The sequence below is a fragment of the Poecilia reticulata genome, chromosome 3, assembly GCF_904066995.2.
Source record: "Poecilia reticulata chromosome 3, P_reticulata-male-v2, whole genome shotgun sequence".
NCBI lineage: Eukaryota > Metazoa > Chordata > Actinopteri > Cyprinodontiformes > Poeciliidae > Poecilia > Poecilia reticulata.
This window is the reverse complement of record NC_088832.1, coordinates 14,629,342-14,917,699: the sequence shown is the minus strand read 5'-3', so window position 1 is coordinate 14,917,699 and position 288,358 is coordinate 14,629,342. Positions and strand designations below refer to the sequence as shown.

Here is a 288,358-nt window from a genome sequence, read left to right as displayed (position 1 = left end):
AGCAACTGCAATCATTTAGGGAAGATGCGCATCATCAAAGATTTTTTTCTAGTATCTCTTGGTACTTGATTAAATTAATCTTTTGCTTCACACACTGCAGGGGTCCAGAACCACAAAGAGCAAACTATGCCCAGCATTATTGAGTCATTACCATACTTTATCGTAGGCATTCTGTTCTTTTAGTGTATGTCTTATTCTTCCTCCTCCAAACATAATGCTGAACTACTGGCCATACAAGTTCCCGTTTTGATTCATTAGTCCACAGAATAGCATACCAAAATTACCTGGACTTATTTATATAGTTTTTATTTATATAGTGCTTTTGGTTTGTGGTGGTGTTCAACTTTGGGATACGGTATGTAGCCTATAAGTGTTTAGCATGTGACTTACTGTGGGACCTGACTTTTCAGTTGAAAGTCTTGCTGCAGGTCTTTTTCATTTAGTTGAGAGCTCTTTGCTGCCTTTTCTGGACTCTGACAGCAGGTTTTGATAGCTTACTTTTTTCTGTCACTTTCAGGCAACATACCCTTAACATTCCCTTAAAATGTCTACTAGACAGACAAGATATTTATGTACTCCACTCCTAAGCTGGACCACACTGATATTAAGCAGAGTAACTTTTACTTTTTCCATCTACCTATTGCATTTTTGCTATATCCATTTATAAGGTTTTGCATCCCAAATAAGAGATTCTGAGCATCATCAACCAAGGGCTGAGGAACTCCCCTTATTAATATTAAACATCGATCTTAAATTTCTCCTAGCATCATGTTTCTGCCCCTCAGCATTTATTTCAAAACCTAAATATGCACACTGTGTCTCATTAAACTTGAAGTACGACCTTGTGCTACAAAACATCATCCATTTTAAGCAGCAAAACCCATGTGTGAAAGAGTACTCTGACTTTTTTTTTTTTAATCCTGAAACTCTTCAAGCCTCATTAACTATGAAAACAAGCCAACTAGCTGCTGGGAATGTTTTGTAGCATTTGCTTAAGCCTAGTTAAAGCTCTGTAACATGTTGAAGGGATACAAAGTCACTGCTGGAGCGAACAGACAATCACAGAGGCAGAGAATAAAATAAAAGTTTCATATTTTATTTGCTGCCTCAAAATAGTAACAGCTCATGACTGTTTAGCCATTCATGTTTATTCTGTTTGGTTGAAGCCTAGTAGTATTTTCCAAATGACTTTATAGATCAATAAATCATGTTTTAAGAACACTCTACTCTTAATTTTATAATATTCTCTTGAACTTCAAAGGCACATTTCAAACGTGAGATTGTTACCAATAATTAAATGATATAACCTCTTTACGCAGCTTGTATCATATATGTTAATGTCACAAACTAGTATTTTAACTAATCTAGATGAGTTAATCTAACCATAGGTAGACTGTTGTTTTGATGCGTGTAGTTAGTTGGAAAAACAAAAAAAGAAAACAAAAAGAACAAAAATTAAGACTAATTCAAAAGTAGTTTGGAATTTAATTGAATTTGAGTTTTTTTTTTTTTTTTACTATTTCTCAACCCACGACACACGTCACAACAACAATCTATTGTATACGTGTGATAGTTTTGATTGTAATTGCTAGACAGAGAAAATTGTTTCATTGTTTCCTTTGTTAAATATTTTATTTTTTATTTTATTTTATTTTTTTCATCCATTCTGTCACACCTGACTAAACAAAAATGAGGTGGTTTTCAAAACATTCAGTTTTATGTTTTTGGAGTGGTAGTATTTCTGCTATGTCACATAGCCAATTTTGATAATGTTTTGCTGAAATTCTTTTGAAATTCTCTGCATTATTATATCGATGTAAAAGATGAAGATGCACCAGAGCTTTTTTCGAGTATTGAGGATTACTCTGAACTTACACAAGTTGTCACAGAACTAATTACAACGTACCAAGGGACTTATACTGGCTCTGTTTACTTTTTGGGCTCTAAGAGTTACTGATGTGGTTGTACCTGATGTTGCTATTTTTTGACCATTCCTGCGTGTTATTTAAAACAAACATCACAGTTATCACAATAAAAAAGGAGAGTGCAGGTGATCACAAAACAACACATTGTTGATAACACCTTTTCAAGATGAAATGATCATCGCAATTGTACGCTACAAGTTTTTTACACATTGCATCCAGCGTGCAGATAATAGCTGAAGTTGGTGTATTTCTTACAAATTATCTCAGATAAATGATTTGCTCATATTTGTGACTGATGTAAAAAGAAAGACAATGCAATGCTAGTTTATATAGAAGTCTATGTATTTCTTAACAAAAACAAGCATTGTGGTGCTCCAAATGTTCATCCCTAAACTTCTTAGATCAAAAATTACAAACCCAAAGTCCACTTTTTTCTTCTTCTCAGTTGTTGTATTGATGCTTTTTTGATTCCTTCTCCTTTATTTACCTCAGAGGCCCTGTGCAGAGATTGTTTAGGAGATATAAAAAATGTGTTCTACGGTGAAGGGAATGAGAAATGCGTCTGCATGGATGAGATGTAATGCACAAGAAAAATGAAACTCACCAAAGGTTAAACAGGCCAAAGAAATGTCATCAAAATGCCACTTAAACATGATTTGGCCTTTTGGAGTCTTTCATCACATCAAACTTTGTGCCAACGGTCTGCTTTGAATATGACTCAAAATTCAGCTTGGTTCTCTGAAAAGGTCGATCAAGATCTCCTTTTTAAAACAGACCTGAACTTAAATATATATCTGAAGAAAGTTCAAGTATAAAAACAAAATAATAATTTGAAAGGAAACATGCATGTTACAATGAAACCTTTAAACATTAAGTCATTTTTGTGTAATGTGAATAAAATTGTGCTAATTACAGAATTAATTATTTCAGATTTATAAATTTCTGTGTTTGATGTAATTATTCAGTTTTTATTAACATGCAAAATTGTATGGATCATTGAAGTGTCTTGAGGAAGCTGGGATGTTGCAGCTAGGCAACTGACTGAGAACATCTCATATGACTGCTTAATTAAATGTTCATGGTTAAGATTATGCTGCCCACTCTTAGTCACCAACTGGGTTCCTTCGTTTCTGCATTTAATTTCTCAATCTGCTCCGTGCTGCATTTGAAACACGTGGAATCTGGTGTTTGATTCGTGGAAAGGTACATAAATTATACTCTGACTTCGCTGTGTAACAGTATGCTTCTCGTCACCCTCAAATATTGATATTGTCAGGGCAAGTTAGACAAGAATATTGTAAAGCCTAGCAATTTATTTTTAATCCATAAAATTTATGAATTTATACAAACTGCAGTCTATCCCTTCACCAGTTTTTGTGGGTGCTAAAAACATTAAAGATTAAAAATTGAAAGCTGAAACTGTCCAAAAGTGGGGATAAAAGCAATATAATAATGTGTATAATGCATATAATGCATAATATTTAAAGTAACAGAAGTTCACATAAACCTTGTATTAGTACAATACAGTTTTCACATTATAGTATCTTATCTCTATTTTTCTTTTGTCAAGGTGCAAGCTCTACTCTTTCTGAAAACCCCATAGTGTTTCTATTAATGTAAAAAAAATCACAGACAGCCTAGTAGAAATATAAATCTCTTAGCATGGTTTGAGATGTAAAAAAAAGGATGTAAAACTACAAAAGTGTCTCATATTTCTTCATTTTTCTTCGCAGAATTCCAATAAGTTTGATTCTGTAACCTTAAAAGGCGCTGCTCCGCGGACTGTTGCCACAAGGCACTGTGGGATGCCATGCTCCTCTTTCCTTTCATAAAGGATAGCCCAATGGATTCTGTGGTTGAGGAGATAAGAATGAAAGCACTGAAGTGCTTTTCTTTAATATGCAGAAAATTCAACCAGCTCTTATCGTGGCTGCAACTCAAGCCGAATTCATGGTGACCCCATTTCTTAATATGAGAGGCCTGTGAGATGCAAATTTTCCAATCTTTCTCTTTCCACCAGGGTCAGTCAGGTCTGCCAGCAGCTGGCCATGTGATACTCCACATGGCCAGCAACACTGTGTATGTTTTTGGATCAATCCCCTAATCAAACCCACAAAGACTGGAAGTAGCAAGCAGGAAGGAGGGTAGCAAACTATTGGTTTGATGGAGAATTAATGTGCAGAACTCTTGCTGTGCACAGCTGCATATTGCCATATTAAATGAATGTAAACTTACAACATGTGCATGAAGAAATTAGTTTGGTGCTGTGGACTTACATTATAGTACGAGTTTGGCAGTGTGTGCATCTGTCGAGTCTTGTTAATATTCTTTTGCTTTTATAATCATTTACTAAGCTTTAATCTGAATAAGAATAATAACATTAATATGTCTTTAAACTTATTTCAAAAGTACTGGCAGTGGTATATGAGGGGAATTTTTATTATACAATTAACTAAACAATTTCTACAAAAAGTCAAGATCAGAAAGAGCAATTACTATCTTGTACATTATGTAATTGTTTGAAGATTCTTTGCAGAAAAAATGTCTTATAAAACAGGATGTGGACTATTTTGGAAACATAAGTCAACCTCAGAAGCAACAGATCAGCCCCCTGGTCATATATCCCATTTTAGCCGCTAAAAGGAAGTGTGAACATATAAGTTGGCGTTTTGATGGACATATTAATAAACGGTTATAATGTTGATGGTGTGTCCCTACCTTAACCTAAGTCAGAGACCTATTTTCTGCCAGCAGAATAAGTCATGCTGAATGAGCCATATACTTGCTGCTATACTGTGCTATTACTAACTTCAGCTCCTCTAATGTTCTCCATTTCAGCAGCTCCTGCTAATTAGTTTATGCCTGGCAGTTGCCCCTAGCCTGTAGGCACCTTGGCTATATCTCACCTTTTATTTCCCCCTTGATTCTAGACACAATAGTCACTGAAAGTGAGGGATTTCACCCCTCCACTCTTAAGCCTGAGGCTGATGGACTTTGTTCACAACACATAATAGGATCAATCTTCAGTGCCTTCACCGGCTGCGACTCGGTTCATTTAGGAGGCAAACAGGTCTTTTGTTTAAAGAAAAATGAAATCTGACAAAAATGTATTAAAGCCTCGATTTGGTGCTTTTATATATTTTGGAATTGCATGTGCTTGGGTTTTCTAGTGACAAAGTTCAGAATTAGAGTCATGCAATGAACTGGTATTAAATGAGTGCATGTTTGTTGTTGTTAGTTGTTAGCTACAGCTGCATTTGTTTTCAGGTAAACTCTTCTCCTGGCGCCTGCTTCTTGCAAGCAGTACTCTTACATAGCTTGTACACAGCCACATCTTAAGCAGTTTTGAGTGACTGATGTTAACAATCAGTCTTTCCAAATGGTTCTACGTTTCGTTCCGGTGCCTGGCTTCTTTCTGCTATTTATTTTACCAGTTTATTTTTTTTATTTTAAGAACGCCCCGATTGGCAGAGATTATGGAGAGTCAGTGATTCACAGAGATTATAGAAATGTAACTGTGCTTTCCCTGTGCTGCAAGTACTCAATTGGGTCAGATCCTCTTATGAGGAGTTTGCTGTTGTGCAGTATCTACTGCTCAAACTGAATGAGGCCATGATGCTGGAAGCTCATATTCAACAAAACCAGCTTTTAGAGGTGTGGTGTTGGTTCAGTACCATCGCCATCATATGCAAAACCTTTTTTTTTCAGTTTTTATTATTATTAAAAAAAACAAAAAAACAAAAAATTAAAGAACAGTTTTAGTATCTTTTATCTTAGAAATACATGTTTCACAAAATATCCTAAATCAAGTGCAGCTGATAGAATTTCTAGACATAACATTGTATAGTTTGCTCCAAGGTTTTTATTTTTATTTTTATTTTAAATAAATATTGCTCAACAACTCCAATGTGCATACTTCTAATTTAGAGCAACTTAAATGTGGAGCAATTTAAAGTAGCCACAGCTTATAAGTAAACACGCTATTATTTGTTGGGATTGGTCTTAACTTTTCTCATGATCTTTAAATGCTTATTAACATTCAGTCCTGGGATTCAACTTAAGCTTTCGAGATAAAGAAAAGTGCTATCTAAACTGCTTTGGCAGCTGCTCGTGATGATGTGATTTGTCTCAGGCTTCGTAATCTTATCTAATTCTTTGCCTTGTGAAACAATTAGCTGTCACTGGAAGTTCTTGTAATATTATTAATTTTTCCTGTGACATTTTCCACATTTACCCCAAAGCATGTGCAGTACTGGCATTATTATATAATTCAGTTACATAGTACTTCTTAAGCAGGGATAACTGCAGGGGTATTTGCCTTTTTTTTCTTTTTTTCCACATGGTCCATTTTCATCCCAACAAACCTTCTGCTCGTTTCTGTGCTCAATCAAGGTGTGTGCTCTGAGCAGTTGATGTTACTCATAAATTTTTCTGACTTTATTAGACTGGAAAATGATGAACGATGGAAGACGATGGCACTTGAGCTTTCATTAACTAAATCACTTTCCATACAGAGTGCAACAGTGCACAAAGGTAATTAATTTCCTCAAGAGCAATTATTTTACTGCCTTCAGATAATGACGAGAACTCCTCAAAGTTCTCACAGTTACTTTATGTGATTTTGAGGCCGATTTAGTCCTGAAGTTTCCCTGTGAACATTATTTTTTTTATTCTCCTGTAACCATACTTGCAACCTGCTGTGACTCCATATAAATAAGACATAATTGTTAATGTTTTTTCTCCCCCACAGAATTTTTTTTTTAAATGATGTCTATCACGCTAATTACATTTAGCTCAATTGTCATTTGCAGTTAAGATTTTTGTCTACAAAATAAATAGTTTTATTTTTTAAATTTCCACTTTATTAAAACCTGCTTTTATACTACATGCTCAGTGATCCACTTAAACTCATTAGTCTTGCATCACAAAATGTATATATCATAATAGTTGAAAAAAAAAAAACTACTGCTTGCTCAAAATATTATGTGTTTAGCTGTAAAATCATGAATAAGTAATGAATAATAGTCATAATGTGTTTGTGTTAATTCAGTTGACTGTGAGTCATAGCTAACTTTGAGATTGAGGAGGAAAGTATAATCCAAACAGGTCTATTGGTCCTATATTAGAAATCTTTGCTGGCTAACTTGGTTGTGGATTTGAGTTGGAAAACGACCTGTTTCTTTCTAATAAATGCAGCATTAATATGATTAATAGTTGGAGTATATTTAGATTATATTGCCAGTCCTTCAAATTGCCAACAGAACGACACAATCATAAGTGTTTAGAGTCTCTTTCTTATCCTTGAATCATGAGCACTGATCTTAATTGGCAAGTGAAGTATCCAGGGCTTCAGATTATGTTCTGCTTTCTTTTGACCTCCACTTTCTTGGAATAATTCCTGTTCCTGGGAAGGTTTTCCGCTGTTGCATGCTTATGAGCAAATGATCTCACTGAGGTTCCTTAGAAATGGGTTTTTGAAACTCTTCCCAAACAATGATATATTTTTCATCTGTTCCTAGATGGCTTTTGATGAGGACATTGTGTTATTTTTGAGATTGCTTTGCCTGTTTCAAGTTGTCAGACAGGTTCTGTGTTAGTGGTTTGTTAATTATGTAGTTCTGGCAGTAATCAGAACTGAACAAAACAATCTGATTAATCCTGCATGATTTAAGATCAAGTTAAATCAAGATTTAACACTGAAGGCAGTTTTAACATAGGGTCAGGTTGGTTTGGTTTTTTTTGTTGTTTTTTTCCCCCTCAAATGATAATAAAATTTTTAAAAAGCCTGTCTTGTATTATCTTGGGTTTTTTGCAATATAACCTTTTCACTGATTTCAAAAGCTACACACCATGAACAGCCATCATTAAGGTGTACAATTCTGTCTTTTGATTTGAAATGATGTCACCTCCAGCAAAAAGGGCAAAAAGTCCCAATATTGCAAATATACATCAGCAGTGATTTCTGCCTCAATCATTGCATATTTGATCAGCTCCTTTTTTTCTTGCATAATAAAAACTAAATAAAAACAGATAAATTAAACAGAGCTCCCATTCATTCAATGCTTCTTCCCAGGAGAAAGCAAATGTCCTTGTCTGAGTTACAGTGTCTAAAGTATTTGGCGACCTGAATTTACTGCCAATGGTGAAAGAAATTTAACAAGATTTTTATTTTGTGTAGAATAATATAATAAAAAAACAGTAATATTTGTTAATCTTCTGAATCCTAGTCTATATAGAAGCCCATTTTAGCTGGCCTTCCCATCCATCGATCTGCATTTTTGTACTTCACTATGAAAAGTCCAAGTAGCATCCTCTGCTTTTGTTCACGTTGGTCACAGATTTGTGGCAGGAGTAATGTTTGCAGGAGAAGATTGCCTTGCTCTTTAAAAGAGCTGTCCACATAGGCACAGACAAAGGGTCTATTCAGACAAACAGTCCACAGGCGAGCCTTCAGTGCTTTTCTTTTTTAACATCCTGTTTTGGATTTCCTGGGCATCCTGGTTAACCATTCTTGCTGGGTCTTAGTGATTCTGTTTTCGACTGACTGTGTCAGAGAGAGACTGTGCTGGAACTTGAGCTAGGATTTAACAGTTCATTAGCACAATGCCAGAAAAAGCACATTTTCAGGTTGGAGTGTAAACGGTGGTTTTACAAATGTGTGCTGGGTGAAATAATTCAGTAGTTTTGTGTTGATGTAGAGTTTTTCCTCGTTTTAATGTAAAAAAAAAGGTCATAGGAATATCAGTCTGAAAGACTCAATCCTTTTTTCTACCTTCCGTTGTCTTTTATTCTAACGCCGAAGCCATGCCTTTTGGCATTGGTTCTCTCTTATAATTTATTCTCATTATTTATTTAAAGCGCAACTACATTCTTGTCACACCAGCATTCCACAAATTTCCACCTGTCATTTCCCTGTTTTATCTCAACTGGAGGCGATCCCACACATCTCATACGTTTAAATGATTCAGTTGTTCCTTTTGTGGCTTCTTCCTCACCTTCGTTCCATTTCAGGGCTAGGAGTACGATCAGTGCAATTTTTTATTTTTTATTTTTTTTTGCCTGTTCTTTAAAAATTTAAAATACATACCTGGCTGATTTTTTAAAATTTTTTATATAAAACATGGAGAGGACATAGGGTCTTGAAAACAAAAGTGTTTTTCCAACATTATTTCCTCTATCTGTTTTTCTGTGTGCCTGTCAGTTACTGTAGTCAGGTTAAGGTTAAGTATTATGTCAATCTTAGTCTGTAAAATGAAACGATTCACTCATTTAATTTCCATACACACTTCATCCTGGTCGGGTGTGATGGCACTGGGAACCTGTCCAGGTTGTCCTATGGTGGAGCCAGGGTAAACCTTGGACATGTTCCCAGTCTATCACCAGGACAACAAAGACCTAACAGAGACAAATAACCGCGCACATCCACTGCTAAGGTCAGAATAACTTCCCTAATTAACCCAGAACACATGTTGTTGAGCTCTGGAAGAAAGCCAAACTGTCCACAGTAAAAGTCATAAATGCTGTAGAAAATATTTAATCTCCAAAGCCTGTCAAGCAGCGTGGAGAGGTAAACCCTTTTGCTTCAGGTTAAGATTGCTAACTGCCACACTTTTTCTAAACTGCAGTAAAAGGAAAGGGCATAATAACCTTAAACAGAAAATCACTGAGCTGCAGTTACAGCTAATGAACTTTTCTTTAGAATCAGAATTGAAACATTTGGTCAATTGTTGCGTTTTTTAGTTTGATAAATATGTTGACGCTTATAATTACAAAATTATTAAAATTAAGCACACGAGGTTGAGTTTAACTACACTACCTAATACAAAATAGGGCTGCACATGATCAGAAAAACGCATGCTGTGTATTTGTGTCGTGATTATGATAAAATTTGCTTTAAAAAAAAATCTTATGCATACAGTGTTATTTTCTATCGGTTTAAAATGTCTAATAAATTAACTTAGCTTTAAAAGCCAAATGAAAAACACCACTGTATCACTGTATCACTGTATCACGTTTGTTTACCGCACCGAGATATCAGTGACTGACAAGAGTCGACTCTTGTGCAACATTTCATTGGGATACAACAAAATAATAATTTTGCTATAGGAATAGGTTTTCTGCTCAACATTTTGCTGTGCAAATAATTTGTTACAGTGTCCAGGTAGAAACAGAACTGCATGAATGCAACTCACAGCACCAGACTTCGTCAAATTGTTGAAATTGGCAATCATTACCTGCCTTCAGGGAGCCTCTTTAGCATTCAGTGGCTGTTATTTTGTCCACGTGGCTCCTCTGCATCTATCAAAAAGGGACATAACAAAGCAAAGCCAAACAGGTCCCTACTGGTATATTCCAAAGATTTTTCATCTGCAGTAGGTAAATGTATTTTTCTAACGTATATAGTTTTTACATTCAGAGGAAATACACGTTCAGATTTTAATGAGGACAGTTACGTAGAAATTAGTGCATCCATGTGGCTTCACTATGATGGCACCTCAGTAAATTGAAATGCTGTTTCTTAAATTTAAGGTTAATTGTGTGTAAAAACTTTCTCGTATCCTTATCTGCTGCAGACTTCAAATCAGCATGCAAATATGTATAAAAGCAACTGGCTTAAATATATTTTCTTACAAGTACAGAACCTGATTGTGAATTAGGATTTTAATCTGGTCTTTTGAACGTTGAAAATGCTGAACAGAGAACATGTTTTGCTTTGACAAGCTGGTTGTGCTTCTTTTTGTCTAAAAGTCTTTTATCCTAAGCAAATATGCGACCCGTGTTCTCGGCTGCTATCAGAGATTGCCGTGTACAGCTACAGTAGAGTCATTTCTTTGAGGCAGGAGAACACCCTGCCTCTCTTTTTTTTTTTTGTCTGTCAGCTCTCAGCTTAAAAGAAATCCTACTCTCAACCTTTTGCGCATAGATTTCAGGGTAGATTCACTTAGCTGTCACAAAACAATAGTTTTTCTTTTAGTTTTCTTTTTTTTTTTAGAGGCAGGGGCTGCTGCAACTTTAATTTTAAAGATGTTTTAAAGGAGCTGTCACAGTGTGATTGATGTTCTTCGAGAGGCTGGCCTCCTGCTCCTCTATACTCAACAACAGCGGGCTTTAATTATGAGCCCCGTTTATTGATGCTGTCAGCTTTAGTGTGATATGCATCATGCATGTGGTAGGAAGGGAGTTTGCCACCTGGTCGCTGGCTCTGTGCTCCGTCTCCCAGCACACAATGTCTGCAAAGATGCATTGTCATCAATGTGGAGCAATATTACTCTGGGATCAAGGCTTTCGGTGCTTCCATTTATGGAATAAAGTGAATTTCATTATGAGAAATGAAAAATAATACAAAACCTGCCATTCAGTTTAATCAATATCTATCCCTTTTCCTTTCTTTTCTGGTGCAAAACAAAAAAAAAATCTACAGAAGGTGCAGATTTGAACACATTTAATACCACATCCACACTAATTCTAAAGCATTTTTTGCAAAAGGACTAGAGAAAAAGATTCACTGCAGGACATGTGCAGGCTCTGCTGTAATGTTCGGGTAGGTGGTACATGTCAAAGTTACACGCCACTAAGATGCTTTTCAGCACTTTCAGCAACAGCAAAAGTGAAAACATGGTCAGAAGATGAAGGGATCACAAACTCACAAAGTTACACACTGTTTACTGTGAAACAGAACTTCACTATCAACACAAAATAGTCAGTATAAACAACTCAAGGCTCCTGTCAGTACAAGTGTTTTAAAAAGAAAACTGTCTGGTTCAGGGAATGAGCGGGAGCCTGTGCTGCCCTACGTTGTGATAAAAACCTAAGTGTCTGCATAGGTCAGTGAAAAGGTGAACGATACCACAGTGAACGCAGAACTGGCTGTGTCAGGGTGTGTTTTTCTCTGTTTCAACAAATCTAGTACTCCATGTTCCATCAGTCTAAACTCCCAACAGATATTTTCATGAACTTGCTTCTTTGTCCTTTTTGGATCTTTGTGGGGATTGAGTGATACTGAAAGATAAAACAAATGCTAAGGTTTTCAGAATACTGTCTGAATGCCAAGGAAGAGCTATGGCAGATAAGGTGACTGTCCTTCACAGTCATCTGAGAGAGCAATAATATTGAAATTAAATAGTTGTATCACATTCAAAGTGATTTTTTTTTTCATATTTTATAATCATCCTCTATTACCAACATTATTTAAACCCTGTACTTCACCTTTGCTTTGCTGCTTTTATTGAAAACCTTTTGCTTATGTCCTTGACTATTTTAATAGTTATTTGCCACTTTTGTGATCTCTTGTAAGATAATTTTCCCAGACTGTTTGAATTCTGGCACCTGCTTTTACTTTTTTTTTGTTTGTTTCTTTCATCACTACCGGGTGGTCCTTTTAATTATAGATACGGGTGGGCTCCACTGACTAATACCATCTTCCGCATCCTGCCTCATTAGGATATGTTAATTCATGTCATAATTAGGTCCCTGCTGTCACGTCTTTCCTTAATTGATGATTGTGAATCATCAACACCAACAGGGATACAAATGAAAACAGATGTTTCTGAATTTTAAACAAATCAGGCAAGTAAACTGCGCAGAATGTTCAAATAACAAGCATAACACAAATTACTCTTGTTATTTAGCTACATGTTAACGTTTTGGAGGAGTTCAAATAGCACATTGAACCTATTATGGCCAAGGCTTTTCTTATGCTACTGATGCTGACGTTGCTTAATGCAGAAAAACAAAAAAATATATAAAAACTACTTGTTTTAATTCTTCTGTTTGCATCAAAATCCTGGAGACAAGAAGATTGCATCGCATAGCAAACTGTTATGCAATACAGAACCATTGGTCTACTGAAGAAAGTGAGAAAAGAAAATCTTAATGTTTGTTCGTATTGGTTTTTGGTGAATTTAGTGGTTTGCCCAAAGCAGAAGGACATTTTGAAACTGGGTGTGGACACTGTCAAGACTCTCACAACTTGGAGAAAGCATACCTCCCTTTAAATGTATTCAGGCAACAATTAAAGTAAAGTGTATAATAAGATTGAATAGCTTTTATTTAAAACGTAAAAGCAACAATTCATACTACTGCTGTGTATTATACTGAAAGTATAATATGTGAGCTATGACATTTATTTATTTTGATCTAAACACAGAAGAAAGCAAAAATGTTCAATCATAAAATGACAGTTTTCAAGTTAAGATTTTCTACAGAACATAAACTGAATTTAAAGATCTCGGTCAAATAGAGCATTAGCAGTACATATTAGCCCAAATTATTTCTTTCAACCACATGGCTGCCGATGCACAGCAACAAGTGGGGGAGAGACCAATTTCATTACTCTTAACCATCCAGTCAGTGAAAGTACCAGTCACTCCGACACTTTTCCTGCATCTTATGAAAAGGATCTTTCATACACACCATGGTTTTTAAAGACCACAGTGTGTTTTGAACTGTCTGATGCCTAATTATAACCATTACATCTATACAAATTATTTGTTGCTGCTTTATCTTGAAACAAAATAAATATTGAAAGGGACATTTCCTAAAAAAATTGAAGAAAGCAGAGGAGCAGCATTGAGACCAACGGTACTGAGGTGGAGTAGATCCAGACAAATTCAAAGATAATATTTCATCCTGACCACAGGAGAACTGAAACTGACATATGTGATTTCACACATATTACTCATGTTGTTGAATGTTTATATTTGATTTGAAAGGAAGGTGACAGTGCCAGATATTAAAAAATGAAAAAGAAAAGCACATGCCCAAATATTTTTACAGATAACCCAAGACCTGGGTTGAAAAGCATTCTGTCTCCATGTGAAATGTAAACAACAGTCTGAAAGCACTGCTGTGATTTGATATTAATACATCACAATATATTTTATTCAACTTTTAAAGTCAAAGTGTGTTTTGTGGTATCAGTGTGATTCCAAAATCAATGCACAGTTTTCATAAAACTGGTGTCTGTGACAATAGTTACTGAAGCGTTATACTTTAAGTAGTTAAATAATAATCTTTTATCAATTTTGCAAATAATTGATCTAAATTGAACTGATCAGTAAAATTTTGGTTTGTTTGTTGGGAAAGAATTTATGAACCAAATAAATCTAACAACAATATGATTTATCTGCTTATTGTTTGGTTGTGTTTGCAATGTATTCACCAGTGCTGAAGTGAAAATGGCTTACCAGCTGGTGGGTTTGGCAAAGAATCACTTTGTAGTTTTTAAATGGCATAAGTTTGACTTACTATGTCATTTGTTGTTGGTTCATTGCTCTTGGTTTGTACAGGTCTTTTGCAGTCTATGCAAAGTATTGTGTGTTTGGTGAGACATGCGGCATGATGAACAGAGCGAGGAGCGAGCATGCAGAGGCTGTTGGTTTGTGGTAGGGCAGCAAGTAGTTCAAAGAAAACATGAGACAGTTTTACTGTTGCTAGCTAGTCTGCACAAAATTTAAGCTAGGCGAACATTTTCACTAACACCAATACAAACTTCATATTTTGATTGTGAAAATCCCCATTAGAAAAAGACATGAGTTTGAAATCCTATTTGCCCACCCCCCTTTCTTGTTCAACTCTGTAAAATTTCTCATGAAAATATTTCAGCTGAATACTACGGAGCCCTCCAGGGGACATGGGGATTTTTTTTTCTTTTGCGTTCCCTCGCAAAACTTGCATTCCCTCGCAATAATCTACTGATCAGTTCATGCGGCATAATTGATACTGCCGTACTTTCTGCTTTAATACAAGGTTATATAAGGTTTTTTCCATGAATGTTAATATCTCGTTGTGAAATATCTGACGTTTTATATCATTTTCTTTAGTATAGAAAGGCACCACAAACCTATGGTATGAACAGAAACTTTCCGTAAGTATGAAAGAAATAAAAATACATCTAAACTATTTGGACACTATTTGGTTCATCTGAAACCATTCAGATGAACACAACAGAGACACAATCAGATGACTTATTACCTCGCGATAATAACTCAGAAATAGTCATGGAAAAACCTTACATAAGCTTGTATTAAAGCACAACATACGGCGGCCACCGTAAGAAAGGCTCACAGTATTCAATTATGCCGCTAGAACTGATCTGTAGATTATTGCGAGGGAATGCAAAAGAAAAAAAATTCCCCATGTCCCCTGGAGGGCTCCGTAAGAATACAAAACTAAACACTTATTTAAAAAAAAAAATGATTACATGAGCCATTTTCCAATTTATTATAAACTATTTCTTTATTTCAGAGAAGCAATGTCTTTTAGTTTTTGTACTGACAGCTAAAATTCTATTTTACTTTTAGAAAGAGATAAAATTACCAGTGCACAACTTACACAATTTTATAATATTTGCTTTGTACAATAACTACCCGCTAGCCATTCGAGCCTCTTGGACCATTAATTGAAAATTGCTCTTAATTACCCATACTTGCAATGAGAGTTTCTATTGCTTTAGGCCAGAAGAAATGAGTGACTGCCTTTTTAAAGAGGGCGAAGTAAAATTAATGGGTGAGGGCGTGCTTTCTTTTGTGGATAAAGTGTTATTATCAGTGCAACAAAAAGGTCACCTTTATTAATCATAATAATTATTTACAGTAATTAGGACAGATATCACTGTGCACTGTGCACGGTTCCCAGAGAAAATGGATTCTTCACGCTCAGAATTACTTCAAGGGTATGAATACACTGCGTATATTTTACATGCAACAGGAAAATTATGAGGTGCAGTCTCAATTATGATTGCCACTTACACAAAGACTCATTTTACCACACCTTTTATAGATTCTTTTATTAGAAAAGTAAGGAGCTGAAGTATCAGAATGATTCAAGCTGATGAGAAGAATACTAACAGCGACATTGATGTGGCAACTAAAAAGAAAAAACTTTCTATGAAGAACATATCAAGCATCCATGGATAGCATTAATGTGGAAATAAAATTATATTATTATTTTCACAATTACTGACCTTCAACTTTATTTAGAAATTCACTTTTTCTTCTTTCTGCCCTTGTCAGATCCTTGTCGTCGTCTTCGGTCGTCGTATGTCAGTAGATCTCAGTTGAACTAGATAGTCCTGAGGCTACCTTGCTCCATGTTCAGTCTTTTGTCAGTTGCTACCTGTATTTAGCTGTGTGCTATTGTCTCTGCTGTGCTGCCTGATCTGGTCTGTTTTGAGCCACATTCATAATTAAATTAATCATCATCTTCAACACAACCTGGGTCTCTGCGTTTGTTCTCACCACCACAAACCACAGTTCATGACAAGCTCAAAGTCTGCACTCAATAAAATATTCTGGATTTTGTTATTGAAATATTTTCATAACATATTGATACTAATATTGCAAATTTCATTGCAATATTAGTAATATTTTATTGAACAACATCCTGAAATATATGGGGATATATAAGCAGTGACCAAGCAAAGGTTGCCTTGATGTAGAGATCCCACATATGAAAAATGGTTCCTCTTTTCCCACTCTCCCCTATATTTGTTTTATAGAACCAAAGTTTCAAAAAGAAAAGCCTCTTATCTGAATACCCTCAGTTATTTGATATATTGTTAAACCACCATACGTTTCAGCCTTTGATTTATACAACCTTCTTTACTCAGGAGATTTAGGGGGGAATTATTTTCTAATGTATTGTCAGTGAGAATAAAGCCCTCTATTGACATGTTTCCAATTATTAACACCCAGAAGGGTGAGCAGCTGAATGTTATCCAAGGTCAATACTTCTGAATGATAATTCCCTCGCAAAATATGTACTTTGGCCTGTGGAAAGCAAATCACTCTGCATGAGTTGGAAAGCTTTTGCCGCCATGTGAAACGATCAGCATTGTGTGTTTTCCAGGTAACAAGCCTTGACGGCAAACATGACCAGAAATAATAATAATTTAAAAAATGAACAAAAAAATCAGCAAACATTTATGCGGTTGAGGGTGCCATTTTAGTGCAGTGTCTATAATAATTTAAAATGTAGTTTGACAATTGCTGGTTCTGATTTATAATTTTAGAAGACACATTTTTAACACTTGATTGTCTTTGCAGATTTTGCATTAAAATCTTGGGAGTGAGCTGTTAAAGCAGTCAATAAACTAAAAAAGACTTGGCAGAAGTACTATATGCATACAAATTGAATAACCAAAGGGCAACTTTTATTGCTTTCTACAATGCTGCATTGTCTGTAAAGTGACAACTAACTCTATTACACTTTACAGTGTGACACATTACACATGCAGCCTACAGAGCCAATGAGCTTTTGCAATGCCATGTTCCCTTCCTATCTTTAGAGCCGTTTAAATGGTAACAAGGATAGAATTTTACGTTCCCAATACACGAGGGGTTACATGTCCTTGATTCGGATCTAATTGAAAAAATGGAATGAAAAAAGGCCCTGCGGGCTGTTAATATTTAAACTAATGTTGGTGTAATGGCAGGTCATTGAGCTGCAAAGAAAGTAGAATGAATAACTGGGGAATAGTCACTTTGCTGTTGTAGGTGTGGGACATGGTGTGCCAATTCAGCCCAAAGAAAAGGGAAAAGGTGACAAAAATGTTATCAAAGGAATGTTCAAATGATCAATGTAGTGCAATCTTCTTAACAGTGTTGTGAGTGTAATCCTTTGGTCGAATTAGCTTACAACTTTTTTTTTTCCCTCAACATTCACACTTGAGGTTTAGGACTTTGTAAAACATGACAAGAGCAGTTAAATATCTAAAACATTTCAAGTATTTCAAGTGAACACAGCTTTCATGAAGTGTTTGGATTAGCCTTCTTGGTGTGGCCGGTGGGTCATTTAAACATGCTGCTCCTCAGACACTCTCACTTGTGCTTCAACATTTAGTTCACTTTCACAGAGACACAGTTAGATCCACAGCAATTTAAATGCATGAAATAATTATATGAAGATTTTATTCTTATTTTTTTGTTCTGTGTTATAAAGCTTTTATAAGGAATTAGATTTTGTTTTTCAAGATATGCTAGTGCCATTTGTTGTTATTAAAACTGAAAATAACTAAAGAAATTGTTGTTTACCTGTTAATTTAATTGATTTTACCTTAATTTAAAGTGCATTGTAAGTGTCCTAATTAAAAATAGCAGTTAATGACATTCAACATTATTTCACAAAAAAAAAACAAAAAAAAACAAGTTATACTTGGAAGATTTTTTTTTTTACAATTTAATCATGCTGGGAGACATGTTTACTCAATCAGACATGACCAACATTTCAGGTCAGGACTGCTATTATTTACAGAGCGCAGAAATGTCAGCCAGGCAGCCAGGAGAAGAGCTCCTCTGATGGTTTATTAGCAAGCCTGACACGTGAAACATTTGCAGCGTGTTTGTTTACAAGGATGGGTGGGGGAATGTTTGACATTTGTGCTTGGAGAAATGTGTTATGATCTTCCCAACATTTACGCCTTTTTGCTTAGGAACATGGGATCCTATTAGCCAGGCTTCAGTGAGACTCCCCTGTTAATTCTCTTTTTTTCCTTTCTTCTTTTCTTTGTTGGCTGATTTAATGCTCAGGAGAGCAAGAGCTCGCATGGAAGAAAGCAACGTAAGCAGATGTGACAAAGAAAATTTTATTTTTTTAAAAAAAAGTGTTTACATAGTATCATCACTCTTGAGCATTTTAGCACGTATGCCTGAAGTCGTTGAAGATAAATGTTTCCAGTTTGCTTTTTAAAAACCGAGTTCATAGTTTGAACAGGGAAATGCTTAATTTTTTAGGATGCAGGTAGTGATGCCAGGTTGTGCAGTTCAACAGAAGAGATAATGCAGGTCTCTGGTGATACTGATTGTGGTAGAAAGCTTTTAAAACACATTGTGCTGAGATGGTGTAACATTAGGCCACGCAAGATGCCCACACTGATCTATTTATTTATTTTTGTTCCTTTGTAGCACCCACAACTAGATTAGTATTAGATATAAACAGGAAAAACAGCAAGGTGATATGGCCTGATGAATCACATTTTCTGTAGCAGCATGGTGATGGTCAGGTTTACATATAAAAAAAATATGGCTGAGATGTAATATGGAGAGAAGTCACGTTGCCAGGGCAAATGTGATGCTTTCCATTATGTACTGCAGGAAAAACTTAGGTCTTGATTTCTTTATGCACATGTCACATTTACAAGAACTCCCTCCACACAATAAACAGCTGAGGCACATTGACTGAACAAATAGAAGTGTCCGGGCATAAATTTACTTGAAGTTTGTTAAAAAATGTCTTGTTGATTGTATGTTGAAACAACTACTAAAACTACTGAATGTGCATGTTAAATGATATAATCATAATCAAAATGTACAATATATTGTCTCAAGTCTTGGTTCTCAGTTCATCTTTGTTGGTTATGCTGAATTATTGTCATTTCATGAGAGAGCTAATTTATCTCTTGCCAGATTTGATTATCAGTCTCATAGTTGAGGTTAAATATATTTCCAGTATTTTAGCAAGAGTAACACAAATGACAAAAGACAGAGGACATTCTCATACAAGATTTATTTGAAACAAATTGAAGTGAATTTCAGCCAGTTTAAAATGCCAGTCAAAGAAAGACAATTAGTTTGACAAAAGAGCTTAAAATTTATCTGACCAACCTCCAGTAAAACAACTAAAAAAAAACAAAATGAGTCAGTCCTAAAAGACTTTCTTGACCCTTATTGCTTCACCAACAAATAGAAACAGTGCTGCATTTACTTGCTTGATCCTCTCGTCAGAATAGTTGTCCATGATTGCAGTGGCCTCTTCTAGGAGCAAAAATGTGCCCTGCCACACTGCAAAAATAATTAATGGATGGTTTTAGCAACACTTGCAGTGAGTTCAAGATGATAGCCGGGCCTCCAAATTTCAAACACTGAACCAACTCAATATTTACTCTTTTATTATTATATATTGAAAAATCAAGTTTATGCGTGTTTTCAAAAAGCTCAAATCTCTGGCAAACATAATGATTAAAAGAAACTGATGGACTTCTTTCTTTAAAAAAATTCATACTGGAGTCATCAAGTGATTCAAAGACAATAAATCCCCAATTCAGCATCATTCAGTTCTAAATTCTTGCCTAAAAGTCTCTGTTTTAAAGCAAAATTATTGCATCTGGGAACAATGGTGGGCACTTGGGATGATAATGTATACTGGTGTCCGCATCCAAAACTTATGAATATTTTGTTTCAGTGTGCAATCAGAACCTTTACATTAATCATTCATGGTTCTTGTGGCCCATTATTTCTGCTATTAAATTATTAATGCTCTGCACTGACTTTCACATAATCAAGTACCTATATTTGGCTGCTTTATATTGCTACTGTAGATGCAGGCAGGATCATAAAAGGTGCCATTAAGTGAAATAATAGGCCAGGAAAGTAGCTTTAGTGGATTCTATTCATGCACCTATTTTTAAGTTAACAGGTGATGTAAATATCTGATTAATGAGCTCTAAATGCCTTTTTCGTCTCTACCCCCTCTTCCCAAACCCTTTATCCATCTAGAGTTTTTCTTGGAGCTGTTGGACAACTCTGAAAAATCTCTCAACAGTATGTTTACAAAGACATACGGGAAGCTGTATATGCAGAACTCTGAGGTGTTCCAGGACCTATTCACTGAACTAAAGCGCTATTACACGGGGGGCAACGTCAACTTGGAGGAGATGTTGAATGACTTCTGGTCCAGGCTGCTGGAACGCATGTTCCAGTTGCTTAACTCCCAGTATCACTTCACAGACGACTACCTGGAGTGTGTCACCAAATACACAGATCAGCTAAAGCCCTTTGGAGATGTGCCCAGGAAGCTGAAGGCTCAGGTCACCAGAGCATTCATTGCTGCACGGACATTTGTCCAAGGGCTAACGGTGGGTCGTGAGGTTGCCAACAGGGTCGCCAAGGTGAGAAAAAAATTTACATCTCCTAGCTACTGTAAATGTTTTGTGAGTTTTTTTTTCTGCTTAAGGGTTTCTTTATTTATTGTGACTTTAGCTTTTAGCATTCAGTAAAGTCTCAGTGAAGACTGTTGTGCGACACATAACAATTAAGTGCAGAAGAGTGATGCTTACTGTCTTAGAGAAGGCCTGTGTTGCCAACACAAACACTTTCTTTTTTTTCTTTGAGTAGAATAAATACCAGCTAAGAAAATAGATCATGTTTAAAGAAACCATAAACTGAGGCACAGGTTGATCTATGCTTTGAGCTAAAGTGCATATAGTTAAAATATGATCCCAATAATTGGCAGGAAGATGTTTTCAGCTGCTGTAGGTTTTGTTAAGACTAAATACAATGGACACTTGCAAATAAATGAGGGAGGTATTCAAAATCTCTTTTCCCAAGTATCATACATTGAACCATCTTCTCTCTCTGACGCTCTCTACAACACTCTTGTCTTCCTCTTCTTTGCTCTTTATGTTGCACTCCTTTAAAATCAGCTTTTATCTTATTAAGAGGTAAAAATGAAATGTTTTTGAGCGCTTCAGATCTTCAGATGTGGGTGGCCTATTTTCTATATGTAGAATTATTTCCACATAATTTGCTGTACAAAACCTCAGAATCACCCACAGAGAGCAAAGCTTTGTAAAAAAGAGATTAAAGTGCATATCCAATGAGATTTCTTTCCTCCAAAACACTCATTGTTTTAAAATAAGCACAGAATTCCTGACGTTATATTAGGTATGCCTACAGCTGCTCATACTACATACACCAATCAGGCAAAACATAACGACCACTGATAGATAAAATGAATAACACTGAAAATCTCTTAATCATGGTAGCTGTTAATCGGTGTAATATATTAGAAAGCAAGGGGGTATTTTGTCTTCATTATATGTAGTTTTGTATTCTTAGCAAAACTACATATTGGACATGCTTAAATTGTAGGACATTTAAATATGTAAAACTTTAAATTGAGAGGTTTTGGATTTAAAGTCAGTTTTCTTTTCCCAAATATATTCATTCTAGTCTTTTGATGTCTGAATCATTGCAAGTTAAACCTGGTCGCCATGCCTGTAATTTTGTATGAACATGCTTAGCACTGTCCATCGATTGAAAAGTAGAAACTACAATTACAAACCTTTGTTACGTCATAATACTTTCTTTCAACTGCTGATTAAAAAGGTTTTTAACATTTTTAAATAAGCTCTCTTTTCTTATTGTATACTCAAATCTCATAAAACTCTAAAAAACTTCCACAAGATCAAATATTAGGTTTTAAAGCTGTCTCCAATCAGCAGAAGAGATACAATAATTTTTGACTGCCTCTTGGCTCCAAGCCCACTCTTTATTTCAATGCAAAAGGGGGAATAAAATAAAGAGAATAACAGACAAAACTAAAACCAGAGTAAAAGTGCAAAAGGGTAAATTAGATGTAAAATTTGATAAAGAAATTTGTTTAAATTTGGTGGAAAAACCTTTGAGCTGAAGATAGACAGATGTTTAATAAGCATGACAACATTTCTAAAGTTGAGACTTGGTTCTTTGTGGTAGAATTGAATACACAGGTTTCCATAGATATATAATAAAGGCCAGAGTGAGAAAAACTCTTCGGTTAAATTCCTAATATTACAATCAGCATAATAAAAAGTAAAAAGCCTCACAGGCCTTACAGAGAATTCATGCATTACACTGCATATCTTATACCAAGAAATCTGTGATTTAAGCAACTTTAAACACATAGGAACCTTAACTTTCATTGCTACATTTTAATGCTGTGTTGTGTTTTGCCTGCCCATCCCTATTTATAGTTGTGTTAGTTGCTTGTTATTGTAACTAATTAAAAAGCCATTTGATTTTTTCTAAACCTCTGCCATAAATCTCTCATTTTTGATAATCTTCGATTCTCTTTTGTCCTATTACTGAGCTTCTATTAACTTCACTGACAGTGAAAAGTTGAGAAAAATGAATTTAAACTGGATACCTCCACACTAACCACCTGCTACAACTAAGACCCACTGCAATTCTGATTCAGGTGTATTCTCATCAATTATTAGGTGCTTCCAGGAAGCAGTGTGGTACTGTAGAAAATTGTCAGACAGATGGACCTCCAGCAAACTCAGCATGAGAAGTTGACTGACACGAAAGAGTCTTCTTTCCCACATAGCCATTCTTTGTCCTGTCATTAAAAATACATTTCATATCTCCTGGAGCACATGCAATTTAGTTCGTGGTTGAAATACCACCAAAGTACTTGAAATCTTCCTTGAAAGGCAATGAGATTTTTTTTGTATGTCCTTCACAGACATATGTGACGTGTCATGAAAAAAAGTAGGAACCTATCACCACAGCAGAAATTGAGTATATGGATACAATTTTAAAAAATAAATAAAAAAAAACTATTTTTGAAAAAATAGTGATTTATTTTTTATTTTTTGCAAAACATGTTAGTTGAATTCACGAAAAAAACCACTCTGTACTTTAAGATTATATTTTGGATGTTTTTAAAAAAAATTTAACTTTGTGTTAGAATTCAGCTTTTTTATGGAGTAAATCTGAGCTATTTTGGGAGTGGAGGAAACATCTTCATTTTATTATTGATTTCTATGTGTTTGACATCATTAAAAAGCTTAAAATCCACACTTTCAGAATATGTGAGTAACTCAAAACACTCGTGAGTTTGTTTTTTTTTTCTTCTGGTTTTGTCATGGCCAATTGCTAATTTGCTGTAATTTCATAATGCAGTGCTTGACATATGACCTCATGTTGGATCTTAGTGAGTAAATTAAATAATTTTTGTCATAATTTTTGTGAAAAAGTACATATTGCAATTAGACAGTGGTGGAATCAACTAAATGCCAATTTAGAGCTTGATCATTTATTCATTAGGTAAGGCAGAAATAAGTATTTTTGTAAACATGTAGAGTCTAATTATCTCTGGGGTTACAGCTGAAACTGGTTAGACGAGACTAAAACTGATATTTCTGACAACAAACATTCCTGGCTGGGAAACAAAGGATGAATAAGCTTACAAGTACCTAATACCCATTAAATGGGTTGTGGGCCAATTTTATTGTCATGCTTTGGAAACCTATTTAGTGTGATTATTGTGCTCCTTATGAAAACATTATTTTTAAAAAGTAAACCAGGTGGACTTAGCCATGAATACATTCAAATTAAAGGCTGATCTTTATGTTAATATATATCTTTTTTTAATCAGTCTTGGAATACACTAAAATGAATTCATTTTAAGCTTTTACAGGTCTTCATTACAAGTGTTAATAAGCTTTTAGCTTTATTTTATCTTATATTTGAGCTTTATTTTATTTTATAAAGCTAAAGTTTTTTTTAGCTTTATTTTATCAGTTTTGGGTATATACTGTTTATGGGGGGAAAAAGATGGAATAGGCAGCTCAATGTTATTGTAAAAATAAAACAATAAACATTACAAAACGAAGTGGAGGTAAATCTTAAGCTTTATTTTTTTTTTACTGAATATATCATTGTTTTCATTACTACCATGGGAAAAGACTAATTGTGCAGCTTATCAAGGCTAGTGGAGAGATGCAGTGCAACATGCGGTTTGCCTTATCGCCTTTATGTGTAGTCATTTGCCTTTACTTAAATTACTTTTTTTAGTGCATGAATCATAATGGATACAGAGTGCTTTTCACATTAAAGATTGTCAGAGTATATACATTTAGGTAATTTCTTTCCCGGAAATTGGGTTATACTAAAGGTGACATCAAAAGACAAGGCTATGGTATGCTGAGTGAATGTGAAGAATTTCAATTTCCTTTTGATTTTATCCAAAAGGTAAAAGAGAACAATATCCTTGACTAAGAGACCGCAAAATGAAGAACACTCTAAGAAAAGATATTTTCATCTTTCTGCCATATGTAGAGATGTGTTGTATCGAATACCATGCACTACCCGGTTTGTATGACCCTAACAAGTCATCATTAAGGTTTAATCCCAACAGTCTGAGTTATTTACTATCTTACAACTCAAACTGAACAAGTTAAAATGACAAAATGTTTATTTCTCCCTCCCCCTTGAAATGGCTGCTTTTAACCATCTGTCATTTCAGTTCTTCACATTACTTTGGAACAGAAGGACAATGATGAGCCATACGTAATTACTGCTAGTAGACAGCTCTCTGTATACTAGAGCCAAAATAGGAGAGATATCCTTCCATAAAATGGGATTTCACTCATCTTGCACTGAACAGTTTCCTGAACCTTGATCCTGGATTAAGAGGAGGATCTCTCTGGCTTACAGTTTATGATGACCATTAAGAGTTTTATCCTGGATGTACTTAAAACACAGTCCAGCCACATTAGGACCTGCTCTGAGTAGATTGCAGGGATTTGGACCTTTTGAACGATTTAAAGTTCAGGCATTTAGAGCACTTATCGTTCACTCTCCATGCACATGGGAAGTTGGTCTAGTCTTTTGTGCATGTTTAGTCATGATGATATAGGCGAGAGGGATATTTTGCACAGAGGGATTTGTTTTCCCTGACGGCTTATGGTGCACGTTGATCTCATTATACACTCATTTTCAGACGATTTCAAATTAAGCTTCAAGGCAATTTCTAATCTTTACACATTTACCTATGAATATTGTGCTTACAGATCTGTTTGTTGGCATGTGAGAAACATCATCATCGGGTTAGTGCGCTTTCCACAATTTTCCTTGATGTTTCATTTAGCTTTTTCTGAAACTACTTCTAGGCTAGAATAGCAACGTGCACTTAGCACTCAGCTGTGGTGTTGGTTTCACAGATGCATGATAGACTGCCAATATGTTTGCGCTTCAATTTAAACTAAGGGAATCCACTTAATGAAATCCACTTAAACTAAACTTTAAAATTAAATATGTTAATTTGTTTTAGTTTGATTTGTTTAAGGAAAAAGCTCAAGCAGGTGATAAATCACTGCTGCCTATAGATTATACTTATACGATATTTCCAAAGGTATTGGCTCTACCCTGAAAATTTCTTCAGTTGTTTCATGATTTCTGTGCCCACAGGTGTTTACACTTCTGCACCTAGACATGCAGACGATTTCTACAAACTCTGGTGAAAGAATGGGTTCCTCTCAGCAGCTCAGTGCATTACAGTGTGGCACCATGATAAGATGCCATCTGTGCAATAAGTCCAGTCATGAAATTACCTATGTGACAGTAAGTCTCTGGTGTTGTATAACCATCCATGTGCCAGTTCAGCCGTGAACATTTTTTTTCTTTAATTCAGCCAGATAGAAAGGATTTGATTCATTTTCATCGTTCACCACACAAATATTTTGGACTAGGTTCACAGTTCCAGCTTGAACTTCTTCTTGTTTTTATCATATTTTGTCTGAAATAAATTTGCTGCAACTTAAACATTAACATATACAGGTTATGCTATTGTCCGGCATGCATTTTATTCTCTCCTGTTTTCTTTGCTTACATTATCGGCATTTTGCATGACTGATTTCCCAAAGCAGGTCCCTTTACTTAATATCACTTTAGGTATTTAACCACAGAGGTCCTCACGAAGCTGAACTGCATTTTTGCTGCCTGTACACAACACTCAGGAAACAATTAACATTTTCTCTGCCTCGAGGGAAGTCGCTGTTTCTCTTTCTCCATGAAATATCCAAAGTTTGGACTAACAATCCAGTGTAAATCTTTCATTAACTCCAAACAGAGCATTGCTAAATGACACTGCTTAAAAACATCATTGTTCTGTTCACAGTTTTCAAAGATTTGTGCTCAACCCATGAAGAAGTTTATTGGAACGTCACTGACTTTGCAGGCACTTGACTTGTTTTCCTTTTCTGTAGACATCTGCCCACCCACTGAAGTTCATGGTAATTTCGCAGGAGCTGTGAGAATCCCCACAGTTTAGGTTTGGATGGCCTTTTTACCCAAGCTCTTTTCTAAATATTTCATTTTTTTTGTTTGTTTGTTTGAAAGCTGCAACAGGTATCTCTTTGAGCAGCACACTGTGCTTGAATCAAAGAAAATAGCTGGGATGCTTTCATACACCCCCAGAACGACTGCAAACCAGAATTGGCCTCCTCAACACCTGCTTCACAGCAGCAGTGAAAACATCATTGTGTTCTGTTCACTGACTGCAGAGGCACACAGAGCAGGATCCTCACAGATATCTTCTTCAGCTCTTCCTCAGTGACCAGTACAAGAAGTGAGTCCTTCACTTCAACACCTTGAAGTGAAGGACTAGTGAACAAACCTTCACTAACAATAGGATTTACAAAAGCCTCTTTGACAACTTACTGATATTTTATCGTGATTCCTTGGAGTCAACAGTCAGAGCACCAGGAACACACACTGCAAGTAGCATGACTTACAGAAAGACAGGCAGACAGACAACTGATCATAATAAATTAAAATAAAATTTGTATTAATCCCAAAGGAAAATTAGGTAGTTTTAAGAATACCAATTATACTCTTCAGTTGGACTATTTTTAAGAAGAATTTTAAACTCATTTATGGGAATGTGATGTTGGAGTTATGACTTTTTTGAAATTATTCCAAGTCAGGTTCAGGTTACATGCAGCCTAAGAAAAAAACAACAACAACAACAACAAACGGTTCTACCAATTTTTGACCACATTTTGAAAACACTGAATAGGAGCTGATCATTAGCAGGGAAAAACAAGCAGTCATTGTCTCTAAATGGGAATTTTAGACTGAAAACAATTCAATCTAATTGTTTTAAGTCTGTTTGTTTTCTTTATCAAAATGTCTTCCGTTTGGAAAACATCACAGCTGGTTGTTAAACCATTTAACGTTGTTAAATGGTTTAACAAGCTTTAAACCATTTAAAGCTTGTTACGGCTTTAAATGGTTAAAGCTACATAAAAAGATGCCCACAGGAATTTGATAAATTTGAGCTTTAGTTATTAAATTGACAACTTAAACTCATTCTTACATAGTTTGGTACTTGCAGTTGAATTTTTTTTGGTTGTTTTTTGCCAGATTTTTCAGGGCAGATTAAATGACCTCTTGCACAGTTCATGTTTGTCACCTAGGGCCCACTGATACAGATGCACCAGACGAACTCCCCCCTTCTTTCCATGTCTCTCTTTTTGACTGCCTACTTCCCTCTTGATGGCTCACAGCTCACACAGCTTGCAGGGGATAAGGCCTCAGCCACGTTGCTGTGATGGCAGATGGCAACTGGCTCAAAAAGGTTGGCACGTCATCGGGAAATGTGCTGCGCCAAAGATGTCCTTTTTAATTAAAAGATTTTGATCTGTGGTGAACTGCAGGATGTTCGGGAAAAATGAAAGACAGCATGTGGTCTGGAATTGAAGAAAATTATATGAAATGATAATGAAATGAAAAAATGTGCTCTATGTGCCTCTATACAGTGCATGGTAGATTCTGTTTCAAAACTGAAAATTCAGAAAGTTACAGATCCAGTCAGCTTGATGCTGAGTGGGAGGACATTTTGAACCAAAGATAAAGATGAGAAATTGTCAGAAATTGAGGAAAATATAACATGAAAGGACTTTTTTTTCCCCCCCATGTGACTTATCCACTTGTGAAAATATGTCAGTTCATCTGACTGAAACTGCCTACTGCACTCTCATGAATTCATTTTTTTGCACCTTGATTTAAAGTGTATGGCACCACATCTTTATTTAACAACCACTTAGAGGAAGCTGTCAGTGCTGGTGTTGTGACATTTGTCCAGAGCTTTCTTGGCAGCCACGAGAGACGTGTTTGCCACTGACATTCAGGCTGGGCTGCAGACCTTTAGAGTCAGATGGACATAGGGTGAGTGCTACGCTTTAATCCAGGAGACACCACAGCAGATGGATAACAATGCAGTGTATGACGGCGCTGTGACCCACCAGAGAAGACGGGGGGATTGTGGCTCACAGTGTCTAGTCATAGTACAGCACGTGTTTGGCTTTTAACGTGTTTGCACTTGTCTTGGTGAATTAAAGAAACAGTCCCAAGCCATGCCCCAGACCCGCTACGTAACAAGGTGCATGTCAGGGTACATCAGCGGGGCAGTCCCTGGACCGGTGCAGATAGAGACACTTGAGCTGACTGGTGTGGGTCACAGTGGCCTACCAAGTACCACTGTGTTGTTTTATTGAGGAACAGCTGCTCACATGTGGATTAATCTGTCAGTCTCAGGGATTCATTGATTTGACAGGAACTGATTTTAGTGGGGCCCCTCTGGAATCGTCTTGGCTGCATTTTACTTTTAAGATGCTGAGCTGAGGCACAGCAAAGTTTGCAGAGAAGCACAGAAAGGGGCATGCCTCATCAAAACATACAGAGTGTGTTACTTCAGTTGACACATTGCATTGAATCCTTTGCCCTGTCTGTGACCCATGCTGAGTTTGCTCCCTGCAAACCTCCTCTATGCATTATTCCATGAGATCAGTGATATATTTTTTTATATTAATGAAATTGATCTACTGCAAGTATATTATTAACTAATTTAATACAACATGAATTGGGAGTTCATGTGTAACAAATGGAAAACTCTCATTCAGTTCTTAAATAAAAAAAAAAATACAATGATGCAATCTACGTTCATTTGTAAATGTGTCTGTGTTCACAAAAATACTCATGTATTAAAAACTGGTGTAGATCTGGGAGTAAAAAATAAAATAAAATACTACTTCCACATCTGATTTATGAATACCATGGGTCATCTGACTTGTCCCAGCATATGAACAAACAGATGTTGATAAAGGTGACATCTATTTTCAGTCACTAAAACCTAACAGTTTCAGTGGCCTACACAACACAGTTTGTGACAGGATCACAATCACAGATTGTGGCAAAGACACTTGAAGAACAGTTTTTCACACAAATAGTCTCTGCAAATCTTATGTAATATTTTGCTATTTCAATAGCATTTAACACTCATTTTTGTAATGTGCTGCATTAGGTCTCTGCATGAGAGCCTTCTGACCCATATTAGTTTATTAATCACAGAGCATCAAACTAAACCCAAATTTACAGAAGTAAGCCCATTTTAGGAACTCAATGCAGCTCTGTAGAGTGGTCAGTCTTTATCTTTCCTTCTGTAAGGTCTAGCTATCCAAATGTTCCCACCTTGGAGAACAAATTGGAGTGCCAGGATTCCCTGCTTTAAATGTGGTTTTAGCATTTGGTATAACTCCATTAAGACGAGCCTTAGGTGATAAAATCAACTTACTAGCCCCTGATCAATCTGTCTGAACCAAATGACATCGGCTCATATGCACATTTACACACAAGAGGGCCCGCAGTGCAGATGGTTTAAGTCTCTTTACATGCTGGTCATGATCTTCAGCAGGGTTATTAAGTGTTCTGTGAAATGGTCAGCAATTAATCACACACACTGTTCAAAAGTACAACAGCTTTTCTCTTGCGAAATCAGTAACAAAATTCTCAAAATGTCCTACTTTAAAAACTGAACATTATTTTTTTTTATCAGTATATAATCTAGTAAGCTTGCAGACTTGACCACTCTGCCAAACTGAAAGTCTATAATGATTGAAATGTGCGTACAGTCATGCACAATTTAAGAGCTGGTGTTAGATTTTAACCATGCTCCCATACACTGCTGCATGCTCACAGATGAAGTTGATTTTAACTGATTTTGACCAAAGTAATCAGCTGTTGTCCAAATATCTAAAACATTGAGAATTTTTCATTTCAAAACACAGTTTGAACAGCTAGTATGATGCCAGCAGAATACATGTTACATTTTTTTTTTTTTTTTTTTATTTTTTTAGGAAAGGGATTTAAATCCTCACCAGACTCCAGTATATTTCTTTGCTTATTCCCCAGCACTTCACCAGGTCTTATTAAATTCACACTTGCCAACAGATAAACAAAGTGATAGCACCCATCACACATTGGCTTTCATTTCAGCAGAGTAAACAATGCCGGGCATCTGTTAGCACCTTCCACAGAAACCCACAGGAGTATTTTCTGCTCTGGCACCCTTCTGATAAAGTCATGGCTATGTTTAGACACCTACAATTACTCAGTTAGGGTCAGGTCGCCTTTGTGATCACAGAAAGCAGTACATTTTCAGAGTTCTCAATTTGGTAAAACAACATTTCTCTGTTTCTTCCCAAATTATTGTCTTCCTAACCATGCTTTCCTTTATAAATGAGCGTGGAATTCAAGTTCAGATTGAATGCTACGTTTAATGTCCTCTAATTATCTATTGTAAAAAGAGGCAAGTGAAAACACTGTTGCTGAATAACCACTGTTTCCTATTTGCTGTTATATATTTATGCATATATATCACACAGCATACCTGTCTTAACCATATTTGCTTCTTTTTTTACTTGTACCAGCAATAATAATATGTCAACCATTGCAAGAACTTATTGAAGTTTTATTCAGTAGTTTGTAAACCAGACATGTTTCTTTTGGAGGCAGATGGTAGTCTTATTTGCACTGTGACAGATTTCTCATATTCCCATTGACACTAATGGCTGTGGAATGGTGTGCAGACGTTGGGGTAGCAATAGAGTCTTACACACTTGTCCAATCAGTGCCATGCAACGCAACCTGTCACAATAATTATGACAGAACTATTGAGACGATTCTTTAACAACAGACTCTCTGTCCCACCACTGTCCCCCCTGATTGGCCTTGGTAGCTTACAAAGTCATTGTCATTTCTCACAACTTCATTACTTGGTGGCACAAAAGCAATTTCCAATCTCTGCGCTCTTCCCACTCTGTTGCTCCTAAAGGGAGTTTGCACCATATGTGCATGACAACACCTTGTCAGAGACAAGATGAGACCATCCAACAGTGTCTTGGCTTTTATCAAAACACAGAGCATTTTCTTTTTGCAAATTATTTGGTTGTCTTTGATGTGATCTGAGGTGCAATTCTGAGTAAAATGGCTGCTTACTGCAGCCGAATGTGATCTGAACTGCTTGATGACTCATCTGACTCACTGACTAACTGACTTTCTTTAAATGTACAGAAAGTAACTTTTTATAAAAAATATGTATTTTTTACATATTTGTTAAAAATGTCACTGATGTGATAGTATGGTGTGAGATTAGATAATAAGTGCACCGCCACCTCCTTCCACGCTACTTTACTATCTTCAGAAATGTATCACTCCTGGTCAGAAACAACCAATCAGAGCCAGGAGGATTGTTTTAGTGCTGTCAATTATTCTCATGTAGGTGCTGCTTGATGTTCTAATGGTGGAGAAGCAACCTACTGTTATAGGAAAACTGTTCATCTGTCATCATCAGTGACCACACTAACTAGCCTGAGCATCAATGGCAGACTCTGCTGTCGGGAAGAACCTGTAGGGTAGTAGAGAGGGGCGGGTGTGAGCAGCGTGTACACAAGAATCGCACAACTGCAACTCTATCTTTTAAATTAAACAAATTTGTCATAATTTTTTTGCTTTCAAAGAAAGTGCACAGTGCCCCCAGCTGATCTGTAGTTATTTTAAATAAAAATATGTTTCTCTGACTCATTAATTTTGCTTCAAAAATACTTAAGCTCTCCACAAAAGTGACGGTGAAAGATTTTGTTGATTGGAGCAAACTTTACAAAACAAACTGCACAGTTATCACGTCACTTGAGCATTAGATGAGTAAATTTCAGTCTAAATCTTTGGCATCTCGCTTGTAAGGCCGTCTATCGGCCTGCTGGGCAATATTCTCTCTGCTCAACTGTAAATAAATGGTAACACGATTATCAGATTACCCTTCATTCATAGCAGCCAGTGTCTGCTGGGCACAGTAAGTGAAATGATGAGAAAAATAACTTGAAGATAAACGTGTTAGAAAGCTCCACCTTAATGTTTTAACTGACGAAGCCCAGGGGTAATTAGTCCTTGTTTCATCTTCAGCACGAAATACACTTTTTATCCCATATTTCTGAAGATTACCTCAAAAGAAAGACTAAACATAAGTGGATGATCTCTCACTGGAAAACGTCTGTGAGTAAATCGGCATTCTTTACCTTAACAATCTCTTAAAACCCTTATCAAAATAATACAAAAACATTTCTTGTGCGTATTTGAAAGTTTAAACTCTTTTCGAAAGAAGCGCTTGCTTTTTTTCAAAGCAAACATGGTGATTGGCAAGCATTTGCTTCTGTTGGTCTCTCCAAATGTGGCGACAGCACCTGCGTGTTCCTTCTGCTTGTCTGTGAGTGTCTTGTCCATTTTTTTTTCTCTCCGTCTGTTTAATCTGAGTCTGTCGCTCTGTTTTCTTGGTGTTTGTTTTTTTCTGCATTGTTGGCATTGTTTTTGGCTTTCTCTACAGCCTGTCTTCCTTCTATTTGCTCTGTTCATTTTCTTTTTCAGCATACTTGCTGCAAATAGGAAAATCTTCTCAGTTAAAACCTAAAGTTGTGTTTGAATTGTTTGCTTATGTGCTCAACACCCATTTTTTTATGAATGTCTAAAACTTCACCTCCAATTTTTTTTTTTCTGCTAAACTGTGTGGTTGATGTTTGGCACATTGTTTACTGAAAGTCAATCTCACAGATTAAATATGTTTACATATTCTAGCTGTACTTTTGCCCCATGAATGTTAATTTTAAAACAAAATTTTTAATATGTAAAGCAATAGCAATAATAATTTTTATCTCAACTTAATGGTCTGAAGCCCTAAACGAACTGCAATTAATAGTATTGGTTTTGATCATTATATCAATTCTGCTTAAAAAGTAATTAATTAACACAGTCTTTTAAAAGTTAATCAACTTTAGTTGTCACCACAGTAATTATGGCATATTGATGCTGATTTTTCATTAAACATTTATTTTTCTTCATTTTCAAATGGCTCTGAGTTTTGTTCATTCATCAAACTGACAATGGCACAGGTTTGATTTTTAGCTCTTATTTACTGCAAGTTCCCTCTCTCAGGGCAAATCCAGCTCGCACATCAAATAAAATTGTTACCTTCCTATTACTGGAGCAACGCTTAAGCCTTAAATATCGCTGTCTGTACCCCTCATTTTCAACCCAGTGCAGAATTTAATGACGTTTTGCTGTTTATTGGTGCTGCTTCACAAGCGCGTATAGGAAATATACCTTGAAAAGCTTCTGTTGCACCCAAAACAAGATTTCTTTTGCTCAGTATTATGTGTTTTCTAGGCACACAGTGCCATTTTATAATATAATAGGCGCTTTTCCAGTAGAACGACTCTTACCGGGATTGGTCCACCTGGCCAAGGTGGACCGATACCGGTCCACCTCGGCCAGATTCATTTTTCATTAGCAGATCCCACTCCTACTTTAGGGATAGCACTGGCCGCACCAAGTCGAATAGTGTGTGGAAGCAATTTGATTGACAGCTGACCGCACTCATTGATTGGCTTATGATTATTTCACAGAAAACTCCACACAACATTCTTGTTTAACTGTAGATTGCAGACATGCTGTCTGCTTTCAGGGAGCTGCTCAGTACCGAGGAATATAATTATGATCAGTGGAAGGAACAGATGCGTTACGTTTTGGACTGTGATGCAGCAGACTTGTAAACAGGTCGTCTCTGAGAAACAGGCAGCAGTAAAGAAGAGAGAAACGATGCCGCTGTGCTCAGCATTCTGTCAGAGCTGCAGTTTTGCACCGACCAGCAGTGTGATACACCAAACTACATAATATTAGCTTGGTGTGATGTGAATTTAATTTTTCATTTGGATTTTTATTTTTGAATAAAGTTCAGGTGTGGCTATTGAATTATATATTTTGACTACATTACATAAATCCATAACAGTTGCACATCATAACAACAGTGACAAAATGTAATTATATTTACATGTGTAGCAAAATAATCAGCTGGTCTGAGTTTTTATAATTCTGTTTGGGCCAGCAATGAATTAATATAAGACAAAATTAAATATCTGGGTTTATGTGAGTCCATTAGAACCACAACCTTGAGGTTCTCCATTGCGGAAGCTGCTGCAAACATCAGCAGAGTTGACCACAGTCCTGCATGCTCAACCACAATAGTTAGGAACAGATCCATAATGAACACGCTCACCGCTGGGGTAGAACTAAACCGCACATTATCCGCTTAGAGTACGACTTTCCAGTGTAAAAGCGTCTAAAGTTACCATCAGTTGTTATAAAAAATGCTGTCAAATATGACTTAAAAGAAATTTTACTTCCGGATGTAACGCCTTGAAATTGGCCCTCTGTAACTTTAAGAACTCCTTGCAATGCACTGAGAAGTAGGTCAGATGAGCTCAGCAGATGCCAGTTCCACCAGGTGTTTGCTAATTGCTGCTGGCGGGTCTGAGAGCTGAGAAAGGGAGCTGTGAGGGAGGCCTGTTCTGTGAGGCAAAAGCCTAAAATCTGCTGCTCTGAGGAGGAGCTGTGCCTGGAAGGCGGTGCTTCGTCCACCCCGGCTTTTTGCACAGCTTAATATTTGCCACTGGACATGAAAGATTTCTAAAACACTCAAAAAGAATCAAGGCAAAGCTCCTTGCTTGTATATTTTTGATGAGACAACAACATCATAACATGATGTAAAGCTCCAAAAAGTCAATTTTACATAATACTTCAATATCTGGAACCTGTTTCATGAATACATTGGCTTTGTCAGTTCAATCCAAGAAAACCTGTTTGTGAAAATAACCCATATGTTAACTGCGCTCCCAGAGATATTAACAATTTAGAAACACTCGAAACAGTAGATGACATGCAGCGATGGAATTGACAACCAACAGCTGAGTTTAATGGCCTTCACACAAGACACTGCGTGATGTCGGTGACAGATTGCAAATGCTAAAGATGCTTCATTTGATCCCTGTTCCTTAGCAATGAAAGTCAATACATTAACAGCGCGCTTCTGACTTTCCTCTATTGTTCTCTCTGCATTGGCCTTATCTTGTCTCACTCCACACTTTTTTCCTCCTATCAGGCAAACATATGTGCACACAGGCGGTCTGGTCACTGCATCAATAAAATCAAAGACAAAATGAAATGTTAAAAACTGAGAGAACGGAAGAGTGAGGTTGGATGTAGTGTCACCGCAGAACCTCAGATGTTGCCATGGAGCTACAGAAGAGCACTAATGTGGGTTTCGTTATTCAGTTCACTTTTAGCTTTCTGATTTTCGTATTTTATTTGTGGTGTATTTTTATCACTAAGGCTTCGTGTTGTTTGTGTTTTTGTCTGTTATGTTTTATTCTTTTCCCACAAACTAACAAAAACCCAAGCAGTCTTAGAACATCAACAAAACAAACCTCATGTTTACATGATGTGTGTACAGTTTGCATAATTTGAAATCAACATAATTTGAAATTGCTTCTCTTGGATGTACACAGCCATATGTAAATATTAATTGCCTGCCTTCATTGGGTTCCTTTTTTTCTTTCTTGTCATATTTTAATGACAATAAAGAACAAAGGAGGTAATTAAGTAGTGTATACAAAAGGCAGTTTTTATATTATTTTTTTTTATTTAGGAAAGGGATAAGAGCTTTTTATTGAAATATATGCCCAATGTGAAACATTAATTGCTTCTGTTGTTAAATCATGAATTAACTGTGATTAACCAAATATTCAGAGGTTAACATCATTAGGCACCAATGGGCCATATTAGATCCAAACTTAAGCTCACTTAAATCAAATCTGTTTGGCAGATCTAAAAAGAAATACATTATACCTAGTTTAAAATACATTTCATAAAAGTACCAAAATTACAACAGTTTTTCCCATGAGGTTACAACAAACCCCACAGCTTTAAAAGCACTGCTGGCCTGAGCAAAGTTCAATGTTCAGCTTCAACAAAAGGAAAGAGCTGAGCTGGTTTCTTCTGGTTTCTTCAGCTTTCTCACACAGTCCAAAATCTTAACTAATAAGTTGATTTGTTGCCATAAGTGCTGCATGTGGGTGTGTGTGTGTGCGCATGGCTGTCTTTCCAGTCTGTCTGTATGTTGTCCTGTGATGAACTGGCAACCTGTCCAGAGTGTAAACCGTCAATGACCGTTAAAGATGGACACCATCCCCCTACAGCCCTGCAAATCTAAGCTGGCATAGACAATACGTGAACACATCTTTATCCAATGCAAAGACCTTTTTGATCTGAAACATTTAAATTAGACAAAAATATGTAAGGAGGAAAATACTTTTCAACAGCACCGCACATATAGAGGATAGCTGGGTGGTTCCTGTTTGACCGAGCCCATTTCAGCCTGCACACAAATACGAACCCAAGCAGTCTCTAGAGTGCGCTGGACAAAATCTAAAGTCAAGCATGAATACAGAGGATGACAGGCCAATTATCAGATGCACTCTCTGTTGTGCATCTTCTCCTCTAACAGGAAGCAGATGTGAGAATCCTGTCACTTTCACTAAAGTTGCTGCAGTGACAGGGACCGACAACAAAAGGCGCAGCTTTCTCTAGGAATTGAGACGGACAGAGTCATAAACCTAGTATTGTCACACAGTTTTATCTTGTAAGGTGTCACTTTTCAAGCTTTGGAGGATCCAAAAGTGTCAAAGTGTGAGAATATTTGTCAGGAACTTTGACTTTTCAATGTTGGGGTTTAAATGTCTGCCATTAATTTCACAACTTCTCCATTTTAACAGGAAAGGTCCTAAAATGACTGAATGAGTCCTAACAAAGAGCTTGTGTTTGGTTTGCAGGTGAACGTAGTGCCAGCTTGCGTCAGAGCCTTGACCCAGATGCTCTACTGTCCGTACTGCCGCGGCATGCCTGGGCTGAAGCCCTGTCGCAATTACTGTTACAACATTATGAGGGGCTGTCTCGCAAACCAGGCGGATCTGGACGCTGAATGGAACCTGTTCATCGGTAAGATTCAAATTAATTGCACTTCTGCCCGTTTCTTCTTTTTCCAGTTGTCTGTTTCTTTGTTAATTTAAGCTTTTATTTCAACATGTGCATATTTATGCCCGCGTACTGTAGTCAAGGAGGGAATCGGGAGGATGTGCTCTGTTCAATTTAGCTTTAGAGGATTTGCAGAGACAAAACTGAAATCTTATTTGTGCAAACATTTCCTTTTTCTTTTTTTCTGTCTGAAATGTTGTTTGCTATTGCTGGAACCCTGGCATGGTGTTTAAAGCTTTGGTCCCTGCTGCTTGGGATTGATAAAGGAGAGCAGATCCTAGGCAAACACATTTTCTATAGCATTTCCAGCTGAGCTTGGTGAGTAATATAGCACTTCACTTTAGCTGTAAGTAGCTGGCTGCTGTAAGCTCTCCCGTTAAATGGATACCAGGGATGCACATAGAGTGCTCCCTCTGGATCCTTTGTAGACCAGTGCTTTATTTGTTATGTACCCCAATCTCATCCTCCCACCCACACTGACGCTTTTTTTTTTTTTTTAAATGGGACGACGTTTTTTAAGACACATCCCCGAAGACTGTCAAGTGAAGTGCACTTCTAAGCTGTTGGCTGTTTTGTGACAGGGCCTGTCATTTGAAAAGTCGTCAGATGACTTACCGTTTGTTCTCCTCGATGGCAAATCTGAAGTCTCAGATCAACACGGGTCCTTGTGCACTGAATGAGATGTCTCACAGCTTTATGACATGTGTTAAAAAGTTTGTGTCTTGTTTGGTGTTGAAGAAGCAAATCAACTGCAGCAAAGGGAGAATGTGCCTGACAGTAATGGAAAAGCTGTTGTTGCAATTGACTGAAAAAAAAAAAAACTGGTGTTGCCATTATACAGAATTAGAATTAGTTTTATTCACCAAATTTGTTCTCCCAAACAATGAATTTGACTTGAATTCTGCTCTCACTAAAGACATTTGAAATATAAATTAGAGAAAAATAAGTTATTTTGAATATTTTTATAGCATGCTTTTACCATTTAAGCTGTCAAGAGGATCACTTTAAAAAATACTTACTTTTACCAATAAAAACTAGAATTTGGTGTCAGTTGACATTTTTTATTCATTATCAGTTGCTGGAGAAATTTGATTTGCTTACAGCTTGGCTCAAAAGGATTATTGATTTCCCTTTTTACCAACAACCTCCAAACGCATCATAGGTCAGTTCTCCTCACTGAACCACGTCTTTGCATTATAGAAATCTATGGATTGAGCTTGTACACTGTCTGTCATTGTCATCTCATAAATCATCAAATATTGGAAAAGATTTCTTAGGGTACTAAGCTTTTAATTGTCTTATGAGCCCCTATTATTGTTTACCAAAGGACTTTGCTTGTGGTTAAATGTCAATATTAATAACTGCAAACCGGAGAATGATTTTTTTTTTCATTTGACTGAAAGTCAACACGAGAAATGCAATGTATATTAATCTCTTTTAATCCAACTAAAGTAATGGTGACACCTGCATCTATAACTTTAAAAGTTTAAACTTACACAACATAAAAGATACATGTTAATATGATGTCAAAATTGTATTTATCAATCTAGTGAATAAATTCCTTTTATTGTTAATTATATTTAAGAAATTCCACTTTATCACTGCTATTGTATGTTTGTGTTTTAGTGTAGGTTTTGACCTTTAAGCATAGGGGACATTAGTTTTGTCAGGATATGTAATTTCAACAAATCGAAGGTATTTATTTGCACCTAATTCTGAACAATAACTATATAAACTGAACTTGAAGTGCAGCTAGACACTGTCACATCAAAATGACTGACACAAATCTTCCAGGTGCCCAGAGACACCTGAAAGACTTACAACAGACATACAATTTAGAGTAAAAATGTCATTGTCTGCCTTGTACGTTTGCCTAAACTGTGAGCTCTATGATTTTTTTTTTTTTTTTGTTGATTTTTTTTAACCAATTCAATTACTTTTTTTCGTACTCAGATGTTTCTATTCTTTTTATTGAGAACTCCATGTTTTGCACTTTAGGCACATTTTAAGCCTGAAAATATCTGCCCGTTGTTTAGTGTAATATATAAAATTTTGACAGTTCAATGGAAAAAAAAAAACACATTTATGAGATTATGTTTTGTAAAGTTCTGCATATTATCTGATGGGTATTTAAGAGTTTTTATAATAAAAAAGAAAAACGGGTCAATATTTTGCTCCTTCAGAGTTTCTCGACAGCCTTCTCTACATGGGCTAAATAGACTTTAGAAAGCAGTAATGCTTCAATGTTCTAACAACACTTTATAAAACACAGATCTGTCTGACTTGTCTAAAAAAAAAAGTAAGCACCACTCTTAACATGTTTTCTCTGTAGTTCAAATTAATTAGACATGAGCAAAGTTTGCAAAACTTATTTGAAGAGCTGCTCTACTCTATAAACTAAACTATTTGCTTTGAACATTGTAATAATTGGTGATATAGCAATATGCTGTGTTTTACTCACATATGCCTCACTGAAACGAGCAAACACTAAGAAAAGTTTGGACTGGGGCCAGACTGCCTTTCAGTCTGTGCACTATCCAAATCTGAACACTGAAAATTGCTGCTCTAGACACAACCATCTAAAAAGTGAATAATAAATGTAGAGAGGAACCTAATGTTGAAAGAAACATGCATTAAGTACGCTGGCATGTGATAGAGCCAAAATCCTTTTGTTGACCAATGCCATCAGTTCTACTGCCACTGAAATCTTAAAACATAAATCCAGTGGAAGGGACAAAAGTGAGCTGTGCACAAAACTGACAGAGAACAGGCTGCTATAACGGGATATCAGCTGAATCTGACAGAGAATGAAGAAAACAGTGAAGTCAATTTATACCGAGAGGTGATTTGGCAGACGGATGCAGGTGAGAGCAGAAGGTGATGTGACAATCTAGAGTCGAGATGTGGATAACTAAAGATTTTCACACTTTTTTTAAGGTTTCTGGATGTGGGGATAGATTCTGCTATTGTTGTTCTTGGTTAACATTATCTTGTTGGAAATATACTTAAATGTCAGAGTTGCAACTTTGCTGATAAAAACTAGGTAAATAACGTATGCTGCTGGCTGTTATACACATTTATTTATGTTTTGTTTTTTGTTACTCAGAATGAAGAACACAATGATTAGGAAGACTAACTTGTCCACCTTATATCAATGTTATACTTAACAATGTAGCTAATATATATCGAACTATATAGAAATTAAGATTTCTTCTCTTGAGTTTAATTGGCTATTTATAGCCATGGTTATCAAGAGAGACCAACATCATAATTAGTTGTTTAGCTTAGAAAACCAAAAGGTTGAAGGGATAAATATTACATCGTCCCTGTTTCTTTTTTTCTTCAGTATTACTGTATTCAGTTGCTTATGTTTAAAGCTTGAAAATAATTTTGTGTATGTAATTCAACAGTATTTGTTGGTATTTGTTTGCACTGGGATAAATCCAGAATTAGGAGACACAGCAGTGGCATTGCTGCTGCAACTACTACGTCTGCTGTTTGTCTACAGCTATTTACATTTACATCCACCGAAAGAGAAAGACATCATATAATAAAATATAGTGTAGAACATACAGCAGCTAAAGAGACTCAGCTGTGTGAAACACATTTTATTTCTTGCTATAAACAATGACAAACATGCATACTGGAATGTTGGAAATTTGTCTAAATCAGTGCAGGGGTTGGAGTAGGACAATGCTAGTTGACCCAGCTTCTGTTTGCTGCTTTTCATATAGTTATATAGCATATTTTCATGTTTGTTGCCAATGAGTGCCCTACTCAGTTTAACTCTGTCAATGTAATTAATCCTAATCAAATCAAACTCCCATATAGTTAGTGCTACATTATACTGATTTGCCACAGTAAAACACTCCCTTGATTGTGTTACAAATCTACAAGCGTAGATCTCCATAGCTGCATAATTTAATTATATTCTTCTATACTATTTTAAAAATAATCATACAAAATACAGTTCCTTTGGCAGAATCAACACTGATTACATTAAGCTTGAGGGCTGCAATTTAATGCTTATTTATTTGCCCACACATAATAATGTTTGGTCTAAAAACAAAGAACTAATTACGTTTGTGCAACAGTAGTATTTTGAACTCTTGGCAAGAGGGGAATAAATAATGCACTATAGATACTAATGTATCAATCGCATGCATAACATTGTATATCTAGTTTTATTTGTGAATGTCTTTGCTGAACAGTGCACCATCAGTGTTCAATAACAAAAAGAAGAGTTGAACCAAACCCCTATTTTTATACCTCTTGGCTTTGTAAAATAACTGAAACTGTAGTCGTTAATGCTATTAACCTTTTATGTCTGCTCTCTATTAACTTGAAATGCAGGCTGTAAGTACTGTAAAGAGGACAGGAAAAAAAAAACTAATTCTTCTTTGAAACTAACAAAATGTAACAAGCTGACTTACTAATGCCTTACTTTGAATTAAATTGCTGCATAATGATTGGCAGTGGCACTCTGAGTAACACAAGGTAAGCCTTTTTCAGAGGAATTAGGAAGACGCTTGTCTGGGCTAATGCCGCCTGCCTCAGTTAAAAGTCATTTATATGGGCTGACACAAACAGCCAATCCGGGTACGCAAAACATACCTATTGAAAGTAAAAGTGATGTTCATGTCTTACTTTTTACATTATGAAAATAATCCATTAATATATTTTCAAGCCTGCATCGATAGAAACATTTACAATATGATTTGTTTTTACATTTGCACAGGTGAAATGATTCATATGCATGAAAATCCTTCAAGATTTTTTTTTTTGCCATGTGAGACATTATTTTTTAGGATTTCTTCATTTTTATTTTCTCAAAATTACAACTGTTCTCTCCCAGTGTTCTGTGTGTGGAGTTCTTCCTCTGTTGTGCATTATGTCTGTGTCTCTACCTTCAGTTTAGTCAGCCTCCTGTCACTGACTGGCTTTGTTGGCGTCACTACATCAAAACATCTATGGCAGATGGATTGTCTGGTTGCCACCCAAGAAGCTGGGGGATGAATGTTTTTTTTATGTTTTAGGCCAAAGTGGTCTAAGTATGTAAGTACTTAAAATTGAAAAATGATAAGCTGGTGATTGCTTAAGTTTCATTATGAACCTTAGCAGAAGAACGCAGGAGACCTGCAGGGATCAGTGTTGTTTTATTTACAGACTTTACATACAGGGCCAGAATTAATCTTATTATGTCATCGTTTAATCATATTTAATTGTGCAGACAATTTAATGTTGCAGTCTGTTATACTTCACGTTATCTACAGTTGATAAACTGACAGAAAAAAAGAAAAACATTATTATTGGCATACTGCAGTCCTATTTATTTGTCAGAGGTGTTGAATTTACATTGTGCATTATATAGCTCCTTTCAGTTTGAATCGGAGGAAGAAATTGTTTTATACAGACTCCAAACAAGGATAAAAATGAATGAAAAGAGTTGGTTAGATTAGCCAGCTTCTGGCTCGGTGAAAAATTGAAGTATTTAGAGATAGTGGTTTCTGACACAAAACTCAAATTTATCACCGATTTTGAGCTTTGAGATAATGGAAATAAATTCTGCTTGTACTGCTGAGATCACAGCCATTTTCTCCTCTAAGCTTAGACCTACAAGGTCAACCATAAGATTCAGTTGGTCGATGTCACTTTGACACACTGCTTGTTTTTTTTTCAAGGATTTACAATGCATCAAATACTCTCTATCATTACTAGAGCGAAGCCTAATGTTGCTCTAACACAAGATGTAGTCTGTGCTGTGCTGGGGTGAAGCGCAGAGTGAACTCTCACAAATAACATCCAAGTTTGTTACTGGTTGCAGGGAGACTGAAAAGATACAGAGGAAGTAGCTTGAGTTCCCCAGCTGCAGAGCTGAATGCAGAATGTCTCTGTCAAGCAATTCCTTAAAAGCTCAGGCAGCCGGTTTGCTGATAAGGATGGGAAATGGGAGCTGCTAAAAGTCGTTGGTTCTTTAATGTCCTGGGTTTGGAGAATTCAGGTTTGTTTTGGTCTAGTTCAGGTCCTGAAACTGTACTCTATACTTTAAGCTGAGAAGGCATCGAGTTGGCAGTCTGTTAGTATTTTGGTGGGAATTGCATGACAATTCCTAAAAAATACAACTTCCCTAGGCTCGGAGGATTTTGGATTGTTTGTTCAAAGACAGTGGGAGCCATTCTCCTGAACTTTATCTCTTGTTAATAAAAGAAAAAAGAACCTGGTGATCTATCTATTCTGGAGTATCTGTTCAATCTACAGCTGTAAATCTACCTGGTTTGTTTTATAAAAAGTTAGACTGAACACATCTAAAATCCAAAAACTAATGAGTGGCTACTTTAAGTTGATTTGAGGATTGAGCATGCCTCTTTGGATGGATTAAGACATTTAGTGTTGGTAGTGTTGAACGTTACGGCTGTGTGTGCAAGCACAGGAATTCAATAAAACAGGCTGATGCAAAGCTAAAAAATAGCCTAAGGGAAAAAAAAAACAACAAACAAACAAAAAACTACTGACAGAAAATGTGAATATTGCTAATTACAGCTACAAAAACCATGACTGCTCATAGTGACAGCAGTCCTAAGAGTTAACTTGGTCTTGAATCAAATAGTGGCCTTGTTGTCCATTGAAATCATCTCCCCCACATCTCATCACCATGGTCTGAAGGCCAAAGCAAAAAAGATTAAGCCTATTTTAGAAACCAACATAGTTGTTAAAATCATAATGTGCAATGGACATGAGGAGAACGGTGGATAGAAAGGTTCAGAGAAAAGGAAAATCAAGTTAAATGGAATAATCCATCCATCCATCCATCCATTTTCTTGCACCCTTTTTCCCTCAGTGGGGTCGGGAGGGGTGCTGGTGCCCATCTCCAGCCAACGTTTCGGGCGAGAGGCGGGGTACACCCTGGACAGGTTGCCAGTCTGTCGCAGGGAAACACAGAGACACAACCATGCACACACACACTCACACCTAGGGGCAATTTGGAGAGGCCAATTAACCTGACATGTTTTTGGACTGTGGGAGGAAACCGGAGTACCCGGAGAAAACCCACACATGCACTGGGAGAACATGCAAACTCCATGCAGAAAGACCCCAGGCTGGGAATCGAACCCAGAACCTTCTTGCTGCAAGGCAACAGCTCTACCAACTGCGCCGCTGTGCAGCCACTAAATGGAATAATATCATTGTTATTCTGAAACCGTCAGCAGCAGCAAGACATACCGTACCTAATGTTCATGGGGACATCAAATAGATGTCACAGAACTTTTATTTTGTAAAGTTATCATATATATTTCCTGAACTTTTCTTTTCTAACTTTTTATTTCAGGCTCCTTCTATTTCATGTTGTTATATTTTTAAAGGAGGGGTGGGGTTTTCTCTGTGGATCGGGTCTAGCTCGAATGAAGCACTTGGCAGAGTGACTTCACATCTGTTCCACACAAATTAGTTCTCCAACCTTAATGACAACAAAAAACAAACAATATTTTGGCAACAATTTGCAAGAGTTATATGTGTTTAGAATAATCTGTATACAGCAAATTGTTTACCTTTGTGTTAATCTTGTTAACTATATAATTACTTAATAATTAACTATATAACATCAGCTTTTTAGCAGAACAAGAAGGAGAAGCCAGAAAGAAGGAGAAGCCAGAAAAAGTCATAATATTCTGAGCAATAAAGCATGAATAATTTAGGTGGTGTTTATTTTGTTCTTCCAATACCCTGAATATCTGTTTGAATAAAAACTCCAATATACTTTAAAATTTCAGGTTAAAAAAGGATTTCAAACTTGATCCTCAAATTATCCATAGTGGAAAGGGAGATGAAATATGTGACTGATTTTAGGCAAATTTACTTTTCTCATGCACTGCTCTCTTTCTGAGGACATGGGTCAAAATCAAAATTATATTCATGTCAGCATGCAATATAATTGTAGGAGCAGAATCATTGTTGGTATTTTTCTTTTTTTTTTTTAAATTGAAGCAATTATATGCTATATATTTCAAAATCTTTGTTTTATAGTTTTATTTTAATGCCACAATTCTTGGAAACTTTTTTTATGCTGTCATACAAGAATCGTATAGCACACCATACCTACTGCACACAAACACACAAACTCCAAAAAGTTTGTGTGCGATTCCCTCTGATTAGATGTGTCGAGGTGTTGTCACAGAGTGCTGCGCCGAGTTAAAATTATTCAAAGTTCAGCGCAGTGTGCGCACTCCTTATGTTCACCCTTGTGCTGTGTGCAACTCAGTGCAGCACAAACCCAATCTGCCATTGCACAACTCATACAAGAGAATAGATTTGGAAGCAGAGCACAGTATTCACCATATGCAGTGTTATAGCAGATTAAGAATAGATGAGGCTTTCCAACCAATTGACAAAGATAAGATGACATTCCATCCCAATTACACACCAGCCCGTGACTGCTTACAAAATAACACAAAAACAAATGGACACATGCACAGCAACAATATATAAATCGTAATATTAATATTTCAAGCTGTGGCCTTTATAAGCATTGACAAAGCAGAAGTTAGGACTGTGCCAGAGTTGTCCTTATGCATGACATCTCTGCATCACTGAAGCAGTAAAAAACCTTTGGTGTACCTTATATGTAGAGCTATTCTTGAAAAGAAGAGTGATTATAGCATCTGTGCCATATATTTAAAGGAACAGTCACTGTGGGGTATTTTACGTTATGTAAAGGTTACTGTAATGACTTCATGCCTTCCAGGCTGAATAAAAGACAATGCCATTGAACGGTGAAGGAAAACCTGAGAAAGGGTGTGAGCTACCTACTTGAAGTAGCGTTGAGTGATTTTCGCCACCCCAACTTTGAGTGTGTGTGTGTGTGTGTGTGTGGGTGTTAAAATATTCAGGAGGGGGATTCATGCTTTGGCCACAGGATGATACTAGGCAATCATTCATCTGCCATCATGACAAATTTACCTAGTACTGCTTCATGACAGACACATCATTATCATTTTTCTTGTCAGCACCTTGTTAAAATGCCCTCAGAGAGACGCAGAGAGAGGACTCGTGCTGTTAGTCAAACGGTGCTCCAGTTTTTCAGGCTTACATCATGATCAACACTACGTTTGACAGGTAAATGGCATCAGAGTAACATTGTAATCTCAACCATTACTGGGTAGACGTAATGGGAGATATTAACTAAATCCATCACTAACTCTTCACTCAAACTACAACCTTTAAGCATGTCTAAAGTGATTTACACATGCTTAGAAGCCATACAACAAATATTTTTCCTGCAACAATATTACCCCCAAAAACCTAGTTATGGATCTTAACACTTAAGGTTTGTACTAAAACATTTTTGCAGTTAGGGTAAGGGTTAGGGTTAGTTACAGGTTTTTAAAAAAACAGCTTGCGATCTTTCATTGCACCCTGTAGCAATGTTTGCCCCCAAAAATGAGTTGAAATGTTTCCATTGTTTAGAATTTCCCTGCCCTAATGGGAATATGCAGAATGTGGACAAACTTTGCCTTTGACATATTATGAGGAGTTCAGCCATGAAGTGGAGGTTCAGAGTAGAACCACTGCTTTTCAACTTTAAAATAATGACTTTGAGGCGGTGCAGGCCCTTTGGAAATCTTTTCAGCAAGTCTCACTTGGACGGACGGAAGGATGGACGGACAGACGGACAGACGGACAGATCCTCTAGAAATATTTTTGATCTGGGTGTTTTTGAAATAATGAGAAAAATATTTAATACTTTTTACATCATAGACATCTGTGAAACTGAAAAAGGCACACCCCCACATCTAAGTAATTTTATTTTCTTATCAAAAAATAATATTTGTTATGCTGTGAGAAAGAGAAAACCACATAAATATTAACAGCAGACAACAGTTGTTTTGCATTCATAAAGTTTTCTTAATTTCATTTCTGTCTTCCTTTATTTTATTTACATTCTATTTATACTGCACAGCGCATCCAATATTCTACCCATTAAAGTCTTTTTAGCAAGCATGTCAACACTTCTACAACATCTTCTCTGTCACCTAGTAGCTTTTTTTGGAGTGCTAAGACCTTGGTGTCCAGAATTAAAAAGTCTTCCTTTTCTTCTGCCTATTTGGGTTTAAAACAAACAGATGCAATGTGCATAATGCCAGAAAATAAAACACAGGTGAAATATGTCATCCAAGGTTTTTGTTTAAGTGAGGCATGTCTACCTTGGTGTAAAAATGTAGAATTCAGGTGTTAGCTATTACTCCTCAGCAGAACAAAAATGTGACATCTGAGAGTGTGAGCATGTTGGAGTTTGTTAGTTGCACTGTTAATATGTAAAAAAACAGCCTTTAGTGAAAGGCTGGTGTCATAAAACCAGCTTTTATGATTTCTTCCCCCATGTATAAACTCCGGTCCCCGTCTTTGCCAAATCAATAAATAAATAAAAAATAGTTCAATTTATCCATCTAAAGATAAAATCACAGATAGTTTTTTTAATCAACAAGAATCACGTGTCAACTTATCACATTAATTCATCCTGTAAGTTGATAAAATGTAAGATTTTGTCATTTTAAAACCCAATTCACTGATGTTACACGGTTTTCAGGGCTTGTGCGTATTCTCGCCAAAGGCTTCATGTTGCCCTCTGTGAACAAATTATTTCAGCTAATTAAGATTTAGGCTTGTGGTGACCTCTGTTGAGTCTTTTGACACCACAGTGTAAATGATCCTCATTGATTTTATTTACTCATTTCTTTTTAATTGGGCGGATTGAGTTCTCGTGTAACCGAAGCTCACCACAATTCCCCAGCCCATGAGTATTTTCACCCTCGCAGAACTGATACCACTGAGATTAAATGGATCAACACCTTGTCAGTTGTTTTGTTAAATGACAGACAAATCTCGTCAGAAACTTCGTTCACATTCAACTTTGCGTAGCCCTTGAGATGCCCAGTGTCCTTGCCTTCTCTCCGGCATACAAAGCACTTTAATTATTTAATGTCTCTTAACATTCACCTGCTTTAACTTAACTGAGATCTTTAGTGGTTTATGATTTGTTGCAATATTAAGTACTGCGTCTCATTGATGGACCCCGGCATTCAAATTGACTAAACACTATATATGATGGTCTCTGTGTCAGACATGTCAGGAACAAACGGCCTTGTAAGTAGGTTTTTGACTGTCAGTGATATAAATACTGGATGAGTCAGTCAAGTGGAAGTGATCTCCATTTCTTAGGCATCATCAAGAATGAATATCAATTTCTTCTTAATCATCCTGGCTGTGCAAAATCTGAAATAAATAAATTAATCAAAAATGTTGCTAATCCAAATATCAAGTAGAAATTTTCTCAGTGGTCTTCATGATTTCTCTGATGATTATTTGTATTTTTTTTTTCTTTATTTGAGTCATACTCAAATCTATCTTTATAGATTTTTGGTTAGATTTTTTTTTATGTAACAAGGACCTTCTCACTAATGTATATTTCACCAATGTGTTATGTCACAAATAATAAAATACTGTATTTTCCGGACTATAGAGCACACCTCACTATAAGACACACCCACAATTTATTTATTTATTTTTTAAATCTTGGAAATGTACATATATAAGCCGCACCGGGCTGTTCTAAATGAAAATTATCGCTCTCTTCTTTGATGTCCTATTTTGGCTTCCAATGATTCACTTTCTGCTAAAGAACCCCATGGATGGTTCAAAATGTGGGAAAAAAGTAGCGGCTTATAGTCCGAAAAATACGGTATATGTTTTCTTTTTTGGCGTATGAAATAAAACATTTCAAGCTCCTATGTGATAAGATCAACAATATGCCTCCATCTTTCAAAGTTTAAATTTTAAAGGGAAGTGATGTTTGTTTCTCAGCAACCAAAAAATATCCAATCTGGCCACTTTGTGTTTAGAATATTTAAAATGACTACTGCTGTATTATCGCCTAAGTAAACCCACCTAGTCCGAGTTACCGCTTATAAGTGTGTTGCTTACATTTTGTCATCGGTCCTGGCCCACTAAAAGTCTGTTTGGGATGACTGCAGACTTCCAAGGGCAGCCTAAGTGCATTATTCAAGAGCATGTGCAACACCTGCACATGCTGAGAGGGACGATAATAGCCTCAGTCAGAAGATAGTGTAGATAAAGTAAACAATTGGTAAAATCATTAGCAGATGAAGAAAAAGAACCACAAAGCTTGCTTTAAGAAAATATAGTTTGTTTTTATTGGGTTTTTTTATCTGGTGTGTGTAATTTATCATTCAGATAAAAAACAACCGAGAAGTACACTGATGTCCTGGTGACTAATCACGTTATTTTCTTCTTTTATAGTGTCTTTTCTTGTTCTTCTCTTTACAGTAAACTGTGCATAAGTCAGTGCATTTTGCCACTTAATGGGCTGGAATTGAAATAGTACATCATTAAGAGCCGCACAGTTGTTCAGCTGAGCTAAAAGTGCTATGTGTAAAAAGTGCATGTGTGTTTTTAAGCATCATCCAGCTTGTGTACATGGCGAGACATGTCAAGATTTTTACAGTTGTTTTTCCCTCTCCTGACGGTTTGTACATCATAAAATCTTTCACACACTTATGACAAACTTTTGAATATCACAAACTTCTTTTTGAAGACTTGTTCTCTTAATACGTGGGTACATACTCTTCAGAAAAAATACAATTAGCTTGCATTGCTTTGACTAATATATCCAGGTCATTGAAAACAGCAACAGACAATTTCTATCAGGTGTCCAACGTGCAACTAGAACATTGCCAAGTTGTTGATGTTAGTCTTGGATTCAGCTTCTGACTTTAGAGATGAATACAATTCTGATTTTTCCTCTGTTCAGTGCCATTTAGTTAAATGAGGTTTCTCAAACTATTTTCCACAGCACTTCCCTTTGAGTTTTATCTGTTGAAGCAGAGATCAATGTTCTTGACCTGCTCTTCAGTGTTTCACATCATTGGTTTTACGTAAACTCTAATTTGATTCTGATTTATTTTGTAAATATTTTACTATAAATAAAAGGAACTACAAGCACCACCAGTAATTGTGAACCACATCTCAACCACCTTGAGACTAGAAAATTGACAAGCATAGGAAAAAGATAGTCAAGCAGAGAAGACTTCATGTGCACCGACACACCCAGTTCTTCATATGCATTAAAGTAATTTTGACATATACATCTAAAATTCAGCAGAAGTGTAAAGAAAAATCCAATAGAGAAGTCTTCATTACTGCTGCAGCTATACTTGAGCGTGTGAGAAAGACTCCCCAAAGACGGATATGTTGGCAGGATAAGGAGTCTTGGGCTATTGATTCACCTCTTGCAGCTGCACACTACAAAAGGTATTAATATATTACTGGAAACTTGATGTCTCTTAGCATAATAGCTTTGGCAGTTCAAGAGAGAATTGTTTAAGTGGTAGTGAAATATTCAGGTTAGTGAAATATCAGCATGTACTTGGTTTTCATGAATCTCTTGAGAAATGATTGAAGAATGCTGAGGGAAGGAGATATTAATCTTGTAAAAATGGCAACTTTTTATAGGTACTGTATCTAAATAAAAAATTCACTTTTAGTCATCCTGGCTGTGCAAAATCTGAATTAAATAAATCAATCAAAAATGTTGCTAATCCAAATATCAAGTAGAAATTTTCTCAGTGGTCTTCATGATTTCTCTGATGATTATTTGTATTTCTTTTTTCTTTATTTGAGTCATACTCAAATCTATCTTTATAGATTTGTGGTTAATCTATAGTGCTGTAATTTACACTGAATGATTTTTGCTATTTTGATTTATCTGTAACAGCTGCATGGAACTAATAAAATCATACTTTCTTCTCTGTTTCCAAAGGATTTTGAACAATTTGGCGTTTGATTGCTTCTATTTTGATGTGATCATCTCACTCATTTCTGCTAATGGCACCCAAGTGCAAAATTTGGGCCACCAACTGTTTATCTCGAGGCAATCTTTTTGTAATTTCTTGTAAAGCCAGACTCCACAGTAGCAATGTGGGTACATTTTGGCTTTCACCCAACTGCAGAAGTAGAGCCCAACAACTTGGAGGAGGCAGAATTGGCTCCAGCATCCCGTCCAATTCTGCAAACTTGGAACGACTCCTCTAACCAAAGCTGCAAGAGGTTATTCATGCCATATCTACTCAGCAAAATTTGGCAACTAAGCTCTAAAAATTGTGCAGAGAATTTTATTTCTCACAAAAAAAATGTCATTGTGAGTTTTAGACTATTATTCTGGAGAGTTATTCATTTCTAACATTTGTGACAGTCAGACTAACCCCCAACTTAGACTAATTTGGAGATTTCTCATAATGTTGTGTTGCAACCGTGCAATGCATCATCTTTTATCTATGCGTTTATTTCTGCCTGTTTTTCCATGTTTTGAGTCCTTGAAAGAAGGTCAGCAGGCTTTGTGGTCTGTGGAGACAAAAATTAATCCATGGCTTTATCCCTGTTAGTCTCTCAGGAACATTCATGCAGCATAGCATGCTTTAAAATCAACAGCTGGTTTCTCTGTTCTTTGTTGTTTGTTTAGTGGTATATATCTCTCTTTTACCGCTAGACTTGAAAAAAAATATATGTATATGTAAAACAGTTTTTATTTCAAACATATGGGAATTCTAAGTTGCTGCTCAAAGTGTTTATTTCCTAGGAGTATGATAGACAGAAGAGAAGAACTAAAAAGTGGCAGCATGGCAGAATACATATCAAAGAGCCTTAGTGTACATCAGATGATATAATCACTGAGCAGGGAGTTTTCTGTGTTTTTTCCTCTGTGCTTGTCAAAATAGCAAACAAACAAACATGGTACATACATCCCAGCAGGTACAGTGGCTCAGTGTCTTTATGCTTTTACACTTAAACAAAAGTATAAAAGTTTATTTTGCTGTTTCTAACAGTGGCCGCATTTTATAATTTCATCGTGGAAAGGTACATTTAATTTTAGTAATTCAATTTAAATTGTGATGTTCTTCATACATACAGTATATGGCAGTAACTAACCTATAGCTCTGCTGTGGTGTTGATGGAGCCCTGTTTGTTTCAGCATCAGTATTTAACTTGACTGGATCTGTATTTGGAGATTAGGACAGGCCACTTTAGAGAGAAGTGTCTTGATCATTATAACAGATACTGGTACAAATAGCAACGTGGGCAGGTGCCAACTACTTCTAGAAAATTACATGTATCTCTCCATAAAACCTTCTAGCAGAGGGAAGTGCTGTTTTTTTTTAAATATTTTATTTTATTTATTTATTTTTCCTATAGAGGGCTGCTCTGATTTTGAACTTGATAAAACAGTGAATCAACATAAGCTGAAGACATTGCTCCCTAAAATCACCATTCCAGACTCCAGTCCAGTCCACACATGTGAATCCCCACAAACTCTTCTATGGTTATCTGTGATATATATATATATATATTCCTTTTTAAAGCCATTTTTACTTCCACTCAACCTTTGGATACACATTACATTTTGAAATGTTACTGTCTGAACTTTTGCCAACAAACGTATCCTTGAATATTATTTTGCACATAGGCAGTTTGCATCTCACATGATTTATTTACTTTTTGAATAATTTTGTGAATATAATTCAGCTCTAGCGTCTTTTGTTGCTATTGCCAGAGTTACTCTGAATATTTGGCCAGAGATTAGATTGAGACAACATTCAGTTTCACTTTTATTAGTGATCGACAGGTCAAAACTTAAACATCTGACTGTTTTTTTCTCTTTATTCATCATAATTAAGAACTCCCAACAGTTTTGGTCTATAAATGCATCAAACAAAAGCATGTATACACTTTTTGGAGTTGTATCAAAAGCAGATGATGTCAAGAAATGTACTATTTCTATCATGGAACTCACAGCACAATATTTCTGTTTTATGTTTCATAGTTTTTGGAAAAACAAAACATTCAGTTGGTGGGATTCAGCAGGTTAGTGATAAAATAATCTCTTAAGTCAATTTTAGCCATAAACATCTAGTGATTTGTTACTTGTCTGGATTAACTCTTATTTTTTGTTGATGTGGTGTTTAAGTTCTTTCTTTTTTTCCCTAAGGTGTTTTTAAAGTACAGCTTTACTCTGTGAAACTTTTATCTGAGCTGAACTGTATATCGACAAAGTGTTTTAAACTGTATTAGGCTGTATTAGTATTGTATGAACTCACTGATCTATGTGAATCCGACAAGATTTTTTTTTTTTTTTTTCTGGAGTTGCTGTTACATACAGCCTGAAGCACTTTATAATACATTAAGTATCTGATTGTGTTATTTAGTTTAAGCATTGCAAATAATTTAAGTAAGTTAGTAAATGCAACTCATTTCTCAATTTCAAGAAATTAAAACTGCTGATTTATGATTGTTTTTATCTTAAGAGAAAAACAATCTAATTCTCCCACTTTTTTATAGCACTTAACATTTGTCATGATGAATTTGTGCCTTTTTGAAACACAGCACAACTGACTGTGAGGTACAGATTTATGCCTGGCAATTTGTGAAAAGCAGCATTAACTTCTCTTATTGAACAAAGTGTTTTTATGGAGACTTTTTCCCCTTTTGCTCTGACAGATGGTGAAAGTTATTCTTTCCATTTTCATCAACTCTACATTATTGTCCAGACTTATATTTATGGGTGCTGGGCAGCAATTTTTCTGCACTGTCGTCATCATTTAAAGCACAGATGAATTATCCCTCAGCTGCTGCAGATCAGCACCATAAGGCTAACTGCCACAGTGCCCATCTGATAAATGATCACCGAAAAAACATACCAGAAGACAAATTCTCAACTGCTTCATTTAAACTTAACTATTACATGTGAAAATGACCTTCGCGTTCTGCCTTACCTTGAAAAAAAAGCCAACTTGTGACACATGCTAGGGGTGTGGATTTGTCTATAAATCTTACAACCCGGTCCCACATGATGGATGTGATCACCCTTTAATACTGATTGGACCATTTCTAAATTAAATTAACATCTTTTAGCTCAACACTTCTGTTTTCCCTTCGACTCCAGAACAGTCATGAACAACCCAGTGCAATGGAGAGTAGGTACATGTGTGTTTGACTTGTTTTCTTTTCCCTTAGACCAGTGAGGTTTACTTGGATAACTTACATTACTGAAGCTGAAGGTGATGTCAGTGACAATCTGCAAACCTGCAAAAAGATCATTGTTAACACGGTCGTCTCAGTAAATGGATTATTTTAGTCGGGAGATGTTACTAGATGACCTAAAGTAAGTCCAATTAGAGCTCTAATCTTCACTATCCGTCAAAACCTAATTTTATCCTTGTCATAGATCTTTAAAAAAAAAAAGCTTTATATGCTTCACTGAGTATATGTCAGTGAAATATGAACTGAAGTTAAGCGGGGTCAAAACAAATTTTGTCCACAGACATTGTTGTCAGCATTTTAAAGTGCTATGTTGTTTTGCTCCAGTAAAGAGCTAGACAGCTCATTTGTTACAGGTGATTTTATGTACCTGCTCAGGATTAATATACTTCTATTTGGCAGAAAAATATTTAGTGATCTCTACTGTACTGCACATCACATCCAAAACACTGTGGTGTTTGTGCAATGAATACAATAAAAGGAGCTGAATCCTTTTAGCATAACAAAATACAGAGTTTATGAAAGAACTGGTCGATTTAAAAAATTGGTATATAATTGGGATTGACCTTTGTAGTAGGTGTGCAGGAAAGTTGACATTTAATAAAATGAATAACTGTTCCTTGTCAGAACAGTTATTCTCACAAGGAATAGAATAACTGTTGTCTATAGCTGTTGTACAACGAGATGAGATCTAAGTATGATGGTAGAGAGTTTGGTGTGCTCAGTTACACAGAGATCTGATAGGTAACACTTTTGCTTCATAACAAATTGTCCTCTGGTTTGAATTGTGACAGTAAGAGAGCTCCTATGTGGAGCTGACAAGTTCTCTTTTGTTCAGACTGAATGCATGGGGGTACTTCTTTCATGACAGAGATTTAAAGAATGACAAGGACCCTGAGTCAGATGAGATCCTAAAGGTAAGAAGAGCAGAGTGCTTGGGTTCAAGATCCACGCCGTACTCTTCAAATTCTGAGAAACAAAAACAGAATGGTTTCTCGAGCAATGAGATGCCCTGTTAGAGACATTATTTACTAAGGTAACTAAATCAGAAGGTGAAAATTGCTGTGGCAACTGGTGCCATCAAAGTCTTTATAAACCAGCTGTACCAATGTCTGCGAAAACACTTTCTGGATCCCAGTGTGGCTTCTGTCCATCTACGAGTTCAAACGATATGATTTTTACAGCGTATCGACACCAGGAAAAATGCCAAACACCAAGACATTATGCCACCATTATAAATCTATCAAAAACCGACCTTTTTTTTTCTTCTTACATTCATCAGTGTGTGAGAAATAGTCCTCAGATTTTGGTCCACATTGACATGATGGGATCACTCAGTTGATGGATCCTTCTCTCATTACCCACTTTTCTGTCAATTAATTATCAAATGAAGGCCACTAAAGCCAAAAATAAAAATAAAGGGACCAGTGTTGTAGTACTCAAGATTGGTCTTGGTCTCGAGACCATTTTTTAATGGTCTCGTCTCGGACTCGACCGCATTTGGTCTCGGTCTTGTCTCGGTCTCGTGCGCTAAGGACTCAGCATTTTAGTTCAAGACCAGTCAAGTCCGCAACTGTGAAAATATCACGAAACGTACAGCATACAGTTTATTTGTTAACATCATTGTTTTCAGTGGATGCAAAATGCACCGATTAAAATCCAAGCAATAACGTGTTTCTGTTACTCTCCCTCCCGCTCCCCACATTTCACTTGCACGCGGCTCTGAGACATGCGCAGTGGTTTTCTCTCAGCGGCAGAAGATCTGTCTAATCGTTACCGCTGCATAAATCATAAGAAATCCGATGGCGACAGCTAACTCAGCAGCACTTCGCTTTCACAGACGGTGGGGACTAACTTTTTTCGTCACTTAGAAAAGAAGCTCAAAGAAAGGTAAGCTCCATTGACGTGATGTAAGCAAAGCTAGCTGAACAGAGACGCATAAGCATTTGTGATGGAAAAAAAGTTGTCACTCACTCACTGCACTTAATTATTGTGCGGAGGTGTTGACTGACTTGTTTCATATATGGGACAACGCTGTGTCCAAAAGTCTGCATTATAGTGACGTGACATTCAGGAATAGTCCGATTCTTCTGAACGGCTCTTTACTTAGAAAATAGGACTGGGGTGTTGCTGAGAGCCGTTCTTTGTTCTTGTAAATCTTTGTGTACACTGTAGTAGCTATCATTATTAAATCATGTACATTGATATTTTTTTAATTAAATAAATAAAGCACAAGAACGAAAGAGCACGCAGAGCATGCACATTGCTCTATGATTGTTTTTGTTCAAAGTGGCAGCTGTAATGTCTGCCATGGTGTCAGACTGCCTAGCTTCATGTAGCGGGAGAGAGGGTGAAAACAGTCACGGTGAGCGCCTTGTGCTTGGTTACTTCTTTGTTGCTCCTTGGTCAGTGTTCATAGTTGAGCATTAATTACCATCCGGGCATTGCCTCAATTGCTATGTTTAATGGTGCAGACAGTGATGGTTTCTGACATGAGCAATATGGGCAAATGCCCAGGGTGTTATCGTTTTAGGGATGGCACGAGACCACCACGGATTGTAGCACAAAGATGGAAGCACTTCATTTTAATATTGGTAAAATTTATTAAGTATTTAATATCTAGGTGTTTTTATGGGAATATGAATCTTTCAGATCAATTTGAGAAGCAATTTTGATCATATTTCACATTTTATCGTGTCATTTAGCACAGGCCGCTGATCTTGGTCTTGACTCGGTCTCGGACCCTAAAAGTCTTGGTCTTGTCTCGGTCTCGACTGAGACCAGACAAGACTGGTCTCAGTCTTGTCTTGGTCTCGGGTCAGGTGGTCTTGACCACAACACTGGAAGGGGCACAACCAATTCAGACGGAGCAGCGCGCTGCCTAATAACCTGGCATTAATGGTCAGTTGACCAGTCACAAAAATAGATTACACCAACAACAATCTAATGGTGCTTACATTTTTGTGCTTCATGCCATTGTAAGTTAAACAAACCATTCCTTATGTTTGTAACACTTACTTGGTCAGTTTGACATAACATAATCTGTTTGAATCTGTACATGTAATTTTTGCTATTTCCTTCAAATTTATAAATTGAGAAGAAACACTCTTTACCTGACAAACTGTGTAGTGTGGAAAGCTGAAAGGGTGCAAATTTTACAGAATGTATTAATTTCTGTGATAATTATAAGAATTATTTGTCACCGAAATACATTTTACTCCTAGTCTATGGTGTGATGTATGCTTTTCTATGTTCATGTATGCAAAATTATATAAGGAACTATAAATCCTCCCTCATAGCCCTTCAAACGGCTGACTCATACTACACTGATGCAATCCATCAAATATTCATCAAGATATATGAAAAATTGGTTGTCAGAACTCCACTGAGAATATCATTTAGGTCTCTGAGTTCTTAATGGACAGAGGACTAGATTACTGCAATGTTTCCTTGACTCTCTGAATGTCATGACAGCTTTTGTACCAAAAGCATCAGGGGCGTACCCTGCTAAACATGGGCAGCTAAATACTTTGCAGGACTTGGGCTGGCCCCCTGTAGTGACCCTCTGTGAGCATCTAATAAAAATCTAACCAAGTGTCTAAGTGCATTTGAGACCCAAAAGTAAACAAACATCACTTTTCAAAAGCACAGTCTGACCAAGTGAGTGGGTCCAGATTAGCCTTTATCCATCAGTACTCTTTTAAAAATCAAGCCTGACTCAGAGAAACAAACACACAGAGAAGCATGTGGCAGGTGTGATTGGAAAACTACGTAGAACCTTTATTGATATTGCATTTGAAATTACAACTTCACCGAGTGTTACTAAAAATATGACATGCTTGCTGTTTCTCAATGATAGTTTTCTTTTTGGCCATGAAGTTTTGGCTACTGCTGCCTTAACAAGTACTATGTTAGTATTTTGTATAATTTACTTGTAATTCACATACACAATCCTATATTATTATATCCTAAATCACTGCTTACCAGTTTACTATTAACCTTTTGTTAAAATTAAATAAAATAGTTTTCTCTGAAGCAATAAAACTATGACACAGCTTAGCATGTTTCCACTTTGAAATGTCTACAGATCTACTTCATTATGAAACTGCATTTGGGGTGTAGCTGTGAAATACCTCAGAAGAAACCTTTACATTTTAAACATTTTTAAAATGTTTACAGATTTTATTCTTCATTCTTTTTTCTCTTAAAATCTCTTTGAAACATTTTGCTCTAGTGGTCTTTTGTCTGAATTGACCTTTGCTCTCAATCACACATCCGTACTCCAGCTTCTGAGTTTAATATCCTTGCCTGTCAATTGCAACTGAGAAGAGAGCGGCTTTGTTTCCTTGCTTTCATGACAGCTACTCTGAAAAGCTGGCCTAAGGGCAGGACCTCAACAAATTTTCTAAAGGCTGGCCAAGGCAGTCTTTGAGCTATTTTTACCACTCAATCCTTTATTTATTTAGTTAGTTAGTTCTACCTAACACATCCTTGTGATTCCATTTGTCAAATTTATACAATGGATCAAACTTCTCTTGCTCGACTTAAAGTCAAGCCAGGAAAAGCCAAGCAGGACTCTACAACAAACAATGAAGCAGGAAACTGCAGCAATGACTCATCTAGACAAATAAGAAAACTTGAGAATAAAGAAGATGATTTTCATAAAAACCATAAAACCATACTTACAGATGGTTAAATGAGGACAGAGCCACCCAGAACTTAAACTAAGCAATAATTGAAAGGCGTGAAGGAAAAGGTGTGCGATGTCAGGCCACATACAGTAAGATCTACAACTAACCACTTCGTCAAATTAATTTTATTGTCATTCACGATATATTGTTTCTATCCACTCCTTTTTCTGAAAACAGCCAGAGATTTAAAAAAAATCAGAACAAACAAAAGTGACAAACAGGTAGCAATACATGCTTAACATAGCCAAAGATGATCTGTTGTGATGTATCACCATGGAGATCTGTTGAGCGAAATTGCATTGCACTGCTCCAATAATAATAAAATAAATGGATAAATAATAATGAAAAGTATCAATATAAATATATACAATAAAAATATTAATGGGAGTTTAGTAGTCTTATGCTATAAGGAATGAAGCTGTTGTGGAATCTGGTTGTTAATTGTTGGTTGGGTTTATATGTCTCCAGTGTCTGGTATGGAAATATTTAAAGAGTGAATTTTCCAAATGTTTGTCTGTCGAGACTATGATATTGATTTGTTAAAAATTAATTACAATTTAAAAATCCAAAACCCACCAGACCCAGTCAAATAATTTCATATTATATTACATTAATACATAACATATTGACAAATAATATGAAAAACGCATCAAGTGAGCTTTTATTGACATTTGCCCATTTTTGATCAGGTAAAGAAGCAGACGAATATAAATAACAAATATAGTTAATAGAAAACATTATACTATTTAAAATTTAACAAAGTGAGAACAGAGGAAAATATAAATGCCTATAAAAATAACTTACTAAAACAGAAGTGGGATGTGGTTTGTGAAGAGGACGCCCATAAATCATATGAAAAAATTTCTAAGGATATTTGTAAGATTATGAAGTAAAGATTGTTCTGCTAAATAATACAATATTTGTCAAAACACAAGCAAAAACAGAGATAATGGATTATTACAAGAACAGACAATGCCTGAAAGAAGAAAAATTCTCTTGACAATGAATTTATAATAGCGAGAACAGCATCCATCCTTTTTCTTTACATCCTTGTCCCTCAGTGGGGTTGGGATGGGTGCTGGTGCCCATCTCCAGCTAACGTTTCGGGCGAGAGGTGGGGTCACCCTGGACAGGTCGCCAGTCTGTTGCAGGGCAACACAGACAGACAGGACACACAACCATGCATACACACATTCACACCTAGGGACAATTTGGAGAGGCCAATTAACCTGACAGGCATGTTTTTGGATTGTGGGAGGAAACTGGAGTACCCGGAGAAAACCCATGCATGCACAGGGAGAACATGCAGACTCCATGCAGAAAGACCGGGGCCAGGAATCGAACCCAGAACCTTCTTGCTGCAAAGCAAAAGCTCTACCAACTGTGCCAATGTGCAGCCCAGTAAGAACAGCATAAAAAGAAATTACAAAATATATAAAAGTAAAAAGAAAATGTCTTTGAAATCAGTTCCTTTCCAAATAATATAGAAATAGTTAAAGTAACAACTCTTTAAAAAGCAGATGACAGACATCATTTTATAAACTATTGTCCTGTTTCTTTGTTACCTCAGTTCTCCAATATTCAGGAAGGGAAATCTCTGAGAAAAGAAAGAACTGCTTTTCTATCATTATTGAAAATATTTGTTTTGAACATTTTTGAAAAGATTAAAGATTTATATTATCCATATTAAGTTAGTTTATTTTCCCATCACTACTTACAGTGTTTGTATGGAGTTCACACATATGAGCATTACTCTGTCCAAATTCTGTTTTATTTTCTTTCAATGCGCCTGTAAGAAAGAAGCAGTGTCCATCGTGGACCAATCTTTGGCTCTAAGCCAAAGATTGAACCTCTACAGATAGTACAGAACCAGCTTTAAACCAATGAAAGTCGTGGCTTTTAGATGAAAAAGAAAATAATGATTTTTTTCGATTATCATAGCTGATTTTTTATGTACCCAAGTACTTCCTGAAGCCTAGATACTACCACACTGTAACCACAGGGATGTTTGATTAAACATGATTAGAAGACACTCAAAAATCATGCTGATACAGAAGACACTGGTAGATGACCTGTTTTTGTGATTCACGGGTGAAGACGTCATGTCGCTCTGGGAAAATACTTCTTTTTTTTTTTTTAGATTAAAAGGGGAGTATTTTTCTTTCTCTACATGTTGTGCATTCTGGAAAACTCTACATAGAAATTTTTATCTTATTTAAATTGTAATAGAGTACAATGGCATGCTGCTGTACATACAAATAAATGTCATCAGCAAAAAAAAAATCCATGATCTAAAATGTGGATTGGGGAAATGTATAGGTTATTTTTATTCTGCATCATTCTCTGACCACTTATTAAGACTGCAAACTGAACCTAAAGAAAGGCGGTGTTTAGAGGTGCAGCAGCACTTTCTTGTTTAATGAGATGGGTGTCTGTGGATTCTGTCAAAGACTGGCGCTGCTGGTTACAGTTTCAAGAGATTCATTTGAGGGCTGTAAAGCTTTAACAAGACGTGAAAGGTGTGTACAAGTGTACGATCTGATAGCGAGTGTTTGTCAGACACAAATCTAACGGATGATGAGATACAATGAACGTTTTCACTTCTTTATTTTTCTACATCTTCTACATTGTCTTTTTTTCTTGTCATAGCAACTCAGTGTCTGGGGTTTCACCAGCTTCTTAAGTATCTTCTGTGATTTTCAAATACTTCCAGGTCCTTTTTCCTTCACTGGATAAAAGGCATGTGTTTTTGGTGCCCATTTGGGCTAAATGTGCTTCTACTGATTGCCCTATATTTCTGTAAATGTCACTGCACTGTGATACATCGATGTTTTAACCCTCCCACTTAACCAGCTCAAACAAAGTAGAGTTTGGTGGAGGTTTAATTTTGTAGATAAGCTGGATAGCACTCAAAATATGTAAGAATCCCACTTTTTAGTTGATATATTAACAATTATATGCGTTACATTGTAAAAATAGATTTATTTTTTTGTTTTTATTTTTAAGCAGTATTTACTACACAGATATACTGAGCATCTTAGTTGTTTTTTATTCTCGTAAATTTATTATTCTTGTAAATTCATAGATTTAAGCAGAATTTGAGCTCATGGTTGCATGTCTTGTTTTAAACCTGCTCTATCTCAATTCCTCGTTATTGCATTGTAATCATTGTTGTGGAAATATGAAGGTACTGGCAGGTTCCTACTCATCTTTATAATTGTTGGCTGTCAAGACACATGGAGAAGGTGGGATTATTGTGCTCTTCAGAACAATAGACAAATAATAAAGCCGACACCTGGCAGTATTGTTGAATGATCCGACTTGTGTGAAAAGGACGCTGTAAGTTTTCTTGGAGTATTTTAATATCTCGTACTCGACATGTTTTCTGTGTTCTTTGACAGATGCCATGTTGCTGGTCGCAGACAGACTGGTGGGACCTTTCAACATCGAAGCAGTTATAGAGCCAATTGATATAAAAATTTCGGAGGCTATTATGACGATGCAGGACAACAGCATGCAAGTGTCAGCCAAGGTACTGTATCTTGAGAAGCCTTGATCTTGTGTTATTTATGCCTATTTTTATTTAATTATTTATGTTTAATTATGGCAAATGCTTTCCTTGGCAGTAAAATACTGTGTAATTTACTGTGTCCAATGCCAAATCCTAACAGCAGCTGCATAAATTTTATATAAATTGGATTTTATGATCTTATTTAAATTTCTCAATGACAGCAGTATATACAGCAGCCACTTTATTAGGTACACTTGTTTAATTGCTTGTTGTAAATCTGCCAATTACTTCTCTACAACTCAGTAGATTTAGGTATCTGGTTGTTGTGAAAACAACTTGCTGGAGCGCTAACTGAGCATCACCATCAAAAGAAAAAAATATATATATTAACACAACAAAATACAGATTTAGGTAATTTCAAATGTGGCATTAACGTTGGTCCTAGAGGAACTGCTCATCTACTAAGGAAATAATGTGTAACCAACTCTTGGTTAAACAGAAAATGGTTCAGAAAAGATAAATATAGCCAGAAGTTATGTGGCAGAAAGCGCCTTGTTGATGTTGAAGGTCAGAGTGGAACAAGGAGTCTGTAGTGATGGAAAGGCAACAGTCGCTCAAATAACCAGTTGTTACAATCACAGAGTACAATCACTGAACAACCGCTGAAGAACTCAGCAGGCACCACTTCTTTTAGCTAAGAACGGGAGACTGAAGCTGCAATTTTCACCAACTCTTCAAAATTGGAAAATAATGGATTGGAAAAAAACATTGCCTGGTCATTTGAGTCTCGATTTATACAAAATTCTGAATTTCAGAATTTTGTATAAACACCATGGAAGAATGTTCAGCTTGTCAACGTTTCAGAATAGCTGTGATCTCATGAAGTGGAGGATATTTCCTTACCACATTCAGGGCCTTTTAGTACGAACTGACATGATTTAAATGTCACAAATCACCAGTACACTATCGTCGCTGACCATGTCCATTCCTTAATAAATTCATCATATTCACATCCATTAAATACATCAGCGATATTAATTAAAACAATGTTTTGGCTTTTTTAATTACCATCCTTTAGTAATGATCATTATTGTTTAGGAACTTATAACAAGTAGCAGCTAAAACATGACTGTAGATGCCACACTTGACTTCCACTTCAAATTATTTTGTGAATTCTGGTCAGTCCTCATAAGTTGTGACAAGGTCCATGTGAATTTGATGGGCTGTCTTTTCCTGTATCAAGAGGGCTTGAAATGTGCAATTTTACCTATTGTCCGTGCTCCTTAAGGTTTTGTTTGGTGAACAAATTGCTCTACAATTACAGCTTTCTCCAATATTTAATCTTGTTCTGAGGTTTTCTATACATACCAGACTAAATTGCGTTGTAATTGTGTCACTGTGCGGGACCACAACACACTGGAAAATTTAAAAAAATCTGAGGACTCAAAAAGCATTAGACAAAGGCATTCTTTTGGCATGATTATCACATCATACCATGACAAATAATTAACCAACAGAGAGCTACGGACCAGTAATATTGAGCAAAGCATCTGAATAGCAATAGACCTCACTGGAGTTACAAACTGGTTCAGGTGTTCCCCGGTTAGTATTTTAGACAAATTTTAAAATGTTCCTTAAATTCAGCATTCATTTGTGTATTTTGGGTTCTCTTACAAAGAAAACTGGTTTTCTTCTATTCCACAGTAGCATTTTTTATAAACATCGATCCACTATTTCTTGGGAGGGTTTTCAGAAAGTGCATCCTTTTGTGTGTTTTATACTCAGAGAAAAAGTCTCATTTGCCAGAATTAATGGGGTTTCAATGGAAAAATCCAAATGAATCCTGAATGGTCATTTTCTTTATTTGTGTGCATCTTTTTCCATTTTGTTTTGTGGTGGTACAGTTTTTCCCTTGAAGGTGAATAATAAAATGGCAAGATTGATTTTTTGCCTCCCCACCCACATGAGACTTGCCACTTTGAACATTAACCTTGGTCACTGATAAACACCAGTGCTTGATTTGTTTTGTCTCGCAGCCACAAATTGAGCTGGAAAAGTATTAGACCTTGGATTTTTCTTGGAAAAAAAATATATTTGAGAGACACACAAATTCTTGTTCATTTTGCAAAGGTTGTTGCATTCTGCTCCGAAACATGTCTGGCTTTGTGACATACAGATGTTGTGTTGTTTGGCAATGTGGGAAAAAATAAACTATTTTATTTGATAATTATGTTGAGAGATGCTGTTAACTGAGCAGCTTTCCGTTTTCAGATGCAAACAGAGCTTTTTGTTTTTCACATTTCCAGTCCTTTCTGTATGGTAACTGTGTTTGTCCTTGCTCTATTTTAGGTTTTTCAAGAGTGTGGTCAACCAAAGCCTTCAGCAATAGGCAGGTCTGCACGGGGCATCTCAGATGTATTTAGTAGTCGCTTTAGACCCTTTACCCCCGAACAGAGACCGACCACGGCAGCTGGAACAAGCCTGGATAGACTGGTATGTAGAATGATAAGACAGAGTAAAGAGCGTTTGTACATGTTAAAATCCACCTTAATGACATAATGACACTAAAATGTGTGATATAAAACATTAAAAATATATGTATATATTGATATGATATGCAAAAACTAAATCTGTTACTACTTGTTTAAAAGCCAGAGTATTTAAAATATAAATGTATTTTTAAAGAAATTTGACGTAATTTGTCAAGAACTTCTGGATATTCAGTCGTTCTTACATATTTTGACAGCTAAGCTGATTTCCAGAGCTCTTCAGAGGAGATGTTTCCTTTTTTTGGAAATATCATTGGCAGAGGCAAACTTGGTGAAGGCATGCTGAGCTTAAGATCGACTAACAGGGATGTAAGTCCAAAGGCCAGACAAAAAATAGAGGAATGTTCATGTAGTTCATGGAGCTCCCAGGTGCAGTGTGACTTCTACCACTGCTGCACTCCGAGTAATGTAAAATATTTATATATATACTCCCTTCCAGTAGTTGTGGTAAACTCACAATGGTGCATGAATATAAAGCAAAAATACATCTACACATGTGGTTTAAAATGTATTTTTTATTGTACATGAAACCATTGAGGCCACACTTGCTGTTTAATAATTTAATATGTGTATCCAATTCCAAACGCAGGGTATGCCATCACCCAGAAATGTTGTTGTTTTGCTTTTTGTAGAAGATATTCATAAAAAATTTGATTTAAAATCTGGATGACTGAGTTGCAAAAGTTGCAGCTCAGTCACTTGCACTGTGTAACGTTGTAGTTGTTAAATACTTTTATAGGTTTAATTTTGTAAGGAAACCAAGTAACCTAAATAAAGGCAGTGGTATTGGTATACTGTATTCAAGCATTGTGTCCCAACATATTTTTAATATATAAAAGTTAGCAACTTGTAAATGTGTTGAAAGGATTTTAGTCAGACATGCGTCTCATTTTATTACATTTGTCCTTTGGATCATCCATGCCTCAAATACTTCTTTACATAATCTTCTAACTGGGAAATCCATCTGTTAAAAACATAATCACCCCTTTGACTAAAAGGTACAGACATTAAAATTGTGCTGCACAATCAATTGAAAATGATTAAAATAGAAAAATATGCAGCATCACAAAAGCTACTAAATGCTGCAGAGTTTAGTCTTAGTTTTTATCAGCACTTGTTGATATAAAATTCTAAGGAATTAATATAAAGATATATGTGTATAACAGGGCAGATCCCTTATAATATTATTCTTGAATTACATGTATCTTTTCAAACAGCCCCAGCTTAAGTAATATAACTAAATCATCTTACTTGCTTCAAGACATACAGATCAAAAAGAAGGTGAAAGGTAATTGTGCTTTTAGAGAAATTATTTGAGTTACTCTAGTTTTAATAATGCATTACTACATGCATTTATACTCCTGCTTGTCAAAGATTTGAGTTTTCTGTAAATCAGTGATTTGCTTAGAGTAAGACTAGTTTTCTATAAATCTTTACCTTGTGTAAATGTAAGAAATATATATTCATTTGACAAGTAAAGTAGAACACTAACACATTATCAGTCATGTGAACCTACATGTACAGATCCATTCAATAAATTAAAACGGTATTGTAAACTCTATGACAGGAATGTTATCACTAAGTGAAAAATCATGTAAATTCATTATACACAGGTAGATGTTCGAAAGCATTTCTGATATGAAGATTTTCTGATTACAGTTAATGCAAAACCTGACATTTAAAATTAGATTATTACATCAGATCAATTTTAGAACAAAGTTTATTAAATGTAGCATTAATGAAAAGTAGGTTTAAAACCTGTTTAAAAGTTGTCATAAGGTGCTTTTTGAAATGATGCATTTAAATATGCATTTCATCAAAATGCATATTTTAATTTATTGAATATAACAATATTATAATTTGTCAATTTTGAAAAGCTCTTCTAATTAAGAAAAAAAACATGAAAACTTCTGCTTTCAAACAACTTCAGACACATTTTTCCACTTCAGATGTAGATTTTTATGCAGGTCTTGATTTATGCATTGATCTGAAAGTAAAAGATTTTTAAAAGATTTCACACTGCCTCACTGGAAGTCATTTCGAATCAAATGGTTCGAGGTGCTAAATCTCATAGGCTGGTGAATAGAATATTTCAGCAGCTCCATTTATCATTTAACTTTTTGCTTCACTAACTAATAGACATTCTTTTGCTCCGATTCTCGCTCTCAGTCTCTCAGTTTCTCCAATGTCCAATTAAATCTCTTTCTTCTTCATTTCTCTGCTGCTCCCAGAGGGCTGTCTGGAAGACAATGCAACACAGTGTAAGCTTTCCATTCCTCTTCTTGATTTCACAAAGTCATCACTCTTGTGTTTTAATCAACCTGCCCAATGCACTTCACTTCTTTATGTTTAGCATTGGTCCTGGTAACTTCTTTGACTCATGACTGTTTAATCATTTCGCTCACGGCATATTTATATTTTTTGATCCTGTGCCTGATATCTCAAATTCAGTGATTTACAGGTTCAGGGGTTAGGATTGCTTGTTGCTGCAATGTAAATTTTGATCTGTGAGATCAAAATTTACCTTGAACATTTCAGCAGAACATCCTGCTTAAATGTTCGGCTGAAGCTTTTTTACCTACATTATTAGAAAAGCAGACCAATTGCACATATTTTGCTTGTACTTCAAGTATGAACAAAGTAATATACACTATCAGCCATTTAATAAACAGTGCTACTATTTTGATGCATTTATTTGTGAACCATTTGTTATGATCAGAGACAACATTCAGTGCTGTTTTTCCAAGAAGTTGTGTTACTGCTTTAAATGTAAAAACACACTAAACATTTTTTCTTGGCTTTTCAAATCGTTATTGATCAAAAGAAACAAAAGAGAGTTCTGATTATCTTTGATGAAAAAATGTGGAAGCTTTAACAATGTTTATATTTCTCTGTTAATCTATTTGATATGTTGGCTCAGTATAACTGTCTTTTAATTACTTATCAGCAATTGCTTTGTTTTGATTTTCTCTTATTTGCTGACTTTTTTCAGCTCTTGTTAAATTGATATAGCTATGCAGTTACGACAAGTGCGGTTACAAAATAGCTGTTTCTCTATTTTTGACGAAAATTATTTTATTAAATGTGCAAATGAAAGAGCAAAATATTTTTTCTATGAAAACTCTACTAATTATGATCTACTACAAAATCACAGTTTTTATTAATCCTGATTTACAGAGAAAAGTAAAACTTAAAAGAAATAATAGTCTTCCTGCCACTGTCTATTAAATCATCATCTCCAATAATAATCCCTCATAATTTAATAAGGCAACTTAATGAGGGAACTGGTTCAATGGCTACTATATAAAACTGATACTTGAAAATTAGAAGTCTTTGGCACAAAGACTAGACACATGTGTTTCAAAGGAACACATTTAATTATCTTAGCACTCAGTTACAAGTTTGACTAAAACAAAAGAAGATGAAAAAGGATCCTTATTATGTCATGAAATAATAGTAATCATAATATAAAAAGTTCAAACTGAGAAACTCATTAAGACTGGACACTTAAATACTGTGTATCAAGCACCATGTGGCTTTTTGCCACTTAGGCAGATACTGAAAGAAACTACTGAAAGGACAAAGTAAGACACAATCATGTTAACAGCAGGATGAACAGTGTAACAAGCAATTGCCAGCATGACATTAGCATTTTGCTCAAAGTATCGTGATGCCTTATTAAATCCTCAGAAGGTGACAAACTAAACACTATAACGACTTTTTCAGAAAGCGCTACTACTTAAAAATGCTGATTAGTTGGTCTGGAAACTGAAGTAAAATAGATTATTTGACAAATATTTATGTAAGTAGCACTTAGTATGATATAGATCTTGTAAAGGTTTTAGAATGAAAAAACATAAAGTAAAGGGTAAACTCGTAACTGAGGGGATTTTTCTACAACAAGCAAGAGTTCAAAACAAGTAAGTTTCCATAAACCAGAAATCTGCAACATACACTTCTGAAATAATAATAAAAAAACGATTTTTTTAATACATTTAATATTATAACAAATGCAGGTTCTAGCAGCTTTTTGTATAATAATTGCATTGAATTTCCACAAAACTAAAAGTAACAGTAATAGTTTTTTACATATATTTTTCTTCTCATTCGGTTGGAAACTTTATCCTTTTTGTGCATCATTTTCCACAAATAACATCTCAGAAAATGTTGTCATTTCTCATCGAGGGTCTGGGCTTCGTATAGAGCCTAGACAAGGGGCTGGATTTTACGAGCCTATATCTGTGTGTCACTGATGTGTCCAGATTTACCATGTTTCAGAGTGATGGCCGGATCAGGGGTAAAAAATAATGCGCTCATCATGTTTAGTGCACAAGCCGGTAGACAATAATATTATCTGTAGTCACTGCAGTTGATTAGATCTATGGTCAGAAACATTATGTGCCCAAAGAATAAAGTCAGCTGCAAACCAGCTGTTTTGATAAGTCACAAGAACGCATCAAAACAATACTGCAGTGAATTTATGTTGTATTAAAAGCAAAAGACAATCCAAGGAATTGTTAGAGTGCTATTTTTTTTTTGGAACAACAGTAAATTAATATTTATTTGGTGAGTCTGGGATAGTAGTACTAATGCTAATCATCAGACAGTAATGGATTATTTATTAAAGACAAGCTTTAGTCTTGTGGCATCATTATTGTGGATATACAACTAGTTATATTTGGTTAAAACAACATGCCAAACATGTGGCTGTGCATAGTTGTATGTTTAATTAAAACATGTTTATTTTGTTTTCCCTTTGTGTGTCTACAACTGCATATTTTCATGTAGGACATGCCAGGCTTTTACTTTCATCAACATTCTGCTTAGTTGTCTAACAATATGAATTGTAGTTTATATTTGTTTATTTTGCTAAGCTGTTATGCCTCCAAGAGTTGATACTGTAAGTAACATTATTTAGTAATACAGGAATGTATGCACAAAAGTGCATAAATTAGCAATGTGTAGTACAGGAATTAGACAAGAAATCATTTAAAATATGAAGTGGGAATGGTGTAATCGAACCACCTACCTGCTAATTGGTAGATGACAGCTCATACTCCCAGTATGCAGTTTTAAATATTTTAATTTCTTTATCACATACATAATGCATTTTGTGTTCAGAGATCAAATGATTTCCAGTGCAGGAGAACTTTACTGGAGTTACACTTTATATTGGCTTAATTTATTCAACCAGTAATGAACAGGTGTGTGATGGAACGATTCTGACTGACATTTATTTCTCTGTGACTAAGTCATGTTGTTGACAGAACATTATCGTTAGTTTCTCCATTACTGCCTGAAAAGAATTTTAATGGATGGCCTAAACAGATTCAATCATTGATTTGTTTGACCATTTTCTAAATATTTTAGACCTTCTTAATGGATTGTTTGTAGTTAAGTACGTTGAAATGGGGGATGCAGTTGGAAAGAAAGCAAATTAGTCATTAGCAGCGCCGGGCCTTTTTCCACACTCCATTTAACTTTGCTTTTGCAGAGGGCCAGGACCGGGAAATGATCTAGCAAAAAAAAAAAAAAAAAACAGGAGACATTTTTCTTAGAGTGGGAAAAAAACGGTTAAATAAATGATCAGTGACTCTAATTGCATAAAATAATTTAATGTTGCTACACACCATTTAGATATAGTTCAGTGTCCTGGGGATTTGTTTTGTAAAAACACTATAGTGTAAGTGCTAAGGAAATATGAGAATAATACATTTGAAAGAATGAGAAGTGGCCCAGAGCTGATCATCATACTGAGCCTCTGAAATGGTATTGGCACTGGTCCCATATGTAATTCTTTTTTATGCCTGGGTCACTAGTTAAAGAAAAATCATTTTCTTTTTATAATATCTGACACAAGTATCAAATAAGATCTGTGGTAACACAGCCAAAATTGTAGAATCTATGAGTCATGCTCCAAAATGGATTCAGCTATAATTTTAATGGAATTGTGGGATAAAATGCAAATCTTTTTAGTGTACACTGTCTTTTTAATGGTTTGAGCAGATGAGCGGGGGAAAAGAACAAATGTTGAAAACATTGACATGCTAATTTGCTATACTTGGCATGCTGGGCTGATGTTTTAACAGCAGTAACAACCGTGGGGCATACATGCTGTTGAGATTTCCTTAACTGTTTTTCTAATTGTGTGAACAAAGATTTTGCAAAAGATTTTTTTTTTTTGTAGCTTGGCTTCTTTAATCAAACTCACAGCAATGGCAGGTAGAAAGGAAATAAACAGTTTTGCATTCTAGGGTGTTAATGTGTAAATGAGCAGACATTTAGCAGTTTGTTAAATTATCCAAAACCTTACCACAAATAAAGAAAAACATGCGATGCGAATGCCACCTTGTTGTTTGTTAAGTACAGACAAAGCCAGCATGAAGCAGGTAGTTTTCAGTCTTTGGCAGTTATAGTTATGTTTAGTGGAAATAAAAAACACAATCTACTTTTTGAATTGTGTTCATGAAGTGTGCCAAGATAAATATTTATTGTAAAATCATAAGAAAGGTGGATAATAATGTTCAGGTCATCATCATTTCAATAGATTATTTAAACACCTTATTATATGCCTTTAGAAGTGGGTTTATTGTAATGTAATGGTGAGAGCTGGTTTGTCTAGTACCTTTTACGGCTAAATAGAGGGTAATGAAGTGATCCATTGAGGGATAATTTGGTGTGTCAAAAGAGATACATTTGTGACAGTGATTAATGTGCAATCAGCCATCCTTACTTGTCATAAAAATTTTATTTGAATGACCATCGATTAAAGTATTGAATCTGAAACTGTGGAGGAAAGGGCAATGTTCTCAACCCATTACATTCTATGCCAGTTTTTATCTTTTATTCATCATTATGCCACATTTTTTTCATACTTTGATCTCATAAGATTTATGCTTCGTGGTTTGAGAGTTCCTATTCTGAGCACTGAACAATTTTCTGCCTGTATTCTTCTTTTAAAGCCCTCTTTAGAGCTCAGATACTTTTAGGTTTGTTCAGTTATCAATGCACAAAATAAATATTGCATCACAGAGAACGCATGAAGTAGTAATAAACATGGTGTGTGTGGGTGCTACAGAATCTAAGGTTCCAGCTCCTCTCAAAAACAAAACTGAGAAAAAAGGGGACTTGGAAGGAAGAACAACTTGCTTGTAATCTGTCAGTAAGCCACTAAAGAGGAAAAAAAATGGAGCTATCGACACCTGTTGTGGTGGACAGCTGCTTGGGGAAATATGCACAGTATGATGCATGCTGCGGGAGATATGCTGCTAAAATACAAAATCGTGGTAATGCCTTGTTGTTAGTAATTTCCGGCTTCTCTCTGCTTGGTTTATGTGTGAGCTCTTCCAGGCCTTTGCTGCTCCGCGTTGTGGGACCTCTTCCATGAGACAATAGTGCTGCATGATTATATCTAACAAATCAATGTTTTTATTTTTTTATTCTTTCTCAGTTTTGACAACATACACTGCACTTGAGACAAAACAAAATCTTCATGTCAGATTTGAAGTCTTATCCACAGAACATTAGTTGCAGCTGTTCATGTAAATTTTTTGACGTGAACATGATGGGATTTGTTTTTAGCTCCTTCCTGGTTGGGATAAGTTAACTGTGCAATGGGCATCGCTTATATTTCTTACATTTGATGCCATCTACAATTAAACGTGCCTTAAAATCAATACATTTATAATTGCAGTGCTATAATCTTACTTCAAAAAGTATGTATTCAGTGAGGGGTGTGGAAGCTCCATCAAAACACCATTATATTATAATATTTAGTAATGATACCATCAGGAAAGAGAGAGATTTCTGAGAAAATATGTTCTCAGAAAGAAACATATTTTTTGTGCAAGATGTGTGTATTAGCTCCAGAATAAAAGGAAACCTTGTGAAGATGCTGACTTGAGACTAGTCACATTTACAAAACAGCACCACCCTTCACATTAGGAGGGACAAAGAAAATGAGTTAAGAGACTAACATTTTCATTTCAGGTTGTAAGATATTGTGTTATTGCAGGAGCAATTTTTAGTTAGGTGGTTTGTGAGTGTTTATTAATTTGGGGTAAGTAGTTCTCAACCTGAAAAAGTTTGCTATCTGGAAAAATGGGCCAAAATTCCAGCAAACTATTGTGAGAAAGTCTGCGTGTAAAATTCAGACATTAACCCTTATCTCCTTTGCCATTTAGCAAATCAAAATAATTTTGGTCATCCTAACTGACTTCAAAAAGCAAAAGTTTGGTCTGATTTAATATAAAAATTAGGGAAAATATTATTTTGTTTTTGTACAGGGTGTGTAAACAGTTGATTTCAAAATATATACAACCAGAATAATACTTAGAAAGCTTTAAACAACTGAAACTGACAAATTATCCTGAAAAAGGTCCCATGTTTATCAGGTCATGGTGTGGAAAAGTTCACCTTATCTTTAACCCTCCTGTTGTCGTCATTTTCTGAGTATATGGAAAACACATACAAATCGTGGTCATTTTGACCCGAGGACAACACAAAATACCAGATGATTGTAGATTTCAAAAGAAACAGCAAGGTCAAACATAATTTCTATCATAGGAGAAGAAATGAAGAGTGTTCACGTGAACAACAGATTGAAATGGAGAAGCAAAAAATGAAACCATCTACTAGAAGGGAAAGATCAGGCTTTTATTCTATAAGAGGAAGCTTAGGTCTTTTAGTGTTTGCAGTAAGATGCTGCATATCTTCTATAAGTCTGTTGTGGAAAGTGTCATTTCTACTCCCATCATCTGTCGGGGAAACAGCAAGAGAGCCAGTGACTAAAAAGAAGGCTAAACAACCTGATGAAGAAAGCTGCTTCTGTTCTGAGGAATACAGTGGAAACATGGGAAATGATGCTGCACAGAAGGATTCTTTATAAAATCAAGAAAACGGTAGATAATGACATGACAATCAGGAACATGACACACAACTCTGTCATATAACAACAAAGTGTCTTTGGTAAGAGGCTCCTTCATACTCTCTGTAATGCAAGCTGCTGCAGGACATTGTTTCTGCCCACAGCCATCAGTATCTACAGTGGTGTGAAAAAGTGTTTGTCCTTTTCCTGATTTCCTATTTTTGGCCATGTTTAAAAAGATGACTGGGCCAAAATTGCTCCTCAGCAGGACTAAGTCCAAGTTACCACAAACACTTGATTGCAGTTGTTGGTTTTAAGGGTTGTCCAAACAGTTATTAGGTTTAGGAGGCAATCACCTCTTGATTTTTTCCCCCCTTAATAATAAACACCTTAGTTTAGAAACTGTTCTTTATGTCTGTGTTGTCTTTGCCCGATATTTAAATTTGTTTTGATGTTTTGAAATGATTGTGACAAACATGCAAAGAAGTAGGTAATCAGGAAGGGAGCAAACTGTTTTTCTCATCACTGTACAACCACTCTTTGAAGAATCCAGAATAATATTAATTACAACAACATTTAATTTTCCTTTGGGATCAACAAAGTGTTGAATTTGAATTTTGCCACCACATGAGGACGATAAGGAGGAGCAAGAAAAATCTCCAGAGCTCACTAAGAGAGACATGAGAATGATTATTGGTCTTAAAAAGAGTATGCATTTAGGCATTTGTCTAGACCTTTGGAACATTAATCTTTATTCCACTTTAAGTTAAAAAATATATATTTTTACTCTTTTAATGTAAACTAAGCTAACTTCCCATCTCAAGCTAAATTTAGATCTGACCAGTACTCAAAACCAGGTTACTTTATCCTCTAAACAGCTTGACTTTAGAAGCTGCCAAAAAACCCAGCATGGACTGGAATCTGCCTCAGCTTCAGCCTCTCTGCTCATTATCAGGCTGTTTAGCACTCTGCTGTTTTCCATGACATGGTGTCGTTATCACATTGCTCAAGGTAGAAGGTGTTTACCCTAATTTAACTCTTTAGAACATTGTTTGTTAAGCTCCCTGGTTAGGTAAGGCAAGCTGAAATAGACTAAAAGGTATTTAAGAAAATCCTATTTAGCACATTATTCAAAGCAGTAAATCTCAAAATGCAGTCACATTGTGCTTATAGTAAGCTAACCCAACTGCTTTGAGCATAGTAGTAAAGTGACCATTCATGTCTCTCCCCTTTGGAGATTTTGCCACTTTTTAAATCCAGCCTTAGCTGTGCTTATGCAATTCAAATCCCCCATTTCAGACACTGGTTCAATCCGCAGTTCTGTTTGCTGGCACGCTGCTGATGTCAACGTGACCTAGAAACTGTGGGACTTCCCATTTTATATTCCATTGAAATTTAAACAATGCCAGAATCTATACTAGAGTAATTTCACAAGGTTGCATGTTTTGAGGAGATTGTTAGCTACTGAGCTCTGAACAAGTATTTCTTCCCTACATATTTGTCTTTGCTTTTGCTTTTGCTTGTCACACCTAATTTTTTTTAATCATAAAAAAATATGTCAGACAAAGAATTACTTATGAAATAAATTATTGTTTTATTCATTGGGATAAAACATCTATCGAGAACAACCTGGTCCTATATAAAAAGCAAACGCCCCTTAAATCAAACAATTGACTGTGCCAGCCTTAGCCAGAATAGCTGACATCAAGCTTTTGGGATTTTTCGTTGTCCTTTAAATCCCCGTAAATGAATCCTGGTCCATCATCCCCAGACACCACGCTTCCCATCAGGGACTTTTGGAAGATCACAACGTATTTCAAGGTCAGATGGGATACTTTGTCTCTCCAGCAAGTTCTGGATCCTCCCGAGAGTCTCCTGCCAGTGGTCTGTGCCTCCCAGTGGAAAACCTCCAATGGGAGGTGGCTATAGGCATCTTTTTCAGATGCCCTACCTACTTAAACTTACTCCTTTTGATGGAGGGAAGCAGCAGCTGTAGCAGCTTTTCTTTGATGATGGAGCTCCTCACCCTGTCTCTAAGGCCAAGTCAAGCCACCCTCTGGAGGAAGCTCATCTCTAGTCCAGGATCTAATTCTTTCATGAAACATATCTCATGGTTATATGGGTGTAGAAGAACTGGTAACATGAGTACTGTACTGCCAGTCAGCACTGTGGTTGTTGTGGTTTGGACAGCTTATACAGTTTTCTGCTGCTCCTTGCTGGTGAGGGCAGGTTTGGGACTGCGTCCCTAGGTGGCTTGTGGCCAGCTCCTAGTGGAGTGGCTGTCTGTGTGTTATGTAGGGTGTGCTTCCCTAGTGTCTCTAGCCTGTTGGCTGGGGTTTGATGGACTGAATGGGTGTGGCAATATAAGGTATAAGGTTTGAAGGGTTGATTAAGGGATTTAAGTTATGCCCTGGTGGACAGGCTGGGTGCACCTGCTAGGCCTGGGTTCCTGGTGAGTCTCTGGGTCCTGGGCTCCTGGCACAGGGCTTATTGGGAAGCTGGTCACATGAGAATGCATGTTAGGACCTGTGTGCCTATCCCATCCTCCCTAACATGCACCACACATCAACGGGATCTTGAAGTGTGGGATGATGGACCTTGCAGGTATACCAAGTAACTGCCCTTGGGTGATGTCTTGTATCTGTCTGACTAGGACTGCTGGGGCATTTCTTAGCCGAGTTTACGTGTCCTTTGGTTCTTTTGGGTGCTGTGTGTTGCATGACTTTCTACATTTCTGTCTCTAACAACTATGTACTTCCAAGTTACAAACTCGCGTACACCCACTCAACACAAACACATTTATTTCTACACTTACTCTCACCCACCTACCTACACATGCCCGAGTACTGGCACACAAATAATCAAAATGGTTGAAGGTCATACAAACACAAGATACTGTTACAGCAATGTGGGCATCCTACTTTGATGCTAGATGCAGTCTTGAGTTAATAAAGTCAATCACAAATTAGGATTTCACCTTCAGATAATCGTTTTGCAGAGCAAAACTTCCCAGGCACATGTAAGAAACCAGCTTCTCTGTGTGGTATGGCTAACATAGTGCTACAGGCAGCTGCTCATGTTGCCAGACAATTAAAGGGATTTATTTATACGACAAGTCTTGCACTAATCGGAGCCAGGTGAGGCTTGTGAAATTAACTTTCCAGGAAATTTGGTCATTCGATGATTTCATGATTTCATAAAGGGTGCAGTCATATTTTACCTCAGTTTGTGTTGTTTTGATTAGCCTTTTCCCCCCTTTATCAATTAAATTCTAATTTGAAAACTCAGTTTTGTAGATCTCTTTCTACGTTATTTATTCAGGTTTTCTTTGATGATACAACGTGCTAAAATATAGAAATCATCTACAGGCCAATTCAGTCTCTGTTCCACATGCTGCGTCACTCATTGAGAGTGGTTTAGACATGAAGGTAACAAAGTCTTCTAGTGAATGAAATTGCTTTTCATTCTCTTCTTTTGATACCAATGTCCTTGCTAAGGTCAGTCAATACTTGTCCCCTTGAAATTATGTGCTTCTCAGTTCGGCATTCATGAAGTAAATGAATGCTGTGCAGCTTTTCACCTGTCAGATGAATCCCTGACACATCATTGTGGTCAGTGGCGCAACTACACATTATTCAGGTGGATGCGAAAACATAAATCGGCGCCCCCACCCCCCCCCCCCCCCCCCCCCCCCAGGGAAGGTACGTCAGGGTGAAGGAACGTAGAAAACAAAAGCTCTCTCTAACACCCCCCCCCCCCCGAGACGAGGATACAGTGAAGGGTAAAGCTGCTAAAATCGCCTCGTTATGTGCGTAATGTGAAGGAGCGTAAGGCGCGCTGAAGTGTATGGGAAAACATCATCGGCGCGCCGCCCCCTCCAGACGGGGTTTTGGCGCCCCCTCTGGTGCTGCGCCCCTATGCGTTGCATACCCTGCATACCCACTTTTTGTGCCACTGATTGTGGTACATTTTAATCATGTTAGAAGTTGCGCTTTAAGAGGTCAAAACAAAACCCATTAGCACCATTAAGTTACTTTATTAATTAAAGTTGGTTTAGTAACTTTACCTCTAGAGGAGCATCTGTTTGTGAAGTTTTTTTCTACCCCTCCAAATGCTATGTTTACCCTTGGGACGGGACACAGAACCAGCTATGTATGAAACATCCATCTGTGCTTACATTAGCCAGGACACGGTTTGTTTAGCATGGATGTGCAGTTCTGAAACTGCTCAGTGTCTGTCTCCTTTGAGGGTTTCTTCTCACTCTATAACAACAGAAATCAAGTTTTCTTCAGTTTCTATCATGTATTTTTTAACCGAAAGATTTTCAGACAATGCAGTGTGACAAACTCATCTGGATGTTTTACCCATTTTATAGGATTTTGTCAGAAATGGTTGTTTTATAATATGCACAAAATTTGACGTGTTTTTAAAATTAGATATAGAATTGTGCCTATTATCATTAAATTACTACAAAGAGAAGAACTAGAAAATGTTCATATTATTTGACATATCTTACTGTGTTAGTTGTTCATTAAAAAAAAAAACACAATCTTTCTTATTTTAAGTCTAAAGAAATGCTGCAAATAAGTTAACCCCAGACCAGGAAGTGGTGTCATATTTTTCTTTAGCACTTGTACACTTCTTTATTGTAGGAACCCTGTTGTGTTAGGCTTGAACATCTTCAGGCAGGTGGAAATTCTGTTGCAGACCAGCGTTGAAATAATGTTCTTCTTTAATTTTCTCTCAATGATATGTTGCACAAATATGGGTTTTTCACTCAATGTGTTGTCCCCAGTTAATGCTTAAAGTGTTCAATTTAATATTTGCAGTTCTGTTTGTGACTCCAAAGCAAAAATAATTAGTGACAGTGACAACATGTACACACAAAAACACAATATTGCAGAAATCTTGAAGGTTATTTGGAGAGCTGTTAAGAAGACACATTGTGAACTGCATGCTAAGTATACCTGCCCCCTGTTGCTAGAAGTAACAGATGTGTGGAGCATATAATTATGGGTACAGAGCTCGTGCTAATTGTGTAATTAAGTGACGATGTGATCAGGAAAAAAAAACATTGAATATTTTTTTATTACATACAGGGAAATCCTTTGTGTCTTTCTACTTAGTTCTGTGTTATTACACATGTTTTAGGTAGCACTTATAACAAGAAAATGTAACTCAAATGAGCTAAAGCAAAGCATTATGCCTAGCTACTTAAATTACAATACTGACCTTGTTTTCTTCTCAATGTATTTTATGCAGGCCTAATACCCTTTTATAACAGCTAATCACCTGACAAAATATTCTTATTTCATTCACCTAAATGTCTAGAGTAGGGAATTGTTTAAGTCTGACAATAACTTCTTGTTTTTGACACAGTTTTTAGTAGTCTGTGAATAAACATATTTAAAAAATAATAATAATTGTAATGGGCCACAAAATATACTAAGAATCACACATTTCCAGTCAATTGCACATAAGTATTTCTGTTAATCTGTTTAATCTGCAGAATGACCTGAGATAATATGGATGCAGCTAAAAGTGCACAAAGGCCATTTTTCCTTTTGCAAATTCATTTTCTTCTATATCTGTTTAAAATTAACCAAAACTGTTTCTATTAAAAAATACAAATATATTCATATCTTTTGAACTTTTTTTACCTTTAGCCAAAGAACATTTTCTTTTAAATTTAGCATAATTTCATGTTTTTCCCTGCCTAAACACATTTAAAATGAAAAAAAAAATGTGATGAGTTCTCTGATATATTTACTAATAGTTAAAATATGTCAATCTGGTTTATGGGAAAGTGAATGCTCTTTTACCCCCCTGAGGCTATACTAGCTTGTTGATGCCTTGGACCTCATTTGCGTAAACATCAAGAGACTCAAGAAAAAAAAAATCAATTAGAATCCATCAATGTGGAGAACTTAACTTTGCAAATATTTCATTTTGCATCCTACCATGACTGAACCTTGTTTCCAGGAAGCAGTTTATACTAACCAGAGATTTTTTTTTTCCACCTCCACACAACACAACCACAGCTTTGTGATAAGTGCCCTTTCTGCAGGAATAAAAATGGCCAGTAATGAGGCAGCTGGCTTTTCCTTCTACTGTAGCAGAACAGCAGCAGGGCTGGCCTCTCTATTCCATCCTCTTCACTTCTGCAAATCCGTCCACAAAACATTTTAATATTCTTAAAGTCATGGCCAGAGAGAGCCAGGCTTCTCAGCTATTAGAGCTCTCTCTGTAGTTATTACCTTCACCCTTTGTGTGTTTGTCATAGCTAATTAAATAGAAATACTGCCTTCAACTGCTATGATTAGCAGCAGCAGGCCTTTTTTTTTTTCTTTGCAGCACGTCACATGTGTTTACCGTTAATCCTTAAAACGAAACATTACATCCAGTAAGATAAAAACTAATTAATTCTTACAAACATCAACCACTCTGATGTCACAATATAAAGTGAAAGGGTGTACTTGTTAAGAAAAATGTAATTCTATTCACATCAATATTTATAAAGTTAAAACTGAACCTACACATTCAGTTTATTTTTATGTGAACTCATTAATACCCTTGGATATGTTTTCATGGTTTACTTATAACTTTTGATTTTTGTCATTTATAAGCAGCCTTTGAGTATAGCTTTGTACTCTTTATGAGCTACGAAGAAACTATAAACAAAAATTGTGCCCGTCCAATTTCAGTTGTGTTAAGTGTTTATTGGCCCTTCGATCCCTTGAGCTCCACCACTAATTGTCAGTATTTTCTAAGAAAAGGCAGCAGAAATAAATAGGCATGTTCTAATGTAATAGCCTTTCCCTTTTAGTCACTAAATTACCTAACACCTCACTCTTATTGCTATTTTCTAGTTGGCATCCCTTATGTTCTTACTTAAATGCATTATTAATTAGGCTGAATGTGGGGGTGTCTGCAAAGGTTTCAAGCTGCCTACAACCCAAGCTAAGCTCATAACCTTAAAGACACTTGTAAATTGCTTTTTGTAACTGTGTGGATCTATTTATTTGAAAATATTTAATTATAGTTATTACAAAAATACGTATTATAGAGAGTTACAGCCTAGCAAAATGTGCCAGCAGCACACAGACTGCAAAAACTTCCACTTATGTACAGATTCCAACAAATGTGGAACATTTCTTAAATAGGTCTGGCCCGCCTTGTCATTGAGCTTCTACACAATGTCTTTATCAATAAAAATAAAAGGAAATTGTAGTTACATATTTTTCTATTGAAGTATGTTCCTACAATTACTTTATAGGCTAGAATGTGGAAAATAAATGATTCCATCCTAACAGTAAAGACCAACATTTGAGTAGGATGGATTCTACTGACAGAGGAGAAAAAAAATGGATTGATTTTGCAATTGAAGTATTTAATAGCATCCTCAATGCATGATTTTGTGCAGCACTAGTCATGAGCTTCTAGCACAGTTCTTGTTTTTTATGTCTTCATATCCTGGCTGATCGACGCTCTGCTTTGCATTGTTTGTTTTAATATAAAGGTTGCTTTCGTTTCATAGTTGTGACTGGTGTTTGCGTTTGTGTGTTTTACCTAACTTTACAGTTCTTTATGAATTAATTACAGAAGCGATAACATATTAATTAGTTATTTTTGTGCTTTATCTCAATCATTGTGAATGGCATTGCTTTTTAAATGAATTAAAAGGACGATATTTTGAAAAATTTACTGTTTTGAGCTTTACGTACTATTATAATGTTATTCACGCATCAAAAATCTACCTGGAGTGTTGCTTTGATTCTTTGATGCATGTTGAAGGAATCCTTAAATCTCCCTTGTCAGCAATTCGGCGTGCCAAAACACTTGACATATAAAACCTATTTACCCAAAGTTTCACCCTGGAGCTACAACTGAGCTTTCGCTTCAAAATTAGCAGTACCATCAATTAGCAAACACCTGGTGGCACTGGGAGTCTGCTGAGCTTATCATACAAACTACTTCTCAGTCCAACGATCCTAACAATGCTCCTCCATTATGCAAACAGCGTAATGGAGGAGCATTGTTGTGATAAAGGCGGAATGTTGGATAGAATAGGAGTTTCTTGATGAGACAGAGGCCAATTCCAAGGTATCAAGTTACAAAGTCCAATTTCTTTAAATTTATGTCTGATATATATAGCTTTTTAACAACTATAGGCAACAGTTTCTCGACTGTGGTGTAAAATGGCACTATGTGCCTGGAAAACACGCCATACTGCCCATTTCAGGTAGGCATTTCTAATGGCCCATGTGTGTTCTTAGACAGATAATTATTCTTGTTACCCCAGAAATGAGTTAAGACCAATAACGCTTTGCTTTAGTGGGTTTAGGTTCTGCTCTGACTCTGGCTGAAGCACAGCACATTGACAACTGTGCCCTTATTTGTAGAAACAGCATTACTTACACATAGTCCTGATCATCATTCAGTGGTAAAACACTTGATATGCTGAGTGAGATGTTCAACACACAGATGTCTGCATTTAATATGGTTAGATCATGACTATCAAGTGTTTAGCTGTGGCTGGTGGGTCTGAACTTTGAAAGTCCTAATTAAGATTACTGGACCCAATTAATATGCATTGCTGGAGATTGCCGTACTTGCTGTGTGCTACAAACGCTCAACAACTACTTATCTCTTCTAAGAAAGAGCTAATTCAGGATGAGCGAGATTAGAATAATTTACAATGTAAATGCAAACTTTTATTTCGGCCACACAACCAAGGGAAATAAGTGTTTATAGAAACAATAAAATTAATGACACTGCCTGAGCTGTCTTATCTTTAGTTTCTTTTACTAATTTCTTTTATTATTTTGGTGTTTTCCTCCAGGTTTCTTCTAGGTTTTATTTGATGTAAATCACTGCAATTGCGGAGGCACATTATTAGTTTTACTTGGAAGAATATTTTTATTCTAAATGTTTCTGAAAATATTGGTACATTTATACTTCAGATGCCACTAAGGGATTTACCTTAATCTTTCAATATAAAATGACTCGGTTAACCAATATGACTGATTTAAAAAATATATTTTTCTTTTCTTTATTTCAGTAAGATTGAGTTTGTTTGGCTTATGAAAATCAACTTATTTTGAATTAAATGACTATATTGAGTTATGAGATTTTGATTAAGTCCAGGGTAGCCTAATCTTGCAAGACTGTAAAAAAAGAGATGTTATATCATCAAATTATTTTTAAAGATTTAAAGTGGGAGTATTATGTATTTTCTAGACATTTAGTTCCATTTTGTAGGACAATCAAGTAACTACAATACCTTCTGTTGTTATGAAAATGCCTTAAAATCGCCCTCTGTGTCTATAAGAAGCTGACAAGCTTTCCAACCTTCCCCATTCAGCACGTAATCTCAACAATGTTTCTCTATGATACTATTTATAACAATTCTTGGGAGCATTGGACTGAGAAGTAGTTTACTAATTGCTGCTGCTGCTAGTCTGATGGGGAAGGTGTGTTTGTGCATTGTTCTGTGGGGCAGGAACACAGCTGGGAATTGAAGCTACAAGGTGGGGCTTTGGGTGTGAATATGTAGATACCCCTAATCGGCGGCCACACAATATTCAAGAACTTCTCTAACATGCATGAAAGAAGCAAAGCAAAGCTCCAGGTATGATTTTGATGAGGGAACAAAATTATAACATGATATAAACCTCTAAAAAAACGATTTTGCATAATGTCCTCTCACCCCCGTTTAAAGAGCGGGACTTCACACCAGCAGACGGCACAGTCTTAAGATGCAAATGTGACTGACGGTTCAGACAGCTTTCCTGTAAATTAGACATTACCCCCATTTGTCTCTTTCAAAAGGCAATAACATATGGAAACTTTAACATTTGGAACAGTCTGCTGCCAACTGACTCCACTTAAGTAGGAATAATGTGTTGGCCATCTGGCTTATTTAGAGCAGATTGGAATCAGCTGTTAGTCTAAATGTACTATAAATATAAATAATATACCTCATTTTCATTACACTGAATAATGCACACACTTTAGTGATGATGATGCTCTAATAGTTTGTATGTTGTGGAGAATTCCCAACATAAATCCAAACATAAAAACCAGTTAACTGCACAGATCATTCTTGGGTGCTTAACAATAGAGAGATACTAAAGATTTATCTTTGATGTAGTCACTAAAAGTGATACATTTGTTGCTTTTTGTGGGATGTTTATTGCCACTTGACATTCAGCAAGTCGTACAGCAATCTAACCAACTGCTGTTATTTTTAAATGTGCTTTATAAATGAAATTAGCTCGGCCTCTAACAAATAAAGAGTTGGATAATAAACCTGAAAAGTGTAAAATGACTCACTGGGAATTTGATCAGACTCATCCTCCAGCAGACCTGTTGATGATGATACAAGTTGCTTTTGAGATTTCAGTACTGACCATTCAGAGAGCAAGTTCAGGACCATCATGTCGCAGAGCTTCTGCTGCAGTGCAGATACGGTGAAAGCAGTAAAATGTTTAGCTAGAAACTTTCTGATCTGGACACTCATCATTTTGCACCTGGTGTGGTGTGTGTCTCTGTGGAATGCATGTCCATTGCATTTTATAGATGGTGCACGGTGCCTGGCAATATCTATATACACACTTCAGGCTATGTTGTTTATACAAATAATGTCCAAAATAAATAAATAATTATACTGTATATGTATGTATGTTTGGTTTCGCCACTGCATGGATGTCAGATTCAGCTGTGTCAGTTTCACATTAAAAGCCTGAGCAAAATCTCCTGTTACATCTTGACCCGATCCATATGTTGTTGTCACTGCCAGGTTGCTTTGGGCCATGATGAGTCAGAGCCACACCACTGTGTTAAAACTAACCAGCTTTGGTTCCTGTGTAATAGGATTACCACATCAAATGTGAGGGCAGCCTCCTGCAGCGGCATCCTATTATTACAGGCCCTTTCATGTCCTGTTAAGACCTGAGGCTTCACTGTATATGAGGCTCTTTTAAAAACCTCAAACGTAACTAGGACATCATGATGTTTCTCCGTGCATGTTGCTCTGCATGTTCACTTGAACCAGGTATTTACAGGTTTGTATGTGTAATCAGGATTGTTTAGACTATTGACAGTGCCCTTATGTAAAAATCAGGCAATTTTTTTATAAAAATTTTTTTATTAAATTACTCTTTCTTGGCCATTAGGATCGATTTAGAGGTTGTGCCGTTGCACTTTGCAAATGGAGATACAATAAACTGCTACAGAGTCCAGATATATGAAATTCTTATTCACAATATGAAACTCAGGCTATTCTGTATAAAAAGCTCTGGATCACCTTTTCTGTATCCATGATGACTTTGTATGTAAAGATTTCTTTCATGTAAACAAAATATATTTTGTTAAAAAAACTCATATTTTTTGACAGTTTTTTTTGTTTGTTTTGTTGTGGTAAGAAGTAATTTTAAGAAATTAGGAATACAAATGGTCATAAAAAAATTAAATTTCACATCTAATGACTGAAAACATATTTTTCTATTCACTTACCATTCCCGCTGTCTTAAGAGATCTGGTAATTTAGACCCGACGAGTTTTTTATTCCGGCAGGGTCGCACTGACCCCAGGTGCGTTTTTACAAGCATTTTTTGTGTGTAGTTTTGGGAATTGACAGTCTGACTGGACAACCCATCTCCCGCTTCCCCGCTCTCTGGCTGTGACATTTGCTGCGCTGCTGCTGACTGTCACGCTAAGACTGTGGAAGGGTTAAATCTCCTACACTTCTAACAATAAAGGCGTTTTATTCTGTTTTTGAAATCAAATAAAATGTCCACGTGTGGGATTAGGCTGTCTCACATACTCTGACTTTGTAAGTGCAGATATGTCTGACTATAACGTTGCAGTTCCTGATGAACTTCACAGGTCCTGGTTTGGTTTCCACAGGAGAGTGTGTTTCTGAGGATAGTGATTGGATATTTCATACTGAGAGACTTATGGTTTCATGCTGTACCACAAATAAATCACTTGCAACTTATTTGTTAAGCAAATAAAAAGGCATTTTATTTGCAAGCACAAGGTAGAAGATTACAATAAAACTACTTTTTAAAGCGCTATAGATTTACCTTAAGGTACAGTGCAAAATATCCTTGCATCTTATCTTGACAAAAATATCCTTATTAAAGAAGGGATAAAAAAAATCCCTTGAGATTCTGTAAAATAGAAAAACCTCTGAGAGAAAAATTGTGTTTACTAAAAGCTGTGAATGAAAAAATGGGAATTAGGTGAATAAAAACTTGCAATGGCATAATTGGACAAATTAATTAGTGAAGCAATGGGATTATTACTGTGCAACAACACTCTGGAAAGAAATAGAAGAATAAAAAATATGAGGCAAAATGAGAAAAAAACAAACAGACATTGCCTTTAAGCCTTTGTAAGTATTTAAGGAGAAATATGACTTAATATACTGAAACCTTAATGAAATGCTGGAGGCATATTTGGTCACAATATCTGCTAATTCATCAACAGCAGCTTGCTTTTCACCCTATTGTAAAGCTTTCTGTTGAGCAGACTGTGTTGGTGGGTGGAGTTGTTACTCACCCTTACTCTGACCTCTCTTCCTGGGGACCATGCCAGCAATCCTTTGAATCTCTCTGCCATGGCAACTGTCGAGTGTAATCTAATGACTCTGAAAAACAGAACCGAACCATTTTTTACATCACATTGCATCCATATTCTGTCAATCCTTAGTGAGACCAATAATTAGAAGATTATTTCAAATACATTTGAGCGTTAGGACTATTTTAATAAATTCCCATTCCGTGTTTTTCTTTAATTGTGTCGAATTCAATGTCAGTAAAGTTTATTTATGTAGCACAAATTCACAATAAATATAATCTAACAGCACAACAGAAATGTATTCCAATCACACAGACAAATTCAAAGACCATTACATGGATTCTTGTTTGACTTTAGTTATCTTATAAACAGTTTAATTTTGAAATTGCTTTAAAAGCTTTTCTATAAAAAGGAAATCCAACCAATTAAATCAAGTCACTGACCTACAGCAATCCCTCCTCCTGAGCAAGTGTGCATAGTACACCACATAAGATGCTGAGCTAAATCCAAATTCCATCAGTAATTAGTTCCTGTTCTTTCCTCTTGTTTATATTATAGTTGATAAACATTATAAGTTATTTTTATCATTAGGGTGCTTTTATGTTGATCTCATACTTATTTGTTTTTCTCATATTTTGTGTTTACTTTTATGAAAAGATCCAGATCTTATTGCATGCATTGCTGCACAATGCATGAGGTATTTTGGGCCATTGAAAGTAATTCTAACACTTCCTAAGAAATTAGTCCTGTGGTTTGATTAAAATAAGAAAATTATACAAATGATATGGAGATTGTGTGATAGATCCACAATCTCTTGTCATCAGCTCTTGGCTGATGACAAGGAGGGTTATGGCCATAAAATGTACAGCTTCTGCTATCAAGTCACTTTGGACACGAAGTGTGACTTCGTGTGACTTTGGTCACACAAAGTGACCAAAGTGACCAGAAAAGAGTAAAAACAAATTTGTATTTGCTATTGAAGGTAACAATAGTATTTGCAAATAGTAATTTGGATTCTCATTCTGCCTTTGGAGTAATGACTTCTTCCTTTCAGCTCATGTCTGTACACGACCATCTTTACTGTGAATAAAGATACTTTATTATCATGAGCCAGCATGTCACAAAGTATTTAGATTTTTACTGGGGTTGATTTACCCACAAGATTTAATTGAATTAAATTTTATATAGTGGTAATTCTCAACAGATATTGTTTAAGGCAGTTAACCAAAAACAAGTTAACTTAATGTGATCGTACGGACAAATTGAAAGCCATACATTCATTCCAATTAGATTGGAATGAATGTAGGTACTCAATGCAATCGACCTAGTCGATTGCATTGAGTTCTTAGATTTGCAGCAATCCCTCATGTTGAACATGCCTGTACAAATGAAACTCCTCTTTAACAGGAAGAATCCCCCTGTAAAACCTGGCTGAGCGGTCATCTGCTGTCACCATCTGGGGGTTTGAGAAAACAGAGTACATGCACAAATAATAAAAGCGCATAATCCAAGAATACTTTCTATGTTAAAGAAAAAGGGCACTGTTATTGACAGACATAAAAAACCATAAAAAATTGCTTTGTCTAGAAGAGAAATAAGATTAAACACTGAAAAACGCTGTCTGGACTGCTATGTCAGAACTTTATCGAGTTGTTAGTTTCTTCAAACAACTAACTACATGAGCAAAACAGCACAAGAAAGCAAATGTCTTAAAATAGACTGAGTCAGTATTCACTCATTTATTTCTCAAAATGTTATGAAATGCTAATCCAAAATATCAGTCCAGGAATATTTTCACAACAGCCAAATCTTGTAGATGTTTTGATATACAAAATATATTTAATTTTAAAAAAAAGTAGTTATATAAGCTATCATATATGCTTCTAAAAACAAAATCAGAGTAGGCATTTAGTCTCCTCGTAAATGGCTTTACTGAATCAACTGCAGGCTACTGCATGCAGCTGTATCCAAGAGGAAACAATGTTGCTGCTGAGTGGGTTATTACCTCCGGCTTCACAGAGATAAACCGATAGCTGCTGTTTTCTCTCATTGCCAACAAATCGGTCAGTCTACCATCCTGAACTAAATGTTACACTCATGGAGTCCATTTGGAATTGATGACTTTTATTACTAATGCTTTTTTTTTTAGATTGCTTAGATACATATCAACTGAAAATGCAATGTATTCACTATTTGTAGTAACTCTCTTTTTAAATAAGCAAACATACAGTATGGGTATGGGCATAAAATTGTGGATTTACAAAAATTAAGTGTCAACACTAACCTCTATTATTAATGTAGCACCCTTTAAAATACGGATTCAATGTGCATGCTACATAAAAATACTAAAACATTTTGTGAAAATGTTTTACCTTGTTACATGAGGTTGACTAAAGATAGGATATCCATTATCCAACAATAACAATAATATTGGCAGAAGAGCTTAAAAATTGCTATTTTTCAATAGTTCTGAAAGAAACCATCAACATGCAGCTGATAAAAATGTAAAAGTAGGAGAAACCTCACGACTGTTTATAATTATGGCTTCCTAAAACACTTGAAGATAATTCATCTGATTATAATCTATTTAAGCCTTTTTGGCATTATTCCTTATCTGCAACAGCAGATGGCCTGGCTAACATCCCAAGTCCTGTGTGTTTGTTTTGTTTTGTTTAAATGTACCTTTGTTGATGGTCACGGAAATTTAAAGATGTGTCTAATTTGACAAAAATAATGAAAATGACTGTTGCTGTATTATGCCTATACACCATTCAAACTCAGTGAAAACTCAGAAGAAAGCGTTCCATCCTCTGTATATGGCAGCGTAAAGTGGATAACATGAATAATTTATTCAGAAATTCAGCATTAACAAGTGTTAATCTCTTCATTATATTTCATTGAGCATAAATAAAATAGTGCAGGTTTTAAATCCAATTTATAGCAGTAATATGTTGTTGGAAGACTATATGGCAAGAAGAGAAACTATTTCAGTGAGAAAATTTTTTTACTTGACTTGGACTTGAAGTGAAAAGCCAGAGATTTGAATTGGATTTGGGAAAATAACTCGATAGCGTGTCTGTTTTTACATCAGATAACGGTGTGGTGACCCAAACTGAATAACTCTCTGCAAGACATAGTGTGACAAGGCAATATTGTGAGATCTGTTGCCGTGTGATCTTGGAACAGTCATCCGGAGTCTAGGAAATTAGCTTGTTCATCAGCATTTGATAAATAGTTATGATCATTGTTTGCCATCTTCTGGCATTAAAGGTTAATCTTACCAAGTATTTGTTGTTCTTTAACCTTAAGGTTCATATTCGATTATTACTGAGCTTGTGTGTCAGCAGATTCATCTTCCTGTCACATAAGCAAGCTCCATCACTTTATGTAGTCTTTGAACCAACTTAAAGAGAAATGAGAGCTTAAAATCTTTAGCTTGTGTCACTCACTTGCCAGTATTCAATCAATGAGGCTGTAATAAACAAGAAGGAAAAACTAAAAATGTTAGTTTATCATCTCTATTACAGTGTTTTATTAAGACTTGTTAAAAAAAGAAAAAAATGATGCTTTAATCAAAACCATATGCATCAAAAATTTGAAACAAAACAGTATTTATGCTAAAAACTCTGCTGAACTGAACTTTATAATAAACGATGCAGATTTTTTGAATTTTCATTATTCTGGTATTATTTTTTCCCATACACACACAAACTCGGCAACACATTTCTCATGACACAGTGTATATATATATATATATATATATATATATATATATATATATATATATATATATATATATATATATATATATATATATATATATATATATATATATATATATATATATATGTGGTTGTGTGTGTGTGTGTGGCAGCAAATTCTGTAGGCTTGATACTTTTCGGTCAGTGCTTTACCCAAGCTTTGAACAATTCAGTACCTGAAATTGGTCTGAGTCCAAAACAATTTACTGGGAGAATTGCAGCACAGCCACAGGCAATAGAATTTGACGTAGAAGGTTGAGGCCCTCCTACAAAGGTTTTTCTCTTCAAAATATACATTGGGACAGTCAGAGAAACACTGGATGAATTTGCCACCTGTCTAAATTATCAAGCTCAGTTTGTGACTGTTTTTATGCAGAACTCACAAACAGCAATACTGTGTCACTTTATATGGTTTATATGGCTCCATCAGATTAGGGGTGTTTCTTTTAATAACTGTTATTATGTAAAGCTTGACTCAAGTATGAATAAATAAAATTATTAATGTTGTATTCTATTAAAAATATATGCAATTCTGTGAACTTATACAAAACATTCTCAGCAGATTTCTTGGAAAAGAAATTTGACCCATTAGCTTCTTTTAAAAAGTCCTCTTAGTCATATTCCACAACTTCTGTCAACGGCTTACTTAAGGTCATTCCGCATCTTCTTTTTAGGCTGAGATCTGGTTTTCAGAAGATGAATGTTCTTTAAAGCCATTCTTACACCAATTCAGTCTCAAAGAAATTAGCCTCAAACATTTTTAAGCTTCTTTTCTTGCTAGCATTAACCAAATATAATGACACCAAAATTAATATTGTAATACTTACTTTTATTTGGTCTATCTTTATTATCTTTACCCCCTCCTTTCCTATACGTCTTAAATGTATGAGTATGAAAATGTGAGTTTTCTATTTGTACCCCTAACTATTTCTCAGATTGAAAACAAAGAACACAGAAGAAACCAAACATGTTTCAGTGGATGACTATTGTGCTGTCTGTCTTTCCGTCCTGTTTGCTGCTCACCCGCTCAAGCGTCTTGTTGAGCCCAGATGGAATCAGTTGGGGGTGACCACTTATTCCAAATATCAGATTTGAAACCTCAGATCTGTCTTGTATGAATCAGAGATTAACCGAATGTGGAAGGAAGTGGACAAAATGAAAAAAAAAAACAAACTCTGCTGTCCATCAGAATTTCTCTGATGATGGAATAAATGAACAGAAGGGCTTGAGCATGGTCACAAACTGGGTGCATGACTGCAAAATAAAGATATTTTGTCTCTAGTCGTACTAATTTATTTGCATTTACTCTTGTTCTTACTATAGTCAAATCTGTAATTTTATTTAACAGAAGTAAATGATGTACAGGCTCTTGATTTCTCATCCTTTAATTGAAATAGAAGATCAATATATTTTCTTTCCACTGTTTCGGCCAATGGCAGGTGATTGACATCAAAGAGAAGTTAAAGGAGTCCAAGAAGTTCTGGTCCAAATTACCAGATGACATCTGTGCCGAAGGCAAACTGACAGAGTCTGACGAGGAACAGTGCTGGAACAGCCACACGAAGGGCAGGTGAGGACTCGACAGCTCAGACTAAAGTCACCCCACTCTCCTGTTATCACATTTTGCCTGCCAGGGATTAAAATAACCACATTCTGTTCAAAGATTATAAGTTTCTCTGAAACTACAATGGTTAGCGGTGATATGGAGAACTTGTGCTGTGCATAATCTCCGAGGCTCTAATACTCGAAGGACTGTGGAGCTTCAAAAACCTCTTGTCGCCAGAGCAGCTTGTAAAGTAACCCTGAGACTGACAGTTGATTGGTCAGAAAGTAGCTCTTTCTGACAGTGAACTGGAGATGCTGGCAGGGAACACGAATCACTCCATCGTTTCCGTCCTTTCCAAGCAGCAAAATCACCAGATGGCGCGATAAAAGATATATGCTGGTGCCAGTGCCATTTTAAGCACTGCTCTAAATCTGGTTGTTAAATTGATAATAAAGTACCAGTCTGGCTATCAAGGATTCTTTATTAAATAGCTACCATGTTCTCTAAATGCAGATCAATGATTACATACAAGTAATAAATTGATCAACTTAATAGGAAATTATGGGGGAGAGTTACCACATACTGCATGAATAGCAAGTGCAGAAGCATTATTAGTTAGGGTGATGGTGTTGGTCAAAAACAAACTGTAGGTATTGAAGTGGCCTAATCAAAGTCGGGACATGACTCCAGTGAAGATGTTGGGGTATGACAACAAACAGGCTTTTTAGCCTTCAACCCTCATGCAGCATGAGTAGCTATTGAAATATTAACTGTAGTGCATCACTTTTTGAAAGAACAATCGCATCATATTGTGGCCTTCCAACATGTTAAAGGTTCCCTTTTGTAAACAGCGTTCAAAATAAACAAATGAAGGCTAGTTATACACACAAGCTTTTTCTGATTTACTCCTCTGTAAATAAATATAACGGGTCTAATGCTGTTGGATTTTAGTCAGTCGTTTTTGAGACTCACCAACCAGTTGGCCATGAACACATTTCTCACTGTTTAGGTACTTCTTTTGGTGATGAAGCCATTTTAGATTCTAACACAAACAATTGGGAGAATGTTGAGAGATCCATTTTAATTGCGACTAATAATGCGACTTGTCTTATAATTAGGTTCTGGCCTGCTGCCATGCTCTTTTTACGCTGCCGATTTTGCATCTCAAGACAGGACAGAAAGAATATTAACCTCTTAATACCTTTCCTCTGGCTGTGGAAAGCTGAAAAGAAATAAGGAGCTTATTTGACAACACACAATGAATGTGAGATGTGATTCAATTCAAGTTGTTTGCGAGCAGACAGGCAGGTAGACACACAAAGAATTTGTTTCAGAGTATCTAGGGCACAGACAGAGCAGCAAGGTAAGTAAAAAAGCTTCACAGAAAACAAAAGAAATAAAAACCTTTTTCACAAGATCTAGACACAAGTAGGATTTTCACTGGTGTGTCATGACTGCCAGGGAATAACATTGTGGCAAAGATTGGAGAGGAGATGGGGAATAAAATAAAAAAACGTTTCAGCTCAAGCAAACAGCTGCACCAAAGGGATCCGAGAATCCAGGACTGTTTCTATATGGGAATTCTTTTCAATAAAAAGGCATAAGTTGGGAATCGTGGATGGAAGGACAACTTTCGCTGCATATGTTGCAGTGAAAGTCTGTGTATCAGAAGTCATTAAAGCTATCTGTAGGGAAGAAAGCTGAATTCTCTTGCTTATTTGATAAACAGGAGCATCCTTTTTCCGTTTCTCCACTACAACATGGTTATGTCTAGGGGTTCAAAGTAAAGTCAATGTAGATTGTCCACAGAATCCCTGGGAGTGATGAAGACCATTTTAAACAGAGGAGTAATGGCCTTGTTTATTCTGCGCAGGGAGCTATTTGGGTTTATAAAGAGGCCTGAAAAGATTTCTACAGCAGGAATATTTTTCTAGGAAGCAGAGCAGTTATATTCTACATAATATACACATTATTTATATATATATATATATATATATATATATATATATATATATATATATATATATATATATATATATATATATGTTAGGAATTAGATCACACAAAGTAATAGAAATATGTGCCACAAATTGCACTCAATGACTTAAATGACTTTAAGATTTAGACTAAGAAATGTAGTACTCTCCATGGCATTTTTGTTCCAAGGCGGAACTTAAACACAACCCCCAAGGATTGTGTATCATTAACCAATTTTAGGTTTTAAAATAGCAACAGCTGAGTAAGAGTGCAGATACAGCTGGTGTGTCTCTGCTCTCCTCAAAAGGCAAGTAAATATGGAAGTATGTGTTGGCGATATTTATTTAAAGTTTACAGTTATACCTTACTGTGAGGTTTGAGTGAGTCTATATAAGTTATAATGTGATGTTGCAGTGACAGAATTCCTAGCTGTGACTTTAGTGCTTAAAACCATGGCTTTTGCAGGAACCCAACCACTCTAAACACCCCACCTGAATGCAGTGGTGGAGAAAGTACTCAAAAAATGTACTTAAGTAAAAGTACAAATACACAGACAAAAATGTACTCAAGTAAAAGTCAAAGTACCACATTAACATTTTACTTAAGTAAAAGTAAAAAAGTACTGGTTTTTGAAAATACTTAAGTATTAAAAGTAAAAGTACTTGCTGAATGCATTGCCTAATCACTAATATCATTAAGTGTACCGATCATATGATCATATGCCACAGATAAAACTTGTTTTTATTGCGTTTATTCTGTAACATAGATTAGACTTAGATATATGATTCTATGCATCACAATTTCAGGGATGGAAACATCTCGTCTCCTGTCCTAACATAGCATGAACTTCTCTTTTTTTCCCACACATTTATTTTGAAAGAAATCCAACTGGCAGAGGAGGACATGGAACCAAGGAGCCACGTAGCAGAGTTGTAGTCTGGACCACTGAACCCAAGACCAAATCAAAACCAGCACCCCATGCTACATGACAATAAAATTTAGTGCACCTATCAAAACTGCTTCTCAAATTGATCTGAAAGATTCACTTTCCCACCTAGATATTAAATACTTAGAGCTGAAATAAATTTAACCAGTATCAATTCAAACTCTTCTTCATTCTGTTTTTCTTTCATCTCTGTGCCACAATCCACAGAGGTCTCCTGCCATCCCTAAAGAAATAACGCCCTGTGCGGTTGCCCATATTGCCAATGTCAGAAATAATAATTGTCTGCACCATTAAACAGCAATTAACAACGCTCAACTATGAACACTGTCCAAGGCCCAATAAGCAACAAGTAACCAAGCAGGAGGAGCACCGTGACTGTTCTCATCCTCCCTCCTGCTGCAACGTCTGCCACCATGACAGGTGACAAAAACAAAGAGCAATGAGCATGTTCTGTGTTACGTTCTTGTTTTATTTATTCACCAATTAAATATAAAGATATTTTAATGAAATAAAATAGCTACTGCAGTGTATGCAGAGCATTACAAGAACAAAGAACGGCTCTCAGTGAGGCTTCAGTACTATATGACTTAGTCAAGATCCGTCCATAAGAATCGGATCATCCATGAATGTCATATTACAATATTGCACTTTGGTCACAGCATTGTCCCATATCTGCGACATGTCAGTCATCGCAGATGCAACATGTGTCTCAGTCAATACAGCTAACTTTGCTAGCATCACGTCCACGGAGCTTACCTTTCTTTAAGCTTTCCTTCCAAGTGACGTTAAAAATTGGACAAAGTCCCACCGTCTGCGAAAGCGAAGCGCTGCTGATTTTACATTTCGCCATATCTTATGATTTATGGAGCGCTTCAGTACTATTATATTACTGACGCTCAGAGGAAACCACTGCGCATGTCTTGGAGCTCCGCGTGCGAGTAAAGGTGGAGCCGATGGGTGACAACAGGCACGTAAGTCACGTTATTGCTCGGATTTTACGGCGCCACCTTAAGACCCTGAACTTCACATTTTAACGGAAAAAAAAACACAATGCGACTTGGATGTAACGAGTAACGCGACAGTTTTGTAGAAATGTAGTGAAGTAGAAAGTACAGATACTTACTGTAAAATGTAGTGGAGTAAAAGTAGAAAGTATCCTTTATTAAATCTACTTAAGTAAAGTACAGATACACAAAAATTGTACTTAAGTACAGTAACGACGTACTTGTACTTCGTTACTTCCCACCACTGCCTGAATGCACCTTGAGTTGCAATCAGTTCACTTTACTTCTATGAGACAATGTGGTTGTGTGCTGATTGTTTAATTTCACTCCAATTAACTGCAGTCTGGACTCCTCTGTTGCAGTGGGTCCATCAATTGTACGAACACTCCAGCAGAGGAGGATCCATTTAATGTTAGGGGGCATAATCTATAAAAATTTCTTGATTTTGGAACTCACTATGGAAGTGCACACAAGTACATACAAAAGTTTCCATGAACTTAAGTTCTAGGCTTAAAGCATTTCAGAATATATACAGGTCCTTCTCAAAAAATTTGCACATTGTGCTAAAGTTCATTATTTTCCATAATGTAATGATAAAAATTAAACTGTCACATATTTTAGATTGAACTGAAACAACTGAAATATTTCAGGTCTTTTATTGTTTTAATACTGATGATTTTGGCATACAGCTCATGAAAACCCAAAATCCCTGTCTCAAAAAATTAGCATATCATAAAAAGGTTCTCTGAACGAGCAATAAATCTAATCATCTGAATCAACAAAGTAACTCTAAACACCTGCAAAAGATTCCTGAGGCTTTTAAAAACTCCCAGCCTGGTTCATTACTCAAAACATGAGTAAGACTGCCGACCTGACTGCTGTCCAGAAGGCCATCATTGACACCCTCAAGCAAGAGGGTAAGACACAGAAAGAAATTTACGAATAGGCTGTTCCCAGAGTGTTGTATCAAGGCACCTCTGTGGGAAGGAAAAAGTGTGGCAGAAAACGCTGTACAACGAGAAGAGGTGACCGAACCCTGAGGAAGATTGTGGAGAAGGGCCGATTCCTGACCTTGGGGGAAGCAGTGGACTGAGTCTGGAGTAGAAACATCCAGAGCCACCGTGCAGGAAATGGGCTACAGGTGCCGCATTCTCCAGGTCAAGCGACTGTTGAACCAGAAACCTCGGTAGAAGCGTCTGACCTGGGCTACAGAGAAGCAGCACTGGACTGTTGCTCAGTGGTCCAAAGTACTTTTTTCGGATGAAAGCAAATTTTGCATGTCATTTGGAAATCAAGGTGCCAGAGTCTGGAGGAAGACTGGGGAGAAGGAAATGCCACAATGCCAGAAGTCCAGTGTCAAGTACCCACAGTCAGTGATGGTCTGGGGAGCCATGTCAGCTGCTGGTGTTGGTCCACTGTGTTTTATCAAGGGGATGGTCAATTCAGCAGCTATCAGGAGATTTTGGAGCACCTCATGCTTCTTCCATCTGCTGAAAAACTTTATGGAGATGAAGATTTAATTTTTCAGCACAACCTGGCACCTGCTCACAGAGCCAAAACCACTGGTATTACTGACCATGGTATTATTGTTGGCCTGCCAACTCTCCTGACCTAAACCCCATAGAGAATCTGTGGGATATTGTGAAGAGAAAGTTGAGAGACCAAGATCCAACACTCTGGATGAGCTTAAGGCTATCGAAGCATCCTGGGCGTCCATAACACCTCAGCAGAGCCACAGGCTGATTGCCTCCTTGCCTCATTGAAGGCTGCAAAAGGATTCCTGACCAAGTATTGAGTGCATAACTGAACATAATTATTTGAAGGTTGACTTTTTTGGTATTAAAACACATTTCTATTATTGGTTGGATAAAATATGCTAATTTATTGAGACAGAGATTTTTGGGTTTTCATGAGCTGTATGCCAAAATCATCAGTATTAAAACAATAAAAGGCCTGAAATATTTCAGTTGGTATGCAATGAATCTAAAATATATGACAGTTTAATTTTTATCATTACATTATGGAAAATAATGAACTTTATCACAGTATGCTATTTTTTTGAGAAGGACCTGTAAATAAAGCACACCTAAAAACTGAGAAACTGATGTTGGAGTTTGTTGAAGAATAAACAAAAAAAACTAAATATACCAGGGGCTCAGATCACCCAAAAGCAGCTACTACATAATGGAAATACAAACTTTGTGAATATCCTCGAGACCAGAGATAATTAGAGGCAGCTGTGCTTTCTTAGGGCCAAAAAATCTAAATTGTATTTTTCTCCAAATTGTTTATAGATACACGTCTAATGACTGTGGATAGTCTGGGGTCACCAGTTCATAGTAGTTTATTTTTTTTTATCCTCAATCCACTCCTAAAGTCCTGAACTCATTGGAGTTCTCCACCTCACTGCTTTAGCCCCTGGTGGAGAAGTATTAAAAACCTGATTACATCCCAGCCCCTAATAGGAAGATTAAAGACTCCCTTTGACTCATTAGCAAAACCAACAGAAGACCTCTGTTTGATGCCCTGATGGGCAAATAAGCCTCAGCGCATGCCCTCCTACTTGATAAACCAACAATGTATCCAAAGTAAAGGTGGTTTCGTTCTGAATCAACAACAAGGACGTTTGAGACAGAAAGCCCTGATTTACCGTGGTCCCCAAAAGAGGAGTGAGGATCAGGACAGTAAGCTTTTCCTACACCAGACTTAAAAGCACCTATATACTGTGAACAAACTTTTGAGTGGACTGTGTGCTGAATGTTATTAGTTATTATACATTTTTCTGCTTATTGAGATAACTGGGCTTGTGTTGTGACAGTGCTTTGATGTCGTGATTGGAGCTCTTGGTCATGCTATCTTAACTGAATATTTGGCTTTATGTGTACAGACTGAATCAATCCAGAAGCCATTTCCATCTACAAGTCCACTGAGTCTGTCATTATTGCTGGGACGTTCTGTCACAAGGGTACCCTCTTTTGAGCCGAAAATAAGTCTGTGAACGACTAAAGACACTTAAGGTGTTTGTTTAGCTAAAGCAGAGAGTAAAGGCTGAAAGATGAGTCGAGTGATTTGAACAGCGTGTGTGGGGAAATGGAAACAACATCCAGTCAGACAACCCCTCCAGGCATTCGGGTTGATTAATAACTGGAGCAGCTGTGAAGGATCAAGAGTACAGAGGGAGCAGTTGTGTTAGTAAAACTCCGAACTAAAACTCATCAAATACACACAAACACACACACACCTTTACTGCTTTTCTCACACATTTTCAAATGGACAGAGATCCAGCCTTTGTGATGGCCATTCCAAGACATCGACTTTATTGTCCTTAAGCCACTTTCTAACAAATTCTTCCAGTATGATTAATTTCATTGTCCGTGTGGAAGACCCATTTGTGCAGAAGTTTGATCTACCTTGCTGATGTGGACAGATCTGGTTTCAATATTTCACCATAGTGTTATTTTCATGTGACGTCATCTATTTTGTAATACCCACCAGCCTTTGCTGCAGCAAAACACCCACACAGCGTGATGGCATTACAATGCTGTTTGTTTCTGTGTGTAATTATGTGGCCAGGGCAACAGCTCACCTTCAGGTATCTATAAATTTTACCCCAGGATTTGGATTTGATCAGGTCCATAATCCTCTTCTTTACAGCTTGACTTTCTTTTAATATTTCTCTGATGTCACACAATGAAGCAGTGTATAAAGTCTACTTTAAAACACAAAGAGATGCTTTTAAAATTTTACACAATTAAATAATAGTAAAATTATCTCAAAGTTCTCTTGCTCATTATTTTGCCGTTAAACAAAAAGAAACAATTATGACGATGACCTGAAACAGGAATTTCACTCACATTAGTTAATAAATTGTCTTTTTACAGCCTGCATGTTCAGTCATTTACAATACATGAGTCTTGTTAATAACAACCTTTGGGCAGGTATTGAACATACTTGTTTCCCTTTGGTTCAAGATATTTCCCCGAGGTGGTAAAGGAGGGCCTCACCAACCAGGTGAACAATCCAGAAGTGATTTTGGACATCACCCGACCGGACACACTGATTCGGCAGCAGATCATGGCTCTACGAGTCATGACCAACAAGCTAAAGAATGCCTACAATGGAAATGACATCTCCTTCCAGGACTCCAGTAAGTCCTCAGATATCTCCATAATGTTTTGTATATGCAGCTGGGGAACAAAATCGAAAAGCCCTGTTCCATTTCTTTCTCTCCCTGCATGTTAGTTTTGATTTGGACACACACCACAAACACTCTCAGAGATACACAAACTACAGAAACAAGATCTCATTTGTCATTCATGTTGGAACTTGTCACCGACGGCAGAGGATGTTCAGAGCATCTCTGAGGCAAGACAGACATTATTAGGAGAATAAATAGCTCTAGGTGTGGAGGAACAACATACGATAGACAGATAGGCCCATGTTTAGGAAGATGTACATCTCAAATGCTGTCGTGACAGAAACAATCATGTTTGAATCTGTGGATCTGGTAGAGCTGACAAGATGGGAACAATGCTCTGAGCGCCGTCCAAAATGTGTCTGTACTAAAACTGACACTGCATTTTCTTATTTTCTTATCTTTTGCAGTATTCAAATTAAATAGATTGTGAAATGAACTAATGTGTTGTAGAAAAATCATGAAAGATTATTCCTTGGTTTCTGAAACCGAGTTCAGTCTTAATAGCATCACTTATATTAATTGAGTACCTATACTGCCAGACCTTGTCACACAGGCTGCATGCAACACCATTTGTGATGTTTACATTTAAATGAGTGTGATTTTCTTGCTGCAGGTGACGAGGGCAGTAGCTCGGGAAGCGGCAGCGGCTGCTCTGACGGCTGCACGACAGAGTTCGTTTTTGTGGGGACAGAAGCTCCCGTGATTAGAGCCGACAGAAGTGACGAACGGGCTGCAGCTGCTGCTGCGGGCCAATCGCTCTCCTGTGGACCCTCCACCGTCCTGGTGATGGCTGCCCTCACTCTCCCACTCTGGGCAGTACAGACTCAATGGAGATAATACAGTGTGGCCTGATCATTGACTATTATACTGTTAAGTAACAGTATGTCTTACAGCAAGTTATACTGCTGTTCCCTCACTGGACATGTAGAACCTCCCGGAAACATGTCTAGAATGACTGACTGTGTGGTGTGGTAGGGCTGGAAGTGAGTGCAGCGCTGAATCCTGCTTGTCCCCCAAAGAATGCTCGGTGCCATCAGTGAACCAGCTTTTACCATCTCTGAAATAAAAACGAAAATGTGGTGTTTTCTCATCATTCTAAAGTGAGCTTCGAAAAACATGCTTCTCATTTAGGAAACAAAACTATCTTAAGGCGGTTCTATCAGTGATTTTCCAGATTAAGGGAAGCCCTTTATTTCTTTTCCTTTGTGTGATGAAGTGAAAAGAAGACAACACTGTTTTTATCTTATTAGTTCTCTTTCCCTCAGACAAAAATCAGAAAAAATTTCTGTGTGCATGCATGGGTGTGATGTAAACAGACAAAACATTGTTTCGTTCTGCTTTTTTTTATTTATTCTGATTTTATTTTGTGTTTCCAGGCTCCATAGTTTTAGGTTTGTTTGCACAGGACCATGCAGCCCAAACAGTTCACTCGGTTTCCTCCTTGGTCACATCATTGTGGCTTGAGGGAACGGTGGGTCTTACAGCCACTTTGTTGTTGCACATGTGATTATCTTTACGAAAGTGCTCAAGTGCTGCACTAAGGGCACTACTTTGCACAGATGATTTTATCGGCTTGTTTATTAAGCTGCAAGAGGCACCCATCATATAGAGAAAAAAAGATTTATATTTTCAGATCATTTAAGCTGATTGTATTGTTCTTTAAGTGGGTACAGTATGTAGTTAACAGGATTGTACTTTAATGTAATCTTACAGGTTAAAGCTACATCTTTATAAATATATGTGTTTTATTTCATTTTATGTTACAACAATGTTTTAGCAACAATATCAAGCCATTACACTGCAAATGCCTGCTAAGATTGTTAAACTACCTAATTTATTTTCTTTTTCCAGAGCCATTAACATGCTCTAACACATTTATTTTTACCTTCAGAAGACTGAAAAGAGGCGTAAAGATGGGTATATGGCAACAAAACCTAAATTTCATTTATTTCCCTGGATTCCACTTATATGATTATGCACAACGCAGAAATTTGCATGTTTTTTGTTTGACCGGCAACAGCAAACCCTGGAACCTTGCAGCTTTTTGTGCCACGTACTTTAACATGGCATGTACAATGTCACCTCCAAAGGTGACATTGTACATGTCACCTTTGGAGGTGCCCTCTAACTGCCAAGGTTAGAGGGCTCTGAGAAGTCAAAGAACTGGGGTTACTATACATACCCTTCAGTATGTCTCCTACAGGCTTTGACCTTTAACAGGCTGTAGAGGCTTAGTGTGCAAAGCAAATAACCTGCGCTCCAGAAACACAGCGCCTGAGACCCCCGGTCATACAGAAAAGGTTAGCCTTAGAAAGTTTTTGCAGGCCTGCTGCTAAAATTAACAATGGAAGAACTGTTCGAAAATGTCGCACAAAAGATGAAAAATGTCACGCTCGCGTGTGTTTCTGCAGGATCCAAAACCAGTCAGGTCACGAACACTTAAACTGTTTTCACATTACAAATGTCCCTTATCACAGCAGGGACCTCTCCAAATGCATCACTGTAACAAATTAACAGCTCCTCTGAGTGTCTCGCAGAGGCCATGATTGTCCCGTAGCATAGGAAGACGTACATGGGGCAAACAAGCTTTCCCCTCACACAAAGGCAGTGCAGGATCAGAATGAAAAAAAATGTCATCGAGCACAAAGTTTACGCCAGCATCACAGCTGATTGCACTCAGAGCACCAGAAGGGAAATCTGTCCTCAGTGTGCGCCAGTGACTCACAACCGAGGCCCCAAGCGCCGCAGGACGCTCCTGCTACACAACAGTTGACCTCTATGACCTCACTCCTTGCAAAAACCTATTTAGAAGAAGGTGACTGAATAGCACCCTCCCACCAAAACCAGCATGGCATGATTAAAGCACCGATGCGTAAACCTTAATTGTAGAATGCAACAGGCCAAGGCCTGAGGAAAGACATCGCAGTGATTAACATAAGGCCCTCCTCAATGTCAAACTGTCCAGAAGTAAATCGGTGCTAGGAGAGATGGAAATCCTATTCCTACTGAACTGCTACTGTAGCATTTTTTTTTGGGGGGGGGGGCAAATAAATAGATTAGCCAAATTAAATTGGTAAAATACCAAGAAATCTAAATGGTTCAGTACATGGTTAAATAAAAAAACTGGTCAATTAATAAAGATTCAAATTCTCTGAAAGATAAAAAACAAAAAAAGGGGACAGGGTATTTACACATGTACTCAACAGTTTGCTTTTCACCTCAGTTTTTGTTTTGGATCATCATATCTATTTTATTTTGTTCCTATAAATACACCTTCCTGCGTTTCAAGCATGCAACTCAAAAAGTTGGGATAATTTAGGTTTGTTGATGGACCAGTTCTTTGTTTCGAGGACCAACCTGCTTTGGTGCTAAAATGGCAAAAGAAAATCATTCTAAGAACATTTATAGAAGTGAAAATAAAGTTACAAATAGTAATGGAAGCAATCGTAATGCCATTACGAAAAGATGGGCAGCTGGATTTAGAGGTCTAAGGCCTGTGTACGTGGGTCACATGCTTTGTCACTGGCAGGTTTGATAAACGTCACCAGTCCCCTTTTGTAAACCTGAAGGACACATCGCTGTTTTTCTGATACATATTATGTTTCCGTCTAAAAGTTATGTGTAGTTTCCTATTGAAGAGTGTTGTGGTGCTGGAGTTTTAGGCTATTTCTGTTTGCAAGCTCAAATATTGACACATGGCAGTATTTCTTAAATGTCCTTTGAATTTTCTTAAAACTTCCATGCTTTTGTTTAGCCAGTGAATGAGTATAAAATGGATTGTGAATCACACACACTTTTTAGTACTTAATGGCTTCCAGAGATGGAGAGAAGTGGTAGTCTTAAGCACTTTCTAACCAATAGATCTCTAGATCTAGGAATCTAATGGGACTAAAAAGACGTGATGCATGAGGGACAAAATGTGCCCACATCTGCTCCACCAATGTTATTGGAGCATGAGGAAGAGGAGGAGGCCACCTTCAGCTCTTTGGTCTTGTTATTCCTGTACAGTTTCCACTGGGTCAGTGAATCCCAGTTTGATTGACTGAACATTTCATAGAAATTTCAGTGAACAGTACAAGGGTGACTTGGCAAGGGCCTTCCAATGCCAGAGCCTGAAAACCTTACACATAAATACATCTGACCCACCTCTCAAACTCTAAAATAGTTTCTATGCAGAAGTTGGTGCTGGAAATTGCACTACACTTTGATGAGGGAAGAGGTCCCTCCTCTGTGTTAGGCGTTGGTAACAACAACCAATCTGAAATTCTTTATTAAAAAAATACTGGCGGATGTTTTTTTATTTGGTCAGAGTGATGAGAAACATCCATCGGAAAGTCTTCTAAGTATGTTGAGTCCGCTGTGATGTTCAAAACCTGACTATAACAGGAACATTTTTTTTTTTTTTTTTGATGAACGATCTAATGAAAAGGCCTGAATTGTTTTGTTTAATCTGTTTTGCTGGTAATGCGCAAACTTTTTGTTATTTTATTATCACTTTTTTAAAGTTTCGCAGTGTTCACTAAGGCAGGGAGAGCAGGAAGAAACACCAGTAGGTTTACAGGAATCCATTACATTGATGACTTTATGCTTGGCAAATCAAAGTATCTGTGCTGTTCACATGGTGATATCATTTAGTCAGTAACAAATTTTGTTTTAAATTATAAACAAAAGAGATAGCTGAGGCAGATATCGTTGATTGGGACCCTGAAGCGACACAGCACAAACTAAAGAGCGTTGTGATGCTGAAGATTTAGATTATTTCAAATAGCAAAGATTTTCACAAGACAGTATTGCAAAAAAAAAAATGTTTCCTTAAATTTCCTGTACATTTTCTTAAAACGTCCCTTCTTGATAAAAAAGGCAGAAAGTCAGCAGATTGACATCAGATACTTGTTTTGTTTGAGCCTCAGCAGGTATGTTTTTTAACAGCCAGAAACAGTAAACATCTGCAGCCACACAAAGGTTGAAGGCACATATTAGAGCCTCTGCTAGAGCTGGGATTGCATCAGAGCTGTGGATGAGTGAGGATAATGCAGGGCTTTGCTGGTGTTGCTGAAAACACAGCAGAAAAAGTGAATTGAGAAAAGAATTTCTTAGAGCCCTGTCATGTTTTTCCAAAGTGCTTGTATCTAGGGAAACTGGTCCTCTCTGATAATGATAAAATAAAGTGTTGCTATTCTCCGCTGCCACATTTATTCCTATCACTCCTGACAAGCTGCAAGACTATTCTAGTCAGAAATGATGCAGTGATGGTCTTCATTTACACACGAGCCATAAAGAAATCAATTAGCTTCTTGAATTAATTTAGCGATTTGAAAAAAAGGAAAAAATTAAATTCAGAATTTCTCATTTATTTTTTACTAAATGTTTAGAACGCGATTTGTTATGCAAGGTCTTTTCATTTTGTCGTGAATCATTTGCTGCACTTTTGCTAAACATAATGCTCTGAGTGTGGTACTGTTGTGACTTGCGAAAATTAATGACTAAGGAGCACATTACGATTTTTTGAAGCTGTTCAGTGCACGTTGTTTAAAGTGTTTTGGGGGAACTGAAGTTGATGGTTATACAAGCAGACATGCCTTACCATTTTTTAAAAGACTAAAATGGATTGCTTATTCGGCTTTTGTTACACATTCTTGTATACAGAAAATATTACAATGGTAATAATAAACATTTTATTAAAAAAAACACATGTTCCCTGCCTTTTTACTGTTTTGTGCATCAGATTTTAAAATTTCTTGTAGAAATCTTGTATTTTAATTGTTCAAGTTCTTAGCTTAACATACATTTATGCATTTGGTCTTTAAATGTACAAAACACTTTCCATCAAATGTTATCATTAAAGACTTTACCTGATTTGTCAGTAATGTAAAAAAAAGTGGGTAACACTTTATTTGACGGTGGGTGAATAAGACTGACATGACACTGTCATAAACATGACATAACACCTGTCATGAACATGAATAAGCCTTCATGAATATTTATTCAAAATGTCTTTGTTATGACAAGTTGACATTAACCAAGAAATCACTACTGATTAAACTTTAGCTTTAATAACATAAAGTTACCTATTTTTTAAAGTGTAATCAGTAATACTTTTAGAACAAATTTATATCAGTAATGATTTCTTGGTTAAGACATTTTCAATAATGTCAACTTTGTATTAAAAGTGTCATAATTTACCGAATGATGCTTTATGACAACAGTCATAAATATTCATGAAGGCTTATTCATGTTCATGACAGGTGTTTATGACAGTGTCATATCAGTCTTATTCACCCCCTTCAAATGAAGTGTTACCAAAAAGTCATTTGTTTCCTAGAAATATTCCACACTTCTATAGTAGGAATCTTCTCTAAATGCTTTTCTCCATGTCCTTATGGAACCTTAGTTTTAAACACAACACTTCTCCAAAACATGAGAAGCAAACAGCCTTGGTGAGTTGTGATGGTCAAGTTATGTAGATGACAGATTGTATCTGTAAAAGTTCCCCAAATTTTGGCCTTAATAAAGATTTTGTTAAAATTCTCGACTTTACTTTGTCTCAATAAAAAAACTGGAAAGCTTGTGGGGGTAGGAGGAATCACAATTAGCTGCAATTTTAGATACAAATTAAGTGTGAACCTATTTTTTCTTTGGTGTAGTTACATTAGTTTCTTGTTTGAAAGGTGATTATGTAAAGAGTCTCAGGTATTGTGGCCAACATGATATGTTGTTGACATTTTTTTAATCAGGGAAGCGATGTCTAAAGAAGTTGTCTTGGGAAACAAATATATTTGGCAAAGATGACACAGTTTTCACATAAGCCAAAATCTGCTTCTGAGCAGTCGATCAGTGCCAAGTGACGTCTCCTGTTCTGGAAGTGCATTCTGTCAAGGAGCTGAGCTGAGCTGGGAGACACAAACTGAACTGTAAAATCCATTAAGAAAGAGATTGAATTATTTCAGACAGGACTGATCAACCTTAAGATCTGTTCACATTAGATACATTTTATTATCCACGAGTTGTGCAAGATTCTAGTTTTTCTTGTGCTTACACTTGGAGGGGTGCCTGAAAGCTCTTCACTTTGGATCAGTTATGCAAACATACAGACGGTTTTGCTTTAAGCAACCAATACACCTTACCAATTTAAGATTAACCTTTAGTAGACACAACTGCTGATTGTGCACAACCCAGCTATCACTAAATTTGAGAAAGACATAGGGGGGAGAACTATTTCTGCGATTTAGTTTGGGCTCTAAAAGTTGACAGACCAAACCTGGTTTGCAGCCTTCCTTTCATCTCTCTTTTTACTTACTTTTTAAAGTAGGTATTAGAACTCAGAATTGGGCTGCAAATCCCCTGTAGGCATTATCTTGTCACTGCATACTGCTAAAAAAAGAGAAAAAAAAACATGCATGCATACATTTAGGACTGAGAAGCAGGATTTTCTCCTGTCACTCTAGACTATCTTGAATGACAATAAAATGCCAAGAAAAGGATTTGGCTTTCTAACATGTGCCATGACTTTCCCTGTCATAACTACACTTGTTTCAAGATACAAGACTGCAAAACGTCAGCCTTCCACAATGGCAGGAAGTGACACTTGAAAAATGCACAATGTGCTGCTATGACAAGTGATATGAGTTGGCATGCTCTTCATATGTGCTATATGAGAGCGAACTGACCTGCCTGACATGGTTCCTGGCACTGACAAATCTATCTGAGACTGATTTATTATACATTCGCCTGCACAGATGGATGGGGCAACTTCACTTGTTTAGCCAAGCTTAAACATGATTTTTTTATTATTATTGGAAAATGAAATGAAAACTACACATTAGGAAATTATTCTAATTTAATGCTCACACAAAACTGTGTACTTCTGCATGTAGTGTCTCTTGCAGAAAGAGAAAGAAGGTCTTCTCTTGCAGCTCTGATTTCATCTGAAACTCCAGAGATCAGTTCTTGACCCTACATTCAGCAAAGCAGTTCTTTGAATTGATCACAATTCAGTTGTGAACTCCAGTTTCTAGTCAATAATATGAAGTACTTACTATTGACTATGTTACTCTTCCGACTGACATTAAATTATTGTATTATGTTGTGATTAGAAGTGAGTCAGATTATATATAGCTTGATCTGAATTCAACTACATAATAAGAATGCTCTAGAACAATCAAATTTATATGAATGGTCTTTAGATCTAATTAGAGTTTACGTAGTTGTAAATTAAATTTGTCTGTTTTGCTAACTGTTTCCAGGTTTAATTTAATTTCAATTAGTGTTTTATAAAATAACTTAACTATAAACAGAAATTACAATGCCTTTTAGTTGTCCTTCGTAACTTGCAAAACTCACTGATACCACAGAAAGTAGGGTGGTGCCTGTAAATATTGAGGTCTGAGGACATTGTTAATGGATTCTCTGATGACACATTTCATCTTGGCAAGGATTGTAATTGCTTTTTATATGACAAGTAATAGTGCAAGGGCTTTAGAGACGGTGAAACAAAATCCCTTGAAAATAGAGACCTATGAAATTAAACCTTGGATTTCAATTTTCTTTCCCACAAGGCTTGAGCAATTAAATGGGTTTAACCCAGTGCTGTATAATAAGACATAAATAAAGTGTGTCTGTTGCTGTGTGCGTGTGTGTGTGTGTGTCCATAACTTTCATTCATTGCAGATCTAATAAAGATATACTAATCCAGAGTGACATGAATAACTGCACTTCATCTTCAGTAAGATATAAAAATAATATGTAGCATAATTATCTCTGAAATATTTTTCTGTCAGTCTGTATACACTCACCTGAAAAACATTCGGGTTTAAGTCAAAAGCCGTGCTATTTCCCAACCATGTACAAACACACTTCTGTTTCTTTTTTTCCACCTTCACACATTACAGATCGTTTTTCCGTCTCTCTTGCTCTCTTTGGATTTAGGATAAAGAGTGAATTTACACAGCAGAGCAGTCCTGGATAGCAGAGTCGGAGATTACCCTCCCTGATCTTTTCACAGACAAGAAATAGTTCAGTGCAAACCCTCCCTTAGGGCTTTGCCACCTCTGTACTGACAGTCTGTGCATTAGCATCCATCAGAGAAGAGGAAGAAAACGGTTTTATCCTCTCCGACCTATTGCTTACTCAAAAAAGAGGAATGAAGAAAGCCAAAGTAGTGGATGATATGCTTGTCACTATGGTGGATAATCTGTAAACACACTGCCAGGTCAGAGCCACATTGATGCAAAGCCAAAAGCTTTGTCTCATTCTTCAAATGACAATAGAAACCGCAGCTTAACTCTGAAACCACCAACGATTTGTCATCCTTAAAATATATTTAAGGGGCCAGTGTGTATCTGGTTCTGCTAGGTATCTCATGCACAAAAACACAGTAGAATCAACGGGTTAACATGATAACAGACACAATGCAGTGAATGAGTGTTTATAAAATGTACATTCTGCTTCGTAGCTATATCTTACCATCTGCAATTTTTCTGAAGTTTAAAAGTTTTAGAAGAAATATTTCATTCAAGGCCTCAGGCGCCCTCAAAATATCACACGTTGCATGAAATTCTGCCTCAGGGCTCAGTGGGGCAACTGATCAGCAACTAGTATTTAGTAAGTATCAGCATTCAAGTCATTCATTAAGCACTAAACAATGTCGTCTGGTCACTGAGAAATATATTATTACCTGAAATCACTATGTGGTCACAAATTAAACTAATAATTTCAAAGTAATTTCCATTCGATGAGAATGAAAATGCTATGATCCCTTTAAAAGCTTAAGAACACCAAAACCCGTTGGAATCCATTTTATATGTGCATTCCTATGGTGGATCCAACATTTTGTAGGACCGGTCCAAGCATATTGGTTAAGTTGGAAATTCTTACTGCAAATGTCATTAAGCCATTATTTAGAAGCAGATTTAGCACCTAAATCAATGGGACAATGTCAAAGTTTGTTTTGTTAATTCCCATACTTTGCACACATCTGTATGTTTTTGTTTCTTTACATAATCATGATTCTCAGTTTTTACATGTTTATTCTAAAATTTCTCTCAAAACGGCTTATCAGACAACAGGTAATCATTTGTCATTGTTCCTTTCTTAGCTCTGAATAGAGTTTATGTTATTAAATATCTGTGAGGAATAGTGTGCTGTTCTATTCTCAAAGTAGTGTCTATATCTATATATATACAGTATATAGATACTATAAACAGTTAGGAATATAAAATATGATGTGTACAAGCTATACCACTGTGCACTGTTCCAGACTGATTGCTCCCAAGCTAGAGTGAGGTCATCTATGCACATTTCACAGCTGGTGACAAAAATGGGATGATCTGACACGAGAAAGCCAAATGGCATTTATACTGGACAGCTTGATTATTGGAAAACCAGACAGGAAAGTCAGCGAGGAAATGGGAGACAACTTGAGTGTGTAGGCAACTGAGACACTGAGGGAAGCTACTGGTACAGAAGAAAACAATTTCAGATGTACAAACCTACTCTGAAGCACAAATACTGCAGAATGTGAACCAAGAGCTAAAAAAAATCAAGGAGTAAGAAACCAGTAACTATAAAATGTAACTATTGATTACTAGATGGAGCATATTAAAAAAACATATAAAAAGCACTCAAGCGCTTTTTATATGTTTTTATATGTTATACACTAAATTTCTTAGTTTAAAATGTTATTGTAATTTAGTTCTGTACTCAAGTACAGAACTAAATTACAATAATTTAGTTAAATTACAATAACATTTAAAACTAAGAAATTTAGTGTGCAGCTGCTAAGTTGAGATAAAAGTTTAAGCCAAAACCTTGATCTGCAAGATGTCATCTTATCTGGGTAAAATGCTCTTTTGCTGTCTAATTAAGAGGCATAAATTAAAGATTGACTTGTACCAGAAATTGAGCTGGCAGTACAGCTGCCCTGGATCCACCATGCACAGGAGAACTATGATGAAAAAAAAAGAAGCTTTGATCAGAAAGACAGAACCATCGGTGGTGGAATATGGGTGAGTACCATGACTTATGTGATCTGAAAATGTGAAATTTTGAAGGTTGACTTCCTTAGCAAATGGGTCACTGCACATGTGGAGAGCTGGGGAGGTTCTTTGTAGTCAAAGTCATGTTTTTAGGGAGCAGTTTTAAATAGGTCAAGATATAAAATGGAAATCTTCTCCTGAAAAAAATAATAGCAAACTATTGAATCAAATCCATGCTAAATTATCAATCTATTGTGTGCATCACCCCACAGCAATGCTTTAATGTTTAGTGGTGAACCCTTCCAGACAACACACAAGGTAACACCTGCTATACCGAGTGAGGTACCCAGCACCACAAAATCATTCATTTTCTAAACTCACCTCTAACCTACTATGTGCAGCTACTGATGAATTTCCAATCTGGTCACTATTTAAAAAATCTGTTGCTAAGCAAGCCTTTAACTTCTCTGACTCTTTTTTTTTTTTTTTATCAAACAGCAGGATCACTTGACACCTCAGCAGTACATCAAATATCATCTGCAAAACTCAGGCAAGCACATGCATATTTCAGTCCTATTTGTTGTCACTTGTTCTCACACCCGAAGCTAGATCTTTAGTTTTCAGAGAGAAAATCCACCATGCAGCTGAAAAATTAATTATGGTTTCAGGTCAATGTGGTAGACACAAACAGTATGGCTGGTAATGTGACAGGTGAGGTAGATTTCACTGCTACATAATTTAGATTATGGCTTTTTATCTGGTTATTTGCATATTGAAGCATCTATATTTTCTACGTTTCCTGAAACGACTAAGATAGCAAAATACAGAAGAGATCATTTTAACATACTTTTCCAGGAGAATAGGATTTTAAACAGTAAATCTAAGAACATAGAAACAATGAAGAGTGAAGGAGGGATGCAGGGGATGAGGTGATTTATTGTAAAACCTGTGCTCTAGTCCTGTCTGATAATCTGGAAGCAGTAGGTGGCAAGACAGCAGAAAACACTATATTGATGAGACTGTTTACTCCCTGGCCAGAAAGAAAAATAACATGATTCCAGCAAAATAGAGCTTGGGTAAAACTGGGATTCTTTCTCCATGAGGGGAGGATTGTGGGTAATGAGTTGCGTTAAGTTTTCATTTACTATTATTATTTGTGAAATAAAATAGTAAAGAAGCACGGAAACAGAGCAGTGGGGTGGATCAGTTTCAAGCTGAACGATGTCAGCTGCCCTCTTTATGTCTGTGAACTAAAATCAATTATGAAAAAAATGAAGCACATGCATAAATAAAGGTAAGGCTTTAACCTTGGTATTGGATTTGAGCTGTAGTGTTCAGTAACATGAACCTCTGGTCAGAAATAATGCGCTTGAATGTTTCTAACCTTGGCAGGTCGACAGCAGCACTTGACATGAACTCCACTTGTTTGCACTGGATCTACAGGAACACGCTTTGCTTTGTAACAGTGGTAATTTTTATGCTCTCATTTGTCGTCGGTAGGTGGATGAGTGTGGGAGGGATTTACGTTAGAGTTCACAGAGCACTGCAAACTGCACATCGACAAACCCTGGAAGTGATGAAACAGATCAAAGCTTCGAACTAAAGCCTGTAATTTTATGAGTCGTGTCTTCCTCACGCAAGCATAAATAAACACACCGTCTAGAACTTGTACCAGTATTTATCCACACTAAAGTGACTGGGATGTGGAAATAAAGCAAATTGTCATTACAGTTCAAATAAGAGCAGTTAGGATTCAGTCTGATTTCAATTTCACTTTATAGCAGCTTTACATGATGACAATCTCCCACATATTAGTATAATTTATTAATTAATGCAGAGAAGTTGCTTAGCACCAGCAGAGTAGTGTGAAAAAAGTGAGCACAGTCCCTTAGAAAAGCCTAACACCTAATGTGAAAGCCTTTGTTCCAAATGAATATCTGATGAGTGTAATATGTAGTTTTTACATACATATAATGTCTGTCTTTGTGTTTTCACAGTTTGCTTTCATACAAATAACTTAAATACCTAATATGATGTTATGTTAGAGCAATATTTTCAATATTTCCTATTTTAAAGTTGCTTTGCCATTTTGAGTACTGTCATACCCCGGTCTCAGTGTTTTGTTTTGTTTTTTTGTTCCATACATCTTCTCATCAACTCTGACCATCTTTCGTTCTTCTGCAGGAGACAGTCATTGCTGTGATGCTGCCACCGCCGCAGGTCTCTGCGGTGGTGCTTTGCTCAGTAATGTGTTTTAATCATCTCCCACACAAAGCGTTTTGCACGTTTGATTGTGGTATCATCTGACCAGAGCACCTTTTATCATTTTTTTCTTTCATGGCTTGTGGCAGCCTGCAAATGGTACTTCCTGTATTTTTCAAACTTCCATCAAACCAAAGTGTGCAGATTACTCAACTAACAGCTGCCATGTCAATAAATTTTCCCACCTCAGCTGCGCATCTTTACCGCTCTTCTAGAGTTACGTAGGATCTGTTGGCTTGTTGACAGTTTGACAGCTTACAGATGAACAGTCATGTGTTGGTAGGTAGTATACTCTTTCCATCCAGGTGATGGACTGAACAATGTGCTGTCAAATGCCTAAAGCATGGGATTTTGTTTTGTAGCCAACCCTGTCTATCTGGTGGGTTCCTTAGTCTCCGTGGTGCTGTAACATTTCCACCAGTGCTCTGATGCTTTCACAGATGAATTTTGAAGTCCCATGACTGCACATGGAACTTTAATAATTATTTGAAATAATTATTTCAAAAAATATTTCTTTCAGATTTGCATGTATGTGCTGCTTTATGGTGATTTATAACATAAAATTCATAAGAATGCTGAGACATTTGTGGTTGGAACATGATAAAGTGAGAAAATCTTCAGTGGGTTTGAAATGGTATTGAGTGGTAAAGTACATTGAGAAGATGTTGTCCATTTTCTGCTACAAGTTTGTGATGCTATCATGTTAATATAGCATAAAAACATCTGGGGATTGATTCCTGATCCCCTCTGAAAAAGTGCTATAATTAAGCATTTAGGGTTAGAAAATGGACTCAACCCAAAGGGTATAATGTTTAAGTACTAAAGTGATCGCTGGGTGAAAATGTGAACCTCCTGTTGGCTTCAAATTAAAAATCCATGTGGATACCGTTCTAGGGGTTTATACTACAAAGGCCCAGAGTTAACAACTTGAACAAAAGTGGACAAATAAATGATTATTGATGTTTTATTTTAAACTTAGCATTTGAATAATTCAAAAAGGCATTCAGAAAGGCTTATTTAAAATGTATTGTACAACATTGATTCCTCTGATGCGAGTGGGATTTTTGTTTTGTGCAACAAATTTCTTTGACAAACTCTATGTTCAGATTTTTTTTTATTAAACTAAGGTCTTTGCCAGAAACAGAATTAAAAACAAAACTGTGTGTTGTCTGTGCCTGCACTGCGATGATTAAAGGTCCTATATGAATTGAGGCTAAACGTTAGCTATTGTCAAGGTCACATTAATCGTCTTTAGTGACACAGAAACCTTAGTGGGAAAATAAAATGAATCTTTGTATACATTTAAGCTGTGCTCAGCGCAATTCTTCTTTGAAGGTCTCAAGAGTCTTTTCTCAGCACGCAGAGATAAAAGACTCAAAGCTCATAGCAATCTGAGCACAAAAATTATAACATTTACTGTAATAAGATTCAAAGATGTAAATATATATTTAAATCACTCCATAAACAGTTGAACTAATGTCACTGCTTAACTGCTTTTCACATGTTCTTGACAACGTTACCCCGAAAACAGATATTTTCCAAAGGAAAAACAAATCTGTTGCTTGTCACATAACCAATACTTAACTGTGATTTTACTTATATGAAGAGAAATAAAAATGTGCCAATGTTCACTTTAATATTTAAAAATGCTTAAGTCACCCAAACCAATTATTTGTATCAAATAATTCTCCTTCCACATTGACACAACTGAGATAGGATTTAGGTCTATAGGCTTCTTGGTTGGTAATCCATCTGTGAAAATATTCCTACCCTCACTACCTGAACAACTCAACGACTGCTGGCATTGCCTCCTACTGTGAGACGGGTTCCATGTTAAATGATGTAGAATGTAAAAGCACACACCTCATCGATCATGTTAAATAACCCGAAACCTGATTTTACTTCTTTGCTTTTTATCAAGTGGATTTTATCAAATGTTTTATTTGTAAGTTACCACGAAAGTTGGTCAAATTCAATATGTAGACATTGGCTATCAGTAGACTGCTCAGTCAGTTGAGCTGTTTAATCACAGATCTCTTTTTTTTCCCACCCTGTCTTTCATTCAGCTCTTCCCTCTGGTCATGACTGCTCACTAAAGCGTGTGATCACAGATTTAAGTGTCGGCATGAGGGCACAGTATGGTTCAAATCACTCAAACAATAGACAGCTATCTTTACAAAGAGGATAAAAACAGATTTTTTTTCTTTACATCACCTTTGCTACTCATAAGTAGAACTTTTGGAGTCATATATGTAATCATATACAATTATACATAATAAATAATAAGATCTGTTATTAAATCAGTTGAACCTGTTTATGAAGAAAAAAAAACACTGGCTAAAAAAACAGTCTCGGTCACATATGTTCATTGTAGTAGATTTAAATAAAGGAAACCTTAAGTTACCTTGCACTTTAACTCTAAGTATAAAAAATTATTTTTTTGTTCCAAAAATAATGTTAAATCCTATAGGAACTAGCAGGATTTTGAGAAATGTTCTCTATTTTCTGGCTAAATAACTAAAATTAGAAGTCAATGCTTATCTAACTCACAACAAAGCAAGTATTGTTTCTTTAAAGTTTGTAACAATCAGACCAATTAGGCAGGCGGATAATTGGTCTTATTGATAGCACTCAATGGTTCTAATTAATGCAAATAAAGACAATTCTTGATTTAGTACATGCTAGATTGAGTTCTACAAGTGCAGCTTAAGTTGTGACAAAAGCCTTTTTATACAGAACATCTTTGTAATTCTTTATAGTATTTTTTGACAAAGTAAATATCTGCTCATGGATAATTTGACATGTTTGGGTGGAGGGCAACTCTTTCTGGGTGCAGTATAATTAATGTGACAAAAATTTTTTTATCCTTCTTAGCTCCTCTTACAATGCAGCGATAAAAATCAAAAAATAAATCAAACTGTAATAATCTTCTTTACTTTAGGTACAAAAGAAACACTACAACCTCAGATCTATATTTAGCCTCTGAAAACCTTTGTCTCTGAGTCTACAGGGTGTCAGCGGAGACTTGACACTGTTCTTTAGAGGTGTCATTACCATGGTTGTTCAAAGTATAATGCTGCCGACTGTGAGGGTGGAAACTTGTGATATAATTGGTTTTGGGGAGAAGCTGTGACTTTTCCACAAGTAACACTCTTAATTTAAGATTCTTAACAAGTGAATATCACCATTTGGGAATTTCATTTGATGAGAAAAGAAGCAGATAAAAAGAGAAAAGGCAAAGCAAGTCATACGAATGAGCACTGACATGGTAATTGGCACAACAGGTAGCACAACAACTTTTGACTGCTTTGCTTCTCCCTGAACTCCTCAATAGGTAAAAAAGGGTTTGAAAATAATTATTACGTACAGATGCATAGAAGTTTTTGCTTTAAAAATGCAATCAAGCAAAACATGTAGTTGAAAAAAGATTAATGTTAAAGTGACAATTATTCATTAATCTGTGGATCAGCTGTAGAATGTAACTTCTACAAAAAAAATTTGTTTTTTTATTATTATTTTTTTTTAAACTGTCATGACAATATATTATGAGTGGGACAATCTGTGAAAAAAATGAGCTCCTCTGTCTTCTCCCAGTGCTAAACACAGAAATACAATCAGAGCAAGGAGGAAAGTCTTAGCGCTGTCAGTCATGCTGGTGTTTAAGCTGCTCTTACCTTGCCCTATGCTATGCTTCAGCTTCTTCCCAATAGCACAGCCTGCTTTAAATGTTTAGGCTAGTTAGCATGGCCCCTGATGACAGCAGATAAACAGTTTTCCTGTAAAGGTCAGTTGTTTCTCTGCTATCAGCTCATTGAGCAGCATGTACATGAAGTCGATTGACAGCATTAATACTGTCCTCCAGAATGACTGGTTGTTTCTGATGAGGAGCACTGGATTTCTGCAGATGGCAGGAGGAACTTGATCTCTTCACAGACTATCACATTCTGTACTTCTACATCATAGTGACAGTTTAAACAAATATGTAAAAACATATTTTTATCATAGTTACATATTGCAGCTTCACTTTATCCTTCAGATTTGTTTATTTGCTGTTATTTATCTACACTTTACTTTTTTTAGTACATGACTGTCAGGAAATAATTTTTCATCAAAAGCAGTTTTATTGGACCTTGGCACTTGTATGACTTACAAATATTTTCTCAATTATTTTCTTAATGTCAGATATGATACAGTTATAGCAGAAGAAAAACACATCATCTGTAGAGTTTTCATGTATAATTTATGCTTAGATTGTTTTAAAATATTTAAATCCTACATGATGTTTAATGAAAACAACATGACAGATGTTTCCCTGTCAATATTTACTGAACAAAGATTAAGAAAATTGAAATTATTTCCAACTTATTAAGTGGCTCCTAAAACCCAAGATTAGGGGTTTAATGCTTCAACTCCATTAAAAGTCTGAATCACCTCATCAGCTTATGTCAATTTGAGCAGAGGCCTGGTATCAAGCTTTTTATCTGATTCAGGTGGAAGAAGGTTGCGCCCTTCAACAGGACTTCAGGTCCAAACCTTAGTTTTATACCAAAGCACTAGAGGTTTAAGTTTTTTTTTTTCTTTTTCTGCACCATTACTGTATTGATGAAGTTTATAAGAATACCTTAACAAATGCAATTGAAAGATGAAAACAATCATGTTAAAGTTGGTCTCCAAGGACTGAAACAACAACCTTTAAACACCTGGAAAATCATTGTGGGTTTTAAATGAAGATTTTCTTTGACTGTCTCAGGGCTTTGGGGATCATCAGGGGACACAAGCCTAAATTCAAAAGACAGATCTTAGACCTAATTTGGCATAAGCTCAGCTCTTATTCTTCAAAAACAAGAGTTTCAATTTTTAAATTGAAACCATAAGAAGAAATTGTTCTTAAATCCATTTGTTGTCATCCTGACGGCCAAAAAGAAAGATGCTGGAGACGGAAGTGCAATCCTTTACTCATGTCCTGTTGAGACAAACATCATTTCACTAACACTTGTTGCTATTTGTTTTGGTCCTGTTCTACATGGCAGACTTCTCATCTTTAACTCATCTGGAATCTTTGTCTTCTTTACGCTTTTAAAAATATCCATTATGTGTTTCTGTCCCATTGAAACGATGATACACGGATTTTAGCTGAGATATCTGTAGCAGTCCAACAGCGAAGCAAATTCTGACAACAGATTCAAACAGTGTTCAATAGAAAATACACAGAAAGAAACATTTGACTGAAGCCACATCTCAATCCAACCAAAAGAGAATCATTGGAGAGAGGATGATTAACATATCATCTGTATTTTGTACATTATCTTAAAATGTCATGAAAAAACAATAGATATATAAACAAAATTTAAAGAACAAAAAGGCCTTAAATGTGTGACATGCTTCTTCAAATATATTTTTTGTATATAAGTAAAAATAAAGCTTCTAATTTCGTTTGAACGTTGCTCACTTCTGAACCATTAAAAATACACTTTTTTTACTACCATCAAGTGCTTTTCTCTCCCAGTCATTGACCAGACATGCATGGAAAACATGAAACAAGTTTTCTTTTACATTTATCGGCACAGAAATCTGTTAGCAACACGCCAGCATTATGCAGTCAGGAAGCAAGTTGAAGCAATCAAATTTTTCCTCACTCCTGGCTCCTGCAGCTATCAGCCCCCATCCAGGCCCATGAAGACACCGTTGGATTGAGTTTGAAAGATGATAATAGACTCCTGAGGAAACTAATCTATTTCTAAAGAAGAAAGGGGTATGAATTCTCCCACATGCACCCTGTCTCCACCTGTCCACTCTTCAGCAGTTTTCACCCTTGCAGTTGTATTACTGCACAGTTGCTTGACTAAGTCATAAAGCATAACTTAATTTTGATTTTCAGCAGTATAAAAGGGAAAAAAAGGCATTTCATACATACCTCATAGTTTAGCGTGTTTTTATGCATTTGCATAAAAAAGTGCCAGTTTTAATACAGAGTAATTGTTTTAACAGCCTTTTTATAAAAACTCAATTTCACCATATACAAATATTGCAACTGCAGGTTTAACAGATTTTTAAAAAAACAATCTGTACTGTACTGAGAAGTACTGCACTTTGCAGTAGTACAATGATGCATAGATATTTACAGAGTATTTACTAAATGTACAGTAATACAGTTCATTTCAGACCAAACATTTACAGCATTGCTATTGTCTTATCTTTCTCATTATAAATAAGTCATTATTTGACTATTACCTTATCAAAAATAACTGGTATTTTCAAGCCACAATGTGCAGTTTCACACTTTGCCCAGGAAAAGTTCTGTCCAAGTCATTATTATATTGTCATAATGACGTCCACTGGCTTCCTCATCTTGGGGTAAATAAGCTTAACATCTAAATTTAATGTTTAATGGAGCAAAAACGCAGCTGTTACAAGTCCGAGATCATATGTAAGCAAGGCAATACTAGGACCCAGATGGCTCCAGTCAGTCTGAGGCTGTGAGATTTGCCATCTATTTCTGAGTCCTTGGCAGGTGGATGATGATAATGATGATGTTTGTAATCACTGGTCACATCTGGACTCACTGCAGAGAGAGAAGAGATGGAAATTACAGTTTGAAGGATGCTCATTAACAGCATGACATTTGGATGCATTGCAATTTTACATGTTAGAAGGACAAGGACGGTTTATTTTACATTTTGTACATGCCAACAGACATCATAAAGAAATAGAGTCTATCTTTGAGTCCATCTTTGAAAGTCTTTCTTTTCTTCTCTGTGAGATTTTGTTCAGATGTATAAAAATTGGGTTTCCTCCTAAAACACGAAAATACAAAAATAATCAAGAAAAAATAGAACATAAGAACTTTTTAGGGTTACCACTGCACCAGCTGGAGAAGTAGCTCCTTTTTAAAACTATTGCTAACTACTACTATGTTCATGCTCTGGAAGCATATTTTAATTAAGTCATGTCAAATACTGTTTGTTTTTTCAATTAACCTTTATGTAAGCAGGAAAAAATTGCATTGAAAGAAAATAACGTTATTTAAGAAAAAATAGGCACATGTTATTAAATCAGGCTGGAGAACGTTTAGTTTGGAGGTAAAAAGAAGTCGGTGAGATTTATACAGTTAATTTCAACATTTTCTGTAGCGAGTTCCAGGATAAGGAAGCAGAGTGAACAACAGCCTTCTTACCCAACTCAGTCAGAGCAAATGGGACAGAAAGCAGCAGCAAGTTTTGTGAGCAAAAAATATAGGAGTCAATATTTCTCAGTGCAATTCCAGTACAGACAAAGGCCAGCAGAAGTCTGAGTAATGCTTTGTAAATAAAAGTTAACCAATGGGAATTGTGTCGGGCAGCCAGACCACACCGCTCCACCCATAATAACAACAGTTTGTTGATATTGTGCAGTTTGTAATGAACCTCAGAGAAGAGGAGTAGACATGGCCAAGCATCCTAAAATGATTGTCTGGGTAAAAAAAATGATTTTGCTACTTAACTACATCCATTTGTTTCAGTTTAGGCTGGATAGTGGCACAGTTGTTAAGTTTTTCTTTATATGCTCTCCCCATGCATATGCGGCTTTCTCAAACTGTCCACAAATATGAATATTAGGTTAATAGGCTACTCTACATTTCTCTCAGGAGTGTGAGTGAATGCGTGTGTGTTGTTGTTTATCCTGTGTGTCTCTGTGTTTCCTTGTGATGTACTGTCACTCGATTTTCTTTTTCCTTCTTTCGATTTTCTGTCTCCAGTCCAATTTCCTAAAACTAAGTTATATATAAAAAAAACAAAATTTACCTAACCATGTTGCAATATACTGCAGACCAAGACCATCTCTTCTTTTTTAAAACAAAATTTAATTCATTTCCTGGCAAAATGGATGTTTCACCCTTGCAACTTTACTTCACCCCAACAAAATTGTCAGAAAATTGAGACAACCCTAAGTGACTTGTGAAAGCATTCAAGGTCAAGGTTAAAATTTGAGTGAAGACGGCATTATATGTTCTATCAAATCCCACACAAGGAATTTATGTAGCGTTTGATGGAGCAACTTATGCTGGATATGTTATGTTTTTCATTTCCCTCTTAATTACAACTGCAGCAATAATGCCTCATACATCTTTTGCAGCTGCAATACATTAGCGCCCCTGTTAAACCATTAGGGGAGTCTGTTAATTTTCCACTACCCTATAAATAGCGAGCTGATGCAACCACAGGGCACCTTCATCCTCCATCTCGTCCCCCGGAGATGCAGCAGAGAGCATCCTGGGAGCATCTTTGTGTCAACAGACACAGAGTGTTTATGGCAAGGTGTTAAAAGTGTTAAAGCCCATTCAATAGCCTCACAAACTAGAGTCATGAAAGTAGTTCATGAGATGGAGCATTTGTTGTCTTTTTTTTTCTGTGTGTAGAATCCACCTGCTTGTTTTTCTTAAGCTAACGGAGTAAAAGTCAGCGTCAAGCCATCATGACTGGTTTCCATATAAACATTTAAAAGTAATGCATCAATATCGCCTCCGGTTCTAATGTTAGAGAACTGCAATCAATAAAACAATTCAATACACAGATTTATTGTGACATAGGAAAATGGATCAGGAAGCCTTAAACATAAACAGTAACCAATTTACTCTTTTTTTTCCCTTTTACTTTTGAAATGTATTCCCCGGATTACCTGGCCATGAATTCAAACACCTCCCCATCTTTATGTCTTTAAAATTAAACCTAAGCAGACATCAAGTTAGACAGCTGCACCACACCAGCAGTCAACATCCATCTTGTTGTTTACATGTCTTTGGAGGCCTTTAGGGCTGGAGGGGAGAAATTCTGTGTATCCTGCTGTGTGAAATAGAGCATCCTCTTTAACCCTGCTGATGAAGCCTCAGTCTTCATTGTGAATTTCTTCCCCTGGGGGAAGGAGTGAGGTTGAACCCAAATAGATGACCAGCTGCTCAAGGATTCTGGAGTTTCTCGCTTAGGCCCAAGGGTCATAAGTCTGTCATGGGCTGAATTAGTCTCACCCACGCCCTTCCAGCTCTCCTATCAAAGTTTATCTCAGTGGCAGAAAAATAAGACCAGCTGTAGATGCCATTTGTACTCTATGGATTCAATTCCACTTTTTATGGTGTGGCACAAATGGAGCGTAATTCTTTTTACCCAGAGTGGGATCCAAAGCAGTTACATGATTTTGAAAAGACAAACAACAAACCTAAATATATGCTGTAATCTAATCCAGTGATTATGTAATTTACATGATGTCAAACAAATATTTGTAAAGTGCCAAGTCCAGCAAAAACACACACAATGACACATTTCTCACCAGATCCAATGTGTCATTTCTGCATGTATTACTTATTTAGAAAGATTGGTACCTGTTGTGAAAGCAGATGATCATGTTGTCTAGTCAACTGCCTATTGATTGCATACCACAGAGCTCCAATGATAGCATACAGCTCACTGACAGGTTTTACACAAAAGCACTGAACTGTAGCCTTCACTAGGCTCCTCTTACTGAAGATACAATGTTTATAATGCAGCAACGAGCTCTAGACAGAATGGCTGAGTATCTGTTATGATGAATAAACTATGCAACTCACAGAGAATACTCTTATTTTAACTGCTTGGCAGTTTGTGTGAACCTCAACCAAACCCATGAGCATGACCTCTTAATTTAGAATAGAATAGAATAGAATAGAATAGAATAGAATAGAATAGAATAGAATAGAATAGAATAGAATAGGTGTAACAGCAGCAAAGTGACAGGCAAATGGAAACATGCAAATCCACACAAGGTTAATTTTTCCTTGTATGTTGGGAGTTTAAAAAAAATGTATAGCCTGCATATTTTGCCCCCAGTTATTAGCTGGGGTCAGGTCACTCTGCTGCTAGTCAGGGCTTAATGTTCTTATGTGTAGGTCATTAATTCTTAGTCAGACATTTCCACTTGCACCAGCTGCACATATGTGGCATCTCAGAGTAGAAAGGCTCATGCAACACATCCAATATAATGTGTGACAGGCTGGTTCAGTGGGAGATGAAACTGTGCATGCTGCAGACATAGGAAGATGATGCTGAAGCTAGCCGCATATCTTCCAACATCACTGTAACCCAAGGTAGAGGAAAAACGGTATGACAGGTGTGAGGTATTAGAATCATTCATTTTAGATTAGAAAGTGCTGTGTTGAAAGCGAAGGCAGATACAGATCTCAGAATTATTCACAGCTGAGACTTATTTATCAATTCATCAACAGTCCATGTTTAGCATTTGTGGTTTCTCTTTTAATCTGTCTTATTGTGACCACATTCAGATAGTTGCAACCATGATGACACCAAAACCCTTACGATTATGTGTTTGGACACCATTTCTGAACTGAGTGGGCTCAGATCAGAAATGGTTTTATCTGAACGTCTCTATGTATTTTCATAGAAATTGCTGTGACATAATCCATAGTGAAACAATGCAACCACCACAGTAGGGATTAGGTAATATAGGGTAAACAAAAAGTAGGCAATTTTAAATCATGTTACATTATATATTAGCATACAGTAGCTATAATAACAAAGGGTACAACCTACAAAGGTACAGTTGTTAGAAATAAAAACTGAAGATGTTCAAAAAAATAAGTAATATTTCTGCAATGTAACACCCAGTTGTGTGAAAAATAATCTTTAAACTCATGAACTAATTTCTCAAAATAACATGTAACAAATGCAGCCATTCTCATTTGGCAGGCACATACTTGATTACAAACAAATACATGTTACTTAATAGCTCTCTGACACACACGCACACGCACACACACACACACACACACACACTGTATTGACTTTGCACTGCAGCTATTATTATACACAGCCATCAATGCAGACTGTTCTGGCTCTAAGTGGGTTGACTTTATAGATCATAATGAAGGTCCAGACGAAGGAATATATTACCTCTCTAAAAGAACAACTACATCCTCAATATAATAACCCAGCAGAGGTAGCACATTTCTTGATATGACTCATTAAATGGTGAATTTGGTCTCCAATCACTAAAAGCTGAAATGACCTTGCCTTTTTTGGGGGGGGACCCAAGAATGAAAGATTTGAGAAATTGGTCTGTAATTACATGTTTTGGTAAATTGGCTCCAGAGAGGGTAGGCTGTTTGAAAAGGTCCACAGGCTGAGGAGAGACATGTGTCAGGAAGCGAATCCCTACAACGGAAAAAAAAAAATCAATATAAGCTGGATCTTGATGGCTTGGACAAACAATGATCAATAGCATGCTAACTGCTTCGTGAAAAATATCTAACAGCAGTGGCACAAAAAGTTGTTGTAGATTTACACTATTATATATATAGTGTAAATATATACACTATATATTTTCACTATTTTTCAGTGTTTCTGTATGAGTTTTAGAAATTGCTTGCCAAACACACCCTCCTTTCCAATACACTACTGAGTTTTATTATTGAGAAGAGTTATCCAACATGGAAACAGTCAGCTCATTACCCATCTCTTTCAAAAGCTGCTGCTTGTTGTTGATCCAGTTGAATAAATTAAATGGTAGACTAATCAAGCTGCACAATAAATGACATGATAAAGCAAGTCTCACATTCGGAGCATGAAAAACCATAGTTTTCTGTTGTAAATTCAACATAAAATATCTTATTTAGTGGCACATTTAGAGCGTAATATTGCCACAACCCCAGTCTGAATTCCCTGTCTGAATATAATTACAGAAGCACCCAAAATGTTGATTTTACTGCAGATGCAGATGTTTTATGAGTAGTGATTAATGTGGCTGTGACAGCAGCTACAAGCAGCAGACACTGTACAACGGGGATTTTTTTTTTGATTCATTATTAGAGCGTTCCGATTACCACCTCCATTTAGTGAAGAAAAACCCAAAGACAAATGGAAAGCTTACTTGACCAAAACTACACAGTTCTTATTTCGTAGCTTTTTTTTTTTTCTAGCTTACCATTGCTGTATTGGGATATAATTATTAACACTTTCACCCTTATTCTGTAGAAATGCAAGGCAAAAAACACAGCCGAATGACTGTAAGGCTGACACACTGGTAGGTCCACAAAAAGCTTTGATTTTCTGAAATACAGGTGTCTTTGCACTGTGTTTCAGAAAGTAGACAATCTACCTGCTGTCTATTGGAAAACAGTAGGTAGACTTATTCTACAATACATACATAGCGCTTCTACAGTTCAAATATGGATCTAAGAAAAACATTACAAACAAATGAAAAATGCAGTGAATTTGAAAAGTAATGGCTGTAAAAAAATAATCATAAAAGTAAACTTAATAAACTATTCTTTTTGATATGAGTCCCAGTTTTAGTCTTAGTAAAAAAAACTGTTGTTACTTTTGGAGTAATAAATATAATTGACAGGTCTTGTTGCAACTCTAACTTTTGCCAGTTTTCTCCCTCGTGTTAACTGTACTCTTTGTAAACACCTCTGGTCATTGCTGAAAAAGGATGACTGCAGAGCTTTTTCAAGACAACACATTTTCTTAGTTGCAAGTCTGAACAGTAAAATCTTTAAAATGTAAAGGTAATAAAAAATGCTTTCATCACAAGTACAATATCCTCAATAGTTATGTTTATTGAGCACAAGACTAACAATCTTTTCCCAACAAAACCAAAACCAAGTCTTTGTTTCAGAGTATTCCCACCCTTGACCTTTTTTTAAATATTATTCATTTAACAAAATAATACATTTTAGTTAATTAAGGAATAGACCAATATAAATCACAAAATTCACATACATAGTTTTCAGCATTTTTACAAATAAAGATATGAAATGTGTGCTGAGTGCTTGTATTCAGATCAAACAAGACTTTGATCTAAAGCTTCACATGGTATCAATGGCTGAACATTGTTCTTCAGGAGAGTGAAGATTTGCTCTCTAGTGTCAACTCTCTTAAAGCCTTCAAGAGGTTTTCTCGCAGGATTGTCGTGTATTGAGCTTTCAAATAAACGTTGATATGATTTCTGCTGTTCCTGATATATAAAGAAATCCTCAAAGCATGATGCCGCCATCAGTATGTTTTACTCCAGAGGTGGTGCGTGCTTAGGGTGAAGTATGATGTTAGCTTTAGAGTTGTACATATGAAACAAAAAGTTAAATTTTCTCATTTGACATTTTTTGACATGTTGCCGTGTCCATGTGGTTTTTCCATATTGGCCAGATTTGTGCGTGTAGTGCTACTACTGATGTTTGGACATCTGCAACTTCTCCAGATTTACTGGAGGGACCTTGGTCATTTTTCTCTTTGCCCCACCTGTCAGCTTAGGTGGAAGGCCTTAACTTGGTAGGTTTGTAGTTGTAATATTCTGATGATGGACTGATTAGTGATCTCTGAGTTTCTCAAAGTCTCACATATCTGTCAGCTCCCTGGTCTTTTTGATGCTGTTGTCTAATGTTCTTCCACAAACCTCTGAGGCCTTCACAAAGCAGCTGCCTTTATACTGGGAGTAAATCACACACTAATGAACTTTATTTTTAGGTCACTTCTGAAAGCAATTGGTAACACTGGGATGTATTTGGAGCTACCAGAGTAAAGGGGGGCTGCAATCAAATGCATTTGTTTTGTAATAGTCTTGTAAACCACTTAAGCTTTTCCTTCTTTTTCACAGCTATGCTTTGATTTAGAACACAAAATTCCACTGAAACACTTTAAAGCCTGTGACAGCAATGTGACAAAACATAAAACGTGTTATGAATACTTACAATATTACTCATCAGCTTAAAGCTTGGCCCCATAGTATTGTTGGACCTCTGTACATGTTTCCTTGGACTCTAAAAGGCCATCCAAAAAATGTTACTCATGAGAAACTACATGCAGTTTGAGTGTGCACAATATCACTGGGGTTCCCGCTTGTTCTTGGATGAGGAAATCTCCTTCATTAAAATGATTTCAATTATAACTTGGAGACAGGTTTTGGAGAAAACAAGCATTTATATTTGATCTAATGTTTTCCCTAATAAATAAACCAGACAACTGAATCCTTTTAATATGATGTGAACAAGTAAAGTTGAAAGGATTAGGCCACAGTATTACAGAAAAGCGCAATCAAAAAGCAGCGATTCAATTTTCTAATCCTTTTCTTCCAAAATGTTACCATGTACTTTGATGCTAAGCGGATGAGTAAACAATGGCTCAAACCACTGGCTCAAAGGCGATTTCTGAGTAAATATTAATCCAGAAAATGAATCCAAAATAAATTCTAACAGATGACAGCTTTTGTTTTGAATAGAAGTTTTGTTAGCAATATCTTGAAAGAAGATATTTCGCTCTGTGACTTCAGAGTGTGAAAATACGCATGTGGCAAAGTTCATTAGAGCTTGTCAAACCTAAACTTGTTTCCGTAGGAATGCAATACCTTCATCTAAAGACTTAAAGAAAAATCCACAATAGAAATCATATGTATCCACTGGCTTCAGCTTAACATTTCACCACAAAATATTAGAAAAATAGATGTTTTTAAAGCACTTCATTGAAACTCTTGTTTAGATGAGCAGATCTAGACAATGACAGAATATATTCATGTCATAAATAAAACAAAAATGTCATATTTATATGCTTAGTATATAAGCATGCAATTTGAGTTGTTCTGTATGCTCTGGAAAAAAATGTTTTTAACTAGGAAAAATGATAAGGCTTTCAAAACTCATCAAAGTACCACAACTATAAACACGGAGGATGCAAATGAAACGCTACATCCAGATCTTTGATACAGATTGATCTTCTGTTGGAAACACCAGTTAGGTAAGTCTTTTTTTGTGTGTTTTTATAATGGTCTTTAATGGCGGATATGTTCAAAGGGTGATGTGCACCGGGTGTCCACTGGACATGTCTGGAGTGCAGAGTGTCTGATCAGAAGGAGCCACATTTCTCCTAGTTCAAAGTATTTCTCTCTGGCATCTGCTCATGTTAAAACTCTCACGTTTGACATGAATCATGTAGTTGCTCTAAGTTTATGAGATACAGATTTCTGTTAAGTGTTCTGTTGAGATTGCCTGTTTTTTTCACTTCTTTGTATAAAAATTGGGTGAATTATCCTCTAAAAACACTTTTTAATATAAAGAATCAATCCTTTCTTTACTTAAGAACTGACTGTTATCATAAGTAGTCAGAAAATGAGCAGATGCCTCTTAAAGCTCTGAAATGTTCACAGACATTCTAAAGTATTGTGTGTCTTTCTTGAATTTGATACCATTTCTTCTGATTTGTTCATTAAATAATAAAATGTTTCTATTCATTATATCTTTGTACAATGTTCTTTATGTCTGTCATGTCAGTATTCTACCTGAATTTATACATTTCATTTTGCATAGTTTTTATTATTATTATTATTATTATTATTATTATTATTATTATTATTATTATTATTATTATTATTATTATTATTATTATATATTTATTTATTGCATTATCCTACTTTTTTTTTTAACCCTCTGTGATCATGTGTTTCCATTAGCTTGTCAGTAAAGGCTGGTAAAGACAAAGGATAAATTTCAGAAATAAGTTTGAGGGAAATAAATACACAAAACAATGCCTCTATTCCTTGTATTTCATGTATATTATATTCAACAGTTGTATATGAATATATGTCAACATCACATCTCCAAAAAAGATATTCACATCTTGCTTCACTACTAGATGGTGTCAGATTTTTTTTTCTTCCAACAATACACACTATGTATTGTAGGGTTGCCACAATGTCAACCAGACAGGCAGTCATGTTCCTACATACATAATAAAGACACCCCCTTTGCCCCCAATCCTCCACACACACAAACACACACCCCGACAGGCTTTTAATGTGTAGTGTTAAGCTACTTCAGGGATCAGGGATAAGCTGAATCTATAGAGCCATATAGAGCATGACAGCCAGGATACATACATACAGACATACATATTTCCCAGTTGTTTCTGCTTCAGTGGTTTTGTTTACAAAAGGAAAATAAATGAGCAGAGGAGAAAAGCAAGGCAAAGAGAAACCACCTGAGACCTTTAGAAGAGAAAGCTCAGTGGTCCCATTCTCACACATTAATTCTATTCAGCTCTGAGCCGGGTGCCCTCTCAATTATACTCAGACACCCACACACAACAGAATAAATTAAATCTTTATCAGCAAAAACTGCATCATTTTGTAACTCATTGTGAATTCATTCATCTACATTGTCTGTACAATTTCAGTGTTTAATAAATTACCAGTTCCTAATGATTGATCCACTGCAGTCGCTATTTTCCTCGATTCCCTTCTTCATTCTTTTTCTGAATGATGACACAATCAGGCTGTGTCACTTTTGCATTTCTGGCACCTCAATCAGAGCCAAAGGATTCTTTAAGCTGAATTAAACCAAAACATGAGTATGCGCACGCATGCACGCACATGCGCACGCATACACACACAGTAAATCTATGTACTGTAAGCACACAAACACACACACTTTAGAAGACAGTAAATTTCTTTAAATTATTTAAAGATTATTTGGATTTATTAGACCTTTTTTTTATGTTATCATGTGAATTCTCCAATGGTCAGTCTCCTACAACAACAACAAAATCATTTTGAAGCTTGAACAAGGAGCTAACAAGATAAATAAGAGACAAGAAACGTATAAAACTGTCTTTTTAGTAAATTATTCTCTTATCTATGACTTGATTGTTTATTTGGTTGTTCAGTGATTGTGAATTTACCATCTCACAAGGCTTCTTACCTGATTGGATCATTGTTTGTGTTACAAAGGTGTAATTTGTTAATAATAATCTATACTAGGTTTAACAGTCAAAAGCTGCACTGATCATTATGTTTATGACAGCTTATAAAAGGAGAGCAGATTTTTACATTTTTTCTCTTCAATCAATATACATTTGTGTAATTAATTCAAACTGCTTTCACTTAATGTCCAATCTGCTTTGAGTGTTATGACCAAATTGAATAATGTGAATGCAGTTTTTAGTGTAAAACTATGATATGGCATTACGTTGTTTGCCAATATTCATTTATTATTATAATCAGCTTTTTCCTCACTACACCTGAGATATTTCCTCAACATAATTGTTTTTACTTTAACAGTGGCACTATCTTTGCATCTTGTTATTGTCACCAAGCTAAAGGTTAACATATTTCCTATTGTTCATAAATTACGCTGCAAGATTTATAGTGAAATATTTTCAGAAGTTCACTAATTCAGTCATAAAGCATCAAACATTGTATCATAAATAAAGTGTATCAATACTTTATTAACATAATTTACAATCCTAATTTATCATAGGATGAACCCAAACATTAAATAGGACTGAATTTAGTAACAACAGATGTCAAAACGACAACTTTTCTATTTTAAAGTGATTTGAGATGTTATTCCTTGTTGAGTGTACATAAAAAACAATCAACGTATTACAGAACTTAAAATGTAAATGCAAAAGAAAGTATAGTAATACCACTAATTAGGACAACACAATGCAAAAAAAAAAAATTTTGAAGGTTGGAACCTGAGCTGATGCTTTTGTCTTGTCTTGGTTTGATTTATTGGTAACGCTATATTTGACGGGGTGTGAATAAGACTGACATGACACCGTCATAAACATGACATAACACCTGTCATGAACATGAACGAGTCCTTATGAATGTCTATGACTGTTGTCATGAAGTGTCATTCAGTAAATAATGACACTTTTAATGCAAAGTTGCTCTAAATGTTGCATTGAAAGTCCATTAAAAATTTCAACTTTGCATTAAATTATTATTTACAAAATCATGCAAAGTTGGCACTTTTAATGGACTTTTAATGCAACTTTGAATTAAAAGTGTCATTATTTACCGAATGACACTTCATGACAACAGTCATAAACATTCATAAGGACTCGTTCATGTTCATGACAGATGTTATATCATGTTTATGACAGTGTTATGTCAATCTTATGCACACCCCTTCAAATAAAGTGTTACCGATTTATTTATTTCAAACAGGTATTTCAAGTAGCAATCAGTAAGACAGAGAAAACATGTGCATGCATAATCAAGAACAAAATAATTTGTTTACCACTACTTTTCTGTTTGAAAAGGAGTAGGAAGATAAGATGAGCTATGAAGCAACACCAGTCCTAGACCCAATGTCTAGATGAAAATCTATGCATTTTTTTAGGTTTATAGAAAAATGGTAAGAAATTGAGCAGATTTTTCAACAGACACGTATGTTTTTACCAACCAAGCTACATGTGAATGGATACTATTTGATATTGTAGCAGGAGAGTTTTTTGTGGTAGTTATTTTACCAGATGGGCAAAGTAAAACAAGTAAATGTGTCTGCATCTTTGCCTTGGCATTAAGTTCAATAAAGACACATTTGTTCCCTCTTTAGAGAGACTGCCTATAAACTCTTAAAAGCCAAATCACCTTAAAGCAGCTCTATCTCTGTTTCACCTTACTTCCTCTACCTCTTATACTTAAAGCTAAAGTATTTCTAAATCTCTGTTTTGACCTCCATTAAAACCGGCATCCATCCTGCTTGTGCTCGTATAAAGAAAAGCAGGATCAATGAGATCTAATTTAAGGCAGGAGCATTATTCTGAAAAAGAAGGCCTAGTGCCTCTCTGCATGGAGCCAGAGAAATGATTAAGTGCCCTGGTTTTATCCCATATGGCTCTGATCCACCCGTCACAGAAGAGGGTGTGCATGTCCAGGATCCCATCACCCCCAGCCTCTATTACATCCTCAGAGCAGTCAATACAGGGGCTCTGACCACCAGTCACTCACTCTCATGTTGCACACACAGGCAGAATACAAATCAGCTTGGAAAAGCCAAAGCTCAGCATCCTCTCTGTGTCCACACCTTTACTTCACCTCTTGTGTTTCAGATAGCAAAGGTTTGTGCAAACAAGAGGGATGAGACTTACAATCACAATACAAGTGCAAAAAGAATCTTAGGTTAAACAAATTATTTCATATAAAAAATGAAAATAAAGTAAACTTTTTTAAAACTGCTACTAAACTCAAAGCTACGTCACAAAGAATCAATGGTGAAAATACACTTGTGCAGCGATTTTTTATGTTGTCAGTCAGTTGTTATATAGAAAAAGAAAAACTATTTGGACAATGGATTGATTGCAAAGGGCAGAAGTAAGTTGCTGCATTGGTCTGTGCCTCTGGGAAATTATAAACAAATGTACTAGTTTTGTTCATTTTTATTACTGAAGATACACTAAACAAAACACAAATAAAAAAAGAATACTGCTGGCCAAACATAATGTTTTATCGTTCTCCAAGTCCACTGAGAAAAGCCAAACCTCCAAAAAGCAAAAAACAACAACATCCTTCGAGAATAATAAGCAATACTCAACCCACTTAATATTGTATCAGATAAAGTCAGACAGTGTTAACAAAAAGCGGGGGTGTACTAAATTTTTCATACACAGTTCCGTTTTTCCACAAAGGAAAAGAAATCGTACGGAGCTGATCAAACTGACATGCTGGTAAAGGTCTTTGCAAACTTCCTCCTCTCGGTCTTACCCTTCTTTTCTGTAGCAAACATCAGCTCACATCCTCAGAATTAATCCTCATGGAAGTCAGCCTCCTGCAACCACAAACTAACCTCGGCTGCTTTTAAACAGCACAGGGTCATCCAGCTGTTTCATCTCTTGCTTCACAAAGAACTCCAACTATAAATGAGGGCATTAAAGGCTTCGCAAACTTTTTCCTCAGTCACCCTCCTCACAACAAGACAGTTCTGTGAGAGCACAAAGAAAATCTTACTTCACAACAACTTTGGAAAACTACTTGGTTGTGGAAACTGTGTAATTGACTATTTTTTTTTTCAGTCAGTTCTAAGAAATTCTTGGGAATTAAAACCAGCAGCTGTGCCAAACAAATCAGTCATAACAGCTGAGATGAAGGTAAAAATAGGTGCAATTTTGTTGTGTTTGTGTTGCACACGTTTAATCGTACATCTGGTTGCTTTATTTGTATTTAAGCTCTTGCAGCATCCACATTGATTTAGAGTCACTTTCTAGGGTGGATTTATCCAGAAACATTGCAAAAACAATGTTTTCCACTCTGCTCAAAATTGATCACAATATTCCCCTGTTAGCTGATCGTGACATCCTATGGCTCACACCTAAACGCAGTGTAAAACTATTGCTTTCCCTTATTTTTGTTGTCTGCAGTATTTCTGGTAAATTTATGCTGCAGTGGCCAAGAGTGACCATTTCACTTCTAAGTCAAAATGTGTAGCTGAACACCTAGAGGTCAAGTTTGCAGTTTAGTAGAAAACTACTCATGTATAACATCTCCTACATCTGGTGTTGGATTATTTTTGTTGAAATTCTAACTTTAGTTTTCTACTAAATATGGCCAATGTGATTTATAACTCTGTGTTTCCTTTTGATACAATCCTTCCATGTTGAGTCATTATAACTCAGTTCACAATGTTTCTCACTGCTCCCGTCACTCATACTTTATATTTTTAATGATCTCAGATGAATTTGATTTACCTTTTGGTTAATCAAAAAACAAACACATGGATTTCTCCCCAACTGATTATTATAACATGAAGTTTGATTGTAAAATTATAAATAGCATCAACATACAGTGTAGGATGCATCATTCACATTTCTTGATCGACTAAAACTAATATGCAGTATCAAAATGTAGAAATCTGAAGAAAACTGCAAGGATGTTATATGAGACCAAACTAGCCCAGAACAGCATGAAAACTTTAAAACTGGACATATTTGTTATGCTTTTGTGGGCACCATGATAGGCACTTTCACAAGCACATAAAACTGTTTCTCCTACTATGCTATTTCTTCTTAATGGTGCATGATTGTATTTCTGATCTAAAAATTATCTGGTCATGCATGTGATTATATATGTAAGCAGTGAAATTTTGTAAAATGCTTTGAATGTTGGGTCACTGGGTAAAAGAACACAAAACATAAGAAAGATATTTTCAACTTTCAAGTATTTTGAAAATTAACTCCCATTTAGCAACAGTATTATGTACATTTTATCTTCTATTTTCATATGTATCACAATTTCAAGGGATTGTTGATCCATTTGAAAATCACAGTGACTGCAGCCTGTTTGCGGCAGCATTATATTCAGGCTAGATGCTGAGCTCAGCATGGCGTTAAACGCATCACCAGCCAATTGGAACACATTGCCCTCAGTTTAGATCGTCTACATAATAAGATCTGCACAGACAGAGAGAAGAGATTAAAAAGGGAAGATGTTGCAAAGCCAGGCGTCTCTCTGTCAGTTCAACAAGTATTAATGAGACACCTTAATCAAGCCCTATTTTCCTGTCAGCGATCAGCTAATGTAAGCTTCAAAATAATATTATTATTTCCTTACAAATTATACCTCAGAGGTGGTTCTGTTTAAACCAACGTGGAGACAATCTGCTAATTAGCGCAGCCAAATCACAAACCCATATTACTCTTTTTAGAAAACATCATTTGCATAATACGGTTTTGAATTTTCACTGCTCCCTGTCTTATTAACCTTCCATTAACCTTTAGATAAACATAGACAGCTCTGAGCATTAGTCGCAAGGATCAAACACCAAATGCCTTGGCTGAAATTCATCGGACCAGCTGTAGAATCGCTTCAGGGTGATTAGGACACTGATAGATGCTCGGCTCACTGAAGATGAAGATCACTTCCAAACTGCTCAAGAGCAAAGAACATCTGGAGCTCAGGGTCGTCTACTTTCTTTCTGAACAAAAAGTAATGAGATGCTTTCATCTGGGAATTTCACATCAATGAAGAGTTCACACTGGTGGCAAAAACCCAAAACAGGGTGGTTAAATGATCAAAGTGTCTTCAAACGTTTATGCGGGGAACGCTGCCATAGTTTTTAACGGTGCAACTTTTTACAACAAGTACCAGCAGCTTTTACAGCAGTTTTATGTGACTGTCCTGACAGAGGCTTCTTGCACAAACTTGGTGGTTTCTTTCAAATGCCTGAGCGCAGCAATGTATCTCAATAACAAAACTCTTGCTAGGTTCAGGTCAAATGATGGGACATTTTGAATGCATAGAGAACCATCCTTCATCTTAAATTGCAACAACAAATCAAATGAGCAAATTAGCTTATTTAATTGCTCGTTGGATTTTGGATTTGTTGTTTCTTGGAGCAACCAATTGCAGCTGAATAAGGTCTCCACAGCTTGATTTAATCCACCACCAACCGCATGCACTTCTTTCAATTAAACTGATGGAAACTAAACATGATGGCTTCATGTCTGAATGAACATTCTCATTACTTTTTAATAGAATCCGCACCAGAATTTTTACTGGGTCAGACCTAGTGGCATCTAGTTATCACCTTTCCCACTGCTCGAGTCGGAGCTACTTGAAGTCACATTAACCAAATAATACACGCAGTAGGGGTGGGTGAATTTTACGTATAATACAATTTTTTTTAAGAGAAATGTGACAGATAATGCCAAACCGAAAAATTATAGCAGTGTAGACGTGGAGCTGCTGTAATGAGAACTTTTTGAAGCATATCATCAAATGGAAATAAAGAAAAAAAGAAATTTGCAGGAGTTTTCTTATTCTTTTATTCACTTTTTTAAAGACGCAATGACACTGAAGAGGTAGCAGGTAAAAAAAATAATTGATGTAAGCATGAACATTTTTGTAAGAACAGAAAAAGTCCTTCAGTAGCCCAACATGTTCTATATGCTGAGATGTTCCAGTTTAAGGAAATAATACTGTGGGTATGTAAGAGTACGCGTTATCTACTGTGTGGCTGCTTGTAGTGCACGACAAGTCAAAATTAGGCTGGATATATTACAAAATGAAATCATGAAATTAATTTTCCTTTCAGTTATGAGAGTTGTGAATTGATAAATTTGAACTTTGCTGTCCTGTATAAACTGTGAAAATGAGGAAAGCTTATGTAGTCAAACTGTTAATGGAGGTATGCAAAGATTAACACAATTTCTAATTGCAAAAATAAAACAAAAGTTCTATAAGATAAATAAATAAATAAATAAATATATGTTTTTGCATCCCAGATCTAAAGAACATTCATGATGTGTGTGTTTACATTTGACTATGTCCCAGAGGAGGCCAGTCAAATGCTTCATGTTCAGCACAGCTCTTCCTTTGGTTGATTAGTTTTGTGATCCATTAAGTGGCTCCGTTCCCTCAGCAGGGAGCATGTGCCCTCCACCCTACCCTCAGAGGATTAGGGGAATCCCTCCGAGATCATCAAAGGACCCCCAAGGTTAAAAGTGCAGACAGCTTTCTATGAAATGTCAGCAAAGAGTGCAGCACTTCTGCTGAACACCTGATTTCAAAAGCAGAAACTATATTAGGTCTGCAACAATATACCACTCTGACATTATATATAAAATCACAATATGTGCATAGGGGAAAAATAACTTATTTTATATGGTTGATTTATTGTTTTGTTCAATCTGAAATTTTAAAAGCACTGTATTTTTCCAGACTGTAAATCAATTTTGAGCATAAGGTGCATCAGTTAAAAAATGCATGATGAAGAAGGAAAAATATATTTAATTCACACCTGAGTATAAGTTGCATTCATGTAGAAATTGTCAAACGTGACATGATTTTGTCCATGTTATCTAAGTTTATACTTTTGTTTGGTTACTCTATAACTAATAAAGTTACAAATAAATATAATTCCAGTAATTCGTCTTTGTTTTTCTTTTCTCAAAACACAATAAGTTAAATCTATATAAGGTTTTATTTTTATTTTTTTTCCTTATATGTTCAAGTTTGTAGAGCCACGTAGTTTGAATCAAGAAAAAAACGTGTGAAGCTGCGGGACCACAAGTTTCATTTCAACACTCCCTCAGCAAGCACAGACAAGGTGTGAATGTGGCATGAAATGAGGTACAGAAGCAGGGCCAATTGATATTTAATTAATGTTAGGCCTGACTGGAAGGACTGGGCTCATCTGCTGCATGTCTTATCCAATATTCATCATTTACAAACAGGCTCCTGACCATGGCAAACTTCTCCTACAGTAAAAGACATCTGTGTGAGGCACATGCTTGGGGTCCAGAAGTATAAACTTTTAAGTCAAAGCAAAGAAGAAATGAAATATTGGCAAAACAAAATTATATCGGGATAAAGATTTCCATAAAAAAAGCCTTTGTAATTTAATTTAAAATATTTATAAGTAAAGCACAGCATGCACACCTTTGCTGTTTTGAAAGCAAAAAAAAAAATCTGAGTACACCTTTTTCCTTTTATTAAACTTATGTTTTATTAATGAACATACGCTACAGAGATGAATCTGTGTGAACTAAAATGAGAAGATACATGTTTGGAGGACTGACATAAGAGGATAAGATTCATGTTAACCCTTTTATTATTGCTACACTGAGAACAAGGCATTAGAAAAAGAACAAAGTGTATTTTCAAAACATTATTTGAACACAAGTATTAAATATAAAACATCAACTGATATAGATGTGCCATTCGTCAAAAGTCTTAGGTTTGATAAATTAGACATGGTGGATAGTAACTAGTTATATTTACTCAGTTACATGAGTAACGTTTCGAGAAAAAAGTACTTCTAAGAGTTTTACTGCAACCTACTTTTTACCTTAAGTTAAATCATATCATCCTGGAGAAATACAGTTTAAATTGCTTATATTCTTGTCCCTAAAATTAAATTTTAGTTATCTTTATATTAAGGTTCAAATAAAACAACTATTAGAATAACGAGTTAAATATATATATATATATTTTTTTAATTTAGCTCATTAAGTTAAATGAGCTAAATTAAAAGTAGATGAATAAAATCCTGAATCTCCTTGCTCCTCGGTAATATATTTTACTTACTTGGTCAAATAGTCCAAATTCATATCAATTTACAGCAGATTGGGTAAAAGAACAAAGTAAAGATTTTTCCTCTTTAACCAAAAGAGTTGTCTTTTTCTGAGAACATATTTGCTTTTCTGTTACCTTTATTTAAACAGGTGAATCTCATTTCAACAGAAGCTTTGTGAGGAAAGCTGCATCTCTCCAATTATGAAACTGACTAAAATGGTTAAGTATAAATCTAATCTTGCTCATTTTGGATCTTCTTGAAAAATCTTGCCAATGAAGGGTTATGAACAAATTCAGGAGGAGACAAGATATAAAAGATCAACGAAGGTTCCAGCACACAGTCGATATAATGAAACTATAAATTTAAGCTTCATTATTCTAAAGGTGCTATAGGCAGTTTGATTGAGACCGTTTCAATCTCTAGCTTCTTTCATGTCCCTAAGAATTCAAACACAGAAAAAAAAGCCTTCATTTACAATTACATTTTAATTCCAACTGTAAGTTAAAGGCAGTAAACACCTTCCCAGGCTGCTGTCCAATGAATTATCATTTTTCCACCCTGGGCCATCTGTCAGGCCCCTACCTTTGCCCACGTTACATTAAATAAATGCCTGGCTTCTCTCGGGGGTCCAGAGCAGCGTTATTAAACTGCCTACCTGTGTTACAATGATAGATCTCTCCGAAAGTTTGGGCCCAAACAAGCCCTGGTTACCCATAAATGCATAACATAAAAAGATTGCTGTTTGTGACAACCAGTAAAAGCAATGAAATAAGGCAGCACACAGCTGACTGGATTTTGAATTCTGAAAGAGGACAGCGAGAGCAGACAGAACAGCAAGCAGACAGTAGTTCAAGGACACGCAGGTTAACATAACCTAGCAGAGTACAGCTTAATATTAATACAAGATTCAGCATGTGATGCCTGTGGTTTTACAGGAGTAAAAAAATAGAATGTTAAATTTGAGCCAATAAAAAAGACTGCTGACATGATGGGGAAAAAACAATGTAATTTTCAGTTTGAGCAAAGATCCTTTTCTAAGGTTGTTTAAAACTGACATAATTTAAAAATAAAATCAAAAGTCGGGAAGAATACGCCACTAAGGCTAAAACTTTTATCCATGATTTAAGCTGGACGTTGTGCGGCCGATGCCAGGCAAATTCACAGGCATGAAGCAGTGCTCACAGATATGCTCAGTGGCAACGGTTCTATACAGTCGAGGCCACAGCCAATTAATTATGCAGTAGCTTGCTGACAGAAACTAGAGAGCCTAATTCTGCTTCTACCTCGTAGTCACAATCATGTCTGCTTGCCAATTTCCCCCACCAGGCGTAAGTGACAAGCCAGTGGATGTTGGGCGTGATAATGGATGGTTCTAATGGTCAAGCCTGGACCGCACATTAGAATTCAGGTCGATTCTTAGTAATGCACACAAGAAGTGCTGCCAGCAATCAATGCCAGGCTAATATGTGAAAAGGGGGTATGTTGAATGTCAGTGTTGCTGATCAATAACTATTCATTTTCAGCAACCGCATTTACACAAATGGGACACTTAATATTGTGCGATTGGATAATTACCACGCCCAATTAAGGGTGTGCGACACTAAGCAATAAATGGTTGACGGAAGACAACTGCCAAAAGGTGCTAATGGAGATGCACCCAGACTCTGATCGACACTTGGGAGATGGATCTTGATGTCTGCAAACTGTGGGACGCCAGCTAAACCCGGCAGGAGTCAGATAATCCTCTCTCTCTACCTCCATGGCATCGGGGATAATAGATGTCCACTCTCAGATTCAGCTTCAAAAGGAATAAGTTGCTCCAGAGGGGAACCGGGTACAAATACTGTTGCAAAAAACATCTTAAATGGATTTCCCCATTTTCTTCAAAACTCGAGTTTTCTTCTTCTAAATAAAAATCATTAAATGCAAAGGATGCATAAATAGCTGGCTATATACTTACAGAGACAGATCCCTGGTTGCCTCTTTTTCTAACTGCCTATGCAGCTGAGCAAAACACATTTTACTCAGCTGCAATAAAGATTATCTTGTTCAGGGGCAGACTGACATCTGTATCTCCCTCGTTCCAAACCACGTGAATCCTGAAAACATATTCAAAAGTCCACAAAAATGCTGCATGCCAGCGTGGCAGTCCTGCAGGAACACTCAAGCCACGAAGAAGAGTGTTCACAGCAAGTAGTAAAGCCCATGCACATCATGTTTTGCCAATAATCCTCATTAAAAGTAGGGTTATACTTGGAAAAACTCATTACTTTATGTTATCTTCAAAGCTTCTTTTGAAATCCGAAAAAAAAACTATCTTGATCAGCAGATCAGTGCAGCCACATTCATGTGGTGTTAAAATTGTTTTTAAAAGCATAATTTACTTTTGATGTAGCCCCACATTTTTCAAAGGATCTCCATCTTTTATTTCACCAATTCATCTTGATTTTTAATTTACATCATTTGAACCGTGCATTAAAGACCAAACTCCCTGTACAAAAAAATAAAAAATAAGGACAACTGTCCACAAGATGTATCTCAAACATTTGTGATAAGAATGTCTGGGGTTTTCCTTCCTTTCAGTAACTTTACTCCCCACTGTTTACTCTTCACGAATGTTATAATTGGCTTAGATGCAGGAGATGACTATTACTGAGACTGTGAGAGAAGAAGTATTCTGATTTATCAGCACTGCCTCATTCCTTTATAAAGTTTGAATGCCCCTGTAGCATGGCTTAGATTTCCCTGTAAACAATTTGAACTTTACGGTGAAGAAAACACATATATCTTTACTGTGCATATTGCATCAATAAATATGCTTCGCTGACATGAAAAAGTGCATGCTTTTATAAACTAACTTTCTTTGTACTCATGTCTACCTCTCAGTAAATAGTGAATATATACTAGAACTTCTAAAAACTGAGGATATTATTGGATTTGCCTAAATATCCAACTACTGGTTTAATTAATGTCCTTTTGGCCTTATCTGGCTTTAAAGGTTTACACATAAATCACCAAAGACACATTCAATTCTAAATGTGCTTCCTATTTCTGGAGTATTGAAAATTCATTCACCTTCAAACATACATAAAAACTCTAGCCCCAAAAGTTATTTTGGGGGATATTTAACTTAATTTAGAAATATATCCATTGAAAAAGCTGAGTGGTCATGAAAGTCAATTAACTTAAAACTTAATATCTAAAATACTTTATTTATGTCCCAGCAAAATATCAACATGTTACAAATGATGAATAATAATTTATTGGCTATAAATGATTTTTTAAACAAGAATGCATTTTTTCAAATACAGGTATAACGACATATTCGCTTATTAAAAGTCTCCAGGCCAAAGTCATCATGTCTCAAATAGGTATCTGTCCATCCATGTGCCCTGACTGCAGCTGGGCAGACAACGTGGCAATTACAGAGAAAAAAAACAAAATACACAGAGAAAGAAAAAAATTGCACTTTACATATTCAGAATTAATAAGGACAATATATCAGGTATGTTGTTCATACAGAAAGCAGAGTCCTGAATCTGAGCTAATCATCTCTACTTATTTATTTTGTGCGAAGGTTACGTTTTCCAGGGGGGAAAAAAATCTGAGCAAATTAGATCACCAGATTACAAAAGCACCAATGAATGTTTCTATCATTTAGTCAGTGAAATCTGAAGAGTAAATTCTAAGCGTTTGTGAAATTAATGGCCATCATCCTAAGTTTGTTCAAGCGGACAAACATGAGCACATCTACGTTGAAAAGTATAGAAACCTGCCCTGTAGTGTCTATGTGCAGGACGTCTTCTGTACATGTCATCAATTAAGTGACTGTGGTTAGAAAGAAGTGAGACTGTTGAGGCTCCGTGCGCCACACGCAGTGTTGTGACATTCAATCACTTGGACGTGGAAAATGAGTAATTGCGGGTTTTGAGTAGGCAAAACCGGGGAAAGAAAACGTGACTCCCAGAGGGGGATCACAGATCACTGACACATATCTGCTCTCTGATATCTGACTGATAGGATCAGGCGGTTGCGATTCTGTTGACACTGTTACACTTTCCGCAGACGGTTTTTCCAGTCAAATGTTCAGGCCTGACCGTAGTCGTCTGTCCAAAGTCTTTTATTATTTTTTGGTTAAGGCAATAAATAGCTATTTAAAAGTTAGAATCAGTGGCAATCTGCCGGCTGAAAACATCTCGGCAGAAAGCGAGGTCAAAGGAAATTGGCGAGACCTGTTCGAAGTAGCAGGAATGTTGGAAGTTAATGAATAAAAGTGCTGTACAACAGCAAGGTATCCTGCAGGGAGCGTTCAGTGACGCATTTTATTGAACCTTGAAATGTCTGGGTCGCAGCACCAAAGAGCCTGCAAGCTTTCTTTACTGTCTGGCATCACGAGAGAAATAAGGCCATGGACAGAAAATGTTCAGATGATAGACTAGAGGAAAGTGTTTTGATGTGTGTCGCATTATGTCAATGTGTGGCAATAATTAGCTGTCAATAGCATCTATTTAGTTTGTATCAAAGCCATGAGAGAGGGTGATCTCATTCTGTTAGTGGTGTTTCTTGGCACACCTAAGGGCACTTAATGCCAACAGAGCATCATTAAAATGCTGCACCGTTCTCTCCACATCACTAGCAGCATCTAGCAGCATCCCTTCATTACTCCAGTCAACAATCTCTCTGAGAGGAATGTCCAGCTGCAACATAAACAAGGCAGCCTCAGCAGCAGCCCTAAATACCTGAGCAAAAAGCCTTTCAGACTGTCTTAATTTAATATAAGTGTCTGTAATGTTTGAACCATAAAAGATAAGTCATATTCATCTGGCTCATTTGTTCCAGTTTAATAGCAAAGCAACTTCTAAATGTTTAGCTTAAAGCAGGAAACATATCTGTAAAAAGGCAATTAAATGTATTTTCAATTTAATATTTGTTGTATAATATATTACTATTTAGTATAGTGTAGTTGTGGTTTATTCACAGGAAAAAAAAAACAGAATAAAGCATGTGGAAAAGAAGCCTCTTTAATGTTTTACAGTTAAACATCAATAGCTGATCTTCAAGAAAATTGGACGCATTCCCTACACAGTGTCTGAGTCAAATTATGCATCATTCACAATGAAATTACCACGTTTTTCTGCTTTTACCTGAATGTACTTAATGGAGCTGAGATTAAAATGAAACATCAAAGCTAAGAACATTAGAATATCACACAAAAGAACCACAAAATGTGTTTACTTTTGTTTGAAATAGTAGCTCATTCTATAGTTTACCATAATGTACATGCTCTTCAAATTAAAGATAAAAACAACATTTTAACTTTACCATGATTTTTTTTCACATCTTATATGAAATGTTTCTAAAAAAATATGCATTTGAAACCTCATATTTACTTACATTTCAAAAGGTATAAAAAAATCTTAGTGTCCAAGATTAAATCAAACTAAACCTTTCCTGTTTTAGGTCAGATAGGTCAGATAGGATATATATATATATATATATATATATATATATATATATATATATATATATATATATATATATATATATATATATATATATATATATATATCAAACAGATAATGTTAATCTACAGAAACATATATTTGTATTAATTTCTTCAAATTCAAAATGATTTGGAAACCTGCAGATGATGACCTTCTGATGAAAGGTAAGTGAAATCACAACAGTAAATGTACTTTAAGGCAGAAACTCAAACACACTGCTCTCTTGTCATTATAAAATCAAATGAAATCACCCAATATGGACCTCTGTAAGTCAAGTTCATCCTTGGGTACAATTGCCAGATGCCTCACGATGCCAAAATAATTTGCTCAAAAATGATATGGAACTATTAGCAGTGCTGAATTTTCAGTCCTCTTGCTATTGAGAGAGATTCTGTGACCAAGAGATTACATTTCTTTGTGTGTGAAATGTGGGTATCCACCCCAGAACAAAATCAACAGACCATGTGATTTTGTTTTCTTGTGGCACTCATCCACAATAAAACTAGTCCTGTACCAAGACGGGTTGAAAGGCTACTCAGAAAGAAAAAGACATTATTATAAGACATCATAAAAAGCCAGATTATAGTTTGCTACGGTACTCAGGGACAAGAATCTGCATTTTTGGAGATGTAGTTTCTGGTCAGATGAAAATTAGGTTGCAGTGTTTGGCCATGATAACCACCTTGAAGGAAAAAGCGGGAAAGGTTCATCTCCACAAACAACATGCTAAGTACTTGACTGTTCACATCATGTTGTGCAGGTTATTTGCTGCAGAGGAACTGGTGCACTTCTCAAAATAGGAAACCTTGAAGAAACAATGTTATGTGGAAATATTGAAGCAACATCTCAAAACATCAGCCGGAAAAGTCAACGGAAAATGTGTGCGGACAAGGCAGTCTAAACTTGGTCAAACTATTTTTATCAGGAGAAATGGGCCTAGACTTAAGTAAAACATTGTGAGAAGTCCATGGAAAAAAGTCACATTGCAGATTCTTGGCTAATTGTCTGGATCATCAAAATTACTATGGATTCAAATCCGTGAAATTAGTCTGAAAGTAAAACTAACAAAAATTTTACACTTCACTTTGCTAGAGAAACAGAGTGTGATTCTTAACTATTGTGACATTCAAGAAAGATTTGGACATTATTCTGTCTTCCAGTGAACTACTGGACACCAACAACAAAGCAACAAAAAGAAACATTTCAATGTTTAAATCTATGTGACGCAAGAAAATAAGTCATGAAAGTGTAAAAAGTAAAACATGCAAAACAATAAATGACAACAATGAAAGTCTGGTGTAATCTCATGCCTGTTCTCTTTATTTGCTACTGCTTCTAACATGAACCTTTCAGCAGGCCCTCTTATCTTGACATCGGCCTTTTCTCTATCATTCCTCATCCATTATCACTAAAGGTCAACAAAGAACATCAGCATGAGAAGATTCAAACACTTTGTTCATCTTGGACGACTAAGATTTTCACTAGTTCACCTGACATGTTTCTGTGCACCGTGTGTGTGTGCGTGTGTGTGCGTGTGTGTGGGTGTGTGCGTGTACGGAGGGGGTTGTGGGTGTGCACACTATTGAAAGCGAAGGTGAGCTGAGGGCTTTTGCTGCAGACAGAGTTGTTTTTTGTTCTGCCTGGCAGGGCAGTCAAACGGAGAGTGAGGATGATGGGAGAGTAGTGCGTGGGTCTGCCAGGGCCGCTGATGCACATCTGAGGATGACCTTGGAGGTCCGGAGATGAAGGCTGAGTGAAATTTTAAGAGGACATGAAAAGGAAGGAAACAAAACCTTTCTATCATGTCGCTATGCTGACAAGTGGTGTGAGTCATGAAAGCCTACTTTCATGTTGGCATAAGATGCAATACACAATTCTGTGTGGAATTGAAAGCATTACATTGTTTCTCAGATGAAACCTGAATAACATATTACATATAAGAATTTGTTATAACAGGAATTATTCATATTATCATAGTTGAACTGGAGGAGGAAAGAGATAAACACCACTTGGTAACCACTTAAAAACATGAACCGGTGCTGCAGATCTGAAATTTTGTGACCATCAGGGCAATAGTGACACAGCAGTCTGAATACAGCTGATGGCTCCAGACTTTGTAGTAACAAAAATCATGTGCTTTGATTGTGTAGTGGACTGTGTCAATCACAAAGTAGTTGAGTTATGATGTGAAACCAATTTATAATCAAGTTATCTCTAAAGAGGGTCAGATTTCACAAAATGGGAATTAGAATAACAAAACCGAACGACACAACAGAGGCTGAAACTCTGACTTAAGGCTGAAAATCCATTTGTTTTGTCTTCAATTAATAATAACTGGAACATCATTCATTTTAGTCTGTATTCTAACTTTTCAATCATTTATTATGCAATGTTATATTTGTCAGTGCTTTCATCTTGTGAAACACTTTGAATTGTCTTTTTGTTGAAATGAAAAATACAAATAAACTCGACTTGCCTATGCCATAAATTTTAAATGTGCAAAAAGCAAAACAAAGTCATAAATTGTTTGTAGGCTTATTATGGAAATTTGAAAAAACTTTTCACTTGGAAGAATTAATTGGAAGTCCCTTGAGACTGGAATTTCAACTTGCAAGGTTAAATGTTTTGCACTAAAAATTTAATATGGCAGCTCCACTTAAAAAATACAGTTAGCAGCAGAATTAAATATTGAATATGCACTTCTGATGTCATATTTCATTTTATAAGCCATTCTCACCACTGTGCCACATGCAATTGTGTTCCTTTACTGTTTTCCATGCACAAAAGACAAACAAAACAATCAGATTGGCAGGAAGCAGTTTGCCTGGTGGCTGAGCTCAACAACATTTTCTGACATTAAAGGATTATTCCAGCTCCACCAGTAAACCATTCAGAAAATAGCCAGGCTACGATCGTTGGTATCAGTTTCCTGAGCATCAGAAGTAATATATTAAATAATTTATACGGTCGATAACGGTAACAGGAAAACTAATTATTGGGATACAGTTACTGAATATTGCAATGACAAAGTCAATTACAATCAACCCATATTTTCCTGACATCTTTCTTTTCCGTCATCTCTACCTCTGTGAGCTTCAGCATCTCCATCATTGACATTATTAAAAGTGGAGGCATCTATGGCAGTGAAGGTCTATGCAACAGAATGGATGTCATTTTGAATTTGCAAACATGGTAATTGAAATATCCTACAGAATAATGTCTTCATGCAGTCCTTTGCAATTGCAATATTACACATGTTGACATTAAGATGGCAAATGCCATCTGATACAATGTGCAGTTCTAATTATTTATTTAACTTCTGTTGACTAATTACAAGTTTTGAGACAGCATAAAGAAAACACATCTGCAATAGAAGCATTGCCACTTCAGCTCAGCTCCTCTTCCAACTGAGTAAGTCTTAGACAAGACTGTTCACTGGATTCACAAAGCCAAGCTGAGATCCACCCTTCAATGAAAAGGGCTGGGGGAGGAGTGGTGAGGGGTGTCGAGAGAAACAACAGCAATGCTGGAGAAGATTGCTGAGCTATTGCAGAGTAAGTTGTTTAAATGAAACATTCAGCATCTTTGCTCATAGATGAAGCAGGCTTTTGGAAGATGGGTTGTGTGTCTGACAGCGAGCTGATTATTAAAACAATTCACACAATAATGTGCGCTTGGCCTTTTCATGGTTCATTAACACAATGAGATGTCCTTCCACATTCAAGCCGCAGCTCATTAAGCCAGCCATTAACTCATGCAAAGTCTGAGAAAATGTTTGAAATACGGGAATGCGCCATTGTAGATAATGACATCTTACGGTGGTTAAAACGCCATGCTTCAAAACCCACAAACACCTGGAAGGGAAATGATAAGGAAAATGCAAGGTTTTTATTATCTTATAATAAAATTGTCATCATGTTTACCGTGGCAAATCAAAAAGCAATTGCATTTCATTTTTATCCAGCCATGTTTGAGTTACAGCAGGCAGAGATGTTGAAAGACCACATGCAAGGTATGTATTTCATCAGAAAAAAAATCCAATCTGAGCTTTGAGCATATGTTAATAACAGATATTAATCTGAATGCTTTTTATCTGCCTGGTTTGTAACCCACTCATATTTCTATTTTTTTTTTTAAAAGCAATCCTTTAGCCTGTTTACTTCAAATTGAACATAAAGAAGAAAATGTTCTTGAATAATTGGAAGGTTGAGAGTTGTCTGGTCTCAGTTTAAGTGTGATCTACAATGTGAAGTTGGGTTTTATATATATATATATATATATATATATATATATATATATATATATATATATATATATATATATATATGTACAAGACACATATAAAAAGTGTGTAAAAGTTACATCTAATGTAACCTACATATTAACTTGCCGATCACATCCTTTACTTTTTCTTGTTTAACACGACTTCTTTGATTTGTACATTGAATCATTTTAGGCAGCCGGAACCAGATGGAGAAATACAAAACTACACAATTATCTAATTGAGTTAGATCAGCCAGCATAGACTGGGGGAGGTATTCATCATGAGTCACATGAGACTTATTATATAAACAGATTTCATCTAAAACACAGAAGAGTCTGTGGATGAAGAGATGGAAAGGGGGTTAATATGTTGTTAGAGATAAGTAAGTTCTCTAGGACATTTGAAGTCTACGTTTACTGACGAAGCAACATCAACATTAAAACGTGAGAACACAAAACTAGACTTAACATTTGTGAAGGAAAAAACCCCAACAAAAACTAAGTCACAGGTTTATGTTTAGGGAGCAACTCAAGCCTGATGTGAATGGAACATGACTTCATAAGTTTTGATAGAGTATATATATATATATATATATATATATATATATATATATATATATATATATATATATATATATATATATATATATATATATATATATAAGTTGACATTTTTATTATTTTTTTCACTGTTATTTAATTGCTATTTGGCATTGAGGTTTGAGTGTGCAGAGATATTTGACCTAGCAGCAGAAAGAGCAATGGCTTGAGTCAGTGTCAGACTGACAGTTTTCAGTCTACTTAAAAAGCAAAGCTACACATTATAGCCACAGTAGTATGTCAGCCAACAACTGGGACATAAAAGAATATTTCATAAGAAAGCAATTTCCTCTATTGTGCAGCAAGTCTATAGGCCAACAAGATCAGGTCCTCAAATTGTCATTATTTATTTTTATTTTTTTTTACAAAAACATTATCTATTTTCCTTTCAGCCTGTTTCCAACTATCTAAATTCTAGGAAGTAGTCTTTTCAGAAAAATATTTTAGTCATTCGTAATGAACGAGGAAAAAGAAATCATTCCCTTTCCAAGGTAGACAAGGATGAATTCAATTGTCAGTAACTAAATCATTTATCTTGTAATGAGGTCAAATATATTATTCTTAAAATTACACTTGAATTCCAAATGAATCTAAAAACACCTCCAAACCACCACCATTTTCAACTTTATAAATTAAAGGTTTAGTACTGAACAGTAACATGAAGGAATGCATAAACCTTCCACAATAATAATAGTCCCTTCAGTCATGTTCCTTTTACTTCTCTAATACTTTCCTTGCACTAGTATAAATGAGTAAAAAGCTACTACAGACATGCACTCTTTTGGTAAATTGTTTATGTTTGTAGGAAATCCTGCTTTGACAACCCATGTATGTTTTGAACAGAATCCTGGAGGATCTGTCAAACTTGGATCTTAGATCATTTATATGCACACATTTATTTTTTGAGCTCTTAGTTTAGACTGTGGTGTATGTGTGATTAAGATATGTGCTTAATTTTGCAGTTGCCAATTATAGTATATATAACATATATTAACTGCTGCTGTTTGTTGACTTATGAGACAGCAGTGGATGCTTTCAATCTTCCCATAGGAACGATGAGCTTGTCTTGGTATCCTTCCATTCTGGATAAAAATTTCTTCCGTTCTCCTTTAACAGGCAGTGCAATTTAATTCAATCCCTAATAATATTGCTTTCTCAGGCTTACAGTACACATTTCTAACCCTCCGCCCACTTCTCTCTGTGTCCAGAGACAAACAGCCTGCAGAATCCAGCATAATCACTGTACTGAGACTTTGTGAAGAATGAAGGGGCTGCAATATCTATAATGAATCAGAATTATATATTTGGTATATTTCTACCGACAGACAATAGTCTGTAGAATAACATATATATATATATATTATATATACACACATACATGATCTGCATGGCTTTAAAAGCTTCCAAGTTACACAAGAACATGCAACTCAGAGCTGGTCCTGGCTCACAGTAATATTCTAGAGTTATTCTCCAAAGTGGTAGCACGGCCCACCACCGCACTATTTAATGACCAACATGATAAATCGTGGGTCTCTAAATGGAAAAATGTCATTCACCCTTTTACCTATACTTGCAAATTAAAATACTGTGCATGAACGATACCAACTCTTCAAAAGTGCTGAATTAAGAATACACACCTCTGATCACATCATTTGCTGAATAAGCCTCCCTAATGGCAGATGGTGTCTTTCTCTAGTGATCTCCGGCAGCCACCTCATCTGTCAGACGATGACAGGAGCCATTTCACTAATGCGCTCATGAATGCATTGTGTGTCATACAGTGTCCTTGACGTTCACCTTAATTGTCATCAGTTTCAGTGAAGTGTGATGAACATGAACATAGAACTGTCAGTAAAATGTAAAGATTTGTCTTTAAAATGATCATATTTATTTTAAATACTTATAAATTGCTCATATAATAGTGGCTGAAAATAAAAATTGCACAATGTTCCATTTATTTTTCTTGTTTGGAACTTTATGGTTTCTACAGCAATTTCATCTTCCAGTCAGGTATCCACCACATTCCTACTACGAGTTGTTCTCCACTGGCATTTCAGTTCTCCAGTCAACCAGGTCAATCGTCCCCAAATAGAGGGTATGGTTTCAGGTAATCTTATCTTAATGGTGAAATGGAAAAGAACATTTGTTTTTGACATAGAGCAACAATTTGCTTTCTTAAGGTTCTGGTTAAACTACATTGTGCACGGATGCAAAAGTCACCATCAAGACAATTCAAACAATAGTGTGTCACTGTCATAAGTTTTATAGTGCAGCTGAGTACTATGGCTAAATAACATAATGACAACATGATTTATCTTTCCGGATGTGTGTAATATTGGTTACTAAAGAATGTGTAAGCATGGTATTACTGAAAATTATGAATAGCATTAACTACCATCAGATTAATGTCACGACTGCTAACCTCTCTATATCGTTTTCTTTAGTAAAAATAGTGATACTTCCAACATTTTCCTGTTTAGTATTTTAAAATATTTTCCAGAAAGTGCACACCATTCTTAAAAAAAAGCTAACTTAACATTAGCATATTATTATTTATCCAGGTGCATGAAAAGTTGGTATGTGTCCAGGCAGTTACATAATGACGACCAGTATTTCCTGACACATGCTCAATAATCCTGGTAAACCTAACAAAGGTGAATGAGATTCTCTGAACTGTTTTTCCTCTACAGAAATATTTTTGTCTTTTACCTAAAAGACTTATTCAATCTGAGGTGCTGCAATATAAACTCAACTAGTTTACCAATATTAATTAAGATGCACAAGGAGGGGTGTGCATGCACATTTTATATTTGCATTCGGAACAAGTTTGAAGTTTGTTTTTTTTTTACTGTTTTTATGTGTAGTGACAGTTGTTATTCATTTACTTCCAGCAAAGTTGTAAATTATAACTTTGCTGGAGAGTTTTTGCTTGTTATTAAGTATTTCCACACTGCAGTGCTGTATTATCCGATTGCTTCTTCCAAGTCAATCTAATCCAGTCGGTGTTCAGGTTCATCTGTTCCAATGACAGCTCTGTCTTCAGCAGCTGGTGCTTTGGGCCTCTGGTGTTGTTTTCAATCCCCTGCTGCATTTTACTCGTATATTGACACACATGTCTCTTCAGCTTCAAGACTGTGATGTCTGACAGGAATTTCTGTGTTGCGCAGTAGTAGGATGGAGCTGTTCCCTTGTCAAGATCAGTCACGATCACTTGTGGCGTCCCTTGTGTTTGACAGTCTTGGAGTCTGCCGTTACTCAACAGTTAATTTGTGCTGTTCAGCTTTAATGCTGCAGAGCTTAGATTCCTAAACCAGTACGTGTGGATGATTTCAAACTCCATTTGCTGTTATAATGGAGACTGGTTCCCACTGTTCCTGACCATGATTGTCTGGCGATGAACTTCCAGATGGTCACTCTCCACCCTTTGCAGCTTTATTATACTTTTGTCAGAGTTTATTAATGCAGGTCTGAGTCTCAAAAGTCATAGCCACTCAATAAACCAAGTTGCCCATTTATGACACAGACATTTCAGAGTATGCCTCAATTATCTCCAAGCAAAGAACAAAATCTGTGTGAAAATTACTGTGTGAACTTCAACTGTAAACACCCAACAGAATATAATTTTAAAATAAATAATTCACTACAGTCTATATGACATGATATCCTCCAATATTAAATGGTCCAGCAGGTTAACGTATTTAGTAATAACATCACTGAGGACTTCACACAGTAAAACTCATTGACCAAAAGCTTACGAGACACTGCAGTACAGTAAATGACTTTGATCCTATTATTTCTGGTGCAGAGGAGGGCAAGAGTCACAGCAGGTAAGCTAATTTGATCTCACACAGTAATGAAGATAAAGATCTGTCTAATGGGCACAGCAGAGTGCTGTAGGGCCTGGTAGGAAAACTCTTAACAGCTTTCAATGATAGCCCTATTACTGTATATTCCCAACAAAGCGGCCATGATGTCATCGCCCATGTCTTAGATGTCTTATTTAGAGGTGGATCAAACACAGCATAAAATTGTAAAAAAAAAAAAAACTGGATTTGGTTATTTAGTCTGGCTATGGTAATTATAATTTAAAATTAGAGCCAGAGTCTCCTAAGGAATAGTTGCATTCATCTCTCATTTTCTATAGTAATAGATTAGAGAGCATTTCAACAAAATAGCTTTAGTTAATAAGAGTTGTGATAAAGGAGCCTATCCTCTCGCTCTCATTGTGCTTACCTGCAAGAAATCGATTTCTGTCTCTCCTGCTGCCACTATGTCTGTCAGACGTCTTTTGGTCATGCGGTACTCATGGTGCGAGCAGTCACAGTGTCTGCAGCTAAATGATGCCTGGCCTGATAAAAGTCATCAGGCTGCTGGCCAGGCAGGGTTGGAGCATGAAAAACCTCTTAGATGTTTACCACTATGGGCACTGCTGACAAGTAAAAGAAATCTAAGAATCCACTTGGATAAGAGGAAATTGAGAAAGATCTTGATTTTTTTGTGTTTTCTAGAACATGTTGAATCAACAAGTAATTGGAAACTGTGTTGCAAAGACCTTTTGTTATCCCCTTTTTATCTGCAAAGTGGCTAAAAAGAATGGGAGAGTGAGTGCTTGCTTCACCATACACTTTTCATCAACAACCTTTTGTACAAAAAGGATTAGACCAAAGTGTTGAAACAGGTTTGCAAATTATATTGACTTGATTTAAGGAAAGTTTCTCAAATGTATTGTTACAAGAAAGGTCTCTCTATGCACTTTTAGGCAGAATTTTAAATGTGTTTTTTTTTTTTTGGGGGGGGGGGAGGGGGGCATGGACCTGGTACTTGATTTGATTTGATTTTTTCATTTATTTCAAACAGGTTTTCAAAAGCAAGATATGCTTAAGCATATTCTTGACATCTTTTAACAGTATTGTAGTTAGGACTTTGGGAAGATTATTCTTAAAGCTCAATGTTCCCTAATTTTTTCATTAAAAATCAGCCTGTTTGCTGAGATCATTTTTAAAATATATTTTCAACACCCAATTGTGTCTACCTTTCAAACATCTGAATTAAATTGTCCACCTTAAATGAAAGAAAATGTATTAGGATGTTCAAGAGCAACGCAGTGAAGTGAGCTTAGATTCAACATGGAGTGAGAAAGAGGAGAACACTGCAAAATTTGTGCCTTGAAGATCAAGAACAATTTGCACTTAACCACAAACAACAAAAAAACCCTTCCTGGAAAAGGTTTTCAATCAAACAAGACAAAGGCTAAGCTGACCAGTAACCATAACAAGGAGCATTGGGTACGTTCAGAGAAGTCAAGTAAAGCGTTTCAACCCTGAGCTGTAAGAATAATGATTGGAACATGTTTCATTGCCTGCAGTACTGTTATGTTGCAAAAAGTCAGACAAATATTGTAGACAAAGAAGTAATTCCTAACCTTTCTACTTCCAGCTGGAAGTGGTTTGACCCACGCTAATATTAAACTTTCGTATGCCCGTACCGCAACCCTATTAGCATTTCTCTTACTCCAAAGTTATGTAGAGTAATTTTGGGTTAACTGTGCACCTTCAGTTCAGCAGTGAAGGTGCACATGTTATGGACAGGTGTGCCATTTATAATAATCCACATAACGTCATTAAAAGTCCTGGCTTTTAAAATGTGCACTGGCAACAAGCCAACTTATCCATTTATTCATTAGCACAAATGGTTTTGGAAAGAAATTAAACAATTTGATTCATTAAGTGATATAACAGTTTTACACTTTTGTTTTAACCCATTTTATAAGGCCACTTTTCAACTCCTCCATAGCATTGCATAAGTTTTCCCTCAGGGTAGGACGATGTGAAAGAGAAACGTAAATAAGACCAAAAGCAGCAGCCTTAGCAGCAGGGTATACAGTGCCACTCAACCTCATTACGCATGACAACAAACCCTTCCTGTAGCTATCGAACAGCAGACAATGGGTGAAACAACAGAAATTTTGTGGCAAGTGGTAAATGTCACAGACGGATATCATCAATTCAGAAGAAAAAAAAACACGATTCTGAGCATTCTTGATTATCTAAATCTACAAAAGGCTTTGTTTGTATGTACCACACAATATATTACCTATTACTAATAGTTTGATTTTAATGGTTTTGCTTTTCAATTCCTGCAAGAATAATTAGATTTTGTTCTGAGGCTCAGATATCTTTAAGTCATTGAACATTTAAATAAATGAACACATGTATCATTTACAAATTAAAGTCAAATGAGCTGACAGTATTTTTGTTGAGAAGAGATAATAGCTAGCTGTATTTACACAAGCAGCAACTTAACTGGACTGCTTTAGTTTCAAGCAAGTTTGAGTTTGGGGCAAAATGCAATTAGAGTCATAAAGCAAGTGTGGTCAACCATTTATTCGCTGTCACATTATTTCAGAGGAAAATAAGTTTGGATGTCCCAACTCTTTTAATTACATTCATTAGTTTTACATTTGCACTTCTGGCTTAATTGTCTCAAAAGCTTTTTGTGGAATTACCACAAATGAGACTTCAAAATTTAGAGTGAAGACATAAATTTGCCTCACCTAACCAAAATGTCATTCAATGTTAATAAAGGTACAGCTACTTTGAGCCATAAGTGACACTGTGTTCTTATGTAGCAATTAAGAACTAAAACTGGACATCTATATATTAACATATGATTGTGGTATTTTGTTTTACTAATTTACCAAGTTGTTTAACTGTTTAATTAGCATTAAATATAATGTAAAATAGCTATTAATTGTCTCATCATTTGTACTTAGAACCCTTTTTCCAGAGTTCACTGATGCATAAGAACAAGCCTTCTTTTGCGGTGAACCTTAATTCATGCTGAATTGATTTTCCCTTTGGATTTGGTGTTTTCCGTGTCAATGTGTCCCACTGAGCTGTGAGGAGTTTGTGCACCACCGTAATGAGCCTGATGATGTGAATCAATCTTCTGGTTTCTCTCTGTGCTTTCAAGTGTTTCTCTGAATTTCTTGAAAAATAATTAATTGTTTCAGTTACCATTTACTGAAGAAAAAAGAAAAAAACACCCCAATTTGGACTGAAATGCTGAGAATGAAAAACAATACTATAGAAGCTGTATTGCTTCAATAAGTAAATATTTAATATCCAAGGAAAATCTCAGAAGCGCACACAGCTCATTTTGTTGCATCGATCACATGCATATGTAACGATTCTGTGCAACAATAACTCTGCTTAATAAGGATAATCCTTTAAATCAGGCTCACATTGTCAGTATTGAGCTCATGTCATTTAAATTCTTTATCACACTGATCTATCATCTGCATGTTCTGCAGATAAATATCAAAGACACAAATGAGAGAGAGATTATGAATTATAGCAGACAAAGAAATTCAATTAAATTATACATGGTCTTTAGGCTTTGAATCTGATCATGAAATAGCAAAATAGCACTATCACTGCAGGTAATCTGCTTTGACTGACTTTTAAGCTTGTGATGCATTTTATATGTCCTGCATAAAACATATCCTTCACTTTATAAAAGTTGTTCAAACCTGTTTGGAAACCACCACAGAATATTTCTTTTACACGTCTCATCTCTCAGACTGTCATTGTTATTTAATTAATCATAGTTAACTGTTTGATCATCTATTTTCACAGGACTATTTTCAGTTAATTTTTTTTCTCTTTTTTTTGGCTAAAATGTTATTAATACAGTGGCTTTGATGCAAAATGCATAGTTTTTCTTGTGTCTGCCTCTTATTCTGGATTCTGGGTTTTTGTCTCTGAGGTGTTCTGTTTTGAAGTTACTGCACGTTCACTGAAAAATACTAACAGCAGTCATTAAAGCTGTATTTTCACCACAGTGTTTTAACCTCAAGGTAGCCAATTAAGCAACTGTGTTTCCAAAGGAAGCTTTGGTAACTTTATAAAAATCCAAAGTGGTGTCACTGACAGCAAGCAAAATTAAATATTTCAATGCATGAAATAATGTGCAAAAACAGGCAACACAGTTGACTCCTAGTATTTGAAACTTAATTAAGTTTTGCTGGTTCATAGAGTCATATTTTGTAAATTAGGCTGATTTATAAGATTAAAAGTACATTTTGAATATCACAACATTTTAGGCTGTATAAAACATTGATCAGATTAACCAGCATAATTTTTTAAGCTACGCACAGCTGCAATGAACAAGAAGCACATCTCAGAAAAATAGAGAGAGTCCTCCCCTCCATTCTGAAGGTTTGGACTTGGAAATGTGTGCCTCTAGAAATGTACAGACCCACCAGTGGATGGAAAAGTTTGCTATGTCAGAACTCATTTGGCAAATGTGTGTCCATGTGCCTTTTCGCACATTAACTCTTTCTCGGAAGGCTCTTCTGCAGACTTGAAAAAGTTATTTTGCATTTTGCCGTTTCCATCAACTATTTCTGATGTGACACAATTTTTAAATGAGCATAAAAAACCCAGATGGAAACATGGCTTTAAAAATGCATACGACGTCGCATAAAAGACGCTGTAAAAAAGAAGATGAAAACTATTCAAATCATGAACAATAAAACTGACTTTGTCCAACAGCTAAATACTGATAATAAAACAAAAAATAAATAAATAAATGTCTGTTTCGGTACAGTAGCTGCCACTAAACCCTGCAGGGACTGAGAAGAAGTCCCTCCCTGTTGTTTTGAGGGTCAGGCACCAGGGGACCGATGTTCAACAGAGGTCACAGCAGACAGCGGGTTATAAATATAGGAGGCAGCCTGATCTGGCCTGTGACAAGGAAAGGGCGGCTCAGCTGTAATGGGTGATAAATGTCAGAGCCTCCCGACAGCTTCAGATGAGTGATCGTTAAGCAGCTTTCCTGAACTTAAGCGGCTGAAGCCTAGAGTGAGGCCGACAAGCAGCAGAGGAAACATTTTCATGGGTAGAATGGTGAGTTTGGATGACCCCGGCTTCCTTTGAGTCGCCATAGGCAAAGTGAGAAAGGTAATTAATCAGGTTGTTAGCATGTCTGATGGAGAGCAGAGGAGCGAGAAGAGGGAAAATCTATAAGTGCTAAAAGAAAAGTGCAAAAGGTAACAAAATGGAGAGGAGAGCTCTGCTGCTGTGATTCATTGAAGGTTGCTGAACCGCTGAGGAGCAATAATTTTTCGAGTTACAGGCCTTGATTGCAATAATGTCCCCATAGCAACTATTATCTTTAATGACTATTATTACAGCTGTCATAAAACGAGACTGGAGCCAGTCTTATTTAAAAAAATATGTAACTGCATCTTTAGCTTTCTTCACTGATAAAGAGAAAAACTTTGTAAAATCTTGCCAATTGAAATGAAGGTAACATTTAATAACCAGCAATAATAATTATATATATATATATATATATATATATATATATATATATATATATATATATATATATATATATATATATATATATTGATACGTTGTGCTTTGTAAGCTCATTGATATTACTAATATAAGTTTGAGATGTGTCTGCTAATTTGTTCAGACTACATGTATTTGCCTTGAGACAAACACATCAACTAGAGATTTATTACCAATATCACATAATAGTTACTTACTTTTGGAGACTTCTCTGTTAACCTCGCCGCCCCCCGACCCGGCACATCCATCCTCATCATCACAGTCACCGCTGTAATGTCCTTCTGAATCTCCACTTCCTGTTTCAATCTGGTCCAGTGATCCCAGTTTAGGGATGGACTTTCCTTGCAACAACTGACAGTGAAAAGGAAAGACAGCATAAGAAAAATGGTTAAGAATAAACAACTATTAAGATGAAGTGAACATTTTTCACTCTGTCTTCATGATCTCATGTTGCAGGCAGGGGGATGTGTATGCAAATTCAGATCATAGCACTTTTTAAAGGCAATGATAAAATAAAATACTCAACTTTTTATTTGTAAAAGACCAAAAAAAGAAGAAAAAACCAAAGACAGAAACTCACTCTTACTCATAAGACAGAAAAGTAAGTCATTAATTTACCTCAAAGTGTTTGGGCTTTTAAGCAACTGGCAGATTTTTGGTATACACTAGAATAAATGCTTTTTATTTGTAACAAACAAAACAAAACAAAAACTACAAGAGCAATACATTTGTGAAGAACCAACAATGTGTTACAATAAATACCCTGAACAACACAACTATAAATGAATTCACAGCGTGATGCACATCGTTATTGGTCCCGGTGGCCCACAAGGCAGCTCAACTTTTTTTGCTGTACTGCTGCGCTGCAGAATCGCAATCAAACACTTGGTGAACTTGACACACCGGGGGAAATACACTCACTAATTGGCTCATTTAAATTCTTGTTGTATCATTGGAAACAAGAGAGAATGCCTTGTGTTGATCAGAAAGGTAAGGACTATAGCAATTAGTTACTATTGTTGCTCAGAGCTGGCAGAGCAGGGACAGAGGCTGTGGTGCTGCAGCTAAATGGTGACACGTTAGATGATGGACAGGACTCAACTCTCAGGCTGTCTCAAGCTGTCTGCTTCTCTATAGCTTCATTTCCACTTATGATAACAACAAATAAAAATGCATCTTGGAGAATATTGGCTATTTGCAATTCCAAGGTTTTGCATTTGCTTTTTTTTTTTTTTTAAGTTGTTTTGAAGTAATAAGCAGCCTGAGTTTTAAGGTAACAGGTTTATTTTTTCCCTGAGGTCAAAAAGCTGACTTGTAACTGTGCAGGACATGTGCATAAAAAAGTGAAAGAAGGAGCTGTGTTATTTCACACATTCACAGATGCATGTGTGTAAGTCGACTCTGAAGTATCATCGTCCTCTTAAAGGAAAAAATAAATAAAATAAGGGAAGGAGACTCACAGGAGGGTTGCCTGACGTCAGATCTGTTTCCTGTGAAACACTGATAGTCTGAAACAATTTTATCATGTCCACTTGACCAGAATGAGGTTTTCTGTTCTCAGTTTACATCTTGATGTCCTTTTTTATAATTAATTCATAATTAAAATAAGTACGCTAAAGATGTCATGCAAAAAAATGTTAGTTCTTAATATCATTCTTAATTCTTACATACCTAAAGTAAAATACATTTACAATAAATAATATAACACAACAACAAAAAGACAAAAAGGACTGGATGGGGGAGGGTATGGTAGGAGAGGGGGGTAATCCATAAGGATTAAATAAAAATGTATATGAATCAGAGATAAGGTGGGAGACAGATGGCATCAGTATCTCTCATAGATCTTGTCAAGTCCAGTTCAATTACAGAAGATCAGTCAATCCAATGTGCAGGTGGGTTTTGCATATACCTTAAAAATGTTTGCCATATTTTATAAAAAGTCTTGGTAACACTTTATTTGAAGGGGTGTGCATAAGACTGACATGACACTGTCAAAAACATGACATAACATCTGTCATGAACATGAAGAAGTCTTTATAAATGTTTATGACAGTTGTCATGAAGTGTCATTCGGTAAATAATGGCACTTTTAATGCAAAGTTGCTCTAAAAGTTGCATTAAAAGTCCATTAAAAATGCCAACTTTGCTTAAATTGTCATTATTTACAAAATCATGACAGGTGTTATGTCATGTTTTTGACAGTGTTATGTCAGTCTTATGCACACCCCTTCAAATAAAGTGTTACCAAAGTCTTAATCCTATTTTGCATCCAATAGGTTATTCTTTTCTAGGATCACACAGCTATTGATCTCACAAAGTCACATTTTAATTGGAGGGGGGGCATCTGATTTCCATTTTGTTGCAACACATTTCTTAGCGATTGCCAAGAAATGGCAATCGCTAAGAAACTTGCTAAGAAATTTCTGTAAGTTTCTTATCATAATTTGTCTTTAGATTGGAGTTTGTAAAGTTCCCCAATAAACAAATCTCCGGGTCTATTGGAATCGTGATGCCAGGAACGTCATCCTCCATGGCAATCATGGAGGATGACATGAAGGCATCTTCCATGATTCCTTCATAGCATCATTTCTGATTAGTTCTAATGAAGTCGCGTAGCTTTGTCAAATTAAACTTCTCATTTAACTGAGGTAGTGACATAAATACTTGAGTCTTAGCAGTTTTTAAACCCAGCTCAAAGACTTGGTCTTCACATACAGTAAATCATTTATTTAAATCAGGGGAAGAAAGCTGTGACCCCGCGGACAGCAAAGCTGTTTCTGAATCAGCACTTGTACAGACGTATTCGGCAGCGGCAGCGAGCGGCAGCAAGTTTGGAAGCTGTTCAGTCCATTTTCAACTTTACAAAGGTCCAGCTTGCTCATCCACACTGACGGAGGGCCGTGCTCTAAGTGGTGCTCTGTGTCCATTAGTGAATAAGTACAAGTCCAGCCAGCTGCTATATTTGGAATCACTTTCATTTTTATCTGTCCAGATAATATGCTTTGCGAGGATTTTTCTTTTAGCACAACCATGTCATGTTAACTAAAAATTCTTCTGATGTCCAGCTGTACTTTCCTAATAGATGTCCAAGAGCATCCTGTAGCATATTTTCAAATAATCAAGTTGACTGAATTTCCTTAAAAACAATCTGACTTTGTAAGAAAAAAACAATATCATTTTGTACTGAGGTTCTAAGCTAAAACAACTAAAGTTGTTTCGTTTCATCATTGTGCAAAAACTAAACCAACAGGAAAAGACAGTAAATTAAACTTAACTCTTCACTTCATTGTCACAGACTGGGGTGATCTAATCATACAATATCTGATTAGACCTAATCTGTACTTCAGTAAATCCTGAAGTACAGGTGTGTGTTATGAGGAAAGTTTGACACCATGGGTGTGTTTTTCTTTTTTCTTTTTTTGCTCCTTAGCTGATTACTTTATTTGTGCCAAAGAGCAATGAATAATTAAACAAGTCTTGGAAAATGCAATAATATTCCCCAGCCAAGTTTTTGTCCCAAAGCTGCTGATACATTTGTAACTTATGATTAACCCTGTCAGTCAAGGCTCACGGTTCTTTTTCTCCTCAGCAGGGGAAGTACCTCTTTAGTGTTTGGGTCGAGCAGCCACACTGTTCAGACTGACACACGATGAAGTGAGCCTGTGTTACCTGACTGTGTTATTAGCCTCATCGCTTTGAATGACACAGGGTTTATGTGTAACCCTGGCTATGAGACAGGTGCTTTGATTTGTTCTGACTCCAGACAGCCCCCAGCCCCTGAGCTAGCCTCTGGCTCTTACTGCAGTGAGTAGGGACGAGATGATGCCCAAATAAACCAATTACTCTGTGCACAAAAATAATCATGTATGTGCAGATTAATTTGCACTATACTTCACATTCTGTATGACTCTGCCAATTGGGAATGTTCTGTTTTTTTTTTAGAAATTATGGCCTTAACATAGAGCTAACATGACTAGAAATAATAAGACTTTTTCTGTACAATATTTTTAGTGGTACACTTGGACAGTACAACATTAGAGGATGTGCAACAGCTGACAGTAAAGGCACCAAAAGTAAAAAAGAAGAAGAAGAAGAAGAAGAAGAAGAAGAAGAAGAAGAAGATTTTTTTTTTGATTTTTAACAACACATTTATTTGACAATAATTTCACAACAAAACAGGGTGCATTCTTCTTTTCACATTTGTTTTACGACAAAAGAACACAAACTAAATAAAAACAGATACATAAATAAATAAATATATAGTTATATTAGCATCTTGTTAAAATTTAGTTCTCTTTTGTCATCAATGTTACACAGCACACCGTTAAAACCCCACAATTGTACAAAACCATTAAAATCCCCGGTGGCTCTGTGGAAGTAAAACTCTAATCTAATCCTTGCTTTTATGTTACCCTTCCACAGAGCCACAACATCACTCTGAGGTCCTGCCTGCATTCTGTCTCTTCGAGTTATGTATATAGCCATTTTGGCTTCGGCGATTAAATAATTTAAAATGCGGGATTTAAAACTGGTGGCTCGGTTATAATGCACACCATAGATAAAAACAGAGTTTGTAAAAACCATATTAAACAGGCTAAAAACTCTCATTAAAACACTAAAAAAACTGGTTAAACGTGTACACTCTATAAAAACGTGAAAACACTCTCTGACAGTTTGCAGAAAGGACACTCGTTAAAACCTCAGAGTTAATAACCGATAAAAACGCGTTCGTAGCAATCGCTCCATGGAGAATCCTCCATTGGAGGTCGCCGGTCCTTTTTTGATCGGCGGCTTGTATAATGTTCTCCATTGTGGTTTTCGTCCTTTCAGTTTGTCACTCCATATGTCGGTCGGTCTTTTGTTGAGTGTCCTTTTATTTAATGCTTTCACGCAGGATCTGTATATGCTCTTGGAGCCTGCCGCACACAGGCTCAGATCCGCTACCTCCAACAGGGGCCGCTGTCCTCCCGAGGTCGGCCTCCATGGTTACCTCTGGGAACGGGTCGTTCCGGTCAGGCAGGCGTTCTCCTTTTTCGTGCAGCTGTAGGAGCCGCTTCTCTTCAGGTGTTAATCGTGCCTCGACCCGCTCCAAGAAGCGCCGCACCAGTCTGGCGGACCGGACCCCGAGCAGTGAGCCAACCTCCTCGATGTTCGCGAGGTCCGGTCCGGCCACCCGTACCACCTGCTGCAACGTCACGGCTCCAGATCTGGTCAGCGCCTCGTTCAGTCCCGGTACACTGTTGTCTTGTACGTCCAATCTGGCTCCGTTCACCATAGGTTCTGCTAAAATCCAATGCAGAGAGTCATGCGTTTGTGCTCTTTTCCATTTAAAAAGAGCGCAGGACTTAAAAACACCCTGATAAATTGAGGTAACCCCTTTAGCTTTAAACAACTAAAATCGGTTAGAAACAGAGCAGCATCCAGCCCCAGACAATTAACGCGTCTGAGGATACAGCTGGCCACGTCTTTCCACACAGGGGATCCCGTCAGGTACTTTTGTATGAATAAAAGACGGGATGTTGCGGTTCTACTGGCCAGGTGGACTAGGCCCTGGCCCCCTCCTCTCTGGTTAAAAACAACACAGACTGTGGCACCCAGTGTCGACCGCTCCAAAAAAAGTTTACCATTTCTCTTTGTATGTTTACCAGCAAATCTGCTGGTGGGTCTAACACGCACAACTTGTGCCACAGCTGTGTGCTACCAGATTGTTTAAAATCAAAACTCTACCTCTGTATGACATTTGGGAGTGTAGCCACTTCCACTTGGCTAATTTCTCCTTGATTTTTGTTCGTGGTTCCCAGTTTCTCTTTACAATGTCCTTATTCCCTAAAAAGACACCAAGGTATTAAAACCATCTCTCTTCCATGTGAGGCCTTGGGGAGAAGCGGGAGTCCAGCGGACCACTGGCCGACGGCCAAGGCCTCGCTTTTCCCCCAGTTTACTCTCGCCGCGGACAGTGTGGAAAAGTCTTTTGTGATTGCAGTTAAAACCTTGATGTCTTGCTGGTCTCTTATAAAAATGACAACATCGTCAGCGTAAGCGGATAAACAACATTGCTAGTAAAACCAGGTAAAAACAAACCATGCACACACGAACGTATTTCCGGAGGAGGGGTTCCAGGGAGAGGGTGTAGAGCATCCCGGAGAGGGCGCAGCCCTGTCGAACGCCTCTACACACCCTAAAAGGAGCACACAGGTTACCGTTGATCTTCAACATACTCTCAATGTTACTGTACAGTACCTGGATCTTGGCAATAAGACCTCGCTGAACCCGAACCCCCTCATGGTTTCCAGAGGAAGCCGTGTTCAACGCGGTCAAATGCCTTTTCTTGATCTAATGAGACCAAGCCTGTTTCTACACCCAATGAACCAGAGACTTCCAAAACGTCCCGAATCAGGTAGATGTTATCTACCATGGACCTGCCGGGGACGCAATAGGTCTGGTCCCGGTGGATGACTTGCTCCATAGCTTCCCCAGCCTCGCGGCTAGGGCCTTGGAGAGGATCTTATAGTCGGTGCAGAGGAGGGACACAGGGCGCCAGTTCCTAATGTCCTGCAGGTTTCCCTTCTTTGGCAGCAGGGCAATGACTGCCCTGCGGCAGGACAAAGGGAGCGAGCCGGTGGTGAGGCTTCATTGTAGACCTCGAGGAGGTCCGGGCCAGAAGGTCCCAGTAGGCTTTGAAAAACTCCACCGTGAGCCCATCAACGCCCGGAGACCTCTGGCCCTGCATTCCGAGGAGGGCCGCGTGGAGTTCCTGGAGTCCTAGGGACGCTCCATTTCGGAGTTGATCTCCTCAGAGACCTGGGGTAGTTCGTCCCGAACTCCCCAAACAGTTTCTCGTCTTCCCTATACTCGCTTTGTACAGCGACTGATAGAAACCCACCGCCCTCCTCCTTATCTCACCCGGCTCGCTCAGCTGTTGCCCTGCGTCCGATAGCAATGAGTGGATTTGCTTCCTCTGCCCGTGTTTCCTCTCCAAGCTAAAAAAGAAGCTAGAGGGAGCATCCATCTCCGTGATGTTTTGGATCCGGGACCTGACCAGTGCGCCCTGGACTTTGCTCTCCAGCAGGTTTGCTAAGGTTAGCTTTTGGCTTTGAGAGCTTCAATATGCTCTCGATTTCCTGTGGATACACAAAGTTGTTCTAACTCCACTATGTTTATCTCCAGATCTCTGATAGATCCGGTAATGTCGCGTGTAACGTTGAGAGTATGCTGTTGGCTTAGTAGCTTGATCTGTACTTCCCATGGTCCACCACTGTTTAAGACTAGTAAAATCAGATTTCCTTTGTCTAAAACCGCACCAAAAAAACGCTAAAACCTCCTTAAAACTCCGGTCGTGTGTCAATGCCGCGTTAAAGTGCCAGTAGGCGCTTCTGGGTACAATGTTTTGGATAAAAACACTACCTAAAAGCAAAGAGTGATCTGTAAAAGCTACTGGTAAAATCTGGCATGTTCTAAACACATTAAAATTGTGCTTAAACAATAAAACGGTCGAGCCGGGCTAAAGAGATTTTACCTTCGCTAAGGTGGGACCATGTGTACTGCCTGGCACCTGCGTGCATCCTTCTCCAAACGTCCACCAGGCCATTGGATGAGACAGCCGCCTCAGCGCACGTTGGGCTGCTGGATGCGGCTCTGCGTGATTGCGGTCTAAAAATTCATTCTCAGTGCAATTAAAATCCCCACCTATAAAAACGTAATCTCCTGACCCACAATCACCCAGCCCTTCCCCAATTTTCTCATAAAAACGCTTCTTCTCTGCATTGGTGGTGGGAGCATAAATATTGATAAAAACTATACTAAAACCGTCAAAATGTGCCTTTACTAAAAGACACCTCCCTTGTACTATGTGCTGTATCTCAGTGGAGTTCGGGGTGAACGCTCTTGCAAAGAGGAAGCCCACCCCTGCACTCTGGGAGGTGCCGTGGCTTAAAACAACCTCCCCTCTCCACTCTCTAACCCAGTCTGTTTCTGTTTGCTTGTCGCTATGTGTTTCCTGTAGATATATTACATCGATCTTTTTCTGATTGAGCGTTTGATAAATCAGCGCTCTCTTTTCAGCCTCCCTTGCCCCATTAAGATTTAAAGATGCTATTTTAAAGGAATCCATGTTGGGTAAAAAGAGGCTAAAAACAAGGTAGAAAAAGTAAAAAAGAACTATACAAAATGATAAAATGGTGCTCTGCATCATTGCATCAAATTTGTTTTCGAACCTTTGTCATGATTTTCTTTAGTCGGAATATATCTCTGTCAGAGAAACCGGATGCGTCTTTATTGCGGATGTGACTTTTTGCGGAAAAATAAAAGGTTTTAAGATCAGGGAAGTAGCTCTCTATCTTTATCCCTCTAAACCCTTTGGTGTCTCTTAAAAAGTTCCTGTATAATTCGACTGGGTATTTTGGTGCTCTACTGTTTATTTGGGTGGTTGACATGTCGCTACTATCTGAGAAATAGTTCTCAGCATCACTGCTGTCGGATGCCTCGTTCTTTCAACAGTTAACTTGTAGGCCTGTTTGCTGGCTTTTTCGGCCATTACTACGTTTTTCCTTTTACTCCGTCTTTTTTGTGGGTCTGAAACTTCCACTTCCATAGTTTCTTCCGTTTCCCCTGTCATTTTTTCCATGTCGATTTCATAAGTTAAACCTTCGCTATTCTCGCCTTTACTCTTTCCTCCCACCTTCGCCTCTTTTTTCTCTCCCTGGTTGTCAAACTCTGACTGCTCCTTGCTTTCCCTCACCTCCACCTGCTGCTCCCCTTGCACGCTCTCTCTTTCTCTCACTTCACTCTCTCCACCACCGTTCATCTCACCACCGTTACCGTTTTTGCCATCACCACACTCCACCGTGCTCTCATTCTCTCCCACTCTTTCATTCATTCCCACACTTCCACCTACCACCACCTCAGCCCTCTCTTCTGCTTTCCCTTCCGTGGTGGGTTCCTCCGCCGCCGCGCTGGGTTCCTCCGCCGCCACGGCGGGCTCTTCCGCGGCTGTAGCGGGTTCCTCCGCAGCCGCCGCGGATCTCTCCGCGGCTTCTGTGGATTTCCCCGCCGAGGTCGCCGCGGGTTCCTCCGCCGCGGCAGCAGGTTCTCCCGCGGTCGGAGCGGGCATCTCCTCTGCTTCGCCCTGTGGGTCTTCTACCCGCTCGGCAGCAGCAGGCTGCTGCTGGGCCGGACCCGGTGGCGCTTGCCCTGCTCTGTCGGGACACATTTTGGCGATGTGCCCCTCTTTCCCGCAGCCAAAGCACTTCAAATTGGACGAAGTAGCAAATAAAATATAATCAAAATCGTCCACCCTTACCCGGAAACTTAAATTTAGCTCTTCGTCCTTCCTATTTAAAATCATGAATAGCTGTCTCCTGTGGGAGACAACGTGTTTCAATAGGGGGGACTTGCAGCCGGACGGTACTTTTCTTATCGGTGAGACCACCTTACCATGTCTCGACAGTTCTTTTACCAGAAACTCATCACTGATGAACGGGGGGACGTTGGACAGGGTTACCTTAACTGAAGGTAAAGCTAGTGGTGATACCTGTAGGAAAAGGCCGTTAGCAGTCACCCCCACCTCCACTAACCGTTGGGCCTGCTCGACCTTTTCCACAAATATCACCACTGCCCCGTTCATCCTGGCTGCTGATTTAATTGCCCCGTGTCCTATCAACGTCCCCACCGCCAGACACACTTCCTCCACGCTGCACGGAACACCGGCGCCCACCTTGACTCCGTTTTTCCGTGTCAGCGTGGAGAAAACACCACCACCTACCACCACCATGGCGTCAGACGCCGGCCAAGCCAGGCACGCCTGACGGCCACACCCAAACCCCGAAACACAAAAGCCCCTGAACAAACTGTGATACAAGTTAACACAAAAACACAACTAAACTATAAACATAAACACCAAGTGAAACAATGATACGAAAGAAAACGCAAAGATAGGAAAAAACCCACTCGCTCGCTCATTCGCTCTCCTTCCGCTCTCCTCTCACCCTCCTCTCACACGAAGAAGAAGAAGAAGAAGAAGAAGAAAAAGAAGAAGAGAAGAAGAAAAAGCATGGATTTCTTTAATTAATGAAGAATCTTTCATCCCCTCTGCCCTCACGTCACCTCATATTCTGAGATATTCTGAGGACACACAGAAATTGTGGAAAGAAAACGACTGACAGAACATATTTTGTAAATTTTATCATGTCTGCTTTTAACTGTTAAAGAAAGGCTTCATGCTTTTGTCCATTTATTTAAATAAAGCGTAATAAATTAGAAATTAGATTAACAGCTCTTAAGCTTTTGAACATCATTCAAAACTAAATTTTAGGATTTTCACATGATAACCACATATTCAATATCAACCAGAAAAATAGCATTACTTCCACTGGTGAGGTTTGAAGCCAGACTTATTGCTTTTAGTGTGATTCTGACTTTGACGAGACGGAAAGTTGCAGTGGCAACAATTTACCTGTCAAGCATAATGCTAAGAAAAGGCTCAATGACTGAACTCACAAGTAAAGAAACTACTCTCTGTAAATCACAGACTCTAGAAAAAAAAAATGTCTCACACAGCAGAACAATTCAAAGGAGGTAGATTGAAAATGTGAAAAATACTGCAATTACTAAATGTTTTAGTCTTTTAGGTTGTCAGTAAGATCTCTACATGTTCAAGTCAATGGCCAGCGGTTTGCACAAACCCTAAATATATATTAGTTTTCTTCGGCAGGTGAATCATAAAATCTAATTCCAATATGCCAGTTGTGGATTTCTGTAGTTTAGTGATGGGAATACAAAATAATAATGACAAAGATTCATTCCAAGAGTGAACTGCTCCACCAAACTCAACCTACACCTATGAAGCTGTACAAGCTTGCTAAATTATTTAATCAGGAAGCTTTACCTGAACATCTGTCATGGACAGTATATTTGTCAAAGACAGATTATTACTGTCTTACTCCACAGAGAATCTCACAACACAACAATGCAGTTTGAAGTTATTATGTTATCTTTTATCATTTGCAAATCAAGGACACATCAGTATTTAAAAAATAGCTGTTAGATCTGACAAGAAATACAGTTAAACATTTACTGACAACAATTATCGCCAACCAATCACTAGAATAAACCATTCTTTTTTTCCTGGATACAGTGTGCACTATTCACACTTTGTTCAAGTTTTTATCTTCTTTCCATCAAGGACATACATCTCACCATATACCTGGTGCTTTTCCAATGGAAGCCACTTTCATTACGAACAACCAGATACATGCAGTAGTTGCTTATTAATTTACTGTCTTGTGTGTTGCTTCTTCTCGTGTTTTTAGTCGTTGCAATAAGCTGAAGGATTTGTTGTATTCCACATGAGTATCAGACTTAAAGACCTTGAAAAATGAACAGAGAAACTGAAAGTGCAATGCAGCATTCAACATTCAGCCTCTTTGGTTAAATAGCACCTTACAGTAGTTTTCATTTCTACATAACCTTTTCACATTTTGTCACATTGCAATCAACTTTAATTGGGATTTTATGTGATAGACCAACACAAAGTAGAGCATAATTATGAACTGTAACAAAAAGGATATATACTAGGTTAAACTAGTTACAAATAAAAAAATGGTGTGTATTTGTTAGTAGCTGCCTTGAGTCTATATGTAAAAGGAACACATTTTGCTGCTTTATTCCTGCAAACCTTTTAAGGTATCAGATACGTGTATCCACAAAGTTTGCCCATTCTCCTTTGCAACACAACATAAGCCAGGTCAGAACTTCTGTGATCAGCAATTTTAAAGTCTTTATGAATACTCTGAATTCGATTTAAGTCTGGACTTTAAAAATAACAACCTTTATTTTACTAGAAAACAAAAACTTAATGACGGAAATAAATAAATGGCCTCATGTGCCAAAAATTACATCCAAATAATAAAAATAATTGTTCTCATTTATTTGATAATACAGCATAACATTAATTAATATTTATATTTCATTACCAATATTTAGTAGTACATAGTTTATCGTTTTCAACTGTATTTATTTTTATTTACTGTCACTGTTTTTTGCATTTATTTATTTTCTCCTCATCAAATCATAAAATAATACAATCAACCAATAAAAACCATGATTGGCAATCAAAAGCAATTGCAATTAATAAAAGTGTTCTTCGCTGCCTTTCAGCATTGCTTTTAGTTCAACAAGTGCGTAATGCTCTGCCAATTCAGACTCTTGTTGAAAATTATTCCAAGCTGAGGGAGTGGACTATTTAACTAGGCAATGCAAACACTGTGTTGTTCTTCGATATATTTTAATGACAATCTGCTAAAAAAAAAGTTCTTCAAGGAGTCATCATGGGAAGAGGATACTGTTGTGAAAACAGAAATTACTGCATTAATATCGAATAATCGACCAGGCTCCAAATAAAACTGCATTTAGGTTTGAAAAAAAATTTTCAGTGGGATAAATGTAGACTTTTATTTGAAAATAATTCTTAAAAGTATCTATCACATTTCTTCCACTTTGCCATGCATTAGTCTATCACTTAGCATTTGTTGTTTTAATGTTATATGTAAAAAGAAAAGTGCATTTTTTTATAACATTAAAATGTTTTAAAATATTTTAATGTTATAAAATATGAGCTTCCAATTATTTCTGTTAAATAATCAGAAGCTCCTTTAATATAATGAGCTTCTGATTTCACAAGGTAGTGATCATTTCTGAGGCTGCAAAATATATATTTTTTATTTCCCTGTGGTTAATTAGAAATAAACTGTCCCAGTTTTGCTACTAAACCCTGGGGAATACAACCTTGAATGTTCATGGAGCATGAAACAAAAGTGTTTTATCATAACCACACAATCTGTGGCTCACTTAGATCAGTTCTTACAAATGTGTGGCACATCCTGTAAAACAAAATGTAGACAACATCTGATATGCTGGATGCTACTGACAGAACAGTAAATGCTCATATTCGCTGGTTCTCTTTAAGATTTCTACACAGAGTCATCTAGATGAAGCATGTGAAATAATAAGGTAAAGTGGCAAATACCTAATTGACCTTGCTTTAACGGACTAATGAAGCCATTAACTTTACTTACTTAGGAGGGGAAAAGTCTTATTAAAGCTTTCAAAATACCAATCTGAAGTTAAAATTTATTTAACAACTTACCCTGGAAAACTCCAGTCCAGAATAAATGGGAATTTTTTTCTATTCACATCGCATACTTTCTAATAATACCAGCTACTTCCATCACCAGCTCTGAAAATCATAAGAAGGACTGCAGTTTGTGGCGTGTCTCAAAAGCTTTGGTGTGAGAACTGAGGCTTGGCTCAAATATAGTCACTGCACCATAAAATGTGGATGCTCACAGTCTGCATCACTGTAAATGAATTAGTACTTTTCACTGTACTGTACAGGACTGTGCAGACCTGGAAACTGTTCCTTTCAAAAATTTACTGGCACAGACCTACTGTGGCTGTGTGATATCTTCATTACCGGCTGCAGAGGGAAAGCCCAGAGCATAATCAAGGACACCAGTCATCCAGCCCACACACATACGCACACACACGCACACACACTTTTTCTTCTCCCTTCTGCCATCTGGAAAATGCTACTGGAGCATTAAATCATGCAACACCCAAGTCAGAGGCAGCTCCCCCCACCAGGTAGCTAAAATAATGAATATTACCTACAAATACACAAACATATGCACACGTACACAAATGAAAACATTAAATCTGTGCCTAAAAGTAAACATTTGGTTTGTTGTGTTCTTTATGAAGTATCATTTAATGACACAGCCTGTGTTCTTGTTTGTTCACAGTTGAGAGCCCCACAGTTCAACAGTTTTATTAGCGTAGATATTGGCATCCGTCACCGGAGCTAGCCAACGGGAGAAAGGAGAAATATAACAACGGGACTGCCTCAAACTTGCTCATTTGTATCTGAATGAATATGCTTGGCTTAATTGCTTGAGTCATTAAAAAAAACTAAATTAAAATCCTGCTTTTGAATCCATAATGGCAAAAAAAAAACAGAAAATGTGATCATGCTGCTGTCTAATACTTTACATTTTCACTCAACTATCAGCACCAATTTGCAGCCTCACACTCTGTAGTGTATTTACAGAAATGTAACAATGTGACTGCGCCTCTGTAAATGCAAGGGGATCATCACCACTCATTCTGGAGATGCATGTTGTTCCATTGACATCTACCACGTCTGGTTCCACAAACACATAAAATAAGAAAAGGTTTCAGATGATCGGTGACAACTGAAAGCACGTATTTGTCTTCTATCTTTTACAGAAGGGAACAGATTCATCTGCCAAAACGACTCGTTCTGAGAGATCCAGGAGGTTGGATAGAACTTTTGACAGCATTTTTACGTCCTTTAATATTCTCTTTGAGCCTGATCTAGTGTCCTTAGACTTGAGGGAGGAGGAGAGCTCTTACAATAATCATATTTGCCAGTCAGGGCACAAAAAAAAAAAAAAAAGTGTCAGGATATGTGTTGGCTCCCAAGATACCGACTGTCATTTTCCATTTTCCTCTCCATGGAACATGAATTGACAGTATGTTTATCCACACCAAGTGCATCAGCCGGAAGAAAGCAGGAGTTCAGTGAGAACAGAAATTAGAATGGGACGAGAGAATGTAGCACCTGGATTTGCATCTTTAACAAATTAGAGACAAGTGTGCAGTGCCACGGTCATATGAACCCTTTTTTGTTATTCAAGGCGAGACTATTGCAAATTCTTACCATCATTCCACAAATATAGTTAAAAGGTTTTCAGCTCATCCAAAGCACTGTCATAAGAGTTCTCTCGAAAAGTTTAAAAAGAGATCATAGTTCCCTAATTTTACCTTCTCTAGATAAATCCAGAAGAGAATTTAAAATTATCATTAAAGTATATAAATCTCTTAGTAATCAAGCTCAATCAGACATCTGATTGCCCCATATGTTCCTGACAGAGCACTTTGCTCCCAGACTTCAGGTGTATTGATGTTCTTAGAGGTTTGCAAAGTACAGTTGGAGGAAAATCTTTTATTTATCAGGCTACCTTTTTGTGGAACCGGCTCCCAGTTTTACTTTGCGAGGCAGACACCCTGTCAACTTTTAAGACTAGCTTTAAAACTTTCTACATGCAGGAGGAGTGACAGATGTCAGTCGGTGACACTATGCAATCAGCTTAGATAGAAAGTTTTTTTTTCAATTAAAATAATAAACTCAACTCCACTGCATTGTTTAATAACTAAGATCGAATTAGTGGTTAAACTAATCTCGACTAATCTCTCAGTAGGATTGCATAGACAGTTTTTGTAGTGTGCCTAGAAACATTACCTTTTGTAAATAAACTGAATTAGAAACTAAATATATTTCTCTACAAATTCCAGAAATTTTTCAGTGAATACAGTTTTTATTTCATGTGTAATTACATATAATTTATGTGATGCACTTATTCATTGATTTATATGAGTGTAGTTTTGGAAGTACAACTTGTACTTGGGCTCTTACTGACATCTGGTGTAAATTTCACATTAACCCATATAAAAATATATATTTGCTGAGAAAAACATTGGTCGCATTGTATATCACTAAATTGCTTGTAAATAAATACAGGGCACCCTTTCTTTATTTTTTAACTCTCTTCCATTTCCTAATCTGTAAATTATCCAAAAAACGATTTAATCTAGCTTCATGTAGCAAGTAGCAAATCACCTCATGTATTTACCTAGGAGTGCTGAGGTCAAGATGTAAAAACACAAATACAACCCTTTTACATTTACTTCTTTTCTAAAGAAGTAACTGTAGAAAAGACAAATAAGTTAGAAGAGGGGTAATTAAGGCTAATGTTGCTCAGGCTTGTGGCAAGAGGGTAAGAAAAGGGGACAAGGCTACAAAGAGTTCTTATTTTTAAGAATGAAGGTCCGCTCCTTCCACAATCCCCTGAAGCAAACCATATGTCAGAGGGTCATGGTGGTTCTGAGTTGGATCAATTCCAGCGGCTGAATTCTGCCACAGTAACGCCTGAAGCCAAACTTCTCTGAGCCGAGGTACTGCAGGTGCAGAAGAGAGATGAGGGCATTCCCAGAGTGGTAACATAATCGGTTAAGAAAGAAGGCAGTCAGAAGGTTCTTTCACTTGAGTCACGTTTGCGTTTGGAGAACCACAAGTTCGGGCCGTTGTGCTGAATCTTAAAGACCGAGCGGACCGACAGACAGCTGCATTAGCTCCTAAGTCGAGAAAGGAAGATCGTGTACTTCTGAGATTAATGATGTTCTTTTGTTGAACCACTTTTGTTTCTGCATCAGTGTTTAGTTAACAAGTTTTGAGATAATGAATGGTAAGAAAAGACATTTCAAACCAAGAAAATCAGACATTTAAGACTTGATCGAAATCTAAAGAGTAAAACAAACATAAGAAAACAGTATGACTTTACCTGAACAACATTTAACTATGTAGTACCAGTTTAAACACAGAAATATTCTACATTTAACCTATTCAACTATCCTTTTTTAACAAATATCCATTAACTCAATTATTACCAAGACATATCAGTACAACCTGTTGACAAAGAGATTTTGTTTTTCCTCATTATTTCTATTTGCATTGCATTTCCACAGACAGGCAGAATGACAATATTTCCATTTTTGCTGAAAGGACGGAGTTGGAATGCCTCAAATTTTAGCCAATTAAACACAGAGGATTATGCTGTTGCTGCCGCAGCAGCCCAGACTGTAAGCACATGCAAGCACTTCAGATAAAGTTATCTACAGGTGTGCAGCTTAGCTGGATTTGTCCCCCGAATGTTTTTATTCACTGTCCTTATCTCGTGGTGTAATGGATGTCACAATGAGCATGGGTTAGACAAACAAACCAATCATTATGCAGCACACTGCTGTTTTCGATGCAGCGTCCCGTGGGACTTTAATGCTGTCTTGGTGCCACATGTTTAGGGATTTGCTTCCCGTAAAAATGCCTCTCAGAGTCCTGACATTCTGCTCTACGGGAATTAACCAAACAAACTGTATTTGGGCGTCACGTTCAGCTGCTTATAACGCCATACATCGAGAGACCTGGATCATGCTTATTAATAGGATTGTCTTTGCTCTCTGACTGGGTTTTTACAGCATTCAAATGCTGCATTGTAGTATGCAAATTTAGAAGCAAAACACATAAACTGTGAATACATTTTGAGTGTTAATCCTTTGGACTAAGAGGAGAGGGGATATGAATAATTCACAAGCAAAACTGCTGGTCAACCACCACATCAATGAGTGGTAAATAATTCAGCCTGTAGACTGGGTGAGGAGCTGCTTGCCCCTGATTTTGATTGAGAGACACAGGGACCGGGCCTACTTATAGATTCTTGATGGGTTTTACCACATCAAGAGGAGAGGACAGGCAAAAAAGAAGAGGAGCCGACAAATAATTCATACGAAAGAGCTGCTGATCAGGAAGATGATGAAATCCACAGTTTGTTCACTCGGATTGCATGATTGATTTGTCAATAGCCGCATTGCTGTTTTGTGTTTCTCCTGCAGCCTCAGCTGAGGAATAGTAATGATGCATTTCCATTTGGTCCAGGCGAAACTGGGTGGGAGCAGGTTCTGCACCTCGTCAAGGTCAGGGGCGAATAAATAGAAATCATAAAGAGCATTACTGATAGGCAGAAACAAATCTTTAAGCATCAACATTTGCATAGAAGCATCATTCTTATCCTCATAAATAATGGCAAAACAGTTTCGTCATGAGCAAAATATCACCTTGTGCCTTCACCTGTATTTCTCCGTATTTTCTCCAGTTTCTTTTAAGCCATTCAAGCAGACTTGAACAAGTAATTTCAGGCGTTTTTTTCTTGATATTAATAAGTTGCACCAACATTATAGAAACTTGACACAGTGTAATGTGCAAGATGTGCATGTAGTCGCTCATGTGTACAATGGAATCAGTGTGCGCACTGGTATATGTAATTGATGTTTTTGCAGGTCATAAACCCCCACTAAGTACACACGCACACACACACACACATACGAGCACGCACACACACACACACGAAAACGCACACTAACGTATACATACACTATGCACTTCTATCTTCACAAGGACTTTGCGCTGACTTCAAAACGCACATAAAAACAAGCTGTGCATTTCTCAAGTGTCACTATAGTGTTCAAATTACTTGAGAATTAGATGATTACAAGTTCAGAAGGCACTATGTTGTGTATTATATTATAGCAACACCTCCTAAAAAAAAAACAAAAAACAGAAGAAAAGTTTGGGGAAGATGCTGAAAAACAATCCAGGTCAGACATGCAGGCTCACACTTGTTCTGCACTTCAGCGGTTAGAGAGAGAGATGCCAGTCAGAGCTATTTGCAAATTAAATCCCAGCGAGATGATCATGCAAACTAGACTCAAGCACTGTGAACACAAGCTGCCTCTTGACTTGTGCCTGATGTGAATACAAAAGGGCTGCAGCTCATGAGCATGACATTATTTGCACAGTTTTATCCTCCTCCATCTGTATTAAAACACAAGCAATTCCCAACCTTTTTATGAACTTACAGGTGAAACCAAAGATATTTGATAAGCCCTTTTAAGTAATTACTTACACTTTGTTCTCCAGTTTTATTGTCATACTGCAATAAATGCCAGGGCTTCTTCCAAGAGCCTCTAATGATCTGCTATTATTAAAACGGAATAATAAATGCCACTGCCGCTCACTAAGTTCTCACAACAAATTTTAAAATAATTGCATTGATATAGTATGGGAGATCAAACAAAAGCAAGCTGATGTAAACTAAAAAGTTCATTATTAGATTAATGAGTTGTTTATGGCCAGTATTGATCTTTAAGAAATAAGGAATGAACCCATTCAAAAACCACAATAGTACCACAAGGGGTATGACACCAGTTTATTAAATGTTCAAATAAACCTGCAAGTGTTAGAATTAGTTGATTATCTTTGAAAAAAAATCTAAGAAATTTAAATACAACGATGTTAAAAAGGCATTATAATTGTCTTTGTCACATAGAACTGTAAGCCAATCAAAAAATAAATGTAGGATTACAAATCAGCTAAACTCATGTTTCAGAGACAAGAAATGATTTTGATTAGTTCAAATGTGTTCTCTAAAAATGCGTTTAGTTTAATCAGATGAAAGCATCATTACTCTAAGTTCATGGATTTGCTCTTTTGCCAAAAATGTTTTGTAACTCTGGTAAATTGAACATCTTAAATAGATTAGTGGGGAATTGCTGAATGATTTGGTGTCATAAATAATTTTTGTTTATGTAGGTGAGGCCAGATTGCAGTGGTAAATGGACATGAGTGTGTACACATTTTCTATCCAAAGTTGTTTCTACAGTAGCTGAAGACAGTGCTTACTTTGCAACAAGTTTATAAAAGGTTTATAAAACAATGAGATATTAGACTCCTCACTCTGCTATCTGCTAGCAGCCCACCACCTCTACTTTTAATTAAAGGACATAGAAATTATTCTAATTTCTATTAATGATTGTTATTAATGATCTTTTTACTTATTAATGTTTCTTTAATGACCAATCAATGCGACATATTTATGACATGGAAAATTATCAATACATCCTGAATGATGACACTTGCTTCACATTTTGTTATGCTAAAATCACAAACTTTGATGTATTTTTTCATGAAGCCATTTTCAAAATGTCTCCCCAAAAATGTGAAAGCATGTTTTGTATTTTACTCCCCAGAGTCAAGACTTTGCAAGCAAGTCTTTACCAGCCTGGCATATCAGTAGATGGAGATAACTAAGCCTTCGTCTTAGCTATTCAATCAAGAAGCATGTGCTTTGGTTCAAACAAATCCATCACAGTCTTGATTGAATATTTCAAGTTGTTGTCTCACTGTAAGATGAACCAGTTCCACAGTTTGTCGTTGCAATATTTCAAAATATGAAGAGAGTTATGAGTGAATTTGCAAGTCACTGTAGTTCTATATCTCCCCTAAGAAATGGCAGGAAGCTGTGCGGACAAATTGATTCTGAGAAAAGCTGCATCCAAACTTAAAAACAAAGGGTATCCAGTTTTACTTTGACCTCACTGAAAATTCTTCTCATTAAAAAAAAAACATTTGTAGATACTCAAAAACCTATCAGAGCACATCCTTTTCTGTTTGTTTATACTGTATGTTTCCTATTTGCATCAACAACATGAAGAAACCATGCCCAGTGATGAATTATTCTGCAAGTCAGTACATTTTTAATCAATATGAGGCTTACACCTATAGCATGGCAAAAACTCTTCCCTTTGAGAATCAATTTGACCCAGCAGTGGAGATCAATTAGTCTTGAGGAAGCAGATGTCTGTGCAATTGTTTATTTTGCTGGCAACTTGAATTTGTTGAAATGAAATCCAAACATAATCTTGAAATTCCCTTTGGCAAAGACAGGCTTGTCGAACGTTGATCTGTGAGGTCTGCGTCGTGACTACATACAAGAGAAGGCATGGGTCACTGTTTTCCCTGCAGTCGTTTTTTTTTTGTCTTCTTTGTCTGCTTGTGCTGAAGGCACTCCTGGCACACGCAATGAAGTCCTGGCAAAAAGCACTTGTGCAGGAGGGCAAATGTTGTTTCAACACGAGTTGGCTTTAACTACAAAATCACACAACTGAGAACCCTCTGTTGTATGATTGCATTCAAGGCAGAGACCCTAAATTGGATAATTCTACTTTTACCCAAGAAAATGAACAAAAAACGCTGCAAAATGTTGAAACTAGAAGAATTACTAATGTTTTCAATAGTGGTTTAGTGGCTCATAGCTACGCAATTTTCTCAAAAGAGTTCTATATTTTTGTTTTAAGACATTCACAATTCAGCTATGAGTATAAAAACACTTTTGTGCATTAAATGAAAATATACTTGTGACTTATCAGGAGAAAACCAGGAGCAAGTCGCTAGCGCAGAAATTAAAGAAACAGATAAAAACCACCACTGACTCAGAAAATACTGATGGTGACTTCATCACCTTCAGTTGAGGAGATGAAGAGTCAACTCCATGCTTCAAGTAGCAGTCTCAGAGGTTTTAAAGTGGTAAACTTTGTGTTTGAATTCAGCTTGCTTACAGAATAAATCCGAGCTGTTTTTGGGATATGGGGGAAATTCACAGCCTTTCTCATATGCTTTTGTAATCATTTTCGGCCAATAAGATGCAAGTTTGAAGAAAACACATGGCTAATTAATATCGTCATCATAGCACCTTGAACCCACGCCGGTAACGTGCTGCTAGAAATATGATACTTCAGAGACGACAACATCCAGCAGAGAAATACTGGTGGAAAAAAAAAATATGCTAAGACTGCTTGTATGATTGGACATATTCATGTCTGCAGGAATACTTATTCTGATTCTCATGGAGTGAGCCTCAGAACTTATATTCTTTTTAGGATGATAAAAGTCATGAAATGAGCAGTAGTGTCTGCCATGCTGATGAACTGCGTCTTGTAGCTGATAAAAATTAAATAAAATAATTATTTACATCATGTTTTCTTTGGGCTAAAAAAACAATACTGTGTAACATGTCGTGTCTATTATCTTCTGCTATTATCTTGCTTAATCGTTAATAAGCCCAGGTAGTTGGTCAGGTTCAGGAACAATTCTTAAAAAAAAAAAACTGAGGGATGTTTTCTCCCCATCTTGTTAAGTATCCCAAAATTCAAATGGCCAATGCTACTTCATTTTCTTATTTCTATGTGTTTGACATCATTATAAAGCTTAGAATCTGCACTTTCAGAATCTGCAAACTCAAAAACCCCAATTTGTTCCTGGTTTAGTCGTGGCCAGTCACATTTACAACCCAACAAATGCAGCAATGAGATGTTTGGAAATCTCTTGTAGAATCTTAATTACTTTATACGCCACACATGTAAGGGCTAAAAGATTGCAACAATCACACAACACAGTTTCTTTTAATTAACAGAAACATTCTCACTCTCTGACATTTTACATTTGTGCTATTTGTATTTCCAGGGACTAATGAGGACTCTGTTTTATTATGCCAGAGGGTTATTTGTATTTCTAACTGCGGTTGACAGACTTGCAACACCTTTGTTAAGGTTGTCCACATAGAAAAAGGGACTTTAATTTGTGGCATTAAGACTGCAAGGCACGTCATCATTGTTGTTTTTTCAATTAGATGGAAAAGAACAACAACACAGGGGGTAAGCAAAAACCATCTCAGAGACATTTTTAGTTAAAGTAAGACATGTCTGGGGGAACAAATATGCATTATAATTAACCTTAGACATCTGCCAAAAAACAAACACAATGATTTTATTTGTGCCTATTTTGAGCTGTCAATTTTTTCAAAAAGATTATTTAAAACGCAATTTAAATTAAATGCGGTGTTATAATTACACAAAGGTCATTGTTTAAGTAGGAGGCAGAGTAATTTATGACAGATAAGAAACCCGCTCAGCCAGCTGAGCTTATTAAAAAAACTAATAATCAACCATTAAGCAACTAGATAGCCCAGATTATCTTATAACTGTTCAGCAAATTTGACTCATTAACTTCTGAGAAATAAAACTAAACAACTGATGATGATCCTATTTAATACAATTTTGAACTTCAAATAGTAAAATGATACCTGCTTCAATATACTTACTAAAGATTATATAGTATGATATCAAAATAGACAAATACAGTATTCAGAATAAACCTTTCTCTGTAGAATGTAATTGTAAACGTGTCTGTGGAAAATCTGCCTACTTCTTTTTGTAAGGCATATTTAAAATGTTCATAAGAAAACGTAGCTTGGGAAGCTGAAATGGCCTGGCATGAAATTTACTCCTGTAGATGAAACTTTACAATTATGTTTAAACTTTGCAAATGTAAACATTAGTCTCATTAAAGTCCAGACAAACAGTCACATGGAAGTGTGAGAAATTCCTATCACAGCCTGCATGTTTTTCTGGCATATTTGGACATGTGAATATTTAACATTTATGTTAACAAAACTGAAAGTTTTAAGTAATTTATATAAAGAAGGAAAACAAAACACACTATGCAATGCAATTCCCCACTCGAATGCCCCACATCGCCGTATCACAACCCTGGATTTTGAAGGAGGTTTGCCCTGTTTAAAGCTCAGACATTTAGTTTGGTGTCCTTCTGACTGTCGAAGAGAAAGTGAACACTGCAGCAAGATCAAAAGAGCTTTCTGAGGCTGCAGCAGCTTATGAGTCTCGCAAGGGATTAAAATATCATGCAGGACCTACAGTAGGCTCTTGCTACTGTTGAAATGAAAGTGCTTACTTGAACATGTATGCGTGACTATATATTATCTGGTGTCCAAATTCCTCATTCTGGTGTCCAAATTCCTCATTTGGACACCAGAGTAGAGGACATGTTTGGGAAAATCCAAAGAACCTCAAATAAAATGTGAAGCAAAAATCTGGCCAGCTCACCACCACATAATCCACCATAAGTCCTGCTACTGAGGAAAACTTGAGACCATTTGTAAAATAAAAAATATAAAAATCAAGCAAATCCACCAGGACTAGCTAAAAATTAAAAAAATAAAATAAAAATAGAAGGCACTGGAAAAAGTCAAAGCCTAGATCTTGATCTCATCAAGATAATGCGGGGTGACTTGCTGTATGTGAAGAAATCCCTCATCTTCTCTCTGCTGGAAATGAAGAGTGGGACAAATGTTCCTCAGGCAGAATTCAGGGATTGTTAGGTAGCAACAAGAAACATCTCACTGAGGCTTCTTCCACCAAAGAGGGGGGAGGCTGCCTGTACGTCATAACTTTTAGTGTGAATAGAAAGACATTTTTTATTCATTCAGCAAAACAAGGTTAATTTTTGTGGTCTCTTCCAGAGATTAAAACATTAGATCAGACATGAACATGTGAGTATCCCTGAATAAAGTCCTCAATGTTTAAAGGCTTACTGTAACTTTTTTCACATCTGTATGCAAATATAATTTGATTCCCATCACCCTCTTGTGACACCTTCCTGACATGAATATGCATCTTCAACACAATGCATCACAGTAAGGATGTATTTCTATTCATGCTCTAAATGTTAGAGGAACAGATTACGCTAAGTTATCAAAAGTACAATAAGTTTTAGTCACATTATAACACATGGCTTCCATTACCCATTCTGACCATCATGTTAAGCATACTGGTCCAGTGGTTTTTGCCAGCACCTTCTCCACATATTTCACACACGAATCCCCGTCTGTGTGAATAGAGTATCATAAAACCCACACTAATATGCAACAACATCCCCAAAACAGCTTTATGGTTTCAAACACTGCAAATTGTCCACCTGTGTTGCTTCATGGAGCTCAGAAAGTCTGACCTGTGCAGCCTCTTTGGTCAAAACACAAAGTTAAATTAGGCGTATCAAATCCGTTTTTATGACTGGTCAGCTGGCCGTGTGTCTCTGGATTTGGCTCACTGATTCCCAATTATAGCTCAACCGTGTGCATCCAAGTGTATTCATCAAAAAAAAGTAACTGACATTAAGTCTGTCAAACTGCAGTGCTTTATCACTGGCGTGCCTTTCTGTTATTTTTAGTCATTACAACGATGCCTAAAAACGGCAACTCTCATCAGCCTCAGGTTTAAGTCCTAATTTGTCTGAAAATGAATTGGGTCAAAGTATTACAGAATAACAGAAAGTATAATTATTCAGTTAGAAGTAAATGTACTGTCAGTCTGCTTTGGTGGTTACGTAAAAACTTGTTAGGAATAAATAAATAGAATTATACAACAAGTATATTCCTAGAAACAAGTGCTTGCTGTGAGTGGACTTATTGAGTGGCAACAATCTTTTATTTTATTGATATTTTTGAGGAAGAACACATTTGATTCAAAGAAATATTTCCCAACTCAATAAATAAATATACTCAAAATAGAGGTTTCAAATTTCTACATTTTTTCAAGTGAAAGTTAGCTACTGCGATGAAACATTGATTGCTTTTGAATCTATTATTCATCTTCATCAAGACAACCAATAAGTGGAGAGAGCTGTAGTTAGCTTTTCATCTACATGTCCAGCTGCTGGCATGTAGATTTTAAAAGAACTTCAAATTATTTTTGTTACAATGTAAGAGAGAGCAAGGGGAGAACTCAAAATATAATGACAGGCATATTTAAAATGTTATGAAAATGTAAAATAGCACTGAATATAATAAAACACGTCAAACTAACAACTTGGAACGGAAAGAACAACATGGGATTTAAAATGACACTGGCTGAAATACTTGGTCTCAGCAGATTGTAGGTGATTATACAATCTGGGTACAGCTCATAATCATAATCTGTTCCATAGTATTTAAAGTAAATCACATAAACCATTTCCAAATCAGATAAGCCATCCCCGAGTATTCAAGATTACAAAACAATCTTTCCTGCTGAAACTAAAAAATTCACAGAACCAAAGGACACATGAGGAAACACATTTAGGATGCAAAGAGCAAAAAAGGCAAAAGACACTGCACACACACAGTGAATGTCAACCAGGCAGAAGAGAGGCTCTCCGATGGTTATGATATAGATTTATGTGTTCTGACACCCCACAGATGGTGAGAATTAGTGAAGGAGGGGGTGCCAGTAGGAGGTCAAGAGAGATGACCTGGCCTTCAGCCCGCCACTTGGGAACCCGAAGCAACAGACATCTGAAGCTGCCGCTGCAGCTCGACAGCCTAAATGCAGCCAGAGCAGCTGTTATTGAGGCGAGAGGAAAGAAAAGTGCTCCCGTAAACTGCTCTAATCTCATCATGCGGAGAGATAAACAGCACTGAGAGGTGCCATGGCAGCACACACGCACATAAAGGCAGACTGGCAGGTAGAAAAAGCCACATTGATTTTGACAAGAGCAAAAAAAAACAGATTTTGTAAATATGAAGGCACACAAAGCGGACCAAATGGCTTTCTAAATGTGTAATGATTGATTTTTTTTCATTCATTGCCTTAGAAATGATTCTGCATTCGTCACTATTTTTCTCTGTGCTGGTACTTACCGGGAATATAAGAGAAGGTAAAAAAAAAAAATCATTTTGATGAGAATTAAAGGTAAAAAGTGAAAGGCTTAAGTCTTATAAACAAGAGAGGCATCTCAATTTATGAAAAACTAACAAAGAAGCAAAGGGAATTAACAGATTTCCTGTGGGCATAGTTACCATATGTCTGACAAAATGAACTGTGTAAATATAGATTTGAAGAAAATGAGAGTAAAATCATGTAGTTCTCTATAAAATCCACAAAGGATGAAAGAATCTCACCTGGTTGATGTGTTTTAATTTGTCGATGATCTGGTTTATTACAGGGTCTTCTCCTTTTACTTTGACCTCGGGGTTGATACTCTGAGCTCTGATTCCATTCCCAACAACACGCCGAGTGTAGCTGTGAAGAGCACAAACAGGTGAACACATAAATAAATTTTTTCATGTAAACACCTGATACATAAAAAAAATTATATCTAAATGATTCAGACTGATTTCTGACATAAAAGGAAATTTGACCCTACCCTCTGACTCTAAGTGGTTTTACTCCTATGTTGCTCTTTACAGGCACAGGATAACAAGCATCTGTAATAAAAAATGCTTATATTCGCATGTTTCTGACTTAGAAACTGTGCATGACTTCAAATGTCTTTTCATTTGACATTTTTTTCATTTTTTGAAACATTTTTCTAAACTGGAATTAAAGGTATCCTTTTAAAAGAGATTTATTTCTTTACTTCTAGTGCTTCACATGAAATTAAAATAAAATCAAAGGAAGCTATTCACAAGCAGGATCTGGTAACTGACCTTTCCAAAGCTCATGAATGACTGAAATAAAACTCTTAGTCTAAATGAGTTGAAAGGAAAGTCTGATTACAGGGAAGAGTAAAACCAAGTGAGGGTTTTTCTTCCTGAATCAAAATTTTGCCAAGTGAAACTGAGCAGGTTTGAGAATTTACAAGGAAAAAGCAGAAATATAAAAATTGTAGCTTTTGTCTTATTTTGAAATGGCAGAGCATCAATATATGTACAGCTGACATGAAATGTGTTCAGCAACTGTGAAGGAGATCCACGAATTTCTGGTTGGTGTTTTATTTTTGTTTGTTTTGTTTTGTTGTTTTTTTTGTACATGCATCAACAACTCCCCATATTTTCCACATGGGTTGGAAGACAGAAACATTTTGTTCCAAAGAAAATATTTTTGCCTGGCTGAAATCTCAAAAAACCATGAGGGAGAATATTTCATAGTCTGATGAAATCAGGCATGAACATTTGGGCCATAATTCCTGCTTGCCTGCAAGTCAAACAAGAATATCTACTGTAAGACATCGGGGAGGCAGCATCATGCTCAGGTGTTACTCTTCATCACACTGGACTGTTTCTGTGAAGGTTAATCAAAACCTTCTGGTATCTTCAGGATAGCTGGAGTCGAAACATCCAAATAAACAAAATAATAACATTTTGCGCATTAAAGTTTCGGAACCACCTAACCTAAATCTCACAAAACAAGTTGTCCTTGTCCCTGTTTGTTTATTAAGAGTTAAATACAGGATGTAGAATGACTACATTAAAAGCTCCAAAGGCTTTTACAATTATTCATCATGGTTTTTTTTTTAAATAAAATCTAGGAGTATATTTTTATCATAGCTGCATACACTTCAGATCAAATTTTGTTTTCAGTGGGTTGTTTAATAAACAGATGTAGGAATGTAACACTGGACTAAGAAAACCTTGTTTAAATATTCAACCACAAAAATCGAAACGTAGCAGGAAAATGTGACCATTTTCTAATAAAGGTCATTGCTGGTATTACACACGGGTTTCTAATTACCACCAGTTCTGTAGACTTGCCTTTGTTGTGCTCAAGACTTCATATTGTGAGCGAAATTTAGTTGGAAATAGAAACAGCGGCGGTTTAAAGAAAATAAGCTGCATTTTGGTTCCACAAACAAAAGAGCTTTCACTATGCCTGAAAACCCAAATGAAAAACTTTCACACCGAACTACATCCACTCTGGTATCACCTCTTCCCATGATGAAAAGATGATAACATTTAAAAAAAAATCACACAAGAGATGACTCATTTGCAGTAATTCCCAGGGGGTAAAGCCAGTTTAGTGATGTGCAAAAGATGCAACTCGTTTGGGTTTCAGCGCTAAACGTTAGCATTCAGTGTGAGGTTTAAAAATAAAACTGCATACAGCAAGGTGGTGATTCTTCACGGAAGCAAAACTACCAAATGACGGCGTGTGTGTGTGTGCAACAAAGCCCACTTTGGGGTGAACTGTTGTTATAGGCTGGTAATGGACCTCAGTTTAGCTCAAGGACTCCCCAGTCTTTAGCTTTCCTTTCGTCTGTCAGACGTAATGACTGTGACCATGGCAGCAGGTGACTGAACACATTTCACTCACATCTCAATCTCTGCCGTATCATTTAAATCATACAAGAGGATCAAGGTGAAGTCACTTATTGCTGAGATATTTCTTCATTTTTGCTGATGCCGAGCACACGTGTTGGTGGAGGTTCTGACAAAAGAAGTCGTTGGCCTTTCAACCTGAATATCTGAATGAGAATGTCGACACCATTTGCAACAAAAATAAGATGTTTTGCAGGGAACAAGTATAAATTAGCTACGACTATCAAGAAAAACTACAAAGTCAGAGAGAAAAGGAAAAAACTATGAATAAATATAATGCTGCAAGTGTGGAAGCTTAATTTATTCAAAACACAAGGTGGGTGGCAGAATTCAAACATAGGTTGTCTGGATCTTTGAGATGTAATTTTGAAGTTAATTTCCTGCAAATTTGACTCCACAAATGTGATTAGTTTTAGAAAAACACGCTCCACCTTTTATAAAAAAAGAAGAGTCTGTTATCACTGCCGCTTTCTTTTTATTACCAGCTCTTTTTTCTTGTGTTGCAGCCTTTGTCGTCTTCGACTCTGCAGCTCCGTTGTAGAAAATGAAAGCTGAACTCAAGGTTTAAAGTGACTTTTAGGTTCCCATGCTTTGGTAATTTACATATAAATACCAATGTATCTAAAGAATACATTTCTATGTTAGATTTGCATTATGGTCATTACTGACTTCTTGAAGATTTCATGATTTGATGTAATCTACGGTGTTTTAAATTTTAAAACAACAAAGTTATATCAATGGAAAAAAAATGCTTTGAGGGTCTTTACGTGTTCTTTTTTTAAGACAAGAAACTATTACACATTGCAAATAGTTTATGCACTGGCTATACTAATGCAAAAGATACAATTCATAACTATACACAGCAAATGGTACAGAGGTGCATGTAGAAAATACTGCAGCCTGCCTGTGTGTGTTATATATAATTGATGGTTTAAAATATACCCTATGTAACTGCAGATGCATAAATAAGCTATGAGGCAAACATTTATGTCTAACAAAGGGGTTAAAGGTGTTTTATGTGGCCTGAACAATGATCACCTGCTGCTATCAAGATGTTATTTTAGTGTTTGTCAGTATCAAAGCAATTTGTTCTCCCCCCCATGAAACCAGTGTTGATTTTTCAAACAAAAGGGTGGCATTTAAAAAGCCTCATTGTACAGCTCAAAGCCTTCTCCTCAGATTGGTTGAATGTGAATATTTTTACCCAAGAAGTGCAGTTTTATGTTTGATACTTAGCAGAGCTGAGTCATTAAATTGCATGGTACATAATGAAGCAATTTGGGAATTTTTTTTTCAGCTTTCATTCAGTATTTTAAACATATTTTTTCTACATTTCTGTTGAAATGCATGAATACTCCTTAAATTTATGAGTGGGTGGTTGCAGCCTTCAAACTATGTGCATACGCTGGATATTTCAAATTTTCAATCATCACCTTTGTTGTGGTTGACATGTCCTGATGAATATACTTACAATATTTCTCATGGAACAAAGAAAAACTGTTTAATAAAAAAAAAAAAAAGTTTTCTTAATTAAACTGTTTTAAATGAAACATCTTGTGGCTTCGTCGGCTGCATATTTTTGTGGGGTTTTTTAAGTGCATGTCAAGACAACCTTGGAGTTTGTATTATTTATTTATTTTTGAATAACCTGGCTTCGTGTGAGCATCCAAACCTTCTGATTGCCCGAAACACAGGTGTGAAAGTCAAGGTCTTGTTTGCAAGATGCAGCAGGTGCCTGCGGCTGGAGGTCGATGCGTCGGGAGGACTAAGCTGCACCTGAACCGTGTATGCTGGAGGAGCCACGTATGATGCACCTGCCTTCAGCTTTGCTTAATCCCCGGACACAACCACGGAGATTGAGATAGGTCTTTGCAAGAGCCGGAATCAACACAGTCATCACCGCGTCTGGCACTGCACAAAATTCCACATAAATAAGTAAATCAAATCAAATCCAAATTCCTCGAAGTTATTCACTGAGACGTCTGTGCGTATTTATACGGAAAAAAAAAAAAACATGCTGTAATTAAGATGAAGTTAAATGTAGATTAAACTATCTGTACACACACTCACACACACACACACACACACACACACACACACACACACACACACACATTTAACTCATAATGTATTCTGGAGCGGCGTCTGGATCTATATTTTTGAAAAGCATATAATCTATTGTAATGTGCTGCTGGGATGGCGATGCAACACAAAGCATCTCGGTGGCCTATAGCGCCAGAGAATAAGAATCTGCACCTTAAAAGGTGTTAAAGATGAAAACTCCTGATCACAGTCATCATACATTCTTCAAGGTGAGCGGGAAAGGAACACAGCGGCATCGAGCACCACCTACGAGAGGATATAAAGCAGCTGAGTGATTGCCCAGGGTCTCTGTGGACCAGCAACAGGATAATATAATCCATACAATTCTCCCCAAAGGGATGCTTGGTTTGCAGCTCATTCCTACTGTTCAGGCTCAGATTGAAAATTTCAATCATTTTATCCTTGGGTCTTATCCCATTCTTACTCCACCACAGTGTACTGTAAGTGCAAAATATTAAAGTCTGGAACACAAAGAAATCTGAAGCCCTTAATACTTTCTTCTTTGACGTCAGTACACAGACAGATAAGTACATCAACGTAATTTGCTCTAATTGCGGCGCATACGGGGCCCGAATCCTCTCCAACACATTGTGAATAAAGTGAGCTGTAATACCACACTGACACTGAAACTCAGCCACGATCTTTGGAAAATTGTTTCCTTGGTTTTGCTCGTTGAGCTATTTTGGTCTCCACGGCCTCTCTTTGATGTGAGATACAGCAAGACAAGACAAAATGTATACAAATTTGTAAAAAAAAAAATTGCACTGAGCACAGGACATAAAAAGTACATAGTCTAAATGCTGGAGAGAAACAATCCTTCAACTTGGAAATGTTGTCAGCATTAAAAAAAACAGCTCTGTAACGGGAAACAAAGCCAAATGATTCCTGTCGCGTGCTACGATTCTGTGGTTCATGTTGTTTACGTGATGTATTCTTTTGTTTCCAGATTTCCTTAATCTCAGGCAAATGACTGCATATTATAACAGTCTGCTCAGTCTCTTTGTTGTGATTTCTAGACGGAGTTTAGTAATAGCTGCTGAACACTTACAAGGTAAATCAAGCGGCAGGATGAATATGACGGAATAATATTCATTCTGTGTTAGCTCAAGTGTTCTGCTCCTGCTTTCCAAGCCTGAATAGCAATGAGAGTTTCTGCATCTGTCTTTGTGTTGTACATTCACACATGTACAGATATTCTTGAACTCTTAAAAACAGACTGATCTTTGCCCAATAAACATTACATTTAAGATAAAGATGTGCATTGTTGGTTTCTAATCGATATACAGATGAGGGCTAAAGTTTAAACTGTGGACTTTGCCAATCTTATTGTCTAATATTTTCAAAAGCTATGTTTAATTGTGAATTTAGAAGCTCTGATTGCTTTTAGCGTCTTTAAAATTCAACAGTTTTCATTTTTATTAGAGCCCCCTGGCAAAGATGTGCAAAATCTAAAAAAATAAATTCCCTTTTTATTGCAGTAAAGGAATCTAAGAATGAATGTAGAAATTAACAACTGTCAATTTAAATGTTATTCTTTTTTTTTTTACAAATTCACTGGACTGGTCACACCTAAAGTCAATACTTTGTGCAATTCCCTTTTGAGGGGTAGTACTTAATCATCTCTTATAATATTTCACAAGGTTGAAGTACACAGACAGAGAACCCTTTGATAAATCCTCTTGGTATAATCTCCCTTAAAAATCCAGAGTTCTAGATCCTCTCCTTTACTTTCTAAGATTTTCTATTTACATTTAGGGAAGGGAAGAAACTTAATTTTGAGTGAACCATTTTGTGTTAATTTCATAATATATTCAGCATCGTGTCCAGCTGTAGGACACTACGACCACCATCTTCATTTTTACAGTACAGACCAGCAGATGAACAGTGTTAGTTCATCGTACATAAATTCAGATCCTCCAGTATTCATATTCATTTCCTTTCCAAATATTAATTCACATTTATTTTATTGTCGTCTTTTGCATTATGCAACTCAAAAAAAGATGGATTTATTGAAAGGTGTTTCCACTTCTTACTTTAGTGGCCTCACCTGTCATCATGGAAAAATAATATAAAATAATAAAATCATTTATAAATATATATATTTTTACCCTGTGGTTTGTACTATAAAGTACCTATTTTTCATTTAATTTAACCAAATCTGATGATTTTTTTCTTCAAAATCGCTGAATTGTTGCATTTTCCTATTCAAATGCTCAGAAGCGAAGCCGGTGAGGCAGCAGCAGTGGTGGAGAAAGTACTCAAAAAATTTACTTAAGTAAAAGTACAAATACACAGTCAAAAATGTACTTAAGTAAAAGTCAAAGTACCACATTAACATTTTACTTAAGTAAAAGTAAAAAAGTCCTGGTTTTTAAAAATACTTAAGTATTAAAAGTAAAAGTACTCGCTGACTGCATTACCTAATCGCTAATATCATTAAGTGTGCCGATCGTATTTAATTTTAATACATCAGAAATGTGCCATTTTAATGAACACTACCACAGATTAAACATGTTCTTATTGTGTTTATTCTCTGTAACAGTTTAGACTTAGATATGTGATTCTATGAATCATAATTTCAGGGATGGAAACATTTTGTCTCCTGTCCTAACATAGCATGAACTTCATTAGTCACATTTATTTAGAAAGAAATCTAACTGAAAGGGGATGTAAAGAAGGTGCGGGCGGGGTGGAGGACATGCAACCAAGGAGCCATGTAGCAGAGTTGTAGTCAAGACCACCGAACCCGAGACCAAGACCAGCGCCCCGCGCTAAATGACACAATAACATTAAGTTTATCAAAATTGGTTTTCAGATTGATCTGAAAGATCCACATTCCCATAAAAACACCTAGATATTAAATACTTAGAGCTGAAATATATTTAACCAGTATCAATTAAAACTCACTTCATTCTGTTTTGCTTTCATCCTGTGCTACAATCCGCAGAGGTCTCCTGCCATTCCTAGAAAAATAACGCCCTGGGCGGTTGCCCATATTGCATATGTCAGAAACCACAACTGAAACATCGCAATTAACGGTAAATATTGTTCAACTATGAACACTGTCCAACGGCGCAACAAGTAACTAAGCAGAATGAGCACCGTGACTGTTTTCATCCTCCCTCCCACTGCAATGTTTGCCACCATGACAGGAGGCGAAATCAATCAATGAGCAATGAGCATGCTCTGTGTTCATACATTCAACTTTTACTTATTCCTTCAGCGATTAAATGAATGTCTATATATATATATATATATATATATATATATATATATATATATATAGCTACCGCAGTGTACACAAGAACAAAGAACGGCTCTAAGTGAGGCTTCAGTCCTTAGGACTTAGTAAAGATCCGTCCAGAAGAATCGGATCGTTCCTGAATGTCATATCACTATATTGCAGACTTTGGTCACAGCGTTGTCCCATATATGCCACACCTCAGTCAACACCTCCACACAATAATTCAGCGCATGACTGACAACTTTTTTTCATCAGATGCAACATGTGTCTCAGTACAGCTAGCTTTGCTAGCACAGATCTTACCTTTCTTTAAGCTTTCCTTCCAAGTGACGCTAAAAGTTGGACGAAGTCCCACCGTCTGTGAAAGCGAAGCGCTGCTAATTTTACATATCAGAGGAAACCACTGCGCATGTCTGGAGCTCCGCGTGCGAGTAAAGGTGGAGGCATGGGTGACAACAGACACTAAGTCACGTTGTTGCTCGGATTTTACGGCGCCACCTTAAGTCCCTGAACTTCACATTTTAACGGAAGAAAAGAGCAACGCGACTTGGATGTAACGAGTAACGCGACACTTTTGTAGAAATGTAGTGAAGTAGAAAGTACAGATACTTACTGTAAAATGTAGTGGAGTAAAAGTAGAAAGTCCCCATTATTAAATCTACTTAAGTAAAGTACAGATACACGAAAATTGTACTTAAGTACTGTTGCTCAGTGGTCCAAAGTACTTTTTTCAGATGAAAGCAAATTTTGCATGTCATTTGGAAATCAAGGTGTCAGAGTCTGGAGGAAGACTGAGACAGGGATTTTGAAAACCCAAAATCCCTGTCAAAAAAATCAGCATATCATGAAAAGGTTCTGTGAACGAGCAATGAACCTTATCATCTGAATCAACAAAGTAACTAAACACCTGCAAAAGATTCCTGAGGCTTTTAAAAACTCCCAGCCTGGTTCATTACTCAAAACCGCAATCATGCGTCAGACTGCCGACCTGACTGCTGTCCAGAAGGCCATCATTGACGCCCTCAAGCAAGAGGGTAAGACACAGAAAGAAATATCTGAACGAATAGGCTGTTTGCAGAGTGCTGTATCAAGGCACCTCAGTGGGAAGGAAAAAGTGTGGCAGAAAACGCTGCACAACGAGAAGAGGTGACCGAACCCTGAGGAAGATTGTGGAGAAGAGACGATTCCTGACCTTGGGGGACCTGTGGAAGCAGTGGACTGAGTCTGGAGTAGAAACATCCCGAGCCACCGTGCAGGAAATGGGCTACAGGTGCCACATTCTCCAGGTCAAGCCACTTTTAAACCAGAAACAGCTGCAGAAGCGCCTGACCTGGGCTACAGAGAAGCAGCACTGGACTGTGGACTGTTGCTCAGTGGTCCAAAGTACTTTTTTCAGATGAAAGCAAATTTTGCATGTCATTTGGAAATCAAGGTGTCAGAGTCTGGAGGAAGACTGGGGAGAAGGAAATGCCAAAATGCCAGAAGTCCAGTGTCAAGTACCCACAGTCAGTGATGGTCTGGGGAGCCATGTCAGCTGCTGGTGTTGGTCCACTGTGTTTTATCAAAGGCAGGGTCAATGCAGCAGCTATCAGGAGATTTTGGAGCACCTCATGCTTCCATCTGCTGAACAGCTTTATGGAGATGAAGATTTTATTTTTCAGCACGACCTGGCACCTGCTCACAGTGCCAAAACCACTGGTATTACTGATTATTGTTATTGTATTATTGTTGGCCTGCCAACTCTCCTGACCTGAACCCCATAGAGAATCTGTGGGATATTGTGAAGAGAAAGTTGAGAAACCAAGACCCAAAACTCTGGATGAGCTTAAGGCCATCGAAGCATCCCGGGCGTCCATAACACCTCAGCAGAGCCACAGGCTGATTGCCTCCATGCCTCATTGAAGGCTGCAAAAGGATTCCTGACCAAGTACTGAGTGAATAACTGAACATAATTATTTGAAGGTTGACTTTTTTGGTATTAAAGCACTTTTCTTTTATTGGTCGGATAAAATATGCTAATTTTTTGAGACAGAGATTTTGGGTTTTCATGAGCTGTATGCCAAAATCATCAGTATTAAAACAATAAAAGACCTGAAATATTTCAATTGGTGTGCAATGAATCTAAAATATATGACAGTTTAATTTTTATCATTGCATTATGGAAAATAATGAACTTTATCACAATATGCTAATTTCTTTAGAAGGTAAATAGGGGCCAGATGTTCTACTAAATATAGAAATATATATATATTAAACTTTTTTAATATAAAGTAGGACATCTGGCCCCTATTTACCTGATGCATAATAAATCACATGGTGTATTAAAACAAAGAAGAAGAAAAAGGCTAAAGAAAAGTTAATTATTGGCTTAAACCAGAGAGCAAATACCTTACAATGAAACAGTTATTATGCTTTTTGATAAATTATATTATCTATATGCTTTCAACAACTTCTTATTTATTTGTTAAGCAGTAAGTTTTAATTGAAGAATTAATTGGATTTTACTTTTTATGAACAAAGCTTCCAACTGAGAAATACACTGCGTAGTTTCCAAAACTCCTCCAGGAGTGGAGGAGTTTAAGTATCTGGGGATCTTGTTCACGAATGACGGAAGAAGGGAGCAGGAGATCGACAGGCGGATTGGGGCAGCGTCTGCCGTGAAGCGGGCGCTGTACCGGTCCGTCGTGGTGAAGAGAGAGCTGAGTCAAAAATAAAAGCTCTCGATTTACCGGTCGATCTATGTTCCCACCCTCATCTATGGTCATTAGCTTTGGGTCATGACCGAAAGAACGAGATCACGGATACAAGCGGCCGAAATAGGTTTCCTCCGCAGGGTGGCTGGGCTCTCCCTTAGAGATAGGGTGAGAAGCTCGGTCATCCGGGAGGGACTCAGAGTAGAGCAGCTGCTCGTCCACGTCGAGAGGAGCCAGTTGAGGTGGCTCGGGCATCTGGTCAGGATGCCTCCTGGACGCCTACCTGGTGAGGTGCTTCGGGCACGTCCCACCGGGAGGAGACCCCGGGGAAGTCCCAGGACACACTGGAGAGACTATGTCTCTCGGCTGGCCTGAGAACGCCTGGGGGTTCCCCTGGAGGAGCTGGAAGAAGTGGGTGGGGAGAGGGAAGTCTGGGCCTCCCTTCTGAAGCTGCTGCCCCCACGACCCGACCCTGGATAAGCTGCAGAAAATGGATGGATGGATGGATGGATGGATGGATGGATGGATGGATGGATGGATGGATGGATGGATGGATGGATGGATGGATGGATGGATGGATGGATGGATGGATGGATGGATGGATGGATGGATGGATGGATGGATGGATGGATGGATGGATGGATGGATGGATGGAGTTTCTAAAACTCCCAAATTGTTTTTTTTTGTTTCTTTTCTCAAGTTTTTTTTTTTTGTTTCATTAATCCTGGGGAAGAATTTACATTAACTAAGTCACCAAGATTTACAACTGTTTGTACATTTGGATATTTGCTTGTGTACTACATGCTGTGTATCAATATCATTCAATCTCAAAGTACATAAAACAACTTAGATTGCAAAGAAATATAGAAAAGGTTCCTGTATTTATAAATTGTCAAATAGCAGTGCACAAATGGCTTGCTACACAGAGCTATTACAGGTATGAATTTCTGGTGCCTTTATTAATAAAAAAAAAGATCTTTTTGGCACTAGTGGGCTCCACTGAAAATCAAATTGAAAGGAAATATGGTGGAGCAAGAGGGGAAAGACATGCAGCAAATGGCCCGAGACTGGTAATCAAGCCCAGGGCGCCAACATCCAGAGCTATATCGTCTGCACAATGTGCACAGACTCTACCAACTGAGCCACCCAGAGCCCCAGTGATCAAACTATTAATGGCTTAATTCATGGTTCCATCAATTACCTCAAGTTGCTCAGATTCTGAAGCAGCAAAGCAGTTGCATTTATGGCAGCATAGAATTATTGGAACAGAAAATAGCAAAACTGTATTTGATAAAAACAAAAAAGGCAAAAGAGATGAACATATGGTAAAGCTATACGGTTAAGGTACAGAGACTAAACTGGGGCTTTTGTTGGCATTTTTATCTATATGGCTTGCCGTAAACTATTCAACTATACTGGAGTCAACCTACAGTCATTCAAATTCTAATTTGCAATAAGTTGGCTGAGCTAATCTAAACATTTCATGTTTTTCCAACACAATTTCAAGAATGAATAGACAGAACGGAAGCTGGCAGCCTAAATACGGAAATGTATTTCTTCTGAGTGCAATTTTATCAAACTGTTTTAGAGAGGGGACTTTAACAGCTTGGGAGATGAAGAAGGTAGACGACGCACACTGTTCATGGTTGGCTGAGTGAGAAACAAAGCCAGCCTGCAGTTAGTAGGCAAGATGGAAATACCTGCCTTTGAGTTGTCACTGAGGAAACAAAAGTCCGTCTGGCTCACCGCGAAAGGCAGAAAAAATAGGAAAATAGCAGAGCAGACCACCGATATGGACTCTGTTCAATTAAGCTTAAAAGGACAGAAAATACCTGAGGCAAGACAATTGAACACATGCATTTTAATGCTCAAAATCAATACAAGGACCACACATCAGAGAAATATCTGTGCGGTACAATAAACAAGAAATATTATGGTGATAAGAAAGCAAAGTGCATAAACAAAAAGCTCATTTAAAACCACATAAATGTCTCCTGTAAACGGCGAGTGAAAATCTGGTTCATGTTTGATATGTTTGGCCAGGAAGTCTATGAGATTTCATAGAAATGTTTAATTTATAACTGACAGATGAATTAATTGACAAAACCTCCACAGACAGACCGTAATGAGGAATATTCATAAAGGATTATTATGACCAGGCTTACAAGGTTTGCTGGAGCATCTCAAGCTGTGCTCCTTTACTTAGAGGTGTGACAAAGAGGATAATATGACAGCAGTGAACTGTGCCTCTGGCAAAGATTTAGCTCTAAACATCGCTACTGCCGTGTTTGTTCCAATTACTAAGAAGCCCTGAGCCTTAAAGTTGTATTGACTTGTGCCAGCGAGAAACATGAAATTTATCAGACAGCGCTGCTAGAGCAGTGTGGCAGCTGTAATTAATGTGGTCTGGAGTTGGGTTGGTGGTCACTGGGAATTGGTATTTACACTTTTACTGAGATTTTGAGGGTGGCTTGCACAAAGGAACATTAAGTACAGAAAGGTCTAAAAATAAATAAACTACCAGAGAGTCGCAGTTTAACTCGGTGCTGTCGAGGAGCAGCAAACGAAAATTGGAGAAAAACGGAAAGTTTCAAACAAAAAAAACAGTAAAGCACATGTAAGATAGATCAGTTTTTCTTTTCAAAAAAATTGAATTAAATCTGATGTATTATTTTATGTTTGTTTTGTTTCTTTATCAGAGAATAGGCATTAGGTTTGTGCTTCGCATGTGGTGAACACTTTGCTACAGATGTTTGGGGAAGCTGTTTAGTCTTTATAGTTTAATACATGTTTGTGTTTATTTGTAAGTCGCTTTGATCCAAAGCGACTTACAAATGAGGATAATAATGCAGTAAATACTGAAGCTAACAATGAGCTACTTAGAAAAGAAGAACGCTAGTCAGGCTCTGTTAGAGATGAAGCAGCAAATAATACACCAGATTAGATGGTAAAAATATAAAAGAAAAAAAAAAGAATTAATTTTTTGTGTTGGATGTTTTTTGTCTCTGTTCGTATGTAATTCTTGTAGTAGTTAGATATGTTTGATTGTTGCAGAAAAGATCTAATCTTACACATAATTCAATTTATTATATTATGATAAAACTAATGATGGTTCTGGGCCACATTTTGTTAGAGTAATTTTTTTTTCTCCAAATAAATATAATACGAATTTAAAAACTGCATTTGGTATTTACTCAGAATATATTTGTCTGATATTAAAATTAATTTAATGATCTGAATTATTTAACTGTGACCAAAAACATGAAGAAAAAGAAAACAGTGGGGCATGTACGTTTTATCAGCATAATACAATAGTTGATTCAAATGCAGTAAAACAATAATTTGTATTTAATAATATCCAATTGTTTTTTGAATAGTTCCTTTTTCTTAATAGAAAATTGTTTTTAAATTCTATTAAAATACTCAAAAAAGGCGGAAGAACACAAATGTTGCTTAAAATAAAATAATTTCAGACATCTTTTTGGTCACACATAGGAGAAAATGCAAAATGCAACATTTTTCATTTCGAGTCAATGTATGCATTAATAAGGTCAAAGGTCATAGTTTTAAGTTTAAGAGTAAATGCACTAAGTAGTATTATAAATGGAAAATAGAGTAATTTTACTGTACATGAATTAAAGAAGTGATTCTAAAACCACATAGCAAAATGCTGTGATAAAAGTACAATAAGTAAAATAACATTGAAAGTGCTTTAAATTAATTACTGTAGCAAATCTGTTGTCATAAATGACAATACACTGACAGTCCTATAAATAAAATTACACTGATATTGCTGTTAATGAACTAAAGCAGTGATTTTGGTACAGTAAATGACATCGCAGAAGAAATTAAATTAAATATTTAATAATATCTTACAGGCACCCATTAGCTGGTACTAAAACTTATAAAAACATTTCTACGTTAGAATGAACCTGGTATTGAAAACGAACCAAGTGATTCCTTTTGTCTTTCAGTCCAAACGTACATTAAAACCCAATACTGCAAATAACTTTGTTGTGTTACAGAAAACACACTGCATGCCCAATGTCACATGGAATGATTGGTGGGTTTATGACATGCGCAACATTTCTTGTTGGGAGTTGCATTTGAAATAGAAATGTCAGAATTTTAGTGCACCCAGCAGGAAATTATACAAACACACTGTGACTGACTTTTTTTTGTTTGTTTTTTTTACACAAAAAGGTGTAAAACCAAAACGTAAAAGTTTTGAAAACACAGAGAGTCTGAAGAGCTGTTATCAAAAACCACTTTGAAAGATTTCAGAAAAGTCTGAATCATTCAACACAAACAATAAATAACAGAGATGCTTCAAAACTGTGGTAGGGTACAATATGACTGACTTGATTTAGACAATCCTTGTTGACTCATGTACCAAACATAAGACTTATTAGGTAACACACTTCTTTGATTACACTTCTAATGCATTTGCCTACAGGTTCTTGTGCCCCCTTGGTCTCTTAGGACAGCTTAGGAAATGTCCTTATATTTATTCATTGATCATTTTGCAGCACACATTGCTTGGGGAAACTATGAAACAAGCTCTTCAAATAGCACAGAGTCCCAAAGTCCCTGCCCAAGAGGAAACGGTGCGCCACCACTGCAGGTGTCAAGTCAATGAATGAATTTATTTATTCACCAAATTCCTTATTAGAGTCGGTGATTCTCCAATGTAACTTGCCGTAAACAGATATTGATATTAATGTCAATGGGTGAAATAACTATATCTAAAACATGCAGAACACCGTGTTAACTTCTGCTGAAGGATTATGTGTATTTATTTGGAAATAAGTGCCAAACATGTGATGTGGCAAAAATGAGATCAACCCTTACAATCAAAAAAATCCCTTATTGCAGCTGTAAATGATGAGTGATATTGCACCAATGATATCCCTGCAAAGCCAAGTGGCTCTAAAAGTGCATGAGCAACTGCATCATGCACACAGTTAATGTCGAATAGATAACAAAAGTCCTCAAACAGCAATATTCCCTCTCTAATACCTCCTAAATATTTGATTTTTATGGTAGATAATAAGGACAAATGGAAAACTTGGCTATCTGGGAGGCACAATGGCCTCATAAAAGCAGATGGTCACCAAAAGAGTGAAATTTTAGGGTTGTTAATGTCACATAAGGGCATTAATGCCGAGGATTTAACAGATGTTGAAGGAGCAAGGCGGACAATAAAAGACTCATCAGAGCTTTTATGATGTCATTGATCAACATACTCACATCCACAAGGATTTTCTGCTTAACACAGAATACTGAATCAGTTCTGTGAGAGTTTTATTTCAGTGCAGAATGCCAACAAATGATCTGCACATTTTAACAGACTGATTTCTTGGTCTCAGTCCAGTGCAAATGATCAAAATCATCAATCTGATGAAAAGACGCCCCCCCACGCACGCACCTCTTTTGGCACAAATTTTAAGAGGCTTATGAAATCTTTGCCATCTTCGTGACCTGACCTCGCTCGCTTCCGATTTTAACACCTGCTACGTGGAGATGCAAAGGGACACAATGAAAGCGTGATTGTGAATTTATGAAGAGGTCTGTCAACATGCAAAAACAAACCAACAAGCCTGAAGAAACACCCTTATTCCCCTCGAGCAGTCGAGCCAGCGAGATTGTCAGGTTTAAAGTAAACACTCGAGCCGTGATTGGAGTTGCTCTCACAGAGCCACTGTTTCATAATCCAGCTGAGAGTTGAAGCCGAAGCAGCACGGAAACTGGAATACGGCTTGAAGCAGCTCACTGCAGCACTCTGGTGCTGAGATATTCAAGCAGGATATTAACATGAAGTGTTTCTGTCTGATGCATCCCTGCTCCAATGTTCACTGTTGATAAATGATCAGTAATTTACTATGGAGAAGCAGGAAGCACATGCTCAGCAGCAATTTATAATACATCATTATGAGCTCAGAGGGATCTTTACTTTTCCAGCAGCAATAAATGTTTTTAATAGAACCATTAAGAGGTTGAATTAAAAAAGATATGCAAGATAAAGTTTGACTAAATATAAATAGAAAGCTCAAGTGTCAACACATAGGCCTTAGATATAAAATATACCAAAAGTAAGATGCCAATATTAATGAACCAATATATGGCTCAACTTGCTGTCAAACTACGCAGAAATAAAAGTATTATTTACGTAGAATTTTTACTCACTTTACATTTTTAAATGATTTGGTTTCATGAAAAAAAAAGCCAAGGCGGAGGTCACATGGGTTATTGTAGCGGTCCCGCTGGCACACTCTGTGAAACCATGAAAAGTGATGACAAACGGTATTAGTGCCTATAAAATAGCCACAGTGCTATACTTTGATATGTTAAAGTATAGTTATTAAGTAAAAGTTAATAACTATTTTGTTTCATATTTTGAATAAAATAAATAATTTTTAAAAGTAAACAATTGTCTCTCTACTTCAATCCAACATGTCTGCTCTGTTTTGAGAACCTGCACAATAAGTAATGTGCCGTGAGGGTTAGAGACATTGTCACTGACATCAGTAATAAATCGATATAAGAGCAGCTGCCATTTAACTCTGCTCTAAAATTGTTTTATTTAACTGGATTGGCAGAGACTATCAAAAGCTGTATTGTGGACTATAAGAAATAATTGTGTACATGCACAAGATGTTTACAGATAAATATTCAATTGAGATGTTGTTGCTTTAGAAATTACTGATCTGTGCTGATTTTAAGTCCAACTAGTATCCAGACTTAAGGGTTTTGTTTTGTTTCGTTTCGTGACAGATCCAAAGACTAACAGAGACAGATAAATTCTTTGCCATTCTTTGCAACATGTACAAGCATGCTGTGAGACTGCACATCCTATACTCTTTAGATAACACTTAATTTGTGTTCTGTTTTATTTCTGAAAATAGTACATTATTAAATATACATTTTCATGAGAACCCCTGGGAACCATAGCTTGATATTTAATTTCAATATTGTCCATCCATCTTTACATCAATTTTGACCAGCTTCTATGGCAAATATCATAGATGTAATAATTCCCATAGCATGATGCTGCCACCACTCTGTTTCACTGTGGTTATTGTGAGTAGTGTATGATTAACTTTCCACCACATGGAGGCAGAGAACCTCCACCATGTTGTTTCAGTAACATACTAGAAAGACGGACATTGACAACCCAATCAAAGGTATCAGCTTTGCAAAGCCTCTGCTCACAACAATCAACATACCCAGAGCTGGACAGTATAAGAAAAGGCAAAACTTCACACTTCTCTATTTCACAAAGTGTGAGAAAATGAGCAAACACATAGGAATTATCATGTTCAACTCGTCCGTCTGATGTTGTTATTGTGATATTTGTTTGACATCCCTCTATAAATCACATTCTTTGCTGTAGGTGGCTATAATCTCTTTTGTCAAACCACTGTTCCATAACACCCTTCAAACTTTGTAGGGCACCAGTCAACAGTTATACAAGAGCATAAAGTCCAAAACCTCATATCAAAAGCACAAATACTTTGAGATAACCATAACAAGAAATAGACATTGTTGTTTTTTTTTGTGCATTGAATCGTGTGCACAAAAAAACAATCATATGCAAACAAGAGTTTTTCTCTGTAACCTATACACTCGTTACATCCATGCTTTAGAGGGAATGGAGGGCATTTGAATTCTCCTTAAACTCACAAAAATTGCTACCATGTTTTTCAGAGTACAAGTAACATCAGTTCGAAAACATACAAGTCTCACTAGAGTATAAGTTGCATTTATTTAGAAACTGTCAAACGTGACCTCTTTGTTAAAGACATGATCCGTTGACGCGTTGTGTTCAGTTGATTTTCGACAAACTGTCAACATAGGCTTAGGGAATCTGCTGGCAGTCTCTGACACTAGCTCTACGTCATGGTGGTCAGGAAAGGCTCCGCTCCACCGATGAAGCAAAGATGCCTACAGTAAATCTGGGGTGACAGAGAAGCATTCCGCATTACATGAACATCAAGAAAACCTGCCAGAAATGTCATTTCTATTCATCTCCTTGGCAACTATGGCGTGTAAATGTAACTAGACCATCCACAAGTCTTTCCCAACAGGACTTCCCTTAAGGGCCCAACTGTGGGCTCCTTCCTCCAGCTCTGGCCATCTTGCTTTCAGCCTGTCATTAGCTTTCTTCGCAGAGGCAGATGGCGATGCTTAATCCTACTTTCATTTTGTCAGATCAGTCAAAACATCAGTCATCAGTCAAAAGATGAGTCATGAAGAGGACTAAAAACATACATTCATTGCACCTACGTTTAAAAGCAGCACCAGACAAACTTTGAAAAAAGTGTGACTTATAGTCTGGAAAACATGGTAATTTCTCTGAAATTTGTCAGATGTTGTTGGTTGAGCATTTGAAACCAAATCTGCAGAAACCAAATGTTTCAGCTTGTTTATCACCATGCTCATGATACCCAGTACAAAGTTGTACAGACTTCCAGTTTTTAATCTCCAAACTCTAAGCCTCTTCCAGGCCTTTGTCATCAAATCTCATTGTTTTACAATGGGATGGAGGAACAAGTAACCACATCTGCTGTCTCTCTGGCTACGGATAGTGAGATTCACAACAGTGTCACTTCACCTCTGAGGAAAAGAGCCAGTAAACACAACTCTGGCAAAAGGGACCAAAATACCAACAATCTAATTGCCCTGGTGAAGCTGTTTGTGGATATTTGCTCTCAGACCCATTCTTCTCTCAGCTCAGTGTTGCAGTAGGCCAAAAAGGGACGAAAAGGGGGAAAAAAAAGTGCTGCCGACGGCAAAGCATCTCTTAAACCTCCCCCAGCTCTCAAAAAGCTCCAAGCAGAATGACGGCTGCAAAACACTAGCCAGAATGATTTGAGTGGTGTTCAGGGCTTCTTCAGATTAAGAAGCCTGTATGTCGACAAATTCAAAAGAATGACAGTCATCCTTGAAAGGCAAAGAAATGCTGCGGCAGCAAACGGGACGGAAAGGGAAAAGCATTGCATTAACAGTTTCTCAGATAAATACTTGAAATAGCCGTTAAAACATCTCTCTCGTTCCAAAATTGTAATTTTGCACCCCTCGGTGAGTGTGTAAACACATGCTGTGATGCATATCTTCAATTTTTTTTCAAGGCTTTTCTCCCCATCACAATGTCAGTGAACCTGCTTTATTCTCCCATAGGACCCAAAAGATGAATACACCTGTAGTTTTACACATTGACACACAGTAACAATGGAAATAAAAGACATTTTAAACAAAAATCACTCATTTTGAGTCATTCAAGTTTCTTTAAAAGACAAATAAGATTATAAACCAAAAAGTGGCTGTGTTCAGATGCTTTAAATATTAAAGAACAATTTACAGTCTAAGTAATGCTACATGAGCTGCCTCATTATCGAGACAGAAGGCAAGAAATTGGTACTTGCTGCAAAGGGAAACTTCTAATTTTGATTTATATTGTTATTTCTTCCTATTAAAACAGCATCTGTGTATCCTAATGATTGTTTGTACTCTCCACTGATCTGCATTTATTTTATGAAAAAATCTAATGTGCCATGCCTTTACTTTAAAAAGTTTTATACAATAATTCCTCATTTTTCTTTTTTTTTGAGTCACTCTGTGGTTTATTTTGTAGAAAAATTGCGTAGTTGAAAGTCGATCTGCAGTTAAATTCAATCTTTTTGAATCATGATGAACATTATACATCATTTACGAATAAAATAAGTTATTTAAATTTCTCATCCTCTTAGACAAAAAAAACATTAAAATCATGCCTCAGTGAGAGTGGAGTGTTAGTCATATGCAGATCACAAAAGTTTCATTACGATCAAAGTTAATTAGTAAAGTTAGTACAAAAGATTTTTAAAAAAGGCAGATTTTAGCAAAAATCTGAACTGAGCTTCAAGACCTGCTGTGTTAACATAGATCAAATATGACTAATTTTTTCTAGATCAATGTAGGCAGCTGACTGGAAACTTATTTCTGGATGTTTTAAACAAAAAAAAACTATACAGTACATTCTCTGGCTACTTCATTAAGTACACATGTTCAGCAGCTTGAAGCATAAATAGTGAATCAGGCAGTGAGACAATGCATTAGGCTTCAATATATAGTAAGCATTTTGTGCGGAAGTTTCAACCAAATATTAGGATGTGGAAGAAATTGGCTTTAAATTACTTTGAATGTGGCATGGTTGTTGGTGTCAGACAGGCTGGTTTGAGCCTTTCAGAAACTGTTGATCTGCTGCTGAGATTTTTTCCCTTGTAACAATCTCAAAGGTTTACAGGGGATTGTCAAAAAAAAAAAATAGAAAACCTGCATTCATAGAAAGTTGTCCGGATAAAAATGTCTTGCTGATATCAGAGGTCAGAACAAGTATCCGCAGAGCTGTCAAGTAAACCAGGGTGCCACATCTACCAGTTAAAATCCGGAAACTAAAGCGATAAGTTGCACTAGAGCATAAAAACTGAATAGCAACCGATTGAAAAACCCCTGCCAGGTTAAATGAGTTTAGATTTCAGCTGCCACATTTGCATGTTAGGGTCAGAATTTAGCAGAGACAGCATGAAAGCATGGACCCATCCTGCCTTTTATCAACCAGAACAATTACTGACAACTGAGTTTCGACTAAATCACAGCCTGGCTAAGTAATGTCACCGTGTCCATCCCTTTATGATAACAACATATCCATCTTCAGATGCCTTCTTTCTGCACTAACTGACAAAACTTAAATCACCTTAAACACAAAGAGTTCACCGTAGATCATAATTCAATAGAGCAATTTGGTACATGGATGAACGGGAGAGTTGTGGATCACAAATTTGCAGCAACTGCATAATCTTTTTTAAATGACTTCTGAAGGTAAAAAGGGCATACAACCAGGTATTAACTAAAGTACCTAAGAGAGCGGCTGCTAAGATTATACAGTCTTTTTTTTACATTTACTTTATCTGTCACATGCCAGTCTTCTTCAAACGACATTAAGAGTCAATTTTATAGATGGCTGAGTGAACACCTTAAGTCCCTCTCTTTATCCTCTAATTGGCTTATCTGTTTATTCTGCACAGTACTTACTGACACACGCGGTGCAGCCAATCGCAGGAGAATACTACTCCTAACACCACCTTTTACCCCTCATCTCACTCTTTAAACAACGGCTGCATGGCCCAAAGGTCCATCGCAATTAGACTCATCTCGGTCTCGATTTGATGCAAAGTCAGTCAATATGTTTCATCTCAGGTGGCTATCACAGTTTAACTTTTCTTTAATTAAGGACATCTTCACAAAAGCCTGCTTTGCACGTGGATCTCACAGCTGCAGTGCTTCCAGTGTTTGGAAAAGCAGCAGAAACACGTTTTGTTTTTATTTCAAGATGCATGAATGATAAACTTGAAGGCTCAAAAAAAACAGGTGGTGGTGCAAAAAGAAAGTTTGTGCCTTCTCAGTTTCCCAAGAATTAACATATTGCCCCCCCACCCCCCTTCCCACCCCTCAAAAAAAAACATTCAACAAAAAGCTCCAGTGATTTTGGAAGATGTGCTCCCATTGTTTTAGTCATTTAGTGAGACTGAAGTTTGATGTTTATTCAGTTGGATAACACAAATTGGTCTGATCCTTGTTAGCACAAGCTGCTGTGTTTCCTTGTCGACTGTGATATGCTGCTTTGAATAAACAGACAACTGTGCACAGTCTGAAGATCACACTAATTTATTCTCCGCCACGGCTTTTTAACTAAATCACAACACATACCTAAATCGTGCTTGAGACAAACACATTCAGAAATATCTCATCATCTCTTCAAAGTGGATTCTTCTCTACTTCTGACTCATTGCATCTCTTCTATTTTACTTTAAAGTCAGAAGTTATTTATTTATGTATTAAATTGTGTTTCTTATATAACAGTAATGGCCCAGACCTTTGCCAGACAGTAATTTATTAAGACGTACCAATGAGACTCTTTTAATATAAGTTCACTTTAAATGCAAAAAAAAGAAAAAAATGTTTTCCGTTTTCTCTCTTATTGAAGGACAAAGCAATTTGTCATGGAAATATAATTATTTTTCCATTTACAAGGCAGTCCCAAAGCATGAATTTAATTTCAGCACTATGTTTATCTTTAGATTAAGTAATCAGTTTAAGTCAGAAGGACAAGGCGACCCATCTGATTTTATAACCTTAATAAAACCCAGAGAGGAAACCAGTTTGGCAGACCATACTCAATGATAAATAACAAAGGAGACACCAATTAGAGAGGTCAAAAGGGTTTTTTATAGCAGTTAATATGAGGTGGTGAAATAAAATGTGGTCAGATCTCAATTTGCTCTTTTCCCCGATCCTTTAGTTCAACCCATAAATGTATTCCTAAAAATAGATATCCTAATTCTTTACATATTAGGAGGTTAAAGGATTTGTCTATTACAGGCCTTTCAAGACATTTTTTTGGAGAAAAATATAATTGGATGTATCCCTCTTAGTTATTGTGAGATTTGTTTCTCTCCAATGAGAAAAAAAAGTTGTGCATTACAGTACATTAGTCACAGAGGACAGAACATGGATTTGAGTCTATTTACAAGTCAGAAAGTGATTGATATTTACTGATTGTTGTGAAAAAAGATACTATTAATATTTGTTTGTGTATTTTGTTTGTGTTTTGCACAATGAAACACCAAAAGGACCTGCTCATAAAGAGATGATGTAATATGTATTTACCCATCAGAATAACATAAGCTGTTTATATCTGAAACTTTTATTATATTTAAAAAGTCCAAATTGAAACTTCAGGGTCTGTTGGAGTCCATTTTGCACACTTATAACCTGGAAACTCACGTTTCTGGTTAGAGAAGCAATATGTGACAGGTTGAAAAGTTTTGAGTCCAAAATCAACAAGGGTGGGATTTTAAGATCCTCTTCAGAAATTTAAATAACAAAAATTATGAATGTTAGATCTTGTCCAGTCTTCGTGGTTAATGGCTTGGAACTACTGAAAGGTAAATAAAGTATTTGCACCTTTTCTGTTTTGGAGGGTTTGGAACTGGAACAAGGTATTAAATGTCATACCTTGAAATGTCATACCTTGGATTTAACTTTTACTAGGCCACTCAAAAACCCTTTTTAATCATTATTTTAGCCATTCAAAGCTGTGTGTGTGTGTGTGCGTGCGTGTGTGTGTGTGTATTTACTTCAATATTGACATTGTGGTTGACTTTAGGCATTGGGGGCTTCATTTCTAAAATGGTTCACATTATGCTCTGCGTTCTTTTGTGATCTGCTACACGAGTCTAAAGGCACCTTCACAAAACAAATCAAGGTGAGAATAAGGCACATTTCTGTCTTCACTATGTGTTTTGTGAAAGAAGCAATCTGACAAAGGTGCCACTGTTACGCCCCTGAATCAGCCCGTAGTCACGGCCCCCATCGGCTGACTTGTACAGGGGCAAGTCGACTTTGTGGCTTGCATAGTGCTTTTGTTGATGCTGCACAGCGTCTGGTGTTGTCTCACACTTTTTGGCTAAATATTTTGTCAACTTTCAGCAGTCTGGAGTAACACTGTCTCCCCTTGAGATTTTGTAAATGGCCAGAGGCAACTTAAAGGTGGCTCATCTTCACAGGTTTATAACAGCAATATTTTGTGAAAGTGTCCATTGACGCACGCTTGGAGTAATTTGGAGTAATTTGGTAAAACAGCAAATAAATCTAACCCTTTTTTCAAAAAACAGTTAATTCACGATTTCACAAGAATGAGCTTTTTTTTAAATCATCTGTTTCTTGTATTTTCTCTTCTTATGTTCATCTGATATTAACACTCGGTTGATGATTTGATGACATGTGGGTGTGACAAAAAAGGCAAGAACAGAAAAAATCTGTAAGGAGGCAAATACTGTAGCAGAACGGCTTAAGAACAAGCCTGTGTCTGTGATTCCTGTGTTTATTATAATTATGTTATATTACATTTGTTATAAGATAAATTAGGCACAAGAAAAAAAATTATCCATTCTAAAAAATATTATCTTGTTCCTTGGCCTTAACTAGAAATAATTACTCCATCTCCTTCATATGGTGGTATTTTCCCAAAATATTAAATTTACCTTCTCTGGAATCTACCTAATTATGTTTTTTTTATGGTTTTCTGACTACATAAACTGCTTCAGTTTCTTTGTTTACTAGAAACTAGAAACTGAAGCAGCAACTTTGCACATGTGAGTGATTGAAACTAGCCTGCTGCTGTCGGACAAGTGATCACCTGAAATAACTCGTCATTTCAGCTCCAAACAGGATCATAAATAAGGTTTTTAGCTCATAAAACATGCAATAAGATGTTTAACAGCTGTGGTTTCACGGGGGTCTCTGCGTTTTTCGGCTGAGCATCTTGTGCACCTCGCTCAAAACACTAAAGCAGACTTGAGCAGAAATACAAACCCAGTCGAGGAAGCCAGAGAACAATTCACCCAGCTCCACTTCAGGTGTTATGAATGTGTTGTAATGAGAATTCGTCTTATTTTATAACACACATAAAAACGTTCCCCATGCAATCCTGTAAAAACGTCAGATTGACAAATGGCGCGCACTGTGTATTTGGGCTTGCTCGTTTTTTGACTGAAACAGGTTTCCAGGCTATGCGGCAAGAACCGGCGCTAATCTGCACAACCTCTTCACACTTCTTCAGCTTGTGTCAACAGCACTGCAAGTCAGTTAGCCATTCATATGCTGCTACAGATGGTCCCATCTCTCTTCTTCAGCTCTGTGGCTGACATGATTCATGGGGCTCTGTGTCTTGATTTAGGGTCTCTTTCATATTTCTACACGCCCACGGCAGAGGAGAATTTCTCTAAGACACCCCTGAGGCAATGACCCTGGTCTGCTCGGCCTGTCTGCCTGAGAGAAATATAAAGAGAGTTCACCTGAGCAAAACTGGGCTCAACACAAGAGTCTGGGCACATGCATGATGACACACACACACACACACACACACACGCACACACACACACACACATGTACACGCACGCCCACACACAAACACACACGCGCGCGCACGCACACACACGTACACATGCACATTTGTAAATGAAATTTCTTCTGGAGCGAAACTGCTCACACAAAGTCAAACAAGGCAAAGTCTGTTTGTTTTTCTCCAAAAAAAAAAAAAGTGGTTTAAAGTCAACAACCAAATTATGAGTCAGGATTAAGTCAACAACCTACAGTTTCAGTTGATGCAACAACCAAGCTCAACAAAGCAAAGCGAGCCCACTCTTCTCTTTTATTTCTGCTGCAGTCATTACCCTATTGTTATTTCCCCACCTGAAGCCAACTGAATGCCCAAATGAGAAAAATTAGATGTAGTTGTTTACTCACTCACCGTTAGTTACATTTGTGCAACAATAACAACCTCACGGGTTTCCTTTCCCATCTGCAACAAAGACTTTCCTCCAATTTGCTCTCTGTGGGCTTCGGATTGCCTTGTCAGAAAGAACTATATCGCAAGACTTTGCACACCACTTCCTTATCGCTGCCAGTAAATTACCTCAGAATCAGATACAGGCTGCCAACTCGCCGAAACTCGACTCGGCAGACATGAAGAATAAGAAAAAAGAAAGGGGTAAAAAAAAAGAGAGAGAGAGAGAGAGAGAAAGGAAAAGTGTCAAGACATGACAAGAGCAGAAGAGTGGCCCCATAGAGACGGATTTCAGACGCTCTCAAAGGCCATCCGATGTTATCTAAAGATCATCTACAGTCACCAACTTTCGCCTTTTTACACTCCGCTCAACAGCTGGAGTCAAGCACCTGTCAGTCAAAACTTTAATAACCTGCAGGCACCACAAAGAGGCTTTCTCTTCCAGATGTAATCAATCTGAAAGACAATTCCCAACAAAGCCGGGCAGCAAATAAAGAGCCTTTTACTTTAAACAATACAGGAATAATGGATGCTGTGTGTCCAACAACACAATCATTTCTAGGAAGCTAAAATGTAATTAATCATCACTTCTGATAAGTATAAAGTAAATAAATGTTTTGTTTGTTTTTGGTTTTTTTAAGTCTGCAAATAATATAAAATTGATTAACTAAATAAAACCTTGGTGATGAAAACAGCACAAACAGAGGAAAGATCTGAAAATCAAAACAATAAAATATTTATCGTTGGAGATGCACAAATCAGGCTTTTTCCTGACCAATACCAGCTTCCTGTTTCCTCTGAGGTCAGAGTTTCTGTTTGACTAACACAATGGTATAAGTTATTCCAACAGAAAACTGAGGATTTATTCACATTTATGTATCAAAGCACATTTCTTTAACATTTACCAAACATTTCATAAACAGGAAGAGCATCTTGTCGCTCGATGAGTTTATAAACCAAAAAGGGAATAAATAAGTCTGGTTTACCTATGAATTGGTTTCAGTTTCTGGCAACTGGTGCAAACTCCAAACTTGACTTAGGTGAAATATAAGTTTCGTGATTTGAATTTTTTTTTCCAGAAAACCTTTTAGTCTTATTTTTGGCCAAACGTATTGCGAACACAATATTTTACAGCTTCTTCAACTTTTATTGGCACCACTGACACGGAAGAGTAAAAATCTGGTAAATAAATACATCTTTCAATCTTGCAGCAAAATTTTACAAAAAAAAAAACCTCATCTGTAACAGTGGACTTTAGAAATTATTTTACCATCCTGCAAACTCTGTATGGTGGCCAAATATACACCTAGAGGTGTACCTGTAGATACAAGCAGGTTTGGATATAACACAATTTTCTTATAGCCATTTCTTATTTAAAAACAAAATTCACAAAGTCACACACAAGGTAGTAAACAGCCGATGAAGATTTAATAAATGTGTTAATTTATCACTGAATATAATATTCCAGAGCTTTATTAACTTACTCTACATGTATTTATTCATGTTTGCCATTCTGTAAAGACAGATTTTCTAAAAAGTATTTTTGAAGTATGTGTGTATTGCTGAAACAGATTAAGCTTTCAAAATGACAATTTGAAAAAGACAATATTTGTTTCTTTCAAACAGGCTCATATTTCTTTAAACACTTTGCATTATAAATGATAGAAATGCTAGGACTGCTGTTAGGACAGCAATTTACTCCCTTGTGCAATTAAGTTAAGCGTCTGAAAATAATTTCAGGAAAAAAAAAACTTCTGTTGTTTTTTTTGTTTTATATTTCCAAACAATTTCAAGTCTGTAACCTGAAGAGTGAAAAATAATAATAAAAAAGAAGAAAAACACAATGCACAGATGGGAACATTAATGCATGGCTTATTTAACCAAAACTGACATGTGCTACATGATGAACAGGTGTTACTCAAAAGTTAAAGTGATTTTTGTTTTTTTTCTTTGTCACTGGTGACCACCATCTTATCATTCCACTGACTCACCCAACCTGTTCAAGGGATCTAAGAGAAGTGACCTCAGAGACTTGTCACTTTAATAGCTTTAGGGTGCAAAGGCATGATTAAACTCGCAGCATGTCATCTGGATGCAGGCAGCGGCCTTTCACACGTGCCGCAGGAAGCTCGCGCCGCGCCGCCGACGTGCCTCGACTCCTCTCTGCTGCATTGTGAGGACTGCGAGCGGCCCCACCGTGGTGGAACTGAGCAGATGGTGAACGTATGCGGCACTCGTGCATGTCATCATCACCTTCATTAGCTGAAGGTGACATATGACATCATCTGGTCTGGGTGTGTGTAGTCAGGGGGAGCAGTAAGAGTAGTTTGCTCTTTTTTTTTTCTTCTTTTTTTTTTTTATTGCAGCATGGTTCAAGGTTGTTTACGGGAGGCATTGTGAGTAATCACAGTAAGTTTCTACTCCTACACACCCGCCTTCCACCGGCTACCTCAAGCCTCCCTCATTCTCACCTCCTCCCAACATTAAGGTAAATAAGGGCTTCCAGCAGAGAGCCAATGAGCACGGGCCACTGAGCAGAGATGCATGTTTGTGTTGCCTTCCTCCTAGGACCCGGCTCGTTTATCTTGGCTGTCAGGTAAAGGGCAGACTCAGAGAAGGTGAAACTTTTTTTTTTTTTTTAATAAGGCCTGCTTGGTTTCTATAGAAACTGCAACACAACCTTATTGGGGGACATTGATAGGAGAGCAGAGTCTGATCTCGGGGCATCCCGCGACGTGCCATATTGCTGCCCGAGACATTTGTGTTTACATCCCAGAAATCACGAAGCCATTTAGATTCATTTTCAGGGACCCACCAGGCTCAGACCTTTTACTGTGGGAGGTGAGATTAATGAGAACATATTCACACCCAGCTTTCAGCTTAGGTCAGGAGCTAAAAGGGAAGGTTTCACTTATAAAGAGGTGCTGACTCTTCTGTGGGTACAAATCCCTGATAAAGGCAGAAAAGACCTCCAGTGACTGCCAGGCTTTTTTCCCTGATAAGGAAATGATACTTCCTGAATGCACTGTTTGAGGAAAGAATGAATGATAAGGCTTAGATTTAGCAAACTGCTACTTTTTTGTGAGGTAAAAAAGAAAATACTAAAACATTAAAGAGGAGTAAAACTACCACCTAAAGCTGCCACTATTTAAAATGAGAATTACCTCCATGAGCAGAAACTTCTCCAGGCCAAAAGTGCATAAAGAAGAAACAAATGACACTGGTAATGAAAACTTAATGACTACTACATTTTTCACTTTGTGGCAGTAAATGGGAAGCATGTGCAGTTAACAAATGAAAGGGAAAATTAAACCGGGAGAAGGTACAGCATGCTCTGTCAAAAGCCTGCAGCCAGCAGATAAACTAAGACAATGATACCAAGATACGGCAGCCATTGTTTTCGGCCACGGAGAGAAATTAAGTCTGTTCTGGAGCAGAACCCAACGCAGACACGGACGGCGTGCAGCCATAACGTCGACAGGAAGGCGGCCTTGATGAGGCACCCCATCAGTCTAATTCATGTGCAGACAGGCAAATAGTTACTCTGGGTAAGTGCTGACTTCATTGTCAGCCTTTCAGCTTTTATTCTGTATTCATCTCAACGTTTTGACTGCCTCGGTGTAGCAGAGAAAAATATACATAAGGCAAATCTCTATTCACCCAACAAAACAAGAAAATAAATTCACAAGCTTTATTGTAGAGGTCCATTACTGAAATTGTTCTATTTGTCTGTTGTTTACTGGTTTGCAGCACTGCACCGCTGAAATTATTCCTGGTAAAATTGCGCAATAAAACCAATATTGCTGTGTCCTTGCAATCTAATCACAACCCTGGTCCTTTTCGTAAGTGTAATTTCTGTCAAAACAAATAGGGTTGGCTCCCTCTGAGTTTGCCCATCACAGAATACATCCTCTCCCTTTAGGAGCATTAACTTCACAGTTTTCCCAACTCTTTGTTTTCCCGGGTTCCAGCGGGCTCTGATTTATGTCCAAGCTACAGAGAAAGACTGCTCCAAGGGGGGCCACGAGCGTGAGCTCATCGCTGGACGGAGGCAGCCTGGTGTCGTTGCAGAAGGTGTGCTCTCTGACAGCTCAGCGGTGGACAATAAGGCCTTGGATGTTAATGTCCTGCTACCTGGCAAGCTGCGGGGCCACAATCTGCTCCAGATGCTAGAGGCAGACGTCCAACTCGAGGTGGCAGAAGCGTGGTGTGTGCGGGAGGGAGAAGCAAAAAAGGGAGTGGAGTCACTGAAAAATGAATAGGACCAGACAGACGCACGCATATACATGCACCACCTGCCACCAGCCAGCTCTGAATTCACTGCTTCCCCCCCTGCACAGTGCTCTCACTGGCAGTCACTGTAGCAACATCAGGGATAATATCTGAGCACAAATAAATGAAATCTCCCTTTTGCGGCGGGTGAGATTGAAAATTTATCTGTTCAGAGCAATCATGCATTATACAAGAACGTGGGGCTAAAGCAAGCTGGCGGACTCGTGCGTGCACGGGCTCACACATCCACGCGCCGGTACAAGAGGGACTTATGAACTCAATTTAGTCAGCCAGACAGAGTTCTTGATTCTGTCACTTGGGATAATCGTCAGGATGTGGCACTCTGACCAAACCCCTGCATCTAAAACCCAGGCAGGATATAAGGTCATGTTGGAGTGGAACTCTAGCCATGCAGCACCCGGACCTCAAGTGCTCCAGTGGTTTTGCGGTTATCTGCAGCAGCCAGCTGTCGCAATACAAAGCTTTTCAAGAACGTCCGCTCTGCTCTTCCTCTGCTTCTCATCTTTCCCTCCTTTCTCTCAATCACAACTGTTCAATTAGCCCACCCACTTCGGTCCCGTTTAGAATGTCTCGACTTTGTACAATAATGGTTTGAATTTTCCATTTTACTACTTATAAAAAAAAAAAAGCTAAACTATCTGTTGATATGCTTTGACGTGAGGGGGAGAGTTTTCTACTAGTTTATGAAAAATGTTTTATCTCTTTATCAGTTGTTAAAGAGAAAGAAACAACTCTTATATTCTTGCAAGAGCGTGACTAAGAGGATGGCCTTGCATAATATATCTGACAGTGAATGTTTAAAAGGTTATTACCTCCGTTTAAAATTAGGTCAGTTTATCACCGCAAAGGAAGGAGGTGGAGGAGGTTTGTGAGACATGATGTTCTGTGTATCTGTTTATCACTTAAATTTTGTTTTCTGTCAGTCACTGTCAGGAGCAACACGGATAAGAACGACCGCCGGACGGCATACATCACCAAAACAGAAGCAGAGCAGCAGCAGAGCGATAGCAATCTGCCATGTGTCTGTGCCCCGTGAGTTTGAGCGTAACCCAAAGTGCAGAGCTCCACCTACTGGCGCAAGAGGGTTGCAACAGGTCCTGTGCAGCTCATCAGACCAAGTGTGCAGATTTATGGCTGAAAAGACCACAGTCAATTCGCTGAATGTGGCACCACAGCTTCCCCAGCAGGTTTATTAATAGATGAAGAGTCGGCATCGCACTCGTGCTCAACAAACACAAGCAGCTGTGATCATGTTTATTTGAGGCTTTGCATCTGGAGGGCTCTCTGCATGGACACATACTTTGGGTTTAACATAAGGCAATTATTTCTACCTGCAGTGTGTGGCTGAAACAATTCACACAGCTCCTGCTGTTAAAAGTACATTAAAATAAATAGCAGCTTTATTACTCTAACATTTTTTTTTTCTTTCTGTTCGTAACTTCATAAAACTCAAAATGTAGCACCTTTTTTTGTAGCCGTATCTCATTTAATATAAAAAAAAACTTCAACTACATAATTGTTTATATTGTTTTTATACAGATCACAAATAAGTTGAACACAGAAAGGCTTCTTACGCATAGATGATCAGCTACCACTCTTTTGGAGTCATAAAAAATAAGGTATTCGGATGTGAATATATATATATATATATATATATATATATATATATATATATATATATATATATATATATAAACTACCACCTAAAGCTGCCACTATTTAAAATGAGAATTACCTCCATGAGCAGAACCTTCTCCAGGCCAAAAGTGCATAAAGAAGAAACAAATGACACTGGTAATGAAAACTTACTACTACTGATTGTAGTAGTAAGTACTGTCAATTCTGCACCAGACTTGCTATTGTGCAGAATTGACAGTAATACTAGTTGTCATCTTATAATAGTAATAAGTTAGGTCCCAGTTTCTTTCTGCCACACGTCAATGTGATTAGAACAACCTAAACCACTGATCCTTCTTCTGTGGATTTCTACTAACCATTAAATGTTTTGTTTTTTGTTTATTTTTACCTTAGTTGGTTAATTACTTGAGCTATAAATTAAGCAAGATGTGTGTGAAAATGATCCACATGAAGAATTAAAGAAAAGTGACGCAACCATTGAAATGTTTGAGAAAAAAGGGCAGAACTGAATAAAACAAATAATACAAACAAAAACAGCAGCACAGACATTCATCCACAGCATCAATTCATTCCTTCGGCTAACTGACCGCACACTGAGAGGAGGCCTGCTCCTCAACTCCTGGGCTCCCATTACCATGCGATTAACCTCCACGGGATTAGCCAGGGCAGCAAAGACAAGGGAAAGGTCAAAGGTCGGCACTCAGACAGCTCCAACAGCATAAAGGGTGGCCTATTAAACAAAAGGCCATGCTCAAATCTGCCTCCCTGTCCTCCGGCATCTTTTTGAAGCATGCTGTTGGCATTCACCTCACTAGACTCATCACTACATGTTAAACTCAAACAGCGTGCAAGGTCTCCTGACTTTCTATTGTGATAATGATAAAAATATTGTATTCAATTAAAAAAAGCACGTTGAAAGCACAAACACACTCCCAAACACATGGTGTGCGCTTGAAGCTGTGAGACGAACCGCAGGTGGGGAGGACTTAAAGCGAGCCTACGCCAGAGGAGGTAATCATGAATAAACCATCACACTCTGGTTCTTGTGCGTGGCTGAGGCTTTTTAGTATCGCTTCTACAGTATAAAGCCGTTTTCACCAACTGGTAGGAAAATAGGTGGGAAAAAAAATAGGTTTTCTTTCTTGAGTTTTACTTTAAAAAAATCGAAATCTGTTGTTTCTCAGCTGGTTGTCAAATAAAATCAGATTCATTTGATTCTTTACCCAAGTTTTACGTCTGCTGTGGTTTGGGTACTTTTTAAGAGCAGGTAGCTCATGGCAACCTGCCATTATTGCTGTGTGACAGATGGGGGAAGTATGTGGGAATGTATTAACCTTTCCACCCAGACAAGGACAGTGTCTCCAACTTCGGCTATTTAAAGGGAGCTGTACTTTTTTTTCCAACGTGTTTATTGATTTCATGACAAGCTGTCCGATGACATAAATCCTGAGACCTTTAAATTCTTTATTCATACCAGTTTACAAATGAAACCTGATAAGAATAAAATTAGGAACTCTTTCAAGTAATGTCTGTGAATTACTTCCTTATCTGCTGTCACATAGAAATAGCCTGCAGAAATATAATTTTGACGGCATTTCTGATTTGCAGTGTTTTTATATCTCTGCTACTAATTGGCTACATGACCCACAACTGTTTTGAGCAGAAAAGGCTTTAGATAATGACAGTACACTACATGCCCAGAACCTAAAGAGCAGGAGGAAAAAGATGGATTTGAGCTGATGGTGGAAAGTCAACAAACCCTCATCTTAACCTTAATGATAGCTGCTTGTTTTTCTGCAGGTAATCAGAAATGTAATATGATTAACTAAGTTTTAGTTAGAGCTATTATGTGTAAAATCACAAACATGTTTATGTGTTTTTCTCCTGTCAACTGAAATTAAACTACATGCTTTCTCAAGATCAGGTCTGATGAACTGTAGCAATATGTTGGTCATATTTAGTTTGTTTAGTTTGTTGCTGTCTTCACTTTTACCACAAGACATTTTTACATCTAGTGCACTGTTTTTAAATGGTTCTAGTTTAACTGCGTTTGACTTGTCTCAGAGAAAGAAATGGCGATACCTGACTTGAGTACGTTCTAGTTGGGAAAACAAGTAGCAATACAAGCTGATGGATGGATGGATTAAAGTATGTGCATTTAAATGCTAAGCTAAAGCTAAAAAATAGAGGCTTTATGTGGGTTTCCTCAGGTTTCATGAACTAAAAACCCTCAGAAGTCCAACATATGGCTTTTTTTAACAACTGTCACAACATTTTACAAGATCCACGGTCATATTGGATACTGAACTGCAGGTGTACAATTAGCACAATCTTCTCATTTAGAAAAATAATGATATACTGTATTTACAACTTGAAAATACGACACGTGAGTACATGCAGAATGCAACATGACATGCTGTTTGTAGATTGCTAACGATGCCCCCTGGTGACCACAATGTAGAAAAAATTCTGTCAATATTTCTTAACTTTAGCGTTATTGTCACAGTACGATAAAGAAGCAGCAAGAACGTCTCAGAATAAGAACCAGCTAAAGATGTTGGGTCATATTTTAGCTTAGATTAAAAAAAAACAGTCATTATTAGTGACCATAGAATAGCTACACACAGTAAATCTCACAGAGTCAGTCCTATTAGTATTCAAGAACAAGGAACACAAAATAAGCTGAGACTATTCATTTTCATATTTGCAAAAGTAATATATACATTTTGTTTTCAGCATAGCATGCCAAAGCTGTGCGGAATTACTTCAGATCAAATTAATTGTGTCCTAATCTATGACACTAATTACAAGATTGCTTGTCTAATCTGTTTTTCTGCTAATATGAGTGAGTAAATGAAAAGAGCCAAGCAGCAGCAGAAGAACAGAATGTGTTTTTTTTTCTCTCATACTGAAATAAAATCCAGCCATTTTCAATCTCAGAGACTGTGGGATAAAAGCTGCCCGTGTTCTTCCTTTGTGATCTTATCTGATCGTTCCTTATCTCTTTACTTTATTTACCAAAAGACTCAAAAAAGAACATGCATTAAATCTCCCTTAAATCTGAGGCTCTTGAGAGCTTTTTGTGCTCACTCTTTTTATTAAAAAGAGGCAAAGCTCTGGTTCAACTTTATGCTTCTTTTAGGCCGTAAAACTATTTGTGTCAGCACACACAAAAAGATGTCGTAAGGGGCATACATGTACACTGTTTCTCACACGCACACATCTACAGAAGCAATCGCTTAGGGACTCTGAGGCCTCGATGAGCTTCTGTAAATCAGACACCATCCAACAGCAAATTTTATCTCCCCTCTCTCAGTGGGTGTTGGGTTACGACCTGTAGGTAGGAGGTTATTTATTGCTTTTGTCTGAGCCAGCGTTGACTCCCGGCCACTCATCTACGGTTCTGGGGTAGCAGAAAGCAGCAAAGGATTGCAGATCTCCAGAAGCTGCAGAGATTCTCGGCTCGATACTCCCCTCAGAGGCCCGTTCTTAATGTCTCTTAATTTCTACTTTTCCAGTAATGGCTGAACCGCAATGAAGCCAAGTGGACCTGAGGTGGAAGAATCCCTATCAATAAGTATAATTGTTAATGGGAAATAAAGAAAGGAAGCTTAAGCAGCTAAAAGATTCCCAGAGACCATAAATATTTCCCAGAGGCTGCTGCAAGAGCCTGCAGCCTGCTGGCCTGCTTCTTCTTCCAGCACATAATAAACAATGCTATTATCTGAGAAGTTCACTCCTTCCTTACAAAAAGTCATGGTCCTATGGTGAGAAACAGTAAAACATGGAAAGTTTAAATTATCAGAGGTGGAGTGAAACTGAACTTTGACCATCTATCTTCATTTTTTAATTAGTAGCACCATCCTAATACTAAGAAGTCTAAAATATATATTTTCCAGCTTTTCCCTGCAGTCCATATAATTGCCATCTTCTACAAAAAAAAAAAGAATCTGTTGAAGTGCAAGCTGACAAAAACTAACCGGTCCACCTGCTATTTCTGTTCTTTTAAGAGGAGCTGACAGTTAAAAAGAACAACCCCCGACCAGGAATATGTGTAGGGGTCCTTGAGTGATGACAGGATGAGAAAGATCAAGAGCGGTGATGTAATGAAGACAAGGCCACTGACTGATACCATGAAAGAGGCCCGAGTATGCCTGCTCCAGTTCACAGCCATTCATTTCTCACATGCATGTCTGTTGGGCACCAACTGCTGATAGATGAATCCTGAACCAGTGTCTCAGTCGATATGTTATATATATGTATGTATATATGCAGTGGGTAATACTATTTAAAAAGTCAATACTTCTAAAAACAGTGTTTTCTACCAGAGGATCATCTACTTCATGAATGAGTATCAAATAATGTATAGAAGAATCACTTTTCTGACCATAATGATGACATTTCTGACATCTTATATCTATATTGACTCTAGCCGTGTCATTTGATGTTTGAACCCTTCATGTCTTAAACTCATGTAAAAAAAAAAAAGAGAAACTCGATGGGATTAGTTCAAAAATAAATACACTGCTCCATCATGATGCTATGCACTCTAACAACGCTAATAAGTTTCCCATGGATTGCAGCACTTAGCAAAATCAAACTAATAAGTTTGAGTTCATAAAGTGGAAGAAAAAAAATCCTGGCACGCCTCCATGTAGATAGTTTTTAGATCCACTGTAAATCTGAGGAAGTTTAGTAGTTGTCATATTGTAGTCATTTGCTGACATTCGTTCCCTTGCTTTTCCCATTTAACAGAGCAGCTAAGAGAAATGGTCTGCTGTGTCATGTCATATTTCTACTGACCTCCAGAGAAACAGGAAGTCGCAGATGCCAAAGTAAACTTTGAGGAAAGGCATCTTTACTAGGACAGCCAATAAGTGTGAAAAATTCAAACTTTAACATGGGACTTAAACTATAAATAGCTCAAGAAACTGTGGGAAGACTTCCCACTTTCCCCTTCTGAAAGGCGGTTTGGGTCAAGTAAACAAAACTAAAAACCAAAGTCAAAGAAGAAAAACAACATGAATCAATTAACTGAATGGGAAATAAAGTTACTACTTTGTAAGCAACGTTATTTACAAGTAATTTTTTGCAGTGAACTTTAACACCAAGTTTCTGACTACTCCTCATTTTAGGATTACTTTTTAACTGTAATTTCCAGATAGTTGCTCATGTGTTCGGATTAAGACACAAGGCTGTGATTCTGCATATGGCCAGAACTAACACCCTCTATGGTTTATCAATGAAGAAATCTTGCATGTTTACATCTGTCCAAACAGAGTCGTAAAGGAAACACTTGATGTTTGCTTCATTTGCTCTTATGTTAACCATCTGTGTTTTTCACTAACATCTTTTGAAACAAACCTTTTCACAATGTTTGTTCCATTCCAGCATGGCACCCCGTCACCAGAAGAAAGTCCCTGCAAACACATCTGATCTGCCAGGCCACCGTAGAATGTGCTGAAGGTACGCAGAGTCTTCAGAAAGTCCCTAGAACAATAAAAAGAGGTAGCCACATGTAAGCATGCATAGTGTTTACTTCTTCAAATCTAGTTAAAGCTAAAAATAACTGCTGACTATGCGGTGTGTGTTGTAAGCCTTTGACTTCCACCTACTTTCTCATGACAGAAAGTGAATCGTCCGACCGCCTGTTCAGACCTTTGAGAGGGATGGAGACTCTGCTGTTCGCGTCCTGGATGCTGACCGACTGAGCTGGCCTCCTGATTGATGTGCTGCACAGTTTCTGAACCTAATGCACAGTAAAACAGCCACAAATTTAATTCCAAAACACTGAGGGAAGAATGTGTATTTTAAGAACTGGATAACCTTGTTAAACATTACTGAGGCCTCAACTGTGAGATTTGTTTTTAGACGGCTGAGTGATAACTATTTGTATTACGAAGGTAAGGCTTTCAACTCCAATTTCTCTCAATTTATGTCTGTCTGCCAAACAGCAGTTACTCATGTCGTCCACTAGATGGAGATGTGGCGTCTTAATTAGTGCACTGCAACTCAGTGTAGCTCAGGAACAAACATCTGTGGAATTCACTTTACAACCAAAAAGATATAGAGCTTGGGAAAAAAAAACATTTGAAAAGGGGCCTTTATTGTCCACCTTTTCTGGAAGGTGAAAGAAAAAGACCACCTATAAAAGATGATAAATGGGTGGCAGCTCAAGGACTGGTGGTTTTCTCTCTATATAGACCAAGTCCTCCTATATTTGTAGGTTTATATATTTTTAGCTTCTCGCAGCGACCCACGCAGATATTTTTAAGGCAATTTACCCTTTCCTTCTTCAAATTATCTGTTTTGTACATACATAAGGAATGTATATTTGGCCTAAAGACTGCATAACTCTCTAACACGGAGGAAGCAGCTCCATAATAAAAATTGCTCCAGGCCAGTGTGAAGCACTTTATTTTTTGTTTATCCAATCACACCTGCGGGTGACAGTGGGTTCACCTTCTATAAAGAGCCCCGGAGATACATTCAAATCTACCACCAAAAGCAATTTTTACATCTCTGCTCGTGATCTAAACCTGTGCTGAGAGGCGAGGTCCATTTTTCTGAGCGTGCCCGATAGCATCGTGAAGCATCGTGTGAGCTCCCAGAAGCACTTGCTCCAAATCCTGAGCTCCATGCATCCTCGCTGACAGGCCCTCCAGCGAGCGAACAAACTCCCTCCAGTGGGCGTCGATCTCTGCCATGCTCGCCAGACACCCCCGCATTACGTTGAGGCAGTAGCCCATGCAGGGCTTGGAATGGGTAATGCCCTGTGGAGGGAAGTGCTCCAAGATTAGCGCTGCCGGTAAGCACGCTTCATTAACTCAGATCAATAGACTTGCATCACAAAAATGCAACCACACCTGACAATGGGGACAGTACTGCATCTTGAGCAGGGCCCGCCTGCATTCACGACTTAGCTGCAAATGGTCCGTGGTGTTAATGACCTCGATGCCGAGGTGCAGAGCCTGCAGCAGCAGCTTCCCAGAGACCCCAGAGGTAGCGATCTGATCGGCGAAGAGGTCCGGCACGGTACCAAATGGTTTGATAATGCGGTTGAGTGACCTCACACACTCGGCATAGCCTGGCGACGTGTCACCGACACCTGGGCTTATGTAGTGATTGTAGACCAGCGGGAGGAGAGCGTCGAAGAAGCGCTGCACAAACTCATCAACGTTGAGCTCAGAACCCAGCAGGAAGAGACCGACGTCGGTGAAGAGTTCCCTCACCGAGCCGGCAGCAGGATCAGCTATTTTCTGATAAGACACCTGGAGGACGACGTTGGTGTGATTCTCCGCCTGCCTCATCAGAACCTCGAAGGTCTCTGTGGAATACAAAACAGCAGAGACGAATCAAAACAGAGAGATAAAAGAACGAAGAGATGCCGCAGCTAATTTTAACATATCATCTTCAGCATCGGGCCAGCTTTGCTGCTTGTTGAGAGTATTAGAAGAAAAAAAAAGAGAGAGAGAAGCACAAAAGTTCAAAAGAAAAGAGAAATGTGGAGAACAATGTTATTCCCAGCAGGGGCTGCAGCTCCCTGAGGTTTCCTCTTCTAGAAAGCAGGGAGCAAACATGTAGTGAAGCAATTTCTTATCTAACCTAAGATTTTGCTGACAAAAACGGAAATAGAAGGGTACAAAACTTCAGAGAGGAAACGGTGGTGATAAAATATACGCTTCAGAACAATGTAAATGTGCCATCTTTATAGCAGCAAACAGCAGGAAGTTGAAGGGTGAGGCTGGGATGGCCACCAATAACAAAGTGTGACATGGTGCTAAAAAGCTACGGCTAAAATGTCTTCTGCCGGTGAAAAGTCATTCAGATGAGGAACCATAAAACGATCTGGAGTAACCAGAGTTTTTTGTCCAGCTGTATGGAGCGTAGAGTAACACAGCACTGCCCCTTCCCCACCTGTTGCTTTGCAACACCAACCAACTGTTTAAAAGAAGGCTGCTGCACTTTTCCTTCACTGCACATATGGAAACATGCACATGTTTGGAACCATTTCTGGTTCTGATGATAATACATAAATAGTCAGAGTTTGGGATACAAAGGAGCTTCTAGCATTACTCTTACTAAAGTGAAGATGTTTTTAAACTATAGTTGTCAAGCAGCTGTCTGGGGCCCCACCCATGCTGATAGCCCAATAATGTATTAACAAATATTAGCTAGTCATATTCCCAGTGGAAGAGGGGAATAGAATAGAAAAAGGGATCGACTTTACCAGGTGTTTATTTTTTAACTCTGCTTCAGGGTATGTATTTAAAGTAGCTTTTGTAACAGAAGTTTGTTTTAGATTCATGTGCAAATATTTCTGTACTGTGGAACTATGGCATTTTTACTATAAGTTACACCTTAAAAACCTTAAAAGGGCCCATTCCTAGTGACAGGCAAAGCAAAAGAAATCATATATTACAAAAAAAATTTTTACACTCTTGCCTAGGTTTGCACAACATTTGGCATGGTAATTATTCTACACTGAAATAAGCTGTAGTCATTAACAAGGAGCTAATTGGTTTATTTTAGGTCAAAGATGGAGGAAAATGTAAGATCCGGGAGAGTAAGCACCTCACCATCTGGTTTGGCAGCCTGTGTTTTTTCCCACGTAACAGACGACTTTTGAATGTGAGATTTAAACAGAAAATTTAAAGAGCTCACCAAATCCTTGTGGAAGAATCATAATTTCTGATTTGAGAAATCTTTGGAGGTTCAATAAGTTTACGGTTTGCCTTAAACATTTAGGGGTGCATGTTGTATGGATGCAGAGCACACCTTATCTAAAAGAGCCGATAAGATTTATGTAATTTAGCGGCCCCTTCAGGACACTTCTCCCCCTTTTCTCTGCCCCTTTTTCTGTGAATAAAGGCCACTTGTGCCACAACTTTGTAGATAAAATAATTGTCCAAAGTTGTGCATTTTTGTAAAGACAGCAATTCTGGTACAAATAACACATTTGTGCACCACTTTTGTCAGCAACACACGAGAGACTAGGTTTTGCAGGCTCTAAAAGACCTTTTTTCACACAGTAAAGTGTAATCTAAGCACACGCACAAAAAAATTTCACAGCAACAACAAGCTCGCTTTTATCCTTTTGTCGCTCTTTGATCATATTTATCTCAACTAATACCTGATCCGCGGCTGTTTTCGGATCATGTGCTCGTCATGAGCTGTGAGGTAACAGACGGGGGAGAGCACCCGGAGCTGGCCAGGGGCTGAGTCTGAGAAAGAGGGGGCAGCCAATGTGATGAGGTCTTACACAGCCAAAATGCAGAATAATATGCACTCATGTGGAAAGTCTGACCAAAAAGGCCCCCCTTGTGAGGGCCACCGCAAGGGGAAAGAGAGAGGGGGGTCTGGTAACATCTCAGGCGTGAACATTAAACTTGGAGGTACCAGGAACCGAGTCTTATCACAGCCCCTCTGTGATCTTGCCTCAATGTGTTATGTCTAACAAGATCAGAGACTGAAAGAAGTGTTTTTGTGCGAAAACACAAAAAGAAATCAGCACCTCCTACACAACAAGCTTTGTGGTCAGAGAGCAAAGCAAATATCAGACAGGGAATCTGCAAAAGGAGAGAGAAAGGCAAGAAAATCTGTTCATGTGTGAGTTGATGAAACAGAACGCCGCCTCACTCATGAGACAGAGACACAATACGAGAAAACAGAGACGCTGGGATTACTATGGACCTTAGGAGCAGGATACTGAACATCACATAAATGTTGTGGATCCCGTCTGTCAAAATAGAGCATTTTTTGTAAGAGAATATTGTTATATGCTCTCTCTTTGAGAACAGAAATGTTGTATTTTAATAACAATAATGGATCTTGTAAAACCTTCCTTACAGGGTTCCGTAAAAAAAAAAGCGTAACAAAAAAGCAATGAGTACAGTAACTAAATCATCAATTTATGTAAATCAAAGCAAAAAAAAAAAAGAAAAATCGGAAAAAAGGGATGGAAAAGGATTTTAACAAGTGCTATTTTTATATAAAATATGGATTTTCATGTACTTTTTTTAAAATTTAGATTCTTATAGCTGTCAAATTATTAAAACTTGATAGATGAAATTATGTGTCGTCTAATAATTTAAGTATTACTCTGAGTCTTCATATAAGTACCTCTACAAAATTTATATATCGTGGAAAAAGCTCAATATTTTTTGTCTCTCATCAGAAAGAGAGTCTCGTATATGATACAGCTTTATTACACACGGAGTGAAATATTTGAAGCCCTTATTCCTTGTAATGTTAATGATTATGGCTTACAAATAACCCAAAATTCAGTGTCTCGTAAATTTAGAATACAAAAATTACATTTGAATCAGAAATGCCAGGTTTCTGAATCCTTGTTCATTTCTATGCACCCAATAATTCCTTTTGCATCAATTACTGCATCAAAGCAGCGCGGCACGGAGATGATCAATCTTTGGCACAGCTGAGGCGATGGACGCCCAGGTTGCTTGGATAGCAGGTCTGGTCTCCATCATCTTCTTCTATGGTCAATCAAATACCGTAGACTGAACCAGCCTTTTTATAACTTTCGTAGTGTGGACAGATGTAAAGTCTTGATCGATGAAGATATCAGCTTCTCCATAAAGGTGTCAGTCATTATTATTATTAGGTTATTCCAGACTCTAGAGGCTGACAATTCCTCTGTGCTTCAGTTCTGACCTGTGCTGCCCTAACAGCGTCTGGCTGGACAAAGTTAATCCTACCAGACAACCATGATATTCTGTGGTAGACAGACAAAAACTGCAATTAAATATAGAAAGAGGCTTTTTAAAGCCTTTTTTTTCCAAGAACATAAGTATTACATTTTTTGTTCAGTAGAAGGAGATAGATTAGAAAGCCAAACTCACTCCTTAGCTTGTGGATTGTTTAGTGTCAGAGATCAGACTGATTTAAAGGGAAATGCTTGTGCTTCTGGTATGTGAGAGAACAGTGTGAGGAGGCTGAAACTTTTCCAAGGTTTGTTAAATTTTTACTAAACTGGCTGTTTATTTCTGCATTTAGCAGCCTGTTTCATACCCAGAGCATTTTACAGCCCATTAAAGCGTTGAACATTTTAATTCTAACAAAAGCAGAGACTGCATTTTATAAATTAAGATTTTTAGCAATCCTAAAAGGTTGGGGAGTGACACTGGCATAGAATGAACTGCAATTGTAGTATCTTGTTTTATTGCATGAGAAAGTACAACAGAAATCATTAAGTGTTGAACGTTGTTTCTGCCACAAGAGGGCGACCTATTTCACTTTTCTTTTTTTCTCCACACAGATTGAATGGGAGGAGGAAGGTGACATGGTACAGTTTTCAGTCCTGAAGAAGGTTGTTACTGTTTAAATAAAGATTTTCCTCTTCCTCTTTCTGTATCGATCTACTCTGGATGTTTCTTTCAAAAGACCAAAACCTGACTTCCACCTCAGCCCATTCAGACTAGCATGTTTATATTAGGATCAAGATAGGCACACCTTTCATTGGCAATGAGAATCATTTACATGTGACTTGTTCTTTTCAAATCCCATTGGATTTACTGTAGCTCCAAATCCTTAAAACTGGTGCTACAACTGGCTTAACAGGCATTTGTGCTGGCACTGCTCATGTATATATTTGTATTCATAAATCTGTCACCGAGGTAGGGGATCAGTCAGCGGGAAGATAAATACTACAAGCCTTTGTAGTTCAAGACCCTTTCGACATAGACAAAAAAAAGAAAAAACCAAAAGCTCTTGCTCAGGGATGGCTGACAGAGTGAGTGCTCTGAACTGAGATGCATCCCTAAAAGCGGACTGTAATGCGTGAACAGAGCACATCAACGTGAGCCGGTTTTGTTTGAAACTTGCCTTGCTTTCAGGTTTCCAGCTCTCAAATGCCACCAGCTGACCTCAGTCGAGCTGCCGAGCAACGCAAAGATGGCTTTTATTAATGTGATTCATCCTCTGGTGAATGGCTGTGACCACAACAGAGGAGCCCGGTGACATCTGATAGGCTGCAGAAAAGGCCATTCTCCATCTAGAGAGGATGAGTCAGTGGCGCTATGGGTTCAGCTCATCCCGAAGAAAAAAAAAGAAGAAAAAAGAAAAAGAAAACACCCTCACAATGGAAGTCTATGACTTCCAGGGCCGCACGGCTAGTACAGGAAACAGGAAACTATAAGCTCTTTATGACGTGTTAAAAGATGAAAATAAGGGGCTCCTTTAAGCTGTTGTTTTATGACGAGGTCTGGTGTTTCGGTAGGTATAATTGTAGCTAAAGTATATCAAGCAACTATGAAAATAACTTTTGAAGAACCTGGCTAGTATTTATTTCTTCCTGGTAGGTGGTAGCAAAAAGTCAAACTATAGTCCCATTTTCCCTCAAGTGTTGCAGACAGACTAAATAATCACTGTGACAGAGTGACATTTACACTGATAATTGATTGGTCAATTAGGTTTAATATATGCTGTTGATAAGTCATTATTTTCATGTTAATAAATGAAGGGTAACATAAAAAAAATATTGACATTTTAACATTTATTTAAAAAATTTAAAACACGGCTTCTTCAATTTTTATTTTATTTATTTTCATTCGCAAAGATATTTGGTTATGTAAGCTGAAGAAGCATCCACCATTTTTGAATTGTTTGCGTGGCAGCATTTTCGGGTACCTGTGAAAGAAAATGGTGACACATTGACAGATAAGATACGTAAGCACTGTGAAAATATCACACCTTGCTCTTTAACCAATGCAAAAATATGCCAAACCTGTATCATGAGCATCTGGGATGTTCATTTGCAATTCCACAAAGAGAAAGACTGGGAGCTACCAGCAACTCTGTGGTCTGTTGAGGTGAATGGAGCTGAAATCATTCATTCACTTCACCTGAGAGGAGAGCTGTTGGTAGATTTAAACCCCCTGTTTGAGTGGATGTTAGAAAGAGACTTTTCCTATCAACCCAATTTTAATGTAAAAGATGAAGTAAACACTTTAGGGATATATACTGCTCAAAAAAATAAAGGGAACACTTAAGTGTTCACTTAAGTGTTTAAGTGTTCCCTTTATTTTTTTGAGCAGTGTATATAAGGGATTAACATGTTTCCTGTCTCTGAATCAGACAGAGGAAAAGTCAGATAAACTACACTGAAAAACCAATAGCATCTCGACGGACTGTTCTTCTGAATCCTTTTAAATACAAAGCAGTTCTAAAGAGCAGCTAAGCAAAGAAGAGGACATTGCAAAATTGGCTTTATGTTAAAGATGAAGTTTTAGTTCGTAATAGAGATGTCGGATATGAAGCTACAGTAAGTGTCACAAACAACAAAACAAAATAAACTTCATGCCTGTCAATTATAATTGAAAGTCCAGAGTTTTAAAAGGAGAACAGCTGATACCCAGACTGTCCGGCTGAGCACATATTGTCTCTGGACCCCACTGCCTGACACGTCAGAACAGTTTCTGAAGGTGCCCTAGTGAAAAAAAATATACTTTAGTATATTTCAAATATACTTAAATTTGTGTAAATATATTTGAAGTACCGGTATACTAGGTATTAAGTGTACTACCTATAAATACATACGAAGCATACTAAAAGTATGCTACATGCTTAGCTGGTCTCCTTAAGTCCACACTTAAAACAGCTTCATAGTTGACGTTGGCATCTATGACATTGCTGACTATTTTTTTCTACTTCTGACATAAACAGACACCCAGAAATGTTTTTCCACCCGAGGCATCCGGTCCCAATCATCATCATCAGTTCTGATGATGTCACATATACAGCGAGTCCACAACGTCTTAAAATTGTAAGTCTTATTTTTTCGTTGCCATTTTTCTGTACTCTTTAAAATACAAATGCTTTTTCTGTTTAATTGCTCTATTGTTATCTTCTGTAGGTTTCTGTAAAGTGCAGTGGTGCAGTGAATGGGAATGCTCTGTCGTTGATCTTCACTGTTCTTAGGAAGGAGAAATGTTAGTTTGTCTGCAGTAATACTGGAATACTGTGACAACAATACTCTGACTTGGTGGAACAGTTTTCACATGTCCTCCAAAGAGTACATGTTGTTTTATTGTGCTAATTTTGGAAAGCATGTTGTCTGTAAACTTTGAATGTATTGACAATATGTACTATTTTGTTATACTATATTGGCTCTTGAAAAAATATAGGTAAGACTTTATTTGACGGGATGTGCATAAGACTGATATACTGTCATAAACATGACATAACTCCTGTTAGGAACATACCGACAGTGTCATGAAGTGTCATTCAGTAAATAACGACACTTTTAATGAGAATTTGCTTTAAAAGTTGGATGAAATGGTTTATGTTTATGATAGTGTCATGTCAGTCTTATGCACACCCCATCAAATAAAGTGTTACCAAAATGGTAATATATTGAAAGCACAATGTAATTAATTTCACCTGTAAAATGTGTTGTAATGGATCCTTCTGTGTTCTGGTACCTGATGTGTTGGCAGAACTGATGTGTGTATGAAGCATGTAATGTACAAAGTGGCAAAGAAGAATAATAAAAGACATTACGTAACTAAAAAGTGCACTTCATTAGCAATTATAATAAACCAAAAGTGTAATTGCAGCATACTGTAATCATACTACTAATATATTACATATGTATTTACAATATGCCTAAAATACATTCTAAGTATCTAATTAAATCACTAAAGTACATTCTAAATATACTAATAAATCACGTTTTTGGTACATAAAAACAAGTACACTTAAAGTACACTAAGTACTACTTAAGTTTGTCCAAAAAAAGTACGTTGAAGTATGCTTAGTACACTTTAAGTAGTGCTTAAGTGCTACTTAATTACACTAAGCACCAAATTAGTATTTCAAAAAAGTACACTTTAAGTATACTAATTCTAAGTATACTTGAAATATACTCTTGATTAGTCCTACTAAAAGTATGCTTCAGTATGTCAAAATTGTACATACTAAGAACACAAATTTTTCACCAGGTGAAGAAGCAAAATGCTTCTTAGTAAATGTATTTTTAAACTTTAGGTCATCTAAAGGCTTTAAACCAACAGCACACAAAGAACACCGACTGTAAGAACAAGAGTGATAAATAAGAAGGTTTCTAAACTAAAGCCAAAAAAATAACTTCTATTTTTAACAATTTTAGCAGATGTAAATCAAGAATTGTTTTTTTTTTCTACCTGCAGTGAGAAGCATTTAATTTTTAGAGCGTTAATCACATTTCTAGAAAAAAAACTACACCCTGAAGGACTGTAAGAGGACAGATAAGATTTTTATGTTTCTTCTGCCGTGGGCAAGACTCATTTTCACACGAGCGTGCATATTTTAGATAAGTAAAATATAACACTGAAAAAAGATAAAGCGTCATAATCAAAACAGGCATCAAGACATGCAAACACGTGTGCCATATGAAAGCCTGCCAAGTGTTTCCAGCCAGAATGTGTTTTCTAGACAACATGAGTGAGTTCAGCATACCTGCTGCTCTGACTTAAAAAACAAACCACCGACTTAAAATCAGTCTTTCATCTTCTGCGTGGGTCGGGGCGTGCAGAGGCACGCAGGAGTAGGGGGGGGTCCACAAATCTGATTTCGGTCTGAAAAAATGTTTCTCTGCACATTTGTTTTTTTCTACAAAACAACAGAACTCCTGCAAGCACCAACAGACTGAATGCTGTGACCTGCAGGTGTCAGGGATGGAAAAGAGTTTGAAAATCGGTATAAATAAGCTCTTAGATGTTTTCTTTTCAGCCGTCTGTATTTGGTTTAAATAAAGGAAGCATTGTGTAGAACTGTGGTTGCCTGCTCAGAGGGGCAGAAATCTATTTGGAAAGGAAAGGAAAGGAAAGGAAAGGAAAGGAAAGGAAAGGAAAGGAAAGGAAAGGAAAGGAAAGGAAAGGAAAGGAAAGGAAAGGAAAGGAAAGGAAAGGAAAGGAAAGGAAAGGAAAGGAAAGGAAAGGAAAGGAAAGGAAAGGAAAGGAGTTCATCTGTATGGCCTTTTTTTCAGCTAATGTCAAATCTCTTATCTCTTTCCACTTCCTCTTCCACATCAATACACATACTCCTCATATCGTACATTAGCATTTACCAAACAGAGATTTAGCCAAAGCAAACTCGGCCCTCGTGTAATAAATCTGCCTACCTTAGCTATAATAAACAGACGTTTCTTCCTGTCTTTCTGTCTGTTTTTTTTTTTTTTCTGTGTGAGTCATGTTTCTCTCCATCCATCTCTGCTCTCTCTTTTCCCCAGAAGGCTTAAAAGTCAATATTTGAGGATCTGTTGCAGCTCTTGAGCACTTCAAAGAGCACGGAGCTCGCTGTGAGCACAGCCTTTAATATGCTGTCAGGAAAAGAAGCATAAAGAGTCAATAAGCAGACAAAATGATCGTGCGGGTTTTCACGACCCATGTTGCAAGACCGTGATTCTGTTTGCACAGTCAAATGGCAATGACCTGGCCGCAGCTAGGTTTGAGATACAGCTTGAGCAAATGAATGCAAGACGTTCTCGAGAAAAAAAAAAGACATGACTGTGTGCCGTTGTGTGGGGTTAAAGATCTCTTCATACATGCTGAAAAACCACAGGTCACTTGAGCAGTCCTTGACAATTTCTCACTGTGCACACAGAGAAAAAAGGGTCAGCTGTGATGGTTGAAAACCCTGAGTGAAAATAATAATATCATAATAAAGCTTTCATTAGCTTTCAAAGGTGTCTCTGTGTGAGGCTGTTGAAGGTTTCCTGTGGCTGACCTCAGTGAACTGCTGGATGCCAGTGAAGGAGTACACTGAGCTTTCAAGAACCTGAACAGAGGAACTGCAACACACAGCATGCCAGTGATTATGCTGCTGAGCTGGATAATTGCATTACTTGTATGACATGTAGGTTCAAAAGTCAGACTCAACATTTTCAGCCTAGAAATATGTCCACTATGTTACAGTGAACATTTCTAAAGGGTCTATTTTTTTATAAAAGCAAGTTTTAATTGCATTAATTTATCTTTAAATCTACTCAGATCTACTTAGGCTGCTCTCATAAAAGCAGTTAGATATTTTATCTAAGACTGCTATTAAGTCATCCACACCTCAAGCGGCACAAATAACTTTTCGCACACCTTTCTGGCGGGTTCAGACATTCCTATTTTTCAGAGGGCATTTTGTTCTTCTGATGTCTAATAGGATTCAAGGATCACATTTTGTAGATGCTTAAAGTCCAAGTGAATTAACTTTGCTTGGTCTCATTATGCTGAGCTGTTCCAGACATGAACTGGTCTCTGCACTCACATTATCCTCAAGATATGTAGATAAACTAAAAATTTCAACTGTGCTGGAAAAAAACTCATGACAATATGACAAGAAATACTCTTTGCCCTGAATTATGGTGGGTTATGTTTTGTTTTAAAGCTATAATTTTATGTAGGTACATTATGATGAATTTATGACAGCAGTTTCGCTGTTTTTCTTTAATTTCACACCCTTATTCTACCACATCCCTGAGCTGCACTGACGTTGATAGACAGATGATCCATTTAGACACATTTAAATACCTTTTATATCCTATTTCATTGCCACATTATCACATCTGACAACTTAAGAAAGGACAACACTGGACGATGTCCAAATCTTTTGTCTCTAGAATGTTTGCTCACATTTGAAAATAATGAATTAGTGATGTATTTATTGTGATTCTGTTTAGTTTGCACTACAGCATTTATAGCCTTATTTGCTTGTTGCTCGACAACCTTTTCAGACACGTAAAAGCCATAAAAAAGGTTAGACCACAAAAACAAGATGATAAAAACATAACACTCATCAATACTAGACAAGAACCAATAAACTACCCATAGATAAACTCACCATGGTGAGTTTATCTATGAGTTACCCTAACCCTAAAGCCTGATGGTAAGCAAATTATTAATGTGTGTGGTCTATTGTAAAGATAAGACTACTTTCTTTAGGGGTAACCATACTTAAAATGGGATTCAAATGTTTATATCACACAGCCTTATCAGACACTAGACTCCCCGCTCTAAAAAACAACGTTCATTTGTCACTCATGCCAGCATATTAATGATAAGGAGAGCAATTACGCCGTTATATAAGCCCCTACCTTCTCTGCTGTTATATAGCAGAGAAGGGCAGGGGAAGGGAAGAGAGACGGAGCAGACAGAAGGCTTGGTGTATTTCTGTGTTTGGGATTTCATCGCCCAGTCGACTGCAGAGTCTAATCCCCGGAGACCTGGATCTTACTTAGTAAATACTTCCTGCCATCTGACTGACAGAATTGATTTGTCCTCTGCAAGCATCTACAGTGCAACAGAGAAATGAAACATTGAAAAGGGAAGATTGAGTGAGCTTCAAATAGAAGAAGCAACAACAACAAAAAAAACATGAAATTGATAAAAATCTGTTTTGTTTAGGAAAATAAATGACTCATACTCTGGGATCAGTATTTATTTTCAGACGATTCTTGTTTAACTTTGTTATGTTCAGTCAATAAACATAAAACTAAATCAAAGTAACAACATCAGCTTTACCTTTGGTTTGCATGCTCTTTAAGACCACAGATGTTTAACTCCAATGGCTTGGCTTTCATCTGCATAACATAATGTAGGTCTATGAAAAAGCATGGAAAACATAGTTTAAATTTGTCCCGGAGACTTCCTGTTGAGCTGCAGTGTGCTGTATCGTCTCAAAAATGGCCTTAGGACAACAAGCGGTAGCCATAAATCTCCATTTCAAACAGGCACACAGGAGACAATGCAAAGTGCTGACAAGTCTGTGTATTTTTAGGGCTCATCTCTATGCAGCAAGTGGCTGCAGTGCAGTAGGAAGAAAATGTGTGAACTTCTAAATGGCAAGAGACCTAAATGTAAGACAAAGAAAGTTAGTTTTTGTCATGTGGGCAGATTCCACTGATGTTCTCACTTATTAAGAGCCAGAGGATCTTCAGCGCCTCGTACAACTGCTGGTTTCCTGTGGAAAGTCGAAGACAAAATCCAGAAGGATTTAACTGAGTGCTTGTGAAATCACACGCCTTGACCTAAAAATCTGATCAGGCCTCTTCGTACATGAAAAGTGGTGTTGGCCGCAGCTCTGAGCTTTTCTTAGTACTTCTGTCAATTCTGTATCATTTAAATCTGCTGCACACGGTAACGGCCATTGTCCCAATAAAATACAAACCTATGTTATGCAGTTGAGCCCAAAATTATTCATACCCCGGGCAACATCAGGGATGTTTCAATTCTGCCAACAGTTTTCTTCTGACTGAATGTAACATCAAGGTTTGGCCCTAAGCCCTGAAACTGGAGCTTCAGGGACCTGGAGCTAAACATTAAGGTGAAGGGATGAGGCCTTCCAACCTCTAAGACTTCAAAACACCTGTAGAAACCTGGTAAAAGGGAAATAAAGTTGCTGTTTTTTTCTCTAAAGATATATCAGCTAAAATACCAAGAAGATACCCAACCAGTTAAAGAAATGCTTCGAATAACCCAGGTCTGTGGGCCTGTAGGTCACGTCCATTGTTATGCTTTAGCTAAATATTTGAACCAAGCTTGAACGTGTTAATTATTGAACATTTGCGGTTCTGGTGGACAAATTCTGTTACCCTTTACAGAGTCAGAGAACAGGGTGAAGTTCAATCTATTACCTTTGAATAAAAGAGAGGTCACTTCCATTCATCCCCGCCTTAATTTTATGTGGAATATTTTAAAGCTCCTTCTTCAGAAAATACAGAATTACTTCCCTTAAATTTCCCAACATTTCATAGAAGTACTGACAACAGAAGATGATAAAAGAGTCAGAAAAAGACCTCACTAAGTACTTCAGACAGAAGATGTAAGAAATGACAGGGGAAAACAGCCACTTTGACTTTGCAGCAGTCCCACGTCTGGACTGCTGAAGGCTTTTGACTCTGAATAATCCTGCTTCCTTCTAAATCCTTATCCTCTGACTTCAAACACTGCGCAAAGACCTTTAACAGAATCTGGCATCCTCCCAGCCTTCTCTCGTTCAGCAGTTCAGTAATTCATTCTTTTTTCTGTGCTTTTTTTCCCACTTTCTGTCCCTCCCTTGGATCAACTGTCTAGCCTTGAATCACAAAGCCAAGTCTGAATTCTGTGGGAATAGTGCAGTGAGGCCTCTGCAAAGCATGATTGTGCTGATTGTGCACCCACACACTTTAATGTGCCTCTCTGGTGAATAGTTAAACTGAAAAAAGAGATGTTTGTGGACCTGTTGGTCAGGGAAAGAGTCACATTCAAAACAGCACAGACTAACTTGGAAAATATCTGATGTGTAGAGTGCAAAAGCTGAAACAACTTTTGAGTATCTTGTAAAAGTATTTACAGCATTTTTCAAGTTAAAAGCACCTGTATGTATTTTATCAGGACTGTTTTGTAAAAGACATTAACAAAGTAGTTACTCAATTTCCAGAATTTTCTACAAACAAGAATCTGTAAAATGTGTCCAAACCTTTTAAATTTAAACTAAAGTTGAAATTACAGCTGCAAGACTTTTTAGGTTTTGTCTGTATTGTCTGTGCATATTCAGAAACAAAAAAATGTTTACCGATTCTTCTATGTAAAATAGTTCAAGCTCTGTTAAATTAGACGGAGAATGTCTCCAATCAGAAATTGAACCTTTACGGCAGCACAAAATGTTTGCACCATTTATCAGGACATCAACATGCCCCTGTGCTTAGCTCCCTCCATCTTAAAATCATATGTAAAACATCCTCACAGCATCATGCTGTCAAACAAAGCATTACGCATTTTGTTCCTTTAGATCCAAGTACTCATTTCCACATTTTGCTTCGTCTCCTAGAGCTTTTGGCAAACTGGGAGACAACAAACCCTAAAGATTCTCGTGGACCTGTCAGGTGATTCTCCATTTCATGATGTTTGTCTGTAGCTGTTGGTTTGCACTTGTGCCATACTCTTTATTTCCATTATTAAATGTAACCTGTTGCTGTGTTCAACTTCTGCATAGCTCCATGCCTTACCTGTGCCACGTGTTCCTTGGTTTATTATTTAAGTTATATCTAAAGTCAACTGGTCGCATAAAATTTTACTTGGGCGCATGAAAGTGAAAATATTTAAAATTGGATTGTGTGTTACTTCATATAATACTTTCAGGTAAATAAAATAAATAATAGTTCAATATGAGAAAGCCTGAAATACCATGCAGGATTCCTTATAGTAACATCCATGAAGTCCATGTCTAACACAAAGGATGCAGAGTCCTATAAAAAGCAGCATATTTTCCTCGACTAAGGCAAGCGGCCAATTTGTGACCAACATAGAAATTTTACTGGAAGCAGAAAGTGCATTGCTGAAGTCAATGATGCAGAGCCACCCGTGGCTGGTCACAGCACAATATCTGTCTCTAGTAGGAAATTACTATTTTAAACGGAGATTCTTGGAAAATGCGAATTGCCAAGAAGTCGCCAGCTAAATGAATCGGCTGCTTTGACTCCACTTTTAGAACATTGTTTTGCATATTTCTTAGCAGGTCTTTATAATCTCAATATAATATTAAAGTCCAAAAGAAGTGAGAAAACAAAACAAGATTGTAATTAAAATACCACATTTTATATGTTGTAGCTGCCTCGATCACTGCAATAAAATTATTATTACTATAGTAAAATATAGTGGTTTTACCAATAAGAACAATTAAGTTTAATTATAAAAAGGCATCTGTCAGAGCTTCTAATAACAGCAGGGTTAATCTGCCCTTTTCTGTATTTTTAAATACTGACTTTAAGAAAGAGATTGCTGTTGTTACAACATTTCAATTGATTTCAGATTTGACTTGCTGGTGTGCTTTTGATCACAGTCTTTCAGCGACACACAGGTCCTTAGAGGTGACATGAAGGCTGGATATTCTCCTTTAGGATTTTCACCAAGAAAGCAGAATTTGTCAAAGTCCAGAAGCAGTAAAGCAGTCTGCACCATCACACTAACACCACTCTGTTTAATTGTAGTTTAACATTATTTTTCATGAACATTGACCTTAGCTGAAGTGATTGAAGCCTACAGTGCTTTAGATGTGGTTTAGTTCATTTTTGTAACTTTCTGGATGAGTCATTTATGCATTCTTTGAGTAATTTTGGAAGGCCAGCCACTCCCAGGACGTTTCGCTACTGTTCCATGTTTTCTCACTGGCTATTACTGTGGTTCACTGGAGACCTGAAGACTCAGAGAGAGCTTTAAAACCCTATGACCTATGTAGATTGATCTGTTGCTTTTGGGATCATTTAGCCTACTTTATGTTGTCAGTCTGGTTCTGTCTTGGTGAACAAGTCTGGCAATAATCAGACTTGAGTGTGGCTAGAGAAGTTAAACTCACCTCTCCAAACATTATGGTAAATCACAGTTCATTTAAGGTTTACCAACGGGGGCAATAACATTTTCACATAGTTTAGTCTGCTTTTGTCCCCAAATAAATGATATAATCATTAGAAATATGCCTTTTGCATGATCTTTGTCTGAAATTACAGTCTGATGATCTCAAACATTTAAAGACCACATAAATTCAAAAACTGCATATGGAAAGGAGTCAAGACATTTGCATAGCAGTGTAAAAGTAGATGTAACAAATACTGTCTGTCTGAAAGACTCTCTCTTTTTTTACACAGCAGTTTATAATCAAAAAATCAAAAATCATCAATACTGAAGTAATTTCAAGTTTGCTTAGATTATTTTCTTAATGATTATTCAAATGAGTATTGTTAAGTCATTATTCAACTAAGTCCAATAGAAAACATGTAACGCAAAGGGTTTTGAAATCGTTTTCATGATGGATAATGAGCCAAAAAACGTGTTTCACTTGTTAAATCTACATTCTGTTCTTGTTCAGTTTGAAACATAGTGGTCATAAATCACCCAGACAGGTACCTAAAACTTCTGCATCCTAATTTCTGGGTAATATAGAGGCCAGGCTAATATCTTGCTCTCTTTGTTGAGCTCATTCAAATGTTCTCACATATCTTTTTTTTTTTTAAAGTAGGACAAACTGTTCAGAAGAAAGACGAAGCAAAGCAATTATTGCCAGTAAGAGTGTCAACATTACATCGTTAAGAGCTGATCAATGCTGTTCCTTTCAGCATCAATGAGGAATCTGATTGCCGAGCAAGACTGTGATAGTATCCATTAAAAAGCTACACTGAGTACAAACAGGGGAATTAAAAAGTCAAAGCTCTGGTGCCACAGCAAAACCTGCTTTGTTCGCTGTTGGGGGCAGATATTACCATAAAAGACCAGCAGGAGGTCTGCTATAAACGATGCACTCACGGAGTGAAAATGCTGGCTTTTAAAGACCAAATTTTTTAAGATGAACCGGGAGAACAGCCACGCCCTGATGGAAAATTTACTATACTTAATCTAGAGTCAATTCAGTTCATTTGTACATCACCAAATTACCTAAAGCCCTTAACGAGAAAAAGTGGTTGAATTATACAAAAATTTTAATTGGTTAATTTTGACTTCAGAGCAGTCCGGTTTAATCCAATACAATTCAGTCTGAAAGCATACAACTCAGTTGTATGCTTTCAGACATACAACTTTTCATAGTCAATTGGCAACCAAAGCCAGTTGACTATGAAAAGCCAAAAGGTAAAAATGGGACCAAATGTGCCCTGAATGATTAGCTCTGATAGGAACCCTTAATTTTAGTCAAACAAAACAGAAACACAACAGAGCATTGCTTTGAATAAGGCGAATTACAAGGACATTTAATTAGAGTAATTTTGAAGCGAACTGAACTGAACTTCACCACATAACAGAAATCCTGCAACATCAGGAGGACTTTTCATTTGGATCCCCCTCCTAAGCAGAATGTCTCAGTTAGAAACAATGCAAATAAAGAAATGAAAAAGCCTGTGTCTGTGCCCACTAATTTCCCCTGTCTCATGCTGACTTCATTTTTGTTCTTTCTAGACTCGAAACCAAAATGACACACTGACTGGAAGAAAGACCACAAGCCGCAAAATCTTAATGGTCGCAGCAGTTTTATGCAGCAGACATTCAAGTAACAGCAGCATTAACCTTAAAACAGTCTGTCTCAACTTGCCCTCCAAGTGGTCATGTCGTACTTATGAAGGCTTCAAGCTGAATTATGGGTTAACAGCCTCTGTCTGAATTGGTCTTCGGGTTGCATGTTCTGCTTTTTTTTCTTTTTTTTTTGCGCAGGAAAACCATTTTTAAAAGCACTCTATGGTTTGTATATTCAGAGCAATAAATCATTAGGTAATGTTGCCATCAGTCTTTTCAAGACAACAAAAACACTGTTGTATCATAAGTGCTAAAACCACAAACATAAACCTAAAGATGTGACTGCAGATTGTTTTTTTTGTTGTTGTTTTTTTCTGGTGAGAACAGGAATCTCAAAACGACTCCACAAATTTCCTTCAGGCATGAAATAAAATAAGGCGCAAAACCATAACAATGGTTTTGAGTTTCGTACACTTTAATATGCAAGACTTATGTTTGTTACTTGACATGCTTTATGAGGTTCAGCCCATTCATCAAGCAGATTTCTTAGAATAAATCATTTTTACTGATATTGTGAAGTGAATTTTTGTGGCTGCACGTTTGTTTTACTGAATCCAGACTAGGCTGAGTTACGACAAAGTACTGTAGCAGCAGGGAGCTGTTGAGCATTCTTGTGTTATTCCTCTCAACACGCATCCACAGTTAGCGCAATACAAATCAGAGCTTCGGAAATGGTTCTACAAATCAACATTTTCCCAGAGGAGAACATTGCTTTGATGTGGTGCTTTTCAGACCGCTGTGCTATAATTTGCGCAGCCATCCTCAGACGTTCTCTCGGGCGTCTCAACAGCTGATTCATACTGAGCTCTGTTTGACTTTTATGTGACTCCTGGCCGACGGGGAGCCGGGATCACTTAGGTTGGTTGCCATGGTGGTGAGGCAAACCTGCGCGGTATGAAGGAAAGATCTTCCCCGAAGGCCTTCTCGACAGGCTGCATATTTGTGCATTGTGTGGACAAAGCGCAGAAACCTCACAAAAGCTGAAAGAAAGCATGCAGTCCTGATAGACTTACTGACAGACGGGTAGCAGGGGAAAACACACAATGTGCTGAAGATTGCAGCAATATCTGCTAAAAGTACACAATTAACTTTGGATTTGTTCACTCTTTCCTCCTTTCCTGATGCTCGGCTGTCTTTCTTTCAGCACAGCAAGTCTACAAACTGGGCTAATTTAAGACAAAATATCATTGAAAGAAAAGCATAGAAGATCAAGCTCAATTTGTGCATGTTTAACTCATGAGAGGAATAAAACAACTTTTTTAAATAATTCCTAACATTTTATGTGTTTATTTTGCGTCTCACATAAAATAAACCCATATATTAGGTTCTGGAGCTGAAAGAACAACTCGTTTTAGAGTAATACAAAAACCACTCGCTGTGTAACGTTGCAATGCTTTTAGTGAGCTTTACATAAGCAAACAATTTTGTGAAAGGAAGTTTATGTCGTAGGTTTTACTAAACACAACTCTACATTTAGTGGCTTTCCTAAAAAAGAAGAAGAAACAAGGGGAAGCTTTTAAAATATCAAAGGCCAAATTTGGAAAAATGCAAGCACAATTGTGTCACATAAACATTTTAAAGTGATTTGGGAAATGCCTGTGTCTGCTTTGCACAGCTTGCAGATTTCATCTCTTTTGCAAGATAGTTTTTGCTCAGTCAGATTAGATTTGGATTTCAGGTCTGGCCTTTGACTGAGCCATTCTAATTCTGTCCTGCTAAAACGTGAACCTCCACTTTCTTTGGCAGCTTCTAACAGGTTTTCTTCTAGGACTTCTTAGCGTGTAGTTCAATCTATCTTATGTCAACTCTGAACAGCTTTTTTTTTTCTCAAAAGACAAAAAGCATCCTTAAAGCATGACGCTGCCACGGTACCTATGGCAATGCTGTGTTCTGGGTAATGTACATTGTTAGTTCTCCACATTTTTGATGAAGGCCAAAGCAATTACATTTTTGTCTTATCTGATCAGAGCACCTTTCCTCTACATCTTTGCTGCATCACCAATATACTGAATTATTTTTAAGTTGGTCTTCCACTTAACTCAAATTTGGTAAGTGCAAACTCTCCTATTTAAATTCAAAATCTCTGCAGGTTCTACAGAAGTACCTTTAGGTATGCAAGTTCAGACGGATTGCCACGTCATAAGATTTGCAGGTTTGACATACTTTTCCACATTTCTGTGATGGATTGAACAGTGGCCAGTGAATTGTTGCACACTTTTGAACAATTTTATCCCTGAGCTGTGTGCTGTGTTTCTTGGTCTTATTGGTGCCGTTTTTCATTAGTGCAGATAACTTCCAATACAATTGGATGCCTGGAATTTCATTACAGGTATCAAAGAAGTCAAAGGGACTGATTCAATCTTCAGATTTATATGTTTTTATATAATTTTGAAAACCGTGTAGCATTTTGTTGCTCTGTGACTGAACCGAAAACATGGAGAGATGGTAGCAAAAAAAGAACAAAGGTTTTCTCATCCTTCACTGACTTCTTATTTTGATAGAGAAAAATAAAATAGTCAAAGTGATGAATGATCCAAATAATGGTTAATGTGTGAAACACATTTTCTGTATATCCAGAGCCAACAGTGATCCTCACAAGCAAAAGAAAAATAATCGGAAGGTCTGTTGCCACTTGTCTTGTGCAAGCTGGATGTTAGAAACGGCCGCCGGTGTTTGTTGACTGATGGGAGTTGATGTTGACGGGGAGCACTGTTTGGTTTGGCAGGAGCGAACATTGGCTGTCATTCTGCAGATGAAACCATGTGAGTTTAGCGTGTACTTCCAAACAGTTACGAGCTCCACTCCTGCAACATTACTTGTGTTTTCTCCCGAACGGCCCAGAGCATACGAGAACTTTAGAAGAAGTAGAGAGGGGGGAAAAAAATTTAAAATCACATAAGTCCAAATTCAACTCGACAAAAAGTCGGTCTACTGAGGAGTTAGGGGCAGCATCAGGGTCAACAAGTATTTAGAAAAAATAATGGAATATTGAGAATGACAATTGAATGCTTTCTGTAGCAACTAGCTTAAGTATGAACTACATACTGAAAAGGTTCAGTAACAGCAGCCTTGTGCTATACAGCATCAGCTATCCTTTGCCTCCTCAACTTTGAAATTTCATTTCATGTTCAAAGCCTGAACGAGCAGATGACACATTTACCAACAAAAATAGGGTATTGCCCCTCCAAACCTCAGCTAAAACACTGTAATCGTGCGGGGCTTTCCTATAAATCACTGGCGTTTCAGGGGAGGATAACAGCCTATCTTTAACCTGAAAGGCAGCATTAAAGTGAACAACCTTAATGACATGTCTGAGGCTGCGTGTTCAAGTCATTCACTTTGGATCTCTTGCCCACCAGCCTCAGCCCTCATATAACGGTTATCAGCCAGGGTGAGAGAAAAAACCCACACTAGATGGACAAAAGGAGCAGACGCACAAAGAGGCAAGTCGGTGCTTGCGTGTCAAACCCTGAATGAAATGATGGAGGGGAATCAACACAAACACCCACCTGTGTGATGGGGATGCTCCCCCTCCAGTTCTCTAAAAAACAATTATGGTTTTATTCTATAAAAGCCTACAAAGTGTTGGGGAGAGCTTGCAAAGGAAAGGATGTAAGTAGAAGGAGCTCCGTTTATCCCCACAGTCCATGCCTTCAGCAGCAAAAACCAACAAATCTGAGCTGCAGATCTGTTGCAAGTGGTATAGATCTCTGAGTGGGACATATCTGTTTCATCTGATGCACACGCACACACACGCGACTCATCCGTATCTTAACGACACCCACACAAACATCTGCACATAAACAGTACAGGGTAAACATTTGCACTCAGCTCGTGTTCACGAAGCTACAGCTGTGACGCCTAAACACACACACACACAAGCAATTACCTTGAAAGGCGGCCACGTAGCGCGACAGGAGCAGCTTGAGTCTGGAGCTGTAGGTCTGCAGGAGGTTTTGGACATCCCGCCGGGCCGCCACCTGGTACTTCTCCTCCATCTTTTTGGTGCAGCACGTCAAGCTTTTGGACGTGCACACCTGGAGATCGGCACCTTAAAGCAGCCGACATCAAGTGTGAGGATCTCATAAAGTCATACAAGCACATAAACCAAATAAAAAAATTAAGTAAAAGTAAAATAAAGTAAAAGTGGTTCTCTGTTTCTGCCTTCAACAATTTCAAAGCAGGTCGTAACAAATGCCGTTTTATTGACATTAACAAATAATTTATATAACTAAACTTTTTCCTTTAACAACAAATAATTTAATGCTACAAATTGCTCTCAGAGCAAATACAGCACCTCTTAAGCACCCTTCTCGGTCTTCAGAAATCCAAGCCTATAACACATGAAAGGTATAAACTGGGGATAAGCATGTTGCCTTTAAGTTAATCCATGTAAAACTCCCCTTTAAGACAAACAAATCTGGTGGATTTGCCACCCCAAACTGACCAGATTCATGAAAAGAATGTGCATTGTGACAAAGAATAACACTTTCACCTTCGTCAGACTAAAACTACAGCAATATTTGCACAAACTGGAGAATGAACACATAGAATTGTAATAAAAGTCGTGAGGAGTGTAAGTGTTGCTCTGAAAGAAGCTATCCTTGTAAATGTGTAAATATCACTTAAACATTTTGTGATGTTGCGACCACAAACCTTAATTCTATTTTAGCAAGATTACAACATAGTGACATGGAAGGAAAATGAGAAATGCTTGCGCATGTATTCTACCCATTTTATTCTGATCCAGCTAATAAAATCCAGTGGAGCTTTCAAGAGTCACACCTTTGTTAAGCATAGTGTATCTGTGCATTAATGAATCTTAGTAAAACACACAGCTAGTCTGTGAAGGTTTCGGAAGGATCTTAGAGAAAATTAGTGAACAAATACCAAGAAGACTAACGATCACACCAGACAGGTCAGGGCTGACGTAGCTTTGAACATCATCTAAAAACAGAGCACCATCTAAACATGGAGATAGTAATAGACAACTGCAAATCTATTTAGACATGGTCCACATAGCTGCACATAGTGAGCAAAGCCAATAATAGCTGTGTAATCACAATGAAAGATGATTCTATGAAATGTTAACTCAAAGGAGTTGAATACAAATGTATGGCACACTTTCAGGATTTGTATTTCTTTAAAAAAAAATACTGCAAACCATGCTAAATATGTCCTTCTTTTTCACAATCAAGTATCTATTCCTCCACTTCAGCAAAGCCAGCAGTGAAACCCCTAAAGTTTGCACATTTGGACAAGCCAGGTTGTGGTATTGCAATTAGCTTATTTTATTATTTTATTACTATTTATTTATTACACTGAAAAAAAAACAACTTTTTTATTGTCTTGAATAAGACTGTGCATATACATACTGTTCAATGTTCCCTGTATCTTGTATTTCCTTTAAAGTTGATGTATTTATAGTAAATGTCTATACACTGGGAACATGAACTCAAATGTCTTGTTTTTGCTGAAGGGGTATAAACACAAACGACTGTATGGAGACATTTTATAATAAAGATAAATATGCAAATCCTCAACTGTGACTTTTAAAATGTATAAAATACTTTCTTCAGTCATCAATAATAACCTCAAACAATACTGATGCTTATCAAACAGCTAAAATTTAATTTAGAAAACCAAGTTTCTCGAAAATCGAAAGTCTCTCCGAATAAAACAGTTATTGACTCAAACAGATGAAGTCTTGGATTTCCTTTTAGACACAGATACCAGCTAGCGTGCACCAGATACAGGACAATCAAAACATCCCAAAGGAGACCCAAAACGCTGCAAAAGCCTCCACGACAAGCCCAGACAGAGTTTGCAGACTGTTGTCAGACGCTATTAACTCCCTGCGAGGTCTGATGGTGAGCAGAGCTAAGTGATGGCGTACGTACTGGAATTCAAAGTCTTCCAGATAAGATTGCATAAAAGACTTGCTTCTTTTTTTTCCACCTAAATGCATTCAGGGGTCTATTTCCACCTTCTTGCAGATAGGAGTTGTGACTTGCTATGTTTTGACCCAGACCGAAGTATGTTTGTTGCTCGTTTTTATTGTCAAATATAGATACATTTTTTTCTGTCTGCGGAAACCTAGACTCTGTTTTAGATAAGTGCTGAGATCATTCTGGCCCACCAACAATAAAAGCTGCTATCTACCATCTGTTGTACTTCGGAACATCAAGCTGAACCCATCAAGAAAGCGATTTCTATCTTTCAGCTGGCTTGATGGATTTAGATGAGACAGGGTGATAAGGAAACGGTCAGCTGTGACGTATTTCACAACAGTAGCGAGTGTTCAGGATCTTATCATCTCTTAAACTACTGAACACCACACTGCAAACAATTTATCTGTGAGAAAATTAATTTTAGTTTCAGCTATGACAGAGATCAGCCAGAGAGGCGTATTTAAGGAGAGGATATGTGGCACAATGGGGGGGGGGGGCTTAGGAGGTTGTTGAGGGTCTCTGTCAGGAGACGTGGAGTTCATAGGCTACATTTTGTGACAGGATGGCAATCAACACCATTTAGCTTTGCTTTTCCGAAAATGAGGACTGAGTTCAGCAGGAGCACCAGCAACGAGCCATCCAGTCAATGACAGTCCACTAAGAACACCCACACCTACAATCCCTCCCAAATTTTGCACATAATTATCATGGGTGGCATTCAGAAAGCCAAGTTTACCTAACTTTAAACAAAATAATTCCTATTTATCCCTGAAAGCCACTTATCTGTAGTAAACACCCAACGGGGGAGGGAGTTTCTGTACATTTCAATCAGCAAGTAATCTCAGATGTAGTTGCTTGAGTCACAGGGTTAGGACAGCATGACTTACACCAGCAGATTCACAAATACAGCACATGCTGCTTAAACCTATTCTGAATTTTAAGTTTTAAAAAAAGTGAAATAATGCCACTCTTGCATGAATTTGTTCTCGCATAGGATATAAACAAAGAGTTTGTAATTAACTCAATGGCTCAGCATCCAGGTTGTTCAGCCCAAACCGCCAACCCCGCATTTCTCTGAAGATGTCTTTTTACATTACTGTAGTATTACTATATTCAATTAAAAAGCTGAGCTTTTTCAACATTTGTTTAGAGGGACTGGTTTTATAAATCTGTCAGTTCCGTAGTTTACTGAAATGAACTTAATATTCAAATGTGTTGAATAGGACTGTGCTTGTGCATCCTCTAGCTTGGAGATCAAAAGACCATTTTGAATCATGTCCACTCAGGGTGGACTAGTTTGTTTTTATTGCATTGCTGCAGATTCAAAGATCAAAGCTGATATTAAATAAATGCCAGTTCATCAGCAGCAACTGACTGGTTCTCATCACACTGGTTTAATAAGGCTGAACCTTAAAACATTTATGAACAGCGTTTTTTTTCAAAGTTTATGAAAATACTTCCCGAGTGTACTTTGCAAAAAAAGTAATAACTACATCCTAACAATCATTTATGCTATATGATGAACCTGAAAAACCACTTCACATATAACTTCAGATCCCAAAAAAAAAAAAAAACAGACCGGTCCTTTATCAAATCACATTAACTAGAAAACAGATTTGGGTTCTGTGAAGACCCAACTCCTCCGCTTACCTGATCTGGGACTTGAAGGTAGAACCTGATTTGGTCCAATTTGCCTGACTTGAAAAACTTTATGCACCTCGCTGCATGTGTCCAGCTCTCCGAGTCCTGATCCGCACAAACATAGAAAAACGCAGCACCTTAATAGCGAACTCATTTTAGAAAATATCCTTATTTATCTAGAGAACGTGGAGCTTCTTGGAAGTCAGGGTTCCTTCTTCACACATATGCAGACAGGTATCGGAAGAGTACACATTTCAGGTTACAGAAACGGAATTAAACCGCGATAGAGACAGTTTCTGTGCGACTCGGATTTAAATCCAGAAAACGATTCAAAGTTTCTGCGGTGCGACTCTGAAATCGCATGCTGTCCAAGTTGGCTGGACCGACAGCGGAGGCGGTACCACCGAGTTACCTGCGCAGAGGCGGGTCGCCGAGTCTAATGGCGCCATCTAGTGGACACCCAATTTTATCATTTTTCCCATTGCACAAAAACGACAAATGGTCGGCTTTGATTGAGCCATAAAACCCACAGAACAAACGCCTCAATTTAAGCAAACACCTAGCTTGCACATTTTCCAACACGTTTGACACATGTTAAGAGTAATAAACTTCAGCTAATAGCGATTGTTCAAAATCAAAGTTACAATCAAACTAATAGTTTGATCTAGAAAAAATAAGATCTAGAAAGAAAAAAAAAGCATAAATGTAAAGATAGCAAAGTTGGACACATTTTTCATGTTGAAAAAATACTGCTACTCTTCACAGTAAAGGTAGATTAAATAAAGCAACTTTAAAAACATCAATGGGACATTGAAGAAATCAGAACAGTAATTTTGTTGAATTTTTTTTTATTTTTAAAACCACACATAAACATCCACGTAAAAAAAGCAACGCAAAGAGGAAACATGCATATAGCCCATACAGATTACAGAAATACACGGGACATCATAGTTATGCAGCGGTTTGGCTAAATCGAGGTCTGCTCAGCTCATCTCCCAGTTCCTTTACAGGCCGGGACAAGTGCAATACCTACAGAACAGCATTGCCACCGATCCCCACCTGAATAGGACAGGACATCTCAACCAACCCAAGCAGGACAGCAAGCGGTTTCCCTCAGAAGAATGTGACCCGTCAACATAATCAGTTTTGCATGGATTTGCACAGCACACATCTGTTAAAGCTGAATGCAAACCAGCAAAACTGACCAGGCGACGAACAGATTTGACGTCGACTACACAGCCCAGTCTGCGAGAATATACAGTTAGAAATACTTCAAGTGCTTACATTGCAGTAGATATGGGAACAAACACTACCTGCACTATAAGCACTTTAGTACTGCAGAAACTGTGGTCGGAGGATGAGAACCAGCAAGCAATCCTTGTGCTGCTTATAAACTGTTTGCTTCATATTGTGCAATGATGCTCTTGATGTTGACACCCCAAAAATCATGGATTTAAAAACAGGTGTAGAGCAAGCAGGCCACCATCAGTTTTGCATAGATTTGCACAACTCATCTATTCTTGTAGTGCAACTATGCAAAACTAGCAGTGAACTGCAAGATATTTTTTTTTTGCCCAATTAGTAATTAGTACTGACTTGGCGGTGCATATTACAGCCCCTTATGCCAGAAGGAGCACTTAGGGCAGTAGGTGCTAGTCTATTTCACTATCTGCACTAGATGCACCTTAGCACAAAGACAGTACTTCAAAGTGACATTATAGCAAAGCAAAATTTACAAACAAGTGTCTGTGTATTGCTGTAAGTGCCTCCACTGCAGTAGGTATCACATATTACTACCTGCACTGTAAGCACTTTGACAATGCACAGACGGCATCACTGCTCCCCGGCAAAACCGAGACGCTCATAACTGTCCACAGCATGGGCTTCAGCACCTCGTGGTGGATCTGAAATGGGAAAGTGAAACAAAGAACACAATTAGGACAAGTCAGATTTCAAGGCGACGCGACAGAAAACCTATGGGGACAAGTCTAAAAGGAACAACAAGGTCTAAACGCCATCCTAGGCAATGGTGTTTTGACTGTTGTAGACTAAGAGCAACACGAGGTCGCTGAAAACATGAATGAGCAGCACCGATGCTGCGCCTGCGCGGAGAGCCAAAGCCGTTCACCCCTCCCCCACATCTTCTAACATGGCGCCTCGAAGTGCGCCAACGTTAGCACTTCAAACGACTTTAAATCGGGCGAGCTAATACAGCATTTTGTGTTAAAAGCATGGAAATTACTTCACAACTCCGTAGTGTTTAAGTACTGACCAAAACGTGGGTTGTGGTTTTTCGGTCGCCATGAGGAAAAATTATAAACAAAACAAGGCTGTGGTTCGTGTCGGAGTAGCACCCGCAGGTAGCTTAGCTGCTACGAAATGCTGTTTGCTTGATTAAAAGAAAAAATAACTTCCAGCATCCATTATAGTTACAAATGGAAGTGGTGCAGGGTGATGTGTGGTATTAGAGGAAATAAACTGGTTATCTTAATATTAAGACAGCCAGTGTTTAAACACGAATTAGCCGCTACTGAACTAGCAAGCATGTTTAAAAATAAACCAAAAACCACGTGTGCCCTTTCCCCATTTGTTTGGTCGACCTTACTCTACATTTTGCATCAACTTCTACCTTCTAAGTGAAGGATTTTAGATTATCGGGAACTTTACTAGTATACTGATGCGCACAGGCTAGGCTAGCTAAGCTAAAACGCGCGGCCTAGAGCTGCCCCATGTGCTGCTGCTTTGTTCTGGGGGGCACTTTAACTCACACACCACTGCACTCGACACTCAGCCGCAATTTGAGCACATTTTTACAAACTAACTTTACACACGCAGCACTTGTGTCTTTGAGTGCATTCTGCTCTAATAGAAAGGCCGGGTATTTTTCCACGCCGCTCGCAGCCGAGAAAGCTCCACGCCGCTTTTTCAAATCTCCCTCATTCCCTCAATGGTGGAGCTGAGGGGGCTGCCATGCGCCTCACGCTACTCTGTTTTCATCGCCAACATGCCATTTAGACGGCGTGTTTATACTTACACAACACCACAAGCAAGAAAAAACAAGTAAAAGGACCACGGTGCACAACACTGGGGATTTATTTCAGTAAAACATGCGCTCAGACCAGACTTCCTTACCGATAAACATGCGCTCCACTCACCAGCCGAAATCCACCATCTTCGCTCACTTGCTCGGGCTGCCGTGCTGGTCTCACGCCGACAAAAGAGGCGAATAAAACCGCTACTATCCCGAAAACTTTTCAAACGGCGGACAAAAACGAAGCATAAAGTGAAGTCGGAACCGACATAGAGCAGATTTGGAGCCCAGAGATGCTTCTTAGAAATGATTGCGGGGTTAAGAAAGTGGCGCGAAGGCGACCAGTTGGTAACCATGTGGGTGAATGAAGGGCGGCTCCCACTGAACGTAAATATCTAGCTACAACCCCCAACTCCCCCTATTAGCATAAATAAACTACGGCACTTCCGACATATCTCAGCTCTTTTCTGAAGAAGACAGAGAAGAACGGACAGGGGTTAAAAAAAACTCTGTTGGAAAGCTTTTAATTAACAATTAAAAAGAAAGTAAACTCAGTACGCATTTCTATGGGTATTAAAACTCAACTGAAAAGAATACATATACAATCTTATTCTTATAAATTAATTTGATGTAATATTAATATTACATAATGCTGAAGCTAATTAGGGCATATTTAGTTCTTCAGCTGCCGTGTGTGCAACTGGAAAATCAAAACAATTAATTAACCTGTTGCTGCTTCACCACTAATTATAATTACCCAACACTGTGTTATTGTTGCACATAACATCGTGTTGCTCATAAGTTAGTTAAATACTTTAAGCCTCAAACGGAGACTAAAACTGTATTTGGTTATTTTACTATGAAGTTTTTTTGTTTTTTTTCTGCAAGTTAATTTACTGAGATTTACAACGTTTGTTTGGTCATTATTATCTGTATATTTTCTGTTGTACTTTACAGGGTGAAAATCTGTGCAATTCCTAAACTAAGGATAAAAACTTGTATTAAATAAACCAGCATTTTATTACACAATGACATAGCAGCATTTCTTTAAGAATCTGAAGCCCAGGTACTCAGATGACATCTGTTTAATATTTTACATGTGCATATGTTTGTGTGTTTATGTCTCTATGTTTCTAAATGTTATTTCACTACTCAAAAAATATGTTAGACCTGTTTTAGCAACTTGCAGTTTTTCTGCACCATTACCCAAAAATAGAAAGTATTAATCAGAGCAATTGATCTGGAATCAACCCTGATTAGAATTATATTGATTCTGAGATTATGCACTGAAACAAATTATAATGTTGTTTTATATATTTTTTTTAGATAAAGATAGAACAGAATAATAGTGATTTTAGATTTTTTTTAAATCTAACTTTTAAGAAAACTATATTTTTTTATACAAAAGAATAACAAATTTACACAAATAGGAGGAAGCTGTCAATTTGCTCAGTCTGCTTAGTTTAAGCACCAAAACAAAACGGCTGCAAAACTGTTTTTTAACATTTCTAAGAAAAAAAAATCAACTTTGAAAATGAGAATTTGTTGAAAACAATTAATTTAAGCTAACAGTAGTTATGTTTCTCTGTGTTGAGTTTAGTTTTAGTGGAGTTTTTTTTTATTTCTTCTACAGAGACCTTCAAAGTAATTTTCACACACTAAAATTACCAACATATTGGTTTGTATCATTAATAATCAAAATATTTTTTAAAGATAATTTCAAAATGTTAAACATGGTAGAACTCATACAGAAATTGAGAGAATTGTAACTTTTCTCTAGTTAAAACAATCAAGCTTGATGTTTCAGAGGTTTAACAAGCTGCGGCGTCAAACCACATCAGAAACAAATGCTGCAGTAAATCCTGCACTGATGCTTCCACATTAAAAAGAAATATTTGTATTTATATTAACAAACTATTTTTATTGATAGTAGAGGCCTTTTGAGAAACGAAATAATTGTTTTACAGTAAGTGCTTGTAGTTTTGAATTGTTTTAATTATCTGAATGTGTGGGGAATGTTAACTCTGAGCTCTTTAACTTTATTCAAATTTTCTTATACTAAATGAAAATCGACGTGAGCCTGATTTCAATTACATCTTTAAAATCCACTCAACCACATTACGACCGTTTTAGACATTTAAGAAAATGCAAAAGAAGGACACCTTATCCACATTTCATTGTGGTTACTTCAGTAACAACTGAAGTACCCACAATGAAATGTGGATAAGGTGTCCTTCTTTTGCATTCAGTAACAACTGAAGTAACCAATGCAGAAGAAGGATAGTAAATTGCAATCTTTCAAGCAGTTTAGCAACAATCTTCTTCTGCTGTGGTAACATTTTACTGACTTAGGTCATACATTTACCACGGGTTTATTTTATGCTATTGTTTTAATTTTGGACATTTTCTGCAGTTTTACTGAAGAAAATGGCCTCTTTAGGCCTAAAGAGGCCATTTGGCCATAACTTTTACTTCAATGGTAAATTTGAATATTTAGATGTGTCCTCCCACCAAGGAGGACACATCCTTGGTGGGATGTGTCCTCCTTGGTGGGAGGACACCAAGGAGGTGTAAACAGTAAAGTAGAGACACTACTTTACTGTGCCAGTAGAGTAGTGTCTCTAAAGATGTCTTTGTGCATATCATAAATATGAAAACAACCAAATAAGTAACGAAAATAATTGTTTTCACAGGAGTAGAATAACAAAGAAGTCACAGATGACCAAATAACCGTCCAAATACCTCCCATAACCCCCCCCTGTTAAGCAGAACCACAGGGCAATTATCATAATAGTGGTTGGATGAAATGCAAAAGAGAGATTTCACTTGGTCAGAAAGTGTTAGCGAGTACGCGTTGTGTGTTCTGCACTTCAGACGTCATGTTTTATAAATGAGCAAACAACAAAATATTCTGCAAGAAAAGGCCTGCAGCTCAAGGTTTCTGCTACTGAAGCCTGTTGAATTATGAATTAAACCTTTAAAAATAATTATTGTATTACAGTATATAATGTGGCCAGCAGAGGGAACCATCAAACTAAATATTGTACTGTAATGACACGATTGTTGTGAACAGTAAGTGGAAACTCTTGCTTCCCTATCACTGAGGTTTCTGTTGTTTCAAATTGGTTAGTTTTGCCGCAGCGGTCAGCAAAGGGAATGGAAAAGCAGGTGCCGGGCCGTGTGCCACAGGTTTTGTGTTCCCCATTCAACACAGGCTGGTGGTCAATTAGGTAAGATAAAGACCGATCACAAGATTTGGTCGACTTTATCGAGAAGTCTGCGTTAAACTCTAATCCCCGGTCACCTGACACTGACAGAGAACTGGACAGCAGCTCGCCCCGACTGCTCTTCTCCACTCCACACTGTGGGAGTGGGAGCGCTCAGTCATGACCCCCAACCCCCCACACAAAGCCAGTAGTTCCTCTGCATATGGAAGTGAGGTGGGGGGTGGGTGGACACGGGGAGGTTGTAGACTTCACAACGTCCCATGGGGTCAGATAAAAGCTTACAGCTCTGCTTCTTTAGACCTCCCCCTCTGCCCTGAGCTCCGGCTGCTCTGCACAAGTGCTGTAAAAGATTTATCGGTAAAGTAGGTAGCAAGCCCTAAAGCAACTTTTCAAGATAGTTTAATGCAAGTAGCACCTTCAGACAAGACATGATATATATGATATTGATATATATACATTTACCTTTTTTTTTTATTATTTTAACAGTGTTTTTTTTTTTCCCAGATTTGAAAAACAAGCAAAAACAGTTAACAGTTTTCAATGCTAGATTGTACTTGATATCCAAAACATCCCCTCAGAGAGCTTGAGCACTTCTTTCCCTCCATTCTAAAATGGCCCACCACATAAGCCCCTCCCACATCAGGGGCCGTGAGCCCGGGGGTCTCTGTTTTGTTCTTCCTATAGAAGCCTGACCGCCATTGTCTCAGCATGACCCCGGGGTCAACTGAACTCACCTCGCCCGGCCACGACCCATTCAGATGTGAAGCTTCACATGGGATAAAACCATCTCTAAAGGATCCTTTAAGGCGAGGGGGTGGTCAAATGCTCGTGCACACCCGCACACACACACACACACACACACACACACACACACACACACACACACACACACACACACACACGCACACACACACACCCGCACACGCACACACACCCACACACACACACGCACACGTTCACGTAAAACAAACACACCACCTTGGATCAAATGTGTTGCTTTAGTGTATAAAGAAAAGGAATGTTCAACTCACTCACCTGACCAGAATCTGTTCAGATTACTGGATAAAATAATCAGAAAAAGAGGAAGACTTTTAAAGTGGCGGCAAAATGGCAGGTAGTTACAGAAAGTCATAATGAAGTCATCTTTGACACATTTTGTCTTCTGTCCACTCAGATACATCGCTTTTAAGAAGGGGAAATTACATTTTGCTGCAGGACAAGAATGAGGCCATGCATGCCAGTCAGCTGCAGCTTTTAGTTCTCTGTTCATGGTTCCTTCGCAGCCTGAAGGGCTGGATTTATGTTTCAGTGTTTTCTCAATATAGACTTCTATGAAAAAAGAAAACTGTTTGTGTTCCTTCCTTCCTTCCTTCCTTCCTTCCTTCCTTCCTTCCTTCCTTCCTTCCTTCCTTCCTTCCTTCCTTCCTTCCTTCCTTCCTTCCTTCCTTCCTTCCTTCCTTCCTTCCTTCCTTCCTTCCTTCCTTCCTTCCTTCCTTCCTTCCTTCCTTCTTTTTTGGTATCTTTCTAGCTTCCTTCCTTCCTGCCTTCCATTTTTCTTTCTTTCTTTTTCCTTTGTTCCTTACCTTTTTCTTTCTTTCTTTCTTTCTTTCTTTCTTTCTTTCTTTCTTTCTTTCTTTCTTTCTTTCTTTCTTTCTTTCTTTCTTTCTTTCTTTCTTTCTTTCTTTCTTTCTTCCCCCCTTCCTTCCATCCATCCTTCCTTTGTTTGTTCCTTCCCTCCTTTCTTTTTACCTTATGTCCTTCTTTCTTTATTTCCTTCTTTCATTCCTTCTCTTTCTTCCCTCCTTCCTTCCATCCAGCCATTCTTTGTACCTTCACATTTCCTTCCTTCCTTCCTTCCTTCCTTCCTTCCTTCCTTCCTTCCTTCCTTCCTTCCTTCCTTCCTTCCTTCCTTCCTTCCTTCCTTCCTTCCTTCCTTCCTTCCTTCCTTCCTTCCTTCCTTCCTTCCTTCCTTCCTGTTGACGTTGAATCTATGAAAGCATGGATCTCCTACATAATCACAGTAACCCTGTCTGTGCTCAAAATTTACAGCCACACAACAAATTTAATAAATAAATTGAATACAATCTAGGAGTTTATCTTTATCTGTGAACAGAAACAGCTGAGTTCAGCACAAAGCCTCTCCTGTCTGGCGTCTTGCTGTCAGAGACAACAGTGTCCCCGGTGGAGGCGAAGCTCATGGAGGCTGACAGGTTGAAAATGTGCGCCATGATGTGGCTGAAGGAGCATGAAACATGTTCACTCATGAGCGCCTCGCACATCGCCACGGGAGACAGAGCGACAGTTAAATGAGTGTTTTTACATAAATATGTTTTCTTTACCTGAGCTGGTGGTTTGAGAGCTTTTAGGCACAACACACACATGTGCCACTCTGCCAAGAACGCACTTCAATTGTTCAATTCAGTCATGAGTGAGAAAGTTAAGTGAGAACAGGGAAATGTTTTCTTTCCCGCTCATTTTACACAACTTTGTTGGTTTTATTCTTAAAATTGCACCAACTAGGGAGGCGAAGAAGCATGCAGGCAATATTTCAGCAGTGAATAATTTGCACTGAACTACAGTTTTGTTCAAATTTTTAGCTGTTGAAAACTATTCAAAATTATAATTTTGACTACAAGACGGTAAACCACCTTTCGATGAATGAGACATTTTTCAGTTTCTAATTTAATCAACATTTCCCAAATTATTCACAGAAACAATAGAACCAACGGCTCAAAAGTCTTGAATCATTTCCCATCGCTCCTCAGCAGCCAAACATCCTTGTAATATTTTAGAAACAGTCAAGTTCAAGTTTTCTCCAGGATTCCTGAAAGTCTTGGAGTCTTTGGAGTTTTGTTTTGTTTCACTCTTGATGCGTCCACTTCCCTCTATCACATGAATGATTTGGGGGTGTTTTTCAAACAAATTAACTTTTCATACTTATTCATATTTTCATAACTCCTTACAACGTGTCGTTTCATACGTAGTTCTTTGTTGTAAGAACTCTAGCAAATGTGATCAACCTTGTTTCGGTTTGATCCCAAAGCCTCTGCCTAGGCAATGAATGGAAGCATTGCCACTGCAAGGTAAAATCTTCACAAAGTATATACAGAAATTATGTATATTGTGAATATTTTGATGTTTATTTATATAAAATATTTAGGAGAAACAGATAGATAAACCAGAAGCCATCAATCAACTTTAAAAAGGTTTTTAATTTAAAGGATTTGAGCTCTGAGTTTAACCTTCCTGAAACCTCACACAATTTGACAAAAACATTTAGACACATTTAGACATTGTGTAAACAGTAATCTTTCAGAAGAACATATTTTTTCCTGTCCCAATAGACTGAAAAGTGCTAAAGACAAAACAATTTTACAGAAAAAAAACAGTTTTTAGTGTCAACAAGGTGATTTCCTGTTGAAAATAGACCAACTGAGGAATGATGGACCTCTTGTTCTTTTGTTTCTTTTTACGTCTGGTGTATCTTCTGTTGACCTTCTGTTGTGGACTCTAGTATCTTGTCATGGTAAAAGGACTGACTTAATCAGAACTGAACTGAACTAAACAAGTATCTTAAAGAAGTTTAAAAGACCTCCAGAAACTGACAATAACTTTGAGGCGACTTTGAGAGATCATTAGAAAGTCTAACACCAAAGGTTAAAGGTACCAATAGTTTTAAGTGTAATCGATAAGAAAAACATGTTTTCTGAAACAAAAACCACAAAGTCCTTTCAAAAGCAGTGCCAGGGCTTTACTCTGAATGTGAATATTATTGGCCTCCAAAACGATGGATGAGTTGTTGTCATGGGCGACACATTGTTGCATATAACAGTCAAAATTTAAGCTTCTTGTTAATTTTGCGAGCACCAGAAAAGGAATGACCTGCAACCTCTGCTCTGATTCATGTTTTCATGTTACCTTTATCATGTGTTCACACAGACAGAAGACAGAGCTGGGAAATTCACAAACTTAATTATTAATTTAAAGACTGATGTCTAATTTACTTTATTAAAGAATTATACTCTTCGGTTCACTTTACAGCTTTTCAGACACGTTTACACAAAATGTTGGTGGAAAAAAATCAATAAAAATAGCATGTTTGAGTGCAATATTCTTCTGTCAGTAAGTTATACATTTATCAATAAGTTAAATAAAACACAGTTAAACCTGCCACAGATGGCGACAGTAAAAAAAAACATAATAAATAAATAAATAAATAAAATAAATCTGTTTACTCTGTTAATCATATCTAAGGGAGTACATCTACTGAATGATATGCTAAGAGCCTGTCTTCCGCTCAGATTGTCTCAAATCCTTCCACAGTATTTTGTGCATTTGCTCCAGTGTTGCTAAGCAAAAGGACAGGTGTCTCTGCAGGGCATAAAAACAGTGCAATCCAGCTTTTAACACACACACAACTCACATTATCTTAAACCTGACAGCTGGAGTAGTGTTGTATTTCAGAAGAAGTCATTAGAGGAGCTTATTAGACTTTGTAGTAGACGTTGGTGGGGCTCTGAGGCATTATCTCCTGAACTATATACACAGGAGGGCCATATTCACCACTCACACGCTCGTAGTGACGGCAGATCATACTTTCGGAAGGCCGCAGAGGGAAGACAACCTCGCTCCGGTCTGAGCCGTCATTGTCGCTGCTAAAGCTGTCCCGCTTCGGCACAGCCAAAGTGCTGAGGGACACGGAGGCGGGCGGCTGGTGCGGCTGCTGCTGCTGCCGCTGCTGCCGCTGGCGGTCAGGAACACGGCGACGCTGATGGTACCACCACAGCACCACTGAAACAACTACAATGACCAGCAGGAGGCTCAAGCTGCAGGAAATGACCCACACAATGAGTCCTGGCCCAGACGCGTCAGTCTGTCCGGCTTCAGAACCCGCATCTACCATAGGACGTGGAGAAGAGACAAGAAAAACAAGTAGATCAGAGGGAGAGCATGTATGAAGCAGAAGTTTCAGGATTTCACTTTATTCACCCCTCAAAAATAAACATGACACATTAATAACACCAAAGGTTAAAGGTCTCAATAGTTTTTGTTTGATAATTAAACAAAAAGCAAATTGCTTTTGACAGCTTTCAGAAAATGGAACTTGCTGTCTGGGGTTCAGCAAAAGTCAGACAAAATGTGGGACACATGCTGCGTTTCTATTGGATTCATAAATGCCACCTCTAATTAGTCTCTGTTATTACAGCTGAACTCTGATAAAACGTGACAACTGTAATAGAGCCACAGCTGGGTATTTTAGCCACCTTGGTACACTTGAGCCTAAGAAATCGGGCTTAGAGTTGAATTTAGGTATGGGCTTATCACAGCTCAATTAGCATCATAAGAAACAAGTGATTCTAAACTGCTCTTATCATTTAAGCAACTCAAACTTATGCTTTTAAAGAAAAACTGAACTGGGAATTACTGTTTATGTATTTGTTTAGACTCACCTGGATTACTCTAACTGTTTCTTTAGATGTTCTCACAAATCAGTTTTAGCTCAACTTCAGATTCATACAAGCGAGTGAGTCCACATCACACCAGTTTTAGCTTTTCTTGCCCTGCAGGGTTTGATCATTCAAGTTAGTGGCACCTACCTCTATCTATTTAATGAAAAGACACCGGCAGCTCATAAAAAGTAGCTGCTGTAGCCTCAGTTAGATTTATATCCTCAATGTCTTTGAATTTTAAAATCAGTTTGAATAATTTGTACGTTGATTTTAATCATATCATTCTCTTATTTTCTGTGAATTACTTTTGTGCTTTTATCTGTGGAAAGTACATTGTAAGTAATTCATATCTTTTCTTACAAGCTAAGATTGGTATCAGCCAGTAAAAAGCAATTTGGTGCATCTCTAATTAATAAAACGCACCTTCAAACTGATTTGTTAAACGTCCAAGATTTTGCTGCAAAACAAACAGTTTTACTATAATTTCCACATTCTTGCCTTTCGATAAGACGTCCTTGGTCTTGGTCTTTGGTGGTACAGGTGGGAACCTGGTTGGTGACTCCTGAAGCGTTAAAAGTGAATCAGAGGAATCTGGAATATAAAGCACATCACATGGAGCAGATTAGAAAGAGCACACACGTCTTCAGATGCACCGTGTAGGTGGGTTCATGTCACGTAATGAGTCAGTGAACATCACTGAAACCACAGTGATGTCGTTCCTGTGGTTAGTCATTATTCTTTCACGTCAGTGTGTAAGTATATATATATAAAAAAAACAAAAACTAAAAGAGGTAAATGCAGATTTGGGTCAAATAGAAGTGGAAGAAAAAGAGTTTCTAACCCAATCAAGCCACAGCAAAGTTCTGCTTTCAGTCATGTCTGGGACTTTTAATTTTTCTTGCCTGGAAAAATTATAATTTTAAGCACCTACACAAGGATAGTAGATGGCAAAATGAAACCTGTTCTGATATGACTTAAATGATATGATGTTTTTATTGAATCAACATAAAATAATGTGTTTTTAAGATAAAATAAATGTCATTGTGCCCATATGCAGCCGAAGGTCAGTTTGTTTACATTTCCAAATGGATTTTTAAAGCTAAAATTACAAAGGTAGCTAATTATATAACAAGCAAGAAAAGAATAAAATAAAGAAAAAAAAGAACGTGGATACAAATAATCAAACATACAATGAAGAAAAGTACTGACCAGAATGGGATGTGTACACTGATGTGCATCTAGGTTAACAAAATTACATAAACGTAAAGAACAAAAAAAAAAAAAAGTAATTTAACCATCTTATAACTGCAAAGCTGGGACCGTTTAAAAGCTTTGCAAAACATGTTCAGCATCCTGTTGACTTATCTGTTAACCTCCTGCTGGGGTTGGTTTTACTCACCACACCTGGAATAAAGCATTCAACACAAAAAGTCACTTGTACAAAAGAAAGCAGAAAACTTTCAAAGCTTTGAAAATGTTACATTTGTCTTTAATTTCACAAGGTTGCCATCTGATTGGTTATGATCTAAACATGAAAAATGCAGTGTAATTTTAAAGCCCCAAAAATAACCATTTAAAGGTTATTTTGTTCCTTCAGTGGAGCTTCTGACAGTAGAGGAAAATTATCAGTCAATATTCAGCAATACCCAAGTCATTTTTTTTGTATGACTAATCAAACAGAAACATATATATGTATTACATGTTGTTTTTTTAAAATCAAAATAAACCGAGAAGTCTCACAGAAAACCAGTCAGTAATTCTGGAGTTTCTATTTATTTATTATTATTCATTTACAGCGCTGTAGATATATTTCATATTTCTTCTAATTTTGCTTTCTTTTTATATGTTTTTGGTCTTTGAACAAACTATTATATCACATGAAGACAACCCAAACACAAAAAGTTTTGATTTCATTCTTTGAGGAAAATAGTTCACTTAACCAACCTGGCCCTATGTGAAAAATAATCATCCTCATTTCTAATAAAGAGTTGTGCCACTGTCAATAATTTTGATAGTTGACCACAACTATCATCAAGCATTTGCGGCAGTATTCAATGAGTCTTTACTATCACTGCGGTTTGTTGAAATGGCTTTAACCCCTCCCAACCTAATGAATTGGTTCTCACCTCTTTCTAGATTTCTAAAAATCAGCACACGTTTTGCTTTTGATATCTTTTTTGTCTGCTTCATGATGCCTGACAGAGTCTGCTGAATGATTTCTTAATTTTACATTAATCAAGCTTGTGTGCGGCTTTTGAAACTGAACCAGCTTAACAAAAAAAATTTCATCAAAATTAAAAAAAGAGAGGCAACGACTTTTTCAAACCGAGCCAGCCGGGTTTGGATTTCTGTTTTCTCTAGTCCAATAGCTTTCTCTTATAGAAGCTGATTTTTGTGTTTACTCAAGCTTTTGTTTATCTGGCATTGACATTTTTTGAGAATTTAAAACATTTAAATGTGACAAAAAGCAAAATGCTTAAGGGAGCAAATGCCTTTTTACAGCACTCTAAAGAACATGTTGGTTGAAAGTTTTCATAAAACCTTTAAAAAAGTCCATAAATTGTGCTGTTATTTTGTCATTTGTAGACAAACAAAACATTATGACTACTAGTTAAGCGGATACTGCAGCTACCTTTATATTGTTGTAAATTAGAAGGATGATTGTTAGTTGGTGTAATCCATACAATAATTATATGGTTCATATTAGATTTCTAAATGGTTATGACCACCATATGTCGCTAATATTGCAGTAGTGATGAGAAACTGGAAAATTCCTGTATCTGAGTGACACGTCATTATGAAACTTACTTCTCTTTAACATTTCTATAAATGCCATTGAAAAGAATTTGCATGTTTTCACTATTTTGAGAAATTGAAAGCTAATTTACATGTTGCGTAAAGGACCTGTAGACATTTCCTCCAAAATGACAGAGCTGATAATGCAAGATATTTCTTATTTGCACAAAAACAGAAAACACAGCGTCAGTAAAATGTTCAGTCTTACGCATTAAAAAATGCATAAGCTGTACTGGAGTGTTTTGAAGGGGCTCCCTTAGGACCTCAGCGCTCTGACATTTACAAAAGAGCACCAATTAAAAGCAGAAAAAAAACCCATCAAGTCATTGCAAACGACCTTGTCTTTTACAATTTGGCGAAAAATATTAGAAAGAAAGACTAATGTATCTCCGAGATGGGACGACTGTATTGTTTGTGCAATTTTATTAAAGGGTGGGTATTTGTCTGCAGCTTCAACCTGCAGCAAGAGGAAAAATGAGAGCCCAAAAGCCTCCATATATAAATCAATGCACGAGGCTCTGAGCATTTCCTTAAACATAAATCTATATCATGACCTTTGCATGAACAGCAAATAAACTGAACAAGAATGTTCTGATTTATTTCCATTATAGATTTGTGATTTCCGCCTCTGTGAATCAACATTTCGGTTCCAGTAACATAACCATGCACCCTGTTAGGTCTCGCTTCAGTGAATTATCATTAATTCACCACTGACTCTCATTTAAACTTCCCGAGCACACATTTTGATATTCACTCGCGACGTAGCCACCCGGTCACGTCTGAGTTTCGGTTTTACACGCGCCATATGCTCAAGCAAATCCAGGACATCCGTGACTGCGTCCAAACCACTCTACATGACTCGCAACACGGCTAGAGATTAAAAACAAGATTTCAACTAAATCTGAGCTGTTAAACTTCTTCTGATTTTTTTTTTTTTTTTGCAATAAAAAAGGTTTGTTTACACAAGTAATGTTTATAAACACAGCATGAAATATTTTGGAGTTATCATCAGCACAAGAAGCACATGAAAAGCTGATTTTTCATCTTTAATGCTGATTAAATGAATAATTTATACAAATAACACTTCACATATCAGGGATTTAAAAAAAAACAGCACAGAAAAATATACAGAAAGCTTGCATCTGTTTAATATCTAAGTAAGCGGTTTTTATGCAGCACAAGCATATACACTGAAATGTTTATTTACATATAAGCTTATCTGATGAAAGGATGACAATATGAAACAAGGTGCTTTTCTGTGAACAGTTCCTGACACAGTGAATTTAAAGATAGCAGAAACTTATTATGTGAGTTTGCTTTATTACATTTTATTTTATTCAGACCTTGTGATAAGAGCATAAATTGACACAACTGAATGGTTATCTATTTTGGAATTAATATGAGGAGGAGATATATGGAAGAAAAGAGCTTTGACTGTAATTTCAAATGAGGGATAATACTGATAGCAGTAAGCTGCTCCTGGTTTAAACGATATATATATATATATTTTTTTTTTTTTTAATTCAGTAATTCATGATGACAATCTCTTTCTGAGAGAATGGCCCCATGATCAGATTATCGGAAATCAAACAGAGATGATATCAATGCATTACCAGTGTAACCTTTGAGAGCAAAACAACTGTTGCCATTTATTCATTCGACTGCACAAATCTGGATCTGTGCATGTGCGTGAATGTGTGTGTGTGTGTGCGTGTGGGGGTGTGTGTGTGTGTGTGCACATCTTTGTTCGTGAACACTAAAATAAACACATGCTGCTTACTCTGGCCGACTCTCAGCACCAGTTTCATGGATTTGGTCCTGCACGCCCCTCCTTTGGTATTATCCAGCCCTCTCAGAGATCCTGTGGAGGTGGCTGGAGAGCAAAACCGAGAGACAAATGTTCAGTCAACTCAAATGAATAAGCAGAAGACACAACTTAACGGCAATTGATTGTCCCAGGGCAGTTTTGCATGATTTCCACACAAGTTAAGACGGTAGTTACTTGTAAAGCCATGTTTTGCAACACCCTGACCCCAAAAGTGATTAAATATGTCTCAAGATATTCCAAGGCAGTATCTGGAATTGAAATTTTAATGCAGAACTGCAGCATTAGGCTGCATTACTTTGAGCTGTGTGCAGCTAATAAAGTGGAAACTGAGGGTAATATTCTCATTAAACCGACTAACCAATGACTTCTGCTCTACGTGCAGCCTTGGCATAAAAAATTAGATGAATAAAACATTAATTCAGCCTTTTTTAAGAAGCAGCTCTCATTGCAGAAACCCAACTTCCATTGAAAAAAAAAAAAACTCCTCTCTTAACACACACACACTCCAAGAACTCCGTTTCACCCCTGTCACTCACACACACACATCGACTTGTTAGGAGCATTTAGGTCAGATAACATTTCACAGGCTACAAGCCACGTTGCAGTGAAAGCTCCCATCAAATCTGCCTGATGCTGTAAAAGCCTTGAGTGATTTGGGGCATGTAAGCCCCTGGAATCACACGGGCCTCCCAGAGCCAAGTCTGGCGTAGGAGCGTGGCGCGGTGGTGGGCGAGGCTACATGGTCGGGCTTGCTTTCTATCTCATGCATCACTTGCCACTGAGATCCTGCCTTAACCGACAGCGGTCCAATAACGAGGCCACGATGGTTTTCTTTTCTTTTCTCTTCTCTTTATTTTTTTGATTCTTATTCAAAGTGACAAAATGAGAGGGAGAGATGAGTATGATGTCCTCATCACACCCTGGAAGTGAAAAAAAAGAAAAACGGAAAAAACAAAAAACAGGAATGCTCTCGGACTGACTGTGGCATTCCACCTGTAGGAGCCTCACATCTCCCTGACTTACAGGTGATGTAATAGTCCCTCCCCTTGAGAAACTCCAGGCCCCAGAGGTTTGGGCTGAACTCCTGAAACTTGAACGTGAACTTGACGTCCTGGTCAGGCTTGTCACAGTTCAGCAAGGGCGTGTCAGTCTTGGCCACGCCGCAGCTCTCCATCTGACTTTTGGTGACCAGGTAGACTTTGTAGAACTCCTCTGTCCTCCCTGAGGAGGGGTCAGCCCGGGGGCACACGATGTCCATCTTGTCCCCTATCTGAGGGTAGAGCACCAAACCCTGACCGGGAGTGAATCTGGGGAAGGTAAGAAGCAAAGAGATCTGCTTTAACTCAAGATGAATTTTAAAAATGCAGGCTTTGATAAAAAATTATTCGCTCAGACTAATGAATCTTACAGAAGCCGGGCTTTTAGCAGGACATTCAACAGCCGAAGATCCGTTTTTGGGTTTTTTTCAAGTTCTTGAACATCTCAAATGAACCGATAACTTAGAAGCCCGAGATTCTTGATTTTGTTTAGATCAGAAATTAACCTTTTTTATCAGGTTTTAAAGTATGATTGAGTTGCAGCAAGTTTATTTCAGAGAAATCATTTTGAAACTAGGAGTTTTCTCTGAACTTCTGATGAAGGTTCTCTATACTAAAAACTTACAGAACAAACTTGGAACTAAACAGCATATCTGCAGAATCAAAGAACTAAATCTAACACGCTCGACCCAGAGAATTTTAGAAATGACTTTTAAAAATAATCTTTTAGAAAAGTTTTTTTTTATTATTATTATCAGATGCAACCCCGCAGCCAAACTTCACACCTCCAAGTGCATACCAAAAAAATTTAAAAAAAATCTTTATAGTAATAATAATAATTGCATAGAGAGGCACGCGTTTCTCATCTTCTTACTTTGAGTTGGAGCTGCTCCAGTGGATCGACTCCAGCGTGACGCCCCGGCAGGAGCAAACGATGGCGAGCAGGATCACGGCGCCGCAGCTCCGTGCGCGTCCCCCCATCACGGGAAAGGCACCGCGGGCGGACTATCATAAAAAGCAGCGAAAACTGTCCGGCATCTGTCGTCTCTGCATGTCTCCCGTGGATCCAGGTGAGCGCGGAGAACAACACATACCTGAGGACAACCCCGCCGAGTTACGAGTCTCCTTCCCCTCACAGCTGAGCGGGATGCTAAACATTGCGCGTAACTCTGGCCACAAAGTCATTCATGTGACGAGATGTGCGTAAAGTGAGGCGGGAGACAGTGCGAAGTGTTGTAGTCTGACCGACTGGGCTGCCCTTACACACACACGCACACACACACACACACAACCTCTCTCTCATGCGTGGGAGAGTAAGGGGGCGTTGAACTGTTGGTCAATTTACTCCCAAAGGCAGCGGAAGATTATGAAGTAGCGTTTCAAAGGTAACACAGGGTTGCTTCGTTGTACTTTATTATTAAAGATCAAGCCTTAAAAAAAATTAACAACCAATATTTAGGTAATCTTCCCCTGGGCACTTAACCTCAAGTTGCCTACTGATCTGTGCATTAAGTGAATGTGACTCTAGTGTAAAGTGTCAAAATGACTGGAAAAGTGCTATTTAAGTTTATTTACCATTTTTGAAGTAAACTAAATGATTTGAGTAAGACTGACTTAAATCGGTTATCTTAAAACACACTTAATAAATTTGTTAAAAATAAATTAACAAATTGAGTTGGATGATTATAATATATTGAATTGGATAAACTTAATAAATTAAGTTGGATAAATTTAATAAATTCAGTTGGATAAACTTAATTGAATTGCTTGTTACCTACAGAAGCAATTCAATTAAGTTGGTTCAACTATTTTCTTTTAGAGTGTACTTTGATGCACTTAAAAAAAAATCTAATGTATAGAAAGTCAGAGATGGCTTCATAGATGTCTCCATCACACCTGATAGAGCTTCAGAAGAGCCGTGTAGAACAAACAGCCTAAAGACAGGGACTAATTAAAAATGGCACCATATTAAAAAGACTTGAGGCTGAAATTGCTGATAATCATGTAAATGTCACTTCTTGGTTTTTCTCATTTTAATAAATTTGCAAGATACTCAAGAAAAATTCCACATTGTCATGATAGGGGTATTTGTGTGTAAGATTTTGAGAAACGAGATTAATTGCAACATCACAAAATGTGGAGAATGAATAATTTCCGGATACGTTAAATGGACTTTATCAAATGTACATGTAATTGTAAAAATATGACCAGTCATTGTTTGCTCCAATTACATCTGCAAGTCGCTAGGGTTATACATTTTATTCACATCCAGAGACTGAGATTTTTCTATTTGCAAACTTACTCAAACTCTGTCACATGGGATGGAGAGTATTTGTAAACATAAACTTTCAAATTTCATCACAGATTCCCAGTTGGATTAGTGCCTGAGCTTGACCAGACCATTCACAACCATGTCAAAAATCAACAAAAATAAATAAATAATAAAAATATGTTGTAAAGATTTCTGCTTATTTATTTATTTTTTATAACTACCCAATATTAAACTAAACATGCAATGTTATTGTAAGATGAATAGTGATTTTCAGTGAAGAGCCAAAACAAAAAGGGGTAAAGAGTTTGTGATTTCTTTTTTTTGTTTGTTTGTTTGTTTGTTTGTTTTGGGAGGAGGGAAATAGTCTGTTCTCAGCACCAAGAACAGCATTTTTGGCTGATGTTTCTGTAAAAATACAACAAAGATGGGTTTGTATCATAATCATTGGACATTTACTCTACTAAACCTGATATCAAAACTAATTTTGTAGTTAATTCTACTTTATCTTTGCAAATTGTACCATTCTGCAATTGCAGTTTTTGGTCCACACAAAATAATTGCAAGGCCAAGAAACTTTGGACATCCTTGTAATCCCAATAATAATCCAGTAACAAAATCTGCTCATTAGATGTTTATAGGTGAGATTTAATCCTGGTCAATTTTGCAAAGTTTGTGCTGTTTATGAACCCTAAATAAAACAAAAATCAATCTCTATAAATAAAGATACACAGTGAAGAACAAACAGACTTTTAACATTTTTAGCTTATAATACTCTCTTCCTCTAAAAAATAGATGAAAAGAATCCATAGCTTGAAATTTTATAATGAGTATTTTCTCAAGGATCAATGCACGGAGAGTCTTTGTTAAATGGATTGATTGGAACTGGGTGAATTTTTTTAAAGTCCACTCTATTCTCCATGTTAGCAGTCAAGACGGTAATCCTCTCATTTTCAGGGAGGGGTGGACTAATGACACAGTGGTTTAAGAGATTACAAGGGACTTCTGTCACAAGACTAAAGCTGCCCACACAGCGGCTGAGCAGCACAGAAATATCTCCAGTTTCTGTCAGGATGGACCGGGCTGCATGTGTTCTAAGTGCTGGAAACATTTCACATATATGTAATTCAGTTAAATTTCAACAGGCAAAGCAGATGCAGAAACGTTTCCTCATACAAACACCAAAACTAAAACTTCAGACACTCGAACTCCAGATATTTTAGATTTTTTCTTTTTTTTGTAAACTTTGGCTCTGTGCAGACATATTCAAAACATAAGTCTCATAGATGAATACCGGTCTAAACCCTTGTTAAAAACATTCTCAGCTAAACACTTTAGAAAAAGCAAACTAAAAAATATGGACAGTAATTACAATGTGAAACAAATCCCTGTAAATACTTTATTGTTTTTAAAGTACCTTTCATACAGCTGCAGAGGAAGATTAGATTTCTTTTTTTTCTGTGCAGTGTCCACTCAGCAAATATTTTCTATACTGGAGTCAATTAATTCATGTGGTTTATGATGAATGATTTGGTCATTAAATCAAAAAAGCTGAGGGGATATGACTTAAGATTTAGTTTCTCACGTGTTCCGTGGTTTTAAGACTAATTGAGAGTGCTGATTTAAAATTATATTTTTTAAAAAACAAAACAAAGACTTTTCTACATAATGCTGCAGATAATGCTGCAATCCACTCATGGTAAATTTTGAGAACACTTATTATGGTTTTGCATTGACACAGAAATATACATTTAAGTGTCATCAGCATACTGTACGTGTAATGAAAGTGGGCTGAGAATGAAACCTTGAGGAACCCCAAACGGGATCCTTTTGCTTCTACTTCCACTTGCCAAATGACACAAAGAAGTTCAGGGTGCCAAGGAAGATCTGAACTAACTTTGCAAACAATGCCATCCACCTTTCCAGTGACTGGCATGAGCTTCACTGAGAGCTGGTAAAATTATGACAGGGGCTTTAGATGTTTTGTTAGGACACGTCTTGATGGAAGGAGGGAGTGAGGAGGGGGTGGGGGGGGGCATATGTTGAAAATTAACAACAAACACCAAGAAGAAGAAATACTTAAACACGTTGAAATGTTCACCAACAAGACAGAACGGTCCCTAAGGCGTGCTCTATCAATCAGAAGAGCATCGGGGTAATCCTGGACAAAGATCAGGCTAAGAGCCTATCTAGATGTGTTCAAATGGAATATGACAACAAAAGCTTAAAATGAAGATAATCAGGTCATAAAACACCTCTGTGTCCAAGAGTGAAATGCACAGTAGAAACATTCTTTGCATTCTTTGACATTTAGGATGTCAATTTAAACAAACAGTGAACCAAGACTGTTACCAACCAGATCAGAAACTGTCCAGTGCGATGAAGTTGATTACTTGTGAGTTTTTATCTTCATAAGAAACACCTGCACCTGGTCTGGGTGAGGTATTTTGTAACAGAGATGTAAAAAAAAAAGAAGAAGTTTGGTGTCCATACACCAAACTGTGTGACAAAATGAGACAAATAAAAGAAATAGTTTGAAGTCTTAAAAAAAAAGAAAGAAATTACTCTAGTTTTAAGTTTTTCTCATTCAAGTAGAAGTATCACTATTAAACATCCACAAGATATAATCCTGCTTTGCGTCATGTCTGTGGTCTCCAGTCATTTAACGGTGAAATCTCCCAGGGTAAAGATAATGCTACCATGTTAGGTGTCAGGCAATAGACAACCCCTATCACGATTAGCATTAACCTCAACCTGGGACTGTCCTCAGAGGTGGTTTCAGTTCCATCACCGCTAGTTCTGAATATGTCCTGCAGGGGGCGACAGAAGGAAGCATTAGTGGTTCAGTTCATGATTATTTCATGGTTTGAGGTGAAATTCATTCACCTCAAAAAGAACAGACTAGCACTTGCGAATTTCTAGGCTTCAGTTAAGACAAAAGCAAAGTCTCTCCATTTAATTTGCTGAAAGAATAGTGCTTACAAATATTTAAAAAATCTCTATAATTAACAAAGATTTTGAAAGTAAAAAACAAAAACAAATCTAATCTGAAAATGCCAGATTAGACTTCTGTCACTGTTTAAAGTCTCTCTTCAAATGTCACGTCTGAAATATGATTCAAACGGGCAACTTTTCAAGCAACAGTCACTGTATTTCTGTTTAGTAAAATTATTCTCTCTAAGTTTCGGCGGTTTGTCTACTGGATGGTAGATGACAACGGCCATAAGTGCAGCTTAATTCAGTTGCCTGGACTTCACTACAGAGTCTGAAAGAGCAACTTGAATGGAGCAACCAGAGCTTTCCGCAAAGTTTCGTAAATGCTGCGCAGCAACAGGATGTAACAGGTGCTGTCATGTCGACTCTAGCTGATAAATGAGGAACTAATCGGTGACTTACTGCCAGGAAGAAAGTCTGCGTGTGCTAAGATTTTTCTGTAATAATAGTGTCGTTATACTGACCTGTCTCTACATCTGCTTCCTCTCATTGTTCAGCCTTTCGCTCCTCTGTCGGTTCTCCACCTTCTGTAATTGACAGTCTGATTTTATATACGTGAGAGTGACTCATGGAGAAATCCCCATTACTCTTTCGCTTTAAAAAAAGAAAAAAAACTCTTATATAAAATCAGACAGAAGTGACATCACTGTATGTAAATGCAGCCTACTGAAAAATGTACAGGGTCTTCTTATCCATGCTACAATAAGAGCAATAAAAAAACTTTCACAATCGTGACAGCAGTTTGACTGGGTCAGTTTTTAAGTTATTACAAGTGTCACTCAGTGTCAAACAGAGAAAAAAACACTCATTACAAGACTAGTTAAGAGTTTTGCTAGCACATGCAAACCGTGTCACCTTCATAGCCTCAATAAAATGTATTGTTAGTGCAGTTATTATGTGAATGACTTGACATGCCAAAAAAAAAACATTTTAATAAGAATTTTAAACATAGTTCTGACTATGGATGGATGGATAATTATATGACAAGCAATAAACTTATTCCTTTCCAGTGAAAAATTTGCCTTTGTTTTTTTTTCTAATTTTATTACACTTAAATGCTTAAAACTACCATAGAAATGTTAATACAACACAAGAGTTACCCTGAGTAAGTTGTAGCAATAGTAAGTAGCTTTCAAATGAAGATTTCATTGAAAGACAAAATGCTCACCAAAGCTGCCCTGGAAATCTTTCTGTTTGTAATTGTGTTACCCTTGGCAGCAACAGTTACATTCAAGCCTTTTTTGACATGTATTTTATGACCTGGGTGTTGTTCATCCTGCCACGTTAGCCACCATGTTTCGCTGTCGCTATGATGTTGGATACCTAAAATGCTGCGTTAGCTTAATGCCAGATGTAGCACAAGCCACACCTTCCAAAAATGGCCACTTTTATCTTGAAACAGAATAGTTTTCTAAAGGTCTTGAGAATCATCAACATGTCTTGTTTTGTTTTGTTTTGTTTTGTTTTGTTTTGTTTTGTTTTGTTTTGTTTTGTTTTGTTTTGTTTTGTTTTGTTTTGTTTTGTTTTGTTTTGTTTTGTCTTCGGCAAATAGTTTACTGGCCAGCAGTGTTTTTTTTGTTTTGTTTTTTTTTTAGTTCTGTGTTGTTTTTACCAGGGAACTCTCGCATGAAATGTACTTTTCCCTGGTCCCTTTTTAATGATTGATTTATTACGCCTGACCTTAACTGTGGTAATTGAAAGCTGTTTTAAATGTTGCTCTAGGTTCTTCTGTGAGTTGTTGCTGTGCTGTAGAAGTAATTTAGTGGGAAAGCCACTCCTGCGACGGTTCACCACCTTTTCCAGACTAATATGTCAATGACATTGTTTCTGATGTGCTTTCAAGCTTTCTTTTTTTAAGTTAGGTGAAATGTGGTGCCTTTTGATATTTTCTTAGCCTACTTCCTGTTGTCAGGCCATTAACCTGACCTGGGTGTTGCTAGAGAAACTGGTCCAAATAAATGTAACTAACCACAATCAATACACGATTTCAGATGATTTCCTATGCGAATATATAAACCTATATCTTCACATAGGGTCAGGTTGAATTAGCTTTTTCACCATAATTCACAAAAGCATGATATAAAAATTACTTTTTAAATTTCTTTACAATGTAAAAATTTCTCTCTTAAATTTGTAAGATTTGGATGTGACAGAAAAATCAAAAGAAAAAAAAAAGATGGTGTAAGTGAGAAAATATTTTGTGACAACTTTGATTGATTGGGAACAATAATCAGGTGGCGTTCTCCTTGGAAATCTGCTTCAAATTTGGCACATTTCTTAGTTTTTATTCCTTTATTATTTTCTCAGAAATGTTGCTATTCGACCAACTTAAGAAGGAAAACCAACATAGAAACATTTTCAGGTCAGAACAAGTCTCTATAGATTACTGATTGTCTATTATCTTTTTCTATCCTATTGACAGTTTTTTTTATTACTTTCTCATAAACTGTGAAACTATCTAAATGTTTTTTTCAGAAATTGCACCAATAATAAATACATATTAGTATAATAATAATAAATAATTCTTTCAACAATTTATTTGATATCAGATTTTGAAAACGGGTTAATAGAAGTTAGGTCAAGTTGAAGAAACAATCAAATTAAATCCAGTCTTATGAGAAGTTGCCTTTATTTATCTGGTGTGTTCATTATACAGTGGAAACATGTAGGAAAGAGTCGATGGCCATCCTTGAATTTGGTGTGAAAATATGCCCCAAAATACCCTAGAGCACAATTCAAACTGATTAAATGATTTTTTTTTATTCACGATCAAGTACAGGCCCTTTGAACCCAAACATTTAGCTTCTTGTGGTTTGACAGTCATTCCAGTGACTTTTAACAAATTCCCAGCAGACAGATGTGTTGCTTTTAGAGAAGGTCTGACTTTTCTAGCACTGCACTGATGTCATGTTCTTCACTGAGATGCTGTGATCTTTACACCCAAGCTGGATCACACTTCTCAACATTCAAAGAGTCCTGAAGTGAGTGATTCCAAAAATGTTTTATGTAGAAATGGCAAAAGCTACTGTGCTGTGAAGAAATGCTTGGGCTCCTGTGCTAAATCTGCCAGTAGTCTCAGAGATATAGGATCATGATCTTGATGTAGCATTAAATTTAAATGAGACACAGAAGTTAAATAATGTGACTTACAAACACAGTAAGTCATGCCGTTTCTACGATTTAATAAACTGGATGAGTTGGAGGTTCAGGTCAATGAATCCCATTGAGAATAAGCCTCACAGAGAAATCATCTCTACCAAACCTCGAATTTCCAAACGGAAAACACTTCAGAATAAAAGGAGGAGATAATATTTTAATATTTCTATCCATGTTTCTGTAAACTCTCTGTCCGTAGTTTCTTTCATATAGTAATAACACATTTCAGGTTTTATCGATTGGAAGGCTGCTTGACCAGCAGAAGAGATTAGAAGAAATTGAGTTTTCCACAGAGCTTTGAAAACAGCATTAAAATTCAAGCTGATGTACAGCACTTTGACTGAGTTGCATTTTACCAAAGCATATCATGGAGGTTTTATAAAGATCACAGAAATTTCTCATGAGGTCCATGTACCTCATGAATACAGAACTAAAGAGCGCTGATGGAAAAGAGGTGGATAATCAGTGATTATTTCCAGAATAGAATAGAATAGAATAGAATAGAATAGAATAGAATAGAATAGAATAGAATATCTTTCATTATCTCTCATGGGGATATATATATATATATAAGTATTGCAAGGTAAAACATGAAATATTTGGGACTGGACTAATATTTCAGAATAGAGAGTTTGGTTTCTACCATCCAACTTGTTCTATTCCATGATGTGGCTTTTCTTACCTGGCAAATGAAACAGTTCAGTTACAACACTGGCCTCCTCACTATTTTAATGCTAACCAGCCCAAAACAGATATACAAATTTTGCATGTAGACGTGAAGCTAAAGATTCAGTTTCTGAAGTGGGGGGTATGTCTTTGTTGTGAGACGGGGCAAGAAAACACAAGCTGTGTTAACTCAAACTGAAAGTTTGTAGTTTGTCTCCTGAAATGTGTTTCCTTGACGAGAACAGCAAAAGAGCAACAGTTAATTGATGCCGACATTTTTTTTTTCCTTCAAACATGAGTCAAATGAATCCTAATCATTGTGTGCTACACTGCATTCATGTTCCTGTCTTAAAGATGTTTTTTTCAAAGATTAAACATGGCCCACTTTATCCCCACCAGACAACGACTTTGACTGTTATAATTTAGGATTAATAATTAATGCTTCTGTACTCCATTTTCTTTCTGGCACAACTACATAGACAGAAATATTTTATTTTATTTTATGCAAACAGCTCCTCTATCTCCTTTTGTGCATTAAAATGGGTGATTTTTATTTTTTTTTCAGAACCCTCCTCAATTGCTGGCACCCCTGGGAAGGATGTGCAAAAATACTTCTAATGAATGAATCTTTTATTGCGGCAGCACAAATGCACACTGAAAAATTTAGGGACATCCAACCTTTAATTTGAGAAAAAAATATTCAATGGGGGGGGAAAAAAATCTCTTGTTAAAAATAATTGTGTTTAACAAGACAACCCGCGAAACATCAATTGGCACCTCTAACAATTCCTAAATAAAAATAGAGAGAATACATCTGGGTATAAATAAGATTGAAACAGAGGGCTGCTGTTCAAAATGGGAAAGACAAAAGAACATACATTCAGTTTTGGCAGATGGGCGTAAACCTTCCTGCATCCATGACTGCAAGCCATCTGGAAGCCTCATAATCTGGTTTAAACACGAAGGATTCCCCTGCAACACATCAATGCAGTTTTTGCATCTTTGCTGCCCCTGAAAGATAAAACAGTAGATCTCTCTTTAATGTATTGTCGTGGTTTTCCTTCTACCACTTCTGACCCCTCGTTTTCCGTATTTGCTGCTTGCAAAGCCCCACACTCTCACTGGGAGTGCTGTCGTTTCTGTGGCCATGCACAGTTAGTCATTAAAGTCTGGGCTGCACTTAGATATTGGCGTGGAGAGATGATGAAAATGGCTGAAGAGTGGATATCAATTATAGGTCAGGAAATGGCAAAAGACACAGGTCATGCCCCCGTAGGTCCGGTGGAGGATCTATGATGCTGTGGGCTGGTTTTTATTCTTAAGACCATGGCATCCTTGGTGGACTGCATAATGCAATAGCACAACAGCTGTTTGAGCTTTTGTGCTAAAAAAAAGTAGCACAAATAAAATTCTGAAAATTGAAAATGGCTCCTTATTTCATTTTTCATAGGGTTAATGCTCAATCAATCAATCCAGTTTATTTGTCTGCCGTTGTATGCCGTTCAATGTCCTTTACATCACATACACACAAAATCACAGAACACACAACTGAAGCATTACATTTTGTCAAGTGCCATCGTTACACATCAAAATGTTAATTAACGTTTCATTTATGATGTTTCAAAAGCAACTCTAAACAGGTGGGTTTCTAGTCTAGATTAGAGGAACTCAGTGATCCAAAACGAATGAACAAATCAACACAGAAATGGTTCTCCAGCTCAACATTATCCTCACTCCTTGTGTATCTCAGCTTTTGGAGCTAAATACTATAAGTCTGTCTAAGTCTGTTTTCAGACCTTGTTAGTTACCCTTGATTAAAAATGATTCACTTTCACGTTTTCATTGTTACTCACATGGATATGAAGGACCCATTTCTTACCAAGCAACCTATTTATTGAACATTATGACTTAGACCTGAGATGAACCGGTTCTCTGTTTGACAGTTATGGGAGTGTCACCTGTGGGGATTTTGAACGAGACCCTTTTCCACTAAATGACTAGAGGATGCTCTGCAATCCCCATTGCAAATCTAAGATGGCAAGTTGTCCTGAATCAAACTGCCCCGCTCTGTTTGTTGTGGTAGCAGAGTCATAGTGATCCTCTTCTCAGAAGGAAGGTGCCTCCCCTTCCTTTTATTCGCCACCCTTGTACTCATCAGTTCATCCTGAGCAACGACAGCGGCGGCATTAGATATGCCACGCTGCACACTTTACCTTCATACAACGCGTTTTTTTTTCTTTCTTTCTTCTTCGTCTTTTCAGTCTGACCCAGTGAACCTCTGTCATGCCGTACCCATTACATTCCTGCTTGTGTGCCGAAGAGGAAGCATGAATCAATGACATAGAATTGAAAAGGGAAAACACTGAAAGTACACAACGAGGCGGGGAATAAGCCCAGTTGCTGCAGGGGACCCCCCCTCTTCATGTTCTGGAAATTCACAGCATTTAAAGCAAAAGCACTTTTTTTTTCTTTTTTTTTTCTTCTTCTGACTGCGATGCTGGACTGGAGCTCGAAAGCACAAAGAGTTTGTTTTCCATGTTAAAGGGTGGGCACCGTCGTTTTAGGTCGAAAGCAGAAAACGGGTCTTAATCACCTGATTTCCTTCAGAGGAAGAGATGAGATATTAAAGAAGCGTTTCATAACCTCTCATACTTTCAGGCCTTTATGAGCGATTACGAAGGAAATCAGAATTGAAAGCCCCTCTGACTGTTTATTCACAAGAAACAAAGAAAAAAAAAGTAAATCTCTCTGTGCTTCTCATGCTCTGCAGAGATCCGTTTCCACGTGGGCCTCTGTTTTCCTGTCATACGTGGGATATGCATGAGGCCCGACAGACATACAGCTGATACGATCAGATATCATTTCCAGCTCTCGATGGCGTCATCCTCCCTTGATCTCTCTCTTTCTCTCTGCAAAATGAAACATGTGTTGCGCCACTGGGAAAATTTCACACAAACCCAGCAGACTCGCCGTCTGACACTACTCAGAAGACACGTGTTTGCTCTTTGTGCTTTGTTATGTTTTCGTAGACTAAAAGCAGCAATCGTTTCACATTATGCGATGGACTCCTGCTCTTACACAGAAACACACTGACATTTGTTTCCCCCAATCAAAAGTCCTGGGTCTAAAATTAGCTGATTTAAAGGAAACGTGGGTGAAGCGTCAGAAGCGGAAAGACCAACGCTGGTTAAGATTTAATTCCACAAACCACTTTAAATATACACACAGACCTCTTAACTCTTTGTGTACTGAAATTATTGCACCATATCTATTGTGAAAAGGCAGCAGAACTAGATGCTGTAAACAACAAACAAAGTATTGAGGGGCCTTTCATTTCATTAGAACTGTATTTTCTTAAAATGAACAGAAGTTTTTATTTCAACTTCAGGTTCTTAAGCTGGAAAACAGCTGCTCCCATTTCGTGGTTTTGGTTAATAACAATTAGAAAGGATTTTTTTTTTTCAAGCTTTGTAGGTGATTTCCATCAAGTTCTAACTGCTCGTTACACTGTATAATCTTACATTTTTAGGGAAACTAAACTGGTGGAGGGAAAAGAACAAGAACTGTCAGGCCTAAAAGAAACTATAGTCCACAAAACTTGTCTGAAAGTCTCTTGTTTCAGAAGAAAATGGGAAAACCCAGCAAGTGACCAGTGAAGCACTACAGAAAGCTCTCCTGAGTTAAAGGAATCATGTCAAGATTTATGAAATCAAAAATGGAGAATCATTTTTTTATTGGACAAACTTTATTAGTCTTGTAAGTTTTACAATTTGGCTAAAGAAACATGAGCAAATTAAGTGTCTAAACATACAACTTGCCTCATTTCCCCCAACTATTTCGGCTTTAACCCTTGTAATGGTTTATGATTTGGTAAATACTCCTACTTCAGCTCTTCTGTTTCTTTTTTGTGTGTGTGCTCTGTCTTTTCAGACCTCTGGTCGGTCGTGGCAGATGATTGTTTGCTGGAGGTTTCTTCTTGTTAAAGGGACGTTTTTCCTCTCCGCTGTCACTACATGCGTGCTTTGTACGGGGGATTGCTGTAGAGTCAACGACACAACTCAACCACTGGTGGGTCTCCTTGAATAGGGAACAAATTTTAAAAATAAAATAAATTTGACAGCACTGTTAAATAATTAGAATCAGTATAATTGGATTGAAGTGACTTTTTTTGTTGAAGATGACGTGTTCTGAATTGGAGCAATGTAAATACGCTTAATTGAATTTAATTAAAGGCACGATCAAAGTGTGAGACGGAAGAAGAAGGAGAAACAAAATCCAAGAGAGTAAACGTTACCAATATGTAGTGAACACAAACCCACAGAGCTGATCTCTAACACAGAATTGTTTTCACCAAATCTCTCTAAAATATAATCGAACAACCAACAATTTCTCATCATAAATCGATGCTATCCTGGAATCTTCAAAGTATCAATGTTTTTATGACTTTAGTGTGTTATGCTCAGATGTCTGCGAATATAATTACAAATAAATGTATTTGATTAAATTAAGATTGTGTTAGACTGAAATCCAAACATGCATTTCATTAAATATTATTACATATGAACACCTTTATTATGAAAAGGCCTTATAAGGATAGTTTGTTTACATGCTCAGATTCTCCTGGAGTCTAAAGAACACGGCAGGAAAACAACAGAATCAGTTCTGTCTGCCTGCCACAAAGTGATGATCGCTGTTCTCCAAAGTTCGCCTCTGATTGGTTGGTCAGGCCCTCTTGGCAACTTTTTTCCACAGAAACTGCCAATTCTCCTCCTGACCGCTGCGTTTTAAGAAACACAAACAGAACCCAGGAACTAGAAGTCTGAATGGCTTGCAACATTGTGTTGTAATAAATGTTTTTAATTACATCATACACAGGGCCACATTTGTCAAACGTTGTGTAAAATTTCAGCAAAAGCTTTGTTTTGTGTTTCCTTAAATTGATTCCGAGTCCAAAGTGAGGAACTTTGAGGAAACCATAAGCGCAAACACAATGAGTAACCAGAAGTGTATTCCTTTCCAAGTGACCAATTCTAAGTTGCAAAACATTTCTGTCTGGACCACAAAGTCTCTGTGATGGTTTGAGAAGCTGATAGATAAAAGGCGATTCCATATTCCTAAACCATGAAAACCACTTTTTATTTACCGTTTTATTAGCTTAGATATTACTTTAGCTTCATTCAGAAAAACAGTTTCCTGTAGCAGAGTAGGATTATGACTATATTTCTTTTTCTATTTGCGTATTTTGTCATTTTTAATGCTAATTAGTAGGTAATAGAGAGCTGACATTAGTATAACTAATGAGAAAATACATTCTTGGTTATCATTAACACATAAAGATAAAATGAAATTCCCTTATGTTTTTTCTAATATGTGTGGTCTTTGTGATGTCTAATAACTTTTACTCTTGGAAATTTACAGTATTGCTTATATTTATCATATAAATTGTTTAAAGGGAAGGTGAAAACTTTATCCTTTTCAACTGATTTTTGATTTCGTGACAATATCTACCATATGATAGCTTAGCCTAGTTTATAAGTGCTACAAATTCTACGATTTTATATGTTTCAAAATACAAAAACAAAGTTAATTGAATCCCACAGAACCCAAATCAGTTAGTGTAGTATTTAGAGCTTTTTGTTCATAAAAGAAGATTTGATAGCTTTATTTTTTTACAAGGAAAAAGTCTCAAAATAACTTTACATTTTCTAAATAATATTGAAAAAGCTTTTAAAAAAATAAAAAAAGATTTTGCATATTTAAGGAGACATTTTTGTGTTTGTTTTTTTCCCTACATTTTCAAAATAAAACACAGGATTGATTTATCCTTACTTGCAATGCAATTTGATCAGCTAAAAATATTAAAAAATTTCAGCCAACACATACGGTAACTATAACAAATCCAATCTATTCTATTGTCAGCATTATCATACAAATAAATATCATTCCTGATGACAACACATAATACAGTGATGAATATATTTGACAATTATTTAGTCATCTTTAAAGTTATACCTCTGTTTTCGAATCAAAAAGCTACATAATAATTTCAAATCCTTGCAATATAATTCATTGTTTTTTTTTTACCCTTAATTCTTTTTAGATCAAAATCAGCAGATTTCTGAATCCTTTTTTGTCTTATAAGAAATAAAATTGAATAAGGTCTACAAATAAAAATATTTGTTTGCAACCTTTATTTTGCTTCCCTAATCTGGATCTGGAACAAAACATTTTCCTTTCAGCTTACTAAATAAGCAATATCGCCATCTATTGTTGTGAGGAAGCTACTGCATCCGCTTGTAAAAACGGTATTGCTTTGTAATCACAGCGAAAAGTGAGGGTGAAGAAGTTATCAAACGTTTTTGCTGCTAATGGGCTTTAGGGTTCAATTTTGTAAATCATAATTTTTAAAAGGTCACATATTGTATTGCTTGCAGGTGTTTGGACTTTCTGAAGCAAAGTAAAAATAATTCGAAAGTGAGTTTTGATCTTACGTCAAACCCAAAGCGGCCACTAGTTGCCGCTTTGGGTTTGAGGTAAAGCAGACAGTAGTTTGTTTTATGCATAGGTACCTAGCTAGTTAACATTTGAGCAAATACCTGATGAAAAGCCTGAGAAAATATTCAATCATTCTGATCAGTCAGTTTATTTTACTTACATTGTATTCATTAAATCATCGTATGCCCAGAGCTGCCTAATGTCAACTGAGACATTTGAGACAAAGTTTGATGGTCCAGAATTTGGACTGAATTCTCCTCCTTTAGTTTTGCTCTGATTTTTATTTGCATGGTTGACTAAGAAAGAAACTTTATTTTTGAAGCACTCGTGACTTTGAAGATAAGTGTTTGGGTTTGGTCATCCAATAAATAAAAATAATAATAATAATAATTTCACATTTTAAAAAAATAATAAATCTGGTTAATGATTCTTTCCTTATTTTTTTAATGATTGATAATTCAGGATTGCTTTCTTTGGAAAATGTTATAAATTGATGAATGACTTTTCAAAATATAATATGAGTTTGATAAAAATAAATAAAAATAAAAAACTCTGAGCATAACAAACAAAAGATATGGCAATATGGCACTACATTTGTTTAATCTGTGTTGTACCAGTTCATCCTTAACAATAATTAGTTTTAAATTGAGTTCAGTCAGGTTTATATAAATTAATTCAACTTGAATTAGGTCTTTTTCACTCATCATTCACTGGCAAGCGTATGCATCCTCTGATTTTTCTGTCCTCTTTTCTATGTTCACATGAACTGTATTTTACAGTGTTTAAATGATCAAAATACCTGCCCTCATTCACAAATTTGAATGCTGTTGTCAGCATTCAAATTTATGAAAACAATGCTGAAACTTTGCACAGTGGTTTACGGAAGTGCTTAACAAGAAAAAAGTTTTCTCATGCACACCGGATATCGTGTTAGCATCTCGTGGACGCCAGAATAGTAGCCAATCAGGAAACGTCCACAAACTCAGACTACTAAAGAATGGTTGTAGAAGAATATCTAATTTAGTTTATACACAAAAATATATCTGATAAAGACATACGAAAACCAGGTGAACTATATCTCTTGCCTAATTTCAAATTATCCTCTTGTGCTCTGGTGAGTACGAGCCATGTCCCTCTAGACTCCACAATAAACAAATAAAACTGCGATAAAGAAATCAGCATCAGGTAGGCATTCAGCATATGTCAGCTGGTGGTCAGACCAGATACTTGCATGCTAAAGCTCTTTGGAAAGCAGGAAGTTGTGCTGCATTGATCAATATCTGTTATCAGTAGTTTTGTGACACCAACACAGCAAATATTGTGAAAGACAGCAAGAAAACAAAGAAAAGGAAATGGAATCAAACACATAAAGTCAAATACAAATTGATATTTTGAATGAGCAGGCAAAGTACTGCTCTTACATCCTACTACAACTACTGCAAATAATATATAACAAAACATTCTGTGTGAAAACCTAACTTTCAGTCACTGCATGACTGTGTCATAAAAGTGCATTGTGACTGATGTGTGACCTTCATAGTGACATTTGCATGTAAAATGTTATATATTTGCTTATAGAAACCTCCCTGAATACATCCCTTTCAACGGATCAGGTTTATGCAGAACCGTGAAGAGATCATCACTTAGGCTTCTGAAAACTGAAATATAACGCTGTCAGAGAGCAAAAACGTTGCACTTTACTTCAAATGCAGATTTACATACGGCTAGAAACCTAAAGGTAAAACTTTGTTGCTTTTCACTTAAGATTTTATAACCCTGTGATGGACACATTTGTTCACTGAGCCATTTTATGCCCAAATGCATGTTTGCTCAACAAAAGCATCGGATAAAAGTTGTTTGAACTGAGAGCAAATGGCTTTTACGCTCTAAATGTTAAAACTGTTTGTCTCTTTTGCAGATATGATTGGAAGTAGAAATGAATGTTGCAATCACACACAGGAAAGAGAGAGCAAGAGAGAGAGAGTGGAAGAGAGAGAGAGAGAGTGAGAGAGAGAGTGAGAGATGTTAAAAGAGCAAGCAGGAACTCCCTCTCCTAGGTGTTGCTCCATTTCTTCCACACTTGAGGAACATTGAAAAGGTAAGCAACCGACTCTTTAATTAAGTACATAGCTTTTATTCCCCAGGTTGTAAATTGCCTTTAATTGACGTTAGTTACTGTGGATTCTAGGGGGAAAAACTTGTTATGATCTTGTAATCTCAGATGCAACTTTGCTGCAGGTAAAGATAAAGTGTTCATTAACACGGGAGTCATTGCATGCAGCTACTCACAAACAGGTCTGAATGCAGGTTTGTGCAGAACCCTCAGGCTTCTTAAATGTACTACTGACAGATTCCTTTCACTTTAATCACTTGTGTGGCTATACCTACTGTGTGCAGTTGTAAATTAATAATATATCACTGTGAGAAAAAAAAATACAAAATTTTGGGTCATATACTATTTGAGGCTATACAAGTATAGTATAGCTGTTCTTGTACAAGACAGAAGAGGATGACAGAAAGGAAGTAGGTGGTTTCAGTCTGGTTTGAGTTGAGGACATCAGCTTTTTCTTCATTTTAGACAACATATGTGCAATCGTTCTCTTCTTGTGTCTTTGCAGAATCGAGGACAGGTGTGTATTTTTTCAAGCTCCACATCACCTCCATGGCTGACAAAAACACAACACAGACCCCTGCTAACTCCAGCAGCCAATTGCAGGACGACGCTTCCAGGGGAATCCAAATTACAGTCACTCTGCTTATTTTCCTGGTAAGAAATGTTCCACTTGAAATTATTTACAAACTGCACGACTAAAAATGCTTCAGCTATGATCTTTTATTTCCTTTGAGTTTCAGGGATGAAAAATGCACTAGGTTGTGCTCACTGGCTGACTGTGTCTGTTATATTTATGATGAAAACTGTTTGATGGGCGAAAGCCGAAGAGAAATCAGGCAGTAACGTGTTATGTTTAATTGGAAAATCTAAATCTCTTCCTACGCTGTTTGGCTCCCATAGGTGGGCGTGCCACTGAATGGGTTGGTGGTCTGGGCACTTGGACTACGGGGTCGGCGTCACCTGGTGCGCAGAGGAAGCACAGAGGAAACGCGTGCTGCCAGCAGCTTCAGAGTCTACGTCCTGAACCTGGCCATGGCTGACCTTATCTTGCTCCTGCGGACTCCTCTCATGGTTGGCTTCATCGTTAACAAGTACAGTTGGCCATTTGGAAAGGAATTCTGTCACCTGGTAATGTTCCTGCGATGTTTTGGGCTGTACGCCTCCGCTTTCCTCCTTTGTGCTGTGGCTCTGGAGCGTTGCTTGTGTCTACTCAGGCCCGTGTGGGCTCGACTGAAACGACCCTCCTGGGCTGTTCCTCTGGTATGTGGAGTCCTGTGGCTGATGGCCTTCATCTTTTCTGTCCCCTACATTTACTTTGCTGAACTGAAGAACGTAACCGGCACATACCATTGCGTGGAGAGCGGAAATTTTAATCTAGGATTGTTTCTGACAGAAACAATAGCTGGCTTCATATTGCCTCTCATGGTATTCGTGGCAAGTAACTTGGCTGTTTTGCTCACCATTAACAAAGCCATGCCTTCAACACCGAGTGGCACAACGCCATCGATGGCACGCAAGATGACCAGGATGTACCATGTGCTCTTTTCCACCATGGTCCTCTTTCTCACCTGCTGGGTGCCCTACTTTGTCTGTCGTTTCGTGCAAGCCCTGGCAGAGAACGACACTGCATTGCACTATTCAGCAACGAAGGCCGTATATATCTCGCTGTTTCTGGTGTACATCAAGAGTGCTCTTAATCCTGTGCTGTACGTGTTTGCTGCCAGAGGCCTGGGCCGTGCCATCAAAAATTCACTCGTCTCAACAATTGAAAAACTTTTCAATGAGGAATCCTACGAGTCCATACGAAGGAAGTCACTCAAGAGCTCCCAGATCTAATCCAGATGTTTAGAAATGTTTTGAAATAATACTCATTGACAACCTCATCCATTCATTTTCTATCCACTCTGAGGAGGGGCTTTAGTAGCCAAGGGGCAAGAGAAAGGGTCCACCCTGGGCAGGTCACCAGAACCACACATGACAACAATGTTAAACTCAAGAGCAGTTTAGAGTGACTGATTAACCTAATCGCTATTTTTGGACGTTGAGAGGCCACCAAAATACCTGGAGTGAAGTCTACAAAGAAAGGGCATTTTTGAGCCCAGGACTTTCTGTGAAGCTTTGGTTGATGTTTTTTTTTTTTTTTAAGCTTTATTGTCCTCCCCTTCGACTCTTCCTGCTTCCCCCAATATAAACATTGTAAATAAAATCTAAGGAATGTTACTGTGAAGCACTTTATGTCAATGTTTTTCAATGTGCATATGAGACAGAGAAACATGTTTTTATGAATGTATAAAATGTATTTTGAAATTGTGTGTTTTTGAACCTATTAATAAAGATTGTTTTGTTGCAGTTTTTTGTTGTTGGTATTTAACGTACATGTGATGCAAGTAAAAAGATTTAAATACCCACAAAATTTTTCCACACTCTAACTACACACTTAGTGCTTTTGATTGGGACTTTATATTCCAGATTATAACAAAGTAGTTTGTAATTGTGCAAACTGTTTTGTTACAATAGTTTTTACAAATAAAAATCAAATAAGTAGGACACTCCAATTAAAATTCCCCCTCCCCAGTTTAAATGGAGTTTAGATAAAATGCAAAAAATTGGAGTTTAGAGGGTTTTATTATATTTGCAAGGCATTTCATGGAAAGGCACCACCATATTATACATTATTTATATAATATACAATAGTATATGTTTAATATTCTTTAGCGTTAAGGATCAAATTAGATTTTTTTTTTAATGAGCATATTTGTTAACTAATGGTAAATTCCTCTCACAATCATATTCTACATCAGTCAAAAGTTGTTAAGGTCTTTTTCACGCTAACAGAGAAGTGAAAATATATTAATCCATCCTCCACGTCTGTATAGATGCAGCAAAAGAAACAACTTGCAGATTTTAACAAACGAAAACGCTGGGTGCAGACCCAGCGTTTCCTTTTGTTAAAATCTACAGCAGCCTTTCTCAAGTTTAGGAGTTTAAGCAATTAATTTCAAAACTCAGTATTGCCAAATCATTTCCCTGAACTAAATGACTTCTCTTTTAGTCTGCTTCTGCTGAATACTGAATCTGCTGCATCTTCATTATTCTTTCTATATATTTAGATTGACTGGAAACAAATTTTACCAAAGAACATGGCATCATATAAATATACCAAATACATTTCAACTAAAAGGCAGCCCGATCTGACTAGAGGAAAAAATATAAAAAATTTAAAAAAAAATTTAAATAAAAAAGACGCAACAGCATGTTTAAGTGTGCACATCTCTAAATACTTTCTTAAAACGCCTTTTTGTTCTACTTTAGCTTTCGGCCTTGAGGTATGCAGCCACCTCTAACTGCAAGCTCTGGTTGTAGCAGAGATGGACAAGAAGCTGAGTAAAGAGATCTGGTGGATCTCCTCTTGAATGTAAACGAAACAAATTAAATTATTTTTGATTTCAGGAGAAACAGGGTTAGATCAAACCCTATTTCCACCATGGGAGAAGAAATGGAGGTGGTTGAGGAATAAAAATACCTCAGTGTTCATCTGGACAACAGACTGGACTGGAGATTCAACAGTGACACGCCTATAAGAGGGAACATAGCAGACTTTCATTACTGAGCAAGTTTAGATTCTTAAAGTCTTGCAGCAATATGCTGCTTATATTCTGTTGTGGAGATTGCACTTTCTTCTCCATCATCTGTTGGGTAGCGGCATCAGAGCCAGGGAATAAAGCAGCAATCTGATTTAAAAAAAAAAAAAGGCTGGTTTTATTCTGGGGATTTCTGTGGAAGCTCTGGAGATGATGATGCAAAGAGCAATTCTTCATAAAAACCATAAAAATTAAAAACCCTGAAAATCCTCTACATGAAACTGTTTTACAACAATGGTGTCTTCAGTCTGAGGGTTCTTCAGATTCACTGTAATACATAGAGCTACATCAGCTACTTTCTGCCCAGAGCCATCAGCATCTGAGTCATAAAGGACAACATAGTTTTCTCAGGCTGTGCCACATTTTTCAACAAGACTTCTGTATTACCGCTGTTCAGACATAAAGAGGATAAAAAGCGAGTTGTCACATGTGGATCTAACCAGCATAAGTTTGAAATTGTTGCAACTCCTTCAGTGTTACTGTAAAGTCCTTTGCAGGCCCCTGACCAGATTCTGTATTGTATTTTTATTAGTTATTTAGAAAGATCCAATTGTAATACAGTTCTTGATGTTCCACATTTTCTCCAGATATTGATGATCATCTTAATTATGATATATACATATTTCTCTAGATTCTTTTTTGTAACCTTCTCCTGACTTATACCTTTGTACCATGAGGCCCTTTGGATGCTTTGCAATCTCTTTGTAACTATAAGATGAAATGGAGTAAATGTGAAAAAAAAACTGACACTTTAGCTATGATTTATCAGAGTCTCTATAGCTGATGACAAATGTGTTCACAGCAAGACAGAATGCAAAATTAATACATAAGGTGGACCAATAAAGATTCAAACAGGTTATTGTAGCTTTAATATTCTTTTTAAACATCCCCCTCAAACATACCTGCTTGTTTTTCGACTGAACTTTATACATCACATTAAAGTCAATTATCTCTCATGTTCTTGTGTTTTATTGCACCGCAAACAGCTGGCGTTTTGACAGAAGTGTGTAGACTTTTTAATGTTCTCTGTGTTTGATCCTTTTCTCCTCTGCTTGTACTCAAATTCCTGATTTTCAAGATCTTCTGGATAAATCCCTTTGGCTGTTATCCGATCTGTGTTGGTGAGGATTACAGGGGATTTGCAGCAACAGCCCCATGGCATTGGAGCACTCTTCAATTGAGAAGAAAGTGTGACTTCCACGTGAATCTTTTTGTCAGCCTTGCTTTTGATGATTGGAGATTTCCTCCAGGTTGGATTTATTTTTTGAGATGACTTGTCAGGAATAAAGCAAAAGGACTTATGGAATAGCTGCCAGGGGTGTGTCTTTTCATCAGAGGACACATTCCTGCCTGTGTTCAGGCTTGCAGGAGGCTGGGGCGTGATTAGACATTAATTCATGATGCATCTTGCCTGCAGGTTCGTGACACTCGGAAAAGACATGGAGGCAAAAGTACCAAAGTCGATGTCTTGCCTCAAGGAAAACGGTTGTATGGATTCCAACCAGCATCACATCACATCACTGTGCTGGAATGCAGTTGTGCTTAAAAGGAAGTGATACCATAGTATAACCATGTTTATAGAAGTGATAATTTTGTGCTGAATTAATACTTTCAGTTGGAAAAAAAAAGAGTTTCATTTCACATAACTAATGGTTACATCTTACAACCTCTTGAATGCAGAGGCGGCTTGCAAACTCCTTAACTGCCTTGGAAACAGCTGATTATGTGGATTTATTTTTTTTTCCACAAATGTTTATTTAAAAAAAACTACACAGCTACTGACTCACTCTAGATGGCATTGATTTGGTCATCAGTGTAAATTTAGAGTTATAGTGTCATTATAGACCAAGGTACATCCTAGTTTAAACTCCTTTCTCCTGCTACTCTCTAATATTTCCAGCTACTCCTGCCATTCTCTGATTCTTAGTTCCGTTTCTTGTTTTCAGCCCAGTGCTTCTGTGTTTAGATGTCACTTTTCTGAACAAACTCATTACCAGCTCCCGGTTTTCTCCCGGCTCTTAGTTTTCTTTTCCACACTGACTCCTGGGTCAGTGTGTCATTGTTTTATGTTTTCACTTCCACTTAACCACCAGCAAGTTCCCACTCGTATTAGGC

The 288,358-nt window shown here is 37.1% G+C and overlaps 4 protein-coding genes across 5 annotated transcripts in view; 2 read left to right on the top strand and 2 right to left on the bottom strand.

The window, feature by feature from the left end:
• The window catches only part of gpc6a (glypican 6a), a 150,948-nt gene extending 46,857 nt beyond the window's left edge, over window positions 1-104,091 (top strand). Inside the window, exons 4-11 of one of the 2 annotated variants that reach the window (XM_008404362.3) lie at window positions 20,417-20,808; window positions 37,462-37,627; window positions 62,859-62,989; window positions 65,318-65,461; window positions 67,749-67,778; window positions 92,169-92,299; window positions 100,174-100,349; window positions 101,014-104,091. In XM_008404362.3, the coding sequence (XP_008402584.1) occupies window positions 20,417-20,808; window positions 37,462-37,627; window positions 62,859-62,989; window positions 65,318-65,461; window positions 67,749-67,778; window positions 92,169-92,299; window positions 100,174-100,349; window positions 101,014-101,237 (1,394 nt within the window). In that variant the 3' untranslated portion in view covers window positions 101,238-104,091. The remainder of the gene's footprint in view (window positions 1-20,416; window positions 20,809-37,461; window positions 37,628-62,858; window positions 62,990-65,317; window positions 65,462-67,748; window positions 67,779-92,168; window positions 92,300-100,173; window positions 100,350-101,013) is intronic. The other variant, XM_008404363.3, reaches the window with a different exon arrangement.
• A 14,483-nt stretch (window positions 104,092-118,574) lies between these two features.
• gpc5a (glypican 5a) lies at window positions 118,575-248,070 on the bottom strand. The gene is made up of 9 exons (XM_008404364.3): window positions 247,550-248,070; window positions 243,838-243,999; window positions 222,792-223,252; window positions 222,465-222,698; window positions 221,541-221,674; window positions 221,290-221,415; window positions 184,431-184,551; window positions 158,373-158,526; window positions 118,575-120,197 (listed from the first exon to the last, which is right to left on the bottom strand). The coding sequence occupies exons 1-9, from the start codon at window positions 247,692-247,694 to the stop codon at window positions 120,043-120,045; spliced, it is 1,692 nt and encodes a 563-aa protein (XP_008402586.1). The 5' UTR covers window positions 247,695-248,070; the 3' UTR covers window positions 118,575-120,042.
• An 8,920-nt stretch (window positions 248,071-256,990) lies between these two features.
• Window positions 256,991-266,509, bottom strand: LOC103461951 (ephrin-B2a-like). Its single transcript, XM_008404365.3, has 5 exons — window positions 265,784-266,509; window positions 264,896-265,179; window positions 263,825-263,917; window positions 259,747-259,839; window positions 256,991-258,694 (listed from the first exon to the last, which is right to left on the bottom strand). The coding sequence occupies exons 1-5, from the start codon at window positions 265,888-265,890 to the stop codon at window positions 258,285-258,287; spliced, it is 987 nt and encodes a 328-aa protein (XP_008402587.1). The 5' UTR covers window positions 265,891-266,509; the 3' UTR covers window positions 256,991-258,284.
• Window positions 266,510-282,435: 15,926 nt separating this feature from the next.
• Window positions 282,436-284,951, top strand: LOC103461953 (C5a anaphylatoxin chemotactic receptor 1). Its single transcript, XM_008404366.3, has 3 exons — window positions 282,436-282,587; window positions 283,108-283,256; window positions 283,503-284,951. The coding sequence occupies exons 2-3, from the start codon at window positions 283,152-283,154 to the stop codon at window positions 284,436-284,438; spliced, it is 1,041 nt and encodes a 346-aa protein (XP_008402588.2). The 5' UTR covers window positions 282,436-282,587; window positions 283,108-283,151; the 3' UTR covers window positions 284,439-284,951.
• Window positions 284,952-288,358: the final 3,407 nt, after the last annotated feature.

Excerpts from the sequence above, each read along its gene's own strand:
- gpc5a (XM_008404364.3), bottom strand. The coding sequence starts at position 247,694 with ATGAGTTCGCTATTAAGGTGCTGCGTTTTTCTATGTTTGTGCGGATCA. Across the intron at positions 221,416-221,540 it reads TCACTTTCTGTCATGAGAAA|GGACTTTCTGAAGACTCTGC; the intron begins GTAGGTGGAAGT and ends TTATTGTTCTAG. Across the intron at positions 120,198-158,372 it reads TAACAGAGAAGTCTCCAAAA|TGAGTCCAGATGTGACCAGT; the intron begins GTAAGTAACTAT and ends CTCTCTCTGCAG.
- LOC103461951 (XM_008404365.3), bottom strand. The coding sequence starts at position 265,890 with ATGGGGGGACGCGCACGGAGCTGCGGCGCCGTGATCCTGCTCGCCATC. Across the intron at positions 259,840-263,824 it reads GGTGCTGAGAGTCGGCCAGA|ATTCCTCTGATTCACTTTTA; the intron begins GTAAGCAGCATG and ends TTTATATTCCAG. Across the intron at positions 258,695-259,746 it reads CAAGGACGTCTTATCGAAAG|ATGCGGGTTCTGAAGCCGGA; the intron begins GCAAGAATGTGG and ends GTCCTATGGTAG.
- LOC103461953 (XM_008404366.3), top strand. The coding sequence starts at position 283,152 with ATGGCTGACAAAAACACAACACAGACCCCTGCTAACTCCAGCAGCCAA. Across the intron at positions 283,257-283,502 it reads TCACTCTGCTTATTTTCCTG|GTGGGCGTGCCACTGAATGG; the intron begins GTAAGAAATGTT and ends TGGCTCCCATAG.